This window comes from Eretmochelys imbricata, chromosome 4, assembly GCF_965152235.1.
Source record: "Eretmochelys imbricata isolate rEreImb1 chromosome 4, rEreImb1.hap1, whole genome shotgun sequence".
NCBI classification, from domain to species: domain Eukaryota; kingdom Metazoa; phylum Chordata; order Testudines; family Cheloniidae; genus Eretmochelys; species Eretmochelys imbricata.
In genome coordinates this window covers 114,055,590-114,300,376 of record NC_135575.1, presented here as the reverse complement: position 1 = coordinate 114,300,376, position 244,787 = coordinate 114,055,590, and the positions used below count along the sequence as shown (strand labels likewise).

The following is a 244,787-nucleotide window of genomic DNA, read 5'->3' as shown; positions in this document are numbered from 1 at the left end:
AAGCATCAAACCCTCCTGCCTGACCTGTCCCATCAGCTCAACGGAAACTTAAATCCAGCAACCCACCTCTGTTCTAAAACCCCCCACAGAAAGATCTTCTTCTTTTATATGTTCTAGGAATAATTGCTAATGAAAGACATGAATGCTTTACACACCTAATTCAACAGTTAGGAAAAAGGATATTCGCTCCGCAACACTTACATTAATGTGTGTGTGTTTATGGTCTTGTATAATTTATGTACTGTGAAGTGTTTTGAGAGCTTTTTAGACAGGACTATAAACACGAAGCCCGATTCTTTCATCAATTTACATGGGTGCCAATCCCATTAAAGGTAGCGGAATTTGTGCTTGTGTCTCTGAGGGCAAAATTTGATTGAAATGCTAGACCAGATTGTTTTACAGTTTTTTAGTCCAATACTGTTGAAAACCTGAAGAGCAGTTAGGCTAGTCACTTTTGTTCCTGAAATATTTTATATCATCTTAATTAAATTATCAATAAAATGGACTATAAACTCCTCAGATCAGGGACTGTATCTTCCTCCTCTATCCCTGCTGGGATCTTTGGGTACTACTGCAACCCAAGTAAGTAATCGTTGTCATATCTGATCTTTATTTAAATTCACTTTGTCACCAAAATACCTTTTTGGAGAATAAAAAATTCAGAGCCTAATATTTCCATCCTACAGAAAAGCCCTCTGGAGGGGAAAAGTGACCTGAAAGCTCTGTGAAAGGAAGTAAAGTCACCAAGTTTGAGGAACGTTTCTCTTCGTAGGAGAAATCTGGACCTGTCGGTAGGGGACAGGTGTTGCAGTCTTCAAATACTGCAGACCCAGCTGAGCTGAAGGGAACAAAGGATCTGAACAGATGGATTCCAGAGTATCAGTAGGGAGCAAAAAGAACAGGAGTACTTGTGGCACCTTAGAGACTAACAAATTTATTAGAGCATAAGCTTTCGTGGGCTACAGCCCACTTCATCGGATGCATAGAATGGAACATATAGTAAGAAGACATATATATACATACAGATAAGTTGGAAGTTACCATACAAACTGTGAGAGGCTAATTAGTTAAAATGAGCTATTATCAGCAGGAGAAAAAAACTTTTGTAGTGATAACCAAGATGGCCCATTTAGACAGTTGACAAGAAGGTGTGAGGATACTTAACTTTAGGGAAATAGATTCAATATGTGTAATGACCCAGCCACTCCCAGTCTCTATACAAACCCAAGTTAATGGTATCTAGTTTGCATGTCTCCCTGACCTGCTCCTCTTGGCAGCAAGACTTCCTCAGAAACTGTACTGCCATTCGCTTCACCTGTGCCCTAACCTCTGCTTTCCCCTAAGGATATAGCTACCAAACTTTGCGCAGCTCCATGAGTGACATTTCATTCCAGTTATCTAATTAGCTAATTTACATATTGGCATATAACCATAAACTTCCATTATAATTGTGTGTGATTCAATTTCAGTGAAAGTTATCAGTTTAATAGCTCTAGTAAATGAAGTTTGCTGTTTATGTACAGGGTAGTGCTATGGCAAGCTTGCCATATGCTGTCCCGCCTGCCAGCATGGTTCTCTCCGATCCACGAGGGGTAACAAAGATAGTTCAGTGTCTCCACAGTCTGTACAATTCTTGGCTTTTCTGCTGAGTCTGCCACTTAGTGCAAACTGTGGTGGTAAATTTGTCATGTGGGAGCTAGAACTGAGGCCAACCAAACTAATCTCATATAGAGGACACAAAACATGTATTAGATCGGATAGGAACAACTTCAATCTTTACAGTGTTTTGCTGGATTCAGATTGGTGACCTACAGATAAGACATAGTCCACTAGATACACCCTGACCAGTGGTGCAAGTATGGCGGTACAGTACAGTACACCATACCAGTATGATATTTATAGCCGGTACTCTGTACTGGAAAGACACAGAAGGAGCAGACCAGCATGGCTGTACCACCCTAAGCCCTGCCCCCAGCCCTTCCACGCAGTTGCATCTCCTGTCTGGGGTCTGTACAGCAGCTCCGCTGGAGGACAGGGCTGGGAGAGGGGCTGGAGTGGTACGGCCGTGCTGGAGGAGCTGCTGGCCCCATGTTCTGCTCCTCCTGTGTCTTTCTGGTAGAGAGTACTGGCTATAAATATCATACTGGTATGACAGTTTTTCATAACTGTCAAACTTTAACCATTTGGGATGAAATTTTCCATGCCTGGAATTTGCCTCAGTCTGGATTTTTTTTTAAAGTTTCAGCCAAAATGATAGGAGTTTTCTAAGACCAAAGTTAGGGGAAAATATGTTATTTTTTTCATGTTAAAAAAATTCTAACAACTGTTTCTTTGAGAAGTTCTAATTCCCTCATGCTCTGGAGTAGAGACTTGAAATTTGGCAAGGGGCAGCCTTTGTATTAGGGATGTGCCTTTGGCTATTCCTGTGGCAATCCGCCCAAATTTGGGCAAGTTACAAGCCTTTGAAAAATCTAAGATGCACCCATTAAGAGTTTATTTTTTATACTCTTTAATAAACAAGTAATGTCATTGCCAATTATTGGACGTTAGCTAAGGTCAGATGAAGCAGTTTCTGATATAGTCAATTATTTGCTGTCCCTGGTGCCCAGTTAACCATGTTTTATTTCTATTAATTCACCCCAAATCTTAAGTAAGATAACACTGGTATTTCAAAGAGTCACTACAAGTTTAACACCACAACTCTTCTTTCTCCTGATCTCATTGTTCTTGGAATATTCCCATTCTATTTAAAACCATAGTTCACCTAAATATAATGTGGGCGTCTACACCCTCATAGCTTGTATATGTGACAGAACTGATGTGCCATCCCCAAATAGTAACTGAGTATGCTCGAGCCCATGGCTCAGCAGGACTTTCCTTGCAATTACAGCACCCCAGTACTCTGGGCCATGGTGAAGCTAGGCCCTGGAACTGAGAGCAGGAAGCCTGTCTTCACTGTGCTCTCATTGACTTCCCTACTGGCACCCAGGCAGTGTGGAGAAAGAGAGTGTCTGTCCTGAATACAGAGGTGATAACAGCTCGAGTGGGGGTGCAGAGAAAAGGTGTTGACTGGGACAAGGAACCACTGAGGGACTGGGACTGGAGGCTGGGACAAGGGAGAGAAACTGGGACTGGAAAATGCAGGGAAGACAGGGATCAGTTCTGCAAAGAGACTGGGATCATGGGAGGTTGGACAAAGAGTGTGGGGGTGCAGAGAAGACCGGGACTTGCTGGGCAAGGAGATTAGGATTGGGAAGTAGTGGAGAGGAGGATGGGCAGCTCTGACAAGGACCTGGGGTGTGAAGGAAGAACTGGAACTGGGTAGGCAAAAAAATGGGGCAAAGAGCATGGAAAAGGTGAGATTGGGACAAAGGGCAGTGCAGACAGGGGAGAGAAAACTGAAATTGGGTGAGGAGCCTGAGAAAAGAGACTGGGAGCCAGTGGGGGGAATGGTGGTGGTGCAGGAGCAATGACTGGTGGCCAGATGGGTGTTGGAGAGAAACAGATTGGCTGAGGAGCTGGGAAGGAGGAACTGGGATTGGCTGGGTCAGGAGGCTGGGATTTGGCTGAAGAGACTGGAGAGGAAAACTAGGACTTGCTGGGAAAGGTGGCTGGGACTGGGATGAGTAACCTGAGAAGTGGAGTCTGGGGCTGGCTAAGTGAGGACAATGGGCCTGGGATGAGGTGATGGGGTGGGAGAAGAGACAGAACAGGAACAAGGTGGAGGGAATGTAGCAGAAGGGGTCACACTTGGGAATGGGAGATAAATGTGTGGCAATTAGAATACACTTCTCTCCAGAGCGTGGAATGGAACCCAAGATTCCTAAATCTCACCATTACTTTGGTGTCTGCAAATACATGTGAAAACCACTGATGTGACCTAGTAGGGATGGTCCACACATACATGTGAGTGTGAGGCCTTTCCCCCCACAAAATAGTCTATAGTCTAAGGGAAATTACTGACTGAGTTGTAGGTTTACCTCTTCTACAGACTGATGTTACTGCTATCAGTTACTCCATCAGCTCAAGTGGCAGAGATCTATGTCAGGGGTGGGCAAGCTTTTTAGCCTGAAGGTCACTTCAGGGTATGGAAATTGTATGGCGGACCATGAATGCTCACGAAATTGGGGGTAGGGATGCGGGAGGGGATGAGGGCTACAGCTGGGGGTGCAGGCTCTGGGGTGAGGCCAGAAATGAGGAGTTCAGGGTTCAGGAGGGGGGTCTGGATTCGGGTGCGGGGGGAGTGAGGGCTCTGGGGTGGGGTTGGGGATGAGGGGTTTGGGCTGTAGGATAGGGCTCCAGGCTGGGACTGAGGGGTTCAGAGGGTGGGAGGGGGATCAGGTCTGGGGCTGGGTGTTGGGGTATGGGGGAGGGGTGCGCGAGCTCCAGCTGGGGGTGCGGGCTCTGGGGTGGGGTCGGGGATGAGTGTTTTGGAGTGCAGGAGGATGTTCCGGGTTGGGACCCATGGGTTCGGAGGGGAAGAGGGGGATCAGGGATGGGGCAGATGATTGGGGTGCAGACTCTGAGCGGTGCTTACTGCAAGTAACTCTCGGAAGCATGTCCCACCTCCAGCTCCGAGGCGCGGCCAGGCGGCTCTGTGCGCTGCTCCGTCCGTAGGTGCCATCCCTGCAGCTCCCACTGGCAGGAACCACGGCCAATGGGAGCTGTGGGGGCGGTGCCTGTGGACGGGGTGACGCCTGTAGATGGGGCCGCGCGCAGAGCTGCTTGGCCACGCCTCCGCGTACTACTTAGGAGCCGGGGAGGGGGGTCATGCCAGCTGCTTCCTGGGAGCCGTGCGGAGCGGGGCAAGCCCCCGACCCCACTCCCTGGTGGTAGCTAAGGAATGGATTAAATGGTCTGACGGGCTGGATGTGGCCTGCGGGCCATAGTTTGCCCACCCCGGGTCTATGTGGTATATCTAAAGGTTCCAATTCTTCTTAAAGCACTCAAAAGTCAGGAAATACAAGAGCTAAGGTTGCCTAATTCAGCCCCCTTGTGAATATGCATTATGATACAGTCTTTAATTACATGATGGCTTCTCAAGGTCCCATCCAGTCCTACATCCATTATTCTATGATCGCATACTGTTTTTTCCAATACAGTTATCAACAGGATTTATTAGCACCTTCATATACAGAACAGAGAGCTCTACTAGTTGAGCTAAAGAACTAGCTTGTAGCAGAAGTAGGCTGTTACCCTCTATGTGGACCAAAGCTTAGGTATACAGCACCTAAGTCAATGGGTTACAGTACAAATCTGTTAATGAAATCTGTTCCTGGGGCATATTTATTCTGAAAGGCATGGTGGCTAAGGAGATGAGGCTTCTGGTTGTCATATTAGAGATCTGAGTTCTCTTTCCTAGTAGGAATATAAGGCCTGGCAGAAATATTACCATCACTCTGTGGAAGAGGTGAACCTACAACTCAATATCTGGGCTCAAAATCCAGTGTGATTTTCGCTAGGCTAAAGAATATTATGTGTGGAAAGGCCTCACACTCACATATACACTTTTCTTGAGACGCAAGCAAGCATAACAGGGTTGCCAATGTGTGACTATCAAAAATAATTTAGTCCACACTCTGACTTTGAAAGACCTCTATAGTTTAATTAAAAAGCAATCGTATCTCTTTTGTGTTACTAGTGCACCAAAAAGCACTGAAAACTGGCAATTTTTTTTCCACACTCCTTTAATGGAAAAAGATGGATAATTTAATTTTTCAGAGTAGATATCTAATGGGATAATATTTACACCACTCCATTCCTGAAAGTTCAGGGTGCTCTATTGTTAAGTATATATTCCTAATGCTTTTTAAAGGATCATTATTTTAGCGGTTCCAGTCAATTACTTAGAAACTGAAGACCCAGCAAGTACTAATCACATGGAGGATTTGTGTGTAATAATAGATATTTTTGCAAAGTGACTGCTTCCCTAGCACAGTATTGGTTTCATCCTGTATTTTGTTTTTAGAAGTGTCACTTAATGTATGACAAGTAATTATTGCACAGCCACTGTGTATTATTACTCTAGGATTACTATTGCCTTCTCCCTAGATTAGCAATGTAGTATCAGGCCAAAACATTAGGCCTGAAAATTTGATAACAAGAATTTTTGGCTACTCTACTTAAAGAATCAGGTATCTGTTTTTAATACACCACACAACAACCCATTTATGTTGTAGTACAGTGTGTAAGAAACCCCCTCCCCCATGTGCCTGTTTATTAGCCTAATAAATTAAAGGTTCTTGTGATCCTGGGGCTGCTTCCCTTAGTTCCCAACATATAGGTCACACTCACCATAATCCTGGAACACAGTTGAAAAGATAAAATTGTTTTATTATTTTTGCAGATAAAAAACTGATATCTTGCCTCAAAAACATTACTTTGACCCAAAACTGAAACAAGACTGACCCCTGGTGGTCATGTTTTAGATGTTTGTCTGAATGATTTTCGCATTCTCTTGGAAAGACAGAAGTGTTCCTCTTCTGGGAAGATATCTGGGGCATGTTTTAGATTCTTTTTCTATATACACTGCATCATTGCTGAAGGGAATAAAAGAACATTATTTGGGAAGATTAAGTTTGCAAACCACATGTTTTGGGTTTCAGTACAATACTTTTGGGAATATGTTAAAAAATACTATTCTTTTCCTCATTGAAGTTGCCCAATTTGAATGCAATTATATGATGAAGAGGAGAATATTTGAAACTCAGGCCAGAGTAATTAAACAAAATAGTATCACTTCTCCTATATGATGGCCTAGAATTTCTCCTTTCTAAAAGTGCAACCCTATAAATAGCGGTAAGTAGATAGGTTTCAGAGTAACAGCCGTGTTAGTCTGTATTCGCAAAAAGAAAAGGAGTAGTTGTGGCACCTTAGAGACTAACCAATTTATTTGAGCATAAGCTTTCGTGAGCTACAGCTCACTTCATCGGATGCATACTGTGGAAAGTACAGAAGATCTTTTATACACACAAAGCATGAAAAAATGGGTGTTTACCACTACAAAAGGTACCTCACGAAAGCTTATGCTCAAATAAATTGGTTAGACTCTAAGGTGCCACACGTACTCCTTTTCTTTTTGGTAAGTAGATATTTAAACATCCCCCAAAACTCTGCATGAATGTCCAGTAAATTTAAGTTCCTAGTGTTCTCAGTCTCCATGATTACATACCCTTTTCTACAATTTTTGTGACTCTGCTCTTTGAGTACCTTCTCAGATTCTCCACTGTTTTGCATGTTGTATAGTCACTGATACCCGTGCAAAGTGGGTGTAAAACACTATTATTCTGGTTTGGTAGTATTTTACACCTACTTTGCACTCACTCTGTACTAGCGTAAATGACAATGCAAGATGTGAAGCAGCTGAGAATCAGGCCCATTGTGACAAATTCTGTTCACATTAAAATTCTGTTTAAAAGTATGTGCCTGGGAATATGTTACTGAAACATGATTTGATTGTGTCCCTGCTGGCTGGCTGATTTGTGCTAGAAATAATTTTAGCTGGAGATGTGTTTAAAAACTGAGGCCCCATCTACACTGGCAAGTTTTTGTGCAGTAAAGCAGCTTTCTGTGCTGTAACTCCCAAGGTGTACACACTGCCAAGCCACTTAGAGTGCAGAAACTGCGCAGCTGTAGCACTCCAAAAAAACTCCACCCCGATGAGAGGCGTAGAGCTTTCTGCGCTGGGGCTATAGTGCTGCGGTGCCAGTGTAGACACCGTGGCGATTACAGCACGGCGATTGGCCTCCAGGAGGTGTCCCACAATGCCTGTTCTAACCTCTCTGGTCATCGGTTTGAACTCTACTGCCCTGCCCTCAGGTGACCAACTCTCATCCCCACCCCCTAAATTCCTTGGGAATTTTGAAAGTCCCTTTCCTGTTTGCTCGGTGATGCATGCAGTGGTTTCAGCGCACCTTTCCAGGTGGCCATGCCTGCTCCACGCACCAGGCGATCCCCCGCTTGGAGCAGTGCCGAGTTGCTGGACCTCATCAGCATTTGGGGAAAGGAGGCTGACTAGTCCCAGCTGCGCTCCAGCCGTAGGAATTACGATACCTATGGACAGATTTCACAATGCATGATAGAAGGGGGCCATGACCGGGACACGTTGCAATGTAGGGTCAAAGTGAGGAAGCTGTGGAACGCCTGCCACAAGGTGGATGACCATTGCTGCGCACAGGCATAGGGGCCAGGGAGGAAGCTGCAGGCTTGGAGAAAACCCTCCCTTGATTCCCTGCTCATGCTCAGCAGCAAGATATCTTCCATAATGATCACATCCTGTGGAAAGTGTGGGGACAGGAATGATTATCAAGCCCCCCCTACAGTTCTGGCTCTCCCCAAGAGCCACATGCCCAGTGTACAGCAGGGTTTGGGAAGAGTGATTCACGCTGCCCAAGTGGCTACTCACCGTTTTGGGGGTCTTGTGGCTCATGTGTGCTTGTCTTGGGTCAGCCAGTTAGTGACAGGTGTGTGAGTACAGTCTGTGTTGCAAACAATACTGCTTCTGTAAAATGTTGCATTTAAACTTCACAGAGATGACCTTGGGAGGCCAGTCTCCCTTATCGGCAGCAGAATGGCTGCGCAGAATTAGAAGGCGGCCTCGGAGAACTAAGGAGGACTTTCTCTGTGATGTTCTGATGCACTCTGCCACTGAGAAACAGGAACTGAAGACAAGGAAGAGAAGAGACAGCAAGAAGAGGGACCGAAAGGAGAACGCGGCACGCCAGAATGAAGCCACAGAGCGGCTCTTAAACGTTATGGAGTGCAAAGCAGACACGCTCCAGGCAATACTAGCTCTTCAAACCAAGCAGCTCCGCGCCCGCCCTCCTCTGCAGCCGCTGTCACAAAACTATTTCCCGTGCGTCCCCTCCCCCCCGACACACACACTGCCAACATACTGTTATCAACCTCCTGGCTCCACTCTCTACCCCCAGCATTCCACTCCTCCCTCCTCACAGTCCAGCAAAATGTGGACTCCCACGACCCACTGCACTCAACACCCATCCCTCTGCAGTTTGGCCCTGCTGAAGTACAGCACCCGCTGCATTATACTCCAAAGGAGAAGGCTGGGTATGATCCCTGGTCATACACAAATCTGTAGCCGTCCCGGGACCCCTCCTCCTCTGGAGGCCTTCCCTTCCCCCATCCCTTCCCTGCTGATGTATTTTTGTTCTTTGACTCTCTCCTCCAGTTGTTGTCTTTTAATTAAAAAATTGTGTTGGTCTAATAAGTGAAAGCAAAAAGAACCCTGCAAAGCAACATGCAATTATGTTAAACTCTCTTATTGCATCATGTGCACCAGTCACCTCCTAGCATTACAAGCACTGCAATCCCGAGCATAGCAGCAAATATTAGCGACTTTCAGCTTCAAATTGTTGCCTCAAGGCATCCCTGATCCTTTTGGCCCCGTGCTTTGCCCCTCTAATAGCCCTGGTCTCTGACTGTTCAAACTCAGCCTCCAGGTGCTGAGCCTCTGCAGTCCAGCCCTGAGTGAAGCTTTCACCCTTCCCTTCACAAATATTATGGAGCATACAGCACGCGGCTATAAGCATAGGACTATTGTCATTGGCCATGTCCAGCTTCCCATACAGGCTGCACCAGCGGGCTTTTAAATGGTCAAATACACACTCAACAGTCATTCTGCACTTGCTCAGCCTGTTGTTTAACCGCTCCTTGCTGCTGTCAAGTTGCCCCGTGTATGCCTTCATAAGCTATAGCATTAAGGGGTAGGTGAGGTCTCCCAGGATCACAATGGGCATTTCGACTTCCCCTACGGTGATCTTCTGGTCCAGGAAGAAAGTCTTGCAGCTTCTTGAACAGGCCAGTGTTCCAAAAGATGCGTGCATCATGCATCTTTCTGGACCAGCCTGTATTAATGTCCATGAAATGCCCACGGTGATCCACAAGCACCTGGAGAACCATTGAGAAATACCCCTTGCGATTAATGTACTCGGTGGCTAGGTCAGGTCTAGTGCCAGAATTGGAATGTGCGTGCCATCTATCACCCCTCTGCACTTAGGGAAGCCCATTTGTGCAAAGCCATCCACAATGTCACGCATGTTGCCCAGAGTCACGGGCTTTCGGAGCAGGATGTGATTCATGGCCCTGCACACTTCCATCAACATGACTCCAACAGTCGACTTTCCCACTCCGAACTGGTTAGTGACCGATCGGTAGCAGTCTGGAGTATCCAGCTTCCACAATGCAATCGCCACATGCTTCTCCAGCGACAAGGCAGGTCTCATTCTCGTGTCCTTGCGTCATCACACAGGCCCAGGAATGTGGCTTTCCTCATGCAAAAGTTCTGCAGCCATAGCTCATCATCCCAGACGTGCATCATGATGTGATCCCACCACTGAGTGCTTGTTTCCCAAGACCAAAAGCAGCATTCCACTGTGGTCAGCACCTCCCTGAATACCACAAGCAATCTCATGGTCATAGCTACTTCACGTGGCGAGATCAATGTTGCACTCCTCTTGCCTTTGTAATTTAAGGAATAACTCCACTGCCACTCATGACGTGTTGGTAAGAGCGAACAGCATACTGATCAGCAGTTCGGGATCCATTCCTGCAGTCTGAAAGAGGCAGGACACGCAGTACACAAACCATTGAAAGATGGCATCAAATGCAGACGGAAACACAGAGGTTGCTGGGATGAGAAACCCAGGATTACCCTCGACCCCCTCCACCTTCCCACAAGTCTTAGTAGCAAAAGCGAAAGAGGTGCTCTGTGGGATAGCTGCCCAGAGTGCACCACTCCAAATAGCACTGCAAATGCCACAAGTGTGAACATGCTATTGAGCAGGCAGCTGTTAGTGTGAACACACAACAGAGGTTTTCCTTGTGCACTCTCTGAGTGGCACTGTAACTTTGCCAGTGTAGACGTGCCCTGAGTTAAATGATCCTCTCTTCTCCCTGATGCATAACAGAACAAAATAGCTCCTGCCTGCTGCCAACAAAGGGAACTTCCCTGCCGAGATCTTGCAGGAAAGATAGTCTGATGTAGGTTTTCCTTAGTCTCTCCTATTGAAGTTTTTGCACTTTAATTAAATGATTAACTAATCAAATATTAATTGGGCCAGAAAAAGAATGATGCTGTAGTCCAGTGGCTAGAACATTCACTTGCAAGGTGGCTGAGCCATGTTCAAATACCTTTACCTCATCAGGCGAAGGGGAACCGTATAGCCTGCTACATCCTGAGTGGGTACCCTAACCAGTAGGGCACAGGTTATAAGGGAGCATGTCTTCCTTTCTCTCCTCCCCCAGCTATTTTGCATGAGGTTAGGCAGTCTCTGAGCACACCTACTGGATCAGGCCCACTAATTAATATCTATCTTCCCATGGTTCAGAAAGGCAAGCTAATTAATATCTATCTTCCCATGGTTCAATCATTCTGGGGTTTATGTGGGAGATAGGTATCTGGGTGCCTATCAAGAGGCTGGAATGTGCATGCCCAGAAGCAGAACCTTAGGTGTGTAGGGAACTCTTATTACAAAAACTTAGGTGCTGAGTAAGTTTAGGTGTCTTCAGGGTTAGGTGACTGACAAGCAGAGGTTTTGTGGAATAGACTGGTGCCTAAATCTGGGGTTTAGGCACCTAAGTACCTTTGTGGATCCAGGCCTTCTTTTACACATTCACACTGTTCCATTTTAAATTCTTTCCCCACATGTCTCCCAGTACAGAGGCAGCAGGTAAGTTGTAAAATCAAATGAAATAAAAAGGAAACAGTAAAGGAAGAACAAATAGGATAAGTGAGATGACAAATGTGTCCTTTGTAGGACCTACTTTCCACCAAGGATAAAAAGACAGGGAAAGAAACAAAATATTTATAAAGAGTTTTCTAGGATGGGGAGCCTGCCCTTTCTTACCATCTCTAGAGACTGACCTAATTAAAATTCAGTCTTTTAATGTGTTACTTCCAAAAAACACAGTATTTTATTAATTTCAAATTAAACTTTTGGAGAAAATGTTTATTACACATGTAGAGACCTTCCCCTCAGAATATTAAGGCACTCAGTAAAACACAAATATTAGTCTGGAAACTCAAAGTAAAGGTTACACAAAGAAAACATCCAAGCTTTGGAAGGAATGGAACTATTCATCCAGATAACCTTCAGTTAGCACCTGCCATCCTTCAGCTCAGCAGATGCCTTACAGACTGTGCCAAACATGAAGATGTTTTGGTAAGGATTCTAAAAAGTTTGTAGCCTGCAGCTGTCAACACTTTAAATTCACTTTACTTGCATAGTTTGCCATGGAGTTGAGAAGCTCTTGGAGATGTGGCTTTAATACTGTAGGTTATTATTTATTAGCCTTATGTTTAATCTATTTTGTAGCTCCAGTTACAGTAATGGTTTTTGCTGAGTTTCATTGTATGACAACCCAAGAAAAGATTTGTATTAAATTTGGGGTATTATCTAGGCACTTGTGGACAGCAGCATATGTTGCTTCAGGATAGTGATTGGTATAACTTTCTATCTATCTCTACCAGTCTCTTAAACTACCTAACAAAAAAGGGAAGTTGAATGTGCAGAATTTTGCACTTTCTGTATCTTATTGATCCTGCCAAAACGCTTGGCTTTCATCATCTAAAAGTGAAAATACTCCTGCATTTTGAAGTTTAGACATGACTTCCTCACCCACTCTCATGAAGCAGCACTTGTGTTTGATGGTCTTATTCAATCTATAAAAGCCTAAACTTCTTTAGTCATTGGAATAAAAACATACCGTTTCCAGGCAGTTGGTGTGTGCATCCATCCAATAAGACATAATTTTGCTACCTGGCCAAGTTCACCTTTTACTAAAGTTATTTTTGCAATAATTACTCAGCAATAGTCAATATGTGCTGATCTCCAACAGAGACAAGGAAATCACCCCAACCCTTCCTACTGTGAGGTTAAATTTTATTCTTTTATAAATTTCAGGTAACTGGAACTGTCATAAATATAAAGGGAAGGGTAAACCCCTTTAAAATCCCTCCTGGCCAGAGGAAAACTCCTCTCACCTGTAAAGGGTTAAGAAGCTAAAGGTAACCTTGCTGGCACCTGACCAAAATGACCAATGAGGAGACAAGATACTTTCAAAAGCTGGGAGGAGGGAGAGAAACAAAGGGTCTGTCTTTATGCTGCCTTTGCCAGGGATAGACCAGGAATGGAGTCTTAGAACTTTTAGTAAGTAATCTAGCTAGGTACGTGTTAGATTATGTTTTCTTTAAATGGCTGAGAAAAGAATTGTGCTGAATAGAATAACTATTCCTGTCTGTGTATCTTTTTTGTAACTTAAGGTTTTGCCTAGAGGGATTCTCTATGTTTTGAATCTAATTACCCTGTAAGGTATCTACTATCCTGATTTTACAGAGGGGATTTCTTTACTTCTATTTACTCCTATTTCTATTAAAAGTCTTCTTGTAAGAAAACTGAATGCTTTTTCATTGTTCTCAGATCCAAGGGTTTGAGTCTGTGGTCACCTATGCAAATTGGTGAGGCTTTTTAGTCAACATTTCCCAGGAAAGGGGGGGGGGTGCAAGCGTTGGGAGGATTGTTCATTGTTCTTAAGATCCAAGGGTCTGGGTCTGTAGTCACCTAGGCAAATTAGTGAGGCTTTTTACCAAACCTTGTCCAGGAAGTGGGGTGCAAGGTTTTGGGAAGTATTTGGGGGGAAAGACGTTTCCAAACAGCTCTTCCCCAGTAACCAGTATTTGTTTGGTGGTGGTAGCGGCCAATCCAAGGACAAAGGGTGGAATATTTTGTACCTTGGGGAACTTTTTGACCTAAGCTGGTAAAGATAAGCTTAGGAGGTTTTCATGCAGGTCCCCACCTCTGTACCCTAGCGTTCAGAGCCCCCCAATTTAGTCCCATTAAGCTGTTCAAGTTTCGCTTCTACCTCGGATATGGTAATATCTACCTCCATATCCTCATTCCCATTTGTCATGCTACCATTATCCCTAAGATCCTCATTAAAGACAGAGGCAAAGTATTTGTTTAGATATTGGGCCATGCCTAGATTATCCTTAACCTCCACTCCATCCTCAGTGTTTAGCAGTCCCACTTCTTCTTTCTTTGTTTTCTTCTTATTTATGTGGCTATAGAACCTTTTACTATTGGTTTTAATTCCCTTTGCAAGGTCCAACTCTACTTGACTTTTAGCCTTTCTCACTTTATCCCTACATGTTCTGACCTCAATAAGGTAGCTTTCCTTGCTGATCCCTCCCATCTTCCACTCCCTGTATGCTTTCTGCTTTTTCTTAATCACCTCTCTGAGATGCTTGCTCCTCCAGCTTGGTCTACAACTCCTGTCTGTGAATTTTTCCCCTTTCTTGGGATGCAGGCTTCCGATAGCTTCTGCAGCTTTGACTTGAAGTAATCCCAGGCCTCCTCTGCCTTTAGATCCGTAAGTTCTTCAGTCCAATCCACTTCCCTAACTAATTTCCTTAATTTTTGAAAGTCAGCCCTTTTGAAATAAAAAATCCTAGTTGCAGATTTATTTTTGTTAATCCTTCCGTTCAGTTTGAACTGAACTAGCTCATGATCACTTGAACCAACATGAAGGCTTGGGGCTTCCCTTAGTGTTGGCCAACTTTCTAATTGCACAAAACTGAATACCCCTGCCCCACCCCTTCTCTGAGGCCCCACCCCCCACTCACTCCAGCCCTATCCCTGAACCGCTGGCTCCCCCCACCCTCACTGGGCTGGGGCAGGGGGTTGGAGTGCGGGAGGAGGTGAGGGCTGCATGGTTGGGGCCAGAAATGAGGCATTCAGGGTGCAGGAGGGGGCTTCGGGTGGGGCAGGGGTGCAGGAGACCGTGAGGGCTCCAGCTGGGGTGTGGTGGAGGATGAGGTGTTTGGGATGCAGGAGGGGACTCTGGGCTGGGGCCAAGGGGATTGGAGTGCAGGAGTGGGCTCAAGGCTGGGGGAGGGGGTTGGTGTGCAGAAGCAGGTTCAGGGTGCTGGCTTTGGCTAGGCAGCACTTACCTCAGGTGGCTACCGGTGGGTGATGCAGTGGGGTTAAGGCAGGCTCCCTGCCTGCCCTGGCTCCACGCAGCTCCCGCAAGTGACCGGCATGCCTGGCCCTTAGTCGAAGGCGTGGCTCGGCAGCTCTGTGCGGTGTGTGGTGCCCGTGCCTGCAGGCGCTGCCCTTACAGCTCCCAAAGGCTCCCAGCCAATTGGAGCTGCGGAGCCGGTGCTAGGGGCTGGGTCAGCACATGGCGCTTCTCTGATCGCTCCTGTGCCTAGGGGCCACAGGGACACGCTGGGTGCTTCTGGGAGCTTCACGGAGCCTGCCTTAGCCCTGCTGCGCCGCCGACCCGGCTTTTTAACGGCCTGGCAACCCTAGCTTCCCCCTGCAGTGGGGCGAGCCGACACTCGCGGCTCCAGCCCCACGGGGGAGCGCCGAGGCTCGGGGCTTCTGTGCCGCGGCGCCAAGACTTGCTGTGGTCTGGATGAAATTAAGCAACGGGTCGGATCTGGCCCGCGGGCCATAGGTTCCCCACCCCTGGTTTAGGGCACCGCTCAGGGCACTCACTGGTGTCCAGATGTAACAAACATGGTTAATGTGGTACCCCCCCCCCCAATTGACAGCTTTGGCAATCTGCACCAAGCGGTAGGGGTGCTGGAACAGTTTTTATAATGGGAGTGCTGAGAACCATTCAGCCAAATTATACTGGAAACCACTTCAAACCAGGGGGTGGGGCAGCACCCCCGACCCCCTTTGTTCCAGCAGCCTCTCTGCCGGTGTAGCGTCTGCTCTTCTTTCCCCAGAAACCCAGCGCCCCGCCAGCCGTGCGCCACGGGCTGTGTGAAATCCGGCTGCGGTCCGCACCGCCCCCCGCACAGGCGGCTGTTCCTGCGACTGAGTCCCCTCCCCCTCCCGCCAGCTCCCGGCTGTTCTACTACTGCATTCCCTCCCCCGGCTGTTCCGACTTCCCGGCCCGCTCACCCTTATCCTGGCTGTTCCTACGACTGCACTCCCGCCCCCGGCTGTTCTCACTGCTACACGGCCCGCTAGCCCGAACTCTCCCGGCTGTTCCTACGACTACTCAGTCGCCCGGCCGTTTTTGCAAGGGCCTCCTCCCCCTTCCTGCTTTTCGCTCTCCGACCGGAATTCTCGCGAGACTGCTCGTGGCGCTCGGGAGAAATTTGAACTCGGTAACGGCAGCAGCGCGGGAGCTGTGGCCGAGGCGCGAGGCCCGGAGCGGGGCTGACACCGACCGACGCGATAGATCAGCGCTTCCCAGCCCGGGGCCCGGCAGGTGAGGGGCGCCCGCTCCCCGGGGCGGGGGCGGGTGTTACCGCCTGAAAAACGCCCTGGTGGCCCCCGAATCCCGCGTCCTGGTCCGACCGCGCGAGTCCCCGGGGTCTCGCAGCTGCCGGCCCCCCCCCCCCCCCTTCCTTCCGTACGGGCGGAGCGGCGCTGGGGGGAGCTGGGCTGGGCGGGGCGGTGCAGGCTCCTGCATCCAGCACAGCCCCCCCCCGCCCCGTGGGTATGCGTGGGGAGGGTCAGTCGAAACGACTTGGCGAACTCGACACACATTTGCAAAGGCGTTGGGGGAACTCCCCCTTAAACTCCTCGCTGCAAACAGTCCCCCAGCTCTGCCGCTTGGCCCGAGTGGTCCGTGGACATGAGCAGGGCTGCGCGGGCCTTCTGGGCCCTGCAGCGGCCCCGTTGTGTTCCCTGGGAAATGACGCGCTCGTATCTCCCCAGCAATGGGAGCGGAGAAGAAGCTGCTGCAAATCAAAGATGCGTTCGAGATGGCTCAGAAACCTCATCAGAACCATGCAAAGCTAGTGGCAGCTTTGAAGCGTACCTACAATCAGGTGAATATCCTCCTAGGGATTGTCCACACGAGGAACAGAGGTGGAGGGAACACACTTTAAAATGCTGATTGAACTAAGGGCTATCGCTAACCTCCACACCTTCCATTCTAAGTGCAGCTTGTGCTGCTTCTGTATGGCCTAGTGGATAGAGCACTGGACTCAGGAGACCTGGGGTCTAGTCCCAGCTCTGCCACTGGCCTGCTGGGTGATCCTGGGCAAGTCACTTCCCTGCCCCGTGCCTCAGTTTCCTCATCTGTAAAATGGGGATAATACTGACTCCCTTTATAAAACATTTTGAGCTATGTGGATGAAAAACAAACTAGGTATTATTATTATTTTTGACCTTGCTTTCTCTAACATGCATAGCAGCATGTACATTAAAAAAAACCTAAAAACAAAGCTCTATCAAAAAACAGTGCACTACACTGCACACACTATTTTCCCCCAGGGAAGAAGATGAGAGAGTATGAACTACATATGACCGATGTTACTCACATTGTTTAATGCACTATTGGAAAGTACTCTGGCACTACAGAGATGAAGTGGTATAAGAACCTCTATAGACAAGTTGTAGTTTTAATGTTTTAGCTTCTTGAGCTGAACTTACAGGGGAACCTAGAGTTCAAACTATGGCATAAATTGTGACAGCTCAATTACTAAGCAGGACATTGTGCTGAAAGCACATTGTGCAGTGGATCTGTGCTTACAGTTTTAGACCTATAAAGACCTAAATGGGAGCTGCCTATCTGAGACACAACCTCTTTTCTGTGATTCTGTCATGGAAAGATTGCTAACATTCTGTGTTTGATGTATTTCAGCTGAAGGATAGGATGGTTTTTCATGAGGAGTTTGTTCATTACCTTAAGTATCCTATGATAATCTACAAGCGGGAACCAGCAGTGGAACAAGTGATAAATTTTGCAGCTAAGTTTGTTACTTCATTTGATCAGCTGGGGAAAGAAGATGGTAATGAGGAAGAAGAAGAAAACTCACTTCTGAGTTATTTGTTTAATTTTCTGCTTGAGGTACCGTGACAACATTTATCAAGTTATTAATGTGATGGTGAAATTTCCATCTAAGAGAAAATCTTGGCATTGTAATGTACTTACCAAGTGAACACTATATAAATCTATGGCTTGATCTAAACTTTACCAGCATAGCTAGGATAGGGGAGTATTTTTTTTATTTTTGCCTGAAGTAGCTATGCCCGTAAAAGCCTTAGTGCAAATGTGCTCATATCTGTATAAAAGTTCTTATACCAGTATCATTTATGCCAATTCTCCAAATAGGAATAAACTGTACTGATATAGTATCAGAGGGGTAGCCGTGTTAGTCTGGATTTGTAAAAGTGGCAAAGAGTTCTGTGGCACCTTATAGACTAATAGATGTGTTGGAGCATAAGCTTTCATGGGTGAATACCCACTTTGTCGGATGCATGTAGTGGAAAGCAGTTTCTCCTCCCTTGATGTTCACACCTCAACTGCTAGAAGAGAGCATCATCTTCCCTGATTGAACTAACCTCGTTTTCCCTAGCTTGATTCTTGCTTGCATATTTATATCTGCCTCTGGAAATTTCCCACTATATGCATCTGATGAAGTGGGTATTCACCCACGAAAGCTTATGCTCAATACATCTGTTATAGACTAATAGGTCTATAGTTCAATCAGGGAGGATGAGGCCCTCTTTTAGCAGTTGAGGTGTGAACACCAAAGGAAGAGAAACTGCTTTCCATTACATGCATCCGATGAAGTTGGTGTTCACCCATGAAAGCTTATGCTCCAACAAATCTGTTAGCCTAGAAGGTGCCACAAGACTCTTTGCCGCTTGTACTGATATAAGCACTGCCATACAGATATATTATGGCTGCACTAGGAAAGTTTTGCTCGTTTAAGTGTACCAGTGTAGTTAAATCAGCAAAACTTTCTAATGTAGATCTTGCCTAAATATGGCATTCATTATTGTACTATTTTATTATTATTTTAATGAAATTTAAGTGTTCCAATAACAAGAAATCACAAATAGAAGTATGTTTGCTTTTGAAATTGGTAGCTTCAGAAAACTACAGAACTTGTTTTTTGGGAGGGGACTGTCTATGTGACTACAATGGCCAATCAAAATTGGTAATACTAAAAGAAAATGATTCCCTCCCTCCCTTTCCCCCCCCCCCCATTTTCAAAGAACAATCAGCTCTTCATATTCAGTTTTGGTTTATTGGGGGCTGTGAGGAAGCATATTATAGTTAGTGTTGTATAATACTTATTAGGAAATACTTGTTCTTTTACAGTTTAAGGCCCAAATCCTGCAAAGACTTTGCTTAATTTTACTACCGTGATTTCTGTGGGACTGCTCACAATAGTAAAGTTAAGCATATGTATAAGTCTTTGTAGATATACAGTCTAAGTTGTGATTTATTGGCTCTAGAGTAAAAATGTGTATTTGTTGTGTACCCACAGTATTAAGTAGTTATACATCAATATGTCTGTGTGATGTAACAATGAGGGAAAGTTATACATGATGTATAACTTGTTTGTTATATCGTAATTGTGGTCAAAATCATAACCCTTTGGTCACTGTCTTGATGACTTTTGTTTTTAGTCTCACAGTGCGAACAGCCATGCTGTTAGACTTCGAGTGTGCCAGCTTGTTAATAAGCTTTTGGGAAGTATGCCAGAAAATGCCCAGATTGATGATGATCTCTTTGATAAAATTAATGAAGCCATGCTAATTAGACTGAAGGATAAGATTCCAAATGTGAGAATCCAAGCTGTACTGGCATTGGCTAGACTTCAGGATCCCAGTGATGAGAACTGTCCTGTGGTTAATGGTGTGTTTGTATATCTTTTATAATCTTTTTTTTTAGTAAGCACAGTTGACTTAATCTCTTCTAAAATTTTCTTTGTAAGCATTGACTAAACCTGAAATACTGTACAAAAATGTAGCTGTCATTTGTTTATTAATTCTAGCAATGCAATTGTATGTGGATATGGATATATATAAATAGGATAGAAATTCTTTGAATCCGTAACATCTAAAATTTACTTAACATATTAAACTAGTTAATCTAGTAGCATAAAGGGCCATACAGTAAAACACAAATAAAAATAAAAAATAAAGATGTTAGCTGAATAGACTGCTAACCCAATATTGCACCATCAAATAAAAGGCATTTTAAATGCCCACAAAAGGTTGAGAAAAGTGAGATTTAACAGATAAAGTAATGCAAAGTAAAAAATCAGAATAAGCCTGCCAAAACAAGTGGGTTTTCTGTTGTGCCTGAAGTCAGCTGGTGAAGATTGCAGTTCTTGGTTTATAGGGGAGAGTTCCACAATCAAAGACCCTGAACTGAAAGTTCTGCTTGAGGCTTGGTCTTGAGGGAAGCTGAGGCCTGGGACCCTTATCTGACACGAAAGGTCATTGCTTGTTATAGTTAGGGCTTAGAGTGTTCTACAAAGTGCCTACAGCATAAGGGTTATACAGAGAGAATTTTTAATTGATTTGAACTATTTCTCATGTTGTGTTTGCAGGCATTTCGAAGATGGGTTTTATCTTATGATGATGATGAATATTTTTTAAGAAATGCAATGCTAATGACTGATATTTTCTTTTCAGTTTACAACGCTTTGCTTGAAAATGATTCAAGTTCAGAAGTGAGACGTGCAGTGTTGTCATGTATTGCCCCATCAGCTAAGACTTTGCCAAAAATTGTAGGCCGCACTATGGATGTAAAAGAGGCTGTCAGGAAACTGGCATATGAGGTAAACCGGTCTCTTAATTTCGGTTCCAAGGCTTTAAGAGACTTGGTATATGTTTTTATAAAGCTTATAAGGTATTTCCAGTAAGAAAAGTAGCTAAAATGGGTAGTGTGTTCAGTTACCAGAAAAGTCACTGCATAAGAGAGTGATACATTAAAGGAATCTTTCAATTAGCATCTCCTGAACCTTTAGAAGTAGTAGTCATTTTTTTCATTCATGATATAATCTTCATGGAGCTTCATTGTAAAAGTAGCGTATGGTAGAGTACATGGGCTTGCCAGCTCTTCAGGAACAGAAAGCATAAATAGTCCATCCCCTTACTACCTATTAGTCTCTCTCTACCCATCCACAGGTGTGGCTGTGAATCAAACTTTATATCTGTATATATAGCTATTGTTTCCTAAAACCTGGCTATTGATGTTGGAGTGGTACTTGTTTGGAGTGTGCTTTTTGTACTATTGTAATACGAATGACTAGTAATAGTATTGTGGTGGCACTCACATGTGCTAGGTGCTGTTTAAAACACAAAAGAGAAAACACTTCCTGCCTCAAAGAGCTTACAGTCTGAAGGAAAAGAACCACATACAAACAAAACATTTGGGATGATTAACAAATGTTAATTATATTTTAAATAGTTTGTCTGATAGAGTCTCTTAACAATCTAACTTGTTTTTGGGCTGAATCCTCATATTGGTGGACTTGGAAGAAAAAAATTGGGTTTAAGTAATGTAGCAGTCTTGTTTCTATCATTACAGACACGTTTGGCTTCTCTGTTTAGTGCTTTAAAGGGAAGGTCACTCTTATTCAGAGTGCTACTTGTGAATCTTTTCCCTTAAGCCAGGAAGGAAAGAAGACTTAAACTCCAATTCTGCACTGAGAGCTAAGCAGAGCTGTGCTGAGGAAAAATGAAATGGTGGGGTGGAGGGGGGGAGAGAGGTGAAGGGGCGGTCTGGTTGCTCAGTTATGTTAAGGATCATAGATAACAGTGCCTTATTAGTGTGTCTAGGATTCTGGCAAGAGGGCTGATTTATAGTTGCTGTGGAAGCAATAACTGAATTTTTTTGCTTTGTGTGTTTAAATTCTTAAATATTCTATTAGGGTTTTTCGCTTTCAGAACCATAAAGAGAGCTTGAGGTGTTGAATTTCAAGTTGCTAGATGTAATTTGTAGACATGCTTTTGATAGTCAAATATCAATGTCTGCTTAACTTTTTTTTTAAGGTTTTGTCAGAAAAAGTTCACATGAGAGCTTTGTCCATAGCTCAGAGAGTAAAACTACTGCAGCAAGGACTTAATGACAGATCTGGTGAGAGAATTATCTGAATTTCTGAGTGTGTTTTGGCTTATAGGGTATCCATTCCATTAAATGTTTATTTTTCAGGTATTTAAAAAAATACTCTAAAAGAAAATGCGGAAGATATAGTATAAAAGTAATATGAAGGCAGAACACTACAGGCTATAGGTACATAATAGAGTTCAGTTAGGGCATAGAGGATTTCAGGGAGTCATATAATGTCACAGGTTTTTTTTATATGTGTAAAATGTGAACAGTTTAATGCAAAGTTTTGTATTGTGATTTTTACTAGGTTTTCTTAGGGTTGCCAGGTGTCCGGTTTTCGACTGGAATGCCCGGTTGAAAAAGGAGTCTGGTGGCTCCGGTCAGTACTGCCGACAGGGCTGTTAAAAGTCGGTTAAAAGGCTTCCTACCCAGCTCCATGCAGTTCCTGGAAGCAGCGACATGTCTCTCTGGCTCCTAGGCGCAGGGGCAGCCAGGGAAGCACCACTTGCTGCCCCCACCTGGAGCGCCGGCTCTGTAGCTCCCATGAGCCAGGGAACACCTGGTTGCCTCTGTGCCTAAGAGCCAGAGGGACATGTCGCCGCTTCCAGGAGCCACCTGAGGTGAGCGCCGCCCAGAGCCCACACCCCCTCTTATGCCCTAACACCCTGCCCAGCCCTCTCCCTCTCCCACACCCAAACTCCCTCTTGGAGTCTGCAACCCAACCCCTTGCCCCAGCCTGGAGCCCCTTCATGCACTCCGAACCCCTTGGCCCCAGCCTAGAGCCAATTCCTTCATCCCCAGCCTCACCCCTTCCCAACCACCAGGCCCAGCCCAGAGCCCCCTCCCATATCCCAGCCCCCTCATCCCGGCCTTACCTCAGAGCCCGCATCCCCAGTCCAGAGACCATGCCCTGGCACAGAGCTCCCTCCTGCACCCTAAACCCCTCATCCCTGGGCCCACCCCAGAGCTCGCACCCCCTAGCCGGAGCTCGCACCCCAAACTCCTCCCCCAGTCCGGTGAAAATGAGTGAATGAGCGAGGGCGGGGGGGAGAGCGAGCGAGGGCGGGGGAGGGGGATGGAGTGAGCAGGTGGCGGGGCCTCTGAGAAGGGGCGGGACAGGGCAAGGGTGTTTGTTTTTTTGCAAATAGAAAGTTGGAAATCCTAGTTTATCTAGATATACTGAGCAGAGTAAACTCAGTCCATAACTTTACCAAACATTACACTCTAGGTATGGTCATTAGTTCTGATGCTAAATTCAGAAGAGCAGTTCTGCAATCCTTGTTTATCTAGCTGTAGCTAGGACTTCTCAGACCTTCCTATTAATTTGGGAAATGCTAGCTATGTACCACAAGTAGGTCTGTATGGACACAGATTTAAAAAATGTTACTTTATGGTAATTGTTTCTTCAAGCTGTTTTATCCATGTCTTATGAGTATCTGTCTGTCCCCACTCCTTTGGAGTTCATTTCTTTTAATATTTGGAATGTCTGAGGGAACCGAGAGGTTGGGGCTGTTCTGCTGTATGTGGTCTCATGGGGGGGAGAAGAAGCACAGAAACATGCAAAACACAAGCATGGCCAGCATAACACTGTTGGTTAAGAGATTGTAATCTCACACACATGCTGTTTGTGCACACCACAAGTGGGATCCACACAGACAAAACATCTAGAAGGACTACAGTTCTCATAATAAGAACATAAGAATTGCCATACTGGGTCAGACCCAGGATCCACCTAGCGCCGTATCCTATCTTCTGACAATGGCTGGCCCAGATGCTTCAGAGGGAATGAACAGAACAGGGCAGTCAGTCAGAGATTTAGGGACACCCAGACCATGGGGTAACATGATCATCTTGACTAATAACAATTGGTGGATCTGTCCACCATTCCTTAAAGTAATGTAAGTAGCTGCTCTTTTTTTCTACAGTAGTACTATGTCAGTTTTTGTTTCCTTATGGTCTTCATGTATGCATTAGTTTCTAATAACCCCAGAGTACCAAAAGTATATGGGAAATGTACTTAATCCTGTGAATATAGACTCAATTCTTCTATGAATAGATGCTGTTAAGGAGGTGGTGCAGAAGAAACTTCTTCAAGCCTGGTTACGGTTGACTGAGGGGGATGTCTTAGAATTGCTTCATCGGTTGGATGTAGAAAACTGCCCCAAAGTGGCTGTCTCAGTGCTTAATGCCATGTTTTCATTATCTCCACTTAATGACTTAGTTCAAAATTGCAAAAACCTTGATAACAGGTATGTAAATCAGCTCTGTGTATCTAAAAGATTAACATTTTTCAACTTTCAGCATGGGATATGAGTTTATTGGGGTCTTTTTAATGGGAAAGGAGAAACTGTTCTGTGTGCTGGGAAATGAAGTCCATGAACATTATAGTGATTATTACGCATTTGACCTTCTTTAATGTGTCTGTCTTTTTTTTTCCCTTTTTTTTTTTTTTTTGATTGTGAACTTGGCCCTTTTAAATAACAAAGTTTAAAACATTTGAGCCAAATCAGCTGGGAGAATTTTTTAAATAGAAAAATTTCAGTGATAATTAGAAAGTGTTTAAGAACATGTTGCTAGGCAAAAGCCACAATTCCACTACTGAGAGAGAAGACTACACTGGTTAACAGAACAGCTTGGCTTACAGGAGAAGTTCAAGTAGAAATACAAAATAATATACAGCAAAAGGAAAGAAAAGGGGAAGTTGATAGCAATGAATGTATTGTAGAAACTAGAAATTGTAGAAAATTGATAAGGGAAGCAAAAGGTTACAAGGATAACTCTATAGCAAGCAGAGTTCAGGACCATAAGGAGGTGTTTTTTTTTTTTTTAAGTATTGGGAGCAAAAGGAACCTTAACAATGGTAACTGTCCTTACTCAATGGAAGTGGCAGAATTGTCAATAGTGCAGAAGAGCTTGAAGCGTTTAATAAACTGTTTTGAATTTGGGGAGAAAAACAGGTGATGTCATATTCAATGAGGATGAAATACTTTCATTCCAATGGTAGCTTAGGAGGATATTAAACAGCAACAACTAAAGTTAGATTTTTAAATCAGCAGCTCTGGATAACTTGCATCCAAGAGTTTTAAAAGAGCTGGCTGAGAACTTCTCTGGATTGCTAATACAGGGGGTCCCCTGTATATATCGGGGTTTCATTATTGTAAAGGGCAGTGGATACCGAAACAATGTATACCGGGGAATAATGGAATAAGGGGGGATGCATTCACAATGTCACCACGCTCGCCTATGACTGTGCTCTTTTCGCCTAAACTGTACCTTTTTATAATGACAGGTTATACAGTACACATTTTACGCATAAAACATTGAATAAAATAATATAGAACCCTACTAACATCGTTCAACTACATAGAACGTTTTAATAAAGTAATGCAGTATAAAGGAGTCAATTATGCTAAACTTAGGTAGGAGTGGCTGACTTTTCCGTGGCTGGCTTTTTGGTTGCAGAAGTATTTAAAAAGGATTTTATCGACATCTGCTCTCCTGCATGAATCTTTGAACGATAAAAAGAAAAGGAGTACTTGTGGCACCTTAGAGACTAACCAATTTATTTGAGCATAAGCTTTCGTGAGCTATAGCTCACTTCATCGGATGCATTCAGTGGAAAATACAGTCAGGAAATTTATATACACAGAACATGAAAAAATGGGTGTTATCATACACACTGTAAGGAGAGTGATCACTTAAGATGAGCTATTACTGGCAGGAGAGTGTGGGGGAGAAAACATTTTGTAGTGATAATCAAGGTGGACCATTTCCAGCAGTTAACAGGAACCTCCAAGGGGCTGGGGGGATAAACATGGGGAAATAGTTTTACTTTGTGTAATGACACATCCACTCCCAGTCTCTATTCAAGCCCAAGTTAACTGTATCCAGTTTGCAAATTAATTCCAATTCAGCAGTCTCTCGTTGGAGTCTGTTTCTGAAGTCTTTTTGTTCTAATATTGTGACCCTTAGGTCTGAAATCGAGTGACCGGAGAGATTGAAGTGTTCTCTGACTGGTTAATGAATGTAAATATAATTCTTGATATCTGGTTTGTGTCCATTTATTCTTTTACTTAGAGACTGTTCCAGTTTGACCAATGTACATGGCAGAGGGGCATTGCTGGCACATGATGGCATACATCACATTGGTAGATGTGCAGGTGAACGAGCCTCTGATAGTGTGGCTGATGTGATTAGGCCCTATGATGATGTTCCCTGAATAGATATGTGGACACAGTTGGCAACGGGCTTTGTTGCAAGGATAGGTTCCTGAGTTAGTGTTTCTGTTGTGTGGTTGCTGGTGAGTATTTGCTTCAGGTTGGGGGGCTGTCTGTAGGCAAGGACTGGCCTGTCTCCCAAGATTTGTGAGAGTGATGGGTTGTCCTTCAGGATAGGTTGTAGATCCTTGATGATGCGTTGGAGAGGTTTTAGTTGGGGGTTGAAGGTGATGGCTAGTGGCGTTCTGTTATTATCTTTGTTGGGCCTGTCCTGTAGTAGGTGACTTCTGGGTACTCTTCTGGCTCTCAGTTTGTTTCTTCACTTCAACAGGTGGGTATTGTAGCTGTAAGAATGCTTGATAGAGATCTTGTAGGTGTTTGTCTGAGGGGTTGGAGCAAATGCAGTTGTATCATAGAGGTTGGCTGTAGACGATGGATCGTGTGGTCTGGGTGAAAGCTGGAGGCATGTAGGTAGGAATAGCGGTCAGTAGGTTTCTGGTATAGGGTGGTGTTTATGTGACCATCGTTTATGAGCACCGTAGTGTCCAGGAAGTGGATCTCTTGCGTGGACTGGTCCAGGCTGAGGTTGATGGTGGGATGGAAATTGTTGAAATCGTGGTGGAATTCCTCAAGGGCTTCTTTTCCATGGGTCCAGATGATGAAGATGTCATCAGTGTAGCGCAAGTAGAATAGGGGCATTAGGGGACGAGAGCTGAGGAAGCGTTGTTCTAAGTCAGCCATAAAAATGTTGGCATACTGTGGGGCCATGCGGGTACCCATAGCAGTGCTTCTGATTTGAAGGTATACATTGTCCCCAAATGTGAAATAGTTATGGTTGAGGACAAAGTCACAAAGTTCAGCCACCAGGTTTGCCGTGACATTATTGGGGATACTGTTCCTGACAGCTTGTAGTCCATCTTTGTGTGGAATGTTGGTGTAGAGGGCTTCTACATCCATAGTGGCCAGGATGGTGTTTTCAGGAAGATTACCGATGGATTGTAGTTTCCTCAGGAAGTCAGTGGTGTCTCTAAGATAGCTGGGAGTGCTGGTAGTGTCGGGCCTGAGGAGGGAGTCTACATAGCCAGACAATCCTGCTGTCAGGGTGCCAATGCCTGAGATGATGGGGCATCCAGGATTTCCAGGTTTATGGATCTTGGGTAGCAGACAGAATGCCCCAGGTCGCGGTTCCAGGGGTGTGTCTGTGTGGATTTGTTCTTGTGCTTTTTCAGGGAGTTTCTTGAGCAGATGGTGTAGTTTCTTTTGGTAACCCTCAGTGGGATCAGAGGGTAATGGCTTGTAGAAAGTGGTGTTGGAGAGTTGCAGAGCAGCCTCTTGTTCATATTCCGACATATTCATGATGACAACAGCACCTCCTTTGTCAGCCTTTTTGATTATGATGTGAGAGTTGTTTCTGAGGCTGTGGATGGCATTGTGTTCTGCACGGCTGAGGTTATGGGGCAAGTGATGCTGCTTTTCCACAATTTCAGCCCATGCACGTCGGCGGAAGCACTCTATGTAGAATTCCAGTCTGTTGTTTCGACCTTCAGGAGGAGTCCACCCAGAATCCTTCCTTTTGTAGCCTTGGTAGGAAGGTCTCTGTGGGCTAGTATGTTGTTCAGAGGTGTGTTGGAAATATTCCTTGAGTCGGAGACGTCGAAAATAGGATTCTAGGTCACCACAGAACTGTATCATGTTCGTGGGGGTGGAGAGGCAGAAGGAGAGGCCCCGAAATAGGACAGATTCTTCTGCTGGGCTAAGAGTATCCTTTTGGTACGATGTCCATCTGTTTCCGTTTGGAAAGGAAGATGATGTCTGTCTGTATCCGTACAAGTTTTTTCATGAAATTGATAGATTTCCACTTCATACGGCTAAATGCAGTGCCTTGCATAATGACAGGTTTCAGAGTAACAGCCGTGTTAGTCTGTATTCGCAAAAAGAAAAGGAGTACTTGTGGCACCTTAGAGACTAACCAATTTATTTGAGCATGAGCTTTCGTGAGCTACAGCTCACTTCATCGGATGCATTCAGTGGAAAATACAGTGGGGAGATTTATATACACACAGAACATGAAAAAATGGGTGTTACCGTACACACTGTAAGGAGAGTGATCAATTAAGATGAGCTATGACTGGCAGGAGAGCGGGGGGAGAAAACCTTTTGTAGTGATAATCAAGGTGGGCCATTTCAGCAGTTAACAAGAACATCTGAGGTACAGTGGTATGTCCAGGAAAACCCAGATATATGGTAATCCTAGATAAGATAATACCTTTTTTTTGGACCAACTTCTGTTGGTGAGAAAGACGAGCTTTCAAGCTTATACAGAGCTCTTCTTCAAGTATGGGAAACATAATGAGACGGTCACAGCTAAATGCAACGTGGAACCTCAAAATGTAATTGTAAACAGAATCATCGCTGAGCTGGTGTCTATAATGGGCTACTGCGGGGGTTAGTTCTTGTCCCGATGCTATTTAATGTTTCTATCAATAACCTGGAAGAAAACAAGATAATCACTGATTATATTTGCAAGGGGGGAGTGGTAAATAATGAAGAGGGCAAGTCACTGATACTGTGTGAGCTGGATTGATTGGTTTTGTGGCTGCAAGCAGACCATCTAGGAATAAAGACTAGGCCATGCTTACATGGGAGTCTATCGTGGAAAGCAGTGAAACTGAAAAAGACTTGGCAGTTATGTTGTTTAATCAGCTAAATGTGAAGTCCCGGTGCGATGCTGTTACTAACAGGGCCATTGTGGTCCTTGACCCTATAAAGGGGACTATAGAGTTTGAGTAGGGAAGTTATATGTGTAGGACCAATGTATCTTGAAAGATGCATTATTGTGAGTGCGGGGTGTTGATCATCCTAGAAGTGGAGCAGCTTTTGCATCTTGTTCTGACGGGGTCTGGTGTTGCTTTGAGTTGGTATGTCCTGGTCTGTGGGGAGCTTGCTTCTGATGATGAGGTTGAGGGGTTGTTTGAAGGCTAGAAGGTGGGGTTCAGGAAAGAAGTCAGCATCCTGAAAGAGAGATTTCTGCTGCAACGATGATCAACACCCTTCACCACACGCCTTTCAAGATCCATGGGTCCTACACATGCCTATACAACATGTGGTGTACCTCATCCAGTGCACTAAATGTCCCAGTAACTATGTGGGTGAAACCAAACCATCACTACGCTCTTGAATGAACTCAGACAGGGTGTTTTTATCTTTTATCATTTTCCTATCACCTGTGGGTGAGCATTTTTCACAAAGTGATTACTCTGTATCTGATCTCTCAGTCCTCATTGTCAAAGGAAACCTACACAACACTTTAAAAAGACAAGCATGGAATCTTAAATCAATAATTTAGCTAGAAACGAAAAATTCTGGACTGAAGAGTGACACTGGATTTATGGCATATTACAACAACCTATAACCCACTAACACACCTGCCCTTTGTGCACACCTGTGACTGGCGGGGTGTTAATGGGTTGGCTTCACCTTGAATGGTCCCTTGAAATGTATGTTAACTACTTAAGCTAAACAATCTCTCATCTTGTACTTAGGTGTGACACTGAGTACCTTTCCCAGACCTGAAGAAGAGCTCTGTGTAAGCACAAAAGCTTGTCTCGTTCACCAACAGAAGTTGGTCCAATAAAAGATGATATCTCACCCATCTTCTCTGTCTTTTAGGTTTCTAATATTTTTTAACTGATCTCAGCAGGGGTGTGTGTGTGTGTGTATTTATTTCTCTTTATTTTTAGGAAATTGATTCCAGTGGAAGTTCTAACTGCTGAGAGTGCTTTATATTGGAGATCCCTTTGTGAGTATCTAAAATCAAAAGGGGAGGAAGGTGAAGCTTTGATGGAGCAGATTTTGTCAGAACCTGCCACATATGCAGATTATCTGTTGAGGTAATTTTATTTAAAAATGCTTAATTACCACTAATGTAGGAAAAACTGCTGAGAATATTTCTTAGGGGTGGTCTGCACGACAGATTTAGGTCAGATTATATCAACCTAACTCTGTAAATGTAAATGTCTATACTAAAACGTGTAGTACAGATTACGTCAATTTCATTCTGTAAGTGTCTATACTAAAATGTAGCTCCCTCTGATGTAAGTCACCCACTACATGGACTTAATTCCATCTCCGCAACAGGTGTAGTTCTTAGGTTGATGTACTTAGGGCGACCCACTGTCTACTCCTGGCGGGGAATTCTGTGCCACTGCGTGTGTGCATAATTAAGGAGCCGCACATAATTTAAATTTTTTGCGCCAGAAAAAAGCTGCTGCTGGAATGTTGCTATAGTTCCACCTTTTTCCCCACCAGAGGGTACTGTGCTGCTAGAACACAGCAACAGCTCCCAGCCAGCTAGGGAAGAGAGAGCCTTTCTTCTTCACTCAGCACCTGCCAGGCCAGGTCATGAGATGGGGCTATGGGGAGACAGACAGCGTGAGGCTACTAGGGGGTTAGACGGGCTCATGAGGGTTAGTGGAGAAGGACAGATTGGGTCAGGGGCTGAATGGGAGTGGAGCTGCAGCCCCACATGGGCAGAGGGGGAGGGAGGTGCAGAGCTACAGGGGGAAGGGGATGGCTGAGTGGGGGCACAGAGACACATGAGGAGGGGGTGCAAGGACACATGGGGGTGCAGGGGTAGATGTACCTGACTGAATTTGACAGGCTAGGGGTCAGCCAGGATCTGCATGGGGGAAGCTCCCTAACCATCTCTCCCAAGCCCCCCAAAAACCCTGTTCCATACTTTACTCACCTATACCCAACAACCCTTCAATTTCACACCCAGGCTCCTTCACAGCAATTACTTCCCTCTCCCTCAACAACTCTGTTACCCCTGATTCCCCCTGCACTGCTTCTGTGGGGTGCAGGAAATACGGTTCTGTATTGTAGTGTAAATGAATTATTACTCGAAGTTCTGTATTTAATGATGCCCAGTAAAGAATCTATTTGTTAAACATGTTCTGAATCTTTTTTGTTGTCTGTTATTGTTACAGACATACTTGCTGAGAGGTATTTTGAAATAAATGACCAAAAATAATTGAAACTGGTGTGATGATATTGTATTATGTTGCCAAATAAAATATGCAGTATTTTATAGAATTTGGAAATGTTGTGTGCAGAATTTTTATTTTTTGTTGCAGAATTTTTTGGCTCAGAATTCCCCCAGGAGTAAATGTTAGTGTAGACACTGTGTTACTTACATTGCCTGTTGGCTGTTAGTCCTCTGCAGGACTCACAGCTGGAGCCCTCCCGCCCTTGGGACTAACAGCCTGGACTGTCAACCCTACGTGGTGGGAGAGGGCTGTAGCTGGAACTCCATGGGGCTGAGAGGCTCCAGCTGTGAGTTCTGCTGCCAGGGGCTAACAGCTTAGGCTGTCAGCCCCAGGGATGGGGGTGGGGCTCCAGCTGTTAGTGCCCCCACAATGCCCACAACAGTTAAGTTGGTGAAAGTGCTCCTGGTGAGGGGCATGCACCGCCAACAGAAGGAGCATAAGGTGGACATGAAACACCGATTTAGTTACCAGAGGTGGCTGAACATTGGACTTAACTTAAGTCGACTTAATTTTGTAGTGTAGACGTGCCCTTTGCTGTTTGACTGTTTAAGATTATTGAGGTGCATCCCTTCCCTATGATACCCAATGCATACCGTAAAGAAACTGGCAAATTGGTATGCATAATAGAGGATGGGGATGAAACTATTAATTTTCTGTTCTTTGGAAACATTTTTTCACAAATTGAAGGTCATCAGTTTTATATCTGACCCTGTTTCCTAACTTTTTCATCCTGTAAAATATAAACCATTTTGTTACACAGAAGTAGGAAGGAACACTTTTTTGTATTTTGACTTTGCAACAGGGATCCTGCATTTAATGACGACTGTCTTTTTTGTTCAGTTACCTTCAGAACATGCCAGTTCTAAGTGAAGAACAAAGGGAAGATTTTTCCTGTATTGAAAACTTGTTGACAAAAGAATTTATAGGTCAGCATGTTGATTCTTATTATAAGGCTGCATGGATACCACTGAAGAGGGAGGAAGGTAAGCTTTGTAAAATTGTATGCATGTACAGGTTTGTTTTACTGACTTCTTGGCCTTTACTATGGAAAACCGCTTGCTTACATCTAGAATGTACTCCTAAAGAAAAAAATGTCAGCCAGTCAAAATATTACAGTTCTGTGCTGATTGGAAAAATGTCCTCACCTTGCTTAACAGGATTGCTTCTGAGTATATTCAGAGCCCTAGCTGCTTACTTCAGTGGAACAATACATTTAAAATACTTCTGTTATTAATGCAGACCTAGTATCACTGTGGGAGAGTGAATTCATTTCTTTTCCGTTCTGACTTGCTTATAATCAAGAGAATTGTTGATTAAGTTCCAAGTAAACAGCCTCTTCGTGAACTGTGATGTCAGAAAGAAAAAGGCATAGATTCCATTTTAGATTTCAAGCAGGATTTTACTATTTTAATTGATTAATTAAAACCATTTTTTACCTGCAACTTGAACAAACTTGACATGGAAGTAATTGAGAGAGAATAAGCTTGAAAACCCACAGTGACACATTTTTCCTTTTTCCAGGTATAACTGCACATTAATTAATATTGCAGGTGTGACAGTCTTGTTTTGGTTTACTGCATTGTGCAGGCATTGAAGGAATAAAGTTGTTTTGTACTATCAGACTACTGAAGACATTTTGCTCCTGGGAAGATATGAGTTTTTAATTAAAGAACTGAAATAGAAGTGCTCTTCACTAATTATAAACAATGAGTGCTACTACTCCTCTCACTTTTATTTAGATAATAGGTCACACTTCATAGAAAATTTGGTGTCAACTGGTGAAAGCAGAAGAAAATAATATTGAGTTAAAAAAATTGAATAATGCATGTAAATACTGGTTTCAGAGTAGCAGCCGTGTTAGTCTGTATTCGCAAAAAGAAAAGGAGTACTTGTGGCACCTTAGAGACTGACCAATTTATTTGAGCATGAGCTTTCGTGAGCTACAGCTCACTTCATCAGATGCATACCGTGGAAACTGCAGCAGACTTTATATATACACAGAGAATATGAAACAATACCTCCTCCCACCCCACTGTCCTGCTGGTAATAGCTTATCTAAAGTAATCAAATTACTTTAGATAAGCTATTACCAGCAGGACAGTGGGGTGGGAGGAGGTATGTTTCATATTCTCTGTGTATATATAAAGTCTGCTGCAGTTTCCACGGTATGCATCTGATGAAGTGAGCTGTAGCTCACGAAAGCTCATGCTCAAATAAATTGGTCAGTCTCTAAGGTGCCACAAGTACTCCTTTTCATGTAAATACTGTTCAGCTAAGAACAATCTAGTACTTTACTAGCAAATGTCTTTCAAAATAAATAAAGTAGATTAAATCTTAGCTGTTGAGTGTTTTCCCAGTATTTTAAGAAAGGAGGGTGTAATTTGAAAAACAGTAACACTTTACTTTTTTTAAAAAAAACACAGGAAGCGTCTACTGGCTGTCTTGCAGGAGATTCTTATTCTACCTACTACTTCAACATCCCTTATATCTTCGCTTGTCGAGAGATTGCTCAGCATTATCAAAGACGATGACAGGAGAATTCATACTGTAAGTAGTTTCAGTTGTTTCTAGGCCATGTGACACACAGCCTTGACAGATTATTGTAGTGGAAGTGACAGCAATCACTATAGTTACATTTGCAAAAACATGCCATTCTGGTCCTCTGTTCCAGTCTTGTCTCATTTTCACCATTCACCTTAAGAGATGTGAACTCTGAAGTTAAATAAGCCAGGTGCACGCCCACAACCTGGAATGTGTGCTTTCTGAACGTTGATGGATTGTTTTTGAAAATACGACTAAATTTAAAAAGTGGTGCCCTTTCACAAACTGCAATATTTAGTGTCTCCTAACTTGGCAGATCTCAACCAATTTTTGACCAGAACATGCACAAGCCCTTACTCCTTTTTTTGAAGGCATCAGTCCTTTCTATCGCATTTCCAGACTCAGCTAGCTACCAGGAAATTCTAGACCTCTTGCATGGTAGGGCAATATATTGGCAAAAATTGTAGTAGTTTTATCTACTAAAGAAATCTGTCTCCTGACTAAAAGCTCAGGATTTATGCAGAGGGATGATGCTTTTTTAATGTTGAAAGTCCAGGTATATATGGTATATAGGATCTGAGAGTCAGACCAATGACAACAAGCGGTATTAATAGCAATAACTTTTGCGTCCAATATTAGGTTGCAGAAATTATCTCAGAGGTTCGTGAGCCTATTGTTACAGTGGACACTCCTATAGATGCAGCTGAAATAAGAAAGCAACAACTTAAGGTAAATGAATTTTAGGTAACTTACGGGAAATGGATACAGTAAACCCTTAAATTTATGTACTTTTACAGACAGTACACTTAGTATATATGTGCTACTGACTAACTGATTTAGATAGGTTAGCATTTATTTTACAGCTAATAAAAATCAGTTACAGTGTTGTGACTTTCATTTTCTTTGTATTTAGCTGGCTGAAATAAAAGTGAAACTTTTGGAAACAAAAGAAGCTTTGGAGGAATGTGTTACTCTGCAGGATTTTAATCGTGCGTTGGTGTTAAAAGAGAAAATAACAGAGCTGGAATGCATTAAGAGTGATCTGATAAAAGAAGCAGAACAGCCTGAAATTAAAGAAATGCGTGTGGAGAAGGTTCTACTTCCTTTCTTTCCTTCCCCTCCCAGCTTCCGCCCCCCCAAAGTGCTGGTCATGTTTTGATATCAGTGATATTTTAGTTCACTTTGGTTTTCAACAGGTGAACAGGCCTGTCTTATTTAATATCTTTTTTAAGCTGTTAACAGGCATTTCATTGTTTTTCATCCAGTTGTCCATGTTTTGTATTTAAATTTCAAATGTAAATTATAATATACTCTATCAAAAATGCTTTACAGTATAACTGCTGTTTTGTGCAGTTTATGTACTTTGAGGCTATAATTAAAACTTTATTTTATAAAAGGGTTTTTATCCTACCTAAGTGCTCCTAGCCTTAAGTGAAAATTAATGACAAACAAACCACAAATTCAGCTAACTGTAGTTCTATTTCATTTTCAGTCCTGTAGGTGGATATATCATTCTTCGATAGTCAGAATATAGTGTAAAGAGAACATTTTACTTGCATAGAAAATATATGATTATCTGTTTTTGTTTTTCTTTCTCCCTTTCCTGATAAAGAAAATCTTTTTCTCTTAAAGAATGATCCTGAAACACTACTGAAGTGTTTACTGATGTGTTATGAACTCCTCAAGCAGATGTCCCTTTCTAAAGAAATAGGCCCAACAATGAATGGGATCATTGAATCCTTGGTATGTGACAATAAGTAGTACAACTTTACAAGTATAAAAAAATGAAAATAGAAAGATTCTTAAGTATCATGGAAAATGGTGTAGTTCTTGTAATGCACCTTCACACTACATTTCTTGTAGTTGTCAATTTCTTTGTGTATATATGGGTGTCTCATCTTCTCTGTCAACATCTCAATCTCTGCATTTTGTTTTGTGTGTGTGTGTGTGATGTATTTTAGTGTTCCTTTATAAGCTAATTTAAACAGCATTCTTGGTATTAATGCAGTAAGCTGAGAAATGCTGTTTTGGTTTGCTAAACATGTTCGTTCTTATACATAAGTTCCTGATATACTGGTAGATGGGTGTTTACTTAGTTCTTAGTCAACTAAATTGCCAGCCAGGAGCAACTAAACTCCAGTAAAGTTTAGCACTGTACATGGACTTTTACTATTGTGTTTGTGTTCCCTTTCCTAGTGTCTGTTTTTTGTGGGAGTGTCACATCAGTAGTGCCTCTGTTTGCTAGCTTTTACTCTTCATATTTACTTTTATCTTTGTAAATAGATTCAAAGCAGAAAGAAACCATAGCAGTTCATGCTACTGCTTCTAAGCTGCTCCTTATGTTGAAAGAGGCTGAAATGTGTATTTCTGCCACCTAGGTCAAGATAATGAGTGCTGAGATTCCTTGTAGGAAATCCCAGTAGAAGTTGAAGCCCAACTTTTTTACTGAGAAACCAATTCAGTCTTGCTCCCATTTCAGGGATGCCTGTATACAATCGACCTATCTAGTAGCTGACCTTAAAATGGCTGAAACTGAGCCCTCAAATGCTGCAGGCCCTTTTATTTGTGTTGATGAGATACTTTGTTCCTTTTTCCCCTCTGGTTGTTAATACTGCTGAAGATTTATGTGGAGTGAAATGGTTCTGTGTTGAGGTATATAAAAAAGGCAATTTCAGACTTACCAAATCTTTCTCACGAGGTATGCTGCTCAACTCTAGTAGTTTTGATTATGGGATTTCAAGTTGAGTGCTTTGGATTGCCTGAAGTCCCTTTATCTGTCAGTCTGACCAAGAAAAGTGTGGAAGAAATAAGTTGCATTGAACCAATGGCTGTGTTACAGAAGCTGGTGTTTTTTGGTATCTGTTCTATCTCTCCATCTGTCCAGAGTAATCTTTTACACAGTGGTCTTTCTCTAGAATTACAGCCATTAAATATGGACAGTATAAGTCAGTATTGTGATCCATGCAATCTCTCTAGCGAGATAGGTTTTTATTTAAGTTAGTAGTTTCTTGTGCAGTGTTTCCTGTGTGTCCTTAGGTGGTTGCTTCCACTCTTTTACACTGATCTTCTGGGCCAGAGGAGTGAGTTTGTTTGAACTTGTATGTTTGTTTTAGTGTGCGAAATTCAAGCCATTTTCCTAGGCTGGTCATCCCCTTGTAATGACAATTAGATGAGGTGGGCATCAAAAGTAAATCACCAGACAACATGTTAGTGTGGGTCGTTTGAGTTCCTTGTGGTAGGGCTGGTGTGTGCTTGCAAGTGGATTTAGATGTCTGTGAGAGAAGGTGATGTATATAGTTGTGTGGGTTCACTCTGTATTTTCTGTGATTTGGAGCTGGATAACTTTTTTTTAACAGTTTTTGTATGTTTGGCTTTTACTTAACCATAAATTATGTGTTTAATTATATTTTGTCTAAAACCTCTCTGCTCTAAACCAAAATATTTTACGGGCCCTTCATAGAGCAATTCTTCTGAATTTATAACTTCAGAATCTTTTTTTTTTTTTTTTTGAAACTCATTAGAATATTTGAACTGATATGATGAGTCAATTATTGGAAACCAGTGTTTCACCTTCTAGTGTAGGCTCCATTTATCTCTGTTTACTCTCAAGTCTGAATATTTTGTCTTCAGTTAGCAATGGAATAGAGTCCTACTTTTTGGTTGACTCACTCACTAGGTACAAAAGCACACGTGAATATGTTGCACTCTAGGTCTCTTAACATTAACTTTCTAATAACTGCTTTTCAAACATGTTGTAGCAAGTCTTTTGTTGTTCTAGTATGTATGTTTTAATCACAAAGAATCAAATTATTATTTTTAGATACTTCCTGGAATAACTAATGTCCATCCAGCTGTAAGAAATATGGCAGTTTTATGTTTGGGTTGCTGTGCTCTGCAGAACAAAGACTTTGCCAGTCAACACCTTGCATTGCTGCTACAGGTAAAAATTTTCTTAGTGATAAGAATTGGGTTGTTTGGCTGTGACTTTGTGAATAAAATTGGCCTTGTACTTGTGGCACATAATTCTAAATAAAGTAGTACCGATATAGGATCTCAGCTGTGTTGGTTGAGGATTTAAAAAATAGTGAACAATATATATGTGGCTTACATCCCAACTCTGCCACATACACTTGACTTATGCTGATTGATCTAACTTCTCTCCACCTCAATTTTCGTCACCTGTAAAATGGGGTATTTCAGTATTGTTTACAAGATGCTGAGAAGCTTAATTTGTAATATTTGTGACTTTCTTCTTTTTGTCCTATCTTGGGCATTATGTGAAAAAGAAAGGGTCCTGGCAGCTCTAGGTGGTCTTCTCGGTACTTTTTTTCCCAAACGCAAGTTGCATATGTCCATTGTGTGGAAAATGCTTCATGGTTGGGGCTCTTCTTTTTTCCCCCCAAGTTCAGGGCAGAACAAAAGGAGCTTAAATCAAACCTAAGGGCTCTAGAGCAGAGGTGGGCAATTTGCGGCCCGCAGGACCATCCTGACTGGCTCTTGAGCTCCCAGCCGGGGAAGCTAGCCCCCAGCCTCTCCCTTGCTGTCTCCCCTCCCCCGCAGCCTCAGCTCGCTGTGCTGCTGGCGCTCTAGACTGCGTGGCAGTGTGGCTGGCTCCGGCCGGGCATCGCGGTTGCCAGTACTAGTGCTCTTAGCAGCATGGTAAGGGGGTGGGGACCGGGGGGGTTGGATAAGGGTCAGGGGATATGGAGTGGGGGTGCTGGATAGGCGTGGGAGTGTCAGTGGGCAGGAGTGTGGATAGGGGTCAGAGCGGTCAGGGGACCGGGAGCAGGGGGGTTGGATAAGAGTAGCCGGGGGACAAGGAGTTGGGTGGAGGTGGTGGATGGGTCAGTGGTTTTTAAGGCGGGCAGTCAGGGGTGGGAAGTGGGATGGGGGCGGGGGCCAGGCTCTTTGGGAAAGCACAGCCTTCCCTACCCAGACCTCCATACAGTTTCGGAACCCCGATGTGGCCCTCAGGCCAAAAAGTTTGCCCACCCCCACTCTAGAGTCACATGGACCATAGCAGATGAGTTTCTTGAACCGCTGTTTTTTTATTTATAACATTCTTATATATTTATTTGTACTCTAGTAGCATCCAAAAGCCCTCATCAAAATAAGTGACCCATTGTATTAGGTGTTGACAAACATATAGGACAGTATAGTCACTGTCTGAGAGAATTTAGGGTAAAATTTTCAAAAGCCTAAATCCTATTTTTCAAAAGTGATGTAAGTACTTAGGATCCTAAATCCCATTGACTTTCAGTGAGACTTAGACTTCTAAGTCACTATAGAAAATGGAGCTTAAGATGAAGTCACTTTTGAAAATGTTACCCTTAGCTATGTGTGTCTTCTTTCAAATTAGACTAACTTGTGGAACTATTTGAATTTATTACCCTCCTCCTCCCTGCTGTCCTTCCATTCCATTACTTGTTGCGTCTTCTTTCAAATTAGACTGTAAACTGTTTGGGACAGGCATTATTGTCTTACATGAATAGTACTCAGCAGAGTGGGGTCCTGATTATGATTTGGGCCTTTGGAAGTTAGCAAAGTCCAAATAAGTTTGATTTTATTACGTGCTTCCAAAATAGACACAATAGGACAGTAAGAATACATGGGATAAGGCCTCCAATTTGGATCAGGATGACATCCACGATTGAAACAGCTATAAATAGGGCTGCACTGTTTTGGCCTGAACAAAGTAGGCTGATTGCATAGCTGGAGCTGAATGAATAATTTTGTATAGTTCAACCTCAGATTTTATTCCAAACTTGGGTTCATATTTGAGCTCTGTTTGCTTTTTCATATTGTTCTAAAGTTTGGGGAGATTCCGCTTAGCTTAGATGGATTGTTGTGTGATCTTTGGGTAACCTCAGTCACTGATTTAGGAGTTAAATATTGTCAGCTCTTTGTTTTTAACAACACTTCTAATTGAGTGATATACCACAGAACTATACATCTTTTTTCCCCCCTTTACAAAATCTAGGTTTTACAAATTGATGATATAAAGGTAAAGCGAAGTGCTTTAAAGGCAGTCTTTGACCAGCTGATGTTATTTGGGATAGAAACATTCAGAGCAAAAAAAGTCAATGATTCTCACAGTGAAGAAACAGAGATTAGAAGTGGAGATATTGAAGAGGAGGAGACTAAAATAAAAGAGTTGGAAGAAGAGACTGCCACTGTTCACAACCTCCTACAACTTCTTTCCAGTTTCTTAGACAGCGAGGTAAGTTATCTATAAAATGCCGTCAGTCTGCTCTTTTACATCTTTTTTGTTACAAAAGTAAAAATTTGTATATAATTGTACATAAGTAACACTTCTGTATGTTTATATCTTGGATCAGATGCCCAGCGTATTGAGATATTTCAGGAACTGCTTGTAGATTTAAATGTGAATGAAAATGCAGTATGCACTGTTGCATAGTGCACAGAAGTCTATAAATAGGGCTGCTGTAACTCCATAGTACTCCTGGTGAAAATATGTGAGACATTCCTTTATGACCCAGATAACTTTATTTTCCCATTAAAGGTCATTTGGCTAGATCCTCGGGTGGTGTAAATTGGCATAGCTGCATTTAAATCAATAACAACTAGAACAGCTTGTGATAACAAGGATATCTGTGTGAATACAGCAGTATCTATACCAGAACAGACTTATTTAAACACTACTCCAATCCATTTTTATAAACTGTTTTCTGTACTTTGCAAGAGGAGGAAATTACTTCATCACTGTTGGAGTTAAAGCTTCCATTGTGAGTTCACTGGGTCTGGTTTTTGAGTCGTAGTATTCTGTTCCTGTACTCTGCTACCCTCCCACATAACTCATGGCATTAACTAGACATCTCCCCCAGGTTTTCAGTGGTTTTGTTTGTTACAATTATATGACCCCAGTGCTTTCTGAAAACCATCAAATTGTGACCTTTGTAAGGGGGGGAAAAAAAGGTGTACGTGCCTTCTGATGGATTGTATTCCTCATTATTATTTTCTGTTTTATATCAAATGTTCATTAAGCTACTTTCGGATCTTGGTCACGTTGTGTGATTTGGCTTTTTCACGATGGTAGCCTTCTTGTAAATAGTCCCCCCCCGCCCCCCGTATGTTAGCTGTAGGTTTCATGATTTGAGGCTCCTGAATTCTCTTAGTATGGATTTGGATCATTTTGCATTTACAGTAACTTACAAGTGTCTGGGATATGCTATTTTTAGAGTTTCACTGACACTAAGGATGCAAGTTTGAGCCTGCATTGAGGTTGTCGGTGGTGTAGGTATGCATCCACAATGATGTCAGTGTAAGATTGGGGCTTTATTTTTCAATTAACTAATGTGTATCGGTCAAAGGATTGTAATTCTGTCTCTGATCCAGTCTTTCTTTACTTAAGTTTTCAGAACTCAGGACAGAAGCTGCAGAAGGCCTGGCCAAGTTGATGTTCTCTGGGAGATTAATTAGTGCAAAACTTCTTTCTCGTCTCATTTTGTTGTGGTATAATCCCGTGACAGAAGAGGATACTCAACTTAGACACTGTCTGGGAGTTTTCTTCCCTTTATTTGCTTATGCAAATAGGTAGGAGCTTTTAAAAATCTGATGTTGAAATCATACATTGTTTTTTCTTTCTTTTCTAGGTTGTAGTTTTAACTGATTTTGTTCTTGTGATTCCCGTACGTTTTGTATGTGGGATGTACTACGTAACTATGATACAGTAGCCTAAGAAAGTAAGGATAGCAGTGTCCAACCTGAGTACTTTAAATTAGATAACTAAATAAGTGGCCTAATTTTTCAGTAGGTCTGAGCACCTGCAGTTCTCATTTACTTCATTGGGAGTAGATGCATCTCAATGACTCTGAAATCAGGGCACATTTAAGTGCCTAACTATATGTTTAAAGGCTTAATTTACAGCCTCCTAAGAAGGTAAGGTGATCATTTTCATGCTTCCCTCTTGAGAGAGTTAAAATAGTATTAGTGTGTATCTATTTGCACAAGAAGATTCTTTCCGTATTTATTCCTTTGCGCTGCATTAGTATATGGCCGTCAACACTGATTGATCGCTCCACTGTTTTGATTACATCTGCAACATACCTAGAAATAAAATCCCCACCTCCATTTTTTTTTTTAATGGAGCATTCTTCAATGCTTAGTCAGACAGTCATCCATAGCGATCGTTCGCCATTTGGCCCATTTCCTGCACAATTGCAAAGGCTTGGTGGCCTGAGTGTGCAGCATCAGAACAGACTTGATGAACCCATATAATAGGGGGTCTGCCTCTGGGCCGCCTCTACCCCTCAGTTGGTGGAATTTTATCCCAGATGTTACAAGCCACCCGGAGAACGGTGTTCGCTGAAACGTCTTGTGGCATCCTTGTGACTTGTCCGAAAAGCATAAGGCTCCACCTGCGAACAATGGCCCCAGTAGTCTGTAGACCCGAACAATCATAAACATCTGCATTACAGATGAAGTCATTCCACTCTATGCCCAGTATACAACATTGACATTTTGTGTGGAAAGCCTCTAGCTTTGTCCAGTCTGCACGGCATAGTGTCCATGTTTCGCAGCCGTACAACAGTATGGGAAGGATACAGCTTGAATAAATCCTGAACTTAGTTGTCATACTAAGATGATGTTGATTCCATATCCATTATAAACAGCCTATGGCAGATGCTGCGATGCCAATCCAATGGAAATCCTCCGTGTGAGAATTGGAGGAGCTTGTAAGTATAGAACCCAGATAACAAAAGATGGAAACTGTTTCGTTGATCAAAGAGATTGGAGTCTCCGGTGGACCTGGTCCTAAATTTTGCAGTTTTGTCTTTGACCATGAAACATGGAGACTAATCTTATCTGACTCCTCCTCCACATGCTGCAGTGCCTCACGAAACCTATTGGGGCTCTGTACTAAAATAACATCATCAACATAGTCGAGGTCTGTGAGTGAGAAATCACTGATTTCAATGCCGATGGACCTGACGGAATGCTGCATTATGAAATCCATTGCCCAACAAAGGAGTGCAGGGGCCAGAATGCAACCCTGCTTAACACCAGATACTGATTTAAAAGGCGCTGACATGCGGTTCCCCAGACGAACACGGGGAGTGGTTCCATTATGCAGCTCTCTAATCAAGTCCAGCAGTGTGGTAGGGACGCCTACAACTTTTTAAGGCCTTCCATAACACAACACGGTCTACTGAATCAAATGCAGCCTTAAGATCAACATATGCTACGTGCACGGGCTTCCTGAACTCGCGATGTATCTTCGAAAACAAGCAAAGGGCCAAAATGGCGTCTAATATGAACCTGTTCCTCGTAAAATCTGACTGTTGGGAACGATGCTTCCGATGTAGCAAAGGCTCAAGCAAGCAAAACATGCGAAAAACACCTTCCCTAGAACGGAGAGCATGGTGATTGGCCTGTAGCTCTTACATTCATTGCGCGGTCCCTTGCCCTTATAGAGTGAGATCACAATACTGTCCTTCCAGGTGGTTGGCAAGGTTCCAGTTCTCCACACTAGACAAAAGATGGCCAGAAGTGATTCTGCTACAGGATCAATAGTACATTTTAGCAGTTCTGAGTGGATGCCATCAGCACTGGCTGCGTGTCCGTTTTTTAGTTTAGAGATGATACACTTCATCCAGTGTTGGTGCATCAGTACAAATGTCTGGATCTGGAATCACAGTGACTGCCAGATCATCCAGCTCTGAACAAGCAGCAGCTGGAGGATGGTTCAGGACACTGCGATAATGTTCCGCCCAGCGTGAGAGAATGTCGTCATGCGATTTACATGGATGACGTTGGCTGTCGTTCAGGATGCCATTTGTAATGACTATCTCTTGACTGCTGAGGTTGCGAATGGCGTGAAATGCTTCAAGTCACCCCGGCTAAGCCAAATTTGACATCATCTGCCATTTGGTTATAATATGGCTTGCGATCGTGGAGTGCCAGGATCTTAAATTTTCACTTCAGCTGATTACAAGTGTGCTTATCACCATGCTGGCGGGCTGCGGCCTTCAATTTAATAATCTGGAAGGCCTTTTCTGATAGCCATGGTCGACGTGCTGGATACCTATGAGCAGCAATTGTCTGCTCAGCAGATGGGTTGAGGGTAGAAGTGAACAGGGACCAGGCAACCTCCACGTCGTCTGGCAGATGAGCTAGAGCCAAGAATCTGTTGCTGACATCAATACAAAACCTGTTGGCTAAACCTGGCACATGGAGTGTGTTGATGTAAAACTTCATCATCATTGCAGAGGATTTACCCTGCTCGTTGGCGTATCAACACCATACGGGCAACCACTAGAAGGTGATATGTGTTCGCTGCGCATTCTGCACCACTGTATGCTCCACGGGAGGCGAAGAGATGCCTATCGCGTGTAATGATGTGGTCCAACTCCTTCTGAGTGACTCCATCATGAGAGATCCATGACATCTGGTATATGCGTTGCCACTTGAACCATGACCCAAGAATGGAAAGAATCTGGGAGGCACAGAATGTAAGCAAGCGGCGAGAGTTATCATTGGGTGTGCTTGAACCATAATGACCAATGACCTGTTCAAATCCAGTTCGTAGGGAGCCTGTAACTGCATTTAGGTCACCCAGGATCACGATTTCATCATGTGGTGGGACTGTGCATACTAGATGTTCCAATTGATTGTAGAAATGATCTTTAAGTCCACAGATTCCTCTGTCTGCGCATAGATTACTGTGACAGTGAGATAACTATGTCGATGTTTGACATGCAGTTAGGGTTGGAGTGAAATAAATCTCTTCTATTCTTTTGAAATTCCCTTTTATCTCCTTTTGTCCTTCTTTTCTTTCCCCTCTCTTAAATCTATAATTTTTACTGCTGCCTGTGAAACTGCTTTGGGAGCTCTCATCCAACTCTTTTATTGAATTTCTGAAGGAAGAGATGATATAAACAGAATTATTTTTACTTGTTTATGCTGCTGAGCACTGCAGCCAGGCATTGAAGTGTCACTGGCGGAACACTAGCAGTGGAACTTCAAAAGGAAACAGACAAACTGACCTTAGTGCTCAGCAGCTATGTAGAGGAAACAGTTGGGCTCCTGTTTTAAATAATTAAATTTGCAGATTCAGGATTTTCAATGCAGGGTATTTGTTTTTGTGGGGCAGAAGGAGGTTGGTGCGGGAGAGGGAAAGGTGAGGTTTAAATAAACCCAACAAAAATGTGGCAGACTTAAACTCTCCTTCCTTTCTCTGCCATGGGAAAAATAGGACTGGCTACTCTTTGAGTGGCAGTTTGTGGCTAGCTAGTATAAAAGCTAAAGTGGGAATATGAAATAGTTACGGCATCCTTTTTTTACAATAAAATGTGAATTTAAAGTTTCTACAAATAGCTACTAAAAGGACAGCTGAATGAATTGGGGATGAGGAGGGGGAAATTGTGGAGGGAAAAACCCTTAATTTCCTATCGCTACTCTGTCAAGAGCAGGAATAAGTCACTTTATTGAGAGGATAATTTTTCACTTAACTTCTGTTGAGTCCAGTATCAAAGTGAAACTAGGATATATGTCTTCAGTGTCCCCCAATCTGGAAAAATGGGCTGACCTCGTTGATTAGTTAGTTCTTCTGCATGTGAACAGGTTATCTGGTTTTATTGAGACATGTTCTCTGGTTGCAGTTACATTGGCAAGAGGAGTCTGAAATCTTTATCTTTGAACATTAGTCTTACTGTATATCCCACCAAGTCAAGGTCATTCTTTGTTCGAGAGTCACCACTATTAAAAATGCAATTGCGTATGTGCTATTGTGGCATTGAATGTACCTTCTCTAATAGGAGGGAAATGCTAATGTACTTCCTTGGTTATCATCCCTTTGGATGATCCCTCTGGAGAGTTGCGAACTGGATTCTTCAGGGACCAACAGACACAGAAAGGGTTGTTGGATAAATAACCTGGTTTTAAACTGTTTTAGGGCCTTCTTTCTGATCCAGTAAACAGACAGGACCCCTGGTCCATGGTGGACCCCAATCCTTAGGATGGGGTTGGAAGTTTTGGGCCTACTGAGGCCCCACAAAATACTGTGCTAGTTCTGAGATGAGGCTGTGATGAACTTCTGATCACATTTTCGCATTGTTTACTAACATTTGACTCTTTTAAAACAGGACTAATCAGGAATGTTTTGAGGAAGCCTTTCTTCCAACTCTGCGCACACTGTTTAATGCTCCTGCATCTTCACCTTTGGCTGAAGTAGATATTGCTAATGTTTCTGAACTGTTAGTGGACCTGACAAGACCAAGTGGACTGAATCCTCAGGCCGAAAGGTCCCAGGATTACCAAGTATGTAGATCATGGCTGACGGGGGTGCTACTTTGATGTTTGTGGCTAGAGATTGCATCCCAACAACCCAGCCACTGCTATCACTCTGTGAAGATTTCTCCGTTTGAGGCTCTTGCATAAGAAGGAAGGAAAGAGATTATCCCAAGTGACCTGTTTCTAGCTTGCTGTTTCCTCATGTGGCTAAAGCAACACCACCGTACTTAATTTACCAGCAGCTGCTGTTTGCTCCCTCCTGTGTGCGCATGCATGTACATAAATTGGCGCACATGCATAAAATGCTGCTTTTTGAGAAATGTAATTTTTTACCATTTAACGTAGCTGATCGGGCACTTACGTCAGGCACATTACACGGTCTTCTCATGTAAATAACGTTCAACCAGCTTTCAGAATATTCTTATGATTTTTACAGGATTTAACAGTGCATGATAGCTTAGCCGTGAAAATCTGCAATGAGATCTTGATAGACCCAACTGCACCAGATGTTCGTATTTATGCAAAAGCCTTGAGTTCATTGGAACTCAGTAAATATTTCACAAAAGATCTTCTGGTCCTACTTGAGGAGATCCTTGAGGTAGGTAGTATACAAATAAATTGTTACATTGCTCTTGGTACCCTTTTTAATAGCTAAAAATTCAGTATTCTAGTAGTATTCCATAGTTTATTTTTTAATTATTTAACAAAGAATCTGTGTTTAACTTAATACTAATCAGGATGGAATTATTTTTGTTTTAATGAGGATATTTATATTTTAAACTGTGGGCTGAGATCACTATGAACTATGTTGTTAAAATACATTGAACCATTTCAACCAGTGCAATAAGTTGAAGCTACATGCCATGTTTTTCATGTGTCATCACAGTAAGATTCATGATAGATGTGCTGCACCTTATTTTATCACATGTAAATAAAATTGAAGATAGTCCTTCACATCTTGGACCATAGAATAGAATCATAGACGATTAGGAAGAGACCTCAGAGTCATCTAGTCCAACCTCTTCTCAAAACAGGGCCAGCCCCAACTAAATTATCCCAGCCAGGGCTTTGTCAAGCTGGGCCTTAAAAACCTCTAAAGATGGAGATTCCATCACCTCCCTAGGTAACCCATTCCAGTGCTTCACCACCCTCCTAGTGAAATATGTTTTCCTAATATCCAACCTAGACCTCCCACACTGCAACTTGAGATCATTGCTCCTTGTTCTATCATCTGCCACCACTGAGAACAGCTTAGCTCCATCCTCTTTGGATCCCTCCCCCCTTCAGGTAGTTGAAGGCTGCTATCAAATCCCCCCTCACTCTTCTCTTCTGCAGATTAAAGAAGCCCGGTTCCCTCAGCCTCTCCTCATAAATCATGTGCCGCAGCCCCCTAATCATTTTTGTTGCCCTCCGCTGGGCTCTGTCCAATTTGTCCACATCCTTTCTGTAGTGGGGGGCCCAAAACTGGACGCAACACTCCAGATGTGGCCTCACCAGTGCCGAATAGAGGGGAATAATCACTTCCCTGGATCTGCTAGCGATGGTCCTACTAATGCAACCCAATATGCAGTTAGCCTTCTTGGCAATAAGGGCACATTGTTGACTAATATCCAGCTTTTTGTTCTCTGTAATCCCTAGGTCCTTTTCTGCAGAACTGCCACTTAGCCAGTCAGTCTCCAGCCTGTAGCAGTGCATGGGATTCTTCCATCCGAAGTGCAGGAGTCTGCACTTATCCTTGTTGAACCTCATCAGATTTCTTTTAGCCCAATCATCCAGTTTGTCTAGGTCACTCTGGCCCCTATCCCTACCCTCCAGTACATCTACCTCTCCTCCCCGCTTAGTGTCATCCGCGAACTTGCTGAGGGTGCAGTCCATCCCATCATCCAGATCATTAGTGAAGATGTTGAACAAAACTGGCCCCAGGACAGACCCCTGGGGCACTCTGCTTGATACTGGCTGCCAAGTAGACATCGAACCATTAATCGCTACCCGTTGAGCCTGATGATCTAGCCAGCTTTCTATCAACCTTATAGTCCATTCATCCAATCCATACTTTTTTAACTTGCTGGCAAGAATACTGTGGGAGACTGTATCAAAAGCTTTGCTAAAGTCAGGATATATCACACCCACCACTTTCCCCATATCCACAGAGCCAGTTATCTCATCATAGAATGCAATAAGGTTGGTTAGGTGTGATTTGCCCTTGGTGAATCCATGTTGACTGCTCCTGATCACCTTCCTCTCCTCCAAGTGCTTCAAAATGGATTCCTTGAGGACCTGCTCCATGTTTTTTCCAGGGACTGAAGTAAGGCTGACCTGTCTGTAGTTCCCTGGATTCTCCTTCTTCCCTTTTTTAAAGGCACCATGTTTGCCTTTTTCCAATTGTCTGAGACCTTGAGTTTTCAAAGACAATGGCCAATGGCTCTGCAGTCACACCAGCCAACTCCCTCAGCATCCTCGGATGCATTAGATCCGGCCCCAAGGACTTTTGCGTGTCCAGCTTTTCTAAATAGTCCTTAACCTGTTGTTTCACCACTGAGGTCTGCTCACCTCCCCATACTGCGCTGCCCAGTGCAGCAGTCTGGCAGCTGACCTTGTCTGTGAAGACCAAGGCAAAAAAAAACATTGAGTATTTCAGCTTTTTCCACATCATCTGTCACTAGGTTGCCTCCCCCATTCAGTAAGGGTCCCACACTTTCCTGACCTCCTCCTTGTTGCTAACATACTTGTAGAAACCCTTCTTGTTACCCTTCACATCCCTTGCTAGCTGCAACTCCAGTTGTGCTTTGGCCTTCCTGATTACATCCCTGCATGCTCGAGCAATATTTTTATACTCCTCCCTAGTCATCTGTCCAAGTTTCCAGTTCTTGTAAGCTTCCTTTCTGTGTTTAAGCTCACCAAAGGTTTCTCTGTTAAGCCAAGCTGGTTGCCTGCCATATTTGCTATTCTTTCTGTGCATCGGGATGGTTTGTTCCTGCACACTCAATAAGGATTCTTTAAAATACAGCCAAGTCTCCTGGACTCCTTTCCCCCTCATGTTGTTCTCCCAGGGGATCCTGCCCATCAGTGCCCTGAGGGAGTAAAAGTCTGCTTTTCTGAAGTCCGGGATCAATATTCTGCTGCTCTCCTTTCTTCCTTTTGTCAGGATCCTGAACTCAACCATCTCATGGTCACTGCTGCTCAGGTTGCCACCCATTTCTACTTCTCCTACCAATTCTTCCCTGTTTGTGAGCAGCAGGTCAAGAGGAGCACGGCCCCTAGTTGGTTCCAGCTACTGCTGTTAACCAAATCTCAGTATTTGCAGCTGAATGTAGAGTTGGACCTTAACTTTATTCAGTCCTTCCTCAGCTGAATGCTTATGTGCATGCTTAGCATTAGGTCTCTTAGGCAGTGGGGAAAGAGTACAGTTTGAGCTGAGATGGAGAGGTATTGGAAGACTGCTACAGATGGCTAAAAGAATAGCAGAGAAAACTTGCATCAACCATGGTCCGAGTGGATGGAGGGTTAGAAGAATACTGTGCTATACATGCAGAAGAGTTGAGAGGGACACAAGGTCGATAAGTCCATACCTGTATTTAACAAAAGTGGTAATTTTGAACTCAGTCCTGAAGTGAATGTGGAGCCTATGGACTCTTTTAAGGATGTGGCCTGAGGAGGGTGGGTGGGTGGGTGTGTGTGTGTGTGTGTGAGTGTAGGGCAATAACTTCTGCATGCGTTGGAGTCTACAGATTTTATCGGCTGTTTATCTGATTCTTCTCTATTGATTTTAAAGCTAGTTGTAGTAGCTAGCTTGGTAGTTTTAATTCTAAATTACAGTTTAAGCATAGTTTGACAAGCGTAGTAAGAAATGACATTCTTCCATGTTTAGAATGGCATAAAAATGAAATATATAACCTAATGTGTTGAATCCTCTTACTGCGCCAACAAAGTGCATTTCAGGCACTTATACCTAGTCATGAGAATTAATTTGCCTTCGAGTGGTGTTTGGACTATTGTGGTATTACACTATTACCTGTGTCTAATGGGGTGGGATGGCCCTTTTAAGGGATGTGGGCTTAGCCCAGGGGTGAGCAAACTTTTTGGCCTGAGGGTCACATCTGGCTATGGAAGTTGTATGGGGGGCCATGAATGCTCACAAAACTGGGGTGCATGAGGGGGTGAGGGCTCCAGCTTGGGGTGCAGGCTCTGAGGTGGGGCCAGAAATGAATTCAGGGTGTGGGAAGGGGTTCTAGGCTGGGGTAGGGAGTTGGGGTGTGTGAGGGCTCCAGCTGGGGGTGCAGGCTCTGGGGTGGGGTTGAGGGTGCTCCAGGCTGGGACTGAGGCGTTTGGAGGGCAGGAGGGGAATCAGGGCAGGGGTGCGGGTGGGGGGCAGGGTCTGGGCGGCACTTACCTCAAGCAGCTCCCAGAAGCAGCGGCATGTCCCCCGTCCGTCTCCTACGTGGCGGCACGGCCAAGCGGTTCTGCATGCTGCCCTGTCCGCAGGCACCATCTCTGCAGCTCCCAGTGGCTGTGATTCCCAGCCAATGGGAGCTGCGGGGGAGGCTCTTGGGTCGGGGGCGATGTGTGGAGCCCCCTGGCTGCCCCTACGTGTGGGAGCTGGAGCGGGGACATGCCACTGCTTCCAGAAGCTGCATGGAGCAGGGCAAGCCCTCAATCCCACTTCCTGGCTGGAGCACCGGAGCGGGCCAAGCCCCGGATCCCGCTCCCTGGTGGGAGCTGAAGTGCTAGATTAAAGTGTCTGAAGGGCCGGATGCGGCCTCTGGGCCGTAGTTTGCCCACCCCAGCTTAGCCCCACCTGTTACTAACTAGGTGCCTTCCAGGTAGGGGGTTTGAGGTCAGGCTTAAGTGATAGCCAGTAGGTCACCTGGTCCTTAGATAAAAGGCCAGCAAGCAGGAAGTCTTTTCCAGAAGACCATGATCAGGGAACAGTGTGGGAGGGGCTCTCTACACCAGCTAGGTGGAAGATCTGGCTGGAGATATCTGCTGTGGCAGAAGCCTTTTGAGGAAGAGGCTTTAGGAAGGGCTAGGCATCAGGACCTGGTTTACCTGTTTTGTTTTGAGTTGGACTGTTTGGATTTTGAAAAATAAACCCATCCTAGAAGAAAGGGACTGCTATTCTATTGCTGTTGGCAGCTTTATTTGACACACTGGTTGGTGAGTTGGCCCCCTTCTTATACCACAGTACAGCAAATTGATGGAACCTTCTGGAAGCCCTGCCCATTGTTGTCCCTGCACTTCTTCCTACCCCTGAAGCTCTAAATGTTCCAAAGGTGAGGGTATAAAAGGGGCTAGGGTGCCCAACTGCCTCATTTCCTTCCAACACAGGTTATATGCAGACCTGGAACCTTTACTGGGTCTTAATAGCAGAAAACATTTATACTCTTAGTACCTTGTACATTGTAGTTTTTACCAAATAAATTGGGGATTTTAGGTTGGAGCTCTCGTATGGTCACAGAGCTGTGACGGGATTCAAAATGGTCCAGGCCTTTATATGGTCTCCTCTGAAATGTTCAGAACAGCACAGGTGCCTCGAGGCATTGCTTTCAAAGGTTGCAGTAGCTTGCTGCACTGCCGATACACCTTCCAATAGTGTGAATGGGCAGGGACTCATCTCGAAGAATTCAGATGATTGATCAGTAGCCTTCCTTTTATTTCGGCCACTAATTCTAAAATGAACAAAGATTTAATGCTGGTGACCTAAATAGTCTTTTTATTCTTCATCTAAATTGCTACATAATGACCTTGGTTTTTAAACTGATCCACCCTGTTGTTTCCTAAATAATTCGCCTTGTCTGTTAGTATCCATAACTTAGAGAGTGTTTTATCGCCATACAAAATATGGTACTAGTTGCATTTACTATAGTGAGGGGTACCTGATTCTCAGATATAGAAATACCAGCATTTTGTGGATAATCCTATATTAGAAGATATGTAGAAACTGAGCTGTTGCAGAATTAAGCAATATTAATATGAAACATTTCTACCCACAGAAGGTCAAAGATAAGTTGTGTCAAAGAGCGATTGAGAAATTCAAGATGAATTTGAATTTAAGCAAAGGAAATTATTTCGACAAAGACCGCTCAGAAGTAGAACAGGAAACTGGCACCACAACATCTGAGCATGTTAATCCAAATGAGGAAGGTAATGTACTGAAAGTATGGCTAACAGGAGAGTAAATGAGTCCCTGAATGCAGGTGGGGTGGGGAGTGTATATATATTTTTTACATAGAAACATAAAGGTTTTCTCTTTACTATGCAGAGTTTTAAAGTAACAAAAATATAAGTTGTAAATTGTACATTCTTACCCTTTTGAAAAAGTATTGCGATGTTGGACTAATCTATCTTTTGATTTTTTTTCCTAGCTTTTTCCTAGTTTCTCTACTGTTTTTCCCTTTCATTTTCCATATTCCTCTTGTGTTAAGTATTGCCACACGTTTCTCCATCATCGATTCTCTCCACAGTCTCTTCACAAATAAATGTTACACTAACCAGATGGGCTTTCTTCAGCAGATTTGAATAGTCACTTATCTCTTGAATACTAGTGTCTACTAACTAGCCTGGAAACCTACTGAGTTGAAAAGTTTTCACTAGTTTTCAAGTTCTTCTTTCCTTTGCTTGCTTGTTGGACTTGAGTACTTTTCATATCTGTAGTCTTTCTAAAAAGAGATTTCTTATGTTTTTCAGACTAATTTTTATTTTAGTGATATGTTAGCCGTGATGCCTCTTCTCAGTGTTAGCTTATGCATCTGGAGCTAGACTTTGCACTTATAGTTGTGCAGCAAGAAGCTAGCCATCCTCTGTACCATTTAGGCAGCAAGGGACCACTTGCAGTTCCTGTGCTATCAGTAACTCAGATCTGTTAGCACCCCTTCGGACAAGGAGTTTAGAAATCCTTCCAGGAACTGGTCTTGATCAGTTTCCTATCTAAATAGCTAAGCAACTTTCTTAAGCTGACTTGAAGACCACTCAATTGGCTCTTCCTTTCTGCTTCTTTATTAGTGGCTTACTTCAGGGCCTGAACTCCGTCATTTCAGAGTACTAAGCTCCAGGAGTCATAGCTCAGTGGGGCTGATAGATTAAAATAAATTTAATTCAGAGATGAGTTACAAAATATGTATAACAATTTCAGCTGTTTTCATCTTTGCATATTCATTGTAGGGGGAGCTGGTAGTGATTCGTTTGTTTAGGTTGTGCGCCCTCCCTCTTCCCCCTCGCCTCTCTCCTCCAGCTGTGGGATAACAGCCTTTGCCTGCTGTTGGCTCATAGTTGGTTTTCTTTCCAGTGTGAAGTTCCCTCAAAGAGGAATGGAGATTCTGCATTTCAGTACATATTTTCTTGCTGCGAGAGCTCTTGCATCCTGTAAAGCAGTGGTTCTGAAATTGTGGGGTGTGCTCCCCTAGGGGTGCAGAGGAATATTTAGGGGGGTGCAGGACTGTGGCCAGCCCCCACAGGAGGGCAGGAAGGGAGTGCCATGCCCCCCAACCCAGCTCCGCTTTGAATCCGAGCTCTGCTGCTGAGGATGCCTTGGCTGTGCAGTAATTGGAGGGGTTGGGCGGGGGGAGGTAGACAGATTCCATTACTGGTAAGCAGGGACATGACTGGAAAAGTTTGAGCATCACTGCTGTAAAGAAAACCACACTTTGCAATGGTTGCTAGTGTGTGTTCCTATTTTTTCTGAATTAAAAATGACTGAATTTTTAAAAAATGACAGCAGAGTTGTGTTTAGTTTATTTTCAGCATTGGTATGTAAAGATCACATCTGTTACGATTGACCTGATACACTGTTCTGTTACACAGAAAAGAATAAAGAAGCTGATCAAAGTCCTGTTAATGAACATAAAGATAATGCACCTCCAAAGCAGAAATCTACAAGAAGCAAAGCTAATAGAGGTATGAGCTGACTTATAGCTTAACATTAACAGCTACAAATATTTTTTTTTAAATTTAAAGTAAGCCCTATAGGAATTGCAGCAAAAATGTTTTTGTTGTAGCATAATTTTCTTTAAAGCCTTTCATTTTTAAAAAATAAATAAAACATCTCTGACTGACAGAGTTTATGAAACAGTTCTTGTCACTATAACACCCTTATGTGGTTACTTTACACAGACTAAAGCAGTGTCAAGTTATCTGTAAAAAGTTGGAACTGTGGTTTATGAAACGAAACTTCTGTTTCTACTTGATATTCTGTGTGTGCAAATAACGTCCATGTCAAATACACATTGCACTGTTCGTTACTGCGAGGTGAATTGTAAATTCTGTCTTTGGACACCTGACTTAAAATCTTTGAATGATTATAGGTGTTTAAAAAGTTGGGATAGAGGAGAAGAAAATGTTAACTGGTTTTAGATCCCTCATTCAACAGGTGAGAAGTAAGGGGATGTATTAACACATTTTATGGCACATTAGAGCAGTATAAGGAGAGGAGAAAGTATGTGATTTGAAGCAAGACACAAAAGCTGAGCTCTGACTTCGGAAACAACAGAGCTAGCCAAAAGGAAAGTGCCACAACCTCCCCATTCTCTGGCCCTAAGTCACATCACATTACTGCCTGCAAAGATACTAACGGGCCCCGCTTGTCCAGTCTAAATATTCGGCATGGAGATGAGATAGCAAGGACTGTTCAGTCATTTTGCCTTTTAGTTGCCAATGAGAAACTGGCTTCCTAATTCCTTTTTATTATAGTCTAACTAATAGAGCCCAATAAGTATTGTATGTAAACAAATAAGGCATTTTAAGAGGGTGATGTGTGTGTTTCTTCATGGTTTATCAATCTTCTATAGTCAGGGTCCTGTGTTCTATGTCTGTGGTTCTCAACCAGGGGTACACGTACCCTGGGGGTACGCAGAGGTCTTCCAGGGTGTACATCAACTCATCTCGATATTTGCCTAGTTTTACAACAGGCTACATAAAATGCATTAGTGAAATCAGTACAAACTAAAATTTCATACAGTGATTTGTTTATACTGCTCTTACTATACACTGAAATGTAAGTACAGTATTTATATTCCAGTTGATTTGATTTATATAGTAAAAATGAGAAAGTAAGCAACTTTTCAGCAATAGTGTGCTGTAACACTGTTGTATTTTTATGTCTGATTTTTTAAGCAAGTAGTTTTTAGGTGAGGTGTAACTTGAGTCTGATTTGTCTTGCAGACCCCTCTGAAAGGGGTACGTAGTCTGGAAAGGTTGAGAGTCACTGGTGTAAGGAACTACCCATGGGTGGTGAGGGAAATTTGTTTAGGAAGAATAGTATTGAAGAAATGAAAAGTCTCTAAGAGTTCTAAGATGTGAAGATTGTTTGAACAAAAGGCACATTGTCATTGTTCTGGTGATGGGTAACTTTCATTTGTGTTTTAGGGCAGAGAAAAGTCAACACAGAGGCTAGGTCTGTGAACATGAGAAGAAATCGTAAAACGGTAGCGTCTGACAGTGAAAGGTAAACAGTCTTGTGTAATGACTGCATGACGTCCCTCCTGCCACTCTAACTTCCTTCCTTCTTCCTTGCAAGCAAACTTAATTCAAACCCTTTCATCCATATGATCCTTCTTTTTAAAATTAGATGTTCCAAGCACAGAAGATAAACTACATGTTAACTATATATACTATAGAATTAATCCCAGACTTCTCAACAAGGGTAATAAAAAATAAGTAATTAAAAGCTGTCCATACATGTTCAGTCTCCTTCAGAAGTACTAGTTAAGAAAAAGTAATTTTTTTCCTTTCAAGGAAATAAAACAATTTCTTTAATAGCTAAGACTTACAGCTAAGAAATTCAACCTGCATTAATTCTTTTCCAGTATATCTTCCAGTTTTTTGTTCTTGTGTAACAGCTATTTAGGGAAGGGTTTGTAAAGTTACCTCTGCTATACTAATTGCTACTATCTTGTTGCTATTATTCAGTTTTTTAATTTGTAAATTGATAAACTTTAGAAATCAACATTTGGAAAAAAAAAATGAATGCCATTCACTTCACCCCATTACGCAGTGCTGTTACCTTAACACTAACTGTGGACCCACATCTGCTTATGGTCAGGCACATGACCCATTAACTTCAATATGATCAGGCCCTTTAATTTGTCTAGACAATTTGTTTTATGTTGATAGCCCCTAAAAGCTTATCTTGCTGCTTTCCACGCACTTTAACTACTAACCTTTGGTTATGCCTTTGTGGTGGTCACTACTCTAATTGATATATACACAGCTATTTAAAAATAAACTTACAACCTATATCCAGTGCAGGGTCTACAATAAAGAATGCAGTTTATTATTCAGTGGTTTCAAGGCAGTGAGTGCATTTACATTTAAATTTGCTTACAACTTTTTTGTGGCCATTTTGAAACCTTTTATGTTTAGTGGTGATGAAGTTCCAGAACCAGTTACATTGCCAAGTTCAAGACCTTCAAGACGAGCAAAAACAGCAGCACTTGAGAAAACTCGGATGAATCTCTCAAAGCTTCTGAATGCAGAAGCAGATGATTGAAGATGAGAGCAAGCAAGAGAAGTGTCCTTCATGAAAGCCAGCTCTTCACAAGACTTACAAAAATAAGCTTTGTTTTACTGTCAATTTAGTTTTTTTAAAACTTTCTATAGTTGTAAAAACATGAAGTTCCCTGGAACTTTACAATATTTTAAATTAGGGTTAATTTTGACAATCACTCCTTAGTTAGATGCATATTTTCTCTTTGTGTAATAAAAGTATGAAGTCTGTCTTAAACCTGATTTGCGGCTTTTAGTCTTCTTGATAAAGCACCTTAACACCACAGCACTTTCCATCTGAAGATTTAAGTCTTATTCGCAGCATCGAGAATTACCTTTTGAATTTTCAAGCTAGCTGTTGTTTTTGGTGTGTGTTTACAGTTACTGGTGCGTGGGTTCTTGAAGGCGGTACATCTTAATGGACTTATTCTCATTATTGGCTTGTCTGTATTGCAGTGTGAGGTGGGGGGGGACCTGGTTGCTTTATGCTTCCAGTTTAACCACTGAATCATCAAAGGACACTTCTTCCAGGCTCTTGACTCTATATTATCAAGGATGGAGAACTGAGTGAAAGAATCTTTGCTCTGTCCATAAAATAAGTGCATCGAGAAAAGGGAAATGTGCAGTATAGGGTTTTTTTAAGTACCTAATATAACAGCACACTACTATCAATACACTTTTTATTAGACATGTCAAATAACCTTAGCTGAGGCTATGTTTTAGGCTTGATAAAATTGTCTACTAGGTAATGAAAATGGAAACATTTACATCTGCTTAAGAGGTATACTCCATGACTGTTGGAAGTGTGAAATTAATTCTAAAATGCAATAAAGCAATTAACTGGAAATGTGTTTACATCCATTTTAATTGGTGACAGGCAAATTCATAGAAACAAAACAAAATGGACCACTTATCAGAAACATCAATAAAAAAAGTGCAGATACAAGTTTGTTGAATGACTATCTTTCAAGAGATTTCTCCTGCAAGGCTGGCCTTTCTTTTAGACTACAGTTTTTAAATATTGACACATTTTCTCAGGATAAGTGAAAATAAACCCCACCCGCAACCCCCTAGAAAAGGAAAACATACTGTGCAATCTGATTGTTCTGTAAATTTTGAACGTTTCTGAATGAGATTTTATACATCTTTGCCACATCTTTTTACTGCTTTGCTTCGAGGTAGTCAGTCTCCACCTGGTACAGAATTGTTTCTGAATCATTGCCATAAATCTTTACAGTTAGTGACCCATGTCACAAAATATATTAACTTTTGTGCACAAAAATAGAACTGGGATAATATATAATTAAACTTAAAAGAACATAAGCCCCCTTCCGGCCTCCCCCTCCCCCCATGAAATACTATTAAAAGGGAAACATCTGATATGAGATTTGTACTGCAAAATTCCATAATGGTCAAATGCAAACCTTCATGTAAAAAACATAAGAGTACATCAAAATGAATAATGCTACTGATTTTAATATAAAGCCAAATCACAAGAGATCAGTTCAAGATCAATTTAATAAATGCTTATGATTCAGCAGGAGAAAAACAACAATGTACAAAATAATAGTGCAAGAATAGCTGCAATCTATTTGTTCTCATCACTTTTGAGATTTTGGTTAAAAACTTTACAGCTGGCAAGAGATACTGTTGCAAAATTCAGATTCCACTCAGTGGGCTGATTAAGGCACTTCTTTACGGACTTCAACGGTTGAGTTGCTGTGTTCATGTCAAATACATTCTGCTTCTCAGAGGCTTTCACTTGTATCAGGCTGGGGGAGGGGGAAAAGGAGATAAAGAACTTTAGTGTTTTATTTTTCATTCAAACCAGGCACATCACCACAGGTGAGAGGTGGAGAGGGCACGTTTCTTTTCTTTGGCTACCTCAAGCCCACCTAGAGGTACCAACTGGGAGTGGAGCAGAGCTGGGGCTCTGCACAACATCTAGGAACACTCAGGGTTTTCCTCACTGTAAGGTTAATTCAAATTGTAACTGAAGCACTGTCTCCAGCTCAAGTCCTGTCCACACAGATCCTTAATGCAAGTGTGGTGGTGCTTTAAATTGGAGTTGGCTGGTGCATTGGGGCTCTTAGGCTACAGCTCAAATTAGCACAACTCATCAGCTGCTCCTACAGTTGGTTGGTGCACTTTCTGTGCTCTGCAGTATTGCCAGGTTAGCCTCTCTCGAGTGAGCATGAGAAGTGTTAACTGCAGTCGAGCTGTAGCCTCAGTCCCTGTCCCAAAGTTTACTGTGTAAAAGTAGTCTGCTTATTGCTGTGTTTAATCTAGGTTGTATTTACAATAGAGACACTAAGGATGGATATACTATTTCCCTGGGTGGCTGGGTGGTTTTGTTTTTTATCCATACCAAAAAAAGCACTGAAATCAGGCTGCAGCCTTCAATTTATTCAACGCAAAAACCTCATCCGTGCAAGGTAGTGTGCATTCAAAGGTAACAGGAAACAGTCTCTAGAAAGTAGGACAAAATTCCAAGCTAATTTCAAAGCTCTCTAAACACATTTTCTTTATCAAAGGAACAAGTATTGGAACCAGGTGCCCCAGCAACTGTAGAGTGAGATTTTTCAAATGTACTCAGTCCTGGTGTTCACACTGTACAATTTGTCAACATTGTTTTTTAAAGGATTCAAAAGAGAACTACAAAAATGATTCAATTTCTGGAAAGCCTGACAGTGAGAATCCAGGAAAACTCAAATCCATTTACCTGAATAAAGATAGTTAAGAGTGATACTCAGCCTGAGGCTTGTGAGCTGCAAGTGTCTCTTGCAGCTCTTTGCAGCATATGTTATTAAAACACTGTGATTTTAATTATTAACCAATCAGCCTGCTTTTACTATGTTAACTAACTAGTTGATAAAATAACTTTGCTGTGAGAAAATATGTATTAAAAATAAATAAGACAATGAATTCACACTACTGTAGCTCTTTAATGTTGATTGCTCACTGGCGTAGTCTAGTAGAAAAAGGCACAGTGCTCCAGTAGCTAGATGCTGAAGCTAAACCAATTGACTGGAAATAAGCTGCAGGTTTAACCCACATTACCAAAACTTACCTAGGCAGGTGGAGATTTTGCCATCAACTGAACTCTTAGCTATCCTCTCTATATAAAAAACATGCTCTACTTCAATCATGGGCTTGATGCAGGAATTGGTTGTGGAACATAAAGCACGGGGTTGCGGCAGCTCTGGGCAGCATCGTTGACCGGGCTGTTAAAAGTCCCGTCAGCGGTGCTGCCCAAGGCAGGCTAGTTCCTAGCTGTTCCAGAAGCGTCCAGCAGCAGGTCCGGCTCCTGGGGGTGGGAGCCACGGGGCTCCATGCACTGCTCCTGCCCTGAGCAGCGGCTCCGAACAACCATTGGCCTGGAACCTGCAGGCAAGATCCATGCAGAGCTGCTTGCACACCTCTGCCTAGGAGCCGGACCTGCTGCTGGACGCGTCCGGGGCGCAGCGCGGCCCACGGTGCCAAGACAGGTGAGAAGCCTGCCGCTGCACCACTGACTGGGAGCCGCCAGAGGTAAGGCAGTGCCCCAATCCCCAGCCCTGAGCCCCCCCTCAAACACAAAGCCCCTTCCTGCACCCCAAACCCCTCATTCCCAGCCCCACCTTGCAGCCCTCACCCCAACCCTCTTCCGTAGCCCTGAGCTGCTCTCCTCAGCCCCAGCTCCACTGGGCTGCGGGCATCAACAATTTTCAACTGGGTCACCAGGTCAAAGGGATATGAAGTATTATATAAAATCAGACAGGAGATCTTTTCACTGGCCTTAACTATGGCTTTTGGAGGTTAACGTGCATGTGTCTGCCTCTTTGAATTAGAGTGCTGGGCAGGTGCCCCAGAAAAAAGTTGCAGGTTTTTGCTGTAGGAAATGGGTTTTAAATAGAAGTATGTTCTCTTTACACAGGTGATATAAGAAAGGGTGGCATTAAGTAGACATACACATTCCATTCTCTAGCTAGAAACAGTAGTGAGAACATTCTGTACAGAAGAATCTGGTGCATGTCTCTAAAGATAAGGACTGTGGCCTGTGCTTGAGTCAGATTTTTCAAAAAGCTATAAAATTTAAAAACCAATTTCTTCAACCAATATTTAGCTTGCCAAGCCTTTTCCAGTTTCAATGAATTGTAATCTTCAGAACATTCCCAGCTGTGACTTAGAAGTAGTCTACCCCATTACAGCTAGAAAGCAAAAAGAGGAAGGCCCAAACAATGACTGGGATGTGCAGTCAAAATCAGAAGTTTTTACGACTGAATTCTGGTCTTAAATCACTAGCTCAGGCACCTCCCTTGTTGAAAGCAAAGCCCACATCCCACATGCAGGACCATGTACTGTACCTGCCAAATTTTAAAGAAAAGCCATTCTGAGTCAGCTGAGCATCTCACAAAAATGAAAAAAAAAAAAAAAAAAAAACCCTGAAAAGTATTTTTGCGTTCTGGCACTTGGAAAGTGATCCAATTTGATTATAGCCTAGTAGTGTCCAGATGAGCCAGTTTTATTTATCTAATGGGGAGGCATTGTTTGTATTTTTATATTTCTAGGTCACCTAGGAAGCTTTTGGATGAAACTGATGACAGACAAAATCTGCTTTTAATGAATAAATATTAGTGAAATGATATGAAAGCTTAATATGGGAACTAGCCAAGCATATGCTAACTAGCATTTTTCATACAGGTGGCAGGAAGACAATATTTCCTTTTTGCAAGAAGTTTTAAGGTAAAAAATTTTGATTCTGAAACAGATCTTAAAGATTTTTTGAAAAAAAAAATCATATAAATAGTGAGCAAGCACAAGCCCAGACTAGCCTGGTTATTAGGACATCCAACAGCAATGTGGGTGACCCACGTTCAGGCTCGTGTTTTGCCTGATTGAAAGCAGGGACTTGAACCTGGGTGCATCTGTCTAGCTATTTCATCCTGCACCAGAGAAACACTCCTGGGGAAACCAATGTTTCCATGAACACTGCAGGTCTGACTAAAAGAGTGGCGCCTAGTCACTTTTTAAAGCTTTGTATCTTGTTCGGGTTTCTGGCTTAGGAGAAACAAGGAGCTAAGAATCGGCTGAAGCTTGCTATGTAGTACAACTCTAGGAAAGTGATTTTCTTTATCTAGGCCCATTCATGGCAGCTATCACTGCTTTCTAACAAGTATTTTAAAGCAGAAATAGCAAGTGTGTGTGTGTAGTAGGGCTGTCAATCAATTGCAAATAACTCACACAATTAACTCAAAAAATTAACTGAGATTAAAAAAAATGTGATTAATCACACTGTTAAACAATAGAATACCACTTGAAATGTATTAAATATTTTTGGATTGTCTTCTACATTTTAAATATATTGATTTCTATTACAAAACAGAATACAAAGGTTACAGTGCTCGTTTATATTTATTACAAATATTTGCACTGTAAAATAAAGGAAAATATTTTTCAATTCACCTCATACAAGTAATGTAGTGCAATCTCTTTATCCTGAAAGTGTAACTTACGAATGCAGAATTTTTTTTGTTACATAACTGCACTCAAAAACAAACCAATGTAACACTTTAGCCTACAAGTCCACTCAGTCCTACTTCTTGTTCAGCCACTTGCTAAGATAAACAAGTTTGTTTACGTTTATGGGAGATATTGTTGCCCGCTTATTTACAATGTCACCTGAAAGTGAAAACAGGCATTCAAATGGCACTTTTGTAGCCAGTGTTGCAAAATATTTATGTGCCAGATATGCTAAACTTTCATATGCCCCTTCATGCTTCAGGCACCATTCCAGAGGACATGCTTCCATGCCGAGGATTCTGGTTAAAAAATAATGTGTTAAATTTGTGACTGAACCCCTTGCAGGAGAACTGTATGTCTCCTGTTCTGTTTTACCTACATTATGCCATATATTTCATGTCTCAGATCATGACCCAGCACATGTTCATTTTAAGAACACTTTCATAGCAGATTTGACAAAATGCAAAGAAGGTACCAATGTGAGATTTCTAAGGATAGCTACAGCACTCGACCCAAGGTTTGAGAATCTGAAGTTTCTTCCAAAATCTTAGAGGGATGAGGTGTGGAGCATGCTTTCAGATGTCTTAAAAGAGCAACACTCCAATATGGAAACTACAGAACCCGAACCACCAACAAAGAAAATCAACCTTCTGCTGGTGGCGTCTTACTCAGATGATGAAATTAAAATGCGTCGATCTGCACTGCTTTTGATCATTATCGAGCAGAACTCGTCATCAGCATTGACACGTCTTCTGGAATGGTGGTTGACACACGAAGGGACATATGAACCCCTTTAACGGATGTGGCACGTAAATATCTTGCGATACTGGCTACAACATTGCCATGTGAAAGCCTGTTCTCACTTTCAGGTGACACTGTAAGCAAGAAGCAGGCAGCATTATCTCCTGCAAATGTAAACAAACTTGTTTGTCTGAGCAATTGACTGAAGAAGAAGTAGGACTGAGTGGACTTGCAGGCTCTAAAATTTTACATTGTTTTATTTTTGAATGCAGGTTTTTTTGTACATAATTCTACATTTGTAAGTTCAACTTTCATGATAAAGAGATTGCACTACAGTACTTGTATTGGGTGAACTGAAATATACTATTTTGGTTTTTTACAGTGCAAATACTTGTAATAAAAAATAAATACAAAGTGAGCACTATACACTTTGTATTCTGTGTTGTAATTGAAATCAATATATTTGAAAATGTAGAAAACATCCCAAAATATTTAAATAAATGGTATTCTATTATCGTTTAACAGTGAGATTAATCACGATTAATTTTTTTAATCGCTTGACAGCCCTAATTGTGTGTGCGTCACACACACACACAATATAAATGCTGTTTCTTTTTTCAAAGGGCATGACTAAACAAATCTTTACTTGTTTTTTTACTTTATAAACAGATACTGTTAGTCCCTAATCCATTTCTTTCTACTGTATGATTGTTGTGCTGTCCAGAACAAGTCCATCATCTACCTTTAGCTCTGCCGCTCACATGGATTGACTTATCTCATAACTACCTGTGCATCACCAGAGAACTTCTGCACCTATTAAACAGTACACATTTTTAAAAACAAAGCTCCCTGATTATTTTGGTACATTTATGTGAAATATATTTTGAATTATGAAATTTACAATGAACACAAAAATAGAATTGTTTCCTAAATACCACTGTGATTATGCAGTACATTTTACAGCTTTTAAAAATGTTTTGTTCTTCAAGCAAAGCTTAGTAGATACAGTGTTGCACTCAAGTATGAAATGTGTTCCAAGTAATAGAAATGGCGGCATAAATGTTTCATATCTACAATTGTTGTTTGGTCTTTCCACACAGACACCTTTTGCTGGGAAGAGCAGAGCTGCAGATTACACCATGACCCTAACAGTGGGCCTACTTCTTTTCTCCACTTCCAATGGAGTCAGTTAATGGTCTGTTTATGAGAGCGGGGATTCCAGCCTCCATGGCCTCATCTCCAGCTTTCCCTGACCCCAGGAAACCCCTCCATAGGTGCTCCACAAATACAAAGCTTGGCAGTTGTGTGTGGTTGGGCCAAGGTGACCCCACCAACTCAATGGGAAATCAGGAATCATTTGCTTGCTGAACCCAGTCAGCTTTAATTTACTTGCTCTTCTGCTCTATACTCTGAGCATCCTAATGTTCTCCAAGGAGTGATAAGCAGCAGTCTCCTCAGGAAAATCCCCTAGCAGCAGCTTCTGGAACCATACTGTTGCATGCCTTGGTGGGGAAGGGGGAGAGGAACCAGTGCTCAATTACAGGACATCTATATAGAGATGGCTCTGTTATCAACTGAATCCCTGAGATCTGCCAAGTTCTATGTTCCAAGCAGCCTGTCAGATCCAGGGCTGGTCAAGCTCTGCCCCGCAAAAGGGATTAGTTGAAGGAAGCTTTGCAAGTGAAAACTCTTAATTTCCTATTCACAATGCAAGAAAACCCCACATAAGGAAAGATATGGCTCACTTCAGCAATCTCAGGCACACAGCATGAAACTGCAATTTCAGGAGTCTTCCTTACACACTATATAGAACATTTTGCCTTACAGCAAAACCAGTAGGAATTTGCTGAATTTAAACTATAGCCTGTAGAAAGACTAAGTTTCTAGTTCTGATGCAGAATGTTTAGTATTCCTGCAATAAGGTCTGTTTCAGGTGCATTAACAGTAGTACATATTATGAGGGACTAGGTGATAGATGCATTCATCTTGAAAATACATGGGTTTTGAAGTTAGACTTGGGTGCTTCCATCAAGTGGTATTTGAATTTGGGTCATGGAGTACTCAGCAGTTCTGCTTGCAAATTGTCCCAGCAAAGACAGTCCAACAGGATTAAGAGGCCCTATGAAAAAGAAGCGAGCAATTAAAAACTGGACTTTACAAATACCTAAATTTTTTAGATTTCAGTGTTTAATGGACAAAATTTGCCAAGAAAAACTCACACTAAAAGGACTTAAAAATTAAAAAGCTGCTTATCCTCTTTAAAACTGTGCTGTCCCAAACCAGACCCTGCCCTCCAGCTGTAGTGGCACGAATACTGTTGATCTCTTTATTATAAGAGACATAATTTGCTGAGAAGTACAATATTTCCAAGTCAACGATTTAAAAGATTTCAAATATTCTTGGAGTGTAAAGTAACCATATCATGCTCACTCTTGCCTCTGCTTGTAACGTCTGTAATTAAAAGTCTGTTATGGGCAATCAGACTATTCCTACGGCCTTTCATGACCTAAAGGAAAAGAAACAAGCATTTATAGAATTCAAAGGGTTAAATCATGGCTTTACCATAAGCCCCAAGAGAGCACTGTGTGGTTGCACCACCCAAGGGATTAGACTGGGAGGCAGAGGCACCAGAAAATAATGCTCCCAAAGGTTTTTATTTTTTAGTGGTTGTGAATTGTATTCCTCAGGAGAAGCAGATGAAGTGGCACCTACAGTATGGAGACTAGAGGATTTATTATTTAAAAAAAAAAAAAAAAAAGTCTTCTGGCTAGCTATATCCACAGAACTGCTGGGTGAATTGCAGTGTAGCAGTTTAACCCCTTACACTAGGTCAGTCCTAGGCATGTACTGTGAAAAGACCATCAGTTAAATTATAGGGCAGTTATACTGTGAAACTGACCCTAAAAATGGCATTGTGGAGTTCCCTGGTTTTGTCTGCCAATGACTTCCAAATCTGGTCAGTTTACAAATAAAAATGTCTTTTTCTCACTGCAAACTCATTGTAAGGCTTTGTCTATACTAACACTGTTTTCGGCAAAACTTTTTCAGTCAGGGGTGCGAAAAGACACCCCCTAACCAACATAAGTTTCACTGACAAAAGTGCTGATGGGGACAGCACTGTCAGCAGGAGAGCATCTCCTGCCGACATAGCTACCACCGCTTGTTGGGGTGGTTTAATTATACCAGTGGGAGACCTCTCTCCCACCAGCATAGAGCAGCTACACAGGAGACCTTACAGCAGCACAGCTGTGCCACTGTAAGGTTTGTAGTGTAGACATAGCCTTAGTCAACCTGTGTTTTTTCTGTCTGACACGTCATTCAACAATAAAGAACCTGCGATGGAAATCTGTGAACAATGCCACTGATTATGGGAGAGCTGGGAAAGAATTCGGCTCCCTCTCCCAGCGTCAATAGGAAAAAAAACCAGGAAAAATGTAATGAGTCAGCATAACCAGAATAAAAATTGTGTTCTACTTCAGCCAGAAGTTATGGGCTTGATGGAGAAATTACTGAATGAAATAATATGGTCCATGTTATGCAAGAAGTCAGACTAGATGAACATAATGGTCCTTTCTGGACCTAAAAAAAATATTACTCTGAATATACACAGAGTACAAGATGGCCTGAATAAAAAGGTGCAATTTTTTCCAGCCATTTTCCAGAGAAGAGCTGCTTTTTAAACTATGATGTTATAGAGGGTGTTTTTGTGGTGCTGGCTCGGTTCACTGAATTGTGACCACAATTCATTTCAGTTATCACCCCCTTTACTTCAACTATTTGACTCCATTAAAACTCTCTTTCTTTCTTCAACTATTTGACTCCATTAAAACTCTCTTTTCTCATAATGCTGGCTAACTCTCAACTTTGACTCCATTAAAACTCTCTTGTCAAATCAAAAGTCCCCAGGACAGTAATTCCATGTAGACATCAATTCATTCCCTTCCCAAACCCCTTCCCTCAGGATTGCTAGTGATACAATTTAGTGTTTCATGGAGGCAATACAAATTTAGCATCCTTTACTGTAACCTCTTTCCCAATAACACAGGGACATGCAGCATTGATTTCAAGATTTTACGGAGGATTTCAAAAATACTGGATGGGGTCTTGTGGAACCCTAGATCATATAACAAAATATTACCTTGGACAAAAATCTCTCTTTTTACTATAAAATATAGAGGACGAAATATAAATCTTTTAAATCTACAGCTGCACCAGATTCAACATCTCTTCAAATATGGACAGATTACATAATGCCTGTATGTTGGCGTTAGGGCAGCCTGGGCAGAAATGTGACACATTGTTTAGTTGTACCTAAAATTGAAAATCTTTTTGTTGGAGCTTCTAAACACAACACAAAAAATTATAAAAAACAACATGCGTTTCAATTATACTTGTCAAATGATTTCTTACTATAATACGGAGCAACTATTTTGGTAAAAGGAGAGGTCAGGAGTTAGACTGTAGGAGATCCACAAGAATTAGAAGTAAAGGGCCCTGGAAACAGATGGCATGCATAAGGAGATGAGAGAGTAGTTGGAGAAGCAATGCAAGGTCTAGGGAGGCTTTTTAAAAACAGGGGATACAAAATCAGGCTTGAAAATAGCTAAACGAGAGAAACAGACAGAAGTTCGGAGGTGAGAATGGATGGAGCTGAGGAGACAGAATGAAGGGTTAGAGATTGACACTAAGAGAGCCATCTTACAAGACTGAAATTAAGGCTGTTGTGTGGGAGGAAATGGTGGAAAGAGTGGGCAGGGGAGAAAAAGTAGATTGGAAATCTTTTTTGTCTTGAAAAAATTGGTGAGATCTTGGATAGATGGGGATGTTGGGAATATCGGTTAAGGACATAAAGAGAGAAGAGGGGAGTTGTGGGGCATGGAAGGCGTAGGGATGTGTCAGGAAGAGAGATTTACTTACCAGTAACTGTTTTCTGAAAGTATACGTTGTAACAGATCAACGCTCTGTGTCCATGCTTTGAGTCTGTGACTGGCAGAATTCCTAGAGATATAAAATTCTAGGGTAGAAGGTGGCATGTTGTACCATAATGCTGGCTAACCATCAATTTCATCTTCAAGCAAAAGGTGTCAGCATAAAAGAATGCAAGCACCAATTTGCAACTTTACTGGGAAAGTGCATGAGTGAATATCATTTCAGAGACCACCACCACAATTTGCAGGAATTTTTTTCTCCATATAGGTACCAACTGCAATAGGTTCCCAGCTCTTAGAAACTTAAAAGCTTCAAGGATGTTCTATAAAAGACCAAGCAATTAGCCAGAGCTTTTTGCCAAGAGGAAACCGTTATATGTAGCTTTTAAGCAGTCATTGCTGTTTAAATTTAAACTTCTAAGCAAAGAAAGTAGAGCAGAACTATTTAAGAGACATCCAGTAATCAGTAAAATTTGTAGGGGCACAAGACTGGGCACTCAGCCAGACTGTGCCCCCAAACCAGACTTTCTGAGAGAGAGTCTAGACAGTAATGATTTGTAAAAGAATGCAGAAATTCTATTTCAAGCAGACTGACCTAGAGAGTCACCTCAGAACTGTGAAGTTGGAGTTTATCAAGAATTACCATGAACAAAGGTCAGACCCCATCTTTACATTGTTCTCGTGGAAATTTATTAATTCAAGCAGTGTCAAAAGGACCAAAGCTGAATGGACACTCCAAGAGTTTTAGTATGCTTTAGTTTTATATAAATTTTAGGCCCCTTTAACCATTGCTGAAATTGGTATGAATAAGAAAGGAAATCTTACTGGGATAATTACCCAATCTGTAGTCTCCCCTAATGGTACAAAAATTATAATTGTGGTCTCAAGTTTCCATTCCAGTGGTTGAAGTCACTGACATCAGAATTAAGAGGTTCTGGAAACTGAAGCCTACAAGTCACCTAGCCGTTGAAGGGAAATCATTAGTTTAGTAATGAACACAATGAATCCCTTATTTGGGGATTTCAATGGAATGTGTTTTATGACACAGATGACCAGAGTCGGACAGAGACTCACTAATTTCTGTGTATTAGTGGAAACCTAAAGAACATATAAATTACTAAGAAATGTCTTTTGTGGTTCAGATGGGAATATAGGAGAGTTTCCCTTGGAAATATGAATCCTGTAAGAGAATCAAGACCTTACACCTATTCTACTCAATTGCACTAAGAAATTGGTATAACTATGGTAAAAAGGACAAAACATGATTAGGAGATTCAGACACTGGAATCTTGATCAGGACGCTTGTTTTCACAAGAGGCCAATGCTGTGCATTGTTGTTCGTGGAACGAGATGATCCATCCAAAAGGGCCTGACTCTCCTGCCGGGTTCTCCAACTGTGATGGATGCAACTTTGTATACTGCAGCTTGAATTAGATTAATCTGAATTCATAATTTACTCTCTAATGTCAAGAAACAAGTATGACCTGGATGGAGATTAACTCAGAGATATGATGCAACAGTCCACGTGTGGCTTGTGAATTTACTGAGACTTCTGAATAGTTAGGTGGAGTAATTAAGGTTGAAACCAACCATTCCATTGGCTGAAACTTCTATGTCCCTAAGTGCACTTTTTACACAAATAGCAGTGAAAGATAGAGATGCAGAATCAGAAGCAGACCTCAGAGACAGGGGAAGACTACCCTGGGTCAGGAATTCTCTAGAGAAAAGGGATAGCAGATCACCGACACATTCCTAGATACTGCCAGGATTTTACCACACACGTATCTGAAGGTAAGTCTCCTAAATCTTTATTAGTATCCCAAATAAGTGATTTGATTTTCAAAAGTGAGGTCAATGGGCACTGAGCACTTATGAAATTTAAAAGCCTAAATACAGACTGTGCTGGTAAGAAGTCAACTAAATTCTCTGGGTATATGTGAAAATAGCACTCTGGTTAACAGTCTGTAAGTGAGAGAATCCATGAAAGGAACAATCACATATGACAACATATGTATGGTATGAATACATGTTTACACACATTACAATGTGAAACATACAGATCACATCACATAGGGAGTGCTAAATAACTTTATGCATGAAGCTGCAAAGTGACAGTGGTTGTCAACTCCACCCCCATATTTTCTGCACAGAATTGAATGGAAAAATGTGTAAGATTTGATTACGCTATTCAGTAATGGGCCCATGAGTACAAAGGGCTCTTTACATGCAAAGTTGCACCAGTTTAACTACAAGTGTGATTCAAAAATGATTTAGGGCTTGTCTGCACAGGGAGTTACTGTGCGGCAAGCCTGGGTGCCCATCTCAGCGCACCAGCTTTGAAGCAGTAGATGTGCTAAGCTGCACTCTAGGACTTCCACTATGCTGTAGCAGTGTCCATATGGGACATTATTGCACAGCAAGCTGGTTCACTGTAGGCTTGCACCCTGGCTTGATGCATAGTAACTTGCCATGTAGACAAGCCCTTAGTTAAACTAATACAGAAGGTTGTGCAGACATTGTCAAATCAATATAAACTTGCCTTTATATAGATTAAGTTTAAATTGATTAGAACAGGTTTAAGCAAACTGAAACAAACCCCTCAAATGGAAATAAGAACATATATGCAGGGTTTTGAACTAGTTTAATTTAGTTTTAAAACCCCTTTAAATTCAACTGGTGGAATTTTCATGTGCACAAAAGACCTAAGTCTCTTGCCACTGAAGAGATTTCTGGAGTCACCTCAAGGCATCTCTGCCTCTCATATCAGACAAACTATGGCAAGGCACTGAGTCTCAAGATAGTGTGGGTTTTGTGGTAAGGCACAGACGTAGCTAAATTCAGCTGGGTAAGTCAGATAAGTTTCAACTGCTGAACCTGAAAGAAAAACAGGGAAAAATATTTGAGACACACAAAACCTAAAAGAAACAAGACAGGGAAGTAACCTTAAGGCTTAATGAGGCAGTAGTTGCCTCACACCATAGTCATATTCTCTTAAACTTGATAGACTGGGCAAGACAGATATCGTTAGGATACATGAACATAAATCCCAAGAAATACTTCAAAGCAATCTAAGTAGTTTTAGCTAAATTTGTGACCAATGCAATTGTAGTCAGAAGGAGTTCTTCTTTCATCAACAGTGAAAACAAATTAAGAGAGGAAACTGGAGTTGCTACACCTTCTCAGCAGGTACAGAATGCATCACCTGTTGACAGTCTTGGGAAGGTGAGCAGACGGAGAGTAGCTCCTCTAGAATTCTAAAGTTTTCAGAGTACCTGACCTAGAAGCATAGACGCAAAATACTACACACGATGCCTTTGCATAATTAGTATTTATGATGTTTAGTGCTTTACAAACAAATTGTAAGGTATATAGTGACCTGCAATGAGCTGGAAGTGACTAAAAAACTAGCAATGGCTATTTATAAAGGGCTTTCTCAGTGTTTTGAGGAAAGATTGGAAATATATTGCTTGTGGGAAGAAGGAAACAGTTCTCATGCCTAAGGAATGGAATGAAAAAGCAGAGTTTAACAAGGAACAGTGCAAAGTTGAAGAATGAATTTGGAGTGCAGGAAATATACTTTGTCGCTGGATTTTCTCCATAGACACGCAGTGGCAAAAGATTGAAAGTGTAGAAAGATGATATAAAGGTTCAGAAGAGGCTGGGGTTTGATGAGATAAACAGAGTAGTGGGAGAGAAAAATGAAGGAATTAAGTTGGGGGTGAAGGTGGAGACCATCATACAGAATGGAGATCAGAAAGGGAATAAGGGGACTGAAAGCTGCAGAGGTCAGAGTCTGATAGTCCTGAAAGGAGTATTGGATTCGACAGGTTGTAGTGCAGGGAGTGAGCAGCAGTAGAAGAGATGAGATCAGTAATCAAGTATTCAGAGTGAAGTCAGGAAGTGAACAGTGCTTGGTGAAGACCAGTATGAAGAAAATGTCCAAGCCAGTCAGCCAAGAGCTGATGATCTAATGAAGAAAAACAGCAAAAGAAACAACAGATGGAGGAATTATGGAAACTGAAGTAATCCAGGACAACAACTGGTGGACTGAGATGAGAGGAATATGAACAGGAGGCGCTGAAGAACACATACAATGTAGCAAGGTACTGTACTTTGGCCAATTAAGAGAAAGAATTTTATTTAAATTCTAATTGTTAGCTGAGCAATGAAGCTTGTGTGTAACACATTACAATGTCTATTTTTCTTGCAGAGTAAGGATTTGCCTGGATATTATTAAAAGTTGTCCACTGACCATCACAGAAATGATATCTGCTTCCTTTTATCACACATCAATATTGCACAGCTAAAAACTATTTGCATATATCATGGCAACAGAATAGGCCATAAGGGGATCCTTGTGATCATCTAGTCTGACCTCCTGTATAACACAAACTATAAAACTTCCCCAAAATAATTCCTAGAGCAGATATTTTAAAAATACATTCAGTCTTGATTTAAAATGGTCAATGATGGAGAATCTACCACAACCCTTTGTAAATTGTTCCAATGGTTAACAACCCTTGCTGTCAAAAAATTATGCCTTATTTCCAGTCTGAATTTGTGTAGCCTCAATTTACAGCCACTGGATCATGATGGACGATGTTAATTGTCTTGTTGATTTGTGTCCTTAATCTGAGCTCCATCTGCAGTGTTTCAAGAGAAGGGATCTGCCTTTTTAAAATAGTCCATTGGAAATTCCCTAAGTAGGTAGAGACTTCCTTCTTGGATTTATTTTAGTCTGTTCAAATGTTTAACTTTGGTTCTAGAGGTAATCTTACCCCACTGCAACCTGTTCTTGTTTAAAACTCCTAAAAACATTTTCATAGCCAGATAATAAACCTTACAGGCTACTGATGACAAATATGAAGTTTCATTGCCAGATTTCATATATAAGAACACCATTATTTCAATACAGGCAGTTGTTCCAGATCACAATGGGCCCAATACTGTAAGATGCTACAGTGTGTTGAAGGCCCTCAGTTTCCACTAAAGGCAAACATGTAGGCCCTGATCCTACAATGCATAGCACACATGCAGACTGCTGCTCCTGGGTGAAGCCCCACTGAAGTCTAAGGGGCTTCATGTGAATGCAGCAGTTCATATGTGAGTGCTACTCATGGCAGAAGAAGGGCCTTGATTAGGATTTGAGGGCACTCAGCTTATTGCATGAAATCACTGCCCAGTTATACAGTTTATGTGGAGGAATGAAAAAAAACAATCACATAAAAATCAAATACAATGTAAGAAAACAACCAAATCTTTACCCCTGATAAAAACATTTGGATAGGTTCATACGCATTAGCTGCAATGGTGCAAACATTGCTGAGCAATGTTTGTTAAAAAGTTTCCATTAGAATGTTTAAAAAATAAAATATTTGTATTGGTCTTAAATTTTGTTTAAGCTTAGTCTAGATCAGAGGCTCTCAACCTTTTTCGAACAACATTCAACCTCAGTGTCACTTAACAGCCTTAACTGATTTTTGACATTTTCCCATCTCCCCGCACCCATTCTTTTGTGTGGGAAAATAAAGACAAGGTTTGTAAAAATTTTAAAGAATAGACAATGCAACAGATTACTTGGTGGTAGGCAGCTAAGGAAATACTGTCTTCTGTGGTCTGTCTCATTTAATTTGCACCTAATATATGTACATTCATTAGGTAGCCAAGTTAGTCATGTTTGCATGTGACGCACAGCTTAACTTCTCTCCAAATATTGGCTTAAAAGTGTTTAGGAGTCATAATGTTCTATCACAAGATTTAAAACTCAGATTTCTTGGATTTATAGACAATACTTAACCTAGTAGGCTGATTGTGCCTCCCAGGTAAGATCTTGAACCTCTCTATCTCTTAGTTACCCTGTCCAAAAAATTTGGAGCCCCACTGTTTGTTCATCTCAAAATCTCAAAACACTTTACAAACTTTACCTTCTTTATAATGTTGACCTAACTACAGAGAGTTGAGCCAACATGTGTAAAAGACGGGCTGTTGTCTAAATAAATGAAGTATGGGTCAACAAACATAGATCAAGGTTCTATTCCCATTCCTGCTGCAGCTTCCTATTAACTTTTAGGAAGTCACTTTAACACTTTGCTCCTTAGCTACACCATGTAGAAAATGAACCCAGTATCTAGGGCATGAATTAGTTTTGATGGTGAAAGAAGATAATGAGTAAATTTTATCAGCTCTTTCCTTTCAATTTTGATATGTAGCCCTGGTCAATTTCTCTGTCACTATGAAGTTCTTCTAGATCAGCTTAACTAACAGAATCATGTCAAGTTTTCTAATAAAGCTATTTATTTATACAGTAGAACCGCAGAATTACGAACACCAGAGTTACGAACTGACCAGTCAACCACACAGCTCATTTGGAACTGCAAGTACACAATCAAGCAACAGTAGCAGAGACCCCCTTCCTCCCCTCCCCTCGAAAAAGCAAACATAGTACTGTACTGTTAAATATAAAATACTAAAGACATAAAGGGAAAGCAGCATTTTTTTTCTGCATAGTAAAGTTTCAAAGCTGTATTAAGTCAACGCTCAGTTATAAACTTTCAAAACAACCATGTTTTGTTCAAAGTTACGACCAACCTCCATTCCCAAGGTGTTCATAACTCCAAGGTTCTACTGTATATTTATTTTTACTATTCCTGCCCTTGAAAAATGCCTCTTAGATCTGCCAGGTTAGAACTTTTTACCTTCCTGAATTTCTGTTAGATGATTATTTATCAATCATTTTTCAAATTAGTCATTTATCTGGATCAAGATTTTAAACCATGGCTGGGTAAAACAATACAGTACTTACCTGCATTTCTTATAAAATAATATATATATTAATATATAAAATAATTTCTTATAAAATAATATTTTACACAGATCTACACTCGTAGTTTAATGATTCTCCAATTAATGGATTTGGGAGCATTCTCCAAAGCCCAATTCAGCAAATCACTTAAACCCATGAATAGTCTTGTTGACTTCAATTGAATTACTCACATATTTATAGTTTAAACATATGCTTAAGTGCTTTGGTAAATTGGGGCTCAGGTGATTTTAAATACATTTCTTCTCTAGTGCATCATCTAAAAAGCATTATTAGTTCATTAAAGGAGCCTGAAAAACCTAACAGTAATTATCCCCAAATTGTAGCTGAAGGAGAGAAGATGAGTGTGAATCTGTCTGTATTACCATATTTGGAAATCAAATGTTAGTATACCAGTTAAAGAAAAGGTATTGAGACAATCCTAAAAGAAAAACTGAAATAAAAATAAGATTTAAAATGATCAGTGAATGTTTTGAGTGTAAATTATATACAAAGGATGAAAAAACAAGACACCAAGATATAAAGAGATCCTAGCAGACAAAATAAGTGGAAGTATTTAGAGTTAAGCCTCTTTGTTTAAAAGAACTATTGTAGTACTGATAAGCCAAATTTAACATGGTGCCTGGCCAGTGACACTCAGCCCATGGCTCTCTCCAGTGAGAGGATAAGCAACAGCCTAACTATGATTCAATAATTGTCCAAGAAAAAAAACTGCAATTTCATGCACATGCGCACATATGCACACACACATACACACAGGATTTATTACATGTATATTTGTACTGCTAGCAAAATAAATTAAGTTAAAATTTTGTCCTTGACATTTTAACTTTAAGAAACATGCATTTAATTGAAAGTAGCTATTAATTTTAATAACTGTTATATACAATTTTATTTTCACTTGTTACATTCTTTTATATCTCTGTGATTCTGTTCAATGATAAAATGACTCCTTGACTGATAACAGTTGGGTGCCAATGACTTAGGTAATTACAGTTCATGAAATGAACTGCATGTGTTTGCTCTGAAAATCTACAGGTGGAAATATCCTGAGTCCAACTACTTTCATTAGTATTCCTCTGATTTCAGCAGATTATTTTGCACTTAATGTGACCTCATATACTAGAAACATATGCCTCACTTGTTCCACACCTAGAGCATAGAATAAGCCTCTCCATGTGTTAAAAAGCTGAATGCACTCTCTAAGATTTTATTTATTTGTCCTTAGCTCTTTGGAGCAGGGATTATGTCTTCCAATGTGCTTGTAAAATGCCTAGTACAATGGAGTCCAGATGTTAACTGGACTATAGTACCAAAACAGAAATAGACAGACTTCAATATAACTTTTAAAATCCAAGAATCTTTCTGGAATGAGAAGGGAAGTTTGAGAAAAATCTTGGCTGTTGTTATCCTGATATGTTAGTGCAGACATTGTTTTAAATTGCAAGGGACTGTACAAAGCAAGAGATGGAAATCAGATTCTTGGAACAATACGGTCCAATTTTCAAATGTGGGCTCCTTAAGCAGGATGTCCAAATCCTGTAGTTGGACGTCCAAGTCAGTATTTAGGACTGTAAATTCCCATTTTGTCGAAGTGCTGAGCTGAGTGTACCCCATTAAGATATCGACATTTGAAAACAGGGCTCTCAAATCTGAAAATAATTAAATAAATCAAACTACTGGTAATTTTACACATTGCTAGTAAAACCTTTTCAAATACCTATGATGGGAGTTGTTCTAAAATCTCCAAGCCCCTGTCGACTCTGTTGGTTGCCAAAATGTAAGGCAGAAATGAAAAAGTTCACAATAGGATGAAGAAAGGTGCCCTATGTTGCAAATAATTATAATTGATCTCATTTTTAAGAGTTCTTTCAGTACCTCTTGCTGAAAATCTTAAGACCATTCATCATATGGTGAATTCCTCACATGGTATCGTCTCAATATCATGTTACGTTTTATCATAACATGATCGTTTATTCTATTTTAGCTAAGCCATCTCCAGAGCCTCTATGTGGATACTTTAGCTAGCTCCAAGCCTCTAGGTGAGGTCTATAATATATTGACAGGGGAAATCATGTTAGCGCCTTTCTAGCAAGAACCATAAATCCTTTACTAAAAATGTATTTATATGATATCCTTGGCTCGTGTAGACAAGTCTAATGCAACACTGCCTTTTTAAAAAAAAAAAAAAAAGTTTAAGAACAGAGATTCATAGTACATTGGAACCAAGCCCTCAACATATCCAAATATGTCATTGCAGCAGCCACTTCACAAGCTAATCGAAGTGCCAGAAGCATAATATAAAGTTCAAAGTATCTCCTATTTGCCATTTTTTGAACAAAATGTGATATGAGAGTATGATCAGTCCTCTTCTGCAGTCAGACTGAGACTTGATCACAGGGGCACCTTCTTTTTCAAAAGTGTCTTGACCTGTAAGAATGCAATAGTATCCACCTGTGTATGGTTATACAACTCTCAGATTGCAACAAAAATTGAAACTACAATTTTTCAATATCAACATCTTGCCCTTTCTCTCAGGTTTTCTAGATAGAGGACATCAGAAAGTTCCTTCAGGAATACTTAAGGTATTCCGCAGTCGGATATGAGGAAATACTTGAAAATGTTGACAAAAATATCTATTTATCTATATAAAAGTATTTAATATACAGAAAACCTTAGCAAGCGATGTAGTTCTTGATACCCTATAACACCCACATGCAAGCCAAAGAATATACACATACATAATGATGCTTCCATATACATGAAGCTTTCAGATGCAGGAAATGTGCCAGAAAACAGTTATGCATGCAAATTAGAACCCAATCTTGCAGCTGCATTCATTGGGGTACGGGGAGAGGGGCGAGGGAGGAAAGAGAGAGGGAGAGACAGGTTCTGCACCAGTTCAAAAATCCACGAGCATGGATGCAATTGTAGAATCAGGTCTTAAACACCAGGTTGAGGCTGACTAAAATTTGCCTCTTTGAGATCAGTGCTTCTTTTGATGCTAAAAGTGAGCTTTTTTTGACATCTTTCTATGGATGCCAACAGCTATGGGACAGACACTATGAATAACAGAAAAGAAAAAAAAAGAATGTAACCAAAGTCTAAAATGAAATAATGTAACAATATTAAAATAGTGATCAGATTTTCTAAAGATGTCAAACTAAAAAGGAGGAAAGTTATCAGTAAAAATTACTCTTAAGCAGAACTAACATGAGAGTATGTTGCAGTTTTTTTTGTAGATTGTTGTCATTAGAAAAAGTAAACTCAGAAATAAATATAATTTGAATACAAACTTTCTGTATTACAGCAAGAGAGGGTTTAGCTATTTTTTTCTTTTGTGTGCACTCCAAAATTAATGCACTTGAAGCACACACAGAAAAAAAGATAGTATAAATTTAGGTAGAAGATTTACCTTTGCAGAAGTAGGATTACATGAAGTGAGCATGACATAAGAACCATTTTACACAGTTCATAATTTTCCTTCTTTATCTTATTTATAATGCAAGAAAGCACAGTTGCTTTCTGTGCTGCATTTTCTAAACAATGTACAATTTCATTCAATGTGTCGTTTTACAGCTAAAATTAGATTTTGCCTTTACCCAGGGACAGTTTTCTTAGATACAAAAGACAAGGGGAGAAATATTAGATTTTGCTTCATTGTTTTGAATAATTTAAATTAGTTCTCTTTTCTGGGCTACCTGGACAGATAATCTAATATAATTGTAGGTTAGTAAATGTTTCATTTTATTGTAATTATGGGCCCTGTTGTGGAACCCTTACTGTTCTGCTGAGCACTTATTCACCTGAGTAGTATTATTAAAATCAACAGGACTACTTATGTTAGTAAGGGTTCACAGACATGAATAAGAATTTCACAATCGTACCCTATATTTTTAACTATATTATGGCCATGACAACGTCAAACCTGCGCAATTATGCCCTATAAATATCTTACTGTTCTTTCTTATGTACAAATTGCATTTCACAATAGCAATTCAACATTCTAGGTCAAATGCATTTCAGTGTGATTATTGTATATCTCACTTAATTAGGATCACTCCACATCTGGTTTTGTATATTAAGGGATCACTACAAAATCTATCAGCATCAACAGAAATCTTTTCATTGATTTCAAGTGGCATCGAATCGGGACCTACCACAGAAATTCTAGTAAATAATTGCCCAGAAATACACAATACTACCGGTCATATCTTACTGTTTAATTATGAGTCCTATTATAGATTTGTATTTCAATCAATGTCAAATGAGAAAAAATGAATTCTTTTGTTTAACTGTGCTGTAACTTTGTATCTCAATGTAAATATATTTTGTAGTTAACTCCTCCTTGACATACCAAGGACGGCATAGGTGAAATCCCGCCTATGCCGTATGGGTGAAATCAATGACAAAACTCCAATTGACTTTGACTTTAATGATGTCAGAATTTCACCTGTCTTTCTCAGACTATGCTACTAAAAGTAGCTCATTGCTTGTCATTAAGTGTATCTTCAGCCTGGATAGTGTAATATATCTATTGTAAAAGCAAATGGCAAACTTTAGTAAAATGATAAAGTATTTTAAAAATTTTAACTGGACTTTCAGCACTATGCTTTTGGTATTATAAATTGTTCAATAATACTACTTTTTGAAGACTGGATATTTTTGACCCACACAGTACACATTTTAATGTTTCCAGCTATTCTACTTCTCTTTTGGTTATACTCTAAAATGAGTATTTTAAAATTAGGGGGGGGGGAAGGGGGGAAACTTACCTAGTTGGTATTTTGAGTAATAATTCATCATTTGTCCAGTACTGCATGATTGTCTCTTATGCCTTTTTCTTATATTCATATCAGTGGTCTCCCATTGTGGTCTTTTTCTTATGTTTATTTTGTTAAGAACTTCAGAACTAGCAGCAGGGCTCTCATTATTTACACATTTGTTTGATTTTTTGCTGTCTAATTGGTCATCCAGCATTGCAGTCATTTTGGAAGGATTAGTTCCCTTACATGTCTCCACATCCTTTTCATTTCCCTTTAATACATCTTGCCTACCAGAATAGGACCTTAAAGTACAATGCCTTTTTTCTTCAGTGTAGGTCTGATTGCTTCTATTTTCAACAGCTTCTGGAGAGTAAATGTTTAACTTAAATGATTTATGCTGTTCGATATGGTTGAGTTTTCTCAGAAATATTCTACAATCTTTAAAGGTTTTGGCTCTCCATGTACTTTGACTCATTTTAAGTTGGTTCTGTGCTTTTCCAACATTTTTTTGATTATAACTTGTTCCATTTATCTCTGAATGTGATTTAAAAATATTTGTTAAACCAGGATGTGTGCTGAAGTCCGACAATTCTATTGTCTGTGGAAGAAATGTATCTTTGACTTCAGTTCCAGTTGACAAGATTCTATTGTGAGATTCTAAGATTTCAGTGGGCTGGGTTTTTACTGTACTTTTTCCTTGGTTCATGGACACTACATCACTGATTTTCCCACTTGTATTTTTAAAAAACTGGCTTTGGCAGAACAATCTTAAGTTTCGCCTTTTAGATTTCCAGTCACCTGTTCCATGGTTATACATTTTTTTCACTTGTCTCCACCTGTCATGTTGTAACTTCTTAAATTCAGTTCTTCTTAATTTGGCTAGTGTGAAATTACTTTTCATATTTAAGACTGGAGCCTGGACCATTTTATGCAAAATTTGTAATTTCCCAGCTGGCTCTGAAGGAGAGGATAGTGCAAACTTTTTAAAGTGCTTTCTGAAAGGAGTAGTATTAAGATCAGATTGTTTACTTCCCATCTTCATCTCTCTAGTACTAATTACTTCCAAAGGATTGCGAGCATTTGCCTTTCTCACTAGAGAGAGGGACTGTGTTTCTGTTGTTTGCATAAACCAAGTACTAAGTTCATTTATATTACACTTCTTCTGGAAAAGCATTTTTATAGGTGATGCTTCAAGTTCTACAAGGCAGGTGTCCAAAGGTCTTGACACTTTAATGCTACAATCTTGTTCAACATGATGGCTTTTTTCATATAAACGTTTTTCAAATTCATTTCCACCCACTTGCAACCAGGTATTAGTTATCTGTTCAAATCTATTATTTAGTTCTTCCAACAAAGAGTCACGTGAAGTGGAAGTAGCCCACCACCTGAGAGAAGGATTTGATGAAAAAATGGGATCCAGTGATATTTCATTAACAGACCTGAATTCATTTACCTCTGAACCCTTTTCTTCACTCCCTGGATTTTTAGTTTCTGAGGTATTGTTGGATACTATCCTCAGATTTGATTGCATATGTTTTTCCTTTTGATCCTTAGCTTTTTTCAAACGGAGCTTATATGATTTACGTAGCAAGGCACTTCTACAAGTAAATGTGCTAGAAGATGCTAATGAATGTAAGAAATGCAGTGATGGTCTTCTGTCTCTAACAGAATGCCTCAAAGGAATTTCATGTTTTCTTGATTCTGTAGTAATCACAGATGAAACCGTGGTAGTGTCATTCTGAACGTTCTTTATTTCATTCATCTTATTGCACGGTTGATTATTCTTCTCTTGTGATATTTTTTTTTCTAACACATGCTGTTGCTGTAATGGAGGTAGGCAGCCACTAATACTTACTTTTCTTTCCTGAGGTGAAACTCTATTAACAGTCACTGATATGCCAGAGATTTTTACCTTTGCTGGTCTACCAGGCTTTCTAGTGATAGTTAAAGGCTTCTGATTTGGTTGTATGATATTGCTGTAAAGGTGTGGTAACAGTGGATTCTTCTTGATAGGTCTAATATATTCATAACCAGACCCAGAGACTTCATTTTCAGTAGCAGAATTCTGTAAGACTTTTACTATTTCTGCAAAACCACTTTCAGTTTCTGTATTTTGCCTCAGTTCACTAGAGTCATTTGTAAAATTGGAATCATGTTGTGTAGGCATAGCATTAATTATATTGATATTACCTTCAGAAACATGCCTTTTAGTTCTTCTTGACCTTCCGAAAACAACTGTCACAGTAATATTCTTGTTACTGATAACTTCTTTCATCACTGTTACATCAGATTTGGTGGTTTTCCCAATACTGGTGGGTTCACTTCTAAGGTCACTATTTTCAGCCATGTTTATTTTAGGCTTTGGAGGTCGTCCAATTGGTCGCTTAACCTGTTTTACAACCTGAGGCCCTATTTTTTTAGGCCTACCAGGTTTTCTTTTTAAAACAGGTTCATTGCCACTATTTGATTTTTCCACAGTTTCTTCACTTTGCTTAAAATAATTTAAGTCAGTTTCACCTGCTGCACAAGTATCTGCAATTGTCTCAGCATTATCAAAATTTGATTCCTCTTTACTGTCACTTTCATTACCATTATATCCAGAGTCTCCAATGCAGATTTCATGAACAAGATCACTTGTTTTAGATTTTTTTCCTGATATTGTGTCTGGATGCTTCTGAAATAAACAAAGATTGGTGTTTGCTGTAGAAGATGCACTGGCAGCAGTTAAAGTATATTTCACTCCTTCACTACTATTAACCTCTGAGACAAACATAAGTTTTATTGGGCTAGAGTAACCTAGGAGAGATGCACTCTCCCCAACTTCAGATCTTGTTTGTACATCCCCATTACTGAAAGTCAATCTGCCTGAATCAGATGATGAAGTTTTCAAAAGGTTGTTACCAAGCCCTTGATCTAGAACTTCTTTGTATTTTCTTGTTGGCACACACTCTGTTTTGCATGTATTGCTGCATGACAAATGAGACTGGGGGAGGAAACTCTGTCCTGCACATCCTTTTTCACCCATGTTAAAATGTAGGCCTCTCCTAGCAGTTTCGTTCATATCACACTCAAATGTACTGGATATTTTATAACTATCCAACAATGGACTTTTAGTCTTTTTGGCTATGTTTATTGTATCTTCCAAGCGCTCCACAACAACTTGTAGATTTGTGTTCCTTACAATCTTATTTACATCAATAGATCTTTCAGCTTGAAGATCTTTAACGATATTATCTCTCTCCAAATTTTCAGGAGATTTTTTTGTTTTGGAGGATTTTCTACATAAAAAGTCATTTGTTACATATACAGAGTACCATCCAGGAGGCACAATGTTACGTTTAGTTCTGCCCAAGATTCCATTATATTCCCCCTTCAAAGGACTCTGATCACGCTCTTTTTCAATTGCATAATCTCCTTGTGTTTTTGCAAAGTTAGTCTGGTCTACTATAGTAACGTTGTTTTCTGAAAATGCTACAAAACCAGAGTTAGTTTCAAAATTATTCAGAGGTAGTCCCATTGATTCTGCTTGACACACTGGCAAAGACATGGATTTAGCTTGACATCTCATACCTAGATTGTCAGGATTTTTTAAAGCTTTGTCTTCGAACATGTTGTAACTGTCTCCTTTGTTTGCTGACATTTTACCATATTTTTTTGTAGACTTCTTTACATTTCTCTCTAAAGTTGACTTTTTCCTCATAAAAGTTTCATCAAGACTTGCAAGTTCCCTCTTGATTTGCAAAGACTGTCGCCTAATCAGTGGTGAATCAGGAGAATTATACATTGCGAATAAAGTTTCCTGACGTTTGCGAAATCTGGTTTGGATAATTTTATTTTCCACTTGTTTATCATGTTGGCTCAGTAACTCCATAAAAGTGTAATCACTTGCTTTAGCATCGTGCAATAGAGATGTTATGAAGTCCCCCAATTTTACATTATCATTTTCTGGTGCCCTGTTACTCTCAGACAATTTTACAAGATTGGTTGTTATATCTGTAGTTTCTATTGATTTTAATTTTTCATTAATACGATCAATTAAATCTTGAAAAATGGCAGAATGTTCACCATTTTCAAACTTTTCAGAATTTATAACACATTTGCTGCTTTCTTGATCTGTTGACAGCCGCGTTTCATTTGAGTAACCAAATCCTTTTCCTTTGCATAGTTTACCTTCATCTTCATACTCTCTATTGCTTCCTTCTGCTGGCAAGAGAGATGGAGGTTGATTAATGGTTATTTCAAATTTGTTGTCTAAAGCTGGAAAATCTATAGGTGATCCTTCCAATGTTTCAGTTTCATTACTTTGTACAGGTGACAATGGAGGGGGTGATGGGCTGCGAGATCTACTAGAACTTTTAATGCTGTTTGACAAATCATAGTCTTCGGTTGAAGAAAAGGATGTACAAGTTGCTGCTGTCACAGAGTACTTGTTGCTATAGTTTTGTAGTTGTCCTGTATAGCACCTATGAGGATTACAACTGTGAGCAATCCTTTTATTCACTACTGTCTTAATACATCCAGTAGCTACAGTCTGACATGGCAAACAGTGCAAATCTTTAATACAAACACATAGAGATGGTAAACAAGTGTTTGGATTTTGATTTTGTAAACAGCATCTTTTTGTCACCATATGTCCATCAGAACTACAAAATGGAACATGGATATCATCTTCAATGAGGGAGTTCTGAATTTCTGAATGGATAATATGAGGTTGCAGGCAACTGCAAAGTGAAGGAACATTTTTGTCTTGGATTAAAAATTTCAAAATAGCCAAAATCTGCTGCCAGTGGTAAGAGCACAAAGATTCCAAAACCTTGTTTAGTGCCGATTTTCCTTTTTCCAATTTAGTTGCTTCCTCTGATTTTTCACCAACTGTTGAACTGAAAACAAAAACAAATCAAAACAAAAAATAAATTACAGTAAAATATGATGTATGTTACAGTTTTAACTGTTAAACAGAAGACTGAAATCCTGAAAAGGCATGGAAAAATTATTTCCATTTCCTTTACATAGTTCATTTATCGTATTTGCAAATTTCTAACAGAACTATTTCACTACAGCTGATATGTATGTTATATATAGTACAATATTTCTAGCATGTTAAGTAGGAAAATATTCAGTGAAAAAAACATTTTACTCAACAAAGGAAAAATTGTTTGAAATCCAGCATTTCTTAAATACAATAATTATAATACTATTTATTTCATGGCATCTTTCATCCAGTATTTCAAATTTCCTTGCAAACATTAATGAATTAACCCTCACAACAAACATGTGAGGTAAGTATTATCCTTATTTTACAGGTGTAAATGGAGAGGGGTAAAATGATTTGTCCAATGTCCAGTGTCACAGTGGATGCTTGTGGCAGAGACAGGGAGAGAACCCCTCTCCTCTGACTCCAGATTATGTGTTTTAACCACAAGACCATCCCTTCCTTACTGTATGTGTTATGCAGCACAGCCCATAAGATGTTCAATATGAACTTGAAAAATTTGTTTAAAAGGACATTCAACCTTAGTAGGCCATAGAAATAACTTTAGAAGCCATCACTGACGTTAATGTTCTTTTAAGATATAGATTCCCTTTTTTACCCCAGTAGCATAAATCTGCCACAGACTTACATTGCATCTCTCTCAAAAACACACACACACACACACACACACTTACTTCGTACCTAGAAGACAACAAAAAGGAACCCCTGAAGTAAATAACTTGCAAACCAAATGAGATTGAATCCCTTTAAATATCAGGTTAACTTAAGTGTCTATATCTAAATAAGACTTCAAAATAGCTGTTCTCAGATACTCAACCAAAACAAAATCAGTTATAAAATACTATCTTCTTAACTACTGATTTCTCAACACAAATTTATTAAAACTAAAGTTACTACTTACCTAATCAATCATTTAAATTGAAAAGCTGAAAATGTTCCATTGTAGAAATAATAGACCTTTCTTCAACTAAACACAAAAACCACTGTTGAATAGTAACTAAAATAAAATAGTTATCCTCTATAATTCAGAACTTTTACTGGTACCAATAGCAAGAGCAGCAAATAATATTAAAAGTATTCTGTTTTAGAAAAGTATATATTTTTTAAACATATCACCAAACTCTGAACATGACACCAACTATTCACCCTATTCCTCTTGCCAATCATTTTCAACATTTAAATCTCCATTTTGACAAAATTTCATTTTGATTGGTTTTACATTTTAATATACCATGTATATAAATTATTAATTCATTACTCAACAAATGTAAACAAACTAGTATCCTGTCTGAATGATAAAAAGCCATAAATTACTTCATCGTTCTTACTAAGATTTGTACATGCATAGTTTTGTATGTATAAATTATTGCCCTAGGTAAGTTTTAAGTTGTATGCTATAAAAGCAATCAACTATGCTTAATAATTCCTGGTGATTTTCTTCCTCTCCTGAAACATTTTATATAAAAGTTTGAAGGTGTTCAAAGTGAACCATCAGGTTGATGCTACTATCTCTTAAAATCCTAACTGAATCCTGATGTTATTAGCTGAACTTGTAATTAAAATTCAATTAAATGACATGAAAAGACAAAATTATTTGCATCTGTCATCTAAAATGAAACTCTACTGTATTGTGGAGCCTGTAATGATATTACCACCATGAGTGAGTTTAGGACCCAATCAGCTAACCTTATTTTATGTGGAACTCCAATTATAGCAATAATAAAATGTAGAACAACTTATCAGATTTATTGAAATACCAAAAACAAACCGATCAACCAAAAAAACAACAAAAAACAAAAATCAAACAAAAATACAAAAGCCAAGACTGAAAGCGAAATAGAAAAATTAGATTAAAAATTGACTTCTGTAATCACACTGGATAGATAAATAAATAAAAGGTATGTTCTATTTTTTTTAAATTTAGGAACACATTTTGTCATTTAAAAATAGAAATAAAAATTCTTGAACATAGTAATAGGCCTTTAACATGTTATTTAATAGTTTGTTCAGTAATATTATATGCTGTAGTTTAAAGAAACACCTATCAAATTACAACTTTGATAAGCACTTAATTCACCGTGATTGGTGTGGTAAAAAATACCTACATAAACTGAAGCCTCCAGACAGGAATCTGTCTTTATATGCTCTCCACGCATATAAATGCGTTATCAATTATGGACTATTAGTGTTCTTTATAAGATTACTTTTTTAAACATTTGACGAATCAAGAATATTAGAACATCCATCTAAAGAAAATATATGCTCACTAGTGTAAGAAACTTCAGTGTTCCTAAAGGTCTCTCAAAGTTATGGGCCAGGTCTTCCAGCTCAAAGCTTGCCACTGAAGGTTTTCCCACTGTGTACAGTAATTCTCAGGTGTGCACAGTCACTACTATTGCTTGTACACCACCGCTTCCCTGGCCATCAGTAGAGTGGGTATGACATCCCTATACTCCCGTGATCCTTAGTTGCCAGAACAGCCCTATAAAATCATATGCAGCTCATGCTGCTCTAACTTATGCCATGGACTATGTGATCCCAGGTTCAGGGGAATGCAAAATGTTAAAAGTTACCTTTGCACCACCCTGCACTAAAGTATGTTGAGCACAGCTTGGCTGCTGCGCAGGACATAGGCCTAAAAATCTGTTTAAAACAAAGCATTTACTTTAAAGAGATACGAACATTTCTACAGAGGGATTTTGTGTACATGTAAACAAATTCATTCAACTTTCATGTTTTTAATAGCTTTCCAACCACTTTCGTTAAATATTAAAGAGTTGTGCTTCAGCAAATTCTTTCCCCTTTTTCTCTTTCATCCTGTTGTGTCGTCATTATACAGAATCTATAGTATCACAGTAATTCCCATGGCAAAAAGTGGCAGTGTCAAACACAGAGGTCCAGGTTACTAGCCCTGTAGAGTCATACATGAATCTTTCCCCTTCCTGTGCGCAGCGGTAGCTACAATTCCTGTCTTCACAGGACTCTTCATCTTTTTATGAATTCCATGGTAGAGGTTCTGTGGGTACAGGGTTCATGCAGAGGGAGGGGATAGAAACGGGTTGGGTTAGGGGCAAGAGGATCAACACATCTTGTCCGCCAAAGTGAAGCAATTCACAGATTCGGTGGAAATTATAATAGAACCTGGGACTGTATTATCCTTTATACTGAGATCCCCTGCTCAGTGCCAGGGGCAGCAACTGGAAAACTGGTGATTATCTGTGGGGGTCAAAGTTTGCACAAAGGCATAGGGTCATCACATCGTGACCCACCAAATTTGAGGACAGGTGTGATGGCCTATTTTGTATAGAATTAACATATAAAATATCAAGATCTGTTTTCTCTTCCAACCCAAGGAAACTATCAAAGAGGAACCGGGAGAGGGATAGCTCACTGGTTTGAGCATTGGCCTGCTAAACCCCAGGTTGTGAGTTCAATCCTTGAGGGGTCCATTTAGGGATCTGGGGCAAAAATTGGGGATTGGTCCTGCTTTGAGCAGGGGGTTGGACTAGATGACCTCCTGGGGTCCCTTCCAACCTTGATATTCTATGATTCTAAACAAGATTTTCTCCCTCGGAGTTCCAGCCTCAGCTTTTTCCTCCAGAGATGCTTTATAACATGATTACAGCTTCTATGAAGAAATGAGCAGAAAGGAAACTGGACTTGGGAGGAACAAAAATGTTTTCAAGTAGTCAACGGGAGAACAAAAAAAATTACTGGCCATATAAATTATCTGTATAAATGTTCTCCCTTTTTCTATGCCCCAATGCATATATTTAATAAATAAATATATTGGCTGAAGAAAGTTTAACAAATTAAATGAATAAAGCTTTCTGAACAGATTATTAGTAAAATAAGCATTCAATTTATACAGATCGGTTTGCAGTTGAAAACTGATAAAACAATTTTGTGCGACTCCTATACTTTAGGACATTTTAATTTTCTAAAGTGTGCCTAATTTATTAGCAGACCATCATATTTTGAGAATCAGTCTTCCTTGTGACAATTATTTTTGCTTTATAAATATGTTCATTGTAGCAATAACTGTCAAAAGCAAGCTCTATCATGAACTTATTAGACTAATAGTAAATTTGTGCCTAAGGAGTAAGTCAAATGAGCCAGTATATGGTCTTTTTTTCTTTTGTTTTACTGAATGAGCAAAATCAATCACACATCAGTGTTGTTGTAAATTTATGTGCAAAAGCATTGAAGTGCTTTACTACAAATTACAACGTAGAAACACGTTAACTAAACAATTAAATTCATACAATCAGATTTAGGTATATAACAACACAAAGAGGAAACAGAATTACAGTACATTTACAACACAAGACAAATACATGGAATTCATTAGAAAATATTGTAATAAATAATTCATGAATTATAGTGCAATTGATTTATGCATAAATATAACTAATTGCCTAAAAATCAGTTATTAACAAAATCTGTCAAAAAATCAAGGCAGCCACAGAGTTTTACTAAATTACTGCGACAATGGAAATACTGCAATTAAAAAACAAATACAAGTATTTGTACTGTAAACAACTAAAAAAAAAATCAGTCTCACTAAAGTTAATATACAATTTAATATAAAATTGTCATTAGCTACCAGAAATGGTTTAAACAACTTTACTGAGCAGTAGTTCTAAAAACAGAGGCACTGTTTTTTAATATAAAATACTTGAGAAACATTCAAATAAGTAGAAAGCATGTAGGGCTTGCTTTCGCCTTCATTTAAAAGTCTGCTGAAACATGAATTTTCAGAAATTGTCAATTACGAAGTAGTGACTGGTAACTGAATTTATAAAACAGTTCAAAGGTACAACTTAAATGACATTTAAATGGAATACACTGGAGTTAGGGAAGGGGAACCTACACATTTCCCTGCCTTTCCTTAGTTGTGTAATCAAAAGTTAATCTAATAATTAGAAACAAATAATTCTGTTTCTTTTTAAACACTTACAGGTCGAGCATCATCTATAAACTATCAAAAAATATTTTAATATACTATTTCTGACCAAAAAAATAAATAAATACAAGTACTAAAATGCTGAAAATTAATTATAATATTACATATAAAACTACTGATCACTGTTAAGTGAATAGTAAAATGATCCCTGATTTTATGAATCCTGTCAATTTTTGGTCAGGTCATCTTTTAAATGATATAAAAAGTGTACTGTAACTTGCCTTCAATATAAACTTCTGACTCAATTTATAATATTGTCTGAGGAATAAAAATTTTTTAGTGTGGTACAAATATTAGGCAATGTATTGAAGCCCCCAAAACTTCTGCAAGTAAAATTCTGTATAAAGAGAGATTTCGAAACCTTTAGGTACTGTTAATTTTGTTTTCCACTGGGGAGTATACATCAACAAATTCATCTTTCTGGCCCTCACAAAATATGGCTTAATTCTTTAAAAATCAACGATGACCCTGACACCTGCTTATATGTATCCTACTTGTTATTAGATACAATTATTTTTACAGAAGGATTCCATTTCTAATATGCAAGTAAACCTTAATAGTTGAAGAGAGTACACTATAGATCTAAGAGACCAAAAGATTGATATGTTGGTGGTTGTGCAGTTTCACTTAACTTCTTATGGATTAATTTATTTTAAAAAATAAGAAATTACCTGTAATTAGGTTAATAGCCAAGTGCTAGATTTTACCATAAATTTTTGAGGGAAACTTCCCACTGAGTTCAAGTTTCTTTTGAAAGTCAATTACATGATGTGGCCCTACACGTGTAATGTATTCTTACATTCACATAGGATACTCAGCCTATACAAAGGCAAATTTAAGCAAAAAACATGTCTGACAATGTATGTGTGTGAGAAAATTTACAAAAAGTAGAAAAAAGGGTAAGTGTTTCTGGATATGTTTGATTTGGTTTAGAAAAAGCAATCTAAACCTAAATTTTAATTGGAAAAAGGGCACAGATGTTTAATTTTGAATGTATAAAGCAAGTATTCATTCTTATGTAGACACATGCTTTATGACATTACACCACCAAAATTACATATTATTTAAAATCCAATGTAAATACTTGGAAATTAATTTAAAAACTGCAATCTGAAGACAGCTAGTCTCTCTTAGATTCTATTAAGTCACATATTTTAAATGAACTGCCTAGCTTCTACCAAATTTATAATGAATTTATACTACTGAAAGTTCAAAACAGCTTCACTGTTTAATATTTGTGAATCTGTCAAGACCCTGAACTGTAAATTTGGTTATTAGCAAAACAATAGTGTATCGGCCCACCAAAATGAAAACTTGATATTCATTTTGATAAACTGAAAAGGTTTGAAATGTCACAGCAGCAAATACATTATAGTTACAGTGAGTTTTTTGTTTTTCAATATAAGGAGTGTGACAATCCTTAAATGAATTTAAAGTAGTCATAACATTAACTAACCAGCACATTTAATATCCATTCTCAAGCTCATTCTGTGCACATTATGAACATGCTCTAAGTTGCATTCCAACTTTCTTCTTAAACTTTAGAAGTTGTCTTATTCTCCAAACTAAAAAGGAAAATTAGGTTAATAATTAAGTTTATTTTATACTTAGTATTCCATCTTCTTTCATATTTAATAATTCTATAGCTACAGTAATTTGTCAGTTTTCATAAATGTATATTTTGTAAACACCAATTTCTTGCTAAATGAACAACAAAATTCTTCTTAAAATGATAAAAATGCAGTTTTATGTCTGCTATCACACATTTTTATTAATGAAATGTTTTGGTTTTTTCTAGTTGTATTGGAGATCTAGTTATGATGTTTTTATTTTCTTCCACAGAATGTACTACCTCCTACTAATACTTCACATATCCATTTCCTTGGTAAGGAACTAACTTTGTAAAAGAAAAATAATCCCTTGATTTGTGTATTCTGAACTACTTACAAACTATTGCAAGTATTTTGTGAAGTATAAAAGTTTACAAACCATGGGTCATGTATTTCCATAATAAGATGGTTTATTCAATGGCTAATGTGGTTCTTTATCAACTAAAAATAATGCTTCACATGACAAATACTGGTTTTCCCCAAACATTTTATGCTATTGACTACTAAAGAAAACCTGAATATTTTTCACCTATTTATACAAGGATTTTATTAAATACACACTATCAGAATTAAGGGAGAACTCTATAATTCTGTCCACAGTGAAAACCCTGAATAAAACTACTTTTCAAAAGGCATGTATGTGGTTTTTGAACTGTATAATTTCATGTCTTCTGTCAGTGTGAGCATATGTATTTCTCGTGTGTGTGTGTGTATACAGACAGACATATATATATACACACACACACACACACACACACACACACACACACACCCCCCAAATAATTTGCTAACAATTAATCTACACAGGCTTGCTGCTGTTTTTGCAGCTGCCAGTCCCTGAATCTGTCATATTAAATAACCCAGTGTCTGGTAATCGAAGTTTCTTCTTCGGCGGAGTCTTCAGTGTTCCAGATCTTTCTTTAACTTTGTATTCTAAAGTGCTGTGAGGTACCCCATAAATTCCTTGTGCTTTGGAAACACTCATTTTCCCACTCATTACCATAGCAATAGCTTCTTCCATTATTTCATGATCGTATTGCCTATAACGGCCACGTTTTTTCCTTGGTTGTTTATTGTCTTTGCGATCCAAACCATCTTCTGTATTTTCAGATGTTCCATCAACTGTTCCATTCTTAACATTAAGACATAAAGAAGAGAGGTCCCCATGCAGAAAGTAGGAGTCAACACTTGAGTGAGTTACAGGTCCAGAACATTCAATTTTGTTCTGTTTAGGGAGTATATTTTTCAGTTTTTGAAGAGCTGATCCGTCTAAGACAGAGGAGGTTTTGGAAACATGGTACATGACATCCAGAAGACCAGCATTATCAGATTGTGGTTTGGACACAGAACTTATTCTTAGCTGAGGAATTTTTAACTGTACAGTAGGATTTGAAGTTTCATATTGTAGATTTTCACTTTTTTCTTTGAACTGAGTGACCATTCTCTGTAGAGTTAACTGGTGGAGGTAACTGGAAGCTGTTGGGAATTTTAATTCTGAGGTTTCAAGTAGACTTAGTTTACTTTTTTCTGTGCGCTCTGCTTGAGCTCTTGCCCACATGGCTACTTTTTGCAGCACTGCACAAGTTTCTTTTCTGTCTTTAAATGAATAACTATCATTGAAATCTCGAGTTTTGTTTTTAAAAAGTGCAGGCTTTCCTGCTGGTAAGGCTTCTAAGTGGAGAAGTAAAGTTTTTTGAGGTATGCCATAAAGTATGCCTGCTTTATTTATGTCCAGTGCTCCAGACTGAATGTCTTTCAAAGCTTTTGAGAGCAAACCATCTGCAAACTCAGCACTTCTTTCCACATAGTCCTCTCTGTGTCTGTGTAGTCTCCTGGATGGATGGAATGAAACGATGGTAAACTGATGTATGAGAGACTCTCACACAGCTATGGAAGGGAAGGGTCCACTCCTTTATTATACTCCTTGCTTAGGTAACATCACTGCTTCTGATACTTTTAAGTCTTTGAGATGTAGTAGTTACTGATTATCATAGTAAAATGCTACAATGTGTCAAAATCATACGGTGGCTTCTACAGCAGCCCTTCCAAGAACTTTAAATCCTAGTTCAGTATTTGATAATATTCTCATGTGTTTGTTATTTTCCCTTTGAAACATGCTTGCAGAGCAACACTTATAATTTTAGTTATGCAATTAACATTCCATTAAGTACCCAAATCCTAAATGAGATTTTGTTAGTAGAAACGTGACGTTACCGCTAAACAAGTAATAAAAGAGTCAACCCCCTTATAGAAAATTTGCAGTGATAGGTACATTACCAAACACAAAACCCCAGATTTCCACAGGACTAATTTTTCTACATTCATAAGATAAAGTGCTGTATTAACAAGTAAGTCCCATTTTGTCAATTTACAACTCAGTTTTTAAAATTCTAATCACTATTTATATTTTCTAATTATAAAATCATAATTTTAAAACCTGTTCGAACACAATTTTACACAATTCAACAAATAAAGCTAAATGTATTATTTGGAACAAATTATTTTGTAAAATGTACAGGTGACAAAAAGGGTCCTGCTATGGCTAGTGGATGGGAAGATGCCAAAATTATAACAAAATCCAACAGAACAATGTATTTCACTATTTTTGTTTCAGTTAATGTAATGGTAGCTTTCAGCACATGAAACAACATTTTTAGTTTTTAATGCTGAATGGACATATTTAGCAGTTTGCCACCACACACTATAGGCAAAACCATGATGTAAGTATAACAATTAGGAACTCTCTCTCTCTCTCTCATTGAGAAATATTGAGGATAATAGCTGTTTAACTTGTTCATGTTAGCTGAAGGATATTTTTAAAATATAATCTGGATGTTATATTTTTGTGCAAAATGGAAGTTTCCTAAATAAAACCTTGAATAATAATTTATGTTTTCTTCTACTGTCCTACTCTTTTGTATTATGTAATTAAGTTTTCAGTTCATTTTTAGTAACATGAACTAAAGTTTGGTGATTGTTCTGATAACTTTTCTTTAACAGAAAGAAAAGAAAAAGACAATGAAACAAATGATATATACATAGACACACACTTATGAGTGAAACTCTTGAGGAAAGCAAAATATAAACTGAATTTGTGTGTCAGTATATACTGTACAAATGTGTTATAAAAAATAATCTGCCTTCACAGAAGAAATTTTTTTCAGTGTTTCCTTTTACAAATATTAAAAAAATATTAAATGCTGCTTACCCAGACACTGAATTTTCAGATGATGATGGATCATATGTTGACTCTTCCAGCCGTGCGCTTTTCTTTGTAGAGAGATCTAACACTCCATCCCCTGTAACAAAATAATCATAATAATTTAAGAATTTAAGGATTTTTTGGAATTCTGTTAGTAAATTTATATACACATAGCACAACTTTTTAATATATAACCTATGTTGTAATATTTTCTGACATCTTGGTTCCATTAACAGTGTGAAATGTTGAGGAGTTAACTTTTTGCAAAATTCATTTGTAAAAGTTAAACAAGATTTTTTTAAAAAAAGATGAGTCAAAATAAAAAAAAGTGGGCCTATTGTCACACATAGGAATCAGAGGGCTTAAAAACAGATATTTATTAGGCCATAAAATGGAATTCTCATCCCTTGTTTCTTCCACAGATATACTCCAAGATTACACTTGCCATTTCAAACAGACCAATAAGCCACAAGTAATAATGGTTTGATATGTGGGTCATAAATCTGAACATATGTCGTTCAAGATCAAGTTCATATTAATAAATAGCAGATCCGTGATACACTAATAATACAAAGATCCAAAATGACGACGATATCTGTGTGTTTGGGGGACAAGGTCCATGAAAGAACAAAAAGAAAAGGAATACTTGTGGCACCTTAGAGACTAACAAATTTATCTGAGCATAAGCTTTCGTGAGCTACAGCTCACTTCATCGGATGCTGCTACTCTGAAATGAAAGAACAGTTATTTATCCTACAGGAACTGTGTTTTTTCAAGATGTTGTAATCAGTGAGGATCCCAGTGTAGGTGCGCATTAGTCCTATGCATGCAAAACCCAATTCTTCTAGCTAGCAGTATTTATCAGAACTGCACGTGTTCCCACATGAGGCGCACAGGATGGGGTGACCGCCAACCCTCCCTCAGTTCCCTTGCATTTCAAAGCCTGTGTTTGCCAAGAACTCCTGAAGTGGGGATGGAGGGTGGGTTGTAGCAGCCACATTGACTACAACATCTTGAAGAACCAGCTACAGTAGGGTAAGTAATAGTTTGTTATTCTTTGAGTAAGTGTTAGTATGGACCCCACTGTAGGTGACTAGTAAGCAATATTCTCCTGAGATAGTGGGATTGAGGAGTCTCCACAGATGAAACAGACAGACTGTAGTATCACTCTTCTGAACTCGGTATCTGCCCTGGCTGCCATGTCAAATGCATACCGTTTAACAAAGGTCAGTGGGTTACTTGCAAATCTATAAGACTGGTGCATTTCTGAAGCAGGCCAATGATGTCGTCTCCTGTACTTCAGTGGAGTTGTGTCCTAATGTTTTGGGGGAAGGAGGACATCTAGTAACAGATGGAAATGCACTGTATTTCATTTGGAAAGTTTCTGTGAAAAGATCACCAGGTCTTTCTATACACCCAAATCAGCCACAAAGAGACAGTGAGAGCCAGAAGGGTTTAGTCCTGTCTTGGTAGTAAAGTAGAAGCTCTGGAGACATCCAAGGTGCGATGTTTCTTTTCTCCTGCAGAAGAGAGGTTTTGGAAAGAAGACCAGTAAGGTGAGTGACTGATTCAGTTGCTATTTTGAGATTACCTTGGGAATTAATTTAGGGTGTTGTCTCATTAGTATATTGTCCCTGTAAAATACAGATGGTCCAGCTATAAGGATTTGGATCTCACAGACTTTGTGCCAATGTAACAGCAACAAAGTAGAATGTTTTGAAAGATAGAGGCTTGAAGGGAGTCACCAGGAGATACAGGAGAATCACACTGAGGTCCCAGGAAGCAGTCTGGTGTCTAAATGGAGGGTAGGCATGAAAAAGGTCCTTGATGAATCTTGACACTGTAGAGTGTAAGAAAAGTGAATGCAACTGAACTGGTGTATGATATGCTGATATTGCTAAGTGGACTCAGAGAGCTTAATGCAAGTTCTGATTGTTTCAAGAGCAGCATGTAGTCTAGGATCTTTGGAATCTGGGCTTCAACCAACTCAGGTTTTTTGGGCTGCCCATATGGAAACCTCTTCCATTTGCAGAGCAGATACTTCTAGTGGAAACTTTCCTGATGTGGATAAGAACTGCCTGGAGCATTCTCTATCAGTAGTGCTCATCCGGCCAGCATCCAGGCAGTCAGGTGTATTGACTGCAGGTCTGGATGTTCTGAGATATTGTGTTTACACAAAGAGGAAAAATGAATGGGAGATTGACTGGACATATGGAGTAGGTCTGGCAGCCAAAACGGTCTTGGCCAGTATGAGGAGATCCTGATAGTGGTGGCCTTGTCCCATCTGATCTTTGATATTATTATGGTAATCAGGGGGGTTAGTGATAAGGTGCAAAGGAGAGCTTGACACCAGCAGAGTAGAAAGACATCTGGCAGAGATCCCAGGCTCACGCTACCTCTATAGTAGAAGGTGTTGCATTTGACATTATTTGCAGTGGCAAACTGGTCTTTGGCCAGAACTCCCCCTGGCTGGAATATCATGTCTAGGATGAATTTCCAGTGACTACTGCTGGTTGGTTATCACGTCTCTGCTTAAGAAGTCTTCAAGGTAATTGCTGACCCCTGGAAAGTGCAGGGGCAGTGGGAGCTCGGGGGGTTTACTCTGCGTTGGTGACACCATTCCCAGAACTCGATGGCTTCCAGGTAAAGTGGGATCTACCAAGGGCCTCCTTGTTTGTTGACATTGCGCATCACAGATGTACTGTCCATCAGGATTTGCTCTACAGAATTCTGTCGAACTGACAAGCATGCTATACAGGCCAATCTGATGGCTCTCAGCCCTAGGACGTTCACATGCAATTTCTTGCAATTGAGGTGATTCAGGTGGGCCTCCAACCTCTCACTTTTGCATCCATATTAAGTATAGTTTGCACAGGAAGGAGTTGAGAAACATACCCTTATCTCACATTCAGGGGGGTCATCAGGTGAGTTCTCACAGGATTTGAAGTGTTACAGTGACCAATCTGTTCATATTGTTTTTGTCTGGGGAATACACTGTTCTTTGATGGTGTTGTAGTGACCTCAAGCAAAGTATGGCAAGCACATCATGTATGTACACATCATATGACCTAGTAATCCCATGCAAGCACGAACCATCGTAGATGGTCTTGACCTTATTTCATGTATGATTGATCAAAGGGAACAGAATCCGTCCTTTGGCAGATATGATCGTGCTGACAGAGTCAGATAGGGTCTCCTATGAAGCCTATCATCTGGGATAGAGTGAGAGATGACTTTTTGTAGTTCACTATTAGCCCTAACTGAGACAACAAGGTGAGGATTCAAGGTACGGTTATCTTGGTTACGTCATGAGGCTTGTCCTTGATCAGCCAGTTGTCCAGGTACAGGTAGATGTTTCCCTAGATACCTGTTACAATCCTGAATCTGAGGCATCAAACATATTTGTTGAGCCTCCTCAGGTCTAGAACAAAACGAAGGCCCCTTTTTTCTCTCGAATGAGGAAATACCAGGAGTAGAAGCCTCTTTCCCAGTACTCCTAAGGCACCTCTCCTATGGCATCTAGACAGGGCAATGAGGCCATTTCTGTTTGTAAAAGGCTCTCACGAGAAAGGTCCCTGAAGATAGATAAGGAAGGGGGGTTGTGGTGGAAAGGGAAAGAAACTGGATGGTATGTCCACAGGTGACAATATCCAGCACACACTTAGTGGTGGTAATGTCTGATCTTGCCTGATGGAAAGAGGCAAGGAGGCTTCCAAAAGAAGCGCTCTGTTGACTGTTTGCAGTGCAGCTCTCAACTGAGTGGTCAAATTTACTGGTGCGTGCACGGAGCACTGCATGGCTGGAGTGGAGGAAGGTGAGGTTATGTATCTTATAGTAACTGGAGATTCTTTGAGATGTGTGGTCCCTATCTGTATCCACTGTGGGATATGCATGCTCTCCATGCGCCCAGAGTTGGAGAATTCTGAAAGCAGTGTCCGCTGGCCCGTGCATATGCCCTTGGTCTCCTGGTGCATCCTACTGAGGAGATAAATGGAGAGGTAGGCCGACTGCATCTCCAGTTTCTTCTCTACTGCAAATCCAAGTAACGTCCTAACCGTAGGGAAAGAAGGGTGGGTAGTGGTATACAGACCACACATCTCAAAGAACTTCCAGTTACTATAAGGTTAGAAACAACCCTCTTCTTCTTCTTCAAGTGCTGGTCCTAGTGTGCTCCATTATGGGTAACTAACAAGCAGTACTCAAGAAGGCAGGTGGCAGACCATTTGAAGCTGTCCCAAAGGATGTCAGGGGCGGAGTCCTGTACTATAGCATAATGTCTCATGAACATATGGATGGAAGTCCACATCACTGCTTTACAAATGTCAACCAGAGGCACTTCCTGAAGCGATGCTATAGACATCACTTGTACTCTTGGTAGAATTCTCACTCTCTATCGGGGAGGAATGTGAGACGGATTGATTCTTACTCTATCAATTAAGAGCCACTTACTTACAGATCCTCTGAGAGGAGATATCTTGATCTCAGACTCTTTCTGCTACACCAATAACGAGTCTAGGAGATTTTCTAAATCACTTGTGTCCTTTGTAGACAAAAGGCAAGAGCATATTGTACATCAAGGGAATGACACCACCTCTCTTCACGATGTACGTGGTTTTAGAAAAAATGCAGTTAAGTAGATTGGTCGGTTTATGTGAAACTCCGAAATCAACTTGGGAATTAATTTAGGATGTAGCCATAAACAAACATTTTGCTTATGGTATACAGTGTATGGCGGATCTGCCACTAGGGCTCCCACCTCACCTACCCTTCTGATGGAGGTGGTGGTCCCAAGGAATGCAACTTTCATAGATAGGTGAGACATGGAACATGAAGCTAATGGCTCAAATGGAGGCTTAGTAAGAGCTGACAGATTCAAGTCTCAATGATGGGGAGGGTTCCTTACTGGAGGAAAGGTTCTAATTAGGCTCTTAAGAATCTGATAGTCAACAGCTGAGTGAAAACCAAATAACCATCCGCTGGAGGATGGCATACTGTCATGGCCAGGTCATGGGAAGCCAGACCCAGTAGTCAAAGCCAGAGTCCACAATCACAAGACAAGCGTCAGGAGTCAACTGGGTCAGGATACGGGTAAGTCAGAAGCAGGAGACAAACTGGAGATCAGAACCACAAGTTGGATGCCAGGAGTCATGCCAGATCAGGATGTCAGGAATTCAAGCTAGGGGAACAGAAGCAGGAAGCCCAAGTCACACACAGTCCAGAACAGCATGGAGCCCAGTTGTTCAGACAGCTTCCTGTTTTTGCTGCTGCCATAAGTAGGGCCAGTCAGGTGCTCTGAGACTCAACCAACAGCACTGCATGGGAGGAGGTTCAACCTCGGGCAGGGTTTCGTGGGTCCTATATAATCAGCATCAGCAGGCTGCCAGGTGGAGGGCTGGAGCTTGGCTGTTCCTATAAACCCTGGTAACCAGTTTCAAGACCCGTGGGTTATGATATCAACCCCAATCCTAGGGGTGCTCTCCAGGAAATGTGGGCCTAGGTTTCTCAGGGTGGCTCCTAGGGAAGACCCAAATCAGGGTGAAAGCATGAACATTTTCTGCAGGCTCCCAAGTGTGAGCCTCTGGGCCATAACCTTCCCAATCCATCAGGTACCATGATTTTCCCCATTTGATCTGAGGAGTCGAGGACTTCATGAACAATATATTCCTCCTGACCCTGTACTTGTACGGGTAGGGTGGTGATAGTGAGCTCTGAGAAAATGTATTCTCTTAGAAGTGAGACGTGGAACACAAGGTGAACTTCAAGGGATCAAGAAAGCTTGAAGGTGACCAGGTTGATTGGCCAAATGCGTTACGGGCCAAGGAACCAATAGTTTAGTTTCTGGGAGGGTCTGTCCGTGGGGAAGTGTTCTCTTGAAAGCCATATCTTTTCTGCTACATAGTCGGCAGGGCCTGTTGTCTAGGTTTGTCTATATGCCTTTTGTAGTTCTCCTTTGCCTTTTCAAGATGCCACATCACCTCTTCTTGGATGTGATGTACTAGGTCTGAGGCAGATGGGTTGGAGGAGGAGGTGGGTAGCTGTCAGTGAAATCATGGATGGTACCCACAGTTGATAAAGAAGGGGCTGTGGCTTGTGGATGCAAGGTCTGCATTACTGTCTGAGAACTCTGCATATGATAATAGTGAAAACCAGTCATCCTAGTGATGGCTCATGTAGCATTTTAATTATTGTTCAAGGATCTGGTTGATTCTTTCCATTTGACTGGGGTATTATGCACAGGACTGGTGCACATGGACTCCTAAAAAAATTAGGGTCTCGTGCCAGAAGTGGGCAGTAAATTGTGGTCTCCAGTGAGAGGTGATTATGATCTGGAAGGCCATGAAGAAGGATTACATTGTTTATCCAGAGCCAGGCGATTTCTTCCACCAAGGGTAAGCCTGTGCAGGGAATAAAGTGCGCCATCTACCACTCTCAGGATGGTCGTGAAACCACTGGATTCTGATAGTTCCATGTCAAAGTGAAAGGAAATGGCTTCCCAGGCTCAAGATGGGGTATCCAGAGGTTGGGGATTGCAGGGTTTCTGGCTAGGGATCTTGGTGTGGGCACACGTCTGGAAGGGTACTTAAAGGTCTTTATTGTGAGGCACATTTGGGGCCACCAGAAGAAATGGGATGTTGATCATTGAGTTTTATATCACTCTAAGTGTCCTACCAAGGTGGAGTCATGGCATAGTTGAAGAAACACCACCCTTGCAAGTCCTGGGGGAAAACACAAATATGATCCCCTCCTGGGTATTGTGAGGTTCTCGGTTGACAATGGCTAACTCATCAAGTGGAATTCCAGAGACAGAAGCAAAATGGATGAGTAGGAGTAGGTCCTAGCAGTGAGCTGCATTAAGAAAGTTATGAGACTTGAGAATGTGGGCTGGTTCTAAATTGGGCCTCATAGGTCAAAGCCATATCTCTGAGACAAGGCATCAGCCTTGCCATTTCTGGTTCCAGGGCAGTAGGTCAAGGTAAAATTGAGCAGGGAGAAGAACTGTGGGATATGCATGCTCACTGGCCCACTGGACCTGTTGTTGGTGCAGGGTCTTGGCCCTGCGCAGGTACTACAGGTTTTTGTGGTCCGTAAACACTTGGACTGGATGACAGGCCCCTTCCAAGTAATGTTGCCACTCTTTGAAGGCAGCCTTAACTGCCTGGAGCATCTTGTCCAAGATCTCAGTTTCTATCAGCAAATGTAAGCTTCCTTGAGTAGTAGGTGATGGGATGCAGTGTTTGCTTGAGTTTATGCCTTTGGGAGAGCAGTTACCTGATTGCTGTTCTACAGATGTCAGCTTTCACAATGAAAGCTTGTGCCATGCTGGAGTGGCCAATACTGGAGTACTGATGAAGGCAAGTTTCAATTGCTCAAATGTGAGCTGGACTTCTGGTGACCAAGAGAACTTGGCATTTTTTCAGAGTAGGGCAGTGAAGTTTATTTTGAAAAATTTGAAATGAACCTCTAGCAGAAGTTCACAAAGCCTAAAAGACTTTGTTGGTCATGAACATTATAGGAGCCTGCCTAGTTGTGGACAGCCTGGACCTTGCAAAAATCCAACCAGATGAAACCCACGAACTCGGTTGAGGTCAGATCAAATGCGCATGTCTCTCGTTTAGCATAGAGAATATGTGTTGTAGTCTCTCCAGGACAGTGGGGACATGAGTTGAATGTTTGTCTAGATCATCTGAGAAGATTAATATATCTTCTAAGTACACTACCACAAACTGTTCCAGTAGGTCTTAAACCACATTGTTAATGAAGTGCTGGATTGTTGCTGGGGCATTAGTCAGTCTGAATGGCATAATTAAATATTCAAAGTGGCCGTAGCAGATCCAAAAGGCAGTCCCTATCTCTGATACAGATGAGATTGCAAGCTCCCCAGAGATCCAGTTTTGTGAATATGCAGGTAGCCCCCACGCAGTCCAACAAATCTGCTATCAGGAGTAGCAGGAAATGGTTCCAAATTATCTGATTTATGGCTAGGTAATCGACACAGAGGTGGAGGCTGTCATTTTTTATGAAAAAGGATTTGCAGATGAACCCCCAGGCCAGATTCTCTTGGAGATTCTCACAATGCTGCCAGTTTAGGCTATGACACCGTGTATATCTGCCCAAACAGCAGCTTTGCCCCTGGCTGAAATTCTGTCGGGCAGTCGCAGTCTGCCTCGTATATGGGTCGGTTTTCTGCATTCTTCTTCTCAAAAGACATCAGTGTATTCATGGTACTTGGAGGGAGGAAAGGAGGGGGAAGTTCCATAGTTCCTCCAATGCATGTTCAATGTGGACAACTACACCTATTTGAGCCTTCTGGGGTGTAGGTGCAATGTCTGCTAGTCCATGGCCATGCTGTCAGCAGAATTCCAATGGGAAGATAACTTTCTGTTCTTATCAGTGAATGAGGAGGTCATGAAAGGGCATGCCAAACATCAGGGGAAAAAATGCAGGGAATGAATCACACCAAATTGTATTATTTCTCTGGCATCCAGAGGGACAGTCTCCTCCAAAACTCTATCTGAAGATAGTGGAGAGCTGTCAACCATTTCAACTGGTTGGGTATGGCCTTGCGTAGCAGGGGAATCTATAGGGCTGAGCTGCAGCCATGAAATTGTCCGCTGCTCCTGAACCAATGAGGGTCTGTTGGAGGGGAATCTGTCAGGGATCCCATAGGATGTGAAGCTGAATACACACCTGCAAATGAGAAGCCCATGGATGGGGCTTAGTGTGCATATCAGTGAGGACTAGGGTATCAGGATATTCTCTTCTTTCAAGGTGCAGGCCAGTTCCCTCCACCAGGCCTGGGTCAGCTTGTTTTTCCGAGCTCTTCGGTGTTCATGCTGGGTAGAATGAGATGGCATGGTCAGGTTCACCACAGCAGAAGCACAGGTTACACAGATGATGGCATTCCTTTTCTTTATGTGAGAGTCGCCAATAAATCAGATTGGCATGCATGCATGAGCAACACAGAAGCTAGGGTCATGGTTCATGGTAAGGGAGTTGGAGGCAACCTCCTTTCTTATCCCTTTATTCTCACAGCTGATTACCTATGCAGATAGTGAGGTCCACACAAAAAAACCTCTTGGTGTCTCTACATGGGGCCAGTGCGTTTTTTATTTATTCCCATAAGCCCCATTGGAACTGATACAGCTGCTTTGCTCCACTCTGTATCCATTCTGATGCAACAGAAGTGCGCTACACAGGAGGCCACTGGGTCTTGCCCCTGCTGGAGTCCCCTCAGGGTAACCTTAGCTGTCTGCACTAGGTGTAGGTCATCGAAGATGGCGGGCACTGATTGGAAAAAAGCATCCCAGTCCGACAGCACAGGGCTATGGCCTTCCAGGAAGAGGGAGGGCCAGTCTAAAACATCTCGTCAGCAGGCAGATTACCAGGGCCACCTTGGCCTGATCAGAGCCATAGATTTGGGGATGCATCAGAAACAGAAGGTGGCACTGGTTCATGAAGCACTGGAACTGCTGGCAGTTCCCATTAAGCCACTGGAGCAAGGATAGTGGAGCCCCCTGTTTAGGGCAAAGCACTGCACGCTGGGTTCACAGCACAGTATTCTCAGTGCTGACCTGCCTCACTTGCAGCCACTGGTTGTCCAAGATCAGCTGTGCAACTTGGGCCTGTAGTGCTTGATTATCCGTAAGGCTACGTTTTAATCAAGGGTATTTTTAGTAAAAGTCATGGACAGGTCAGGGGCAGTAAATAAAAATTCACAGCCCGTGATCTGTCCATGAATTTTACTATATACCCCTAACTAAAACTTGGGCTCGGGGCCATGGGTGCTCAGGGGGGCGGGCTAGGAGCACTGCAGGGTGGTGGCCCGGGACCTCTGCTGCTGCTGGAGGAGTGGGGGGGACGGGAAGGCAGGTGGCAGCACATGGCCTGGGACCCTCACTGGTGCTGGGAGGGAAGGAGAGAGGGAGGGACCGGGTGGCAGCACACAAGCCAGGACCCCCGCTGGTGTTGGGAGGGAGAGAGAAGGGCCGGGTGGCAGCGTGCAACCCGGGACCCCTGCTGGTCCAGGGGAGGGAGTGTTGGCGAGACTGACAGGCTCCCTACCCGGCATGTCCCTATAGCGCTGGCTACACAGCTCCCATTGGCCAGGAACCGCAGCCAATGGGAACTGCAGGAGAGCACATGCGAGTACAGGCAGCACACGGAGTCCCACCCGGCTGCCCCTCCCCCAAGGAGCTGCAGGGACATGCCAGTGGAAGCGGGGAGCCTCCCTCTCCCAAGTAAGCGCCATCATGCACCCCAATCCACTGCCCCAGTCCTGAGCCACCTCCCACACACCCAAACTGATGCTGCCAGCTCAGGCAGCGCCTAAGCCAGCACCAGCCGCTGCAGAAGTCATAGAGGTCACGGAATCCATGACCTCAGTGACAAAAACGCAGCCTTAATTATCCGCTTGGAGATGGAAGGCCCATTCAGGCAAGTCCAATGCTTCTAGGGGCTGCAGTGGTGCATCTGGGTCCATACTCCTCACACCAGGCTCAGTCCCCCAGGGTAACTGTGATCTGAACAAACTGTTATGGTTGGGTTATGGGCAGCCAGAGTCCATAGTCACAAGACAGGAGTCCGCTGGGCCAGGATACTAGGAGGTCAGAAGCAAGAGACAAACTGGAGACCAGAACCACAAGTCAGGAACCAAAGTCAGGCCAGGTCAGGATACCAGGTGGACAGAGGCATGAGACAAACTGGAGATCAGAAACACAAATCAGATGCCAGGAGTCATGCTAGGTTAGGATGCCAGGAAAATCAAGCCAGGGGAACAGGAGCAGAAAGCACAAAGCACACAGTCCAGAACAGGGTAAAGCCCAGTTGTTCGGATAACTTCCAGTTCCTGCTGCTGGCTTAAGTAGGGCCTGCAGGTCAATCAGCTTCTCTGGGACTCCACCAATAAGACGGCAGGGGCAGAGCTCAAACTGGGGCTAGGCTTCATAAGTCCCAAGTAAGTGAGCATCAGCAGGCTGCTAGGTGGAGGGTAGGAGTGTAGCTGTTCCTATAAATCCTGTGGATCTAGATTTGAGATGCGTGGGTCATGACACACACACTGATTGCTGCCAGTGGACTTGTACAGAACTAAGGGAAAGGTCAGCCTTTTTGAGAGAAACTAGTCCAAAATGGAAGGAATAACTACTGACTAAGACCCCCAGATGGAGAAATGTTTCCACTTGGCTGAATAGGACTCCTAGTGGAGTTTCTTTCTATTGTTATTAAGCATGGTTTGTACAGCTTCTGAGCAGGAAAGTATTAGTGTTGATGCCCATCCAAAAACCAAGCTGTGAGATGAAGCTCTCGGGGTTGGAATGCTTGATCCTGCATCTCTCCTGGGTCAAGACATTTGAAAACTATTACATTCTGATCAGAGGACAGAATGACAGCTGTAGAAGGTTTGGTAACCAAAACTGTCTGGTCCAATGGGGGGCACTGAGGATGACATGTGCCCTTTCTTGACAAATTTTCTTCAAGACTCCAGGAAGGAGTGGTAAAAGAGGAAAGACATAGTTCAGATGATTTGGTTAGAGAAGATGAAGGACATCACCTTGAGTATGTAGCCTTTGAGCACCTCTGGAGCAATGTGTGTTGAATTTCTTGTTCATTTGAGAGGTGAACACATCCCAGGTCGGAATCCCACACTGAGCAAGAATGTTTACTACTGACTCACGCAATTCCCACTCGTGATCAGATGGCCAAATGCCTACTGAGGGCATCCATCGGCACGTTCTGTGGCCCTGGAAGGTAAGCTGCCAAAAATGTGATTTGATTCTTGATACATTAACTGCATAGGCTGAGTGCTTCCATGCAGAGGGGAACTGATCTCAGACCTGTGTGTTTGTTGATGTAAAAGATGGTTGTCATATTGTCTGACATTATCAGAACATGGCTGGACCACGGGAATTGTAGAAAAACTTTGCAAGTTTCTCAAACTACCTTGAATTCCAGAAGACTGATGTGCAGATGGCCTCTCAAGTGCCCTGAGTCATGATTGTCAGTGTGCACTCCCCCCAGCCTAAGTGAGACACATCTGTAATGATCATCTTATCTGGTGAGGATGGTAGGAAGCAGATGCTCACGCACACCTGATGACAATCTTTCCACCATGTTTGAGATGCTGCTACTCTGGAAGGATCTTTTACCATGGTGTTCATGTTATGTTTGGTTGGTGAATACACAGCGTGGAGCCACACCTGAAGCCAAGGTAGGCAAAATCTGGCAAATCCAGTAATGTAAGTACATGAAGCCATGTGCCCCAGAAGGGCAAGACAAGTTTTGATTGAAGCTCGAGAGTTGCATAAAACTTAATCAATCAATCAATCAGGTCTCTCATAGTGCAAAACCTGTCCTTTGGCAGATAAATTCTTGCTCTGACTGAATCTAGGGTAGCCCCTATGAAGTCTACAGTCTGCCTCAAAGTGAGAATAGACCTTTGCAAATTGACTGACTCCTAGAGAAGAAAGTAGTTGAAGCATTAATGAGGTCAACTTGTGGGCTTCCTCACAAGTGCTGACAACAAGAAGCTAATTGTCAAGGGAAGAAAATGAAACTGATCCATCTGAAATGAGCTGCTACTGCCAGGAAGATATTTGGTAAGGTCTCCGGGGGCAGTGGGAAGGTCAAATGAGAGTGCTCTGTATTGGAAGTGGTCAGAGCTGACTATGAATCTGAGAAAATGTCTGTGTGTAGGGTGAATATCCACATGAAAGTAAGCATACTTCATACTGACTGCTGTAAACCATGTGTCTTTTTCCAGGAATGGGATTACAGATGGCAGAGTGATCATGCAAAACTTCAGGTTGTGGATCAATCTGTTGACTTTGCGAAGATTGAGGATGGGTTTCCAGCCTCACTTCTTTTTGAGGATTAGGAAGTATGTACAGTAAAACCTTTCCTTTGGTGTTGGATAGGTACATTTTGGTTCTAGAGGTACATTTGCTCCTCACTGGAGGAGGGACTCCACTTCCTGTCTGAGAATCTGCTCATGAGAATGGAGATTTTGAAGGAGATACAGAAGTAAATTTGATCTTATTGCTATATTAGAGGACATTTAAAACCCACTTGTGCATTGTAGCGGCACTTCAGTTATGGAAACAGAGTGCTAAAGGACTCCCGAATGGTATGCAAGGATTGGGTAGTGGTAGTATTGTTAATGGTCTACATCTCTCAAACTCCTGTCAAAAGTATCTTTTCACCAGGGGATGGGATTGAGATGATACAGTAGGGAAATGATACAGAGTACTCTGCCTTTTACGAGGAGGGTCAAAAGATAGCTAGAGATAAAACTGTTGAGATCCTGGTCTAGGTCTGTAAGATTACCTGTAATATTTCCTTTTCAGGGCAGGTGTATATATTCCCAGGGAGCAGAGGATGACTCTACAGTTCTTTACAGTGTGCAAAGGCTCAAATGTCATTTCATTGATAAGGTGGGCTTCATTAAAGAACCGGTCCTCCATCCCGAGGTGCATAACCAACCTCACAGCACATTATGATGGCTACTGCCATCAACCAGGATGATGTGTCTGCTGCATCAAGTGCTGATTCAAGTGCAGTTCTGGCCACTAGCTTTCCTTCATCAGTAAGAGCCTGGAAATGAGCTCTATCTTGTACTAGCTTGTCTACAAAATCCATAAATTTTCAGTAGTAGAGATAGGCCTACTTAGCCAACAGCACTTGTTAGTTCGCTGCACAAACCTTAAGGCTAATAGATGTGAACACTTTTCTTCCCAATAAGTCTAAACATTTAGCTTCCTTGTAGATTTAACGTGTTGCTGCCTAGATCTCCCCATGGCCACCTGGACCAACAAAAAGTTCAGTGTCATGTGGGTAAAAGGAATTGTATTCTCTTGGATGGGATAAAATATGGTTACAGACTAAGCTTTGTTGTCTGGAAGGGCTATATGGGATCCCATATTTTCCAACATGTTGCATCTGGAGAAGTTGTAGAGGTCCCCAAGGCAAGGGGAGTACCAGCTGGCCTAAGGTGAGTGTCAGAGGGGAAGCGGATATCAGGAAGCTCTGGATCTCCTGTGTGAACTAACAGATTTCAGAGGAGGAGATGGTGGCTGTTGTGGTGGCTCAGATTCTCCCAAACAAAAGAAAGGGTCTGGATCCACCAGCAGCGCACACAGTTCCAATGGAGGAAAAGCACAACTGGAGGGGGAAGATACATTTCTATATAAGATAACAAGGTGTACCTCATTTTATGCCTTAGCCATTTTGATTTTGTCCCTATACGAGTGTGTAGGGACAAAATCACAAGCAATTGGTCCATGCTTCCACATCTTCCTTTTTGATTTTCAGGTAATTAAAGAGCTACTAATAGAGCCGATTGGCCTCTTACTATTTCTTCTGATCTTTCCTTTGCTTTGGGATAGTTTGAATTTGTGCCTTTAATATTGTTCTCAGTATGTTTTTCCTTTCATCATACAGTGGCTAGGATGCGTCACAGAGTTTAGGCTGGGTCTAGCAATCCCTCACTTGCAGCTGATGAGATGTTGAATACTTAGAGATTTTTTTGGATTTTTTTTTGATAGGACTGAAATCTTGATTTCCAGTGTGTCTGCATTAAGTACCAGGAGCTCTGGAAACACCTTGAAATCATCCTACATTAGTATCGGTGCTGAGGTGACCAACTTTGTTGGGCAATGAGGAGCAAAGGTCTTTTGGTGGGTGACATCAGGCACTGATAGATTTGCATCTCTGTATCCCGCTCCTCCTACGACTCCGACATCTGCTGTTTTGCCAGTAAGGCTAATAGAGAGGGGGATCTTTTCTCTTGACATGTAGGTAACCAGCTCCTTGAGGCTCTGGAAGGCAGACCCCAAGTAATCCCAGAAGGGCCCAGGAGGCATCCCATATGAATACAGTTGACAGACAAGTTGTTAACTGGACCAATGCCACTATTCAGTGGCTGAGCTGCAAAGAAGTCTTCTGGTTTTCCAGCACTAATGCTCAGGGATCATATGGGGCATTGCTTCCTACTCAATGCTGAGGAGGTGTACCCTGACCACAATGGTGAGTATATCTTCTCCTAAGGCACTGCCAGTAGTATGGCACCGTTGGTGCTTGGGTTTTTATTGGTACTGGTGGATATCTTGGTGCCAATGACAGTTCCAGCATCCACAATTTTTCCCCCGGTTGTGGAAACTGGTAGTGGGGTGATGGAGTCTGCTGCACCACAGTCTACTCCTTTTCACTTGTCTTCAGTGCCATACACATTTTGGAGGATTTATCCCATGATGGTTAACTGTCTCTCTCTCTCTCTCTATGTGAGAGCACACTGAGATCTTCCTAGAGCTCCTGCCCCAATGTTCTGGGCAGCATCTTTCAATGGCCTGCTTTCACATCTCTGGCACCACCTTCAAGGTGGACAGCCTCAGTGGTTCTAGTGCCATGGTCAGTGCCAACTTCTCTGCTGAAGTCTTGAGTGCCAACTGCCTGCTTGATGGAGCACTGAGGATCCAGGTTTGACTGATATTGTGGTTTTCAAGTCCATATCTATTGGGTCCAATCCCACTCTCATAGATTGTTCTAAGAGATGGTGCCTGAGTCTTGCATTCCATGATTTTCAGGTTCTGGTGCAGAATGAAAGGCAAACTGAGCACTTGCTTCAGACATGGGATTTGCCCAGATAAAAAAAGACATCTGTGCCCATCTTAAAGCAGAATTAGTCCATCCCAGGATGAGCAAGACTTAAAGCCTGTGGCTTTTGATTCCAGCATCTTGGGGTCCTTGTACAAGGTGCCTTGCTGCGGGTGGTGAGTGGTCAACGAATTTTGAACCCGTTGAGGACTAGTCAGTCCAAGATGCTATAAGAACATTGTTCTAAAGTTTTTCAGAAATTTAGGTGAAGATTGCTGACAACTCTAGTGTGAGTTGAAAGGATACCGATAGGTTCCATCTCTCTGCCAATGGCAGTAAAAGGGAACTGAGGGAGGTTCATAGCTGCCACACCCTTTATGCTTTAATGTGGGAGCAAAAGGCAGCATAAGCCACATGCACCACCCCAAATACACACTGCTAGCTAAAAGAATCTGGTCCTTGTACACATGCACACCTACAATGGGATCCACACCAACACATATGGACAACAGATTTATTTATTTATTGGTCCTTCTCCAAATCTTCTCCATGAAAAGTTTAACTGTATTGGTTGGATGGGTAGGGAGAAATTTGAATGTGATTGCATGACTATTCTAGTAAAGTGAATATCAAATATATACTCTACATATCACAACTTGACTTCTAAAGTTCCCTGGGCTATATCCTGTGCATCACTATACAAAATATACATGTATAAAAATAAAACAATGTAATAAGTAAACTACTTATAAATAAAACCACTCCTAATAATTAAAATTAAATACCTTGGAGGGGACACAACACTAAAGGAAAAGGTAAAACACCGACAAGGGTTGGGGTGGGTAAGAATGTATTCAGGGCCTACACCAACTAAGGGCTTTAAAAACAACGGTAAGGTAAATCTGTCAATTTGAAGGCAGCTAATGTAAAAAGCACAGGGCAGAAATAATGGGTAAAATCAGGGCTCCATTGAAGTCAATGGCTAAACTCCCATCCTCAGAGTTATAGATTAGGAAAATCCTGAATTTTGGAATATGGAGGTTAAAAGTTGATAATCTCCGTAACATTTCTTCCTCTTTTTAAACTTTTTGCTCAGTCTTTTTCTCCATCTTATAATGAACTATTTTAATGTATTTAATTTAATTTCTATCATATCTATTACCTTTCCTCACCTCCTTTCATTTAACCTTTGCTACCATTTTTTGTCAGGGCTATTTCTACTCAGCTAAATCAATGTTAAGTTTGTATGGTTAAACATTAAAAATATCTAGATATACAAAATTATGGTTGTACAAGCAAACTTAACTCTGTCCTTTTTCCTTTATGATAGTCAATCACATACCATTTGTAGCCTTTTATATTTAAACTGAATTTAGTGATTTTGTGTTCAAACTATAATAGGTTCAGTTCCTGTTGCTAGTTTCAAGCGTGACAAAATGATGCTTTTCTCAAATTTGGAGACTCCAGGAACAAAAGGTAGTGACCACAGACACAATCACAAATATAAGTCCTATCTGTACTACAAGTTTTATTAAAGCAATAAGTAAAGTTACAATTACTATTGCATATATAAATCCTACAAAAACCCATGCAATGACGAATACTGAAGTCATACTCACAACCTCAAAAATATTCTAAGCTCTCATGTACCTCTCATCAAATGATCATAAGAAAGGCCCAAAGGTCCATCTAGGCCAGTATCCTGTATTTAGACAGTAGCCAATGACAGGTGTCCCAGAGGGAATGAACAGAACAGGTAATCATCAAGTGATCCATCCCCTGTCGCCCATTCACAGCTTCTGGCAAACAGAGGCTAGGGACACCATCTCTGCCCATCCTGGCTAATAGCCATTGATGGACCTAACCTCCATGAATGTATCTAGTTCTTTTTTGAACCCTGTTATAGACTTGGCCTTCAGAACATCCTCTGGCAAAGAGTTCCACAGGTTGACTGTACGTTGGGTGAAAAAATACTTCCTTTTTCTTGTTTTAAACCTGCTGCCTATTAATTTCATTTGGTGACCCTAGTTCTTGCGTTATGAAAAAGAGTAAATAAACTTCATTACTGGTGTGGAGAACATCCACAATGACTCAAAGAGCTCTTTCTTGAGTGGTAACAGCTAATTTGGACCCCATTATTTTATATGTATAGTTGGGATTGTGTCTTCCAATGTGCATTACTTTGCATTTATCAACATTGAATTTCATCTGCCATTTTGCTGCCCCGTCACCCAGTTTTGTGAGATCCTTTTGTAGCTCTTTGCAGTCTCCTTGGGACTTAACTATCTTGAGTAGATTTCCATCATCTACAAATTTTGCCACCTCACGGTTTATCCCTTTTTCCAGATCATTTATGAATAGTTTGAACAGAACTGGTCCCAGTACAGAACCCTGAGGGACACCACTATTCACCTCTCTCCATTCTGAAAACTGACCATTTATTCCTACCTTTGTTTCTTATCTTTAACCAGTTACCAATCTTTGAGAGGAACTTTCCTCTTATCCCATGACAGCTTACTTTGCTTAAGAGCCTTTGATGAGAGACCTTGTCAAAGGCTTTCTGAAAATCTAAGTACACTATATCCACTGGATCCCCCTTGTCCACATGCTTGTTGACCCCCTCAAAGAATTCTAACATCTTGTGAGCTCTCCTAAGCAGGGACTGTTTTTTACATGTCTGTATGGTGACTAGCACAATGGAGCCATGCTCCTTTATTGGGGCTCCTAGGCAACATCACAAAACAAAATAATAAAAATGACTAATAAGAGAGCACTGGACCAAGTCACTGAAAAAGTATCTACCTAGTAAGCCAAAGGATTCTGGCATCTGGAGCAAACCTTAAGATGCTAAGTATGCACTGGAGATGTGCAGAGGTTCATGATTACCAAGTACAGTAGAAGAGACAGAAATAGAAAGTGGACCCAGGGAATCACTGTGAGACAGGTTTTAAGAGGGCAAGTAGCCCATTCTCTGGAGGAAGAAAGCTCTGCTGAAGAGCTTGGAATACCTAGCCAGATAACATTGTCTTTTAATAGACAATGCAGCAAGACCAGTTCTGTTCCATGTGAAAAAGAACTTCCCATGTGGATGACATTCTGAATGGAATACGGGAGATTCTGACAGGGTTCAGAAGACCTAAGGTTCGGAAAACGACAAGAGTATGGGAAACACTTAATTGCATCTTCAAAGAGAATTACCCTGAATTAGACAGTCATCAAGATGCAATCACTGGACTCTCCATGCTTCTGGAGATGGGCTTTGAATAACATGTGGCCAATGACAGGCCAAGGTAGGGGTGTGAAGCAAAGAGCCTAGGACTGGAAACACAGGCTTCTGAAGTACAACGGCTGCGTACAGTTGGTAGTTGAGTGGTTGTCAAAGCACAGATTTATATCCTATAAGTTTGTGGATGAGAAAGAGTTCCCACGGATGATGGGGATATATGATTAAATGGGTCAACTCAGACTTGTGCCTCAGAGGTGGCAACAGAACAATTTAAGACAAAGGCTAAGATCAGCTGCTTCTGTCCTCCCTCTTGCAAGTTTATTGATTGCTATATAAACAAATAGGTCACCAAGAATAGCAATGAGGACTGAAGTCATTGTCCTATGGCAAGATGATTGTGTAAAAGACATTGTCTCTTTAATGGGATACTGAAGAGAGATGAAAAACAATTTTGAACAAGAAAGAGGTGCAGAAATTTATACAGTAACCACTAGTAACAGACTTTACTAAGTGACTGGAGGTGAAAAAGAAGTAGCCTTATATAGGATGGTCTGGTAAGTCAGAAATAGTCAAAAGGATTTCTTGTATACTGTGGTCCCTGCTTCTGGAAGATGGCCCTCTGGCTTTGTAGAAGTAACATTAATTGTTCTGGTGAAGGAAGGAAGGAAGGAGTACATGAAAGTAGGACCAGGACAGATAATGAAGACCTGTAAGTTGAAATTAGAAGCTTTGTTTTTCTCTCGTTCCTAAAGCACGGCCATCTTAATTTTAAGCTAGTTCATTGTCTGACCAAGAAGCATCCAAAGATGCCATCTACAGAATAAGGAAGAACTGCTAAATAGCAGAAAAGAGAATTAATGGTAATTTAGGTACAAGTGATCACAACTTGATTACATTTCTAATGTAGAAACAGAATAAAGCCTAAACCAGTGATATATATTTTTATTTGATGCTTTAAAACTGTCAATTTCACAAAGTTGAAAACAATTATGAGCTGAATTAGATGCAAGGAAGAATTTAATCAGAAAAATGTGAATAATTGGGAATTGTTTAAGAATGCTTTACTAGTTGCCCAAAAAAGCCACAATCAGAAGGCCATATTGATTAAAACAACAACTTGGTTTGAATGGGAAGTGAAAGCAATTCTAAAAATTTTTTAAAAAAATATTATAAATGGATGAAAGGGGAAGTTAACAGTAAGAAATACAAATCAGAAGCTAGGACTTGTATAAAAATGGTAAGGGAAGAAAAGGGACACAAGGCAAAATCTATGGCCAGCTGGATTAAAGGAGTTTTTAAAGTCAATTAAGAACAAAAAGAATCCTAACAATGGTATTAAGAACATAAGAACAGCCATACTGGGTCAGACCAAAGGTCCATCTAGCACAGTATACTTTCTTCTGACAGTGGCCAATGCCAGGTTCTTTAGAGGGAATGAACAAAACGGGTAATCATCAAGTGATCCATCCCATGTCACCCATTCCCAGCTTTTGGCGAACAGAGGTTAGGGACACCATCCCTGCCCATCCTGGCTAATAGCGATTGAGAGACCTATCCTCCATGAATTTATGTATTTTTTTTTAACCCTTTTATAGTCTTGGCCTTCACAACATCTTTTTGCAAAGAGTTCCACGGGTTGACTGTGCGTTGTGTGAAAAAATACATCCTGTTGTTTTAAACTTGCTGCCTATTAATTTCATTTGGTGACCCCTCTTATCCCATGCCAGCTTGATTTGCTTAAGAGCCTGTGGTGAGGGACCTTATCAAAGGCTTTCTGAACATTTAAGTACACTATATGTACTGGATCCCCCTGGTCCACATGCTTGTTGACCCCCTCAAAGAATTCTAGTAGATTGGCAAGGCATGATTTCCCTTTACAAAAACAATGTTGACTCTTCCCCAACAAATTATGTTCATCTATGTGTCTGAAATTTTGTTCTTTACTATATTTTCAACCAGTTTGCCTGGTACTGAAGTTAGGCTTAGCGGCCTGTAATTGCCAGGATCACTTCTGGGGCCCTTTTTAAAAATTGACATCACATTAGCTATCCTCCAGTCATCTGGTAGAGAAGCTGATTTAAACGATAGGGTACAGACTACAGTTAATACTTCTGCAATTTCACATTTGAGTTCCTTCAGGACTCTTGGGTGAACACATTCTGGTCCTGGTGACTTATTACTGTTTAGCTTATCAATTTATTCCAAAACCTCCTCTACTGACACCTCAATCTGGGACAGTTCCTCAGATTTGTCACCTAAAAAGAATGGCTCAGGTTTGGGAATCTCCCTCACATCCTCAGCCGTGAAGACCAATACAAATAATTCATTTAGTTTCTCCACAATGGCCTTATTGTCCTTGAATGCTCCTGTAGCATCTTGATTGTCCAGTGTGGCATTGGTTGTTTAGCAGGCTTCCTAATTCTGATGTACTTAAAAAAAAAATTTGCTATTACTTTTTGAGTCTTTTGCTAGCTGTTCTTCAAATTCAAATACTTTTTTGGCCTTCACTTGCCACAGTTTATGCTCCATTCTATTTTCCTCAATAGAATTTAACTTCCACCTTTTAAAGGATGCCTTTTTGCCTCTAACCACTTCTTTTACATCGTTGTTTAGCTACGTTGGCACTTTTTTGGTCCTTTATGTTTTTTAATCTGGGGTATACATTTAAGTTGAGTCTCTATTACGGTGTCTTTAAAAAGTTTCCATGCAGCTTGCATGGATTTCACTTTGGGCACTGTACCTTTTGATTTCCATTTAAACTAACTTCCTCATTTTTGTGTAGCTCCCCTTTCTGAAATTAAATGCTACTGTGGTGGACAAGCTATATTCACCTCTTGGACCAGATCCTGTGCTCCACTTAGGGCTAAGTCAAGAATTGCCTCTCCTCTTCTGGGTTCCAGGATTAGCTGCTCCAAGAAGTAGTCATTTAAGGTGTCAAGAAACTATATCTGTGCATCCCATCTTGAGGAGAAATGTACCCAGTCAACATGGGGATAGTTGAAATCCCTCATTATTAATTATTATTATTATTTCAATTGTATCGCCTCTCTAATTTCCCTGAGCATTTCTCAGTCACTATCAGCATCCTTGGTCAGGTGGTCAGTAGTATATCCCTACTGCTATACTCTTACTATTCAAGCATAGAATTACTATCCATAGAAATTGTATGGTACAGTTTGGTTCATTTTAAGATTTTTATTTCATTTGACTCTACACTTTCTTTCACATATAGCACCACTCCCCCACCAGCACTACCTGTTCTGTTGTTCTATACACAAAATATATTTTGTGTATATTTCGATATATGGTCCACTACTAGATGGAAATGATAGAATTATCAATAATAAAGCAGAAAAAGCAGAAGTGTTTAGTAAATATTTCTCTTCTGTACTTGGGGGAAAAAAGATGATTTAGTCGTATCATATGATAACACTCTTTCCATTCCACTAGTATCTCAGGAGAATTTTCGACAGCAGCTACTAAAGTTAAACATCTTTAAGTCTGGATAATTTGCAACAAAGTTTCAAAAAGGCTGGCTAAGGAGCTTGCTGAACCAATAATGTTGATTTTCAATAAGTCTTGGAAAACCAGAGAAGTTCAGACAACTGGAAGCAAGGTAATGTTGTGCCACATATTTAAAAAGGGTAAAAAGGATGACTTGGGTAATTATAGCCTACCAATCTGACATTCATAATGGGCAAGATGATGGAGCAACTGATACAGGACTTGCTTAATAAAGAATTAAGGAGGTAATATAATTAATGCCAATCAAAATGGGTTTATGGAAAATAGATCCTGTCAAACTAACCTGTTATTTTTTTCCTGAGATGATGAGTTTGGTTGATAAAGGTAATGGTGTCAATGTAACATACTTATACTTCTGTAAGGTGGTTAACTTGGTACAGCATGACATTTTGATTAAAAACTAGAAGGATATAAAATTAACCCAATACACTATAAATGGATTCAAAGCTGTTTAACTGATAGGCCTCAAAATGTAACTGTAAATGGGGAATCATCGAGTGAGAGTGTTTCCAGCAGGGTCCCTCAGGGATTGGTTCTTAGCCCTACACTATTTAACATTTTTAATAATGACCTGGAAAAAATATAAAATCATCACTGATAAAGTTTGTAGATGACACAAAAATTGGGGGGGGGGGGGGGGGGGGGGGGGAGAGTGGTGAATAACAAAGAGTATAGGTCATCAGTACAAAGCAATATAGACCACTTGGTAAAGTCGGTGGAAGCAAACAGTGCATGTGTTAATGTGGCTAAATGTAAACATATATATTAGAGAAAAGAATGTAAGCCATACTTGCAGGATGGGGGACCCTATCCTGGGAAGAAGCAACTCAAAAAAATTTGGGCATGATGGCAGATGATAAGCTGCACATGAGCTCCCAGTGCACTGCTGTAGCCACAGAGTGCTAATGCAATCCTGGGGTGCATAAACAGGGGAATCTCAAGTAAGAGTAGAGATGTTATTTCACCTAAGTATTTGGCACTAGTGCAACTGCTATTGGAGTACTGTGTCCAGTTCTGGTGTCCACTATTCAAGATGGAAGTTGGTAAACTGAAGATGACTCAGAGAAGAGCCATGAGAATGATTAAAGGATTAGAAAACTTGCCTTATAGTGATAGAGAAAAGGAGCTCAATCTATTTAGCTTAACAAAAAGAAACAGTTAAAGAATGATCTGATTACAGTCTATAAGTATCTATATGAGGAATAAATATGTCATAATGGGCTCTTCAATTTCAAAAAGAAAGGTATAAAATGATCCCATGGCTGGAATTTGAAGCTAGACAAAGGTAGAAACGAGGCGCAAATTTTTAAATGAGGGTAATTAAACCACTGGAAAAACTTACCAAAGGTTGTGGTGGATTCTCCATCAGTGTCAATTTTAAATCAAGAGTGGACGTTTTCCTAAAAGTTATGCTCTATGAATTATTTTGGGGGAGTTGCATGGCCTGTATTATACAGGAAGTCAGACTAGATGATCACAGTGGTTCCTTCCAGCCTTGGAATCTATGAATTTAAGAACTCTGCAGGCTACAGTTAGCACAGCCAGGGATTTAACCAAAAGGCGGTTTTCATTCAAATACTTTGAAAATATATCAAAGTAGATGGTCTTCATAGGCAGGAGATATAAAGCACAAGATGCCAAAGGTTCAAAGGGCAGCTCCATTAACACAGATGAGCTCCCCATCCAACAGTGGATGAGTCCATCACCAGCATCTTGGCAGATAGACTTATATCTCTATCCTTAACTGAATTCCTTTACAGACTGTATTCTTGGTCTAACTATATACTTTGTTTGTTCAATACACACAGTAAACAGAGATAACAATGAGCAATATAAAAAGTAAAAAAATGGAGACTGCAGCTCTATTCCTTATACTGTGGACATGAAGAGAAAGGAGCAGATTATGGAGGAAAGTTAGACTATTTACAATTCCCAGTCCACAGGCTTTTTCTTCTCATTGATTTTGTCATCAGTGAACGCTTTTGCCATTGAACTAGGAGATGCTCGATGCAGTAGGACAATCTCTGCAATCTCAAAGGGGTGGATTAATGTCCTGGATGCATTGATATTTCTGGAAAATCTAATAATTTAAGGGAAAAATCAGGATCTTTTATAAGCCAATAAGAGTAATAACTCTCTGTATAGTTTAAATCATGGCTTAATTTAGCTATAGCTAGCACTAATAAATCTCTAATCTTCAAGCAGATCAAGACTATTATGAAACTGACTTCTAGAAATAATGGGTTTGGCAAAATGATATCAGACCAGTGTTTTGGTAATAGTGAACTCAGTGTTGACTTTTGGGAAGAAATTGGATAGAACACAGAGTACTATCTTCTGTTGATGGAATGTAAAGTATTATTATTTTATAACAGTTCTCCAAGTTCGGGCATCATCCTGTCAGAAACAAAAGGCATGAGAAAGGCCACACTGAAGAACAGGAAGTAGAATACCACCTCTTGGAATGGTTCAAATGTTTTTTTGGTTAAAGAATAGAGTACCAGCTTGAGCATCTATATGAGAAACATCTTAATTTCTGGGGGTTTCAATAACATTCATGTATTTTAAAAATCTCTTGACATGTGAGCAAACTCCAAAGTCTGGAGTTATCTGAATTCACCATAATACCCAAGGATGAAGCTACTGAATTAGTGGACACCCAAACACTAGACCATATTGTAAAAGTAAAATCTGCAAAATGCTTAGGATGCTGTAGACTTCATGCATTAGGTTATGATGTTTACCTGAGTGTCTTACATATATTAATGGTGTTAGCCTTTGTCATTGTGAGGTTTAATGCTGTTGGATTTGGAGGAAGCATTAAGTCCAGAGAAAAGGTCATAGCTGAATAAAAATAGCAAACAGCATCTTCTTACCCCATCTGGGAACCAAAGCCTGGGTCACCAGTTTGGTGCCACAGGTAGCACCCTGGCCCTTTCCTGTCAGACCAGTATTCTTCAACAGTCCATCCAGTTTAACGGTCAAGAAGCTGAAGGGCATTATGATAAATGAAGTGGGGAGTGAGGGGGGCAGGGGAGTAGCTCCCTTTGATGGACACCCAGCCAGCCAGTTCGCTGTAAAATCCCTCTTGGTAGCTGTTCTCTACTTGCTTTACCTGTAAAGGGTTAAAAAAAGTCCCCCAGGTAAAGTAAAAAGAAAGGGGGCTGTGCACTAGCTTCCCGCCAATGTTTTCAGCCACCCCAGGACAGACAGAACGTGCGTACCACTCCATTGACACAGGCGATGCTTGCCCAATTGGAGCCCAACCCTACTGGATGGCTCCTCAAGCCAAAACCGCAATAGAAAGGGAGATCAAGGACATGTTACAGATGGGTGTAATCCGCTCCTCTGAGAGCGCATGGGCATCTCCAGTGGGTTTGGTTCCCAAACCAGATGGGGAAATTCACTTTTGTGTGGACTACTGTAAACTAAATGCTGGAACTCGCCCAGAAAACTATCAATGCCATGCACAGATGAGCTATTGGAGAAACTGGGACATACCCAGTTCATCTCCACCTTAAACTTAACTAAGGGGTACTGGCAAGTGCACTAAATGACCCAGCCAAGGAAAGATCAGCCTTCATCACCCATGCAGGGCTGTAAGAATTTAATGTGCTCCCTTTCGGACTGCAAAATGGACCCACCATCTTCCAAAGATTGGAACATGATCTTCTGGCTGGATTTGGGGAATTTGCCGTCGCCTACCTCAACGATGTGGCTCTATTCTCAGATTCATGGGCAGAACACCTGGAATACCTCCAAGTTGTCTTCCAGTGAATAAGAGAGGCAGGATTAACCGTTAAGGCCTTGAACGTCAGGTGGGTCAAGGTACTATCAACCCCCTAAGGCTAAGATAAATGCTAACCAAAATTGGCCTGTCCCTAAGTCAAAGAAGCAGGTCCAATCCTTCTTGGGCTTGGCCGGGTATTACTGACCGTTTGTACCAAACTACAGCCAAATTGCCACCCCCAATGACAGACCTGACCAGGAAAAAACAACCAAACGCTGTTCAGTGGACTGAGAAGCGTCAGAAAGCCTTTAACCAGCTTAAGGCAGCCCTTACGTCTGACCTTGTACTGATGGCTCCGGACTTCAACTAACCGTTCGTCGTAACCACAGATGCATCTGAGCGTGGTGTGGGAGCAGTTTTAATGCCGGAAGGACCAGATCAACAATTCCATCCTGTTGTGTTTCTGAACAAAAAATTTTCTGAGAGGGAAAGCCACTGGTCAGTCTCAGAAAAAGAATGTTGTGCCATTATGTATGCTCTGGAGAAGCTACGTCCATATATTTGTTCCACCTGCAGACTGACCATGCTGCACTGAAGTGACTTCACACAGTCAAAGTGACTAACAAAAAACTTCAGTAGAGTTTAGCTCTTCAAGACTTTAATTTTAAATTACAACACATTTCAGGAGCCTCTAACAAAGTGGCTGATGCACTCTCCTGGGAAGGTTTCCCAGAATCAGCGGGGTAAAAATGCACCTGCATTCTAAGTCATTGTTGTCCTTGAAATGGAAAAAGTACTGCTTGGTTATTCATATAATTATTAGTAAAATTAGAGGTGCACGTATTTTATTAACTCTGCTTCCTAAACCTCTGGGAAGAAATTCCAGACGGTGTGGACCTGACCTGAACCAGGCTGGCCAGCACCATCTGTGATTTGGGGTGTGTGAGATAAACGAAGTGGAGGGAGTAGCTCCCTTTGATATACACACAGCCAGCTAGCTGTAAAAATCCTCTTGGAGCTGTTCTCTACTTGCTGTACCTATAAAAAGAGTTAAAAAGTCCCCGAGGTAAAGAAAAAAAAAAAGTGGGCACCTGACTAAAAGAGTCAATGGGAAGGCTAGAACTTTTTTAAATTGGGAAAGAAAACTTTCCCTTGGTCTGTTGCTCTCTCTGGACTGAAGAGACGGGCAGCAGGAATGCTGCATAAAGTTTTAACCAGATATGAAAACCATCAGATCGTATTTAGAACTTTCAACAACCCAAATATGTAAGTAAATTAGGAATGTTTAGAAAGACGCGATTGGGTTTATTTCTAAGGCTTGTGAAATCCTCTGTGCTAACCCCAGATGCTTTTGTTTGCTTGTAACCTTTAAGCTAACCCACAAGAAAGCTATTTTGGGTGCTTAATTTTTGAAATTGCTCTTTTAAAAATCTAGCAAAAGCCTAAGTTCCAGATGTATTTTCTTCCTTTTTGTTTTTAATAAAATTTACCTTTTTTAAGAACAGGATTGGATTTTTGGTGTCCTAAGAGGTTTGTACATGTTGTTTGATTAGCTGGTAGCAACAGCTAATTTCCTTTGTTTTCTTTCTCAGATCTTCCCCGTGGGGAGGGGGGGGCAGGCTTGAGTGTACCCCACAGGCAGGAATTCCCAAATGCTCCTTCCTGGGTCCAAGGGGTTTTTTTGCATTTGAGTGGTGGCAGTGTTTACCAAGCCAAGGTCAGAGAAAAGCTGAAACCTTGGGAGTTTGATACAAGCCTTGAGTGGCAAGTATTAATTTTTAAAATCCTTACGTGCCCCCACCTTCTGTACTCAAAGTGACAGAGCGGAGATTCAGCTTGACAGGCATATTCGTCCAGTATTGTGACTCCCCAGACTCTGCTCCTGCATCTCTTCCTTTGACAAAGCAACTGGGGGAGGGCCTTATGATTCTCCTCTGTGACGAACACGGTAATTCCCAGCTCTCCTATGGCTGCATTTATATGAGAAAATTGCACCTGAAGCAACAGTACAATCTATCCTTATTAACCACCCTGCTTCAGGTGTACACAGTGTGCCCATCCTCATATAACAGTTATTGCAAGTGTTGCAGGGCCTATAGATTGTTGCATCTATCCCACAATTCCTGGCACAGTTCCCTGGAGCAAGTGTATAACATATTATAGGCAGAACTGGTAGCAATACCAAAAGTAAAAATCGCCTAACACTTTCCATTAGTTGCTTACATTTAACTTTGCTAAACATCAACCATTTGGGCTGAATTTTCCATGCTGGATGGCTAAATGTTCTTAGAATATTTCATCAAAAAGTATAAGGTGTTTCTCAGAGCAAGGCTGGAAAGAATTGTGTTGTTTTGCCCATCTTGAAAAATTCTTACAAATATTTCACTAAGACACTAGCATCTCCATGCTTTAGAGCAGGGATGTGAAACTGGAGGGTATGGTGTAAGGTGATGCTGCCCTGGTATCAGGAATATGCCTTTTGCTGCTCTCATGAAAAAAACTGCCCAAATCTGGCCAAATTATAAATCTAAAAAAAAAAAAAAAAAAAAAAAACCCACCCCTGCAGTTCACACATACTCACTTGACACTGTTTGGTAGAAACAGTCAATGAAGATTTTGTCTGTACTGGGCTTGCACCAGGGCTGCAGGTGGCGAGCAGGATTTTCCCTGCAATTGCTCTGCTCAGCCATCAGGGGCCACCATGGTGTTTGGCACAGGAAATGAGAGGAGAGAGTCTATCTCCTGTGCTATCAATGCTTCTGGTTGCTGGTGCCCAGGAGAAATGAACAATGCATTTTGAATGGAACACAGAGGGTGAGAGCAGAGCATAGGTAGTGAGGGGAGTTGCATCCATGTGGAAAAAATAGTATCATGATGATTCTATAATTAAAGACTGTATCTTAATGCATATGCACAAGGGGACCCTAATTCTCAGAGTTGCAAATACCATAGCAGAATCACCAACCTTTCCCTCAGGACTGCTGCTGGACCAAATTTAGGCCTGGAGACCCAAGGGAACTATTCTGACTAGTGCCACCTCTTTGGGCAGTGGTGCTATATTCACCCTCTTCATATCTCCATCCCTCCCATCTCTCAACAAAATACTGAGTTTTTACTGAGAGCTTTGGCCTAAAACAGCACCTCTTACTATAATGTACTAGAAGGAAAGCAGTACCTTGAGTCAGTCAGCGGCAAAAAGGATATCCCAGATCTCTTCCTACACTGTTTCTATAAAGGTAACCTAACAAGTCTATAAAAACAAACAAACTGCGAGACTGAGATACAATTTAATAAGTAAGTTATATCAGCATCCCCCAATAATAAAAATACCAACAGAGAAAGGTTGTAAGGACAGATGCAGGTAAAAATGGAAGAGATATGGTAAATTAGGCAGGAAAAAATGAAAAAAGCCAGACGAAAGGCTGGGATTGATACAACAGTTAATTGTATATCTATATCATGATGGTCTCCAGTCATAAAACTTAAGTTGTCTCCGATATTTCCTTAATTTCCACACCAGCTCGAACATAATGAGCCAAATATCCAAAAAGAACTTATTACCAATCCTAACATCTTGTCTACCTCTTGCCTCCTTCAATCTATTCAAAATCCCATCGCCTGTCGTCACTATGCCATCATTCCACCCGATTCCCTTTATTAGTGTCTTTAAAAAACAAACTACACAACACTCCACGCCCCCCCACAAAACACAAATTCAAGCTCCTTGTCCTTACTTTCAATGTTCTGCAATATCTCATCCCTACATATACAGAATCTCCATTTAAAACTTCCTCATACACGTCTACTAAATTTCTATCCTTACTTTTCCCTTCATCTTTTCCTGTTCGGACTTTGTGCCTCCTTTCATACTGCCCTCTGTGCTTGAAACACCATCTACTTATCCACCAGTATCTTCTCTCCCTCCCTTTCATGCTTCTAAATCCCATTTCTTCAATAAAGTTATCATACACTGGTTTCCTCGCTTTCTTAGCGACCAAACAGGTGTAATATATACTTCTCTCCTGTTAATGGTGCAAAAAGTAAATGAGGGAAGCAAGCAGTAGATCACACTTCAGCAGGTTTATGCTGCCCATTGGTGAGGTGGTTTAAGAGTTTTACTGTTCCAAAGGTTGCTGAATCACTACCAGTCACTGAGTGCATGGATCCAGGAGTGGGGATATTTAGCTTTTAGGGAAACATGGCACACAAACAAAAATGTTTTTTGAAAGAATTTTTTCAAAGTTTTCCCATGAGATTTCTGCAGCTGTTTAGAGAACCATTTGTTAATGCTGAAAAAAATACAGAAAAATCAATCATGCAATAACTGATTTTTTTGTACATGGATTTTAATAATCTACAATATAATTTATTTTAATGTATTGAATGCTACTTTGGATAGACAAACATTTTAAAATAGTGATTATTTTAAATTGTTCAGATTTGGACAATAAGACAATTCTACATGAAAACAATTTCAAAACAGCAGGATATTAAAGAAACAGATACAAAAGATTTACCTTGCTGAGTTTTCTGTTCTTGAGTTCTATTCACAGTGAGGTCTAGAGGGCTATCCTGTTCTTCCTGAAGGGAGTTTTCCGTTTGGTTCATTTGGATATTTTTACATATCAGACTTGGTTCAAATGATGAACCATTTCTATTCTCTTGAATTTTGCTACTTTTTGAAATGTATTCAATTGCAAACTGACGGATCATCTTTTTCATTAATTCCTGAGCAACTAGGGGAATGTTAGGATCACAGTTCTGAGGAAGATCTGGGGGGGGGAAAAGAACACATGGAACATATGCATTAATATAAAAAAACAATTTTCTTTGATTATCTTTCTTTTAATAAATACTTAAGAAATTTAATCATTTTGGCCCAGATTTTGAATCCCTTTCTACCTTACTCCATCTGTAATTCTATGGAAATCAGTGAGATTACCTGGGAAGTAAGGTACTACTTAATGTAAGCAAGGGTGCAAGAATCCAGCCCTTTGATTTTTAAAATATACTGAGCTGAAATCTGTCTTGTAGACTTCTGGGTCTGTGGTTTCAGGTGTGAAAGGTGTTTAAACAAAAATAGTGCAAGTGAATTAAATAAAGCTATAAGTTACAGTGTAGTCCAAAAATGTTACTTTAAGAATGAACTTTTACTATAGCAAACAAAATATTTATTTTAAAAATGCAGTTTTACACACAATTAATCCTTAGTATTGATTGTTTTTCTGAGAATGTCAGAATATTCCAAAGATTAAGTTTCACAAAGAGCTGTTCCACTTACACATTAAGTTAATTTTCATTGTCCACATTGTCAATTCAGGATTGCGGAGACAAGCTGGTAAGAAGTCATTAGAAATGTCCCATACAAATTGTAGTTCTGTAATAAACTAACGTTGGATTTCTCAAACTTTTTCCCATGTTCTAATAGAGAAACTATTGTCTTAGGGAACAATTTCCTTTCCCACTTTCAATTATGGGGCCATATCTCCTTTAATTTGTGTTCACATAACATCCCTATGGCAAAAACAGCAATTGCTTAATTTTTCCAACACAGAAAAGTAGTATTAGAAGTGTAACATATTTTAGCCATCTTTTAATACAGTTTACCAGCTGGAAAAAGGAAAAAAGAGACAGCATCATGTGACTAGCCAGGTCTCGTCAGATCACTCCGCAACTTTGCCATAGACCATAGTTTGAGAAACACCAAAATAACGTAAAATCCCACCTTCTGCTGTAATATAAAAGGTCTGCCAAATCAACAAAGCAAAAAAAAAAAAAAAAAAAAAATTAGCACTGAATAAGAATAGTTAGAAAGATTATCAAAATAGATCATTACTTCCTTATAGTTTCTACTCTTGCTGACATAAGATGAGTTTTCAATGCAATAAACGGGATTTACTCTCAGATACAAAAATCATTCAATGGAGTTGAATGGCTAAATCTCCATATCCCATTCAACAATGAACCCTTACATGTCTGAATCACATTTATTTTGACAAAAAAGATGGTTTCTATAGTTAACCTTAGTTTCATTACATGTTTTAATTGTGCTTTAAATATTCCAGCAATATTGCTGTACAGCAGCCCAAATGTCATGGCAAAGAGTGTGGGGAACCTTATAAAGCAGGATTACTTATCTTGTAATTCTGCTTCTCTGAAGATACAATTTTGGCAGAATTCTCACTTGCGCTTTTTAGCACAAGACAGGCACCACTCCCCAAGCTCTAAGACTTTTGGTCTCTAAGGGCAGCAGTAGTTGGCTAGGGCGTCATACTCCTCTCTTCCACCCTCCTCCCCCTCTAACAACAGAAGTGGCACACAAGACCCAAGAATCTAACCACTGCCCTTTTTTGAGCTCACAGGTACTGAGTGTGCCAGAGAACTTTCATCGGCTTTGTCAAGACCATATCACTATCCTATGACACCATGAACTTTTTGATGGGGATTTCAATAGCGTCAAGCCTCTCAAAAATTTACAATAAGGGATGCAGAGAAACTGGTTTACTCTTCAACTAGGGTCCTGAGAAGCTGAAACGTCTGCCAAATGAACCTGGATGCAGTTACTGTGGTGTTTAAATTATTCTCAGACAGACGATTAAGCAGGTTTAATTAGTGGGGACTGAGGAATTTAAAGGGCTCAAACCCATGTGGGCCTACTACATCACTGAACTTTTACCTCTTACAAATTTTAAGTCCTCTAACAAATGGTTTCAAAGAGACCAGTATGACACAGTACTCCTACTCGGAGACAGCATGCTGATGAAGCTCTACTAAAAACCATCAGTGAGGGCTGTCAAGTTGGGATGGAGTATGGCATCCTGGTTCAGAGTAATCACCCATGGCGACCAGAAATGTTGGTGAGGCTGCACCCACTATTCCCACACCTTCAGGGCTTCTGAATATCAAGGCATGATCCACTATCATCCTACCTGTGCATACAGAATGTGGGGGTCAGAGTGCATTTGAATCAGCACTACCTTTAGAGATAGCAGATCTCTGAAAGTGCCTAATGTGTTTAGGACCACGCTCCTCTCCACAAGAATTATGTGCAACTGCTGTTCCGTGAGAGCCCAACTTCCTAAATATGGAATCCCTGAACGTGGGCTCAGCAGCACCGGTTGGCTGTATCCATTTTTCACTACAATTTGGAAGAGAAGTATTTGCAAGTCAATTCCTAACTGGCAATAGCTTGCTGGACTGCCACTAGGATCATGTCACTCAAGTGTGATGCACAAGTCCCTGTGATGCATATTTCAATGGGATCTTGGGATCAAATGAACTTGCTTCATATGGGGACTGTCCAGGGTACTACTAACACAGTTGCAGCAAGGAGATCGAACATTGACAGCATGGTCTGAGCTGTTCCACTGCTTATGCTTTCTCTAATTGGGGCTGTCTGGGATTCTGCCCTGAGCCAAAAAAAGGCATTCAGCTGAGCCATGTCTAGCACGGCTCCTACTTTCTCTTATTGTTTGCTGAGGAACTGAAGCCACTAGGGAGCATCATAAACTACTCAAACTACCCGGTAGTGAGGTGGAATTATTTCAATTGTGTCTTTGACCAGCCATCTGTCCAAGAAGGGGAACATGTGTGCTCCCAATTGAAAGGAGAATCAGGCAACCAGTGACCATTGGGGATAACAAGCTCACAAATTGCCTCTTCAGTGGGGCTTCTCTCTCTTTCCCCTCCTTCCCTTGTGAGAAGCCCAATGGACCCAACCACAAAATACAGAAAAAACAGGGTTGCCTTCAACTCTTATCTTCTCTATAGGAGTACCCACCCATTCCTCTCAGAGGTTCTATTCAGTACCTATTTGGCAGCTAGCAGAGAAGCAGACATACAGTCATCCATTCCTTTATGAAGGGTTCATGCTCCAGGAAACATTCAGGGCACACCCTGAGTGTTGTGTGGGAGCAGTGCACACACTGCTCCTTCCAAGGACATGAACCATGGGAAGTCGCCCAGAGGACATGAACCGTGGACTGGGCTCAAGGCCCAAGAGCAAGGAATGTAGTAGATAGAAGCCGGTAAATAAGAATATTAATCAAAGTCATATTATTCCTTTTGCTGTTTCCTTTTTGCTGGTGGAGTATGTAATGCGCATGAATAGAGAGAGAATAAAAGAGAGGGTGGAAAAGCCGACACGAGAGACCAGCCTGCTTGCTTGCTAAAAGCTTTGTTTGTCTTGCATTTGAACCACAACACCTTTAACTTAGGCTGTTACTATCTTATTATCCACATCAATGACTGTCTGAAAATGATCCAATTCTAGTATTTGCCCTTGTGAAAGGACTCCACCAACACAGACACATTTTTCCAAAGCATGACCTGCACATTGGCTTTGAAGGCCCAATAGATCACAATACAAAAAGGCTATACCTGCCGATTTATAATTTCTTTGTCCATATTAATTCCATCTCTGAACCTGAGGTTTCTGGGGCCTGGTGCCATGTGTTTGACTTGTTTTTGCTTGAACCATAGTTGTGTTGGTCACCAGGTTCTTGTGGGAAGGGAGGAACACATGACTGATGCCATTCATTGGAAAGATATACTTTTCCACAACTGTCTCCAAGAATGGAGCAGTGGTATAAGTTGCCTGTCACATTTCTGTCACCAGCAGCTGCAAGACAGATAGCAAGAAAAATGCAGCCCTACTGGACTTGGGTTTCTGACCCACATATCACAGCCCTTGAAAATTCCTGGACTTGCCCTATCTCAACACTTAGCGTGCTGCTTCTCCATGCTGGCATGTATTTGCTATCAGATGAGTTCTCCAGTTCTTCAGAATCCAGATAACAATGACAGCACCCTGCCCCACCCAAATGTCTGAAGAACTAATGAGCTGATATGATGGTTTGGTCTTAAGTGTCAACACTACATTGGGATGCATCAACACACTGCGCAAAGAACACCGACACCAGAGGTGCCAAAACAGTACAAAAATAAGTTCAGGTTGCGCCAAGAAATCTGACAGCTCATGGTACAGCATTAAAGGGAACCACTGAAAGCAGTACTCCAACATCTGAAGGAGCCAAGTACTGCCATTCATGATTCCTAGCTCCATCTCAACCTCAAGCCCTGGAAACAAAAGGGAATCATGGATATCTGAATATAAAGCTGCCTGGAGTTGGGGGCTTCATCAGTGAAGCACAAGAGGTCAGCTGGCTATCTCTAGCCTCCTGCCAATGCTTCTTATTCAGAGGCAATACCTTATCCAATGAGCAGGAGCTCAGTACCACTAATTTTCAGGCGCAAAGACTCCAAGGGTATGAGGGACTCTGCATGAAGTGCAGGGCACTTCAGTGGTGCTGAGATAAATTTTTAACGTTAGCAGCTGAAGACAACTAAGACTTATGGTTTGAGAATTTCTCTTTGGATACACTCTCAGTCAGTCTTAAGACACCTTCTAGAATCTCCAGGACTTCCCTGAGGAGGCCCTGAAGGCAATCCACATGATGCCTGAATGGTTGGAGAGAGATGTAATACTCCCTACCACATTACAATCTAACACCCTGGCACAGGGCACAGCAAGCACACTTCTCTATTACTGATATTTTTCTGCCTCATGGATACTGACTCCATTAAGTAATCTTCCTAGCTCCTTAAGGGTAAAGGCAGTAGATGATATTTTGAAAAACAGAAAAACCACTCAGTGCAAATAGCTTTGTAATTTAGCGAACTCTGAAATGCAGACCAGAGCCAAAAAGACTTAAGGAAGCTTGGGGGGGGGGGGGGGGAACCAAAAACAAAAAACAAGGTGAAAAAGGTGAAGCAGCAGCAAGGCAACAAGTGTCAAAGTGATGAAACAACAGACGTCAAGGCAAAAACGCTAATGCAAGGACAAAGTGGTGAAATTAAAGCACCGAAGCATCTAATAGAAATAAATGCCTACCTGTGGAACTGAAGTTCCCAAACTAGAGCAAGAAAAGAGCTACTGAAAAATGTAACAGTCAAAAAGTTAACAAACACAAAAAGATATCTGAAGTATGATCAACACTAGGCAGGCTACCAGCTGGAGCAGGGACGAGAGAGCGAAGTTCTTTTGCTGACACAGTCATTAAAGAGCTGACCAGAAAAGAACTACAGATTCCTGGGTAATATGCAACCACCAGTGCAGACGGGAAGGTGAGGTGGCTTGCACCCCAACACACTCTCTGTGCCTTTAGGAACCACAAAAACTACAGAACTTGGAGACTTCACCCTATGTTATGCTAGGGAGCACAAAAACCAGGAATGAAAAATCTGCCCATCTGGCATCTTTAGTGAAATACAATTACTATTAAAGTTGCTGAAATAACATAATAGTGGAGAGTAAGCTATGTAGCAATAATCTCTCTGTATCCACAAAATTATTGTTTTTTCCAATTTCAGAATCTTTACTGTTGATCATGTGTAAATCACACACTGACTGTTAGAACCCAGGTTGAACTTGCAAAGCTGGTAATTGCAGAAGTCATCTTTTCACTCAGTCTGAACATTGGAGATTCAAATTTCCCATCAAAACATTCTCTCAAATATTAGGCTTTAAAAAAAAAAATCCCTTCTGAACATTTTCCAATTTTATATGACCTATGGAAAAAAATCCATTAAAATCAACCCAGATCTTCAACTGCCAGTTACTGTAAATTTACAGATTTAAACTTATTTACCATAAAAAGCTAATATATGGAGAATGTGTGTGTGTGTGGAAGAGGCAGAACATGACTCAAGATTGCACATGACTTAAATATAAATAGTACTTTCAATTTCATATTTTATTATCTTTATACCTAAACATAGGACTACTTTATATTTGTTTTTCTACAATTCTTTAAAGCTAAATGCTAAATAAGCACATACAACTTATGTGTATGGGTGTATATATTTAACTGAAAGACCCACACAGAATCTAAAAATAAACCCTGAGGTGCTAATCACTTTGCTTACCAGTAGATGCTACTTTGGTTTCACATCATCAGGTCCAGATTTTTCTTATAAATAACATAACTTATCTAAGAGCTCTGCAGCTAAAAGGTTAAGTGAGAATCAGGCCACAAAGTTCTTGATAATAACTTTGAAAGACTGGGTTCAAGATCAGAGCTGTGTGAAATTCTGTATTTACACTCCTGAAAACATCACCCCTCTCAAATCCTGGTGAAAAGTCTTCAAGAAACATGAAGTTCTTTAGTCTAGACCAGATTTTAAAAATATCAGCAACTTCCTTGGGGACGATGTGCATCTCATACTCCCTATGTGTTCCTCCTCTGTTCATTTATGTACCCAACTCAACCCTGACTTAGTGAGATACCACAACTGAATCTGTTGGTAATCTGGCCACATCAGTGTTACTGAAATAATATATAGAGAGAGTGTGCACTATACTACTATTCTTTCCGAGACAGATCATATTTCTTTAACTTCTCATATGGTGGAGGAATCATATAGACTAGAAAAACTTGTTTGGGGGAAAAGAATGAGAAACCTAGCTTTTCTTTTCAAATATGATATGGCAGGGAACTGATTAGAAGATATAATGAAGAAGATATAATGCCCAACAGCTCTTCAAGACAGGTTGAAGCGTTGTGGGTCTTGAGAGTGCTACCAGTCAATGAGAAAAATTCAAATGAAAACAATATGTGACCTTGGATTTATACAGGATTTTCAATCACATACTGTATACTTCTGTCAAGTAAAAATTTACTTATGCAAAAGTACTGAAATGTAATTTTTAAAAGTATGTTGATGAATACTGAAAAATATTTTTAAAAGATAAATTCAATAAAGGACTTGCTAGGTTGAAGTAATTAAATTACAATACATATGCCCCAGTTGCATTATATGACAAAGTCAAAAAAATTATGTATAACTGTGCTTATAAAACTGTATTTTTTTTACAAATGAAAAAAATATTAAAAAGTTTAATATTCTACTTAGCAGAAGTGTTTCACTGTATGTACATAATAGTAACTAAATTTATTGAATGTGAAAACAGTAAATATAATAAATACACTCTTGCAAAAAAAATAAACTGCATCTCTCTCTATCTAGTGCGGTTATGGATTTTTTTTTTTTTTAATCCTCAGTAGGTAGCACCAAATACACTTTGGATGAACACCCTAGTAATACAGTGCAAAGATGTGTTTTATTATTTCTTAGGAAGTCATGACTATAGCTAAGAGCTATTTAAATAAAAAGAAAAGGAGTACTTGTGGCACCTTAGAGACTAACCAATTTATTTGAGCATAAGCTATTTAAATGTGGTTCCATTTAGACATGAAGCCAGGCCACCTATTTTTCCCAAATCACTGGGAAGCTGAGGATTTCCCCAGTATGTGTGTGTGCACCATTCCTCAGGCCGTGGAACAGTCCTTAAGAATTTGGCCTAACAGAAAGTAGCTCTGTGGTTGCTCTAACCTTTGCCCAGGGAGATGCAGGTCCCTCGCTGGTACTGGGACCAAAGTAGGTATTGCTCCCAGCTTCAGGAGTGTCAGTGAGGAGTAGCTGGAATTTTTCTGCCCATGATTTCTCAACATTCCAGTCCAAAATACAAGGGAAGACAATGATGGAGCTACTGAGTAACTGTAATTATTATTACTCTGTATTATAGTGGTTTTCAAGCTTTTTGTATTGGTGACCCCTTTCACACAGCAAGCCTCTGAGTGTGACCCCCTTTATAAATTAAAAATCGAAGAGATAATTTAATTTAATGGCGGCTCGGGGCTGTCAGCCCCATGGAGCTGACAGCTCATGACCCCCATGTAACCACCTTGTGACCCCTTAAGGGGTCATGATCCCCAGTTTGAGTCTCCCTGATGTATTATTTATTACTGTCTGGAGTCCCCAGCATCAGGACCGCCCCCATGTTCTAGGTGCTGTACCTATTAAACAATGCTTCTACTAGCATGCCAAAAATGTTCAAGTCCATCTTCTAAGCTATACTATACAGGATCACTATACTGGGATGGCCCTTTGTAGAGAACATAGATGACTAGTTTAGTTGGTGGTTTGGATATACACACATTTTAGAAAGTCTACAGAGGGTGTGATGAGGTATACAAACCCCACATTGGGCACCACACAGTTAATAAACTATTATGGGCTCAGTCAGCTGCACCCCACTTGTGAGAGATGTCAGACTTGGAAGGAACAGCTTACGAGGGGAAATCAGAGCAGAGTTTGTTTGGAACAGACCAGAGAGGACCACAGGCCTCCAGCACTCAACTCCTGGAGAAAGGCTGGCTGAAGTAAAGAGCTTCTCAGATGAATGCTGATCCACTTTTAGTGGAACTACTGTTTTCTGTTAAGCTGTGGCCACAACTGGGCTCATAGGCTACCAGAAGCCCTCTGAAGAAAGGACCGGTTACTCATCTTGTGCAGTTACTAGAGCTCTTTGAGATGTGCGTCCCCAGAAGGGTTCTCCATTTCATGTGCTCATGCATAGATGTGCTTTTGACTGAAGATTTTCAGTAGCAGTGTGTTTGGCCAATGCATGTTCTCCAGACATCCTCATGCCCCATACCAAGGATATGTAAAGCTGTGCAGGCGAACCACCCTCAATTCTTTCTCTGCTGCGAAGCCCCGCAAGAAGAAACTCCGAAACAGAGACGAAGGAAGGCAGGTTGTGGTGTGCCCGTAGGGATGCATATCTCAAAGAACTCCAGTTACTGCACAAGCTGAGCAACCTCTCCTTCTTCAAGTAGCATCCCTATGAGCAATCCACTTCAGCTGACTCCCGAGCAGTATTCCCAGAAGGATAAGGGAATTTTGGAGCTGGATCTAAGAGTGATGACAGAGCTGGATTGCCAATAGCAGCTTCTAATCTGGCAGCAAGTATAAAAGCATTGTTTGGGAAAAGTATGAATGAAGACCAAGTAGCAGCTCTGCAAATTCCTGCAACTGGAACTATTCTCAATAGCACCAAAGAAATAGACTGGGATCTTGTAAAATTAGTTAATGCTCTGGAAGGAGGTGGAACGTTAGCCTCACAGAAAAATATATCCTGAAATCAACCTTAAAACTCTCCAGGTGGAAACTGTGGATCCTTGGATATGTCCACAAATGAAACAAACACTCTAGGAGACTTCCTAAATGGTTTAGTTCTGTCCAAATAGACGGCTAATGCCTTTCTAACATATATGTACGGAGGACAGCTCCCTCCCTACATTGCTGTGGTTTGTGGGGAGGGGAAAAAAGACAAATGAAAAACTTGGTTACCTAACATGAATGTTAAAAGATATTTAGGTAGGGACTTAGGATGCTGTAACAATTATTTTTCTCTGAAGAATACTGTAAAGGGTGAATCTGCCACTAATGAACCCATTTCTCCTGCTCTCTGGGCAGAATTAATGGCCACCAAGGAGGATGTCTTCATCGACAAATGAAGCAACAAACATTTAGCCATCGGTTCAAACAGATGTTTCATGAAATAATTAAGAACCAAGTTCAAATTCCATGCAGGAGTAGACTTTCTAACTTGTCGGAAAAAATTAATCAGCCCCTTGATCAATCTTATTTGGGCATAAGCTTTCATGGGTAAAAAATCCACTTCTTCAGATGCATGGAGTGAAAATTACAAATGCAAGCATAAATATACTGACACAAGAGAAGGGAGTTACCTTACAAGTGGAGAAACAGAGTTGACAGGGCCAATTCCATCAGGGTGGATGTGGTCCACTCCCAATAATTGATGAGGAGGTGTCAATATCAAAAGAGGGAAAATTGCTTTTGTAGTGAGCCAGCCACTCCCAGTCCCTATTCAACGCCAAATTAATGGTGTTAAATTTGCAAATGAATTGTAGCTCTGCAATTTCTCTTTGAAGTCTGTTTTTGAAGTTTTTTTGTTGAAGTATGGCTACTTTTAAATCTGTTATAGAATGTCCACGGAGATTGAAGGCTCCTACAGACCTTGGGAGGCAGGCCAGTCCTTGCGTACAGACAGCCTCCCATCCTGAAGCAAATACTCAGCAGCAACTACATACCACACCACAGAAACACCAACCCAGGAACCAATCCCTGTAACAAACCCGTTGCCTGTTTTCATATCTACTCTAGTGACACCATCAGAGGACCCAACCACATGAGCAACACCATCAGGAGCTCATTCACCTGCACATCTACTAATGTTATATATGCCATGATGTGCCAGCAATGCCCCTCTGCCATGTACATTGGCCAAACCGAACAATAAATAATTAATGGAAACAAATTAGACATCAGGAATAGGAACATACAAAAGCCAGTAGGAGAACACTTCAATCTCCCTGGATCTTCTATAACAGATTTAAAAGTAGCCATACTTCAACAACAAAAATTCAAATACAGACTTCAAAGAGAAACTGCAGAGCTACAATTTATTTGCAAATGTAACACCATTTAACACATGGTGGAGTGAGCAAACACAGAAAATCTCTACTTGTGAATGAAAGGCTGCGATAGCCACCAAATGAACCTTGACAGAACTCGTGAAAAGACTTTTTTTTAAATTCCATCAGGCAACTGAGAATAGTGAAGAGGGAAGATAGAGCAGACAAAAACTGTTAGTGGACACACCAGTGGTGAAATCTCTTCCCACTTTTTGAGGTGAGTGTTTCTAGTAGAAATGTTCCTTTGTTGGAACAGAACCGGTTGTACCTCTGTCAAACAGGAAGTTACTATCACCGAGAACCATTGAGGAGTCAAGCTTAGAGTTAAAAAATCTGACTGGAGACAGCACATGGGGAATAGACGGGAGGAGAGGTGAATCAGGTAAAGGTACCAGACTTCTCTCGGCCAAGTCAGTGCAGTGAAGAGGACTTCGGTTTTCTCTTGTCTGATCTTGTTTGCCACTCTCAGGATCAACAGTGTCAGCAGAAATGCATAGAGAAGGCCCTCTAACCAAGAGGACAGGAAGGCATCCCCTATGGACTGAGGATCCAGCCCTCCCCTCCAACAAAGTTTCCTGAACTTTCTGTTGGCAGTGGTGGGGCAAAGAGATCCCTGGAAAAATCATGGAGCAGGTCCTCAAGGAATCAATTCTGAAACATTTAGAGGAGAGGAAAGTGATCAGGAACAGTCAGCATGGATTCACCAAGGGCAAGTCATGCCTGACTGATCTAATTGCCTTCTATGAAGAGATAACTGGCTCTGTGGATGAGAGGAAAGCAGTGGACATGTTATTCCTTGACGTTAGCCAAGCTTTTCATACTGTCTCCCACAGTATTCTTGCCTGCAAATTAAAGAAGTATGGGCTGAATGAATGGACCATAAGGTGGATAGAAAGCTGGCTAGATCGTCGGGCTCAACGGATAGTGATCAATGGCTCCATGTCTAGTTGGCAGCTGGTATCAAGCGGAGTGCCCCAAGGGTCAGTCCTGGGGCCGGTTTTGTTGAGTATCTTCATTAATGATCCAGAGGATGGCATGGACTGCACCCTCAGCAAGTTTGCAGAGGACACTAAACTGGGAGGAGTGGTAGATACGCTGGAGGGTAGGGATACGATACAGAGGGACCTCTGATTTGTCTAGGATTGGGCCAAAAGAAATCTGATGAGGTTCAACAAGGACAAGCGCAGAGTCCTGCACTTAGGAAGGAAGAATCCCATGCTCCGCTACAGACGAGGGACCGAATGGCTAGGCAGGAATTCTGCAGAAAAGGACCTAGGGGTTATGGTGGACGAGAACCTGGATACGAGTCAACAGTGTGCCCTTGTTGCCAAGAAGGCTAATGACATTTTGGGCTGTATAAGCAGGGGCATTGCCAGCAGATCGAGGGACGTGATTGTTCCCTTCTATTCGACATTGGTGAGGCCTCATCTGGAGTACTGTGTCCAGTTTTGGGCCCCACACTACAAGAAGGATGTGGAAAGATTGGAAAGTGTCCAGTGGAGGGCAACAAAAACAATTAGGGGACTCCAGCGAGAAACTGCTGAATTGGAATTCATTTGCAAATTGGATACTATTAATTTAGGCTTAAATAGAGACTGGGAGTGGCTAAGTCATTATGCAAGGTAGCCTATTTCCCCTTCTTTTTTCCTACCCCCCCCCCCGACGTTCTGGTTAAACTTGGATTTATGCTGGAAATGGCCCACCTTGATTATCATACACATTGTAAGGAGAATGGTCACTTTGGATAAGTTATTACCAGCAGGAGAGTGAGTTTGGGGGGGGGGGAGGGTGAGAAAACCTGGATTTGTGCTGGAAATGGCCCAACTTGATTATCATACACATTATAAGGAGAAAAGGAGTACTTGTGGCACCTTAGAGACTAACCAATTTATTTGAGCATGAGCTTTCGTGAGCTACAGCTCACTTCATTGGATGCATACTGTGGAAACTACAGAAGACATTATATACACACAGAGACCATGAAACAATACCTCCTCCCACCCCACTGTCCTGCTGGTAATAGTTTATCTAAAGTGATCATCAAGTTGGGCCATTTCCAGCACAAATCCAGGTTTTCTCACCCTCCGCCACCCCCCCCACACACAAACTCACGCTCCTGCTGGTAATAGCCCATCCAAAGTGACCACTCTCGAATGATCACTTTAGATAAGCTATTACCAGCAGGAGAGTGGGGTGGGAGGAGGTATTGTTTCATGGTCTCTGAGTATATAACGTCTTCTGCAGTTTCCACAGTATGCATCCGATGAAGTGAGCTGTAGCTCACAAAAGCTTACGCTCAGATAAATTGGTTAGTCTCTAAGGTGCCACAAGTACTCCTTTTCTTTTTGCAAATACAGACTAACACGGCTGTTACTCTGAAACCTGTAATTAGGGGACTGGAACACATGACTTATGAGGAGAGGCTGAGGGAACTGGGATTGTTTAGTCTGCAGAAGAGAAGAATGAGGGGGGATTTGATAGCTGCTTTCAACTACCTGAAAGGGGGTTCCAAAGAGGATGGATCTAGACTGTTCTCAGTGGTACCAGATGATAGAGCAAGGAGTAATGGTCTCAAGTTGCAGTGGGGGAGGTTTAGGTTGTATATTAGGAAAAAAAATTTCACTAGGAGGGTGGTGAAACACTGGAATGCGTTACCTAGGGAGGTGGTGGAATCTCCTTCCTTCAACGTTTTTAAGGTCAGGCTTGACAAAGCCCTGGCTGGATGACTTCGTTGGGGATTGGTCCTGCTTTGAGCAGGGGATTGGACTAGATGACCTCCTGAGGTCCCTTCCAACCCTGATAATCTATTATTCTATTTCTGGAACCTCCCCCAATCAGAAGAATACATTTGAAAATCTGAAAGTTTAGCTCCCATTCTTAATTTTGGGAGAAGTGCCTGCTCAAATTGTTGATCATGGTGTTTTGTATCCCTGGAAAGTACAAGGTTGAGATGAGTATGTTGACTGTACACCAGTTCCATACTTTTAGTGCGTGAGCACAAAAGCAGGGGGCTCTTGTTCCCTCCGCTTAGCCCCAATGATTTATATAGAGCACATAGGTTCTGTTGTCTGTCATGACTATGATGGATTGACCTCTGTTTACGAATACAGGTATTCCTGACAGCCCTTAATTCCACAAAGTTGACGTGCAGAAGACTCTTGGGCAGATGATTTGCCCTGAGTGGTGCACGTCCTTAGATGCCCACTCACAACCTATAAGGCATGTTTCTAAAGTTATAATGATGGGGAGGTGGGGGGTGGGGGGGGTTGCACTGGGTAAAAGGAACTCCTAAACAGAAACTCCTTCCACAAACTGAGTGAGTCTGGCACATGATGATGGACAGACAGCAGCTTGTCTAGAAAGCAATTGCTCTGGAGATGGACTGTTCTGACAGCACTGCAGACAGCAAAGATGTAAACTGGCGTGTTGTATTACAAAAGTACAAGCTATTACATGTCTTAGTAGTTGGAGACAATTTCTGGCCAACGTCTGGTGGATTACTTGAACCTGGGAGATTAGGCTTCTTAAAGTTGTAAGCCTGTCCACAGGGAGGTAAAGTCTGGCTGTTACTGCACCTAGAGAAGCCCCTATTAAGTTTATGTGTTGTTCCCAGCTGATGTAGATAAGCTGCTACCACTGCCACGACTTTTGACAATAACCCTGGGACATACAGGAGAGGATGAAGGGAAGCACTTAGTACTGGAAATGATCCTGGTTGCGTGAAACAGACTAACCTTTTGTGAGGGCTGATTTGCGCAGCAAAAGTACATATGTTCTTATGTTTTTTGTTGATAAGAATGGCCATACTAGGTCAGACCAAAGGTCCACCTAGCCCAATATTCTGTCTTCCGACAGTGCCCAATGCCAGGTGCTTCAGAGGGAATGAACAGAACAGGTAACCATCAAGAGATCCATCCCCTGTCACCAGGGTGGATTTGATTTAAATCAAATTGATTTAAATCATTAGTCAGGAAGACTTGATTTAATCATGGATTTCTACATAAAAGTGCGTTCTCGTTGGCTGTTATAACCTTAATAGATATTCCTCATAACTCAGAGATAGAGAGACGTTTCATTTTTAGAAGGTACACACTATACGTTTTTAAAGTTTTTTTTAAAAACTTCGCAGATTAATTTTCTGATGATCATTTGGTTATTTCATTTACCAAAGGTAATTGAAGCAGATATTTATGAAGTCATTGGGAGGTGAACTATCTCCAATTCAACAGGTTAATCATTAATATTTGGAGGATTTTCTTGCCAGGCTGTATTAGGAGGAGAACATCACCAGACAGACATTTAAATTGTTTTATTTAACTAAAGCAACAACATTATGTATTCTGGATTTTTTTTCTTCCACAACAAATATATAATATTTTCACAAAACAAGCATATGAATTTTTGAATTTAGTTAAACATTCAAGTTTTCTAAAAGCAGGTTTGTTTTTGTTTGAATTGTTTTAACTAAAATAGTTAAATGAAATATTAAAAAAAATTAAATCGACTATGTCAGCCAGGTCAACATGAGAAACTTAAAATACTGGCTTCTGCAACTAACTCAGTTGTCTTCACTGTCCTTTTCATGTTTGTTCATAATCTGGAAAAGAAAAACAAGCTTTCCTGCTTTTTCAGGTCCCAAACGATTTCTCAATTTGGAATGAATTAGTTCAAAGGAAGAAAATATTCTTTCTACGCTGGCGGAAGAAGCTACTGCTGTTCAAAGTGAGATCATCACTTCAACACTCTCTGAATCCAAGTTCTTAAGTGACTTCCACCAGTGAACTGGTGTGACTTTCTTTAAAACATCATCAACAAACATCTATTTTCTTTGAATTGTTCACCCTTAGCTCTGAAGTTTATTATAGTTGGCATTACGGAGGGATGATTGCTGGATGCCCATGTCCTAGCCAACTCCTCCTCTTCAGCAATTAAGGTTTGACCCTGGTACCGAATATTGAGAATATTTGCAAGAAAATGAGCTGGAGATAGTGCTTGTCCCATTCGGTTTTTTTAATGCTTGTAATTTAACTCTGTCATTGCATATTTCTGTTTTTAAGATCTCACTCGGTTCCTTCCAAATTTCAACAGCGTCAACAATAAAACAGCTATTTCCCTGCATTTTGTTCAAGGCTACAGAAATAGGCTTCAGGGTACTCGGCATGCAGTCAACATTTCTCTTAAGCCCAATGTTGAGAACTTTGGCTGTGACAGTGCCATCTATTTTTTCAAATTTTGTTCACAAACTGACATCAGATTAGGCCAGTTCTTGATATAGTGCTCAAAACAGTCCACTACGGAGTTCCATCACATGTCTTGTGGGCGAATTAGCTTGGTTCCTCCCGCTTTTTTCAGAGCAGCTGCTGCAAAGCGGTTGTCACGGAAGTATTTTGCAATTTCAACAACATTAGCCTTTATTTCTGGAACACTGAAGTCTTTGGCTAGGAGGTGCGTCAAATGAGCACTGCAACCGTATAGTATTAGCTTGGGACTCTCTTCTAAATTTCTTTTCATCTTGGATACATTTGCAGCATTGTCTGTGACCAAGCTGCATACTAGCCATTTGAAATTTTTTTTTCACCGTTTGTTATAGCTTTTACTGCTACTTCTTGTAAGTATTCTGCTGTGTGCGCATTTCCTGATGTATCAGTTGTTTCTGGAGGGAAGTTCTTCCCTCCTTCTGTTGTCACACAAGCACATACAACAGCATCATTGTGGACGTTGTTCCACCCATCAAGACTCAGGTTAACAATTTCACCCTCTAGACCTTTTGCACACTGCTCAATTTCTCTTTCATACACTTTACCCAGCAATTTGCCTGTTGCATCTGCTCTGTTGGGTGGACTGTCTCCTGGTCTTAATGACTGAACCATGTTAATGAAGTGTGGATTCTCAATCATACAGAAAAGAGAGTTGGTTGCATAAACAAACCAGGCAACTTTTTCATCAATCACCTCTTTTTGTGATCTGCTGGTTCTTATCACAAAGTTATCTATGGTTGTTTCTGGATGATTTTTTCTTCTTTTTGCTACAGGTGATATACTGTGGCTATGTGACATACATGATGTGACTGAAACACTATCCCTGGCAGATAACTCTGAAACTATAGAAAATAATGGTGATCTTGAAGGTGGATAGTCTTCCGAATCCTGTATGTTGAGGATGGATTCTCCTAAACAAAATAAGTCAATGCAGTTATTTATTATTACTATAGTGCTCATTTAGAATTATTCATTGCATTCACTGACACTCAGTACTACTTTAAAGGTGAAACCGTAAAAGGAAGATCTGCCTATTTCAGCTATTTATTTTTTTATCACAACTGCATCTAAAATGATAGTACCATAGAATAACAACTATATATTTTTGCTCAAACATGAGAATTCAAGAATAGTCCAGAAGGAAGACAAGCAGTCCTTAAGAAAGAAGTATGAAATAAAAAAAGTTTACCAACCTGAAGATCCTGCATGTTCAGACAAGTTTCTTTCATCAACTTCAACGCAGCTTCCTCCTGAGAAGGAACACTTCTCATGATGTTGTTTCATCTGGACAACTAGGCCTTGCATTTCTTTGTTGCGCTGTTTGCATTTTGCACGCATGCCTGTCTTACCCACAGGTAGAGGAACTTCATTAAAATATTCCCAAACTGGGTCTCTCTTACGGCCTGCTGCCATTATAGGTTTTCCCTTCTAGTGAGAGAATGGTATAGTAGATCTCAGATAATGAAGGTTACACTCAGAAAGACCTCAAGACTTCTGAAATATGCTGCTTAAACAGTTTCACTTTTGTTTCTATTACCTATCCCTCCCTTCTCACATTTATCTCCAGCCTTCTTCTCCTTGTCCAGAACAATCTTCTATCCGTTGGACTTTTTGAAACTTTGCACGTTTAGAGAGAGGTAAGGGATTGACTCTTCGTACACACAAATTTGCAGATAGACAACAGGGTTGAGGTCTGTTCTCTCTCTCTCTCTCTTTCTCTCTCATTCATATATATATAATATTTATTTATTTAAAACATTTTTTATGTTATCATGTTGTCTCTGGAGACACAAATCCACAGTTTGAGAACTGCAAAACTAAGCATCTCTGACGGTATCTTCTAGACTGAGCACTGAGTCCCATTGGGTAGATAGAAAGATTAACCTAAATAATCTATACAGAAGCCCTTGGAACTCCTAAGATTGGGTCCCCAATCCGTGAACTATTGGAACTCATTTACAAAACTTTTCTTAAACGTTACATGAATATATTGTCTCATACTATAGAATTAGAATTTATAATCCCTATTACATTATGAGATATCTTTGAGCTATAATGTATCTTAGTTTATCAAAAAAATCTGATTTAAATAAAACAAATCCGATTTAATTTTTTTTTTTTAAAAAATCATTTTTTTTTTTCATCCAGGCTGCCTGTCACCCATTCCCAGCTTCTGGCAAACAGAGGTCAGGGACACCATCCCGGCCCATCTTGGCTAATAGTCATTGATCCTCCATTAATTTATCCAGTTCTTTTTTGAACCCTGTTATAATCTTGGCCTTCATAACATCCTCTGGCAAAGAGTTCCACAGTTTGACTGCATTATGTGAAAAAATACTTCCTTTTGTTTGTTTTAAACCTGCTGCATATTAAATTTCATTTGGTGACCCCTAGTTCTTGTCCTGAAGTTCGAGGGCTGCAAACCAATTCCCTGAATCTAATGATGGAATTATAGCTGTGAGGGTCACCATCTTGAATTTCTGTGATTTCCCAAAGGTATTTAGGAGTCAGAGATACAGTATCAGCCTCTGTTCTTTTTGGGAACAGAAAATACTTGGAACAGAATCCTTTCCCCTTGTGCAGGACTGGAACTAGTTCTGTGGCCCCTCCTGTCTCAGCAAGTGTTCGTAAGAGGAGTCTGTGAAAAGCGACTGTGAAGGGGGGTGGCATGGAAGTGACCTGGATTGGGTAAGCCAATGTTATAACCTCCAAAGCCCATTTGTAGGATGTAATCGGCTCCCATTCAGGTTAGAAAAGGGAGAGATGGTCTCCAGACACAGGGAGGTGGAAAGAATGGTGAAGCTGAAGGTTCCTGAGGTAGCATTGTTCTCGACTGTCAACCAAACCCTCAGAATTGCCTTTTGAACAATGAGGATGGCTGGATGATTGTGGTAGCAGGTCTCTTTTTTTTTTTTTGATATCTTGGCCTCTCTTTGGCTGGTTCAGTAGATATATGATAGCTGGAAAATTGGGCTGTGTGGAATCTCTGTACCATTTGTGATCTACTAAATATCCTCTTGTTTGCAGATGTATAAACATTAAGAGAACTGAGTGTTTATCTCAATTCCTGTGCAAGTGTTCATCGCTAGATTCAGAAAAAAACTTAAGTCCATCAAAAGAGAGGTCTTCTACAGCATTTTGGACTTCCACAGGAAAACCTGACAGCTTCAACCAAGATATTGGACACATGACAACAGCAGTAGAACTGAAATGAGCTGCAGTCTCGGCTGTACCTAGAGGGGGCTGCATGTGTTATGATGTCCCATAAGGTGTTGAACAGAGGTGTTGGAATTTACTGTACTTAGTGTGGTTATATTTTGCCACCAGAGCTTGATATGAGATCCCAAACTGTAGGGTCACAGAATAATAGCTCTTATGATCTTTCCTGGGTATCTGGCTGGTGAATCTTGCCCATATGCTCAGGGTTCAGCTGATCACCATATTTGGGGTTGAGAAGGAATTTTCCTCCAGGGTAGATTGGAAGAGGCCCTTGGGGTTTTTCGCTTTCCTCTGTAGCATGGGGCACGGGTCACTTGCTGGAGGATTCTCTGCACCTTGAAGTCTTTAAACCATGATTTGAGGACTTCAATGGCTCAGATATAGGTAAGAGGTTTATTGCAGGAGTGGGTGGGTAAGATTCTATGGCATGCATTGTGCAGGAGGTCAGACTAGATGATCATAATGGTCCCTTCTGACCTTAATATCTATGAATCTATGAGAACAATGAACTAGTGGTCCTTATTATAAGGCGTAGATTTTGTATAGTGTTGGCTGCCATGCTCACTGACAGCTTCTACTAAGAAATTTGGTGGAGGGTGGGAAAATAAATATTCAGAATTTCTGTCTAGAACGTAATACTTTTTGTCAGTTCATTTATGCATCAGTGATACCATAGGTGGCATCTGCCAGATTGTTTCGACAGGTTCCAGTAAGGCCTCATTCACTAGGAGAGCCACTTCAACAGAGGTGGTTGTGTGTAAAATGTCAAGACCTTTTGCTGCAACTACTGGACCTCCTCTAAAGGGATCTACAGTATGCCAGCAATATGTTTCATCAGCTCTTGAAATTCCTTTAAGTAGTCAGTGAGAGTATAGCCTCACATCCAGTGAAGATGATAAAATAGTAGTTTGAGGTGTTATCTCCTTATCTGCTCTAGCCTCTTGCCCCTCAAGAGACTCCTCTTGCAGGTGGGGCTGTTCAGGAAGTGACGGAGCAGGGAAGTGTTCTCCTCAATGATCCCCACAGGAGTAGATAGGAGCCCTTGAGAACTGCTGACAATAGGCAGCTCTCGGGTCCCAGTATGGCAACTGAGGGGGACCACAAGGTAGAGAATGAGGCATCCAGTGCTGGTCAAACTAATGAAAAGGAATAAGATTATTTGTGCTTTGGTATTTTTCTGAGCGAATGGGAGATATCCCTTTGTAAGTGGGTGACTCCTGTACAGATATTTAAGAATCCAAGGAGTCGTCCTCGACATATTCCAAAAGAGGGGCAGCTAAAAAGGGTGAAGATGGTTGTCTGCCCTGTGGTAATAGGTACCAGAGAACTAGGAGGTACCTATGAAAGATAAGGCCTTGGTGACTCAGAAGATCTGACAAACATTCCGTACCCATTAACAAAAGGAGATTCTGACTCATCCAAATCCAGTCTCTGGAGCACCTAAATTTCTGTGAAACTTAGCGCATCTGCACTGTGAGTGAACGAGGCTCTGAACTGGCTGAGGTCAGTACCAAGGATGTTGTTTGCTGCATCAGTACTTGTTGAGTGGATTATGTTGGTACTGATGTTGATGACTTCAAAGGCACTGTGTAGTGATCTGAGACACCTGTTTAGGTACCAAGGGGTCTGAAGACAGTATAAGCTTCCTACATAACTGCCATACTGGGTCAGACCAAAGGTTCATCTAGCCCAGTATCCTGTCTTCCGACAGTGGCCAACGCCAGGTGCTTCAGAGGGAATGAACAGAACAGGTAATCATCAAGTAATCCATCCCCTGTCGCCCATTCCCAGCTTCTGGCAAAAGAGACTCTTAAGCACATTGCACCAAGAAGAGTGCTTAGAGTCCCTACTGCAATGGTTCAGTGCAGAGAACGATCTCCATGGCTCTTGGATGAACACGAAGTCTTTAATATGCTGCCAGTACCAGAGCAGGCTGGAGTCTCAGATTTATCCCATCTGGAACCAGATTTTCTGGAATGGTCAGATTTTGGCAATGATCACACCTTCTTTGACAGAGGCTGCCTGTGAGAAAATTTAAAAGTCCTCTTTTTGGGTGCCTTATCGATACCCTTTCTACTCTTACCCCACAAAACTCGGTGAATGGGGTACTGAGGTTGATGGGGCGCTGTGTTCACTCAGAGGCTGATGTACAGAGGGGTTACCCAGACCTGTATACAAGGCTGGTTGCAGGGATTGCTACATCGTAAGAAGTCTAAATTTAATTTCCCTGTTTTTTTGAGATCTGCTTTTAATAGATAAGCAGATTTTACCCTTTAATGGTACATGGTTGTCTACCAGACAGTGGAGGCACCAGGAATGTCCGTCACTAACTGGAAATCGATTCCTGGCGGGTGAAGCAGCATTTGAATCCCAGCATAACTCTGCAAAGATTATTCCTGAAGATCGGCCTTCAAGGGAAGGCTGGAGGAGGGGAAAAAAGGGTGTTAAGAAGAAGAAAACAAGTTAAGATAATATCAAACTATAAAAAACTGTGCTACAACAATAAGAAATAAGTAAACTAAACTAAATTATCAGAAAAGGCTGAGTTATGAACTCCGTTTGAAACAGTCATACTAGGCACTCCATCTCAGGCCAAAGGGAAGTTGAGAAGTAACTTAAGGTGTTTTGCCCACGCAGCTCTATATAACCACCGTAAGGGGGAAGAGGATGGCAGGTCAAATGAGCACTGCTACTGAACATCTCCAATCAAAGGTGCACACAAACTTGAAGTGAAGCACCCGTAAGAACACTACTCGTAGAAGAACAGAACTTTACCACACCCATGGGACAATTCACATGTGTTCCTTTCTTTTTGTGCTCATTGGCTACCCCAGAATGGGTGGACTATCCACCAGGGCTCAGCTGGAGGGCTGAGCATCTTCTAACTGGTCTAGCACATATCTATACTTGGACTAGTGCGCTAGAGTGCCCAGATGTTGCAGACTTGAGGCTGGGTGAATGCAAAGGCCTGACTCGGGCAGTAAGGGGTGCTCCGGACAGGAACATTATGACAAAGGATAACAGAAATCAACAGGGATTTTTACAAACATTTGTTGAGCATTCTCCCCAGACTTTTGGAGTTTCACCTGGGATTTTAACCAAAACTTGTGGATTTCTCATTTTGTTTTCAGCCCTACTTTGGCCCAATTCATCAATTTTAATACTAGATTTTGAAAGACATAAGGAGAGTTGTTCAAAAATGATTAGTATAAGAAAGTGAACAGTTGCTACTGGATCAAACCAGTAACAGAAACCTCCAAAAATCCTGCAAGTAACACAAGTAAAAACCAGGGAGGCAGAAGAGCTAAAGGATATGTTGGCAACAATTGTATAAATTGGCCTTTGAATACATTTATTTTGGAATTAGAAGACTGTAGTTAACATAATACAAATCACTTCCACCCTTAAAGTGTCTTAATTATTTTAATAATCACAGGACTATCTAATAGCCAACCTTGTTGTTTTGGGGTTATTGCACTACCTTTTGCAAGATCAGACTCCACTCACACAGGCCAGCAGGAGCTGAAAGAACTTTAGAGGCAGCACAGTTAGATTTCGCTAAGACAGGAATACCTCTGAGTCTGAACTAAACCTCTATAGGCAAGAGAAGAGTAGGGATGAGGAACATAGAACTGAAAGGTACCTCCTGGTTCATCAAATCCTTTCCTCTGCTATCACAGGCAGCCCCATCACATAATCCCATTCTTAAACTTATCAAGCTCCACTTGAAACCTAGTTAGGTTATTTGCCCCCACTATTCCCATTGGAATGCTGTTCCAGAACCTCACACCTCTGATGGTTAGCAACCCTCTAATTTTCAGCCTACATGTATTCGTGACCAATTTATACCCATTTGTCCTTGTGCCAATGGTTATCCTTTAGCTAAAATAGCTCTTCTCTCTCCCTCGTTTTTATTCCCAATGTATTTAGAGAGAGCACTCATATCCCCTCTCTCAGCCTTTAGTTACTCAGGCTAAACATGCTGAGAACTTTTAGTCTTATCTCATAAGATAGACGTCTCTATTCCATGATCATCCTCCTAGTCCTCTCTACACCTATTCCAGTTTGAATTAATCTTTCTTGGGATGACCAAAACTACACACAGTATCGGAGGGGGTCCAAACACAACAAAATTCACCGTGGAAATCAAGTCGGGGGAGGTCAGGATATGGAGAGTTTTGGCATCCAGGGAATAAGGGTTTGGAAGCACAGAAAGACTTGAATAGCTTGCAGGAAAGATCATTTTGTTGTAAAAGAGAACTGCAATGGATGGTGCCTGTCTTAGCTTATGGCTGCTTGGAAGGACTCAAATCACCCTGACTGTACTGCTCCCTGCTCTGCTCGTGACTCCACTTCTTAACCTCTACTGCAACTGCCTCCGGTTTTCCATCTTCTCTTGCATAGAGGTCTGATTCTGTAAGGTGCAGAGCAAGACCCCTTCAAGTCCTATGGATTTCAATGGGAACTGCTGGGGCTCTGTACTTCTGAAAATCAGGCCATTCTTATTTAGAAAGCTAAATAGGAATTTAGATGTTATATACTTGTACTTAGTTTGAAAATTTGGGCCTAAGCATTTTGTGTATTTCCAGACAAAAACTGCATTAAGATGGAGTTATGTTTGAGAGTACATCTCAATATTTTAATAAAATGAACATACTTGGATGTTGTAATTATTCCAAAACTAATCAAAACCTAGAAAATTCAGAGTTAAGGTTAAACTTAAAAATATCCAAAGATATTAACTCTGCCCTGTAGTAATATAATGCAACAACTATGCTAGTCTGAAAATGCATTTTACTATTTGCGAGTCAAGATGAGAGGAAAAGGATTTTTAAAAACACATTAGATTTTTTCATATTTCTTTTTCCTAACCATTCACCTCTTCCCCATAGCAGCTTCTCTAAGACTGGGGAAGGCAATGGGTGGCTTTTGGTATGTCATCTAACTGAAAAAGCATCTTTGTTCCATAGCCTCTGGGACCCACCACTGGAATAATGAAAACCCATCTTATAAAAATTAGTTCAAAGAGACCCCAAAAGAGAAAGAGAAGGAAGAAATGGGCAGAATCTGGCTAACTTTCAGATCTGTTGCTTAGTAGAAAACAGATACTACATCATCTCTGGCTTTTCTGAAATGTCCTACTAAATTTCTGTAACTGCCTAAATCAATATTAGGCTGAGCTTCTATACACAAAACAGAATTTTCAACCATGAATGCCTGTAGAAAAACCAAATGCTACAAGCACATATTTAGCAGATGGCTTTGGGACATTGTAGGATGCCTCGAGATCTACTGAAGTACCTTCATGATGTCTTTAAAAAATTCTATCTTTGCTCTCAACATAAGAGGCCACTTGGAATGAGCCTCATAAATTTGCTGCTCACTATTTGCATTACAGTAACTCCCAGAGGCTCCAACTAAGCTGGTCATATGTGAAGTCTGTGGTAGGTTTAGTCCAATTTCTGAACCATAAGACTATCCTTCCTTGTAACAGCAGACCTACCTACCTGCTAAATATTTGGATTCTTTTCCCCCAAAGTCAAAGAGTTTGACCAAGAACACTGTGAAACTACCAAAAAGTATCAAACAGCAGCATAGTGATAGGGAAAAAAAAAATCATGCCCTTTTTCCAGGAAGCCAGTAGAGAAAGTTAGATTTCCTGCATGTTGATGGGACAGAGACAGGATATTTCCGTACCTCTTAAACTTCCTTTAGAAGTTCTTTGCTCATACAGCAATTCTCTTTCCGTTCACTTTCAAAGTATCAAGCAACTTATCGGAACCTCAACTAAAGCAGTATCCATAAACAGCTGATATCTGACCTACCAATTACTGGAAGATCCATGGACACTCACTGGAGGGGTAAAAGTAATAATAATAATAATAATAAAAAAAAAAAACAGCCCTGCTTATTATGTCTCCTCTGAATAGGAAGAATGATTTTTCTGACACAGCATTACTGATTCATAGGAGACCAAAAGAGGTAGGTAAGACTAAAATATTGCACTTTTCAGGGAAGACTTGGGAGCTTGATGTACACGTCTCTGGTGCTAAAGAAAATCCAGATCTCCTCAAGGTCTCTCTCACACTGAAAGTTCCTCTATAGAGACATCAGAAGATGGTGGGTGGGTTTGTCCTACAGTTGGCTAGAATCCCCAAAGTATAGAGGAGCTCTGTGGGGAGAAACTTTTCCAGATACCACCACCAAGAAGAAGTAGAACAAGTGGAAGCTAAAGGCAGACACCACATCCCAAGCTTAACTTAGAAGCAGCAAGAGGAACCTCCCGCCAGGACAGGCCATGGAGCAGATTAATGGAGCTGATTAATCTGCAATAGATGATTCTAAGGTGCACTGAGGTGACACCACCGCTGAGCTTTCTAGTCACTCAAAAGTGAGATAAGACTGACCTGGACTCAAATGAAGCCAAGAAAAAAAGCAGGATTGAAATCCCATAGTTTCTCAGATGTCAAAGTCTTTAAAGCAGGCCTATGCTGAATACACAGATCAAAAAGTCCCATCAATGCAGACAAAGGATCCAGCCTCCTTGATTTCAAGGAGCTACTCCATATTTTCTCCATCCTGTAGCCAGGTAAAGAAAGAAAAGACAGCCACTCTTCCTTTTTTATTTTCCTTGGGAAAGGGTGAAACACCATTCTCTTCCATCTCTTTCTAGTTGCTTAGAAGAGAGCGAAGTCTACTTCCACCGACACACATGAAGAAACAGGTGAAGGAAGCAGATCTTTTTCTAGCACCTGGATTAGTCACTGCTCTGTTTGAAACACAATAGGCAGAACTGATACAAAGAATGTAGCTCGGATACATATGTGCGTGTCGTAGACAGCAGAGCACACTTATGACTGGTGCTCTGTTGTCCAATTAATCTAGTAGGTCTCAGAAGAGTATTAAGCGGAAGTCAAAACTACCAGGCAGGAACTGAACTCTTGCAAATATTTATCATCAAATTCACGGGAGAGAAAGAGTTGTGTAGCCCTTCTAGCAGGTGACTAGTTTATTCCCAAGTTAGCATCAAGAGCCAAACTGACTTGTCATCCACACTACATACCCCACAAAATTACCAGGGTCGAAATCAGTGACAGCAGTCATGGAAGTGAAAATGTGGAGTTACTGAATGCTATCAAATAACAGGTTTCAATCACTAACTTGGTTGGATTTAGAGTAGCAACTATGAGATAAGAAGAACTATATCTCGTTACTAAACCCTTGAGATATCCAATTCCCCCCTTTAAAAAAGCATTTTCTTGTAAAAATAGAAAAAGCAGCTTAAGAACAGAAAAATGTTTTAAAGTGTCAAGAATCCAGGGACCAAAGGGAGAAGAATGCATCATAGGGGAAGGCAGAATTCAGGAACAAAATGAAACCGGAGGATAGCAACAGCAGGAGAGGAGAGGTAAGCACCACTGCGCCCGCTGGTCCAAAAAGAAGGGGGGGGGGGAGAGAAAGGAAAAGAAGGAATAAAAGACAAATAAAATAAAACTCAGACCTCAAAACTGGAGTAATAAAAGCAATCTGGGATTGAAAAATTATCCCTAAATCATGTGATTATTCAAAACTTTTACGGCATAATTTAATGTGAAAGACATGCTTCTATTACCTTTCTTTCGAAAGAGTGCATTTAGGTAATTTTCTGCTTGGCATTCAATCTTATCAGTGTTGGACTGGCCCTGAGATGATAGTTCCTCTGTTGGTGTTGACTGTGAAGAACCAATAACTGGGATACGCTCCTAGAAAATGTAAGATGGCAACAGATCTCAATAACAATTATAGTTTGTTCTCAGAACCCAGTACATGAATGAATAGCATAAATAAAAAAGATTTCTGCCAACTTAACATTCCTCCCTTACGCCCCAGCCAAAACAAACCGTGTGAATCCATATGGGAAATTTCATTCTCCAAGCTCTATTTTTAGACCCAATATTTCAAAAACATAAGTTTCAACAATTTATATCACATTCATACTTACACTGACTGTTTCTTTGTGTAAGTTACAAAAGGAACATTTTTCGTCCATTGACCAGTCAGTCAGCTCTTCTGGCTCACAGTCTTAAAGAAAAACAATTAAAAAAAATTATTTAAAGATGAGCAAATATAGATTGTTTAAAAAGGAACAAAGTGTGATCAATTACAAAGTTAAAATTTCTAGTCTAACATGTTTCAGAGTAACAGCCGTGTTAGTCTGTATTCGCAAAAAGAAAAGGAGTACTTGTGGCACCTTAGAGACTAACCAATTTATTTGAGCATGAGCTTTCGTGAGCTATAGCTCACTTCATCGGATGCATACCGTGGAAACTGCCTTTACTTCCGCAGGTGGGTATTGTAGTTGTAAGAAAGCTTGACAGAGATCTTGTAGGTGTTTGTCTCTGTCTGAGGGGTTGGAGCAAATGCGGTTGTATCGCAGAGCTTGGCTGTAGACGATGGATCGTGTGGTGTGGTCTGGGTGAAAGCTGGAGGCATGTAGGTAGGAATAGCGGTCAGTAGGTTTCCGGTATAGGGTGGTGTTTATGTGACCATTGTTTATTAGCACTGTAGTGTCCAGGAAGTGGATCTCTTGTGTGGACTGGACCAGGCTGAGGTTGATGGTGGGATGGAAATTGTTGAAATCATGGTGGAATTCCTCAAGGGCTTCTTTTCCATGGGTCCAGATGATGAAGATGTCATCAATATAGCGCAAGTAGAGTAGGGGCTTTAGGGGACGAGAGCTGAGGAAGCGTTGTTCTAAATCAGCCATAAAAATGTTGGCATACTGTGGGGCCATGCGGGTACCCATAGCAGTGCCGCTGATCTGAAGGTATACATTGTCCCCAAATGTGAAATAGTTATGAGTGAGGACAAAGTCACAAAGTTCAGCCACCAGGTTAGCCGTGACATTATCGGGGATAGTGTTCCTGACGGCTTGTAGTCCATCTTTGTGTGGAATGTTGGTGTAGAGGGCTTCTACATCCATAGTGGCCAGGATGGTGTTATCAGGAAGATCACCGATGGATTGAAGTTTTCTCAGGAAGTCAGTGGTGTCTCGAAGGTAGCTGGGAGTGCTGGTAGCGTAGGGCCTGAGGAGGGAGTCTACATAGCCAGACAATCCTGCTGTCAGGGTGCCAATGCCTGAGATGATGGGGCGCCCAGGATTTCCAGGTTTATGGATCTTGGGTAGTAGATAGAATATCCCAGGTTGGGGTTCCAGGGGTGTGTCTGTGCGGATTTGATCTTGTGCTTTTTCAGGAAGTTTCTTGAGCAAATGCTGTAGTTGCTTTTGGTAACTCTCAGTGGGATCATAGGGTAATGGCTTGTAGAAACTCATGTTGGAGAGCTGCCGAGCAGCCTCTTGTTCATCTTCCAACCTATTCATGATGACAACAGCACCTCCTTTGTCAGCCTTTTTGATTACGATGTCAGAGTTGTTTCTGAGGCTGTGGATGGCATTGCGTTCCGCATGGCTGAGGTTATGGGGCAAGTGATGCTGCTTTTCCACAATTTCAGTCCGTGCACGTCGGCGGAAGCACTCCATGTAGAAGTCCAGTCTGCTGTTTCGACCTTCAGGAGGAGTCCACCTAGAATCCCTCTTTCTGTAGTGTTGGTAGGGAGACCTCTGTGGATTAGTATGTTGTTCAGAGGTATTTTGGAAATAGGCAGTTTCCACGGTATGCATCTGATGAAGTGAGCTGTAGCTCACGAAAGCTCATGCTCAAATAAATTGGTTAGTCTCTAAGGTGCCACAAGTACTCCTTTTCTTTTAGTCTAACATGTATTTATTAGTATGATTTAGTTGGTAGAGATCAGAAGGCTCCGAGTTCAATTCCCACATCAGGATTCTTGGGATCAAAGCTGACAATGGAGGATGGGGATGTTATTCTTTAAATGAAAGATAAAACCCAGTGGCCACTTTGGCTGACTTTTGTGGTTATCCAAGTCATATTTAAAGATCCTATGACTCTTTTCAAAAGGCAGCATATTAACCTGAGAGCCCTGGTTAATATTCTTCCTTTCAATAACAAAAGATTTGAATGTTAAAGCAACTTGTAAGCTACTAATTAGGGCACAGTGGCTTTGCCATTTAGCCATGCAGACGTACTACTACTGTGCAGTAACTAATGTTGTACTGATACTGCATATAAATCAACATTCTACTGTCACACTAGAATAATATATAAAACTTCCTAAATACAATATACAGAATATCAATACAGTAATTGAACAATCTCATCTCTATTTCAATGAATATATACAATATATAACCATTCTCTTCCTTCTTTCGTCAAAAATCAAAACAGAGCTGCCACATGCCAAAGTCTTGATTTTGCTCTGCTAAATAATTCAGGAAAATTTCAAAAACAAAATGAAAGAACACAACAATGAACAGTTTTATTATTTTTTTCATGTGAACATTATACTTGTGAAAAGCTGCCAGACTGACAAATCCAGAGACTGAATTTCTCTATCAACAGAGCAGATACAGCACTGTCAGCACTTGTATAAACTTGAATGGAGCTGAGTAGCAGAAAACAGTAGTACCTAAAAGCTGAAAAAGAAGCTTTATGTAAAACAAACGTTCTTGTTGAATGGTCATGTGAGAAATAAAATAAAAAAGGGCAAAAGTCAAAGAATCTAAGAATTCTGAACCTAAATGAATATATCAAAATGGAACATTTAATAATAAACATAACATTTTGCTGTGGGAATTGTGTTATATTAATTGATTCCTAGTTGAATTTAGAGCATGATGTTGACACATTCTGCATGAATTAATATCATACAATTCACTGTCTTATGACATAATTAAACATATATTCATTCTCATTGCTCCACTCCAGGTTCAATCTCAGGTGTTAAGGCCTTGTCTACTCTAGGAAAAAGAACTGTTATTGACAATGACGGTCAGCAATCAATCAGTTTAGCTGGATCTGTAGTTGAAACTCTGACACTGTAGGAGCAAAGAGGGACATACTGTTTGAGACATAATTTCCAAAACTGTAATTAAAAACTGTTATCTGAGTGAGTTGCTGAAACAGTACTGAACACAGTTTGGCCTTGCCTACAATTTGAACTAAAGAGTTTTCAATATTGGTTCAATTAAACTGACTGCTGACAATCAGTGCTAGTAACCGTTGGATTTAATAGTGTAGACAAGGCCAGACAAAATTTCTGCAGAAAAGTCTAAATTCACAGATTATACCTTGCGGTTCTAACACAACATTATGCATACTGGAGAAGTGCCTGGTATCCATGGCAAATACAAGTCAGATGCCACCCCATATTCCAAGTGCATGGCCTTTAAATGTCAATGTGGCAAGGGAATTCTGCCGCCTTCCAGTGAAGTGAAGGGGTTCAACTAACTCATTCAGTATCAAACAGTTTCTAATGAAGATTATTATATTTCACATAACTATACTAGTTTCTGAAATCTATATACAAATGCGTTCTATCTATTTAACAAAGACAGGCTTTGGAAGAAAAAAGGGAGAAAAGAAATGTATTCCTGAGCAGAGAATCTCCTCAGAGTACATCCTACATACAGCAGCCTCTCATTTAAGCCAGGAGATCGTTAGCTAGAGTCACTTTAAGACTATTTAGGGTTTCACACATTAAAACCAACACCTTAAAACTTCACCTGGGAGTCTGTGGTGGCTAGTGCAAATTATGGAACACAGGTTTACAGTGTAATTTCCTATAGGAAATACTATTTAATTAACGAAGACGATATGTTGATATTTAATTCAATAACTTGACTAATGCAACCAGTATTACTTGTATGTTTTTTAAATTTAGTTCAGTTTGTTTTATTCTGCCCTACAGTACCAATATTCAAGAGAATTTTATACTGGCATTGTGCTATATACGGTATTTTTTATTTATAGTATAAAAGTTATGGGGGGGGGGGGGGACGACAAGTTTTTAGAGCTGAAGCTTTTGGCAGCCAGGAGGGAACAGCTGGTGGTGAGACTTGGGATAAGCATATTAGCTGAATATTTCTGCTGGATGACTTTAGCAGTTCATAACTTTTAGAGTTATTGTTTCAGGCTGTCTGCAGACTCTGGAAGACATCTCTTGAGAATCAGCTCATGTTTTTAAAGCTTACTCTGAAATCATAAAAGAGGTTTAGTTTTGTTTGTTTTACACGAAAGCTTGGATTCTGGAGTTCAGTTTTGTGGCAGGGGTTGAATTTTGTGCGAAATTCCTCTACCTTGGAATCACAGAACATAGTGAGTCCTACTATACATAAGGCTAATTGGAGATTGTTCCTGGACTAGAATAATAGAAATGTCGGACTCAACAGCAACACTGAAAGGTCATCTAATCCATCCTCCTGCACTGAGGAGGCGGACTAATTATTATCTAGACCATCCCAGACGTGTTTGTCTAACCTCTTCTTAAAAACCTCCAATGGAGGGAGATTTCACAATTACTGTAATTGTTGTTCTTCAATATGTGTTGCTCATGTCCATTCCACATTAGGTGTGCAAGTGGTGCATGCACTGTTGCTGGAGATTTTTCCCTCGGTGGTATCCGTCAGGCTGGCTCTAGCACCCTCTGGTGCTCTGCACTTATGTACTGTTATAAGGGGCACTGCCGGCTCTGCAACCTCCTCAGTTCCTTCTTGCCGTCTAACTCTGACAGCAGGGCAGGTCATGGAATGGACATGAGCAACATCATCTCGAAGAACACAGTTACAGAAAGGTCAGTAACCATTTTTTCTTCTTGGAGTGCTTGCATATCCACTACAAGGTAGGTGACTCACAAACCCAAAGGAGGTGGGCTTGGAGTTCATAGACATGCAGATTGCAACACTGCTCTCCCAAAACTGGCATGATCACAAGCCTGCTGGGCGATGGCGTAATGGGAGGAGATGGTATGCATTGACAAACACATTGCAGCCCTGGAGATGTCTTGGGTCAGGACCTGGGCCAGAAACATTGCTGACGAGGCCTGAACGGTCATTGAATGAGCCGTCATGATAGCAGAAGGGGAGATGCCCCCCTGCTTGTAGTATGTCTGAGAACAGGAGGTTATCCAGAATGAAATTCTCTGGGCTGAGACTGGCAGGCCTTTTGTTCTTTCTGTGATTGCTATGAAGAGTTGTGTCGATCTATAAAAGAAGCTTGGTTCTCTAGATATAGAAAGTTAGTGCACATATAACATCCAACGAGTGAAGGCGCCGTCTTCTGAATTCTTGTACTGTTTCAGGAAGAAAACTGGTAGGAAAAGGGCCTGGTTACCAGGGAAGTGCGAGATCACCTTTGGAAGGAAGGCTGGATGGGGCGCAGTTGAAACTTGTCCTTAAAAAACATGATGTATGGTGGTTCTGATGTGAAGGCCCTGATTTCCGAGACCCTTGGGGCTGAGGTAATCACAACCAGGAGGGTGACCTTCCACAAGAGAAACAGCACAGGGCACGATGCCAGCGGCTCAAAGGCAGAGCCCACAAGTCTTGACAGGTTTAAGTCAAACGGTGGAATCAGCTTGTGAATTTGAGGGTAAAGTCTTTCTAGCCCTTTCAGAAAGTGGATGGACATGTTGTGCGAGAAGACTGACCTGCTGCTCACTGGGGGGTGGAAGGCTGAGATCGCCGCTAGGTGTACCTTGATAGATGTGAGGCCAGGCCTACTTATTTCATATGGAGCAGGTATTCCAGCACAGATTGGAGGGAAGACCAAACTAAGAAATGTTTCCACTTAGCCAGATAAGTAGCCATAGTAGAAGGCTTCCTACTATCTAGCAAGACCTGGAGTACTTGCTCTGAACAGGCTTGCTTCTCTGAGTTCAACCATGCTGCTTCCATGTGGTCAGGTGAAGGGTCCCAAGGTTTGTGTGGAGTAAACGGCTGTGATCTTGCGAGATCAGGTCTGGGCAGAAGGAGATGGGCAGTGGGGGTGCTTCTGACAAGTCTAGTAGCATGCCGAACCAGTGTTGGCATGGTCATGCTGTACCTATAAAAATTAATACTCCCCTTGTCCCACTTGACTTTCAGAAGGACGTTGTGCATCAGAGGAACTGGAGGAAATGCATAGAATAGGAGCTGTCTACGGAAGCAGGAAGGCGCCTGAAAGGGAGCCCAGGCTGTGACAGTGCAGCAAGCAAAACTGTTGGCATTTCCTGTTCTGCCTGGCTGCGAACAAGTCTACCGGGGGAGATCCTCACCTCTGGAAGATGAATCTGGTGACCTCTGAGCGAAGGGACAACACATGGTGAGAGGAGAAAGATGTGTGGAGGTTATCTGCTGGAGAGTCCAGGGCTCCCGGAAGATGGGTAGCCTCGAGGTGAACAGTGTGCTTCATACAAAAGTCCCACAGATGGACATCCTTCCGACACAGGGTAGAGGAGTGCGCTCCTCCCTATTTGTTGATGTGGAACATGGCTACCATGTTGTCTCTAAGAACTCATGCTACTTTGCCTGTGATCTGGGGAAGGAACACTTGGCAAACTTAGCAGACGGCTCTGAGCTCTGACGTGTGTGTGTAGGGAGAACTCTTCCTGGGACCCCAGACCCTGTGTCCTGAGGTGTTCGAGGTGAGCTCCCCTACCTAGATCAGAAACTAGGGATACTGAAGGCTGGGGGATGGGGGTGATAAAGGAAATGCCTGCACTAATCGACCATGGGTCCTTCCACCAGTTGAGAGAGGCGAGTACCAGAGAGGGAACTGTAAGCACCAAGTCTAAGTGGTGCCTCTTCGGTGAGTACACCGAGGCCAAACACATCTACAGGGGTCTGAGGTGCAGCTTTGCATGTCATACCAAGTAAGTACATGCAGCCATGTGCCCCAAAAGATGTGACATTGTCTGGAATCGAGCCTCTGGAATATAGGCTCTGGCCTGGGTTGAGTCTAGGATTGCTCAAATAAACTCTATTATTATCTGTATTGGAACAAGAGTAGACTTTTGATCATTTATCAACAGGCCCATTGTTCGATAGGTCGTTTGGAGCAGGCTGATTCTGTTCTTTACTTGAGCCTCTGAACAGCCCTTGATCAGCCAGTTGTTGAGGTGCGGGTAGACTTGGACACCTCGCTTTCTGGGGAAGGACACTACCACCACCATGCATTTCGTAAAAACCGAAGGGGCTGCAGACAGACCAAAAGGGAGGACAGTGAATTGCTAATGGGTCTGGCTTATAATAAATCTGAGGAACCTTCTGTGGCCTTGGAAGATGAAAATGTGCAAACAGGCATCCTTCAGGTAGAGGGCAGCATACCAGTTCCCTGGATCTAGGGAGGGAATGATGGAGACCAGGGAGACCATGCAGAACCTCAGTTTCTAGAGATAACTGTTGAGGCAGCGCAGGTCCAGGCTGGGTCAAAGACCCTCCTTGCCCTTCAGAATTAGGAAATATTGGGAGTACAACCTCTACCTCTCAATTTTTGAGGTAACTCCTTCAGATCTCCCACCTATAGGAGGGCTTGTACCTCTTGGGCTAGCAGTTGCTCCTGAGAAGGGTCCCTGAAATGGGATGGGAGGGAGGAGTGGAAGAAAACTGAAGGGTATAACCATCCACCACCGTACTCAGCACCCAGTGGTCAAAGGTGACAAAGGTCCGAACTGGAATGAAGTGGGAGAGTCGGTTAAAAAACAAAAAGGAGGCACGATCTGATGCAGAAACTGATATAGCACCCTTGGGTGCACCTTCAAAAGTTCTATTCGGGGCCTCCCGAGTACCTGAAACATCCCGGTAGCGAGGCTGAGGTGAACAGGGATGGTTGCCAATGTTTAGAACCCCTACTCCTTTTCTTCAGCAGGTCCTGTCTCTGCAGTGGTGCCAAGAAGCGGGCCGGTTGCTGGAGCCTGAAATGCTTCCTCAAAGGAACTGGAGAATAGAAGCCCAGTGATCTGAGAGTAGACATGAAGTTCTTCAGACCATGGAATTTTGCACGTCCATTTGCTCTGAGAAAAGAGGTATCCTCTAATGGGAGGTCTTGGATAGACTGTTAAACCTTCAGTGGGAATCCCGAAGACTGAAGCCATTAGCATCGCCTCATGACCTCTGCGGAAGCCATCATTCTGGCTGCCATGTCAGCTGTGGCCAGGGCTGCCTGGAGTGAGGCTCTGGCTATGTTGTTTCCTTCCTCTAATAGGGCAGAAAAAACTCTTGCCTGGAGTCCTGAGGCAGCAAGTCTTTAAATTTCTCCAGAGATTCCCAAATGTTGTAATTGTACCTCCCAAGCAGGACTTGCTGGTTAGAAATACAAAGTTGGAACCCTCCAGTCAAATGAATTTTTCTGCCAAAAAAGGACTAGTGTCTTTAAGTCCTTCTAACTGGGGATAGTGCTTGCCTCGTCTTGCCTGTCCCTCTCATTGGCCACTATCATCACTAGGGAACCTGAAGGAGGGTGAGAACATAAGTATCCGTATCCCATTCTCTAACCTCTGAAGCAGGAGGGAAAAAAGACAGGGTCTGCCACAGGGATCTGACTGGGCCCATAACAGCCTCATTGATGGGTAGGCCACTTTAGATGAGGCTGCTGCAGTCAAAATGTCAATGAGGCTATTATCCTCTTTAGAAGTTCCTGATGGGCTCTAAACCCATCTTGTGACAGTGAGTCACTCACCCCCGAGACTGCTTCACCTGGGGGGGAGGAGGAAGAGGGGGGCTTTCTCCTTTTCTTCTGCCCTTATGATGTCCCCTGGACCCACATCTTCTGTGTTAGTACTGGTCTTGGTACCACAGTCTGGGTTGGGTGCCGAATGGGGCAGCGTAGAGGCCCTCCTTTTGGATTTGACCAAGTAGTACCAGTGGAACTAGGTACTAGGGGTAGGGGCCTCAGTACCCAGGGAAATTCCCACAGACTCCAGAACAGCCACTGGACCTGAATAGTTCACTGTGCTCCAAGCCAGTGCTGGCAGGACGTAGGATGGGTAGCAGTGGTGGCTGTTGGAGCCCTTCACCCAGCCTCTCTTTGACTGCGAAGAAGAGTTCTCCCGAGCTGACCACGGGGGAACAGTACCCTTTGCTTCTGCCGGTCAGTGCCCAGGGACTGGTGCCGGATTGGGAAAGACCTCATCCATATAAGAACATAATAATGGCTATACTGTGTCAGACCAAAGGTCTATCTAGCCCAGTATCCTGTCTTCCAACAGTGCCCAATGCCAGGTGCTTCAGAGGGAATGAACAGAACAGGTAATCATCAAATGATCCACCCCTTGTCACCCATTCACAGCTTCTGGTAAACAGAGGCTAGGGACACCATACCTGCCCATCCTGTCTACCAGCCATTGAGGAACCTATCCTCCATGAATTTATCTAGTCCTTTTTTGAACCCTTTTATAGTCTTGGCCTTCACAACATCCTCTGGCAAGGAGTTCCACAATTTGACTGTGTTTTGTGTGAAGAAATACTTCCTTTTGTTTGTTTTAAACCTGCTGCCTATTAATTTAATTGTGTGACCCCTAATTCTTGTGTTATGAGGCAGAAATAACACTTCCTTATTTACTTTCTCCACACCTAGTGCTAACACTTCAGGTACAACCATGAAAAAGCCCAACAGTGCTGATGGCCCATCAGCAAGCGACAGTGGACTGTAAAGGAGCTTAGTCTTCCTGTGACCATGTGGATCAGCCAAGAGTGGCTACAGGTGCCCTGCAGAAACATATGACCATGTCACCTGATACTGGAACCCATCATGAATTCTGTACTTTTCCACAAGAAGCTGGGGGGAGGGAGTGTGCCAAACTAGGAAACAAAGGACTCCCACCTTATGAAAATCCTATTTAAGGGTGGGGAGTGAGGTAATCAAGATCATCAATTCTCCCCTGCTACCCCACCCAAGATGACTGCTGGAAACAACTAAGGCTGAACTGGAGGGAAAAACTGGACCCAGGCTGGAAGGCCATCTGGCCTGTGAAGAAGATTATTAGAACCACATTTAGCGTGAAGAATTTACATGTAACCAGTTTCTTTAGTGTATTAAGCTTAGATTGCGTGCTCTATTTTCTTAGTAATCTGCCTTGTTCTGTCTGCTACTTCCTTAACTACTTAAAATACACATTATAGTTAATTCATTTATTTCTGGTTTATGATATAATCCAGTTTATATGATTTCAAACTGGGGGAGCAAGAAGTTGTGCATACCCTCCTCCACATTGAAGGAAGAGGCAACTTTAATGGGTTTGTACTCTTGTGGGGGAGGGGGGGTGGACATCTGCATTATGTGGCAAGCCCCATAAACTGAGCCTTCTCAGAGCAGATCTCGGTCTCTCTGTGCAGCTGGGTGTGGTCCTGCCTGTGTGCTTGGCTAGAAAAGGCAGGGGAGCCTGGCTCAGCAAGACAGGTTAAAAGGGGCCTATGCTGGCAGAACAGGTAGACTCAGTGGTATCTCTGCATGTCAGATGGCTTCCCAAGGGGTCCAACCCATCACAGGGTGACCACAGCTGCATGCAGTATTTAAGACACTGGCGTACCATGGATTTATATAGAGGCAATATGATATCTCTTTCTTAACAATTCCTTAAATGTTAGCTTTTTTGACTGCTGCTGCACATTGAGCAGATGTTTTCAAAGAACTATCCACAATGACTTCAAGATCTCTTTCTTGAGAGGTAACAGCTAATTTGGACCCCATCGTTTTATACGTACAGTTGAGATTATGTTTTCCAATGTGCATTACTCTGCATTTATTAACACTGAATTTCATCTGCCATTTTGTTGCCCAGTCACCCAGTTTTGTGAGAGTCCTTTGGAACTCTTTACAGTCTGCTTTAGACTTGAGTAGTTTTGTATCATCTAAAAATGTTGCCACCTCATGATTTACCCATTTTTCCAGATCATTTATGAATATGTTGAATAGTGCTGGTCCCAGTATCAATCCCTGTAGAACACCACTCTTTACCTCTCTATTCTGAAAACTGACCATTTCTACCCTTCGTTTCCTATCTTTCAATCAGTTACTGATCCATGAGAGGACCTTCCGTCTGATCTCATTCCCTCATGGATGACAGAAAGACCAGTTTGCCTTGGGCAGATACTGAGGGGACCAGTGCTGGGGAAGAGCTTGGAGCCCCATGTCCCCTTCTGCTCGTTGTGCTCATCAGAGCCAGAGGTTGTCCCATTGGGGTCAGCAGTACCAGGAGTGATTATTAAGTCCCTGAATGCTGCGAAGGCCTCTGGGGTGGAAGGCACCGCAATCACTTCCTGGTGTCGGCGGGAGGTCCGGTACCAAACTCAATAGCCCTTGCAAACGGGGCACAGTTGATGGTGTGTCTGGGGAACTGTGCGGTGCAGGAGTGGCTCAATGCAGATACTCTGCTGCCCTCCCCATTTGTCCTTTCTCAGCACCAAGGAGCATCATCTCTCAGACTGCTGCTTCTTATGTTTCTTCCTCAGCACTGGAGATTGAGAAAGGTGCTGAGAAACGTGCAGTGCCAGAGGGGTACATCATACCAGAGCCAAGGTGCTTGGTGCTGAATCCAATCAGCTTAGCTCTGACACCAGTCTAAGTGCAGCTTCTATTAGGATAGCCCTCAGCCTAGTTTCCCTGTGTTTCTTCATACAAGGCTTAAGGTCTCGACAGATTTGATAGTGCTGTCGTACGTGAGCCTCTCCCAGACACTTCAGATAACTGAAGCAGGAGGTTGCTGACCAGAACAGACTTGCCATAGGAGGCACAAGGTTTGAAGCCTGGGAACTGGGGCAGGCCCGGCTCAGGAGTGAAGGGAGCCCCTCTAATGCTAAGAGAGGGCAACTAAATATCTACGCTAATAATATTTACTCTACTACTAAACTAAAACACAAACTAAGCTAAAGACAAAACCACTGAATAATGCCTTGCCGAAGCAAGAGTTGTTCCAGCAACCGTCACAGGCAGTGTGAAGGAACTGAGAGGGTGTGGAGCCGGTGTTGCCCCTTATAGCATGGCACAAAAGGGTGCTAGAGCTGGCCCAATGGATACCACTAAGGGATGGCAATGGGGCACATGGTATGGGCACATCTAATGTGAAATGGACATGAGCAAGGACGAGAAGAAGAACTATTTCTTATGTCTTGCCTACAACACTCCTGCTAATATATCCCAGAATGATGTTTGGGGGTTTTTTTTGGCAACAGTATTACATTTAGTTTGTGATTCGCTATAAAACGAGATCCTTTTCTGCAGTAAGAACACAAGAACAGCCATACTGGGTCAGACCAGAGGTCCATCTAGCCCAGTATCCTGGTTCCAACAGTGGCCAATGCCAGGTGCTCCAGAGGGAATGAACAGAACAGGTAATCATCAAGTGATCCATTCCCTGTCGTCCATTCCCAGCTTCTGGCAAACAGAGGCTAGGGACACCATCCCTGCACATCCTGGCTAGTAGCCATTGCTAGACCTATCCTCCATGAACAGGAAATGGGAAATGACTGCCTAGTACTCCCACCTAAGTAGCCATTTCCCATTTTGTATTTGTGCAATCAATTATTCCTTCCTAAGTGTAGTACTTGGCATTTATCCTTATTGAATTTAGTCGTATTTCATTCAGATAATTTCTCCAGTTGGTCAAAATCATTTTGAATTCTAATACTGTCCTCCAAAGTGCCTACAACCTCTCCCAGCTTGGTGTTGTCTGCAAACTTTATAAGTGTACTCTCTATGCAATTATCCAAATCATTTATGAAGATGTTGGATAGAACCAGAACCAGGACAGATCCTTGGAGGACCCTGCTCCATATGCTCTTTCACCCCAATTGTGAACCATTGATAACTACTCTATGTATGGTTTTCCAGGCAGTTGTGCACCCTTCTTATAGTAGGGTTGTCTAGGCTCTATTTCTCTAGTTTGTTTATAAGAAATTCATGTGAGACCATATTAAAAGCCTTACTAAAGTCGAGATATATCATATCGCTGCTTCCCTCCAATCCACAAGGCTTGTTACCCTGCCAAACAGGATATTAGAATACCACATGTTTTGACATGATTACCACCAAAAAAGGCAAGCTAGGAAATAGTTTGTCAGCTGGATGTGATGACAGGTCTTTATGTGGCTTGCGACTGCCTACAAAATCAAAATTCAAACAGGGTACACCATGTAGAAACATACTAAGGTGTTACGAATACAGTTGGGGCCAAACAAAGTCACAATCAGAATAAAAGAGTTTAACATCACACGCCGGTGACGGATCACCTCTGCTCTTCCCTGACAAGGTAGGTATTCTTTCTTTTAAAAAAAAAAATCTGAATATTTCTGATTGTGAGGTGAGCGCTTAAAGCCTTTTGAATTTTGATAAAAATGGAGTCCAAGTGCCCTGCCAGGGAGCTTTTTCCCTTTTCCCCTCTTTATGAATATAGGATGACTGAATGACAGACCCAAGAGAAAGGATTAGAGAGGCAAGGTGGGTGAGTTAATATCTTCTATGGAATCAACTTCCAATAAACCAGATTACCCAACTTTGTTTCTTTAATATCCTGGGACCAACATGGTTACAACTACACTGCATACACCAAGAGAAAGGATGATTTTTTACTCTTTTGCCTTAGTGAGGCTACACCAAACAGGCTCTTCTCAGCTGCTCTGAAGAGCTTTGTGATTCTCCTAAAATGCTGTATGAAAGCATGAAGAGTACAACCAAAGATGCCCGTGGACACCAATGCCAGAGATAACTATCTTCTATTTTGTATCACCAACATGAAAGGAGGTCTGGATCCTCAAGTTTCGTTACCCAGGTCTACGCATTTAGTCTCTGTTTTGGAAGAAAGCCCATTAAAGGCCTTTTCCCCACAGCTAAAAATGGCATTTTCCCAAGAAAGGCAGGAAATTTCCCAGTGCTAACTGCTAGCTCAATGAACTGGTATACACAATACTCCTGGGGGAATTCTGCATCACTGCACATGTGCAGAATTCATGTCCCCCCGCCGATTTCTTTGCTTCCCCATCAGATGTCATTTTTCTGTGGGGAAGCAAAGGGAAGCCACAAGGGTGGTCACGTGCCCCTCCCTGACAGTGCAGGTCAGTTTGGGCATGCGGAGCAGCCAGTAGAAACATAAAATCACTGCTGGGGGCGCGGGGGAATGGGCATTTGCACATTTGAGAGGGACACACTGTCCCTCTCACTCGCTGTTGTGGCACTCTCAGCGTGCAGGGGCAGGGCTTCAGGATATTTCTGAGGAGGTAGTAGTAGGAAAGGCTCTGTCCTTTCAGGCAGAGCAGTATACTCCTGGGGGAATGCTGCACCACTGGACAATGCAGAATTTTGCTGCAATTAATGTGCGTGCAGAATTTCCTCCCCGCCAGAAATGGGCTGCAGTGCTGCTAGCTGCCACTAGGTCTGGCAGAACCCAGCTCGTACATAGAAAAAACAGCTGGGGGAGGGAAAGGGAACTAGAGGGTTCCTGACAGCTCCAGTTCCCAGCATGCCATGAGGGAAGGAGAGGGCGGCACAGAGGAAACTCCAAGCTTGCCTGGTACCAAGCATCAGGCTGTTTCTTCCTCTGAATCCCTGGGCTTGGGGTGGGGGGATGCCTGGGCTCTGGGGTGTGGGTATCTGGGCTAGGGGTCCCACAGCTGGGCTCTGGGATGGAGATGGTTTGGGTGTATTGATGGGGGAGCCCCATGGCTGGGCTCTGAGGGGGGAGTGTCTGGCAGGAGGGAAAGGGGCAGAGAAACAGGAACTGGGTTGCCCTAGGGGTTTCTTTAACTCTCTACTCCTGGGGGAATTTGTTTGTTTGTGTGTCTGTATTGTTACAGACATATTTACTGACAGGTATTTTGAAATAAATTACCAAAATGATTGAAACTGGCATGATTATGTAGTGTTATTTTCACAAATAAAATTTTACAGAATTTTAAAATATTCTGTGCAGAATTTAATTTTTTGGTGCAGAATGCCCCTAGGAGTAACATGGCATCTAAATGCACCCCAGTGTCTCAAGTCATTGTCCCAGGAAACTACTATGACTTTGATCAGCCTAGCTTTCTACAGAAAGGCTTTCGTATCCACACTATGAGGATCGGAAAAACAGCTGGTGGGTTCCCTAAGCAGAAAGTATTTTCTGTTAACCATCTTGGAGATGGAAAAGGCAGTATGAGGATGATGACACAGCTCTTTCACCCAAGGAAGCTGGAATATTCACTGTCATGCTATCTAAAAGAGGAGTTTATTATAGGTGATACTGGTAGTACCTTAATGCCCAATTTCATCTCAACTCTGAATAATACATTGTCTTCCAGGCTAACAGGGTTTTAACTTGAGTGCAATACTCTGTGGAATTTTTTTTCCCAGACATAGATTTCAAGTAGAAATGCATTTTCCCCTCTATGGATTTTCTCAGATTTGACCAACCATTCTGCATTAATATCAGCATGAATTCTCTAATTCTTCCTTGAAATTCCCCATTTACTTGAGGCATCTGGTAAGTTTAAACTTGTAAGTTTAAATCTGCTTAGAAGAACATATCCAAAATGAAGCGTTTCAATTATTTCTTTATTCATTTTATGGTACACTAAAATCAATGTTGATAGCATAAAAGGTTTCCAACCTTAACAAGATAAACTGTTTGAATTGCTTTTATAGCACAATTACCATTGATCTTTGACATCTTGGGGTGTTGAAATATGAACAGAACGTGATAGTGAAGACTTGCAGGAAAGCCTGGAATAGGAAATTTAAATCTTCATCCTCTCAGCTATGTTTTGATGAACATAATGGCATCAAAACTATTTCACTCCCAGTTCAAAAGACAGTGCCATTCAATTGCAAATGTGATCTTCAGGAATTCAAAGACAGTGATTTTCTGTACTTTTTGAGAGAAGCATGAAGATTTTACACCTTGCTACTAAACAGTTCTTAATGTTTGTGTGTTACATTATGAAATGTATCTGTTTTCATTACATAGAAGTGTTAAAAACCAAGCGGATGAATGGACTTTCAACTTTAGGCGTGCAGAGTCAAATAAATGCATAAACACGCTTGCAGTATCAATCAGCAGTTTCCACATTTACAACAGTTAGAATGAGAAATAAAGCTTGGAAATTTAATACTGAGATTACTAAAAAAAGAAGATGGACTAGTCAGCTTTCTATAGGGCAACTAGTGGTTTCACTGCTCATGTTTACGATTTTATGTAAACCACGAGTATGGGTGGACAACTGTGTGAGTTGGACTTTGTGTTGATCTGTGCAGGTGGTCAATGAAGCGTGCGTTTGGGATTACTGTGTGTGTTGTTTGGATTGTTGCACAGATGGTTGTACTTGGGGATATTGCATTGAGCTGTACAGGTGACAAATCAACATTTGAAGAAGGGGAGGTTACTTACCTGTAACTGGAAGTTCTTCAAGATGTGTGGTCCCAATCTGCATTCCATTGAGGGTTATGTGCATGTGCTATGCACCCGGAGCTAGAGCTTTTGAAAGTAGTATCATTTGGCAGTCTGCACATGTGCCCTTGTATGATGAGAATGTGGCGATAGTGGACAGCTGGTAAGAACACGCGGCATACTTTATGTGCATCCTGGCCTCGTGTGGTCCAGGTGCCTTGTGTCACGTGATCTCCCATGTGAGCACCCCAGGCTGCAAGTGACTTGTGTCATTATTGTCACTTGGCGAAGATGGGAGAAAGCGAAACGTGGAGCAGACTTGTGGCGGGTCTGGCCACCACCAAAGTGAGGAGATGACTTCCACTGAGACACTGAGTATAGTGTTAATGGACTGGTGTATAACAGAATAGGTCCTTTGTAGGCATTGCTATAGACAGTGAAGGTGCAGGCAGGCAAAGGGCACGATGTATGTGCAGGCTGCCATGTGCCCAAGGAGGGAAAAGCAGACCCTGGACAAAACCAAAAGATTGAAGGTGTCTAGGGCTATTTGGTCTAGTAGGCTCTGAAATTGATCCTGTGGCAGATAAGCTCATGTGGAGGCCACGTCAATGCAAGTGTCTATGAATTCCAGGGACCAAGTAGGACGAAAAAGTTGATTTTTTGACACTGATGCTCACTCCTAGAGGAGAGGAGTAGAAAAAGCTGGGAAGTCAATCCTTGAGCTCTCTCTTTGGACTGTGCTGCTAGCAGTCAGTTATCCAGGTAAGGGAAGACGAGGATTCCCTAACATCGGAGGTGAGCTGTTACCATGGAGAAACCTTTGTGAAGACTCATGGAGTGGTTCTAAGTCCGAATGGGAGAACCCTGTATTGGAATTCAAGGTCCCACCTTAAACCTCAGGAATCTTCAGTGGGTCGGGATGTACATCGACATGGAAGTAGGCGTCTTGCAAATCTAAGCCACAAACCATATGCCTTTTTCTAGCAAGGGAATGATGGCCACAAGCAGACCATATGGAATTTTGGCTTGCGAATCCAGAGGTTGAGGAGTTGGAGATCCAAAATTGGTCTCCATCATCCTTTCTTCTTGGGTACCAGGAAGCAGTTGGAATAGAACCCTGTGTCCTGAAAGACTGCAGAGACTGGTTCCACTGCTCCTCTCTGCAGGAGGGAGTCCACCTCTAGGGCAAGAATACTGTCCTGAGAGTGATCTCTGGGAGGTGGTGGTGGGGAGCTATGAAGGAGGCATTGTCATAAACTTGATTTCAGTCTCTCTAAGGCAAACAATGTCCAAGACCCACTTGACTGTTGTTATAGATCTCCATGCTGGTTGAAAGAGTTTGAGATAACCCACAAATGAGGTGGATGGTAGGAACGTTGGTATATGGAATGGTTGACGGCTCTCTAGTCACACTCAAAAATACCATTTTCATGACAATTGAGTATTATGCATAGGTCTGTGTTGCCAGAACAGGCAGACTGGTTCTGCGTACTGCAGGGCACTCCGAAGAGGCTCATAAGCAGCAGAAATGTGGTGATCTATAGCCTTGGCGTGGTGGTAGGCGATATTTTCTTTGGTACCAGTGTATAAATGCCGAAGAATTGCAAGGTGGCTTTAGAGCAGGGATCAGCAACCTATGGCACACGTGCCAAAGGCAGCACGCGAGATGATTTTGAATGGCATTCACACTGCCGGGGTCCTGGCCGCCGGCCTCAGGGCTCTCCTGCCAGCCTGGGGTTCTACTACCGGCCCCCTGCCACCTGAGGTCCCGTCCTTTCTTGACAAAGCAGACAGGACTGTATCAATCAAAAAGGCAGTAGCAGGACATTAGAAGCAAAGCAGTGTTTTTAAATGCTTAAGTGTAAGTAAAAATCAAGCCAAAGAAAGGAAGTTACAAGATTGTACAGTGTATTGCAAAAAAAATGGAAAGCTGTTTACAGATGGAGAATATATAAAAAAAGTTTCTCAGCAGTCTAGAGGTTTTGTTCAATGATTTGCCAAATAAAGATACAATCTTATCTAGAATAAAAGAACTATCTGCCTCTGCCAGAACAGTTGAGACACGCGTAAGCAAAATGGCAGAAAACATTAACGAAAAGCAGACAACTGCATTAAAAGACACAGCAGTGTTTAGCATAGCAGTTGATTAGAGCGTGGATATAAACAATGTTCCACATTTGGCAGTTGTTTGCAAGTTATTCTGCTTCCGATGAAATGCAAGAGGAACTTTGTGGCCTAAAACCCCTGCATGGCACAACAAAAAGGGGAAGATATAGTGGGAACTTTTGTAAACCATTTTGAAGAGCAAAGTGTTTACATCAGAAAAATATTGTGTGTGACAACAGATGGTGCTCCTGCCATGGTCGGAAAACAGAAGGGATTTGTAAAGTTACTGGAAGATCAAATTGGCTGCCTGACAGTCAAACTTCACTGTATCATCCATCAAGACAACCTGTGTGCTAAAATTTCTAATTCAGAGCTTAATAATGTGATGAATACAGTGCTGCGAATTGTGAATTTCCTTGTTGCTCGATCTGCTTTGACTCACAGTTTCAAGCACTTCTAGAAGAGATAGACAGTGCTTATAACGACATTCCACTTCACAGCAACATTCGGTGGCTAAGTTGTGGCAAGGTTTTGGTGCACTTTGTAAACTGTTTTGATGCAATCAAGGTCTTTTTGTCAAAAAAGGACAAAGCTACCCCAAACTCGATGATGATAAATGGCTGTGTAAGCTCATGTTTCTAACTGAGATCACCACTCACCTAAACGAATTCAACCTCCGTCTCCAGGGTGCAGGGCAAACGGTTCTGGATCTTTATAAAACCTGAAAGGCATTTGTTGTAAAACTAGCAGTCTTTTCTTGGGATATTCGAACTTCGACTTTCCAATCTCATCGACATTGACAATGCAATGTATCGATAGCTCTTGTATGTGTTGGAAGTTGTGGAATGTACATGCAAGAACTGTAATCAGAATTTTCTGACAGATTTCAAGATTTCCAGCTGTTTGGCCCAATGCTCTCTTTTCTAATTAAACCTGAAAAGTTCAATGAAAGCTACTTGGATTTGTCTGTATTTCAGTGGATGGGTGTTGAAGATTTCAAAATGCAGCTCATTCAGTTAAAAAACTCAGAATTGTGGGCATCAAAGTTTGGAGATCAGCGGAGTGCACTTGAAGCTACCGAGAGAGATCATGGGGCCTCTATTCTGACCTGCTGGACATCCCTGCCAGTGAAATTTAATTTCAAGAAAATTGCGTTAGCAATACTTTCAGCATTTGGATCCACACACCTGTGTGAACAGGTATTTTCACACATGAAGTCTGTCCTCTGTCCCTCTTGGAGCCGGTTAACAACTGATCACTCAGAAGCCTGTGTGCAGCTTAAAGTATCCAAATATGTGCCAGACACTGGAAAACTCAGCAAGGAAAAGCAAAGGCAAGGATCACACTAAACTGATAAGATCTGCATTTTAATTTAATTTTAAATTAAGCTTCTTAAACTTACTTTACATACAACAGTAGTTTAGTTTTAGGAGAGAGAGAACTTCTAAAAACATTAAAATGTATTACTGGCACACAAAACCTTAAATTAGAGTAAATAAATGAAGACTTGGCACCCCACTTCTGAAAGGTTGCCAACCCCTGCTCTAGAGTTTTTAGTGAGTTTAATGGATCATCAGTTTTCTTGTTCAAAAGGTGTGACTTGACAGGAAGGTCTCTGATTGTGTTCTGCACCTCTCTAGGGAATCCTATGGAATGTAACCAGGATTCCCTCCTCATGACTATTCCCACTGCTAATACACATGAGGACATGTTCACTGAATCAACTGCAGCCTGAAGTATGGGCCTGGCAACTAACTTGCCTTCCTGTAAAATTGCCTGGAAGCAATTACAATCCTGTTAGGGTAACCTCTCTGCAATCTCTTTCATCCAGCCATAGTTTATAAAGTCATACTTAGCCATCAGTGCCAGGTAGTTAGAGATCCAGAACTGTAGTCCGGCCGAGAAGACCTTTCGACCCATAAGGCCCAGTCTCTTACCTTCCCTGTCTGACAATGTGGAGCACAGGTGTTGTTGTTTGATCTGCTCCAATGTAGCCTGTATCACCAAGAAGTTAAGTGGCTGGTATGAAAATAGAAATTCTGACCTCTGGGGTGGGGTGGGGGGGGGGGGGGGAAAGAAACTAGTATTTTTTCTGGCCCCTTCAGAGTCAGTATGCATATGGCTGGGGTATGCCACATGGTGCGCGCCAGCTGAAGAATGGCCTCATTGATCGGTAGAGCCACCCTTGGTACCGATGTGTGCAGAATGTCTAGTAACTGATGCTGACTGTCCTGCACCTCTTCTAGGGGGATCTCAAGAGCAGTGGCTATCCTCCGTAGCAGCTCTTGAAACAGTCAGTAGTGATCTAGTGGGGAGGAAGATGTCAATGACATGGCAGAGTCTGGAGACAACGACAGGAGTCTCTACAGATCCACCAGTACTGTCAGAGCCGGGCTAATCAGTGCATTGTTTAACCTCATTTCTGAATGTCTATTGGACAAAGATTGTGTGGGTGAAGTGGGGGAGTTCTCTGGGGATGGACTTCACCTGAGTAAGGAGGGAAAGAGACTTCTACGATGGAGGATGGCACAACTGATCAAGAGCTTTAAACTAGGAATTTGGGGGAGATGGCTGGGAGACGTCCAGGTAATCTCCACGCCAGTTATTCTCTGAGAGGGAAGAAAATGAAGAAAGAAAGGATACAGCCATGGGTAGGAGAATGTATATAAGGAGGAGGAGCAGTGTGGATACCAGTCTAATAGGTTATACTGGCTGTAGAATGACAGTGCCTAATAGGGTACAGAATGTGAGCGAGGCCAAACAGCAAAAATTAAGATGTTTGTACACCAACGCGAGGAGCCTAGGTAACAAAACGGAGGAACTAGAGCTACTGGTGCAGGAAATGAAACCAGATATTACAGGGATAACAGAAACATGGTGGAATAGTAGTCATGACTGGAGTACGGGTATCAAAGGGTATGTGCTGTTTAGGAAAGACAGAAATAAAGGCAAAGGTGGTAGAGTAGCATTGTATATCAATACTGAGGCAGACTGTAAAGAACTAAGAAGCAATGGAATGGATAAGAGTCTGTCTGGGCAAAAAATCACATTGGTGAAGAAAGCTACTAGAGTCTGCCCTGGTATAGTGCTTGGGGTGTGCTATAGACCGCCAGGATATGGATAGAGACCTCTTTAAATGTTTTTAAAGAAGTAAATACTCATGGGAATTGTGTCATCATGGAAGACTAACTTCCCAGATATAGACTGGAGGACAAGTGCTAGTAATAATAATAGGGCTCAGATTTTCCTGGATACAATAGCTGATGGATTCCTTCACCAAGTAGTTGCTGAATCGACAAGAGGAGATGCCATTTTAGATTTGGTTTTGTGAGCAGTGAGGACCTCATAGAAGAAATGATTGTAGGGGACAACTTTGGTTCGAGTGATCATGAGCTAATTCAATTCAAACTAAATGGAAGGATAAACAAAAACAGATCTGTGACTAGGGTTTTTGATTTCAAAAAGGCTAACTTTAAAAAATTAAGGATATTAGTTAGGGAAGTGGATTGGACTGAAGAATTTATGGATCTAACGGCAGAGGAGGGCTGGAATTACTTCAAGTCAAAGTTGCAGAAACTATCAGAAGCCTGAATCCCAAGAAAGGGGGAAAAATTCACAGGCAGGAGTTGTAGACCAAGCTAGATGAGCAAGCATCTCAGAGAGGTGATTAAGAGAAAGCAGAAAGCCTACAAGGAGTGCAAGATGGGAGGGATTAGCAAGGAAAACTATCTTATTGAGGTCAGAACATGTAGGGATAAAGTGAGAAAGGCCAAAAGCCATGTAGAGTTGGACCTTGCAAAGGGAATTAAAACCAACAGTAAAAGGTTCTATAGCCATACAAATAAGAAGGAAACAAAGAAAGAAGAAGTGGGACCGCTTAACACTGAGGATGGAGTGGAGGTTAAGGATAATCTAGGCATGGCCTAATATCTAAACAAATACTTTGCCTCAGTCTTGAATGAGGCTAATAAGGAGCTTAGGGATAACGGTAGGATGACAAATAGGAATGAGGATATGGAGGTAGATTTTACTACATCCAAGCTAGAAGCCAAACTCCAACAGCTTAATGGGACTAAATCGGGGGGAGGGAAGCGGGCGGCAGATAAACTTCATCCAAGAATATTAAAGGAACTGGCACAAGAAATTGCAAGCCCGTTAGCAAGAATTTTTAATGAATCTGTAAACTCAGGGGTTGTACCGTATGACTGGAGAATTGCTAATATTGTTCCTATTTAATAAAAGTAAAAAAAGCAATCCAGGTAACTACAGGCTTGTTAAAATTTGACATTTGCACTGTAAAAGGTCTTGGAAAAATTTTTGAAGGAGAAAGTAGCTAAGGCCATTGAGGTCAATGGTAATTGGGACAAAATACAACATGGCTTTACAAAAGGTAGATCGTGTCAAACCAACCTGATCTCCTTCTTTGAGAAAGTAACAGATTTTTTTAGACAAAGGGAACACAGTGGATCTAATTTACCTAGATTTCAGTAAGGCATTTGATACAGTTCCACATGGAGAACTATTAGCTAAATTGATAAAGATGGGGGTCAATATGAAAATTGAAAGGTGGATAAGGAACTGGTTAAAGGGGAGACTACAGCGGGTCACACTGAAAGGTGAACTGTCAGACTGGAAGGAGGTTACCAGTGGAGTTCCTCAGGGATCAGTTTTGGGACCAAATCTTATTTAATCTTTTTATTACTGACCTTGGCACAAAAAGCAGGAATGTGCTAATAAAGTTTGCAGATGATACAAAGCTGGGAGGTACTGTCAATACAGAGAAGGACCGGGATATCATACAGGAAGATCTGGATGACCTTTTAAACTGAAGTAATAGTAATAGGATGAAATTTAATAGTGAGAAGTGCAAGGTCATGCATTTAGGGATTAACAACAAGAATTTCTGTTATAAACTGGGGATGCATTGCTTGGAAGTAACAGAGGAGGAGAAGGACCTCAGAGTATTGGTTGATCACAGGATGACTATGAGCTGCCAATGTGATATGGCTATGAAAAAAACTAATGCGGTCTTGGGATGTGGAGATGTTAGTACCGTTATACAAGGCACTGGTGAGACCTCATCTGGAATATTGTGTGCAGTTCTGGTCTCCCATGTTTAAGAAAGATGAATTCAAACTGGAACAGGTACAGAGAAGGGCTACTAGGATGATCCGAGGAATGGAAAACCTGTCTTATGAAAGGAGACTCAAAGAGCTTGGTTTATTTACCCTAACCAAAAGAAGGCTGAGAGGAGATATGATTGCTCTCTATAAATATATCAAAGGGATAAATACCATGGAGGGAGAAGAATTATTTAAGCTCAGTACCAATGTGGACACAAGAACAAACTGATATAAACTGGCCATCAGGAAGTTTAGACTTGAAATTAGATTAAGGTTTCTAACCACCAGAGGAGTGAAGTTCTGGAACAGCTTTCCAAGGGAAGCAGTGGGGGCAAACGACATATCTGGTTTCAAGACAAAGCTTGATACGTTTATGGAGGGGACGGTATGATGGGATAGCCTAATTTTGGCAATTATTTGATCTTTGACTACTAGTGGTAGATATGTCTGTGAAGGGATGATAGATGGGGTGGGATCTGAGTTACGACAGAGAATTCTTTCCTGGCTATCTGGCTGGCGAGACTTGGCCCACATGCTCAGGAATTTTCCTCCAGGGCAGATTGGAAGAGGCCCTGCGGGGTTTTCACCCTCCTCTGCAGCATGGGGCACGGGTCACTTGCTGGAGGATTCTCTGCACCTTGAAGTCTTTAAACCACGATTTGAGGACTTCAATAGCTCAGATATAAGTTAGGGCTTTGTTACAGGAGTTGTGGGTGAGACTCCGTGGCCTGCATTGTGCAGGAGGTCAGACTAGATGATCATAATGGTCCCTTCTGACCTTAAAGTCTATAATTCTCCCGAGATGAACAGGACTTATCTGAAGGTGAATACTGAAGCCATGAGCTCCGATATGGCCAACCTGGTTGATCCTGATGTTGTGGAACCTGTGCCCAAGGAGCTGTGTACCTCTTTTGCCTTACCGACAAAGTGGGGAACTGTAGGGTGCCATCAGAACCCTTCAGTAGTCGTGCTTCCGGAACGGGAGTGGCAGGCCCTGGCGAATGTTCATATCCTCAGAATTGGAGGAATATGAGATCTCCGCAAATGGCAGTGCCGATGGAGCCTCAGAACAGGATGTGTCAGAGCATGGGTAGAAGGTAAGCGCAGCAAAACATGAGGAAACCTCAGTCCCTCTGAGGCAAATAGCTTGTGGGTGCCAGGAACGCTTTTGAGTCTCCCCAGAGTCAATGTTAACTGGTTTTTTGATGGGATCGGAACAAGTAAAGGCATCAGTCTCGGAACAGACATTTCTTGGGACACCAGCAGAGCTGAAGTAGGTAGAGCATGAGGGTCTGAGATCAGTATCAATGGATCAGGTGAGCGGTTCAGCCTTTATTTGCTCTTGTGAGCCTCGGAATGAGTAGTTCCTCCGGGGCTGGATTTTGTAGACAGTGCAACGTCTTTCTTGGACTTGGAGGAAGACTTATGTGCATGCTTCTGTGACTCATGGGTAGGCCACGGTGCGAAGTCCATAGCACTGGTACCAGCAGAGCCAGATGGAGGTTGCATAGTAGGGGGAACACTCTGAGGTTGCTCAGGCCAATGTACGGGGAAGGGTTCCCTGGCTAGGATCCGATTTCAGTCCCTTGTCAGCTTACATTAAGTAATTTTTGAGGCGAAGAATTCTGCCTTTTTGCATATGGGCAGGGAAGGAGAGGCAGATATGGCACCTGAACACAACGTGGGGTTCCTCCAAAAAGTACAAACTGCACTGATACTAGTCACTGATGGAAAACAAGCAAAGGCAGGAAGCACAGATTTTGAATCCTGGTGTCTTTGGCATAATCCACTACCCAGGCCCAGGTAACGGGGGAGGGGAAAGACTGGTTGGCAAGAAAACAACCAAAGCGGCATCCCATGTTCTTAGCCCTATCAACTACTATGAAACTAGAAATTGCCTATAAAGAACAATAAAATCCTAACTATGAATCAATTTTCAAAATTACCTGGAGAAAGGGTGGTGATTAATTGAGTTGCATCTGATGTCGCAATGGTCTAGGATGGTTGGCATAGATAGATGCATGACTTACTGTTTTATTATATATAGGAGTCAGACAACATGCCTACCTTGCAGAACTTTCTAGGTTACCACAAATCAAGCCCCATGAAGTTTTCCATCCACAAAACATGTGCCCCCCACACAAACACACCAATTAATCAATTACTCCACCCTAATTCACTTCCTATAGCATTGTTACTGTTTCCTAATAAACACAGCAAGAAGCTTGATGTTCTCATCACTTCCCTTTTAACTTTTTAAAACAGCTGAAGTTTCCATTTGGTGGATGAAAGTAAAGCATAATATTTCTAGTATCACAAAGCTTTCAAGTGTTATGTTCTTGTAAATACTCCAGAATCACACAAATCCACCACCATCCCTCCCCCAAAACTCAAAACACATACCCATTGCCACCTTCCTCAGAAAAATCCAAAGCGTGTTTGTTTGTTTTTTAAATACCTGAAGGAGGAAAAAAAGTGTTATCCCCACCACAGTTTCTTCTCTATCTGCAAAAGAAGAAAGCAAAAGGGGGGAGAGAGGGAGAACCTGATACCGCATCAAGTGAACCAACTGATTTGTTTAGCAAAAGTTATGCTGCTGGAGTTTGGGGCCAAGAGGTTCTCTATGGATTGGGTGAAAAGGCAAGAAAAGCTTGTTAATTAAAATAAATAAAGCTGCAGTAGGACCAGGTAAAGAGTAATGAAGCTTTGGGTCTAATGATGTAGTCGGAAACTGACATGTTCAATAGTTGGTGAGTGAAGGAACATGAAGTCTGAGGGATTCATTGATTCAAGAAGCCTCAAACACCTCCAAGCGTCAGTGCCTTGATGTTACTCAAAAAATGAATTTATTGATTCTAAACATAAAACTGACAATAGAATAAAGAAGTGTTGTTGAAGCCATGTTGGTCCCAAAATATCAGAGACAAGGTGGGGGAGGTAATATATTTTTTTGGACCAGCTTTTGTTGGTGAGAGAGACAAGCTTTCAAGCTTACACAGAGCTCTTCTTCGGGTCTGGGAAACTTACTCAATCATAGCAAAATACAAGATGGAAAGAGACTGTTTAAGTTGGTCCAATAAAAGATATTACCTCACCCACCTTGTCCCTCGAATAAGACAAAGAACTAAGGCACAAATTCAGCAAGGTAATTAAGCATGACAGGTTTCAGAGTAACAGCCATGTTAGTCTGTATTCGCAAAAAGAAAAGGAGTACTTGTCGCACCTTAGAGACTAACCAATTTATTTGAGCATAAGCTTTCGTGAGCTACAGCTCACTTCATCGGATACATACTGTGGAAAGTACAGAAGATCTTTTTATATACACAAAGCATGAAAAAATGGGTGTTTACCACTAAAAAAGGTTTTCTCTCCCCCCACCCCACTCTCCTGCTGGTAATAGCTTATCTAAAGTGATCACTCTCCTTACAATGTGTATGATAATCAAGTTGGGCCTTCTCCCCCCCAACAAACCCACTCTCCTGTTACCGGTGGGGGGGGGGGGGGGGGGAGAGAGAGAGAGAACCTGGATTTGTGCTGGAAATGGCCCAGTACACTCTGTAAGGAGAGTGATCACTTTAGATAAGCTATTACCAGCAGGAGAGTGGGGTAGGGGGAGAGAAAACCTTTTGTAGTGGTAAACACCCATTTTTTCATGCTTTGCGTATATAAAAAGATCTTCTGTACTTTCCACAGTATGCATCCGATAAAGTGAGCTGTAGCTCACGAAAGCTTATGCTCAAATAAATTGGTTAGTCTCTAAGGTGCCACAAGTACTCCTTTTCTAATTAAGCATGAGTTTAAGTACCTTGCTGAATTGAGCCCCATGTGAAGAGGCAAATATGATAAAATGCAATGTCATTCAAAGCTAGGATGTGAAACTAGTCAGTTGTAACCAGGAGTTCCATTGTTAAATGACAGTCAGAAAGACTCTGACCACTGAAGCAATGGATGTGAACGGAGTACTTCAAGCAAGAATAAGATGACCTCTAATGTGTTATCAATGTAGAACTTGGAGATGAAGGGAGCTCTTGCCAAACCTCCTAGATGCCACTGTAATACAAATAAATTTTAAAAAATATAGTGGGAGGGCATCCCAGTCTGAGTCCTTCTCTTTCCCTTACCACAGCTGCTCTGGCAGTTCCCTGGCTTAGTGTGCTGCCGCTGTAGCAGCAGTGGTATGAACCCAGCAGGGGTGTCAAACATATAGCCCAGGGTTCAGAACAGTGATTCAGGCATACTGCCAAAATAATGAGAGACAGAAAATGGCAATGTAACACTATATATCTCAGCCAAATCTGAATGGAATTTCATGGGACACAGAAAAGGCACTTCTGCAGTCCAAGGGAATTCTCAATGTCAAATATCCAAGGTCTATTGCAAACAAGGGAGATATGAGACCTTTTCAAAGAAAAGATTTCACAAATTCTTTATAATAGAAAGTGTTAGCCAGGCTAGAGAGAGGGGTCACTACCAGCTTCCCCATTAATATATCCCATATACATAAATGCACTAATTATAGAGCAGTGAAATCTGTCATGTAGATCATCATGTTCCTTTACCTGCATCATCTGCATTCTACCCATTATCCCAATACTACCAACATTCCATGCTTCTGAACTGCTTTCAATCCACTTACAAAACAAACCATAAAAAGGTTTTTCTTCTTTCTATGCCCCAAATATAAAAATTCCAGTGCCCAGGAATATTCAAACCTTGGATCACTAATAGGTTTAAAATCTAGTGTCCTGTGCCCATTAGTAATTATGTCTAGAAAAGGAGTGCTTTACACCATTAGAAAGCCAGGAATCCTCCCTTCCCTTTCCAAATGGTGAAGTGTATTTGTTTCCACCACAGTACACAGTAATCAGTTAGTACTGTATCATACCTAAAACTGACATTCTGGAAAAGTTATTTTTAGGAACATGTAAAAATTACACAGACATTTTATAATCTCTGACTGATGGCACTCCTGCTTTACAGATGGAGGGAAACAAAAAACAGTATCAAAAACTGTCACAATTTTTTAAAAATATTCTCGGGGGAGGAGGGGGAGAAAAAAAGTGAGACAAACAAATGCAAAAGATATAAAATGAGGGAACACTGTAGAAGATTTTACTAACAAATGATTTGCATAACTTAGTCATGGAGTTGCCACCTTCAAGTAATGCAGTTATTCAAATTCATTCCAATAAAGCTTTTATACCATGCTACACACTACATTTATCTCTCACATTGCCATAACGTAACACTTATGACAGTCAGTAACAAATTGCAAGGCAATGAAAGGTAAGGCAAGGGAAAAGATTTTGAGTAGCTAAGTGGTTATAAAAAGAGCAGGCTTTTTCAATAAATTATGAAAATGGACTTGACAATGTCCTTTCTTTTTAAAAATTCAGGCACGTTCATGCAGGCTTCACCTGCACTGTTTTAGTGAGAAACCATTAATATGGCACCATCATTTACTAACATCACACCACAAAGTACATTTTCCTATCAACTTGAATTTTAAAAAATTGTAACTGTTTACTCTGCAAACTTGGAAAAAGATGATGCTAGAAGAAGACTGTATTATAAAAATTAGGTTAGCCTCTTAAGAGTAGGTGATTATGCAAAATTAATGGCTGTTGAGAACCACCTGATTCCTAATTAATTCTGATAGCAACAATGTCAGAGAACTAAACTGTTTGCCTTCCCTTCTAAAAGTTGCTCACAAAAAGAAAGTTAATAAGGGATACAATATTCCAGAAAAAAAAAAAATCTTTCCTGTCCTAGATACTTAGGGATCCCTAGTTAATCCAGGCACTTCATTACTAACAAGTTCCAGCTACTAATTCTGTATACGTACAGAAAGTATGAGGATGGGAAGGAGGCTAAGATGAAAAATGCATTAGAGAAAACACAAAGTTGCATAGCTTCACATTTCCTTCTCAGACTTCTATAAATCCTTAAATAAAATTTCTAACTAAATGAAAAGCTAGTCAATAAAACCCAGTGCACTAAATACTGAGCCATTTACCTTCAAATAAACTGAGGTCTCTTCGTAGCCTTGGTCCATAAAGCCCTTCTAAAATACTTTCAAAACCTGAAAACAAAAGAGAGATTTAAAATGGTGAACAAAACCCTTTACCCCAAAATAAATCAACACAAAAGCCACAACTAGGCAAATACTTTTTAAACAAATGTAGCAACTAAAAATTGTTACAATTTATCTTGTAGAAATTTTTCTTTATTTATAGTGCTGTTCAACAGAACTAAAAGATCAACCTAAGACAAGGCAATTGCCATCTGTACCGAATCAGCCTACTAAGCCATGCCCCAACAACCTTATCAGATTTAAAAATAACTACAAGGAATCTTAAAGGTGAGACGATTAACCTCATAGCTTCTCCACAAATGAAGCAGTATCTTCATTTCATTGAGAGGTAGGTTCCTCTATGACAAAAATGTGATCTTCAAAACACAAGGTTCTCAGCTTTGATCTTCAGAATTATATAACTTGAATATACATTCTAATAATATGAATTTCTACAAATATATCAATTATGAACTTTTCTAGACTAACAAAGCTTGTTTCCTCTTTTTGAATTATAGTGCACTTTTTTTCGGGTGGCAGGGGGGAGGAGGATCTCCCAAGAATTCTCCCTAGTCTCATACAAAAATGTTTTAAAATTAAGGATGAGACAAATCAAAATATTTTCAAGATTTACCAGTTTACTTAAGGCATCTGGAAATATCAATTCCATAGGACTACAACAGAAGAAAAGATGATGTGTCAGGAGACAATTGACAAGAGGAAACAGAAGAGGTGGTTCAAGTCTACTGCTGGAAAGGGGGGAGGAGTTTCCAACACTGTGTTGGAGTGGCAGGAGGGAGTCTTAGGCTGTGTACACACTACAGCTTAAGTAGGGCTAAGTTATGTTGCTTAGGCGTGTGAATAAGCCATCCCCGAGTGACACAAGTTACACTGATTAAAAGCAATTGTGTGGACAGTGCTGTGTCAGTGGGAGAGGTTCTCCCACCAACATAGCTACCATCGCTCGCAGGGGCAGCAATAATTAAGTCAACGGGAGAGCTCTCTCCCGTCTGCTTAAGGTATGCTACTGAATTACATCATGCATGCTTATCACTTCATGAAATCATTATTCTTCTGATACTGAGACAGTACTAAAAAGACGTCTTATGCTAAGCTGTCTCTTTAAGGTACTCATGCACGCTGTGTACTCATTATAATTACTTTTTGGGCAATTAATTCTACAAATTGCAGGTCAACCCCGTTGAAACATCTCTGAAGATTGTTGAATAATGATAAGGAGTACTTGTGGCACCTTAGAGACTAACCAGTTTATTTGAGCATGAGCTTTCGTGAGCTACAGCTCACTTCATCAGATACATACCGTGGAAACTGCAGCAGACTTTATATATACACAGAGAATATGAAACAATAACTCCTCCCACCCCACTGTCCTGCTGGTAATAGCTTATCTAAAGTAATCGTCAGGTTAGGCCATTTCCAGCACAAATCCAGGTTTTCTCACCCTCCACCCCCCCACACAAATTCACTCTCCTGCTGGTGATAGCCCATCCAAAGTGACAACTCTTTACACAATGTGCATGATAATGAAGTTAGGCCATTTCCTGCACAAATCCAGGTTCTCTCACTCCCTCACCCCCCTCCAAAAACCCACCCCCATACACACACAGACTCACTCTCCTGCTGGTAATAGCTCGTCCAAACTGACCACTCTCCAAGTTTAAATCCAAGTTAAACCAGAACATCTGGGGGGGGGGGGGGGGGAAAACAAGAGGAAATAGGCTACCTTGCATAATGACTTAGCCACTCCCAGTCTCTATTTAAGCCTAAATTAATAGTATCCAATTTGCAAATGAATTCCAATTCAGCAGTTTCTCGCTGGAGTCTGGATTTGAAGTTTTTTTTGTTTTAAGATAGCGACCTTCATGTCTGTGATTGCGTGACCAGAGAGATTGAAGTGTTCTCCGACTGGTTTATGAATGTTATAATTCTTGACATCTGATTTGTGTCCATTTATTCTTTTACGTAGAGACTGTCCAGTTTGACCAATGTACATGGCAGAGGGGCATTGCTGGCACATGATGGCATAAATCACATTGGTGGATGTGCAGGTGAACGAGCCTCTGATAGTGTGGCTGATGTTATTAGGCCCTGTGATGGTGTCCCCTGAATAGATATGTGGGCACAATTGGCAACGGGCTTTGTTGCAAGGATAAGTTCCTGGGTTAGTGGTTCTGTTGTGTGGTATGTGGTTGTTGGTGAGTATTTGCTTCAGGTTGCGGGGCTGTCTGTAGGCAAGGACTGGCCTGTCTCCCAAGATTTGTGAGAGTGTTGGGTCATCCTTTAGGATAGGTTGTAGATCCTTAATAATGCGTTGGAGGGGTTTTAGTTGGGGGCTGAAGGTGACGGCTAGTGGCGTTCTGTTATTTTCTTTGTTAGGCCTGTCCTGTAGTAGGTAACTTCTGGGAACTCTTCTGGCTCTATCAATCTGTTTCTTTACTTCCGCAGGTGGGTATTGTAGTTGTAAGAAAGCTTGACAGAGATCTTGTAGGTGTTTGTCTCTGTCTGAGGGGTTGGAGCAAACACCTACAAGGTAGCCTATTTCCTCTTGTTTTTTCCTCCCCCCCCCTCCCCCCAGATGTTCTGGTTTAACTTGGATTTAAACTTGGAGAGTGGTCAGTTTGGACGAGCTATTACCAGCAGGAGAGTGAGTCTGTGTGTGTATGGGGGTGGGTTTTTGGAGGGGGGTGAGGGAGTGAGAGAACCTGGATTTGTGCAGGAAATGGCCTAACTTCATTATCATGCACATTGTGTAAAGAGTTGTCACTTTGGATGGGCTATCACCAGCAGGAGAGTGAATTTGTGTGGGAGGGTGGAGGGTGAGAAAACCTGGATTTGTGCTGGAAATGGCCTAACCTGACGATTACTTTAGATAAGCTATTACCAGCAGGACAGTGGGGTGGGAGGAGTTATTGTTTCATATTCTCTGTGTATATATAAAGTCTGCTGCAGTTTCCACGGTATGTATCTGATGAAGTGAGCTGTAGCTCACGAAAGCTCATGCTCAAATAAACTGGTTAGTCTCTAAGGTGCCACAAGTACTCCTTTTCTTTTTGCGAATACAGACTAACACGGCTGTTACTCTGAAACTTGAATAATGATGTTAGTTTTGCCATTTCTAACCATTTGGATTTGCATAGTTATAGCAGCTTTGTGAACGGGAGGTCCATGAAATTACTTTCCTTTAATTATCAAATAAGAAAAGCACAGTTAGTGTAAATGTCATCTTCTACAGACCAATCTCTCAGTATGCTTCTGCTCATACCTGGAGAAACTGAAAAAGAACCAAGAGAACTGGTCAAAAAAATTTAAAGGATTTTTTCTTAAGAAAAATAGCTAACATTTTCAGCTGAAAAATTTCTGCAAATTAACTCCGGAGAGGGCGGGAGAGTGTCTTTTTGTTTTTCCTTTCTTGCTCAACTTTTCAGTGGCAACATGAGAAAGGGGCAGGGAGGAAGAAAAGTTTTAAAAATTCAGAAGTGAATTTTTTGCAAAAATGTTAATTTTAAATAACTGAAAAGTAATTCTTTTTCTACGCCGGCAAAATTAAAATGACTGGCATTTCTGCACTAGCTCTCCCCCATTTACTTTTTTAAAATCAGCTCTATGGCTAATTGTAATACAAATTCCTGTCCACGTGCAACTAAACTAGGACCAATTTCAGATCTCGGTCTGCTCAGATAGTCAACCTGGGTCAACTTCCCTCCTTGGTTTACTTGGGTCTGCTTCTTTCTATGTTGGATACTATCTCCAGGCCCAGACAAATGTTTACTGTGTTGGTTATCAGCGGTTCATATTTTCAAACTTTTCTTTGCAAACATCAAAGCTAGAAAGAAGTGCTTTCAAAATGAAAGCTTAGATTCTGACATCGTATGACTCTGCGAGCTGGTGACCTAGGCATATGTCTGTTATAGCTATACCCTAACTCCAGCCCTACCAAGGAGGTGTCAACTTTCCATTAAGGGGAGAGCAAGCGCAAGCCGAGGACTCCAGCAGAGCACACATCATATTGAACATATGCAGTCTAAGCCTGGGGTGTCTCAAATAACCTGCAATACAATGTCATTATGTTCATTTTTGGTACTTTTCCTCCCTCTAGAACTTTAAATTTTATTATATTGTAGTCATCATTACTTGGTTTCAGCTAGTTACTTCTTAAGTAACATGCAGGAGTTAATTCAAGAGTACACTGAGTCTTTGCTCTTGTGCACTCTAGAACTAACTGTTTCAAGAAGCAGCCATTTGAAGTGTTGAGAAATTGCTTCTCATAACTTTGTCCTATTACATCATTTGACCAGTTTACATGCAGGTAACTGAAAAGCTCCATTACTACACTGGGGTAGTAGTTCCACAACAGTGCAGGTTACGTGAGACTTCCATTTTAACAAGGGTGAAGAGTCTATAAAAAGAATCTGTGTTTTGCATGAGAAGAATTCCGAATGCTTATTGGAGTTTATGAACTGCTTGAATTTTTATGGTAGTTTGCAGTGATAAAACAAAAACTAACCTTTATATTTTAAGAGTAGAGTGACTTTTTTATTTTTATTTTTTTTAAGTATCTGACATTGTCTTAAGATCATTTTTGAAAACATACTAAAAGTAGTCTGATGTACGAAATTAAGCGTGTGTGATTCTTTACTATGAGTAGATTGGAAGACTGTTAAAAGAAATAACTATACAAAATATATGGCAAAAGGTTTTAAAAGTTACTGTATTTAACATCAACATTTTGTTGTTCCTGGTCAAAGCTGACAGTTACCGATGACAAAGTATAATGGTAAATTATCTTCCACAGTGGTAGCCGTGTTAGTCTGTATCAGCAGAAAGAACGACGAGTACCTGTGGCACCTTAGAGACTAAAATTTATTTGAGCATAAGCTTTCGTGGGCTAAAGCCCACTTCATCAGATACATGTAGTGGAAAATACAGGAGGAAGCTATTTTTACTTTTTATACACACACACACACACACACACACACACACCCCCCATGAAAAAAAAAGGTGGTTGCCATACCAACTCTTAATGAGACCAATAGATTAAGGTTGGCTATTATCAGGAGGAAAAAAAAACCTTTTGTAGTGATCATAAAAAAGATGACTACAAAAGTTTTTTTTTTTCCTGCTGATAATAGCCCACCTTAAATCGATTCTCCCATTTTTTCATTGTGTGTGTGTGTGTGTGTGTGTGTGTGTGTGTGTGTGTGTATATATATATATATATATATATATATATATATATAGCTTCCTCCTGTATTTTCCACTGCATGCTTCTGATGAAGTGGGCTTTAGCCCACAAAAGCTTATGCTCAAATAAATTTGTTAGACTGTAAGGTGCCACAAGTACTCGTCGTTCTTTCTATAAATTATGTTTACACCAGGACCCCATATATTGAGGTTTAAAGAGCCAGACTGTATTACAGGTGAATCTTCCGAAATAGCGTACTGTAGTAGGAAACAAATGTCTGTTACATTAGGTCGTCCTAAGCCTTGTCGTCAGGAGTAATTGTATGAAAAACTCTATCAGAGGGATAAATACCAGGATAAATAACTCCTCCCCCACCTGGTATTTAACTTATGCACCAGTGTTGACACAAGAACAAATGGATACAAACTGGCCATCAACAAGTTTAGGTTTGAAACTAGACAAACGTTTCTAACCAACGGAAGAGTGACATTCTGGAACAGCCTTCCAAGGGGGAAAAAAATAATCCTAACTGGCTTCAGACTGAGTTTGATAAGTTTATGGAGGGAATGGTATCATGAGACTTCCTAAATGGCATGTACCCAATTTGCAACTGCTAGTTGAAAATATCTCCCATGGCCAGTTATGGGACACTAGATGGGGAGGGCTCTGAGTTACTACAGAGATTTCTTTCCCAGGTGTCTGGCTGCTGGGTCTTGCCCACATGCTCAGGGGTCTAACTCATCACCATATTTGGGATTGGGAAGGAATTTCCCGCCCCAAGTCAGATTGGCAGCTTCACCTTCCTGTGCAGCATGGGGTAGGGTTTGCTTGCAGGTTTGAACGAGTGTAAATGGTGGATTCTCTTTAACTTGAAGTCTTTACATCATGATTTGAGGACTTCAGGAACTCATTCAGAGGTTATGGGTCTATTACAGGAGGGGGTAAGTGAGGTTCTGTGGCCTGCAATGTGCAGGTCAGACTAGATGATCATGATGGGTCTTTCTGACCTTGTAATCTATTAAAAGAAAAATGTATTATATGTAAAGCACGTGTCACACTTTTGACTGCTGGTGTTACTCACTGACAGGTGGAGAGACCTGGAATACAAGTACAGATAGATAATGCTGCTGCAGCTGCTGTTAGCCAAACTCATTTTTTGGAATTACAGGATTGATTAGGGAATATTTCAGGAAACAAGAAATCATGCAAACCACTGACGGGTTATGTTATCATTGCTAAACATAGGGGTCTACCCATAGCGTATTTACTTCACGGACTTTTCATTGGTGATTAAATATGAGATAGAGACCCTCTCACCATCTAAAACAGTCAACACAGCCAGCAAGCCTCAGCAATGCTGTTTCTCCCTCTCCAGCTCTCCTTCTCTCCACTCTGCCCCGGAGAGATACCTCCTGTAGTACACCAATCTTCCTCACAAAGAAGAAAACTACAAAACATATTTTTGGTTAAGGCTGCATCAGGACAACCGCCTTCCCCAAATCTATCCAGACCCTTGAAAGTGTGAAAACAAGTTAGGGAAAGAGTTTCCAGTATTCCTTGTCATTTTTACTTCATCTACAGTGCTGCTGATCATGCACGCCAAGAGGCATTTAGTTCATCAAACTCACTCTGTCACAAAATGTTAACAATTTCAGCAGGGCTGAAGCAAAATAACTATCCAGAGAAATTAACTATCAATAAACTGATACAAGTAGTATGAGGTCAACATCAAGATTGTGTGTTAAAGAATTGGATAAAGTTGGGATATTTGTTGTTTCAGTATACATTGGTAATAGAAGTGAATACCTCTGGACGACGCTATCAGTATCGAAGAGGATATGAAAACAGCCACAAGTACTGGAAAACTTTCCCTTCTTTCTTCCACATTTCCAAGGGGATGGATTTTGGTGCAACCTTAATGTCACTAAACTTAGTTTGTTAGACTTTGCTGCTTTTATCTCTTTCAACTTTGAGCACTTGGTGTCTTTTTCTTGAGCAAAAGGCTAGTAATAAAGCCCTACTAGTATATTTGTATTTTTACAGTTCAGGATTCGTATTCACAAAGATTCAACTGCGTGCTGCTCTCCACTCTTTTTTTCTATTAGATTTTATGAAATCTTTTAGATATACCACACCACTTCACTGAAAAGGTCTACTTTGAACTCACCCTCTGTCCCCATAAGACCCTCCCCTCTGGTGTTTTACTTCTGGGGCACAGAGCTTCACAACATCTTTCTACAGGGGACCCAGAAGCCCTGGACAATTTGTTTTTGCTCAGCACCAAGACAAATTGTTCAAGAGGACACCAAGCATGAAGAGGACGATGGCTATATGGATTGAAGAAGGGACTTGGCATAGAGCTAACTGAGCCTGTACCATGTGAGCATAAGAGAGTCGTATTTCATAAAAGAGCGTTTATGTTGTCCTTAATCGTTGCCTTAGGAAGAAGCATTCTGAAGACTGTGGAGGTTGTGTTATAGACACATCAGGCCAGCAAGATTATGACTGCTGGATTTAGATTTTGGAGGATATAAACTGCAAGTCCTGGGCCCAGTGGTGCCGACTTATATGTGGAAATCTTATTAAACAAGGTTACCGTCATAGGTTATGCAATGAAATGTGTCTCCTTAACCCAAGAAAGTTTAGCACAAGAGGCTGCCTTAGTAAATGCTGTGCAAAGCTCTCGAGACCCTACCAGGGTTTTAAACAAAATCATCAAACTGAAGGATACCCTTCAGTATCAGTAATATATTGTATTGATCACATGATCCGCACAAAAAGTTTACAGAACCTGGTTTAGGAAAAAGATTTGCAAGACATCTAAAGTTAGAGAATGGTGAATGGACCAATGTGACATTAAATATAATAAAACATGGCATCTGTAAATAAAAGTAACTGATGAAAAGGTCTTTATATTTGTGTGGGTTCTAGTGCAAGGCCAGTGTGGCCCTTAAATAAAATGGGGGCTTTGAAGGGTCCCCCCCCCCAAAAAAAAAGCTTTCAAGGGGGTAGCTTTCAAAAACTCTAGCTATTGTCTTTAAAAAAAACAAAACATTTTACAACAAAAAAGATGGAATGTCTGTTGTAAAATCTGGCTGAACTAAAACCCCGTGGTTGAAATAAAGCAAAAAATGACTAGGTTGTATAGCTTTCTCTCTCAAACCATGTTCTTGAGAACAATACAGCTGACAAAACACCCATCAATATGCCTTGGAATTCCTGGCTTAATCAATCTATTCTTTGAAATTGCCTGGGTGGATCTACAGCCTTCGGCAGTTGTGTAAACAGATACCAGGTCCTTAAGGTTACAGCAAAGTAAGATGTTACGATTTGCAAAAGGATCCATAAACAGTTTTAATGAATATCCAGGTTTGGGCAATCAAGGTGGGACCAGCTGACAAGGGCTATGTCTGGTTTAATAAACCTTTGATATTTGTAAAAATGCCATGGATCAAACTCTCTCGCAACTAAAACAAAGTAATGACAAGTTCAAAAAAGTAGAGTTCATTTTCAATAGCAATCCCTTGGCCTACCCCATATAGGAAATGGTGAAGGGAGCCACAAACTTCCACCATATTTATAAAATAAGAGTATGCTGTAAGAACAAACTCCTCCCTATCACATAACTAAAACCTACAGGTATTTGTGCTCTCTTTACTATTTAATGCTGTAAGAATACGGTGCTAGGTCCACTTTCATGTAAAAGCAAAACCATAACTTAAAGCACAAAAGAAATGTTTAAAACAAATTCATTTGGAGCTGCAAGGTAAATAGATAGGAATGGGGGATTCGGTAACAGTCAGAATTGCTGTGTATGTTTATTTACTGTTTAAAAAGGATTTACAGTGCTGTTTTTAATTGAAATAGAAAAATATATTTTAACTCAGTGGTTCTCAAACTTTTGTACTGGTGATCCCTTTCACACAGCAAGCCTCTGACTGTGGCCCCCCTTATAAATTAAAAATACTTTTTAAATATTTAACACTATTATAAATGCTAGAGGCAAAGTGGGGTTTGGGGTGGCAGCTGACAGCTTGCAACTCCCCCATGTAATAACCTCACGACCCCCAGTTTGAGAACCTCTTAACTAAAAACTAAAAAGACAGTTATTATCCAGAGACCACCAAAAGGGGATGTTCTGGGAGAAATACATAAATTACACATGAATCTATCAGTAAAGGGTGATAGTGATCAAAACAACGTGTTAACATACTCTGAAGTTTTGATTGAACCAAAGCAGTATGATGGTATAAAATATGAGTTTTTTGGAGAGACTATCAGTCCTTTTACAACAGAAAGCACCTTTGGACAGGGTTAATGTTGCTAGACTGTAAGATATGGTTGTCAAGCTGTCTTGAGTGGCTCACAAACTTGGGTGCCAACATCAGGGCAGACTGTTACAAATCAGGGCACAAACCCCAAACTGGTTTTAGGTGCTATAACTAGATTTCAACAAGTATTAAATGTAAACTCTCCAAGCACTAGAACAGCCTTAACATGGAGTCACAGACAATCTCCTTGGGCACGTTAGTCTACTTTGCAACCCAGTCTTAGTAATAGATGGTTCCTTATACCAAAAATCACAACAATATTCAGATTACTCCCAGTCCCGAAGGGCCAGTCACTTATCAGAGGTCAATTGTACCTTATGTCACTCAGAGACAATGCTTGTAGCCAATCCTGTAATAAAAACTAAAGATTTATAAATTAGGAAAAATAAATTAGTAATGTTAAAGCGGGTGAACATACACACGCACAAACGAGTTACAGTCTTAAGTTCCAAAAGGTAAAAGAAGCTGCTGAGATATGTAAGCTTTCTATGTTCATTACAGCTAACCCAAGCTAAGCAGCTTGGGGATCCCTTGCTTATGCTTACAAATATTGCCCTCTCCAAATTCCAAGTAGCACGGAGATACAATTCCTCCTGGTCAGGGTATTTTTTTCCTTTCCTCCAGAGTTCAAACTTATGGAATACATATCAGTGCCTGTCTCCTCTTCATAGGTGTGTGTGTGGCAGGGGTGCAATCAAAGTCTTTGCCCTTTGAAACCAAATGAGCCATTGTGAAACATCAATGGGCCTTCTTCTGTGTAGGACCAGCACTTTGCATAAACTCACGAAACAAGAAAGAAGCATTTAATTAATGTAATTACACACGTTTACATCATTAACACTTAATATAACTTTATATTTTGGGCTACAGATGTTATAAGTGAGAGCAATATATGCAACACCCTACAAGCATTTCAACTAGGGCTGTCAAGCTATTAAAAAAATTAATCGAGATTAATCGTGCTGTTAAACAATAGAATACCATTTATATAAATATTTTTGGATTTTTTTCGCATTTTTAAATATATGGATTTCAATTTTAACATAGAATACAAAGTGTACAGTGCTCAATTATAAATATTTGCATTGTAAAAATAAAAAAATATTTTTCAATTCACTTAATACAAGTACTGTATTGCAATCTCTATCATGAAAGTTTAATTTACAAATGTATTATATACAAAAAATGCATTCAAAAATAAAACAATGTAAAACCTTAGAGCCAATCAAATCCTAGTTCTCAATCCTAGTTCTTGTTCAGTTAATCACTAAGAGAAACAAGTTGGTTTACATTTGAAGAAGATAATGCTGCCCTCTTCTAGTTCACAATGTCACCTGAAAGTGAGAACACGCATTCTCGTGGCACTGTTGTAGCCAGCATCGCAAGATATTTATGTGCCAGATGCACTGAAGATTCATATGTCCCTTCATGCTTCAACCACCATTCCAAAGGACATGCGTCCATGCTGACGACTGGCTCAGCTCGATAATGATCCAAAGCAGGGCAGATTGACACACGTTCATTTTCATTATCTGAGTCAGATGCCACCAGCAAAAGGTTGATTTTCTTTTTTGGTTCTGTAGTTTCCGCATCAAAGTGTTTCTTTTTTAAGACTTCTAAAAGCATGCTCCAGACCCCGTCCTTCTCGGATTTTGGAAGGCACTTCAGAGTCTTAAATCTTGGGGCGACTGCTGTAGCTATCTTTAGAAACCTCACATTGGTATCTTTTGTGTTTTGTCAAATCTGCTGTGAAAGCGTTCTTAAAATAAACAAACATGCTGGGTCATCATCCAAGACTGCCATAACACAAAATATATGGCAGAGTGCAAGTAAAACACACAGCAGAAGAAAAATACAATTCTCCCCCAAGGAGTTCAGTCATAAATTTAATAAACGCATTTTTTTTAAAAAATGAGTGTCATCAGCATGGAAGCATGTCCTCTGGAATGGTGGCCAAAGCCTGAAGGGGCATACAAATGTTTTGCAAGGTATTTACCTGCCAGATAAGATATGCAGGCTACAACAGTGCCATGTGAATGTCTGTTCTCACTTTCAGGTGACATTGTAAATAAGAAGAGAGCAGCATTATCTCCCATAAATGTAAACAAACTTGTTTCTCTTAGTGATTGGCTGAACAAGGGGAAGACTGAGTGGACCTGTAGGCTCTAAAGTTGTACATTGTTTTGTTTTTGAATGCAGTTATGTAACAAAACAAACAAAAAAATCTACATTTGTAAGTTGTGCTTTCATATTAAAGAGACTGCACTATGGTACTCATATGAGGTGAATTGAAAGATATATCATTTTTACAGTGCAAATATTTGTAATAAAAATATAAAGTGAGCACTGTACACTTTTTATTCTATGTTGTAACTAAAATCAATATGTTTGAAAATGTAGAAAAAACATCCTAAATATTTAATAAATATTAATTGGTATTCTATTAACAGTGCAATTAAAACTGCAATTAAATCAAGATTTTTTAAATTGAAATTAATTTGAGTTAATCGCATGAGTTAGCTGTGATAATCAACAGTCCTACATTCAACTCTAAACACTAAACACATTCTTATCAATTTAAGATTTATTTTAACAATGTTAACACACAGGTGAGCCAGGCTGGTTCCAGCTATACGTTTGTCAGTGTTCATTAAGGCCTAGGGACATGAGCTAGCACCTGGTTTGTAAGCTTACAATGGTGTGGTTACTTTATAACTCTGTATATCTACCTACTCCCCCGCCCCCGCCCTTTGTCTATACCTTACTAATCATGATACATCTTTATTGCAAAGGGAGTTATTTAGTATGGAACCAAAAACTTTAGGCCATAATGTGGAAGGGCCAGATACAATTCCATTTTAACTATGCCTGTGTTTAACATGGTTTTAAAAAAAATAACTGGTACTTAAAACAGCTTTTATAGGGATTTCTGCATCTGGGGAATACTACTAACTAAAATTTTGCTTGCTCTTTAATCAAAAGGCCCAAGTTCTTGTGTAAGAAAACAGAATAAAGTTGTGCTGGCACATGATTCTTCTGAGGTGGAAGATAAATTTCTGAAACGTTGCTTTTAAAAACATGTTTTTTAAAAAGGGGTGTTTTTAAAGTTAGTTTTAATACTAAATACTAGTTTTAATACTAAAACCACAAATTGTTATTTGTGGTTTAGGTGCATATGCAATGTGTCATTTTTTCTATGGCAAAACATGTGTCTGCCCCCAGAAAAGGGTATACATAGGTGTGTCGTTTTTAAAAGTATTTGGTTACAAATGGTTTATTTTTGGGTATAAATATACTGGGTTTTTTTACTCCAGCCAAGATTTTTATTTATTGTGTGTGTGTGTGTGTGTGTGTGTGTGTGTGTGTGTGTGTGTTGAAATGGGTTAAAAAGTCAGTATATGTATTGTAGCTATACATGTAATCTTTTTTTCTACAGGATAAAAGGTGTTTGTATGTATGTCCCAGGAAATTAGTACTTCCCAGAAAAGGAGATTAATGTTGTGTAAAATAAGGAAGATTTTCCTCCCTGTGAGAGGAGGGAAGAATATGTAGAATGGTGTTTGCATGTTTTTTTATAATGGGAGAATGGAGAAATGTACTAATGTTAAAAAAATGTTTGTCTATGGCTGGAACAACACTGTTAGTAGAAAAGAAATTTCAAAAACTGAGCGACTGAGGGAGAAAAAGAGCACACGCATGTCTAAAATGGCATTTGTAAAGCACTGTTTTAATACAGTTTTAAATAGTAGAAAAACAGCCTGATAATTTATTTTACAAGACAGTTTTACAGGTTTTGTAATAAAAGAGAGGCCCTTAGACTGAGATAAACAAACTCAAAAGAAAAAAAAAGAGACATCTGTAAAGGAAAATTCTCCAGCGTCAACAGCTGACAAAAGTTAAACCTTAGTAAATATATTCTGATTATTTGTTTGGTTGTTTAACTGGTTTTCTTTTCATGCAAATACGTAGACATGTGGTGGATTTCTGGTGAGAAAGATTAATTTTTGTGTGACTACTGTAAACCAATTTGTTAAAGCTCTCTGTGAATACTATGATTCTTTGAAGAGAGAGGTGATAGGTGGTTTTGTCTTGGCGGTTGCAACACCAGATTTCCAGAGGGTAAACGCCTTAAAAATGTGCACTTTAAGGGTTAACCTATAGCTCAAAACAAAGGTGACTAGGTGTGAATATAAAGTTGTGCAGACAAAGTGGTGTAAAAGGGACTGCAGAGTTTGAGAGGGGGTGATGTTGGGATAAGAAGAGGCTTGCACAACAGTTGCTGGAGAAACAAAAGAGGGCTCAGTATTTAGGGGATAAACAGACAGCACCCAAAGAGTTATAGGTCATAGATTCTAAGGCCAGAAGCGACCACTATGATCATCTAGTATGACCTCTTCTGGGAATTATTTTGGGGAAGTAACATAGTAGAGATCTCTTTTTAGAAAAATATCCAATCTTGATTTAAAAGGGTCAGTGATGGAGAATTCACCATGTTTCACGGTAAATTATTCCAATAATTAATTACTCTCACTGTTAAAAATGTAGACCTTATTTCCAGTCTGAATTTGTCTAGCTTCAGCTTCCAGCCATTGGATCATGTTATACCTTTCTCTGCTAGAATGAAGAACCCATTGTTAAATATATTTGTTTCCCGCATAGATACTTTAGACTAATCAAATCACCCCATAATCTTCTCTTTGCTAAACTAAATAGATCGAAGGAGCTCAGTCTATGATTAGAAATTGTACTTTATAGTTCTTTAATCATTCTCGTGACTCTTCTCTGAACCCTCTCCAGTTTATCAACATCCTTCTTGAATTGCAGGCACCTGAACTGGACACAGTATTTCAGCAATGGCTACACCAGCACCAAATATAGATATAAAATCTCAATACTCCTACATTAGAGTCTCCGGTTTATGTATCCCATGACTGCATTAGCTCTTCTGGCCAAAGCATTGCAGTGGGAATTCATGTTCAGATGATTATGCACAATTACATCCAAATCTTTTTCAGTCGTTGCTTCCCAGGATAGAGTCCCCCATTCTGTAAGTATGGCCTACATTCCTCGTTCCTAGATGTATACATTTAGCCATATTAAAACTGATATTGTTTGCTTGCGCACAGTTTAATCAAGCGATCTAGATAGCTTTGTATCAGTGACCTGCCCCCTTTGTTATTTACAACTTCCCCAATTTTTAGTCATCTGCAAACTTTCAGTGATGATTTTATGTTTTCATCCAGGTCATTGTTAGAGATGTTAAACAGCACAAGGCCAAGCACCAAACCCTGCGGGACCTCACTAGAACAGATTACTCAGAAACGATTTCTCACTTAGTTACATTTTGAGACCTATCAGTAAGCCATCTTTTAATTCATTTAATGTGTGCCGTGTTAGTTTTATATCATTGGTTTCCTTTTTTCAATCAAAATGTCCTGCAGCACCAAGTCAAAAGCCTTACAGAAGTCTCGGTATATTACATCCAACACTATTACCTTTATAAATCAAACTTGGAGAGAGAGATCAAGTTAGTTTGACAAGATCTATTTTCCATAAAACCATGTTGATTTACATTAATTACATTACCCTGCTTTAGTTCACTATTAACCAGGTCCCATATCAGCTTCTCCATTATCTTGCCTGGGTGACAGCCTATAATTACCCAGGTCATCCTGTTAAAAATTCACACAAACATTAGCTTTCTTTCAGTTTTCTGGAACTTCCCCAGTGCTCCAAGACTTACTGAAAATCATCATTAACAGTCCAGCAGCTCCTAAGCCACCTTTTCTAAAATTCTTGGATGCAAGTTATCTGGACCTATTGACTTAGAAGCTACTAAAGTTAGTCATGTGTGTTTGACATCCTCCAGCGATATAAATGGAATGGAAAAAAAAGAGTGTTATCACCATACACTGAGACTGTATCATCTGCTTTTTCACTCAAATATAGAATAAATATTGATAGAAAACTCAGCTTTTTCTGCATTATTACTGATGATCCTACCATTTCCACCTCACAATGGACCACTGTCAGGATTCTTTTTGTTCCTAATATATTTTAAAAAATCCTTACTATGCCTAACTCTACTGGCCATAGATTTTTCCTTGTGTTCCCAGGCTTCCCTTATCAATTTTCTGTACTTCCCAACTTCTGATTTATATTCATTACTATCAGCTTTCCCTTTCTTCCATTCATACGTATATATTAATTTTTACAGTTGCCTTCACTTCCCCGCTAAAGCAGGTTGGTTTTTTATTCAGCATAATCTTCTTCCTCAATTAGTGGACCTATTGCTTTTGGGGCATCTAGTAATTGAGAATCATTTAAGAACTTATTTACATTTTTCTGATTAAATTCTTCCTCCCAGCTGATTTGGCTCACAATTGTTTTCAGCTTTGTGAAATTGGCCCTATTAAAACACCAAGTAAATATGCTACTGGGCTGGACTCTATTTTGTCTGCACATTTATAAATATAAAAAAGTCATGATCACTTGTACTAAGCCACCATATTAGTTTTTAGTTCTGTGATAAGTTTCTCTTTATCTTTTAGGACAAGGTCTAAGATAGAATTCCTCTGTATTGGTTGCAACACTTTTTGCATTACCCAATGCCAACATCGTGAGAGATCCTGATGAACTCTTTCAGTATCTATTGTACCCCAACTTACGAGGTTTCATCCCGCAAGTTTATAAAATGATGAAACAACCTATCTTGGAAGTATGCAAAAGAATGCCACGCAGTTTCCGGCAATATATACATCGTTTATAGCCTGTTTCATCATGCCTTATGCCTGCTTAGAACTATAACACCAACAAGGGAGGTTGCAAGAGTGTTGTCCGTGTCATGATACAGACTCAGTGATATTTGTAAGACAGGAGGAAGAATGGAACCCCCCTCTGGAAGATTTAGGAGACCTCACAAGTGACATCCCACCAAAGCAGCACATCATGAAGTTGGTGTCAGCACCTCCAAAACATGCAAATACAAACTGCCAGGAGGAAAGCCCTGTATGAAAGTCAAAGGATCACCTTCAATGTAATAAACTGTGCAAAGAGACTGACAGCTTGAAAGATCTAGTTCTGGACTATAGTATAAACCTAGGGAAGAACACCCCTAAAGAGACAGAGGCACAGCAGCCCTCTAAAGTAACACCTGATGTCACCATGGATCAACTAGGAAGCCTATATAAATCTGGCCCTACACTAGTCTGCTGCAGCTTTAGACTTTTTTTTTTTTTTTTTTTTGGGGGGGGGGGGGGGAGAGAGAGGAAGAGAAGAGAAGATGGTAGGGACTGAAAGATAAGTGTTTGCATTCCAAAGATTTGTATTCAACATTATACTTTTTAAAAGTCTGATATTCTTCTAGACTCTTCTGAAACTTGTGTTTTTATTCTGATCTGATCCAGAGTAGAGGTTATAGCTTAGTAAACAATAATGTATAACCACGCTAAGCTTACAAATAGACAAAATACATACTCATCACTGCTCATTTATCAGTTTCTGGTGCATCGCATTTCGTATCACTCTTCTACTCCAATATCTTCATTGACTGAAAGCCTTCTGGGGCAGGGATGATGTCCACATCCAATACCTATTTTTTACTACAATGAAGAAAAGGATTTTTAGAAAAAGTTATGGCCTCTCTATCCCAACAGGGGAAGAGGACCTTGAGGCTCATGGATAATTCTTTGGGACCTGAGCTATTCCTTGTGCACTCACTGTGTCAACAGGAGTTTTGTAAGGATGGCATGGAATTTAACAGAGAAAAAACTAGTTTGTCCCAGTTTAAGGCATTTTCTATTTTACGAACGATTAGTGCACAGCACATTGTGTTTAGTTTGTTACATATAAAACTTGTGGTTACATAAGAGATTTGGATGTTAATTTAGGATTGTACAAATAAAATAAAACTTCAGTGGGCACACTACTAAAATATGTAATTAAAATACTAAACATCAGAATGTCTGTATACATTTTGGTTCAATATTTTCTCAAAAAGTTATACATCAACTCTTTTCAGTTTTCATTTTAATACAAACAAGTCAAAAACCATTTTGATTATATGAAAGTAATAATAGAGAGTTGCAGGCTTGAAGCATCAAGCAGTCAAAAACATGCAGAGTTGCAGACAACTGGTCCAGATCCATTTGGCCATCCAGCATTCTGTAGCAGAAGACCAACTTTGATGTAGCAGATAGACTGAGCCTATTCCTCAATTTTGAATGGATGTATCTATGCTTGCTTAACTTGTTGGATACAGCAACTGCACCAGCAGTTCTACTGAATACGACTGAAGAATGAAGATACTCTGATTTTTCCACCATGTCACAGAGGAAACTTTTTCCTTGATAGCAGATGAAAATATTGATTTAAAATATTAATTTAATGCAAGAGGGCTTTGCCTTGCAATTTTTTTTTCTTCTTCAGCTGACAATTTCTTTCCTGCATATTTTGGATGAAGGAGGTTGGCCAACATGTGTACAGGAGTAATTGCCCCATTAAATCTCTTTTTGTACTTTAGCCTTGCATGGAGCAAGACCTTCATTTTTCATTAGATACAACCATATTTCACATGCAACAGCAATCGTTGATGTGTCCCTTTGGAGCGTCAAGTGGCACAGCAACTGGTTTCAACTGACCAAGTTTTTTGCTTCTCAGAAAAATCCCTTGATTATTAATTATACAGAACACCGTCTTCATGTTCCGTCTCAAGATCACTCACAATCCTAAAATAATGCAGCCGATTTTTAACATGGTTTCCAGGCATATTATTTGACTGTTCCAGTGTGTGTCACCAGGGATTTGGGGTTTTACAGATCATCGGCATTCTTTTAACGAGGCTCCAGCCTGATGGGGATTACAAACACACTTTTGTAAATCTACATGTTTTATCAAACCACTTGGGATTAGGTCTTGTCCGAGTAGATTTAGCCAATGTGATACACATCCATGTGTAACCAAAATGTTGTCATCTTGATCCAGATCACTTTTCATACTTTGCGCCTTTTCCCTTATCTTGTACTAACACTTTTCCATGTAATCTCTTGCATGCTTCCACCCTCAAGCCACCAGTAACTGTATCAGTTCATCTGCTACTGGCTTTTGACTGGGTGACTTGTAGCTTGGTTTTAGATAGCTGATCATTGCCTAAAGAGCTGGAAGCGCAATAACCTAAAAGACACTATTACAGCCATTTAAAAAAAAATGCAATCTGCAATTTGTCTGAAAATTGTGTTTCAGTTCTCGAGCTGTTTTTGCTACAAACATATCCATTTGTGTCTGAAAAACCATACTTCCTCCTCATTGTCTCTCGCCAACCTGGATCTGCTTTCATTTGATGTATTTGGCAAAGGCAATGCAGTTTTAACAGTACCTTCATCCTCAGAGTCTGATTCTAACACTTGTGTAAATTTAGCCAACAGCAGTGGTTCTGGTGTGTCTTTTTACAAACTGCAGCAGCAAAAACAATGTTTCCTCATATGGTCTGCCTTCACACTCACTTTTTTTTTTTTTTTTTTTTGCAGTTTTTGCCTCAGATTCTTTTCCATCTTCATGAACTTTCTCAAAATAACCATGAATTGGGTCAAGTGGCCTTCCACCTTTGCTCATGTTGAAATATTTTGACTTGGGTTACTACACTTGGAGTTCAGTTACGGCAACTACACTCCAACCAGCCAGATCAAGAGAAGAGTACTGACCGAGACAGTTTAGCAATTGACCTCAAAAACAAAAACTTCTGATTTTGGAAATTCCCCTTATTTTTCCAAGCAAACATGCAATTTTCACTGCTAAACAAAGAAGGGGAATTCCCAGATTCAGACGTTTCTATTTGAAATAGCCAAGGCCATAGCATACAGCTTTAGATTGAGGTTTTTCTGCATTTTATTTCAATCATTTAAAATTAAACGAAGTACATTACTACAAAATGATCTGCTAAACATTTTTCAGTAATATTCATTCGTATAGTCTAATAATTTTGTTTTTCCAGTTTAAATTATTTAATCAGTGCCCTGTCCTAAAATAGATTTTCCCAGGTAATTGACAACCCTGATAAGAATTCATTACTTGGCATAAATTTATCTGCCCAAGTTTCTGAAACTTGCTTTTCCCATTTAATAGATAAGCTCTATATTCCCTCCTCCCCCTTTTTTGGGCTGTTTTATGACTCTCTATATTTATGTTACTCTTCTAGGAGAAATGATACTGAAATTTAGGACATTCCATTTGATAAATGCATTTGTTTTTCCCAGTTATGTTAAAAAACAGAACTGTAGATCCAAAAGGACATTTAAAGCAGAGGTCCCCAAAGTGTTGAGCATGCCCCCCTTGGAGGGTGGGGGGGCACAGAGGAACATTCAGGGGGGCACAGCATGGCCTGGGCCAGGCCACACAGGGAGCGAGCGCCACCCAGCCCTGCTTCACTCCCAGTTCCGCTCCAGCCCCCAACCATGGCCACACACCTGGCCCTCAACCATGCCTCTGTTCCCAGCCCCAGATCCACCCCCCAGCCTCAGCCCCTTTACCTTGTCCATGACCTCCCCACCCCACCCAGGAACTGTGTCCACACTCCCAGCCCCGGGAGTGCAGGGGAGTGTAGACAGGGTAAGGGAAGGGTCCACAATCCTGAAAAGTTTGGGGACCACTGATTTAAAGAGTGAAACTGCAGTATATAAAAATACAGTAACTCCTCACTTAACATCCTCCTGCTTAACGTTGTTTCAAAGGTACGTCGCTGCTCAATTAGGGAACATGCTCATTTAAAGTTGTACAATGCTCCCTTATAACGTCCTTGGGCTGCCTGCTCTGTGCACTGCATGTAAGATTTTGTGGAAGAGCAGCAACTTTACAAGGGAGCATTGCACGAGTTCCTCTTCTCCGCCACCTCCCCCTCCCTCCCAGCACTTCCCCCACCGCTTAGGACTTTCTGGGAGGGAGGGGCAGGAGCGAGGAAGCGCCGCATCTCCTCTCTTCCCCCTCCCTCCCAGAAAGTCCTAAGCCCATCAAACAGCTGTCTGGCAGAGGTTAGGACTTTCTGGGGGCGCGGAAGGAGTGGGGATGCGGCATGCTCTGGAGAGGAGGTGGAGTGCAGGTGGGAAGAGGTAGGCTTGGAGTAGAGTGGGGACGGGAAGAGGCGGGCCTGGAGCATCCCCTGGCAAAGCGCGCACCTATTCTTCTCCAGGTAAGCTGCCACTGCTGCTGCAAAGGTGCTTCCTAGCGTCCTTGCCTGCAGCAGGCTGTGCCTGTATGGGGTAAGCCAACGGCACTTCCCCAACCACAGTACAGTACAGTACTGTACAGTATATAATGCCTTTTGTCTGCCCCCCAAAAATTTCCTTGGAACCTAACCCCCAGCATTTACATTAAATCTTATGGGAAAATTGGATTAGTTTAACATCGTTTCACTTAAAGTTTCATTTTTCAGGAACATAACTACAACGTTAAGTGAGGAGTTACTGTACCGTCCACAATTTTCGAAGAAACAAAAGAGAGCACTTTAATTTTCTGAGCAAAGTGAATGGGATGAGCAGAACCTAAGGGAAAATTTGTATACACTTTAAACAAGTTTAGCAAGTTAAATATGAATTTTTCAATAAAGTTGCAATGTACCAAGATAAAGTGACAGTAATCTTGAGGCTAATTCCTACAGGACTGCAAAATTTAACAAGTGATCTTTAAAATATAATTAGGAAAATCCACAGACTAGGCTTAAGATTAATAAAGTTGTGCTGTCTACTTCCAAACAGAGAATTACAATAAAACTTCTATCTTCCATTAACGTGTACTGCAAGTTTCCCCTCTTTATATTTATTTTTGGTTTGGTTAACAGACTGAACTAATACTCAAAAATTTAACTTCTGCCTCTGCAACAGTTTCCTGTGTGACCCTGGACAACTCATTTAATCTCTGTTCCTCAGCTGTAAAAATCTATTTTAAATACTCAAGACCCTCATTATGATAGGAGCATGTCACAATCTTTAATGTATTAATTCTCATATCCCCTCTTTGAAATGGGGATAATACTTCTGTATTTGTAAAATGCAGGGAGACCAAATGACTTGCTCAAGGTCACACAAGGTAGCCACGGTAGAGCAAGGAACTAAACGCAGGTCAGTACCCTACATACAGGGCCATCCTTCCTTACCACCCCCCCCCCCTTTATCTTTTTAAATAGACAATCTGTGCTCTGAAGTTCTCACCGATACACACACACGCACACAGAGTGCTCAGCACAATCAGGTCCTGATCTGAGTTGTGGCCTCCAGGCACTATTTTATAAAATCATTTTGGCATGAATTATAATTTTATAGTACATGGGGTGTACTTTGCCCTTATTTTCATACTGGGGAAGACAACTTGTGAGAAATTTGTATATGAGTCTCAAAATAAATGAGGTGCATTTAAGTAAAAAAATACCATGCATATCACATCTGTCCAATCATTTAATCTCTCCTTGTTAAAAAGTGCTTACTCACCTTGTGCAGTAACTGGAATTTTGAGATTTATGCCCTTGTGGATGCTCCACTTCAGGTACGCATGCAGCCTGAGACTTTGATTGGAGATTTTTGGTAGCAATGCCCATTCGGCCCATGCACACTCTACACATAGTCTCATGTCCCATATCAAATCTATATAGGGCTGTGCAGGCAAATTACCCTCAGTTCCTTCTCTACCACAAAGTCCCAACAAAGGAAACTCTGAAGCAGACAGGAAGGAGGATGGGTAAGGGAGCATATATAGAGACACATATCTCAAAGAACTGCAGTTACTGTGCAAGTTAAGTAGCCTCTACTTCTTAGAGTAGCCTCCTTGTGAGTGCTCCACTTCAGGTGACTCCCTAGCAGTAACCCCTTAAGGTGGCAGGAGGCTCAGAACACAGTCCAGCATCCAATCTAGCAATTAGCAACTGGCATGTCCTTGTGTAGAACAGACAGACCGTCATCTAACAGACTGTGCAATCACTTGTAGGGGAAGCTGATCATCAAACCATAACAGGTAATAATACATCTAGAGATCCATTTTAAAAGTCTCTGAATAGAGATAGTAGATCCCCTAGACCTAGCCACAACAGAAACAGTCTAGAAGACTTCCTGAATGGTCTGGTTCTAGTCAAGCCAAAGGCCACTGCCCTCTTAACATAGTGCATGGAAGGTAGCTTCCTGTGTAGACTGATGTAGCTCACGAAAGAAAACTGAAAGGTGCATAGTCTGGCTAATATGAAATTCAGAAAAAAAACCCTTCAGTAAGAGTTTTGGATGGGTCATAATGATCACTTATTTTGTTCTCCAAGGAGAAGGTAAGGAACCACCATCAGAGCCCTCTCTCCCCAACCCTTTGCATAGAAGTGATGACCACCAAAAAGGCCATCTTCATAGACAAATGTAACTGAGCCACTATCTGTGTACTCTAAAGGGTTGTTTTATGAGACAGTTAAGAACAAGGGTGAGATTTCAACATGTAGCAGAATCTCTAAGTTTGCAGAAAAAGATCTGCAAGACCATTCAGAAATCTCCCTCTGGTCAGATATGTGAAAACTGAGAAACCTACTGGTGAGTGTCTCTAAGCGCACCTTGATGGAATGGGGACAGAGACCGAGAAATAGAGACACACTTCCCCCCATGTTTTCAATTCCAACAGCTAATCCATGACTGGACAGGTGAAAGATGACGGAAGTTACAAAGATGATAGAGTCTCCATCTGCGGAGGTAAGCATGTCTTGTGGATTCCTTCCTGCTAACAAACAGCATGAATTGTACTCCCAATGACAGGATTCCTCTAGTCCTGAAAACCATTGAGGAGACATAATTGAAGTTGCAGATGTTCAAAATGTGGTGAATTGTTCAACCTGCATTCTGAGACAGTCAAGAATTGACCAGGAGCCACCAGAGAGCAAGAGGTCAGTCTGATGAGGTAAGGAAGCCAAAACTTGTCTTAAGTTACTGCAATCAAAATGACCCTGGCTTGGTCCAGCTTGACCTTGTTGAGAACATTTAAAAGCAATGGAGTTGGTGGATACATGTGAAAGACCCTTGTAATGAGGAAAGCGTCTCCTAAAGATTGGGAATCAAATCCTCCTCTGGAACAGAATTTTCTGCACTTTGTGTTTGCTGCAGTGGCGAAAAGGTCAACCTCTAGAAACCCTTCCCCCCCCAGCTAGAAGTATTTTTTTTTGAGGACTCAAGAGTCCAACTCTCATTTGTAATTTAGGGGGAAATTTCTGCTGATGCCATCTGCAATGATGTACTGCATACCTAAGAAGTAAGAAGCCAAGATGACACTCTGGTTGGCTGTGCGTCAATTCCTGAGGTTTATCACCGTGGTGCAGAGCAAGGGGGAAAACAAACATACTCCTCCCAGACGACTGATACAATACATGACAGATAACATAGCTTGTATGATCTTGACTGACTTGGTTTTGATTAGGGGAAGAAAATAGAGGCAGACATTTCTGACCAACCCCCTGAACTCCAGCAGGCTGACATAAGCATCGTTCTTGTTGCAACCTTTTGCCCTGACCTGTGAGAGGTCCTAAATGTGCTCCCTGACCCCAGAGGGAAGCGTCTAATGTTATGACCAGAGGAGGATTCTGGATAAAGAGGATTCCTGAACAAGCCTTGGAAGGATCCTTCCACCAGGTGAGTGACTGTGGGACCCAACTGGGTACAAATACCTATTTGTTGAGACTGTGCTAGTTGGATACATAAACTCTCCAGAGCCATCCCTGGAGTCAGAGATGTAAACTGGCATTTTACGTTAAACATGCAAGCTGCCACATTTCTCAGAAGTTGCAGACAAGGTCCTTGCTTGAGCTTAACAACTGAGCTGTATTCTTTGAATAAGATTCTTTAGAGTGAGGAACCCGTCGGGAGGGAGATAAGCATTGCCTGTCACCGACTCGAGAAATACTCCTTTACAAAGTATTTGCTGTGTAGAGGCCAAAGCTGATTTCTCGATATTTATTTGTAGGCCTAAACTGCAGAATAGTGAAATTCTCATTTGAACTGCCAACAGCACCTCCTGATCCATTGAGGAGCTGATCATCAACATATGGAAAGTCTGTTATTCCTAGAGGATAGTTATAGCTGCCCACCTCTCACATGATTTTTGAGAAAACCCTTGAGGTGGAAGAAAGGCCAAAGGGTAGAACTGGTACTGGTAGAAGTTGTGATAGAATGTGAGAGAAAAATCTTCTGTGAGAGGGAGTGGGGGTGGGGTGTCAGTGATGCGGCCCTCGGGCCAAAGCACTACTCCTCATGTGGCCCTCATGGTCATTTGAGTTTGAGACCCCTAAACTTTAGCACCACAACAACATAGGGTCAGCTGTTGGTGAAGACTTCTTTGCAGGCTTCACTTGATGCAGTCAGCACTGCAGCCAGGTTTGTTTCCACTGCAGTAGAGGTAAGATGAGCATCCTGGCTTCAGTTGTCTCATTTCTCATGGGAGGTACAACCAACCATTGAGGACCTACTATTTAATGGTCACAAGCTCCTGCTGAACTCCACAGATGACTCTCTTCATACCCTGAAGGACTGTAGGGCTACACTTACATTTTTGGGGATATAAATGCCTGAAAATAAAATTAAAGTTTATCAGGTGTCAACTGGTACAAAGATCCCATTCTGCTCAATTTTCCACTTTCTGTAGGCTATCTGAACTGCTGAGTTAGAGTCAGATTTTCTAAAATGAAGCAGACAGCTACCTCATCCTAGCTATTAACATCTTCCAAACACCAGTTTTGGTTGAGAGTCTAAACCACACAATAGTCTGTTTCTTGCTTGCGCTATGCCACCCCCTTCCTCAGTTTGGACACCGCCTTTCTATTCTAACAAGCATGGGAGGCTATAGCATCAGATAAATATGTACTGAGTCCCTGACATCTGGTTATAGAATCCAATTTACCTCCATCCTGCCCTGCCACCCCATTCCCCATCCCTCTTCAGTGACCCCTCTCAGTCAGTTGCTGAGACTGGAGATCACATTGCCCTAAGTCTAGGGGTCACAGAACCAGTTCCACTTCAACAGAAAGGAAAAAAGAGTTTTATTCAAGGTATTTTCTGATACTCAAGTAAAATGAGGGTTGGAGTTCAATACTAGGTCTCAGACAACTGAACAAAAATGTTAGACACTTGAAATTCTGGATAGTTTCCCTAGAAGCTATAATTCTCTCCCTGGCGTCCAGGGATTGGTTTTAAACTCTCAAAGATGCCTGCCCCCGCGCCGCTCTGCTCCGCTCCAGAAAGCGGCCGGAGCCACGTCCTGGGGCAGGTGGGGGAATCTACTATGTCTTCTAGACTGTTTCTATTATGGCTAAGTCTAGGGGATCTACTATGTGTGCTGCTCTTACTGCTCCTCCAGGTACCTCCCATTGGCCATGGTTCCCCGTTCCCGGCCAATGGGAGCTGCAGGGGGCGGAGCCTGGAACTGAGAGCAACGCAGGGAGGTGTGCCCCCCCGCGGGCCACATGTTTGTTACCCCTGTGCTAAACCAATCTTGATGCTCCTGTGGTAAAGTGTTCAATAAAATCATTAAACTTCTCTAGCTCAGGTAGCCATATTTTGACATCTGTGCCTGGTGATTCAGTATCCTGAACTCTAATGTTGCTGAAGAGTAGCTTTTACAAACAAAAAGGTCCAGATGTTTCTGGTCCTTGTTATATAGGATAGCATATTCAAAAAGCTATCTCCCCTTTCATTAAGCTGTGTTCATGACTAGAGAATTTGGAACTGGTAGGTTTTTTTAAAAAAAATCAGCATGCTTGCTGTAGGGTTGCTGCTGTTCTAATTTGCCAGGTGGCCTTAGTTGGCTCAAGATCTTCATTAAATCAGGAGTACCACCCAGACTGAAGTTGTATGCAATATATCCAGGAGCTTTACCATTTAGCTATGGGACTTCATTTAAGTCCTACAGTGCTTCATCGTACCAGAAATACTCAGCCTCAATAGCTCTCCTCCCGGGCCCAGCCTGAGGTCTCTGAAGGCTGAATCTTCTTTAAAGAGGAACTCTCCGCTCTGCTGCTCTTATCCCTCTCCTTAGTCTCAGCAGGAAAATCTCAATACTTTTGGCACAGTTATAGGTCTCACTCTTAGAGAGTGCTGGAGACCAGGGTCTTGATGCGGCTTTCACCTTGGAAGCACTCAGTGACCGTGACCATGACCTTGGTGTAGACTAGGCACTAAAAGAAGTCAAGTATCACTGTACAAGAGGGTTCTCTATACTCGAGTCCAAAGCCAGTCTTAAAGCTTGCTACATAATTAATCTATCCATCCTTAATTTCTTTGTTTATGGGCAAAGGCTGGGCAGGCATCTGCTAGTACTTGAAAGTGGCCTTAAAGGTGATCTAAGAGCCATTCTTTCTTATGAATGGAGAGTGTCCTAAGATCCAGACATGTTGCGATAGGGGTTTTCAGGATCCCGGATAATGCTTCACTAAAGAGTATGTGAAGAACAGCTGCAGTGGTGGCACTTCACCATGAACCAACCAAGCAAGCTGGGTCTCATCTTGAGGTAGCAGGGCTGTGCCTGCACCCAAGGGCCATGTTGAGTGAGCTGCCTCACCACAGGACCACTGTTGCTGTGCTATGGCAAAAGAGACTCAGGTGTGGATCCCAGGTGGGACTTGAGTTTCCACACAGCACTATAAACCAAGATTTACAATAGCTGGACCTAGATCCCTCAGACGTGCTAATGGGTCCATGTTGCACTACACAGTCCTCCTTATTCATGTCTGCAGCTGGACCTGCATCCACATTCCAAAGTGATGGGGCATGGACCTGAGTCACAGGGACTTAGGACCTGGGTCCTAGGACCCTACTGGAGAGTAGGTCAGGGCCCTAAGACCCAGGTCCTGAGTGCTTGTTGACCTAAGTCAGATTGATGTGTGTTGATAGAAGGAGCGCTTGCACTAAAATCTGAATCAGAGCTCGGGCTTAGTGTGCAGGACAGACATACCCTTACTGGTCCTGGAACTTCTGCAGGACTCCTGTGGAGCTAGCTAGTTGTACATGGGACTGAGAGCCTGTGGAATGACAGTGCCTCAAATGGTACTGCAGAAGCAGCTGCAAATCAGCATGAGGCTAGAAATACTCTGAGGCTTCTGAAGCCTGCTCCATTCTCTCATGTTTGTTCAAAACTCTGATGTCCCAGAAGTCTGCAATGATCTGGAGTCCCCAGACAGTTTTGGGCAGGAGGAAGGTGTTATGATTTTGGTGGAGGCTTGACTGGGAAGAGAAACCAGAGATTCTTGTATAGTTCTCCTTGCTTCTGTGCATCTGGGCAACCTCAGGCTTCTTTCCCTGCTAGCCTGGAGAAGATTTTATCAGCTTAGTTAGTGCAATAAGAGAGCATTCTTATGCTCAAACTATAGCATGCATATCTACTTCCTTCTTATGCGAAGAGATAACTAACTTGTTTCTTTCCAAAGCGTTTCTGCTGGAAACGGTGTGCTATTTTCCCCCTTCAAAGAGATACTGCAGTTGGAATGTTTTCTTGGCTTTTCCCTTAACCAGGCACATTTGAGAGTCTGGAAAAGAACTAAGCAACATCACTAAGTTTGTCCAAAATTACCTAGAAAATTTAGCACTGCCAATTGAAAGAGTTGGGTTTTTTCCCTGACTAGCTTATATGGAAAAATGAGTATTTAAAGTCTTCAGAAGAACTGTAATGACAGATCACAAACATCCTATTACTGCTGTAAGGGGTAGAACTGTTCTAGCAGCTGTTCCCATTCATGATTCTAAGGCCAGAAAGGACGATTGATAATACAGGCCACAGAACTACCCTAAAGTAGTTCCCAGAGTATCTCTTTTAGGAAAAGACCCAATCTGGATTTAAAAAAAAAAAAAAAAAAAAAAAATGGACAGTGACTGAGAATCCCCCAGAACCCTTGGTAAATTGATCCAATGGTTAATTACCTCACAATTGAAAATGTGTGCCTCATTTCGCATCTTAATTCATCTAGCTTCAGCTTTGCCACTGGATCATGTTACACCTTTCTCTGCTAGACTGAAGAGCTAATTGTTAAATATTTGTTTCCCCATCTTGGTACTGTAATCAAGTCATACCTTAACCTTCTTTGTTAGGTTAAATAGAAAATATGCCTTGTAGTTGGAGCTCTTTGAGTTTCTCTACTCTTTTAATCAGTCACCTCTCACGACTCTCTGAACCCTCTCCAATTTATCAACATCCTTCATTTGTTGACACCAGAACTGGACACAGTGTTTAGGCAGTAGTTGCACCTGTGACTAATACACAGATAAAAAAGCCTCTGCTCCTATTCAAGATTTCCCCCTTGTTGATGCATCCAAGGACTGCATTAACTCGCCCAGTCTAGGGGGCAAGGCCTGGCAGCAAACTAATAAAAAGGTAAGTCTGGCCTTCCTCCTAAATTATTAAAAGGAAAGAACATGGAGTCACCTTGTAAACAAGAGAAGGATTTGCAGAAACATTGCTTTGCCTCTAATATAGTATTGTTTTTTTTAAAACAAATACAGATTCATTTAAGCCTCAGTCCTGCAATTATACTGTACCCATATGGAGGCCCATTTATGTCAATGGTGCTTCACACAGTTGCAAGGGTCTGCCCACTTCGATCCCTCTGCAAGATCAGAGCCTTTACAGGTTAGAGGCATCTTGTTTGATTGATGTGCATTTAAGAATTCTTAATTCCCCCAAAGGCACTGACAAGAATATAATTACACTTGAAAGAATCAGATTTATTGATAAAGGTCAATAAACATCAATTAAAAGGACACACGAGATATTTCCACTGATAATAAAAGATTACAGATAGGCAAAGAGAAAAATGGTGCTTGAGAACTTAAATTGTTTTTATATATATATTTTGACTAGGGCTGTCAAGCAATTAAAAAAGTTAAATACGATTAATCGCACTGTTAAACAATAACAATACCATTTATTTAAATATTTTGGATGTTTTCTAGATTTTCAATTACACAGAATACAAAGTGTACAGTGCTCACTTTATTTTTTATACCTGCCAGATGATCTAAAGATTCATATGTCCCTTCATGTTTCAACCACCATTCAGGGGACATGCATCCATGCTGATGATGGGTGCTGCTAGATAATGATCCAAAGCAGTGCAGATCGACAGATGTTCATTTTCCACCATCCGAGTCAGATGCCACCAGCAGAAGATTGGATTTTTTTTTCCCCCAGTGGTTCTGTTCTGTAATTTCCACATCAGAGTGTTGCTCTTTTTTTCCTGAAAGCATATTCCACACCTCGTTGCTCTCAGATTTTAGATGGCACTGCACATTCTTAAACCTTGGGTCGAGTACCGTAGCTATCTCACAGTGGTACCTTCTTTGCGTTTTGTCAACTCTACAATGAAAATGCTCTTAAAATAAACATGAGCTGGGTCATCATCCGAGACTGCTAACACATGAAATATATGGCAGAATGAGAGCAAGACAGAGCAGTAGACATACAATTCTCCCCCAAGGAGTTCAGTCACAAATTTAATTAACACTTTTTTAAAAAAAAAAACAAGAGTCATCAGAAGGAAGTATCTCCTTTGGAATGGTGGTCAAAGCATGAAGGGGCATACGAATACATTTCAGTTGTTATTCCATTGTTTAATTGCAATTCATTTTTTAAAATCACAATTTGAATTATTTGTGTGTGTTAACTGCAATTAATCGACAGCCCTACAATCTGCAAAATTCATACAAAATAAACAAGTTCACACTAATCTGCAAACGGTTTTGGAAAAAGGAGGAAGTTGCTCTTTAAAAAAAAAAAACAAAAAAACGAACTACTACAGGTTATTTATGTCACAGGATTCTGACTCTTTGGTCTTGGGCCCCTATGTGAGACTGATTAAAAACTCCCCTACAAGAAAGGCAACCTTGACATTTCAGTAGCCAATCCCAGGTGCAATGGACTCTGCCTCATGCACTCCTATGTTCAAAGGTCAGCTCTTTTCAAGAGAGGTGAAAAGAAGAGATTACTCACCCTGTGCAGTAACTCTGGTTCTTTGAGGTGTGTGTTACTATGGGTGCTCCACTCTAGGCACACTTGCGCCTTTGATTGGAAATTTCATAGTGTCTGTTCAGCATGTGCTTACATCCCATACAGTGCGGTGCACTGTACCATCGTTATATAGTGTTACATAGGTGAACCACCCTCAGTTTCTTCTGTACCGCGAAGTTCCACAGCAGAGAACTTCAAAGAAGATGGGAGGGAGGTGGGTAGTGGAGCAGGCATAGGGACATAAATCTCAAAGAGCCACACAGTTACTGCACAGAGTGAGTAACCTCTTTGAGCAGTATCCCTATGGGTGCTCCGCTCTAGGAGACTACTGAGTAGTTCCCACTGGAGGGGGAAAGGGAGGGCTTCCAAATCTAATTTGGAACTGAAAAAAGCAGAGCCAAACATAGCATTGGAAGCAGAGTCTTGAGTTATGGCTTAAATGTTCAAAAAAGGCATGTATTTCATCATAGCAGTCCAAGTAGTTGCCCTACTTATTTCAGTGATAGGAACGTTTTTCAGAAAGGATACTGGAGTAGAAATAGATCTTGTTGAATGGGTTTGGACACCCAAAGGAAGCTGAAGACCCCAAGATTGATAGCAACAATTAATTCAGTCCAATATCTGTCTCAAGTCTTTGTTGACTGCTGGCCCTTTAGATCTGCCCACAATACAGAAACAACGTGGAAGACTTCCTAAAAGATTTAGCCCTGCCAAGGTAAAAGGCCAGAGCACTCCTGACATCAAAGTGTGTGCATCAGCGCCTCTTCCTTACCCAACAAAGGTTTAGGGTAAGAGACTGGGAGAGGAATGGGCTGGTTAATATGGAACTGTGAAGATAATTTTTTATCAAAAGTTGGGGTGCGTGACTGTCTTTGAAAAATATTGTGAAAGCCCTTATTTCCCCAACTTGTTGAGCAGATGGGGCAGCTACCAGAAATGCAGTTATCAAGTTTTTAAAAATGGAGGAGCGAGCAGGTAGTCACTGACTCAAAAGTTGTTTTGTAAGGTATTTAAAAAGGAAGCTGAGGTCCCAAGTCAGGATAGGACATTTGACTTGTGAAAAGATTTCCAAGCCTCTTGAGGAACCACACTATCACTGGGTGAGTGAATACAGAAAAGCCCTCTGTCAGGCAGTGGAAGGCTATGGCAGCTGTCAGATGGACTGTAATGGGAGTTCAGTGACAACCCTGATTTTTTCAATTCCAGGATATACTCCAGTACATATGACTGAAGAGGATGCTGGTGGAATGTGTTTTAGGTCACCAGCAGCTGAATCTTGTCCACTGTTGCAAGTGTAAGCGCAGACTGTTTTCTGCTGTGTAATAGTACTCTTTTTACCTCCTCTGAACAGGTTATTTCTAATCCTGCTAACCACTGACTAGCCATGTTTTGATGCAAAGAACTCAGATTTTCTGCCTTCTTGAAAGAGAAGATGAGGGACAGTATTAAGAGTGATTGGTGAGCAAGTCACCAGCTGAATGAGGTAAGGGAATGTCAAGATTACTACAAAAACCCTGGCATCGTCTTTCCTTCTAATTCCTCTAATATCAAAGTTCTGATTGAGATAAAGAATGGCGTACAGCAGACCCGATGACCACTGAAAAAGAAGGGCATTCCCCTAAGGACTGGTGACCCAGCCTGCCTCTCTAGCAGAATTGTGCACGTTTATTGTTCCTAGTTGTGGCAAATAGGTCCTAGGGAGGGGTAGAGGGATGAACCAATATCAAAATATACAGTGAAATATGATGAAATCTATTTCCCCATTTGTGATCTGAGAGAAGCGTCTGCTGAGTGTAACTGCAGACACATTCTGAGCACTGGGAGGGTAAGCTAGTTTGATGTTAATACAATTGTATATAAACCAATTCCAAAGCCTGACTGCTCCAGCGCAGAGGGGAGGGTGATCTTGCCCCTCCTTGACAGCGTATATAAAAAAAATGACAGACTTCATATTTGCCCCAAATCAATGGTAGAAAATTGGAGAGAGGCATATCTGACTGCCTTGAGTAACATCAAGTTGACATATTGTTTAGAGGTGTGCACCTGCCTTGACCCATGTGACTGTCTAGAAGTGCTCTCCAACCTAAGATGGATGCATCTGTTGTTATATCATTGGGAGAAGGCTAGACAAAAGAATCTCAACCAATTGAGGGAATTCTTCATCAAGATGGGTATGGAGAGTAACTTGTTCAGGACTGCACCTGCTCAGGGAATAAAAAAAAAAAAAGTGTCCTGAGCCACCTTTGAAGGCAATGCATCCACAATCTTGTGTAGCCTAAGACGAAAGTACCTACTGCCTATATGTCTTAGCAGTTGTAGACTGTTCTTGACCTGTGTCTGTGGGTTGATCTGGACTGTATTGACTATACTGGATAGAGCGACAAAATTGTACAGTGGGAGGTAGGGTCTCGCTGCTATCAAGTCAAGGTAAGCGCCTATGAATTTGTACAGGGGTCAGAGTGGATTTTTCTTTTTTAAATTGTTCAGCTGCAGGCCCAATTTAAGGAAGAGGTCTATCGCCTTGTGAGTAGCCACTGTAGGTTTTGCATAACAACCACCTTTCTGAAGCCAATCCCTTAATTCCTTTTCTGGAGAGGTGAGCTGCTGTTGACAACTTTCTAAAAGGCTCTTGGGGCAAACGAGAGACTGAAAGGGAGTACCCTGTATTGAAACTGGTCTTGACTGTGAAACATAGAAACCTTCCATGGAAAGGGTGGATCGCTATATGGAAATATGCATGCTGAAGGGCTGTGAATCAATCCCTTTGGGTTCAATGACAAAATTATTTGTGCCTTTTTCCTCTTAGATGCCCTCAGGGAGCATGGTACTCAAGCAGTCAAAAATTTGTATGGAGACTGGCGAAGGGTGAGGTGGGGTCCTCGCATGGATCAGAGGTTGGGTGAAGAGAGCTCTCCATCATGAGGAGATGCAGTTTGATCTTGCTGTTCTTGTCAATTCCCAAAGTACTATAACAGTCTTATAATGGAGCCGCAGGCAGTCTCCTTAGACCAGTGCTACTCAGACCTCAGTGGTGCAGGAGCCAAATTACCAATCAACTTTACTCAGAGCCACAGTAGTGTGAATTCATTGTCTCATTTACTATTTGTTTGTATACATATATAAAAATCACAACAAAATGACTACTTATTATTTTATCAATTACAATTGGTTAACATAGTAAAAGTATCCTAACTGGTTAATAATTAAATCAGTGTTTTAATATCATGTGCTACAAAGAGCCACAGAAGACACGTTTAGGAGCCACTTGTGGCTCACGAGCTTTAGTCTGTGTATCACTGCCTTAGACACTCCAGTTTATCTTACCACCCAGGCAAGATAGACTATATGATAAGTGGTCATGTACACAAAATAAAATCGCAAAATATTCAGGTTGCTTCCAGTCCCAAAAAAACAGTCACTTATCCCAGATCAACTTAGATCTCACAAAGACAACACTGGTAACCAATCCTGTAATAAACTAACTAAAGGTCTATTAAACTAGGAAAAAGAAGTGTTATTTACAGGTTAAAGCAGGCAAACTGAACTCATTTGTGGGTATGTGTTATAGTCACCTTTTGAAATCTGTCAGCAATGAACGTCTTTTCAGGGCTAACCCAGGCCAAGTAGCATGGGGATGTCTATGCTTATGTTTAGGAATCCTTGCCCCTCAGAGTGCAGACAATATAAAAGTAGATTCAGTTTCTCCATGTCAGGGATTTTTATCCCCTTCTTTCCAGAGTTCAAACTGATGGGATGAGTTCATGAATAGGTCCTCCTTCCTTGAGGGAGATAAGAATGCAATCAAAGTCTCAGTCGTCTGATGCTACAAAACACATCAATTGCCTTCAATGGGCCATTCTTGTATACAAGGCGGGCACTATCATCTTAAAATCAATGCTCCTCACATTTGCTGAATTACACAATTAGAGAGGTTTACAACGCAAACACTTAATATAACTTTATGCCATTGGCTATAGAGACAATAAGTGAGATCAATATATGCAGCATCCTACAAGCACTTTATGCAGTCTGAAGTGAACACACACTCTTATCAACTTAACCTCCAATATCTATTTGGACAACACTAACACACAGATAAACAAGACCAATTTCCAGCGATGCATTTGTAAATATTCAGTGAGGCCTGAGGCACCTGGTCTACCAGCATTGCAGGTGTATAACTCCTCAAAAAGAGTGCAGAGTGGCTTTGGAGTCTTAATGTGTGGAGAGACTTGTCCATGCTCTCCACAAACAAACAGTTTGGAGCTGTTGAAAGGAAGGTCCTCAATAGTTTTTTGGACCTCTCTGAAATCCTGAAAGCTAGAAGACTCTCCTCATGACTACTGCCATACAGATAGGAAAAAATGGCACTGTCAGCCGCACCCAGAGGCCTCCAGAGATGTTCTAACAAGAAGTTGGCCTGCTGCAGTGATAGCCTGAAAATTATTCTCTGTGCTTTAATGGTGGACGCTCAATAAAGGAATGCAACTTGGCATAGTTGTATTTCACCATTAAACACCTGATAGCCAGTGATTCTAAACTGTAGAATGGCCAATAAGTACGACTTTTTACCAAACAGATAGAGGCATTTATGATCTTTATCATGGGGTGTAGATTTAGCGTAATGCTGCCTTTCATGTTAATTAACTGCCTCGATCAGAGAACTGGAAGAGGATAAGAAAAGCATCCGAAGTCCTGAAAGGTGACATAATATTTCTTATTTATGCTCTTGCACGTGGTCAGAATCATAGATGGGGTATGCCAGATTACTTTCACTAGATCTAGTAGGGCCTCGCTAACAGGGAAGGAGATCCAGGCAGATGATGCTGTATGGAAGATGTCAAGCAGCTTATGATGTGACTCTTTAACCTTGTGTGGGATGTGTAAGGAGTCTGCTGGAGGTCATCAGCCACAGATGATGGGAGGTGGCATAACAGTTTCAGACAGGGGAAGGAGATGTTGACTGGCTGGGAGACCCATTCATCAGCCCTCAATTCCTGTTTATTTATGGTTTCCTCCCGAGGTTCAGGTCTCCTGGAGAAAGATGATGGAAACTGTCTGCCTCTATGGTGGGTGGTACTCAAGGCCCACAAAAATTGCTGACAGTAAGCCACCCAGAAGTCCCAGGATGGGTGTGTGTGTAGGAACCCACAGGTGTTCATACCAGCAAGATGATGGCTGTAAATGTTTCTGATGGATATTATCAGCTTCTTCAGATGCCCCTGGAAAAGTACCCCTTTAGAGATAGGAGAGGAGCGGGGAGATCCTTGAACTGATATTTGAGAAACCAAAGCAAGATCTTAGTCAGAATCCTCCTCTTCCACATCACTTTGAAGCAGTCGAGCACTGAAAGAAACAGAAGGCAAGTCTATTGGTACTGGATGAATGTCTGGAGACGGAGGTCCTTGGTACTGAGAATGGGTCAGTATCAAACAATGGGTGAATCAGGTGTTGTGGTCACAGAAAAGTGCAAAGGAAACTAATTCCTGTAGTACTGAGTGCGTTGTTGGTACCATAGGGATGGCCTGGGTAGGAGTAATAGTGGTACCGTGGACCTTGCACACTCTGTGGAGAGTAGAGAGAATGTCTGACCAGTCTTTTTCGGTACCCAGTGAGAAGGACTAGATCTTTTTACTGCTTAGCTCTTCCAATGGTACTGATGGCCTAACAGAGCACAGCATTTTGGAGTCCTTTGGCTTAGTGATTCTTTTGCTTCCAAAACTTGTGGGTTGGAGACCAATGGGTGCCAAAGAAGCTGGTGGCATTGATGACTGCAGCTTCTTTGAGGAAGGTTCCCTAGCTGGAGGGTTTCAGAGACCTTATGAGAGGAATTTTGACTCTTTCCTCTTAAGTGCCCTCAGGGAGTGTGGTGCTTATACAGTTGCAGTGGCAGACTTTTATGGAGACCGGCGAAGGGGAGGTGGAGTGGCATCATGGCCAGGATCAGAAGCTGGGCAAAGAGTTATCCATGATAAGTAGATGTAGTCTGATCTCCCTGTTCTTTTCTGACCCTAGGATTTTAATGCAAGGCAACAGCTGCACTTTTGGGTTACAAGAGATTCCCTGAAGCAATAGATACATGGGGATTGCTCATCACTCACCAGGATTAGTGCCTGGCATGATAGGCAGCGTTTAAAACCACGGAAATTGGGCACTCCCTCTCAGTAATTTAAAGGGAGAAGGGAGAAACATTTAAAAAACACTAACTAGGATGAATGAGACTTCAATGGAAAAAATAACTTAGATGTGGGGAACTGAAATATTAACATGCCCTCTACCCTCAGTCTTCCTGTTGTCTCAGAGAAAAAAAAGACAGTATCTTCACAGGACTGCCCTATTCCTGATTTCAATCTCATGACATTTCCCTTGTTTGTGACTACCATCTCCCATTATTTCCAATAGATCTGAAGCGCAGCAAGATGGCCACCATTTCCCTTCAATATCTCCATATGGAAGTGAGGCTTTCCCCCCAATAAGATGGCCGCTTACAACCACTGTTTCAATTGAGACAGAAGCCCGACAGTCCTCAAAAGAGTTAGAATGTCACTTTATAGTCAAGGGACTAGACAGGATACTGAGACAATTGGGGACTGAACAGAAGAGAAGATCAAAAGGTGCAGGAGGAGACTGAAGGGTGGAGCAAGGGAAGAAGGAAGCTAATTAAGGTGGAATAAGGAAAGGACAAGAGGGAGAATGTGAGAGGAAAGAAAAGAAGGAAGGTAAGCACAGTAAAAGCAGGGGACAAGTGGAGGAACACAGAGGGAGGATGCATATGTGATAGCTCCCTATCCTGTCTAGTTAAGGAGAGAAAGAGAATCAGAGATCCCCACATCCTAGGTATAGGAGAGGTAAGCAGAGTTCCCTCTGAGTAGCAAACAGGGAAAGACATGCATTTTTTAGAATATTTCAGATTTTGAATCAGAGATCACTTCATACACATTTGGAGGTAGCCCTCTGCACCAAAGAGGAAAAACCGATCTGAAGATAATTGAAAATGTGATAAACAACTTTTTTGGGAGAGAAGGTCTGACAGTTTTTGAATGCTTGAAATTCACATTACTGAAGCAAGGTCCACACAGCTCAGATGATTTGGGGGGGGGGGGCGCGGAGGAGGGGGTAGTTAGGTTGAATTTAGCACAAGTGTACCAGGAGAAACGGAAGAAAATAAAGACAGCATATGATTGGGAGGAGGATGAAAGATGCTCATTACTACTAAACTTGCACTCAGCAAAAATGACATCAGAGGGAATGCTGGTGAAAAGATTAATTTAAATCCAAACCACAAGATAATAGAAGTGTAGATAATTGCATAAGTTCTGAGACTCCATTTTGTTTTGTATTTATTAAAAACCAATAAAAAGAGGTAGCTACATACCAAATGGATACAAAACTTAATTGTCTGCTTTCGTGCCAGGCTACAGAAGTCACTTTGGTAAGGAGTCTCTGTATGCACTTTATCTTATGCCTAAAAGATCAGATACATTCAGATGCACATTTCCTACGCAATAGGGCAAACCTTGCTCATCCTGATATCTCACTGCAGTGATTCTCAGCCTTTTCCATTCTAGGACCACCTCATGATCCCCTCCAATTTAACTAGGACACTAGTTAGGAACTTCCACTCCTATTTAGCAATGAGGTGGGCAGGTTGACTGTATTCCCATCCTGCCTACCCCACCCTGCTATTCTTCCCCCACCTCTGATCTTATCTTCCCTCCACCTCAGCCCCTCCCAGCACCTCTCCACACACATGCCCACTTCACTGCATTTTAGTCAGACTGGTTCCATATTTTTGTCCATGCTACCTGGATAATAATGGAGGAACACAGAGGACAAGAGAGACAAAAATCCTTGCTTTCACCTGCAATGCCCAGCAGCTCACAGCAACTGGAAAGAGCAGTTGCAGAGAAAGTTCTCCTCAGTCCCTGCTGCCCCAAAATGGTGCACGCATAGCTCAGTTGTCATGCAGGAGCCCTTTGGGGATGAAGCACGATCAACGCATATGGTATAAGAATTTAGATGTAAAACTTCTGAGTTTCTGTGAACTGAAATTTCAGAGGTTTACAATCTGGCCAAATTTAAGTGAGTTTTCATGAGACTGGCACAGGGGCAACTCACCGGCCAAATGTCAAGTCCCTGCTCCAAAATACAGAGGCACTAGAACTTAACAGAAGTGGTAAGATTTAAAAACACACACACCCAACGGCAAAACAAAATTCCTTAATCTCGCTCTCATTTTAGCTGAAACTTCCAAAAAAACTGAGCTTGAGGCAGACACCCACCATGAACATTTCAGCCTCAATGGCTATTTGGCAAAGTTATAAGCAACTAAAAGCAGAATCTTATAATGGAATGTGTCAACCTTAACTTCAGTAAGACCTAAAGTATGGTCCCAAAAGTCATTCACACTGTTATTTTAAGAAATACTTAACTGCATGTTGGAAATCAACCCTTAGAAATTCATACTAAGTTACCCACATTTGCTCTTCTGGGGAGTAATCCCAAGAGGTAATGAGGGCCTGTAATTCCAAGTACAATGTTTGACAACTGTGGATGCCTGTTCCCCATCAGAACTATGCCCCTAACAATTTCATAATTGGATTTAATGTATTGATAAGTAAAAGTGACCATTAACACTATACCATGGAGACTCCAAAAAGGGAGGTCTTCCAGGTTAAAAGGAGCCATACTTTCCCTGACCAAGTTAGTACTGCTAGCATTAGACCTATTTAAAAAAAGTGCATGAAACCTCAGTTTTCTAGCTCCATGCTCAAAGCTATAAAATTATCAAACCCTCTCAACTCAGTGGAATGCAATTAGGAAATGAATGAATGTTCACACTGCCCTCTACTGACCTATTGCTAGCTCAGCAGATTCTTTACATACTTATTTGTACACTAGCATTCAGCTCATTGCTACTATGGTAGTTAGAATTGTTCACTTCTACAGTTTTGATCAGTCCTCTGAGGGAACATGGGCAGAAGGAGAAGACAAGTTCTTTTAAAAATTTACATTTTGGATAATTATCCTTAGCACCTTTATATTCTATGATACTTCCAACATAGTAGTATGCTGCAAATGTACTAAAATTATAATATCCTTCATTATGAACTTTGTTCATTAGATGAAAATAAAGTAATCAAATTAATCTCTCGTTTAATTCCACTGCCTTCCAGTGTGCTTACGGACCTTAATGGCCTTGCACTAAAAATCTGAAAGAAAATGGTTAATAGAGGACAATTGTTAGACTTCAGAAACACAATGGTTCCTCCATTGCAGCAATTCTCAAACTCCGGGTCACGACCCCAGAGTGGGTCATGACCAATTTTAATGGGGTCGCCAGGGCTGGTGTTAGACTGGCTGGGGCCCAGGGCCAAAGCTGAAGCCTGAGCCCCACCACTCTGGGCTCAGGCTTCGGCTTCAGCCCTGAGTGACAGGGCTCAGGGTACAGACCCCTTTGTCCAGGGGGTTGCGATGGGGGAGGGGAAATGGGAGATCAGGTTTTGGCCCTACCTGAAGCAGTGGGGCTCAGGCTTCAGCTCCCCCTCTTGGGGTCATGTAGTAATTTTTGTTGTCAGAAGGGGGTCACGGTGCAATGAAGTTTGAGAACCCCTGCTCTAACGGACATCTTACTTTTGAGGATTTTAAGTGACATGGAAGCTATCCTTATTGACTTATGATCTTTTAAAGACTGCACATCTGATAAGTATTTTACAATAAAGAGGTTTCATTTTCCAAAGCTCTCTTCCTCCCACAAGAAGTACCTGCTTCCTCCTGATGTAAAGCCTGACCTAATTTTTAGATCTCCACAGTTTATGTTATGGGGAAGGTTGCTGCCATGCTGCAGTCAAGGCTCAGCCAAGCTTTCTGTTTAAAATCTACATACATACTTGGATTGCCTTAAGTTTTAGTGCACCATTGGGGCCCAAGGGATGGCTAATGATGCATGCAGATTTGGGGTCATCTGATCAAAGGTTTTCTCAGATACTGAACCCCTTCCCTCCTTTAAGGGGTTGATTTTAATACTCAAATTGTTCGAAAAAATCCATCTTGAAAATTGACAGATCAACAGTAGCTGGAAAAGACTTTGTGGTGCAAGTTTAAAGGAGATGCAGCTGAAACATAACTTGCTTTTAAATTGTTCAGATTCTTGTTTTTTTGGGGCAGAGCTAGTGGAAAAAACTAAGACGCTAACCCTCATAAAATGTATACTGTTGGACTGCCCCTGAGCTCAGCTATTCAATGGCACCAGGAACCAGTTCAGAAATTTTTCCAAAAATCGGTCACTTCTGCTATAGCATGAGTGATGTGGGCCTCTTGGAGAACTTCAGTACTGCACAGAAAAATGCCCGTAAAGCAGGGTGGATACAAATCAATGATTTAAAAACCAGATTTTTTTATTTTTGATGAAATGCTTTGAGGAAAAAACCTATCTAAAGATGGTTTTAATTATGATACGTTATAGCTAGAGATATCTCATCATGGAATAGGGATTATAAATTCTAATTCTATAGTATGAGACAATATATTCATGTAACGTTTAAGAAAAGTTTTGTAAATGAGTTCCAATAGTTCACGGATTGGGGACCCAATCTTAGGAGTTCCAAGGGCTTCTGTATAGATTATTTAGGTTAATCTTTCTATCTACCCAATGGGACTCAGTGCTCAGTCTAGAAGATACCGTCAGAGATGCTTAGTTTTGCAGTTCTCAAACTGTGGATTTGTGTCTCCAGAGACAACATGATAACATAAAAAATGTTTTAAATAAATAAATATTATATATATATGAGAGAGAAAGAGAGAGAACAGACCTCAACCCTGTTGTCTATCTGCAAATTTGTGTGTACGAAGAGTCAATCCCTTACCTCTCTCTAAACGTGCAAAGTTTCAAAAAGTCCAACGGATAGAAGATTGTTCTGGACAAGGAGAAGAAGGCTGGAGACAAATGTGAGAAGGGAGGGATAGGCAATAGAAACAAAAGTGAAACTGTTTAAGCAGCATATTTCAGAAGTCTTGAGGTCTTTCTGAGTGTAACCTTCATTATCTGAGATCTACTATACCATTCTCTCACTAGAAGGGAAAACCTATAATGGCAGCAGGCCGTAAGAGAGACCCAGTTTGGGAATATTTTAATGAAGTTCCTCTACCTGTGGGTAAGACAGGCACGCGTGCAAAATGCAAACAGCGCAACAAAGAAATGCAAGGCCTAGTTGTCCAGATGAAACAACATCATGAGAAGTGTTCCTTCTCAGGAGGAAGCTGCGTTGAAGTTGATGAAAGAAACTTGTCTGAACATGCAGGATCTTCAGGTTGGTAAACTTTTTTTATTTCATACTTCTTCCTTAAGGACTGCTTGTCTTCCTTCTGGACTATTCTTGAATTCTCATGTTTGAGCAAAAATATATAGTTGTTATTCTATGGTACTATCATTTTAGATGCAGTTGTGATAAAAAAATAAATAGCTGAAATAGGCAGATCTTCCTTTTACGGTTTCACCTTTAAAGTAGTACTGAGTGTCAGTGAATGCAATGAATAATTCTAAATGAGCACTATAGTAATAATAAATAACTGCATTGACTTATTTTGTTTAGGAGAATCCATCCTCAACATACAGGATTCTGAAGACTATCCACCTTCAAGATCACCATTATTTTCTATAGTTTCAGAGTTATCTGCCAGGGATAGTGTTTCAGTCACATCATGTATGTCACATAGCCACAGTATATCACCTGTAGCAAAAAGAAGAAAAAAATCATCCAGAAACAACCATAGATAACTTTGTGATAAGAACCAGCAGATCACAAAAAGAGGTGATTGATGAAAAAGTTGCCTGGTTTGTTTATGCAACCAACTCTCTTTTCTGTATGATTGAGAATCCACACTTCATTAACATGGTTCAGTCATTAAGACCAGGAGACAGTCCACCCAACAGAGCAGATGCAACAGGCAAATTGCTGGGTAAAGTGTATGAAAGAGAAATTGAGCTTTTAGAAAACTTGAATGTTTAACTAAATTCAAAAATTCATATGCTTGTTTTGTGAAAATATTATATATTTGTTGTGGAAGAAAAAAAATCCAGAATACATAATGTTGTTGCTTTAGTTAAATAAAACAATTTAAATGTCTGTCTGGTGATGTTCTCCTCCTAATACAGCCTGGCAAGAAAATCCTCCAAATATTAATGATTAACCTGTTGAATTGGAGATAGTTCACCTCCCAATGACTTCATAAATATCTGCTTCAATTACCTTTGGTAAATAAAATAACCAAATGATCATCAGAAAATTAATCTGAGAAGTTTTAAAAATAACTTTAAAAATGTATAGTGTGTACCTTCTAAAAATGAAACCTCTCTCTATCTCTGAGTTATGAGGAATATCTATTAAGGTTGTAACAGCCAACGAGAACGCACTTTTATGTGGAAATCCATGATTAAATCAAGTCTTCCTGACTAATGATTTAAATCAATTTGATTTAAATCAAATCCACCCTGTTATAAAGGTCAAATTTAGGTGTGTATTAGTAAAGGCAGGATAACTAAGCCTGATTTACACTTGGCCACTTCACACAAATACCCAAGACTTGCCAGATGTTAACACCTGTTCATCCGTCTGGGACATCACCTTTTGTTACCGACTGTGCCAATAAACTGCTAGAATTTCCCAGAGCAATAGTGCAGCAGAGAGGGCATGGATGTGTATGAACGCCAGTGCAGATGAGGCGTTTTGTTGTCTCAGTCTGCAAAAGGATATTAGAATATGATGAAGTGACTACATTCTTGTTTCGTCTTGACATACCTAGTGGAATGTCAGCCTCTGAAGGTGACAGTGACAGTTTTTCTAGAGGCCTTGAAACTCTCATCATTCTTACAACTCTTTCATGTATTCCTAGATTTCAGAGGCAAGAGGACCATCATGATCATCTATTCAGACTTCCCATGTTACACAGCCCAGAAAAATAGGGATTTCTGATTCCTCTAGCTACAGCCATAGGAGCCGACTCCATGGGTACTCTGTGGCTGGAGCACCTACGGGGAAAGTTAGTGGGTGCTCTGCACCCACTGGCAGCCAAGCTCCCTGCCCCCCTCACCTCACCTCCACGCCGCCTTCTCCACTGAGCACACCACGTCCCCGCTCCTCCCTCCCAGCACTTGCCACCGCTAAGCAGCTATAGCAAGCTCTGGGAGAGAGAGCGGGGAGGAGCGGGAATGTAACGTGCTCAGGGCAGGAGACAGCGATTTGGGGAAGGAGTCTAATGGGGCAGGGAGGGGGAGAAGTTGGGACGGGGACTTTGGGGAAGGGGTTGGAATGTGGGCAGGAGTCATGTCTGGGGGGAGGAGAGGGTGTTGTGTACCCACCGGCACCATTAGAAGTCGGTGCCTATGGCTGCAGCTGCACCTCTCCTCAGAAACCAGTGCAAGCTCTGGCCACTTGCTGCAATCGATACCCGAATCGATACAGTTCCACCTAACCGAGAGGGTCAGTTAGAGTGTATGAAGAGGAATGAGAGTTTAGAGTTGTATTGAACATAACTCAGTACAATATAGAAAGGAACAGGACAGGTTCAACTCCAGAGAGGCAGAGTTAAGATTTTGTGGGGGTGTGATGGGAGATGTTACCTTAACTCCATACTTGCCGGTTTTCAGAGGATTCAGTTTCGTGACCCTTCAACTTATGGAAAAGCATACGATAGCACCAGGCAACCTTAACGCCACATTAAAATTTATTTGCTAATGAATTAAGCTACACCACAAAAATATGAATCGTTATAGTGGCCTAACAAGATAACAGCAAGGAAGTTCAAAATAGGTTAGCTCAGATTTTTATGTATACCACTAGTTTCCCTGGAATATACTAGTATGAATTGATCAAATGTTACAAAACCACAGGCTTCTAGGCACAAAGGGTACTTAGAAGATGATGACCTTATCTACACTACGTAATTTAACTACTATAATTTGCACCAGTGAGAGTTTACTGGCAGTGTACATCCACACAAGTCATTCTGTTTTGAGTGCAAAGGGTCCACACACAGCACTCCCTGCACGTACAGCATGGTCTGTTACTTGTTCCTTGTAGCAAGTGCATATTGTCTGTTTATATAATGTTGATTTACACTTGTTCACACCATTGCTGTGTTTGATTGCCTGTTTCAAACAGTTCTGTCCTGTATAAGGATCATAACCATCTTTCTTCGTGAACAGCAGGAGATATGTCTCCTACACTCCCACAATGGCAGTTTCCATGCAGGAAGGCCACTAAGCTCCCAGTGTACCCGCAGCCAGTTAGACACTGGATATGAGTGGAGACTCAGTGTACTTTGATGAGCACAGCCATGTGTGGGGTAGTAGCATTCAAGATAGCAAGGAACCTGATTTTATTCTCTTCCATTTATTCAATAATAAAAGAAAACTAGAAATATAAAATTACATTGTTTTCTAATTGAAGTAAGCGTTTCTTTCTAGAAGCAGACAAGAGTAGTGCAAAGGTAGGACTTCCTTCCAACCACATCAGTGTGGGCACCAGGTAACGTACCACTTTGAGAGAGAAACAAGTAGACCATGGAGAGGAAGGAGAATTATTTGAGGATAGGAGGGGGTATAGCAATACCCCTGCCTATGCATATTTCAATTAATGATCCTTTCTGTTCTTCCTCTTTCAAATCTCAGGAGTGGCAGATCATGCTGAGGCCTGCTGTAGCAATCCCCAACAAAGTATGAATAACGCTTCTCTAACCAGCTATTTAATTTCTCTTATTTTCCAAAAGTACTCCTTTTCTTTTTGCGAATACAGACTAACACGGCTGTTACTCTGAAACCTATTTTTCTTGTGTCTCCCCAAATTCATTTGAGAAACAAGAAAGTTAATATATTTTAAGATGCAGGCATTTCATGTCTTCATTTTATTATCTCTGTATCTTCCTTCGCTGCTCTGAAGGCTGGAGTGGCAAGGGAAGAAAATTGTTCAGAGCAGCCACATACAGTACTACATTGAGTGCTTTCCTGCATACAAGCTGTTGGAGAGTGGCTTGACAGATAGCACTGAGCTACCAAAGCTGTCACTAATGGGTGAGCAAGAGCATTAGGGAATTACACGGGGAGGACTAATTACACTTCTGCAGCTACAAGGTTTGTATTTCCTGTCCATACTGGGACTGCACAAGAGCTGAGTGACTGGGGGCAGGATGCAATGGTAGTCTACACACACTCTGAGTAAATCACAATAGTGGTTTAAACAACTCTGCACTGTTGGAAGGAACGGTGTATGAAAAATTTTTTTACAGGAGTGCTAAGGAACTATAAAGGTGGTGATATCACAAAAATGCTGTACTTCAGAAAAGTCTTTTGACTGAGATAAAGAACTACCATGACAAACGCACTGAAGACAGACTCACTGTCAAGGACAACATCATGGAAGCAAGAGACAAAGCTCTTCCAACAGCCAGCCCACAGTCATGGAATAATCTTTCACAAAAGCATCATGGATACTCATTAAGACAAAATTCAAAACCCATCTTTGCACCAAAACTTTCCAATAATAGGAAAAAAAAAAAAAAAAAGAATGAGCCCAGATCCTTGGAATCTGATTTAAACATCCTGTACAAAAATGCTTTCAAACCAATTATCACAACATTGTGAACAACACAATTATCAGAAAATAAAATTAGACGAGAAAAAATGAAAGTGAATATTCTGTATTCATCATCTAAATTGAGGGAAGTGGGAAAAGTTAATAAATTGGGATCTTAAAGTTTAAATTTTAGAAACGTAAGGTTTTAACAACAAAAACAACAAATCTGTATGTTTCATTTTTAGAGGAACATACAGATGCTGTTTAAACAGATAGTCTCCCTTTCAAATTTTAGAAGTCTAGTTACATTTCCCCCATTTATGCTTGATTTACTCAACATTTCAGTTTCAAGATCAAGAACATACTAACCACGGTTGCCAAACTGAGGTCCACGAACCAACATGGTCCACAGAAGTCTGGCTAGTCAAATGGTGCTGACTACTCCCTTTATTCCAACAGAGGGAAATAGAACTCATGGGAGAGGAAGATGATGTGAATAAAAAGACACTATGATTCCTCTTCCACCAAAAAATGAAGAGGATAAAAAGATTGTTCCCTCTGAGGACAGCTAAACACACAAGCATATTTTCCTAATATTACTTTTCCAAATAAGTAATTTCTATCATTGTCTCAGGGATATTGTGTGATTGCAACAGGGAGGAGAGGTGGTCTCTCTCATCGCAAATGAGGGAAGAGGTAGGCCACACTTTGAAAATGTTGCAGATCCCCTGAAATAGGAAGTTTCATTCTGATTCTAACACTAACAGATTAGGTGGATTCACTAAGCTACAGAGAAGGTTCAAATATAAAAACACTTTGCCACTGTAATAGGGAAATATGAAGATACTTCTGTATCTATTAGGTTTTATATAACCTATATTAAATTACATACAAGAACTATATACTAAAAAAAGTGAAGACTCTGAAGTCAAGCACTCACAAGTAAGGAAGTCTCAAACTTAAAACTGCTCATGTAACATTCTTTTAACTTTTTTTTTGTATGTAATTTCCTAGGTCCCCTCAAAGCAAACTGAAGAAACAAATTCCATTATGTGGAACCATACTGACCTCCACATGGGTCATCAGCAAGGTTGGGGCCTTTAGATCTACAGTGCAGACCTCTACCACTAGCAACTCCATTAGCTCAACTAAAACTAAAATGTTCTTATCCTCCAAGTGGACATGCCTTTAGGGAGGGATGACATATGCACTTCAGTGAGTTTAGCACCTACCTGCTAGAGAGCAAAGGAATGTAGAGATTCTAGAAATCTGGACTAAAATTCAAGGTTCTGAAGGAGAGTGCACTCTAGTGGTTATAAGTCTTTCTGCCACTGTATTCCCATCCTGTCTACCCCAACCCCATTATCCTTCCCCCACCTCTGATCCCATCTTCCCCTCCATCTCAGCCCCTCCCAGCACCTCTCCACTGCATTTTAGTCAGACTGGTTTCATCTTTTAGTCCATACTACCTGGACAATAATGGAGGGACACAGGGGACAAGAGAGACAAAATCTTTGCTTTCACCTGCAATGCCCAGCAGCCCACAGCAACTGGAAAGAGCAGTTGCAGAGAAAGTCCTCCTCAGTCCCTGCTGCCCCAAAATGGTGCATGCATAGCTCAGTTGTCATGTAGGAGCCCCTTGGGGACGAAGCATGATCAATGCATATGGAATAAGAATTTAGATGTAAAACTTCTACTGAGCTTGTGTGAACTCTAATTTCAGAGGTTTACAATCTGGCCAAATTTAAGTGAATTTTCATGAGACTGGCACAGGGGCAACTCACCGGCCAAATGTCAAATCCCAGCTCGAAAACCCAGAGGTACTAGAACTTAACAGAAGTGGTAAGATTTAAAAAAAAAAAAAAAAAAACACCCCCACCCACCCACCGGCAAAATAAAATTCCTTATTCTCTCTCATTTTAGCTGAAACTTCCAAAAAAAACTGAGCTTGAGGCAAAAAGAAAAGGAGTACTTGTGGCACCTTAGAGACTAACCAATTTATTTCAGCATGAGCTTTCGTGAGCTATGAAGTGAGCTGTAGCTCACGAAAGCTCATGCTCAAATAAATTGGTTAGTCTCTAAGGTGCCACAAGTACTCCTTTTCTTTTTGCGAATACAGACTAACACGGCTGTTACTCTGAAACCTGAGCTTGAGGCAGACACCCAGCATGAAAATTTCAACCTCAATGGCTATTTGGCAAAGTTATAAGCAACTAAAAGCAGAATCTTATAATGGAATGTGTTAACCTTAACAATAAAATCTAAAGTATGGTCCCAAAAGTCAATCACACTGTTATTTTAAGAAATACTTAACTGCATGTTAGAAATCCACCCTTAAAAATTCATACTAAATTACCCACATCTGCTCATCTGGGGAGTAATCCCAAGAGGCAATGAGGACCTGTAATTCCAAGTACAATCTCTGCCAACTGTGGGTGCCTAATCCCCATCAGAACTGTGCGCCTAACAATTTCATAGAAATTGGATTTAATGTATTGATAAGTGACCGTTAACACTATTCCATGGAGACTCCAAAAAGGGATGCCTCCCAGGCTAAAAGGAGCCATACTTCCCTTGACTAAGTTAGTAGTGCTAGCATTAGACCTATTTTTTTTTTTTTTAAAAAAAAGGGAAACAGTGCATGAAACCTCAGTTTTCTAGCTCCATGCTCATAAAGCTATAAAATTATCAAACCCTCTCAACTCAGTGGAATACAATTAGGAAAGGAATGAATGTTATAAAGTTTTTATTCAAAAAGACAAGACTTTTTCTGCAAACATTCTGATACCTGTATATGCCTATGTAGAATCTCTTTCGCAATTGAAAAGACATTTCTTCTGAGTCTACATCCTTCAAGAACTGTTACCAAACGAGTTTAGATTTTCAATCACTCCAGTTTTTTAAGGTGAGAAATGTTATTCAAGACTCTAAATGTTCTGGTATTTTCATTTAGAGTTCCATCACTTCTTCAGTTTCTCAAACTCTTAAAAATCTGAACCAAAAAACTCAAACATACAAAATTATGTCCAACTGTTCACTAATGAAAGAAACAAAGTTTGATTCTGTCCCTTAACTTCGCACTGAACAATGCCTTATTCGGCAAGTAGTCATTTGTTGAAATTAAAGGTAATACTCAATATAACCTAGGATGGCAGAACTGAGTCATTGGTCTGTTAGATAAAGTCCCTTTAGACTGACTCAGTTTACCTTTCTTATAAAATCAGTATATGATTATTCATCTTAGAATAATAACGTAACACTGAAATAACCCATGCAAAGCACTTTGTAGCACTTTTCATCTGAGGATCTCAAAGAGATGCTAATGACCAAGTTTGGCATCAATAAATTGTGAGATATCAGAAACAAAGTGGTTCTATCTCAGAGTTAGAAATGAACTGCTAGATTTGTTTAAGAATCCAGATTTCCCTCCTTCGTCACATGATCTAACCAATAAGTTGACATATATGAATGAGTTAACCTAGCTGTTTTGTTCTACCTTTCATATTTTGTAATTATTTCCTTCAGTTGCTCAGACTCTTCTCCCGTTCTTAACAGCATTTGAGCCTTTCAATCTCTGAAGAAAATCTTCATTGCCTGAAGAAAACTCCAACTACCAAATTAATGGTTTCACCTAATAGCCAACATAATTTATTGAACCAAAGTCCATGAAGTTTCAAAAAGTAGCAAAAGCCTGAAGTACATTTCCATTCTCCTGCCCATCCACTTTCCTGCCATTTTGTTAACGCTCTCTCTTTCTCTCAGCTAAGAACTGCTCAACAAGCCCATATAAGAGTATGTAACTGAGATAGGGACTGTGACTAAACATTAACCCTATAGCAATGTACTTCCTCCTTCGCAGTTATAAAGGGATACATACAATTACTATTAGTTCAATATCTACAGTGTGTTCTGTACTGTAGAGAACAAAGAATCTCTATCCTAAATCCACAATGAGACAAAGGTAGAAGCAAACAGAGCACTAAGTGAGAACACGGTGGAGTCTATTTAGGAGTTCAGTAGTTATGTTTTTGTTTTGCATTTAGTGAACCACAGCACACTGACAGCATTAAAACAAAGGGCCTGGCAAAAGTGCTTTTTAAATACAATAGGATTGGGATTTGCTGCACCAGCATAAGGACGACAAACGAGACATGAATGCAGTGCTTAAAATAATTACAATAAAAGAGTAGGGGAAAATTACAAAAGGAAAGGTAAAAGTAAGATGTTGGCAAAGTAAAGGAGTCTTAGTTATTCTGTATCTGTGTAATCAAATTGAACTGAAAATTAAGTATTTCTAGCAACAGTATTTCTTTAATTGTTTTAAGTGAACCAACAAGCTCTAAAAACCACACAGACAACTTTGCGTGAAGTTGGGTGAGCATTAGAGCAAACTTGACAAAAAGATTGAAAAAAAACAAATAGTGTTCAAACTGAGTTTTAATTTCACACGTTTCTATATTCATTTAGCTAGGACAGAAGCGTGCTGTCGTGTGAGGTTTTCCTATCACCAACCTTCACCTTCTATTGGATCCTGTCATGAAGATATAATTTTGCATTTAGGCCATCACAGTAATTTCACGGAATAAAAATGTTAACTGAATGAAACAAGCTATTTGATATAACTAAAAGATAAGAGAAAGTATTAAGTCTGAGCAGATGGATGACACGTACCTAAGTTTTCCCCCAGAAGCATATTTAAGAACTATAACTCACACTATAATCCTAATGACACTGGATTTTATTTTCCTACCACAAAAAAAAGATACCAAGAAACACTTTTAAAGAAATACTTTTAAACACTTAAGGTGTTTTCTATAACCAAAGCTATAACTTTTTTGGGGGGAGGGGAGAAGAGACAAACAGCCCCCCCCCCCCCACACACACACTTCAAAAGAAAATCTTTCATTTGAAAGAATATTTTTCATCTGCTAACACCAAGAGATCAGGATGATTTGCAATTTACTTTTAAAGTAATGTAAATCAGAGCATTACAGGGTTATGGAGACAATTCTTTGCAATGCAGAAGACAGCCTTCATGTAAAGTATATATCAGATATTTAATTCATACTTCAATCTTGGTCTTAGACCCCAAAAATGCTCAGTGAATTCAAGCCTATCATCTCAGCTACCGAGGTGTGTTTTGATGGCTCAGCCATTGGGAAGATCAATGCAAACAGAGTAAAGAATCTGCTATGCCATTTAAAAAGACTGTTTGTTTTACCTGTCTCCCTGACAAGCAAGATCTCAATGTGGATAATACAAATGAACACCTCCCCCCTCATCTCCAAATATTCACAAACAAGCAAGGCGACTACCCCCCCCTCCAAAAAATCTATTCAGAGATCGATCAATATGATAGCGCATATAATAAACAAGGAAGGGGACAGAGAAGGGCGGACAGAGTCATTCTCTATTATCTCATACATTCACCAAGCGGCTGAACAAATCCCCTTCCCGCACCTAGGAGCTGTCTCCAGTCACAGGTGTCCATCCAGCAGCAGCCCAACGTGGCTGGGTATCGACAGACTTCCCCGCAGGCCGAGATAGGGTGTTAAAGCGGGGGTGGCTCTCTGGTGCTCTCCCCCCGTGCGGGGATGTCAGCGCGAAGAAGTTTGAAAGGCACCCAGACTTGCCTCCCCCTGGGCCCTCAGGGAGTCACATGACACAGGGGAACTGCACGAGAGCCTGAGGACAGCCTCGCCTGGGGGGGGGGGGGGGGAATAGAAGGAGGGAGTGAGGGGAGAACTGCCGTCGCCATGACAACTTCCAAGGGGGGGAGGGAAAACTTCAAATCCCAACCGTCAGTGCAGGAGCTGCTCCTTCTTAAAGGCGCAAAACACACCCGGATCCCATTCCCCCCTCCCGCCCCCCACGGTGGGGAGGAGGCAGCCGGCGCTCCTCGCACAAGCGAGAAGACGCCTAGACAAAAGGACCCGAACCAAGAAAGGGCCAGCCTGTCTTTCCCATCCCACCGAGCTCGGCCCCAACGGGACTCGTTACGGCTCTCCCCCCGCCCCTCCGGATGGAGAAACCCGGGGTTCCAGACCTTCTCCATCTCCTGGGCAGAGACCCTGCGGCGCCGCTTCCACCCGCCGGGAAAGACTCCTGAGCCGCTCCTCCACCGGCGCTACCCTCCCCGCGGCAGAGACCCGGGCTCCGGTCCCCGCCTCCCCCCGACCCCGCTCTCCCGCGGCAGAGGAGTCTCCCCTCTCTTACCCACACAGTGCATGAGGCGGTGCCGCCAGGAATCGAGTTCTCGGCGGACTCCCCTGCGCTCCGCCGTGCAGCGGGGACTCCGGCACTGAGGGGAGGAGGAGGCGGCAGCGGCGGCAGGAGGAGCGGGAGCCGCGGCGGCCATTCTGTCTGTTTCCTTTTCCATCTGCCTCTGACCTCACGCCCGCTCATTTACATACGAGCGCGCGCGCCACCAGGAGAGCGCGTGCCCGCGCCTCTTCCCCAGAGGCATCCGCGCGCACCGCCTGGCGGGTTTGGGAGGGTGATTGACACGTGTCGCCTCCTCTGTCCAGACGAAGTGGGGAGGTGGGTGGAAGCCTCCTCACACAAAGTAGCAGCCAAGGCTCCTCCCACCCTTCTCGGTGGGGCCAGGGCGGGGCAAAAGAAGCGGCTGGACCAGTTGTGGATGTGTCCAAACTTTGTCCAAATTGTTGGGCTGCTTTGACAACTGGATGTAAACTGGGCCCCCAGGCTGCCCATGGACTACGAATCCCAGAAGGCACCACGCCACCTGCCCGAGCCCAACGCAGAGAGCCAGCAGCATTGCCCCTCGGGAGCGGTAGTCCGTATCTCAGCCCTTCCCCCCTCCGCCTGTAGACGGCCGGCTCGCGTGGGGTTGCTACCCAGCCCTGGAGCCACCATGTGAGGTTGGCTGCTACGAAGGTAACAATGAGGGTGAATAATGGGATCTGATACCATGAAGATGGACATCTGACAAGTGTCTCACACAGCTGCACCCAGCCCCAGCTCCCAGCACCAAGAGAGTGTGAGCTGGCTGGCATCCTTCCCTGCCCTATCCCCACAGCTGGGAGAAAGTAGGGACAGATTACGGTAAATCCAAGCTCTGGACACAGGGCCTTCCCACAGCTCTGCCCTGACTTGTTTGGGAGGATGGTATAAGGGAGAGGGCTCCCAGAGAGAGTATGTCATGGAGTAATCTCCCCCCACAACCCAGAAAAATCAGGGGCCTTCGTTTCCACCTCCATCCTGGGAGAAGCAGAAGAAGCAATTGGAGGACTCTACTACTTACCGTAGCCACTGAGCTATATCTGGTTGGATGGGCGGACCAAACCCACTGCACTCATGCCACACAGAGATCACAGCTGGTATGTCGGTGAGGCACTCCAGTATAATGGTCTTGTAGTTAATGCCTCATTGATATTCATGGAACAGTTTACATCTCCCAGAATTCTTGTTTCAGGCTCTGTGCAGATTCAGGTAGACATCACAGCATCAGTTACACTCTGGTCTCATTTTCATGCATTTTTTTGTAACCATGAGGGCTAGAAACTTACATTTTTAAATGAGAGCTGAGATTTTTGACATAATTGTGACTCCAGGAGCTAAGAGTTTAGTCATGGACCTATACTGCCACCCACCCCTATGTTACCTATGCCTTAATCTAGCCCTGAGAAAGAAGGAAATCTCTTCCCCCACAACTACACCTGTCCTATCCACTGCACCATGAGAGAAAGAACTGTCACCATTCCCCTACAACCACCTCTTAACTGGTCACAGCACTGGGACAGAGTGAACTATCACCCTTACCCCAATGCCAATCCTGACATAGCACCATGAGAGTAAGAAGCATCATAATTCTCTCTCTCACTGACTTGCCCAAAATCACACATCTAGGTAGCATGCAGTGCAGTTATAGCCATGAAGAAGAGCTCTGTATGGCTCAAAAGCATGTCCTGCTCACCAACAGAAGTTGGTCCAATAAAAGATATTACCTCATGCACTTGTCATTTGATAAGCTTATGGCTCAGTATTACAGAACACTTACAGATATTAGGGTAGCTAAATCACTGAAGAAAATGAAAGGCTGAGAAATAGTATTACTGTGAAACCTGCACTAAAGACCATCTCTAATACAACCAGGTAGATTCTGTCTCTAGCCTGTCTAATGCTTGTTTAATAATTACTATGAACATTAAATTGCCAACATGTTAAATTTACTTGAACAGTAGGCACTTTCCAATAATTTAATAAACCATAAAAAGCCAGAAACTCTAACCTTTTAATGTATTAGAGACCACTTATCACGTCATGTTTTTGTAGTGCTGGGAAAAAAAATTTAATACAAAACTGCTTTCTTACTTTATTTTTTTTAAGAGATCTGAACTGTTATTGTTTCATACTGATTATTAAGGGCTCAATCCTGCAGGTTGCTGAGGGCCATCTATGACAGTTCCTACAGGAGTCACACAGCACTTCTCAGGACCAAGTCCTCCAGCTCTCTTCAGAGGTCCAAATATGCTTAGCCAGGTTTTGACCAGTGGGATTCTGCCTCCATTTCTGGAAGTCTAAGTAAGTCAATCACTATCTTATATTGCACCTCTTTGTACAAGCAACTTCAGAGAAACCAGATTTCAGGAGGCAAAAATGTCTGCATTTCTTCAGCAGAGCTAGGACTCTGAGAACCCCATCTCCTTAGATATGTGAGTGCTAGGTATGTATAGTGGCCAACTTGTGCTTAGTCTTATGATTTAGTGGTCAATAAAGAGGTTGAAAAAACTCTGTAACACTCTTAATCATTACATACGACAAGAAATAAGGGGTGTAATCTGTAGCAACGGAGATTTAGGTTAGTATATTAGGAAAAACTTTCTAAGTATAAAGGATAGTTAAGCTCTGGAATAGGATTCCAAGGAAAGTTGCGGAATCCCCATCATTGGAGGTTTTTTAAAACCAGGTTGGACAAACACCTGTTCTGTTATTTTCTTTGTAGGGCCTGTCCTGTAGTAGGTAACTTCTGGGTACTCTTCTGGCTCTGTCAATCTGTTTCTTCACTTCAGCAAGTGGGTATTGTAGTTGTAAGAACGCTTGATAGAGATCTTGTAGGTGTTTGTTTCTGTCTGAGGGGTTGGAGCAAATGCGGTTGTATCGTAGAGCTTGGCTGTAGACAATGGATCGTGTCATGTGGTCCGGATGAAAGCTGGAGGCATGTAGGTAAGAATAGCAGTCAGTAGGTTTCCGGTATAGGGTGGTGTTTATGTAACCATCACTTATTAGCACCGTAGTGTCCAGGAAGTGGATCTCCTTTGTGAACTGGACTAGGCTGAGGTTGATGGTGGGATGGAAATTGTTGAAATCATGGTGGAATTCCTCAAGGGCTTCTTTTCCATGGATCCAGATGATGAAGATGTCATCAGTGTTGCGCAAGTAGAGTAGGGGCATTAGGGGATGAGAGCTGAGGAAGCATTGTTCTAAGTCAGCCACAAAAATGTTGGCATACTGTGGGGCCATGAGGGTACCCATAGGAGTGCTGCTGATTTGAAGGTATACATGTCCCCAAATGTGAAATAGTTATGAGTGAGAATAAAGTCACAAAGTTCAGCCATCAGGTTTGCCGTGACATCATTGGGGATACTGTTCCTGATGGCTTGTAGTCCATCTTTGGACAAGCCCAACAAAGAAAATAACAGAACACCACTAGCCATCACCTTCAGCCCCCAACTAAAACCTCTCCAACGCATCATCAAGGATCTACAGCCTATCCTGAAGGACGACCCATCACTCTCACAGATCTTGGGAGACAGGCCAGTCCTTGCTTACAGACAGCCCCCCAACCTGAAGCAAATACTCACGAGCAACCACACACCACACAACAAAAACACTAACCCATGAACCTATCCTTGCAACAAAGCCTGTTGCTAACTGTGTCCACATATTTATTCAGGGGACACCATCATAGGGCCTAATCACATCAGCCACACTATCAGAGGCTCGTTCACCTGCACATCTACCAATGTGATATATGCCATCATGTGCCAGCAATGCCCCCTGCCATGTACATTGGCCAAACCAGACAGTCTCTACATAAAAAAATAAATGGACTCAAATCAGACGTCAAGAATTATAACATTCAAAAACCAGTAGGAGAACACTTCAGTCTCTTTGGTCACTCGATTACAGACCTAAAAATGGCAATTCTTCAACAAAAAAACTTCAGAAACAGACTCCAACGAGAGACTGCTGAATTGGAATTAATTTGCAAACTGTACACCATTAAATTAGGCTTGAATAAAGACTGGGAGTGGATGTGTCATTACACAAAGTAAAACTATTTCCCCATGTTTATTTCCCCCCCACCCCCTACTGTTCCTCACATGTTCTTGTCAACTGCTGGAAATGGCCTACCTTGATTATCACTGCAAAAGGTTTTTTTCTCTCCTGCTTGTAGTAGCTCACCTTACCTGATCACTCTCATTACAGTGTGTATGGTAACACCCATTGTTTCATGTTCTCTGTGAATATAAAATCTCCCCACTGTATTTTCCACTGCATGCATCCGATGAAGTGAGCTGTAGCTCACGAAAGCTTGTGCTCAAATAAATTTGTTTGTCTCTAAGGTGCCACAAGTCCTCCTTTTCTTTTTGCGGATACAGACTAACACGGCTGCTACTCTGAAATCTGTCATTATAAAGAGGGTTTGCAGTTAAAAAAATTTAAAAAAATTGTCCTCTCCTGAACTTCTATATGCATAGATAAGGGAATGTGCAATCTAATTTAGATCTGAGGTCACTTAACTTTTCAAAATAATGCTTCTGTGACAAGTATTTTTTACCAGTCCTCGTAGGAAATAACTACAGAATGGGAACTGTCCATTTTGTGTGACTAGGGTCCAAGGGCAGTGGGTGAACCACGGGTTAGGGCAGGCTAGCCCCCAGCCCAGCTCACCCCTTCCTCCTGAGATCCCTCCCCTCCCCCCTTCCACCTCCTCCAAGCCCAGTGCCGCCCCCTCCCTGCCCCACAGCCGCCAGTCCCCCCACCAGCTGCAGGTTGCCCAAGTGCCTCCAACCCCAGAGAGCTGGGCAGGTAGCATGTGTCCCCCGGTCCCCAGCCCCAGAGCACCGGGCAGGCAACATTCAGCCTCCCCCTTTTCCCCAGCCCTGGAGCGCTGGGCGGTGCGGCCCCAGCGCAGAGGGCTCCCCTACCCCTGGGTGGCCCCAGCCACCCAAGTCCCAGCTGCCCTATCCCCAGCAGGCTTCCCTTCCTGGAAGAGGAGCTGTCTGCCTGGGCTGGGGCCAATTTACAAGACAATATTTTTTCTAACTCTGTCCCGTAACTCAGCTAGGGTACTAAGAGATGAGCTCTGCCTTCCCCAGCCTATTATAGCCGTCCATGCTAGGGTCACTGTAATCATGTGAATAGAGACCACATTTAACAGAATGTTTCAGTCCATAAGAGTTTTCATAGTTTATTTTTAGATGTTAGATTATTGCTGTCATGTGGAGGTTTAAAATATACAAAAAACTAATTCAGTTTTCCTCTTAGTTTTTTACTTCAAGAAGGTTTAATAGTTTGTGATATGAGCAAAAGAAAAAACTTGTTTTTCCTTTTAAGTTACTTTAATGTTTGTGGCTTGCAAACATTTTAGAAATATTCTCTTTGAGAAGAATTTAGTACAAGATGCCAGGCCCCTGTACTTCAGACGATAGTGAAAGATACCTAAGCTAAACAAAATCACAACCATGTGCCTAATTATAACACCAACAGATTGAGTAATGGCTGAGATTACTTTTGGTGATGTAAACTGGAGTATCATGTTTCAGCGTGCCATTATTTGACAATTTAGCGGGAATGTAAAAACCTCTGAAATATATACCAATATAAATGCTCAGGATGCAATATTCCAGATGCAATACTCCACTCTATATCTACATATTTTAATATGCTGTCTCTATAGATGCTATTTGTCAGGAATGGCTGGTTTTATTTAATTTATTACTCATTTTAAAGTGTTTTTCTGTTTTCCCAACAACTGTGTAATGTCACTCACTCACTATAAGGTTCCCCTAAGTGACCGAGTAATTTAAGTGTGTCATCACCAGAGCAACTCTGCAGCTGAAAATGTACTGCTGTTAACCCCACAGAGGATAGATTACTAATTGCTGTTTAACAGAGAAGGACAAAGTGAGATTCTGATCCACTACTGTAGGTCTGAGATTTAACTCTCCCCATACTAAACCAGCCTTGGGTGAAACTCAGGGATTTCACCACTCAAATTAAGGAAAAAAATGCTCCACTGCTGCTAAGGTGCCCCCACATCAGGAATGGCCATAACAAGAGTTCTAACATCAAGGGTTGTAAAGTAGAGACATCCAGGCACTGGGAAGTTTAGGCAGGAAACAGAAAGACCCAAGAATTGGTAAAATAGATAAGACAAGCTCTGACCAGTGAATTTATGCTGACCATCTGCACAAAGAAAGTCATAAATAAGTTACAATTTGGCATGAAAGATAAAATGTAAAAAGAGTTGAGCAGGGAGGAGAAAACATAAATGCTAGTGTGTGATTGGTTAAATTTATTACTTAGGGGTACAGAATAATGTGATAGCCATATAAAGGTTCTATAGCCATATAAATAAGAAAACAAAGAAAGAAGAAGTAGGACTGTTTAACACCGAGGATGGAGTGGAGGTTAAGGATAATTTAGGCATGGCCCAATATCTAAACAAATACTTTGCCTCAGTCTTTAACGAGGCTAATGAGGAGCTTTGGGATAATGGTAGGATGACAAATGGAAATGAGGATATGAAGGTAGATATTACCACATCCGCGGTAGAAGCCAAACTCGAACAGCTTAATGGGACTAAATCAGGGGACCCAGATAATCTCCATCCAAGAATATTAAAGGAACTGGCACATGAAATTGCAAGCCCGTTCGCAAGAATTTTTAATCAATCTGTAAACTCAGGGGTTGTATCGTATGACTGGAGAATTGCTAACATAGTTCCTATTTTTAAGAAAGGTAAAAAAAGCGATCCAGGTAACTACAGGCCTGTTAGTTTGACATCTGTAGTATGCGAGGTCTTGGAAAAAATTTTGAAGGAGAAAGTAGTTAAGGACATTGAGGTTAATAGTAATTGGGACAAAATAGAACATGGCTTTACAAAAGGTATATCGTGTCAAACCAACCTGATCTCCTTCTTTGAGAAGGTAACAGATTTTTTAGACAAAGGGAATGCAGTGGATCTAATTTACCTCAATTTCAGTAAGGCATTTGATACAGTTCCACAGGGAGAATTATTATCTAAATTGGAAAAGATGGGAGTCAATATGAAAATTGAAAGGTGGATAAGGAACTGGTTAAAGGGGAGACTACAGTGGGTCACACTGAAAGGTGAACTGTCAGACTGGAAGGAGGTTACTAGTGGAGTTCCTCAGGGATCGGTTTTGGGACCAATCTTATTTAATCTTTTTATTACTGACTGTGACAGGGTCGGGCCAGAAGGCTACAGGAGAGTGATCCTATTGGGATCCACTACTAAAGGATCCCCCTCCCCAGCCTAAGAGGGGGATCCACAGGACCCGGACACCAAATAAATACGGGGGACAACTAATGAAATAACAGGGACAGGAGTGTGGTCAAAGGGTCAAACGAAGGGAATCAGACGGGGACACCGAGCAGAGAACCCCGGACAGTGCCCACTGCTCATCAAAAGCGTCAAGGCAGTCAGTGGACGCCGCCCAGATGAACTCTGCCCGGATACGTGAATGGACAGAGGATCGGAAATAGGCCCCACAGTCACAGGAGACTCCATCGGCCAACCTTCTCACTCTGGCTTTATAGATGGCCATTTTAGCAAGGGCCAGGAGGAGGTTGACCAGGAGATCCCGTGACTTTGTGGGGCCAGATAGGGAGTGTATAAATAAGAAGGTGAGGGGAAAAGTGCAACCAAAACCATAATAAAATATTCGTGAGGAGCCGGAATAGGGGCTGCAGCCTGGCACACTCCAAATATATGTGTGCCAGGGTTTCCCTCATGCCGCAAAAGGGGCAGGTTTCTGGGATAGGGGTGAACTGCGCCAAGTACACACCCATGCTCACGGCTCCGTGAAGGAGCCGCCAACTGATATCCCCGGCTGGCCTCGGGACCAAGGTGGAATATAGGCTGGCCCACTGGGGCTCCTCACCTTCCAAAGGTGGCAGGAGGTCCCGCCATTTTGTATCGGGGCGGGACACGAGGGTGAGGGCGTGAAGGGTGTGGAGCACGAGCGTGTATAGATGTTTCCTTGGCGCGGTCTGGAAACAAATCACGGTGAAGGGGTGGAGGGGTCAGTTGGGTCCACGGGGCCTGATGAAAAGGTCCGGCGGGCCTGGGGTGGAGGATGGGCGGGACGTGCCCTCGCGCAGGACCCGGTCAAGATAAACCCGAGCAGTGGGCGGCAAAGCGGCCTTCACCTCCTGAAGTACGCACCGGGGAGTACGAGGTCTGGAGAGCCCCATGCGCTGAGCGTGTCAGGGGATCCAGCCAGTTTCCCCGGTCGTAGTCCAGGAGGTCTCCGACTCTTGTGACTTCTGCCAGGACCAACCTCTGGCGCACCGAGGGGGACTCCTCCACCTGCACGCGGAGTTGGGGGTTGTGTAGCAGGAGCTCTGTGAGGAGATCTGCCCCCTCGGTGGCCGCCATGGACCTGGTTGTTGAAAACAGTTTCCAGGTCCAGAGGAGGTCCTGGTAAAAGACAGGCAGCCCAGAGAGGTCTCGCGGAAGACCTCTTGGATGGAGATAAAGGAACTGCCAGTCGTATCAGAGCCCTCGGAAGTGGCGCAGGAAGGCGTGCGCCAGTATGCTCCACTCCAGACTACCTGCATCATAAAGGAGCCTCTGCGGGCCCTGGAGGCGGAAGACATGGATCTGAGTGTGCAGACACTTCAGGCCCTGCCCTCCCTCCTCTAGGGGTAAATGGAGAACCCCTGCACGGGCCCAGTGCAGTTCTGACCAAAATAACTCCAGAATCGATGTCCTGAGGTTGGCCAGGAAACCCGGGGCCGGGACCAGGGTGTTGATCCGGTACCAGAGCATGGACAGGACTAGTTGATTAAGCACCAGCACTCTCCCTCGAAGGGAGAGGCACCGGAGTAGTCCTGTCCATTTCCGGAGCCGCTCTATCACTCCGCCCTCTAAATTGTGCCAGTTCTCTGGCAGAGAGGGATGCGTGGCAGAAAGGTAAATGCTGAGATAGAGCAGCGGACCCGTGCTCCACCGGATGGCCTGAAGCGCGGGTGGGAGGGAGCTCGCCTGCCACCCATCCCCTATCACCAAGCCAGAGCTCTTGACCCAGTTGACCTGGGCAGAGGAGGCTGCTGAATAGATGGCCTGGCAAGCCTCCACCCGCGCCAAGTCGCCGGGTCCTGGACCACGAGGAGCACGTCATCAGTGTACGCCAACAGGACCAGCCACAGCTCTGTCTCCTGCATCCCCAACCCCGTCAACCTCCTGCGGAGGAGACAGAGGAAGGGCTCGATCACCAGAGCATACAGCTGGCTCGAGAGGGGGCACCCTTGCTGTACTCCTCGCCCGAAGCTGACCGGTTCGGTCAGGGTCCAGTTGAGCCTGACCAGACACTCTGCGGAGGCGTACAGCACCCAGAGAAAACCCATAAACTGGGGTCCGAAGTCAAACGCTTGTAGAGTGCTTAGGAGGTATCCGTGGTCCACCCTGTCGAACGCCTTCTCCTGATCCAAGGACAGGAGGGCAAACGACAGACCATCCCTACACCCGAGTTCCAAAAAGTCCCGGACCAGATATAGGTTGTCAAAGATGCTGCGGCTCGGGATGGTGTAGGTCTGGTCTGGGTGGACCACGTCCGCCAGCATGGACCCTAGCCGCAGCGAGATTGCTTTTGCCACGACTTTATAGTCCGTGCTGAGGAGCGAGAAGGGACGCCAATTTCGTAAATTGCGGAGGTCCCCCTTCTTTGGCAATAAGGCGAGCACGGCTCGCCTGCACGAAAGAGGGAGGACCCTGCTCTGCAAAGACTCGGCCCAGACAGTGACTAGGCAAGGGGCGGACCCCTGACGTGGCATCTGATGACCCCACGTGGCCCCCCTCAAACTCTGGCTCAATTGGGGGCGGCGGAGGGAAGATAGCAGCCCCTGGTGAGTCGGGACAGGGAAATACAGAGGCCGCTCCCTGGGGGCTATCCTCTGGGAGTGAGGAGATGATGGCCCCGGGGCGGCAATGGTATCAGGGGAAGTGGAGGGGACAGGGACAGGGTTGGCATCAGGAGCAGGGCAGGGATCTAGAGTAGGAGCAGGGCAGGAATCGGGAGCAGAGTCAGGGAGAGGGGCAAAGGCAGGATCCTGGGTCCCAGTAGCTAGGCCGCTGGGAAATGGCCCCTCTATGTCAAGCTCAGGAATCTGGGGGGTGGGGAAGGGAGCCCTCTGTGATGCCGGGCTCTGGCTCCATGGCCGGCGTAGTAGCCACAGCATTGAAAGATGGACAGCCTTCAGTGGGGCTCGGGTCCCAGCTGCATGGCACCAGCCGTCGCCTCAGTAGGCTCGACGGCCGTCAACAGGGTGCCACCCGCGGCCGGGCAAATGGAGGAGCCCAGGGAACCCTCGGAGGCGGGAGCGGAAACAGCGGTTAGGGGGAAGGAGCATGCAGAAGGGGGGCAGGGTGAGATTGCTCAGATCGAGGCCCGCTGGCAGAGGGTCGTCCTCCCCCTGGGTGAGCGGGGTAAGACCCAGGGCCTCGATCTCCTCGTAGATGGAAAGGAGCTCTCCTTCCACCACCCTGGAGTTCTCCCCACCAGAGCCTGAAGCAACGCTCGCCCTGGGGCTCACAGGGGCTCCGGATGGTAACGGGGCTGGAGGGGCTCTATCGGGGGCCTTGGAGGGAAGGGACTCCAATGGAGGGATAGTACTGCCCTCCCGTGCTGCCACGTCTTCCCCAGCCAGTACCGGTGGATGGAACGCACCCACGGGCAAGGCAGAAGGCTCGGCATCGGTGCCCCCCTTTCTTGTCTTCTGGGGGGCTTCCACATTGGTGGAAAGGAGCGGAGCTCGAGCCTTCCGCTTGCCCCGCTTCCCCTGGACTAGGGCCCAGCCCTCCATGGCATCATCCAGGGGTCGGCTAACGGGAGTCGGGTCGGGGGCAGGGGCGATGGCTCAGGGACTGTGGGAGGCAGAGGTGGGGTGGCATGAGGGAGGGAAGATTCCCCCTGGGGCAGGCCCTCTCCCATGCTTGGTGGTATCCCTGCCATACCTTTCTCTAGGGGCCCTGCCAGACTGCAGGCAGAAGAGGCGGGGCTCTCCCGCTCGTCTGGGCGCGCTGCAGGAAGTACCCCTTGGGCGCGAGCGGGAGCGCTGGTGGACTGAGGAGGAGGAGGAGGGGTGGCTCTGGGCGCCGGGCAGTCAG

At 41.6% G+C, this 244,787-nt stretch overlaps 2 protein-coding genes across 11 annotated transcripts; one reads left to right on the top strand and one right to left on the bottom strand.

Annotated features, from left to right (window-relative positions):
- The first annotated feature begins 15,978 nt into the window (after positions 1-15,978).
- NCAPG (non-SMC condensin I complex subunit G) lies at positions 15,979-56,614 on the top strand. The gene is given in 23 exon segments (XM_077815814.1): positions 15,979-16,242; positions 16,695-16,807; positions 17,626-17,832; positions 19,404-19,632; positions 20,418-20,563; positions 21,780-21,864; positions 23,894-24,086; positions 29,795-29,944; positions 31,943-32,039; positions 32,042-32,085; positions 33,526-33,649; positions 34,283-34,372; positions 34,557-34,736; positions 35,276-35,386; positions 37,464-37,583; positions 39,624-39,863; positions 41,016-41,197; positions 45,748-45,922; positions 46,332-46,493; positions 51,886-52,036; positions 53,693-53,785; positions 55,253-55,331; positions 56,249-56,614. Coding segments are annotated over 22 exon segments (3,096 nt in total). The 5' UTR covers positions 15,979-16,242; positions 16,695-16,696; the 3' UTR covers positions 56,376-56,614.
- Positions 56,615-57,218: 604 nt separating this feature from the next.
- LCORL (ligand dependent nuclear receptor corepressor like) lies at positions 57,219-233,783 on the bottom strand. 10 transcript variants are annotated; one of them, XM_077815803.1, is made up of 8 exons: positions 233,621-233,783; positions 181,254-181,319; positions 151,765-151,844; positions 151,396-151,525; positions 124,483-124,737; positions 93,906-93,996; positions 79,138-84,008; positions 58,006-58,143 (listed from the first exon to the last, which is right to left on the bottom strand). In XM_077815803.1, the coding sequence occupies exons 1-8, from the start codon at positions 233,781-233,783 to the stop codon at positions 58,139-58,141; spliced, it is 5,661 nt and encodes a 1,886-aa protein (XP_077671929.1). In that variant the 3' UTR covers positions 58,006-58,138. The 10 variants fall into 10 exon arrangements, with proteins under 10 accessions (XP_077671932.1, XP_077671929.1, XP_077671938.1 ...); XM_077815806.1 differs by lacking the exon at positions 79,138-84,008 and having other exon boundaries at positions 57,219-58,143; XM_077815804.1 differs by lacking the exons at positions 58,006-58,143; positions 79,138-84,008 and adding an exon at positions 91,446-92,529.
- Between the last annotated feature and the right edge of the window lie 11,004 nt (positions 233,784-244,787).

What these genes read in the sequence shown, in the direction of transcription:
- LCORL (XM_077815803.1), bottom strand. Translation starts at nt 233,783, where the DNA reads ATGGAAAAGGAAACAGACAGAATGGCCGCCGCGGCTCCCGCTCCTCCT. An exon ending in AGACCTCAGTTTATTTGAAG is followed by an intron (nt 151,845 to 181,253) that starts GTAAATGGCTCA and finishes TTTTTCTTTAAG; the next exon opens with ACTGTGAGCCAGAAGAGCTG. An exon ending in TCTGAAAATTCAGTGTCTGG is followed by an intron (nt 84,009 to 93,905) that starts GTAAGCAGCATT and finishes TTTTGTTTTCAG; the next exon opens with TTCAACAGTTGGTGAAAAAT.